Source organism: Dunckerocampus dactyliophorus, chromosome 13, assembly GCF_027744805.1.
Source record: "Dunckerocampus dactyliophorus isolate RoL2022-P2 chromosome 13, RoL_Ddac_1.1, whole genome shotgun sequence".
Taxonomy (NCBI): domain Eukaryota; kingdom Metazoa; phylum Chordata; class Actinopteri; order Syngnathiformes; family Syngnathidae; genus Dunckerocampus; species Dunckerocampus dactyliophorus.
Window position 1 is genome coordinate 23,628,280 of NC_072831.1, and position 288,358 is coordinate 23,916,637.

Genomic DNA, 288,358 nt, shown 5'->3' on the forward strand with positions numbered 1-288,358 from the left:
GGAGGTGTTTTTTTATTTATTTATTTTTTATTTAGTTCCCTTTTTCCTTACAGATAAATACTGTCAGCAGTGTGTTGGAATGAAAAGTGTGCATGTGTAGTTTTAGAGATTTAAAATGACAACAATGATAATTCATTTGATTTACCACAGATGGTGGCCATGTTAAAAATCAATTCAAGTAGATACAAATATTTTCTTAAGGATGGCAATGTTTTGTGTATAGTTTTCTTTTGTCATTTAAAGGGGAAAAATGACTGAAATGTGCTGCTATTGTGTCGTGATCTAGGAGGTAATAAAAACACGAAGATTACTATGGCTTACTGACACACAAGGCATTTTAAACGCCAAACGATGACGCGCTAATTGAAGGAACCAATGATGAGTCTTTTGTTATATTCAAAAATGACCACTTGAGGGCGCTGTTGCACACACAAACATTGAGCCAGTTTGAAAGCGTTGGCAAATCAACGTGGAGTGAAGCGTACAATCCGTGATGGGGTCGGGAGTGTGTGTATTTTATTCTAATGTAATTATAGATATCATCGAGAAGATGTGTTCACTTAAAAAACTAAATGTATTTCCCGTACCTGCATTCAGATGGTAAAAATGAAAAATATCGCCAGTCAAACCTGTAAGACTCCATATCCTTGCTCTGACAGTGCAGCTGACATTTCCTATATCGTATTTTTTTATCATTATTGTTATTGCTTTGGTATTTGGAAGGACTGTGATGCACATGCCTGCGCATAGGCAGGTAAGCTGGAGAAATGGATCCCAATCACAGTCTTTGTTTCCATGACAACAACTTTGACACCAGGGAGAGAGTACATGGGGTCTCATTCATAAGATGAGGATGGTTGCTGAATAAAAAGGCTAACATGATATTAAAGTTCAGTGAATCTCTACTTAATTATATTAAGACTCAGTGATATTCTTTTTATGTATTTTATATTTAATACACAGCAGTGATTATATTTGTAACAAACTGTCCTCTTATCCTTGGCGTTGTGGTGCCAGGAAGAAGGAGTCGCAGGCGGAGTTATTGGAACAGCAACTGGGAACATTTATTTCCCTGCTCCTCTCGAGCTTACAACCTAACAGAGCAAAATGCACATGTCTCTCAAAAGGAAAAAACAAAGGTCCCTCAACGATAAGGGCCCAGGTGAAACTGCAACTCACATAAAGTTCCGATGGGTGAATTATGTCCAACATGCGCCACAGCGTGCTGTTATTTGTATTTTAAACTCTGTTTCTGCTGGCTCTCTGTTCTGGCCAGCCCCAAGTTTGGGCTAGCCTTTTGAATTCTGCCTAGCAACACATGGTTCTGCAAATGTGTGCTGTATCGTGAAAGGAAAAAGAGGTTTGCATGATTTATATAATTTTAAAATTGGACATTGTATATTTGGTAAGTAAAAATGGGCGTCACATGCGTCAAGCGTGTGGCAGTAGAATCATGTGATTGGTGGTAGCCAATCAGCTACGATCATGAAGTAACGAAAGGTTGGAATGAAATAATATAATATATCATTATTACACATACAATGATCAGGATTACAATTTAGAAAAAGTACGACAAAGAATGTATTTTTTTTACTTATTTTTATTTGTATGTTTGCCCTATAAAGGGATAAAAGCGATGTCAAACAATAACAGATTTCTTGTTTAGGTATGTTATTTGGGATTTGTTTGGGATCTATTGCTTTTTATTAAAAAAAAATATATCTACTTGATTATTTTTATTTTTGTATATTTTTTTGAAGGGCATAATACCTTGTATTTTCAATATGCATATTTTTTATGTTTAATTATCGGTATTCTCTACTTGTTTTTGTGCTGGTATATTTTTTTGAGGATTGATTGATTTTTCCTGGTATGTAGCCTATTAAGCGGCTGCTGCACCACTATTTATTTTTCATAAGAAAACATGGCTGTTGATTTTAATTGGTGCGTTACAATATACCTGACAGCCAAACACCTGCGTCCAGTGTGTCTTACAAATCAATACAGGTTTGATTCACAAGCTTTAAAATGTAAATGTACAAAAAAACATAACAACAAGCCTCCTGTGAATGTCAAGCTTTAGCGAGATGCCAAAGCATATCTCTCTAAGGAATTTATCATTGTGCAGCTCGCGGGGATGAAATGAAGCATCTGATCTTTTTTGTTGCCGTCGCAGAGGCAGCTTTGGTGAATTCTACTCAGAGGATGCGATGAGTCGGCAGAGATCTTATTAGCAAAGTCAGAGCGTATTATTCACAGAGGATGCTTGTGTTGCCGCATCTGATTAAACTATTATTATATCTTGTTCCGTCTGCTTTGGATTTTTGACAACTGGAGTCTCGATGCTGCAACAACACATCCGTGTGTCGACGCACAGTCAAGAGAAATATTTTTTTTTCATCACATCAGGAACATTCTCACAATGAGTTAAAATATGAATTTGAAAACAACTGTATTATATTTTACTCAACAATTGATGACCTTGTAAAAATTGACCGTAACCAATGCTTCTGAACAAAATGCATCATTGAAGAACACAAAATAAAAACATGCTAATCTTGAAAAGTACTTAATTCCAAAGACTGAGGTTGGTGCATACCCCTCAGACTTTCGCTCTTCTGGTAATCTGAAATCCCAAAGTAAAAAACTCAAGCCAATTGCGTACAGAAAGAGATACCTAGATACTTTCGTCTCCACTTGCTGCACACGTTGAGGCTGAGTCAGCATTTAGAGCCCCCAACCCAGAGACACAACAGTATTCCTGTCTTCAGATCCCCTTGATCAACAACTCCGTTAGGTATTCACTAAACTTACACTGACAAGAACATGGCTATGATAATAAACAGCCAGTTCATTGGGTGAATCTATTTATAGAGTTGTACCGCATTGCCTCAACTATAAGACGATATTTTTTCTCCCTGGAAAAAAGTCTGAAATAGGCAAGTCATCTTATTCATTCATTCTCCGGGTTCTCAGGCATCCTCCGACATTCCAAAAACATGCATGTTAGGTTCACTGGCAACTCTAAGTTGGTGAATGGTTGTTTGTCTACAGGTGCCCTGCAATTGGCTCGCGACCAGTCCAGGGTGTACCCCGCCTCCAAGTCAGCTGGGATAGGCTCCATCAAACCCCCGCGACCCTAATGAGGATTCAGCGGGGTATGCTGCTTGTCCTTGGGTCATCTTATTTTGCAGTCTAAAGATTCATACCTGAAAACCAGCATGTGGCGCCAAACGACTTTTCCCCAAGCTAGAGCTTCACATTCTGTCACTCAAACACACCAGTGACCTGAAGGAGATTCATCCAACGACTGTCGAGCAGCTAAGAAATATGTATCTAATTATATAATTTTTTATTGCAAATCTAGTAGTTATTTCACACATATATTGAAAATGAATTTTTTTCTCCAAAAAACCTGTCATCTTATATCTAGGTCAATACGGTAGTTTTCCGAGCATCAAGGAAGCATCGGTGGATCTCATGGAGGCAGGTGTAGGCAATCAGTAAAGACTAACTTGTAAAAATTGCAGGACCAAACCACTACCATTTGTGACCAATCGATCCATGAGCATGCCTGGTGCTCACAAACCGAAAAGTCACATGGTAGCTTCGGTCAATATCACTGACCTGGATTTCCAGCTGTTTTCCAGTGCCAAACATATCAATATGCATTTCATTCCGGATGACGCCCACAGACAAAGCCCTGATGATGGTAGGTGTTGATCCTGCAGCAAACGGAGAAAAACGATTGGCAGTGTCAGGATATGAAAATAGGTTGGTTGACATCTAATTGACAATCAAACCTCTCCGTGTTCTCATTGGGCAATCTTCATTACAAGTGAAAGTGTGTCACACAGCAAGAGGACAGACCGCTGGTATTGTAGAACAGAAGCAGCTGGAACCTTGCGCTGCCGAGCCTGACATGGTTCACTTGTGTGTGTCCATATCAGACGATGGTCTCAGAATCGAGTCTATAAAAAAAGAATCGCCCAATCCTACACGAAGAAGGGGGAAGACAAGTAAAATGGCCACCATGCAAAGACAACCACGATCCAGAATGGTGTCGACTCGACAGGATCGTGGCTCTTGTTCTTCGACCGCATCTTGCCCCGTATTTTCTGGACCTTACAGTGACCAGGAAGAAGAACCTACGCTGCGTCGCCAGTCATCTCCTTTACTGAAAGGTTCTCTTTCAAGCCTGCACAATGCCACCAAACCAAGCCACAAAAGATCATCATCTAGCATCCAGGGTTCTGTCACCTCTCTTCAAGGATCACTACCAACTCTCCAGGGATCAAACTTTCACTTCTCTTTACCAAAGCTGAAGGGATCCATTTCTCGGTTGAGGAGGCAATCACTAGGTGCCTTGGACAACTCCAGCCCAGGCCCAAGCGAGCGTAGCACCAGTCCAAGTCTACACAGCGTCATCGGCAGCTCAAGTGATGATGACGGCAGTTGGGACACCAATAGTTGGAGTTCAGGGGCTACCTGCCTCCTCAGGACATCTGCTAAGCAAGAGAGCACAGAGACATCGGAGGAGTCAAGAGGAATAGCTCGTAAAACAGATCAGAAATCCACTGGTGCAGTGGTAGAACCTGAAATTATTTACCAAAATCTCATTTTCACGCATCCTACCCCTAAAACAGAAACTAAACGTGCTTCGGAGAGCACTGCAACGGTGCAGAAGAAAGATGCAGGAAGTGCTACCTCATCTTGCCCCAGCAAGGATGCCTCCACAGTCCTTCAAGAGGACAAGAAGAAAGAGGACAGGCGCAAGTTCTCACAGTTTCTCAATGAGGTGGCCGGCAGGGTGCTGAAAACTAACAGTGCTCCCTCACAACAGCAGCCCACCTTGCGACACCGCTTCCCATCTCATCCTACTCAAGCTCCACCACCACCACCACCAGCAACCCCGGTGTCGTTGCATTCAAACCCAACAAACCTTCCAACGCCACCACCAAACACTAACTTGTGGTACACCCCAACAACCAACCTGCAGACCATCAATGAACATGATCCGAAGGATATCACCAGCGCCTTCCACCAATGGAGCAAGACTTTGCCGAGCTGTAAGATCATAGAACCAGCGGACATGATGAGGAAAATAAAAGGGGAGAGTCCCTCATACCGAGAGCACGGCATGGAACTGTGCACAAAGCTACAGTCGCAACCCTCCACCGGGAGACTGTATATGGAGACGGATATTGACAGAGTGAGGCAACTTGATGAACTAGTGGACAATGTTAGCCTGATGCAAGAGAGGAATAAGAAACAAGTGGAAAAGGGTCCAGAAGACAGAAGTCCTTGGGCAAACAATGGAATCTTGGGTGGAGAGAAAAGGAAGGAAAATGTGAGGGAAAAAGAGGGACTGACAGAAAGAGGGAAGGATAAGGAGAAGAAAGTCCCAGGTAACAATTTTGAGCCTAAGTTGGCCTCCAGTGGAAGCAGTAACTCCTGTCCGGTATTCAAGTGGCCAGAGGGATTTCCAAGAATGTCCTACAGGTCAATCTCATTACCCAGAGCTGTCAATATCACTGTGAGTACTTCATTCTTTGTTCATGTTCATGTTAACACCAAGTATAATGCGTGCTGACCTGTTAGCAGATTATTATCCTCAGACTTAAAAATAAATTACAAAAAATACTACTTTTGTTGTATATCTGTTTAGATACATCCGGTTTTTTTAGCCAGGGTAAAGTATATTTGACAGTTTTCTTCTTCCTCAGGAAATAGAATATGATGATATCTCAGTGATGAAGAGCGCACCCCAAGCTGTGTAAACTTTAATGTGAAACACCGTACAAGCTTCTACATATTCTCTCGTCTACAGCTATTCAGACCATATTTTACACTTTAAATCTTGAGTCGACTGACATTCACATGCCAGGGCTAAGGTAAAGGTCTTATTTTAATTCTCATTTAAATGCATTAGCGTTTTTGCTAGCACTCCACTCCGAGCATCCACCAACATAGAGGGAGAAGTGGCATGCAGTATTAAAAAAACATTCAACCTTTGCTGTGTTTTTGCCCCGAGCCTGAAGTTTTGTACTGAGGAATGGGGGGAAAAATAAGATTTAGATTTAAGAGAAATTTGCAGAGGTAGCAAATACATTAATAATTTAAACATATTCCCTTTTTATTCAGGCTTAGAAATGCCCTCTTACATTCTCATCATTACGTATTCCATATAAATACAGTCGGTGGCGATTCAATAGCCAACTAGCTAATGTTAAATCTTAAGCTAGTTTAGGCAAATGAGGGCCGCAGAGAACATTAAGCGTGTAGCAGGGGTGTCCAAAGTGTGGCCCGTTTAGCCCACAGAACATTGTAGAAATAAAATTCAACCAAAAGGCGGGAACAGCAAAAGGCGCAGTTCAAAGAAAAAAAAATGAAATTGCCACAGCTTGTTTGAAGGTTGGACCCAGTATGCGGAGAAAAGCCAATCTAGTACTCTCAACAAACTTACGAGAGCCCCAAAACGAGACTGTTGCATGCAGGCGTGAGAAGTCAGGAAGGTGAGATGCGACTCAAACTGAGGAACAAACTGGCAACTGCAAACAACATTAGCTGAGCCTAAGAGCTTAACGTGACTGCAGGTGTGTCTCGTGGCTCCTCCCTGGACCAGGAACTGAGGTGTCTGGAACAGAGGAGAACAGCAGAGGTCAGCAAAAACCACACAACAGTCAAAAGAAACAGAACATGGCAGAACTGTTGCTACTAGGTAATTAATAACGCCACAATGCTTGGTCTTATATAGAGTATATAACTTTTGCAGCCTTTTTACAAGTTAAAAATATCCAAGTGGCTCACTGCGTTCAGCGTTTTTTAAGTATGCAGCCCTCGATGCAATATGTTTGGGCCACAGCATGCGAAACTGCAATACTGTATGTCAACATTGGGCAACACAGGTAAAAAGACCAAGCATTTCTACTAAAGGTTAGTCATACCATCCATGAAGATAGATTTTTAACTAAAATGTCGATCAATGCTAGTTGGCTATCTATCATGAGGCTGTACGACATTGTAGCAACAAATGTAATGTAGTGCTCCGCCAAGCAAGAGGTCTTGTTGTTTTTTTTTACACTTGCATAATTCAACATGTCCGAAAAGGAGTAAGAAGAAGCAGAGCTTGATTTTAAAACTGATGTGCCATTCCTCTACAATGTTTCAGGGGAATCGATTTTGTATTTACAGGTATAACGGCAATGCTTCTAACTGCAAGTGTTTAATATAACTGCTGTGATATTGCTGTTGTTATTAAATCAACAAAGCTTGTGCATTCTCAACCTAAAAAAAAATCCTCCAGCATTCGCTTTGCTGCACAGCTTAAACTGACCAATAGCAAAATAAACAGGAAATTTGGCATGTTTCAGTAAATTAACTTCCTGATCATCCGCATCTGAATGAGCTTAGTGCTGCACATCGTCATCCAGTGATGCCTTCCAGGAATGCTGATCCACTCCCTTGCCTTCCACCCACCCCAACCCAAACACACACATAGAAAAGACGGATGCTGGGACGGCCAGAGTGGATTAGTGCACTGCCTCATTCAGACACTGTATGACTCATCCTGTTGTGTCACCTCTCACTATTTGTGACGCCCATACGGCACCTCGGAGCAGCTCACAAACTAACCACCCTCACATATATATATATACAGTATATACTGTATATATATATATATATACATATACATATACATACATACATACATACGTACATACATACATAGATATATACATACATACATATATATGTATATATATCCATCCATTTTCTATGCCATTTATCCTCATTAGGCAGCCACCAAGTAGGTATAGATATGTATATATAGATAGATATAGCTAGGTAGATATGGATATAGTAATATGTATGATATATATGGTAAACTAAATAATCAATAAACAGTTTCCTGATTTGATAGCTTATGTATTAGTAAAAGCTGGATGTTTATTTCGGACCTGGTCTGCATGTCAATATACTTATATCACAATATTTTGTAATATTTTGCTCACCTCCAACGTCGAACAAATTCCATTTCGAGACATTTTGTTGACTTCCAAGTAATTCAAAACCTTTTTTCCCCCATAAGAGACCATCAAGGGAATTAATTTGTTCCAGGGCATCATAAAACCTTTATGAACTGTACAGGCCATGTTTGAACATGCTTATAAAGGTGTAAAAATGTAAAGGTGCTGTGTAAAATTGTAAAAATAAGTTAACCATTATATAATAACTCCAAATAAAATGTAAATAAAGTAAAACAACTCATGCTTTGAAGACAGGAATGTGTCTGCTCTCTGCTTGGTGTAATTAATTTGCAGTTACTTGACCAGTCCAGGGTGTACCCCGCCTGTCGCCCGAAGTCAGCTGGGATAGGCTCCAGCATGCCCCCGCGACCCTAATGAGGATGAAGCGGTATAGAAAATGGATGGATGGATGGATGATTGTATTGCTCAAATTGAAATGAGTAACTACAGTCATGGAAAAAATCATTAGATCACTCTTGTTTCCTCAGTTTCGTGTTCATTTCAACGCCTGATACAACTAAAGGTACCTTTGTTTCGACAACTAAAATAACTCGTAAGAGTTTCTTTTTAATATTTAGCACTTTATTTTCAATGATTTACATTGGATCTTTCATATTTTTCAATGAATTATTTGTAATAAGTTTCTATTACTGTCAGTCATAGCTGAGCATTATTATCTTTGTAAATCAAGATTTATATATATATTTTTGATTCAGCTGTTATATTGAACCACAGGTCTACCTAATGAAGTGTCCAGAGATGCACATGATAAATAATGCATGTCGTGACTGTGTTTGAAGATGATGAAAAGTAAACAAAGCATAAACATTCCTTCTTTATACCCAACATTATTGTCTAACTAGATTATATCTTTTCACTTTTATCAGTAGGTATTTATATGTCAGACTGCCCTTAGCTGCTTTCGCTCCAATCCTGCAGCAGGCAGCAGTTTTCTTCCACACTGTTCATCTGTCATTTAGTGCTTTGTTGTTGTCATCTTTCACTTCATGCACCCGCCGGTGACACAGGAGGTGAAGTAATGGATGTATTTGTTTTTGATCAGACATAAGAGCTCGTTAAACGCAGAAGACGAGAGACACTCCTGCACGGGCGCCACATAAATCTGCCTGACAAATCGGGGTGGGCGGATCGATACAAATATCAACAATACAGATAAGGGTATCAGTACTGGGTTGATATTATTTTGTTCTTTTGGGGGCAAAAATGGGAGCCAATAGTAGTTTTTAGTTTTGTTCTGTTATTTAGCATTTTTCACTTTATTTTGCTGAAACAATTGCATGTAATGAAAGGGCCTATGGGAATAAGTACAGTCAAACTTGTCTATAGTGGCCACTAGAGGGAGTCTGCAAAAGTGGCCGCTATAGACAGGTGGCCTCTATAGACAGGTTGGCGTCCAGTTTGAATGTTGGCCAGTAGAGGAAAAAAAAGGGAAAAAATAATAATAATGTTGACCAGTAGATGGCACTGCGGACTGCTGATAAAAGTTGTACAGCACTACTAGGCTTGTTATTATCATGGTTCATGGTTTTAATCCTGAACATGCATGAGTCAAACAGTAGCACATCACATAGTACAATTCACAATTTTGCATGTCCAAAAAGGAGTAGGAAGAAGCAAAGCTTATTTAATCCTACCCCTCATCAGTTTCACATCAGTTGCAATACATTTATTCACCTCTTGTTCTTCCAAGTGTACTTTGTAGGTCCACATGACATTGTAGTGCAATCATAGCCAAGGTTTTTACTTACTAAAAGAAAGCTAGAGGCTTAATAATAACTGATAACTGATAAAATACTTCAGTTAAGTACAACCGAACTCAGTTTTGCTCCCGCTGCCGCATGCATGCTAGCATATGTTTTTTTTTTTATTGTAGCGTCGCTGGGAGCACATCCTGTTCCCAGCCTACTTTGCGGTAATGTTTTGGTGCAAATGCTCTTAAAGTTACATGTTTGACCAGGAAATAGCAAGCTCAAAAGAAGACGGCTTTTTTATGTGGAACAACTGACAGTTTGTGTGGATCTTGTGAATGATTGTGACTGAGCTAGGACTCAGTAATTAAAGTCTACACACGACGGCTTCATTGATTGAAAAATGAAACTTTTCCGTGCATGAAGCTTCTATTTGAGTTGGTAATTTGGCTGCTATATGCAGTCAGATATTGACCAAGGGAGACAAAATGGGTGGCTGCTGGCTGCGTTGGACAGGTGACTGCTATACACAGGGTCTATAACATGTCAATTTGCTGGGGAGGATTTTTCAGTGGCTGCTATAGGCAGGTGGCCCTTCTATAAAGGTGGCCGTTAAGACAGGTTTGACTGTATATTGTTTTTTACATTCTTGTATTTATATAAGCAGTCACAAATAAGTGTTGCTTTTTTCAAGGGGTTATGCCTCAGGACCATCAGCAAATGGAACAAAAATGCAAGTAATTGGTAAGCCCATGAAAATGTCTACTTTTTAAAAAGAGGCTCTAAATGAACCAACTAATGTCTACATGTCTAAATGAACTAAAATACAGAGCAGAATAAGCATTCTAATTGTGACTGTAGTATGCTAAATTGGCCACTGGGTGTCAGTAATTGTTCGGTGAGACAAGCACCAGACGTCATTGCCAAGACAGGCATTTATTGCAGGTTTAAATGATCTCACAACAGGCACAATAATAGCAACATAATAATCATTACATTAACACAGGATACTGTTGGTGCCATAACCCACGAGAAGCTAAAAGTCAAATCTGAACCTCCCACGCCACTTCCTGTCCTCCACACATTTGTCGCGCCCACCACTAATGTCCCCTAGGGAACACATTTACTGTAACACTCACGAGCAGGAATTGTATTCATGTCTTAAATGGCTTATTTACTCTTACTATGTCTACTATATTTGGTAATACGAGTGTGACATTCTCTGATAATATTTTCTATATTGGGTAATGCAAATGTAAAGGTGACTATATGGGTGTTATTCCATGTCTAGAGGGCTCTAATAATAAAAAAACAACATATGATTAATTATTAATATTGTTATTAATATTGAATCTTACTTTGCGGAAAGTCTCTTCTCACCGTAGGGTCTGGAACCACTTAAATGTGATAAACGAGGGACAGCTGTATATATATATATATATATATATATATATATACTGTATATATCCATCCATCCATCCATCCATTTTCTATACCGCTTCATCCTCATTAGGGTTGCGGGGGTATGCTGGAGCCTATCCCAGCTGACTTCGGGCCAGAGGCAGGGTACACCCTGGACTGGTCACCAGGGCACATAGAGACAAACAACCCTTCACACTCACATTCATACCTATGGACAATTTAGAGTCGCCAATTAACCTAACATGCATGTTTTTGGAATGTGGGAGAAAACCGGAGTACCTGGAGAAAACCCAGGCACGCACGCGGAGAACATGCAAACTCCACACAGAGATGCCCAACATAGATTCGAATCCAGATCTTCCCGTTATCCTGACTGTGTGGCCACCATGCTAACCACGAGGCCACGAAAAAATCATCAAGGGCTTTAAAAAATGCCAAGCAAAAAGTATCAGTATTAGCTATACTGACCCTGGACAGCACTGCATTTACTTTACATTTGCAGTATCACCCAACCCTACCAACAAATACATGTAATCATTTGCCCCACCCCTCTTCTTCTATCTTCCCGCCAGGATTCTGATGGAGCGATGCAACGTGACATGAGGTTAGTCACTTTCTCCACCTGCTCATCTCCCTACCCCTCGCTACTTCTTCGTCTCTCCATCATAAGCCCTCCCCTTGTCGTACACCTCCTTCCATTCAACCCTCAGCTCCCTCCCTCCCTCCCTCACGTTCGCTCTTCTGTGTGCATGCCAGTCAGAATGAGAGGAGGCTTTTTCCAAAATGCATGCTGCTCTGGAGGGATGCACATGTGGCGGCGCGTCTGTTGCAGTGCTATCTGCTGAACATGAGGCGAAAGGCGTTTAGACGGTAAGGCTTGCCCGGCTTTCTGAAGGTGCTCTGATAGATAATTACTGTTGCAGCAGTTCTGGCCATGTGTTGCATGGATGTGCATTCAGCAGTGCATTGCGTGTGTGCGTGTGTATGTGTGTGAGTGTGTGTGTGTGTGTGTGTGTGTGTGTGTATAGAATTAAAAAAACATGCTCTCTATTGTCAGTGTGATCTCTGTAGCAATGGACTACTATGTGGACGACTACTCTACACCGAAATCACCACCTTGTGCTTACCTGTCATTTTGGTGTGTGCAACCGCCTGGTTGCTGGGCTAAATTTCCAGACAAAAAGTGAGCCAAACTCAGCTGAAGATGAAGGAATCAATATGAAATAATTGTGTTGTGGAGTGGAGCAGAAAAGTGTTCTAATATCTGGGAGGAAAATCTTTTAAGTATTCCTCTGCGTGTTGTCTTTAGGTGCATGTCATATTGCACCGTCATGACATGTTCAAGTTAATTGGTTTCACCCTCAGCTTTGACCTCCAGCTTGTGAGGAAACATCCGTATTGTGGAGACGTTAGTGTTAACTTCAGTTGTCGAGCTAGTGTTATTAATCTCACTGTATCAAACTTGTACTGCCTTCTCAATAAATACAGCCGAAGTGGAATAAAAGCTCTAGTTAGGATTTGGAATCAAATTTTCCCATAGGAGCACATAAATAACAGTTCAGTTAATGTTCTAACAGTCATACAAGTGAAAAAAGAGGTTAAACACTCTTTATCAACCAATAAAACACTCAGATTGAACTTTCATGACATGTGCAAAGGTGAATACATCACTTCCTGTTGACCAGAAAGGACGTTCATGGCAAGGGCTCCGCTTTTGCTACCGGAGTTTTGGACTATTTTGGTGTCTTCTTGACCACGCTTTGGGGTCACAAGACTAGAATAGTGTGCTGACATCTCTGAGTTCAACTCGGACTGGTGAGAGGTACGGACTCGTCGAAATAAACTAATTACAAGCACCGACAGGTGTTAGCTAGGCAAGCTAACCGGCTAACCGCCAAAGCTCAAGGCGGTTGCTTAGCAACAATGCTGAGGAAAAACAATCTAATAGGTGGAGCTCTCCATATATAATGTAATTGGTCACACAAGTGTAAAAAGAAGTTAACCACCACAAAATATGAAAACAGATTTGACAAGATGTTGAAGACATCTTGTCAAAGTTACTGCTTGAGTCCCCTTACTTCCTGCGTATTTTCTTCTCTTAACACCCCTTTTTTCAAATGAAAAATGCCATGAAATAGTAAAAAAAAAAAAAATCCATTAAGTAAAGAAAAAAATTCTGTTACGTTATGATGAAATACATAAATGCTAAAAAAAAAAAAAAATAGTTGCAAATAGTTTTCACTTTCACTTTGGGATCGAAGTATCTCTTTTTCTCAAGCTGTTTAATCATATTTCACAAATTAAATAATGAATGGCGAATGTATTAAATTATTTTACATTTTTATTAATAATCTCATATTTAAATGATCTATCTATTTGGTTTTATTTCATTTTGGCACCAACAAAACCCATCCATATTGTCGCAGCGGCTTCTTGTTTTTAGAATAAGTGTAATAAAGCCAAAGAAAAAGCAAAAAACACACACAAAGTGCCAATTCTTTGATGCTGGCTGAAATTTGTAGTGGTCTCGTGTGACAATTTGTGAAGCTTTGTGCGAGTTGTTCCATACTGTATTATCATTCTTTGATTCTTTTTTAATTTTAGCGGTTCCGTTGTACTGTGCTATAACAACAACTTTGATCATATACATATTATTATACACTTATCGTCACATCACTAAATAAGACAATGGAGCATTTTGAGCGTAATTAAGCCCAATAAGGAGTTCTCTTCCTGCATGCAAAACCTTTGAAGACAAACTGGACTAATCTGTTGGCTAAACACTTGATTGCATTGAAGGCTGTCCAAACAAATCATCAGCTCCAATAATGGTTTGGTGGCGGCGGCAGCGGCAGCAGCACGCTGTGAGCCGCCTCTCCCCGCTTTTCTGAAATGATTCTTGTCATGGATAATAAAGCAATGCTTATCACCAGGGGCAGTTTTTGTTGCTCACTTGTAGGACGAACCGGATCGATGGCAACTAAATTGAGATCATCTCGCGCTGACAAAACAACAGCAAAGTCGAGGTAGCGATGTGTGTAGCATGAAACTTCACACAGGGGAACACTGAGGATGTTTTACAGCTGAGTAAAAGCTGCATTTGTTTCAAGGAGCCCCACCAAGGTTTTTGATTGTGACAAGCTCATTTTAGAGACTCAATTATCTGCTTGACATTTGTGGAAATACTGAGGAAAGTTATGAAATGCAGGAAAATATTTTTCCATACAAAGTTTGTATGGAGTTTGCATGTTCCTCCAATGCTTGTACAGTTTTTCTTCAGGTTTGTCGCTGTGCTGTATAAACAACAAGGAATGGGGATAGTATAAAGGTTTCTGATGTAGTATCAGCTGTTACAGAGGCAGTGTGTGAATGAGAATAACGAAAAGCTGAGGCAATTGAAAGCAATTGTCACTGTCTGACACCTGACACTGGAGCTGACGTATTATCACCATGCCGCTGTGCAAAAGCGCAATATCCTGCTTTGCTGGGTTCTGAGAAAAAGCACAGACGGCTAACTGATGGATCGGTTCTGATGTGGCTTTTTTTGCGGGTGTGAAAGCCCAACTTGTCAAAAGTCAGTGATTAAAAACCCACCCCCAAAACTGCTAAAATAATGCAACTGACACACCAAGAAGCTATTCTCTACAGATCAGGGTGGGAAACGAGCTGATAGTAGCGTGTGTCTTACAAGACAGACCGATCAACAAGTGCTAGCTTGACGAGTGTCCATTGTGCTGGAACAAAACATTGTTTCTATTCAGAAAAAAAACATTTTAAAACAACAATTGCTGAGTTCTGTGAAGGTTGCTCATCTCTTTAGTTGGCGGTCATTGGTTAAACACAATTTGATTCGCCAAAGTCATACCCTTATTTATCACCTCTATCTTTTCAAATAATGCTTATTGGTCAGCTTATTATTTGGCCAGCCTTCAATTTGAAGCTTGGCATGATTAAATATGTGACAAACTAGTTACTTATTGAAAAGTTTCACATACAGACGTAAACACTTTCAAAATGATCTCCATTCACACTGAGCTTCTTTATTGTTAGCTGCACGGTGGCCGAGTGGTTAGCATGTTGGGCACACGGTCAGGAGATCTGGAAGATCTGGGTTCGAATGTCCGTTGGCCATCTCTATGTGGAGTTTGCATGTTCTCCCCGTGCGTCGGTTTTCTCCGGGTACTCCGGTTTCCTCCCACATTAAATTGTCCATAGGTATGAATGTGAGTGTGAATGTTTGTTTGTCTATATGTGCCCTGCGATTGGCTGGCGACCAGTCCCGTCCTTTCACCAGATTTGGGATCGGCTCCAGCATACCTAGTGGCTAGTGAGACCCTAAGCAGCATAGAAAATGGATAGATGGATCTTTATTATTAACTACACTTGGTGTATATTTGGGTTGAGTTATGGGAGTAATGTGTCTAGACTGGTTCCAGTATATGTACACTTCAATGTGGAAGTGTGTGTTTTCCACCTCTAAAATGTTAGGAGGTTCAAACTAAAAACATTGCTGTTTTTGTTTTGTCATCTTATTGTCGATCCGAAAACCCATCAATTGTACTTTATGAAAGCAATCAAAGTGTGTCCTTAGTGCAGCCGGATGATTTGGGGGGTTTTGGGACCCCCAAAAGGGGGTAATTATATTGTAGAATGAATGTTTCTGTGAAGTCTAATTGCACTAAAGAAGAGGTCAGCTTGACCTCTTTCACAACATGTTTTGTTAAGTTCCTTAAGTGTGACATGTACCACTTACATAAGGTCAGGGCCTGTCAAAATGTCAAGTCATGTAACTTATCGTCAAGAACGCTATGTAACTGAATAAACGAAGTACAGGTGTGTCTATGAGCGGTTTCTCAATACTCTGCGACTCCGAATGCAAATGAAATGCGTAAGCAAATCTAGTGGACTGTTGTAATGGGTGTAGTTTATTTTTTAGCATCACGGGACACCGATGTCCTCTTCAAAAATTATAATTCATGATGAAAACTGAAGTTGATTAAAAAAGTTATGTATAAAAAAGTAAAAAGCTGGTAGCAGTCTAAGAATAGAGTAATATGTGATTTGTCACAAGTAGTTTAATACGTTTCTGTATTAACACATTAATATATGCTGTTGTTGTTGTTGTTGACATGAATCGATTCATGTCAATTTGACGCTACCGGGCGGTGGTTCAGCACAAAAGCCTGTAGTATGTTACACTAAAAGATGTGAAAGTGACACATCGATATCGATACCACCTACACGCCCATCACCAGTGGACTGTTGATTTCCTTTGCCAGCAACAAGTTACTGCAAATGACAAAAGGAATACATCCTACAAGAGCACTGTGTCTTTAATTGTCTGTAAACTCACTAACCCAATTCCATAATTATTATCTTTCCAACTGTTTTGTGGATTTACAAAGCAACTAAACAAAGGCTACAGATCCCGTTCAATTAAAAGGATGCCTGCAGCATCAGCCCCACTTGCTTCATCTGTCTCCTTCCTCCAAGCTTGGCATTGAACATCTAAAAAACAGATGCTGTATTAAAACCTCCTTCAGGTTAGCCCGCAGCAGTTTACCTCCGCCACCAGCCTGTCTAATCACGTCCATGGCAGTAAGATTAAAGGTTTATGCAGAAGCCAATGGAGGGGACAGACTTGTGGATGGCTGCCCTCTTGAGCCTTTGTATTCTATATCCAAGTCTTAAAACGCTTGCCTCTTGGTGCCTTCATTGCTCCCACAGGGTAAGGGCGATACGCTTGTCTGCCAGGGGGCGTTCGAACGTGTCCGTCAAAAGCCAGCAGGACAGGCTCAGCTGAGCATCATAAGCCTTCACGGGGATGCTTCTATAGACCCTCAAAGTGTCTTATGAACACAAAGTATGCCACATTAGAAGACAAAACAACACAAATGTCTTCATCTTGACTGATTAATTGATCGATTTGATGAGCCTAAAGTGTTGATCCAGCTTGCAAATCACACTGTTTTTGTTTTTGTCAGACACTTTGCAGGCAGCATGAGGAGGTGTTTTATGTTACAATCATCAAGAAGATGCCCACTGGCCATGTAATGTTCTCCATAGGGTACACCTGATAGTAAGTAGCTGTCACGGTTGTTGGTATCAATCATCAACAAAAACAATATCAGTCCACATGGTCACTGATCCCAGGTTCCCAAATTGGGGTGTGCGTACCCCGAGAAGTACGCAGATTGCCGTAGGGAGTACGTGAATAAAAATTCAAAACGGCTCGACTACATTAACACACATTAACACTTGAGATTTACGTAGTGCGCTTGAACATCCACAGCCGGTAGCGCAGTGCAGAAGAAAGATGACAGCACGAAGTTGTTCATTGTTCTGTTTGTGTTAGATGAACAAATAAGTCAATTTGACGATGACGTTGTGCATTGGAAGTGTTTAATGTGGAAGACAAGACAAGATGATTTACATTGCGTGCTAAATGAGAGCTGGTCTTCTTACGTGGTGCTGTGGCTACTTAGTGAGTTGTATGAGCTGTATGAGCCTGTCATTTGTTTGTTGACTGGATGCACTGACTATGTTAGAAAGCCCCTAATTTTGCACATGTAAGTAAATTTGTGCATTCACGAATAACGTGTGTAATGTGTGACGCAGATCCAGACTTGTATGACCTTCTCTGACACTGCACAGACGTGTATTTTTTATTCTTCCTTTCACCTCATCCTTGTTTACAAACGCTACTGCTGTGCATACATGACTCCCAGTCAGATGTCTGAAGTGGTACGCGACTGTGAAAAGTTTGGGAACCACTGTTTTAGACGATAAAACAATACATTTACCTAACCAAAGATTCAAGCATTTTTTAAATAAATTAAGGACAATGTTGACAAAAATGTAAAAGAAATAAAGAATGCACAACTAATCCTGATCAGTAACACCTTCCCAAGTGGAAATCAGCAGTTTTGCATAATCCTGCTTGCTAAAGAGGTAAAAATACGATATTAATTTGTTGTTTATGGAACCACACTTCAGAAAAAAGACTGCCGATTGGAACGCTTCCCCTTGGTGGCTCCTGATAAGATCTGATCAGGTGCCTACAAATGGTCTAAATTGATCGAGCGCTTTCCTCCAACGCTCGCAGCACAAATTAATATGACGTTCTCCCCGACGTGCAGTTTAAGGGCTCAAGGATATATGAAGGCGTCGAGGGAGCTTGATGAGTCACACAGTAGCAGGGGAGGCTATTCATTATCTGTTAATTTATCCCCAGGAGCTTTTTGTGTTGTTGGTAAACTGCATTACAGTGACACACGACTGAAAGTGAAACACATTAGCTGTCAGGGCCCTCGGATGTGCATGGACACGACGTGTCCATGCACGTCCATAAAGTTGAACAAGTCAGCCCCTATAGATATGCACTGTATACATACAGTAATTAGCATGTTTCCAGACCAGCCCGTTGAAGGCTAGACTTCGTTTGATATGCAGATTAGTATGAAAGATCAGTGCACTGAATTGCATTGACGAGTCTTCAGTATTTCAGAAGTGGTTAAATCTACAGAGCCCCTTTATTTTGGCCGCTGGTACTGCAGAACTCACGGGGGACTGTTGTATTTCTGTAGCGTTGCGTCAGAAGAAACATGCAAGAGGCATATGTATTACGGCGTTATCAATCCGTTTTGTGTTATCATTTCAACACATAAAAGGTCCCCTATTATACAAAAGTGACTTTTCAATGATGTCATATCAGTAAGGTCCATCGAGCCTGTTTATAAGCAACAAATGTGAGAAAAATCTATAATTTGCTCCATTTTTGTGAGAAAAGGCTCACACCGCTTCACGCAAAGCAGCTTTGATAAAAATCAGGCTTCACTACACATCTAAAACTCTGCCAACTACAGTATCTGCCAGTCAGCTACAGATGTGTGAGCTGCAAGTTTGATCATTTTGTTTTTCTTGAGTGAATAAGGTAACCTAGCATGATGATTGCTGTACAAATGTGACAGTAATGTTAGCACTGTAGCTCACATCGCTAACCACACTTTTTGGGGAATTTTGCCCATCATCCACAATCCTTATGTGAGACATGAACACACATCTTTCTCTTTTCTGTGCATTCTAAAGATATAAAAAGAGATTAATAAAAGAGGCAGGTAAAGGCTGCTATTAAAAAACCTCCAACAAAGTTTTACATACATGCTGTAACCATGAAGTAACAGGCGCATTCATGATGACATGTAATACTTACAGTATTTTGACGTATTTTGGTCATTTTAAGCATGACCGGAACTTTCTTGCTCGGCGCATTGACTTCGCATAGCAACATAGAAATGAACACTACACCTAACGTTAGCTTTTCCAAACACAAAAGCAAAAATACAGTGGCTGGGGACAGCTCCAATATGTAGTGTTATCTTTTGGCAGCGACCTTAGGCATTGCAAGCACGGCGCTGACGCGCTGGGGGTGAGTGTGAGGTGAAGCTAGTCGCTAGCCGGCGAGCAGATAGCCGGTGTGGTGTAGCGAGGTGTCACTACACCAGTAACGTAGTTCTTCATCTTAACAATGTTAATAATAATGTCGCTGTAGCTTGGTTAATATGCACATCACATTATATGTAAATGGAGGTTTTTTCAGAAGGATTTATAGGCAGAATAGGTGCGTTCTTAGCTGCCTCTTTTTAACTGTTTTTATATCTTTAGAACACACAGAAAAGAGAAAGATGTGTGTTCATGTCTCACATAAGAATTGTGGATGAAAAGTGCAGTTTTCCTTTAATGTTACTTGTTGTTCACTTTGTGTACGCATGGCGCTCTATAAATAAACTTGTTGTATAGGATATACGGCATCTGTTATGGTGGACAAGAGCAGAGGTATACTATACAGTTTGTAACAGCGCTTCTTGCAGCCACGCACTCAGTGTGAGAAAGACGTGGACAAACACAGCTCATTAACATTAAAGACGCACACACAAAATGCCGTGTTCCCAGTAGAGCTTACTAAAAGCACTTTTAAACCGTCTAAATGAGGTTTTGGCCGACACACTTCCAATACACCATTAGGGGACCTCTGAGACTAAAATCATGGACAAATAGTAGACTACGGGACTGACTACACTCCTGATCAAACATTTTAAGAGCAGTTGAAAAATTGCAAGAATTTATATTTTGCACTGTTGGATCTTAAGGAGGTTCAGAGCTTCAAAATGCAAAAAGAAGAAATGAGAGTGAGATGAAATGGAGAAAAAAAAGGAGTAAGCAATTTATTGCAAACAGGCGTTAAAGTGAAATCGGCTGTTCATCAGCTGATCAAGCGTTTAAGACCACAGCCTATAAAAACCAAAATCTTGGCACAAATGTGGATTCAGTGTCATTTTTGCCAGGCACTCCCACTGTCATGATCTCTTCATGGCAAAAGCAAAATTTTGCTCTCTGTTTGAACACGGTTGGATGGCTTAGCTGCATAAGCAAGGCTTCTCTCAGCGTGCCATTGCTGCTGAGGTTGGACGCAGTAAGACGGTCATTTTAAACTTCTTAAAAGATCCTTAGTGTTATGGAACAAAAAAGTCAAGCGGTAGACCAAAAAAAAAAATGTCACCAGTCCTGAGGTCGGATTGGCTGTCCAAGACACGGGGTGATCCTCGGCCCAAATGAAGGTTGTTAGTGGTGCCGAGTGCAGACCGCATCTGCGAGAGAAGGTTTTTAAGAAGAAAAAAAACACCATAAAATTGCCCGTTTGGAATTTGCACAAGAGCACCAAACATGGAACACTGAAATGTGGAAGAATATTATTCTTTGATGGGAAAAAAATGTAACCTTGACGGTGTTGATGGCTTCCAATGTTAGCGGCATGACAAGCAGATCCCACCTGGGCTGTTTTCCACACTACAGGAACTCCAGGGGGCATCCCTCATGACTGAAGGCCCTCGTCTGTGTGGTAATGTGTGGCAGGTCCTTCATACCGACCGCTGTCAGGCTCTACAACACCTGCACCACCTGAACCATGTTGTAGACACTATGCTTTCTTTACACTGTTCTCTTTACTTGTCTTGCTGCTGTAACAAGTAAATTTCCCCGCTGTGGGATAAATAAAGTACATACAATACAATACAATAATGACCGGCTTTTTCAACAGGACACAGTTAACAATGCCCGCCTGACAAAGGAGGAATAATGCCACTCTTTTGGATCATCCTGCGTGTTCCCCTGATCTAAATCAAATTGAGAACATTTGGGGATGGATGGCAAGGGAAGTTTACAAAAATGGACATCAGTTCCAGACAGTGGATGCCCTCCGTGAAGCCATCTTCACCACCTGGAGCCACATTCCCACTAGCCTCCTGGAAACACTGGCATCAAGCATACCCAAACCAATTTTTGAGGTGATTAACAAAAACGGCTGAGTTTTTGTTAATCAGTACTGAGTCCTTTTTTTTTACTTTTTTTTTTTCTATTTTAGGGTTGTTTCGGGGGTATTCTGAGCTATGGTCTTAACATTTTGAGCTGATGAACAATGTATTTCACATTAATCGTTGTTTACAAGAAATCGGTCACTCAAATACTTTTTGTCTCACTCCCATTTCTTCTTTTTGCATTTTGAAGCTCTACTTAGAACCTCCTCAAGATCCAACAGGGCAAATGTAAATTCTTGCAATTTTTCAACTGGTCTTAACATTTTGATCAGGGGTGTATTACTTCCAAGTGGAAACGTTCACTGTGCTGCTTTGATGGCAATTAAGGGTTTGTTTGTTAGCGTTGTTAAACAAAAACAACTCAACTGATTTCCATCGATCAAGAACACATTGCATTTTAACAAGGATCAGAATAAAGGTCAGGGCACAATTGTATTCTGATGGGTTCAAAAAGGGTTTCTATGCTTTCAGTTTTGATGAAGGTATAGACTCAATGTCAGCAGTTTCATTTCAGCTGGCATTACTGGAACCTGATTGTTTTGTTATACTTCTTCTACACACAGCTGGCGGCTGCTCGGTGAGACGCACTGGGATGGTCTACAGCCACGCATTTCTAGCTACCAGATGCACCAAGTTAGGAAGTGAAGATTTAGTGGCAATGACACCTGTGACTATGCTAGCTGTTGCCATAATGACCCGCTCCTGTAGGCCCATTAAAGTTTAAAATGCTCATTTAGTCACGACAGAACGGAACATCTCGCTCACCTCCCACGGCTTATGTTACTAGTAAATCAACCTGCGAGTGCCGCGAAAAGACCCGGCGGTGTAAATCCAAAGATGGATGCCGGGAACTTTTGTGGGTGGAAAACTGCAGTCAGGGCATTCATTACAGAGCCACTTGCTGTGAGGGCACGGAAGGGATAACAGTGTGCGGAATAACCAGCCAGCTGACTCGTAAGACCAAAGTATGCATCTGCTACGCCGACTTGTCGAATTAATATGCTTAAGAATTGAGGATAGGACCGTGTGGGTAATTTCCATATTGGAGGGGCCTGTCAGGACTTAAGACTTGTTCCTTCATGTGTTTACCTTGACAAACAACACCTGAGGTAGCACAATCTGTCGCTTATCCCCCTGGGAGAGGCACCATGATACACAACAGCGACAGTATTTCGCACACGCCACAGGGAGTCCTGCACGTGTATGTGTGTGTATGTGTGTGTGTGTGAGACCACACTTCTTTAGCAATTCAGCAACTATTTCTGTCGTCTTCTTCGCTCTCCCTCTGGGTCTGTACAGATAAGAAAAGCCACTATAGGAAGCGTTTCCAGAACCGACTATTGTTTCCCTAGCTGGTGTCGGAGGAAGATTAAAAATAATAATTCGTGGCACCAAATAAGGAACGGCAGGCCAGAAAATGTTCACGACTTTGTGTCGTTGAAACAGCAACGCCGCAACTCTGCGGGAGAAGATAAAACCTGTGCTGCAGGCAGCCCGTGTTTATGTTTATGCTCACTTGGCGGCTCAAGAGACGATGTTGTGCTTCTTCAAAAGACAAATACTGTATATGGACTCGATGAAATGTATAGCAGTGGATTTGATCTGGATTTTCCGCTCATTGCATTGCATTGCAAGGATTCAATGTTACGATGATAAATTCACAATAGAATGAGGAAAAAGGCATAATGTCAAAGGAAAAAGTTAGAAAATGTCATTATATTGAGAGAGAAAATCAAGTGTAATACTACGTGAATAAAGTTCCATATTTTAAATAAAAAAAGTTGCAATTTGACAAATTGTAAGCGTTTCATAATAAAGTTGCAAGAGTAAAGCAGCCATGGTATTTTTCAAGTAATATTTTCTCAAGAAAAAGTTGCATTACAAGAAAAAGTTGTGAAATGGCTGTAATATAGTTGTAATGTTACAATGCAGTAATCCCTCGTTTATGTTGGCTTACTGCTTCCAGACTCGACCGTGACAAGTGAATTTCTGCAAAGTAGGATTCCTTATTTATAAATCAAATATTTTCATAGTTAGAGCATAGAAAACCTGTTTGTGACCTTTTAAATACAGTTTTTTTTAGAGCCCTCTAGACATGAACTAACATCCCTATAGTCACATTTACACTGATATTACCAATATAGTAGACGTAAAAGAAAATAAGCCATTTCAGACATAAATAAGACTCTTGCTCGTGAGTATAATAATAAATGTGGTCCGGACGTGTGGGGGACAGGAAGTGACGTATTATTATGATTATGACGTTGTAATTATTGTGCCTGTTTAAGATAATTTAAACCTGCAATAAAAGCCTGTTACTCTGGTGAACAATTATATTTTAGTTCGTTTAGCCATTTTTATGCTTGGAAATGCTTAATTTAGTAAAAAAAAAAAAAATGATGTGGTATGTATTTAAAAATGCATTTGTTTTTACTAATAATAGGCCATACTCAACCAGAAAACAGCATGATTTATTAATTAACATATTTTTGAAAAATCGTGACAGAGTGAAGCTGTAAAATTTGAACCGCAACGTGGCAAGGGATGAAAAGTTGTAATGTATTGTACTGTACTTCATTAATCCCACAGCAGGGAAATTCACTTGTTACAGCAGCAAGCAAGATACGCAAGTAAAGAATACATAGTGACACATGGTTCAAGTGGTGCAGGTGTTGTAGAGCCTGATAGCGGTCGGTATGAAGGACCTGCGGAACCTCTCCTTCTTACACCGTGGGTGTAACAGTCTGCTGCTGAAGGAGCTGCTAAGAGAACCCACAGTGTCATGTAGGGGGTGAGAGGTGTTGTCCATGATGGATGTCAGCTTAGCCAACATCCTTCTCTCCTCCACTTCCTCCACGGAGTCCAGAGGACCGTCCAGGACAGAGCTCGCTCTCCTGATCAGTCTATTGATCCTGCTCCTGTCCTCTCCAGCAGCCCACAGCATAGAAGATGGCTGAGGCCACCACAGAGTCATAGAAGGTCCGTAAGAGAGTCCTGCACACACCAAAGGACCTCAGTCTCCTCAGCAGGTGGAGGCGACTCTGGCCCTTCTTGTAGAGGGCGTGGGTGTTGACGGACCAGTCCAGTTTGTTGTTAAGGTGAACACCCAGGAATTTGTAGCTGTCTACCAACTCTATGTCCGCTCCCTGGATGTCCACCGGTTATGTTGTGTTGTGTTACAATGTTACAAGAATCAAAATAATAATAATTTTAGAAAAAGGAAAGAATGAGGCCATGACGCTACAAGAATGGGCTGCAATATTACAGGTAAAAAGCTGTAAACTTACAATAATAAAGTCTTTAAAAAAAGTCATAACACTCACCAGAATAAAGTTGTATTATTAGAAAATAAGTTACCAGCATAATATTGTCTGTATTATATGTCATAATATTAAAAGAAAAATGTTGCAGTGTTACCAGAATAAAGTTGTATTTCTAGAGAAAAAAGTTGTAATGCGAAAACTTACGATAAGTCATATTTTTTCACAAAGAAGTCATAGAACTCAACAGAATGAAGTTAGATGTATGATTAGGAAAAAAAGGTGTTACCAGCCTAACATCAGAATATTACAAGACAAATGTTGCAATTTTACCAGAATAAAGTCATATTTTATTGAGAAAAAAGATGTAACATTAAAAAATGTAATATAAAAAAAATGTTGTAACATTATTAAAACACAAAGTCATAATATGAGGGGAAAAAATCATAATGCTACAATAAAAAAAGTTGTAAAGTGAGAAAACCATTCTAGGAGAATAAGCTGGACTATCCTATATTTATATATAGAAATATAGATACATAAAAAATTCCATATATACATATATGTACACTAAAAAATAGTTGCAAAGTGACAAGAAAAGGAATGAGAATAAAGTTGTAATATAAAGTAAATGTGAAAACTCCCATAGAAAGGCAGCACACAGTTTGAGGCCAATGTTGAGTGTGGTTTGTTGTTGAACCACTCTGCGGGAGAAGATCAAAGTTGTGCTGCGGGCGACCTGTGTTTGTATTTATGCTTACTCGGCTGCTCAAGAGAAGATGTAGTGCTTTTCAAAAGGCAAATATATGGACTTGCTGAAATGGCTACCAGTGAATTTTATTGCTGATATTTGTAGAGGTAAATCATTTTCCTCTCATTAGGTATTCCATTTCAATCAGCAGTTTTCATTCGACAATTTATGATCACACGAGTCATAAATGCAGCTGCATGAAGACAGATGTACAATAGCAAAGGAAAGGTTTACTTGAGGGTAATTTACTTTTTTTATGTTAGCTCGTGGCGGGGTTGGCAGGTGTGCACGTGGCAGGATAACAGAAGCACACACGCACATTCATCATCACACTGATGTATTGCGGAATAACCTCTGTGGTCAGCAAGTCGATATCTCAATATTCCTGCAGGCTTTTGCACTTTGAGGTGACTCTTTTGATAAAAACAGCACTTTGAAGGAGGAAAATGTATTTTCTATCTCGTATGACTTCCGCCAAGGAGCTTAGGGTCGGTCAGGTTGTGTATTTGTATATTGCGAACTGTCAACCAGGATTTTTTAAAGATTGGTAGATATTCAATTCATGTGTTCATTAGTTGAGTTCATCAACTGTCAAAGTGATGAATATTCTTACCTTTTGTGTCAGATGTCATCAGACAGGTTGCATTTCTTGGGTTTTTTTTGGCGAAAAACTGGTAAAGTGATGGAAAAAAAAAAGTTGCAGTGTTACGAGAAAAAAAGTTGTAATGTCGTGAAAATGAATATGTAATGTTACAATTTTTTTTTTTAAAGTCAAAATTTTGCAAACAAAAAGTTGAACAAAGAATGTTATAGAGTTGGAATACTACAAGAAAAAAAAATCATAATCCATCCATCCATCCATTTTCTATGCCGCTTGTCCTCACTAGGGTCGCGGGGTGTGCTGGAGCCTATGCAAGCTGACTTTGGGCGGGAGGCGGGGTACACCCTGGACTGGTCTCCAGCCAATCACAGAGCAAGTCGGATTATATGAATGAGCGTTTTTTTATTGTAACATTCCTACTTTATTTTGAAGTATTAAAATGTTATTTTTTCTTGGAAAATTTTTGCTGTATTCCTGTGAAAGTTAGAACCGTTTTTTGGTCACATTACGATTTTATTCTCGTAAAATGTTTGCTGTTTTCTCATAAACATTGTGACTTTTATTGTCGTAATATTACCACTATTTTCTTTTAAAAATTTTCACTGCATTCTAGTAAAAATTACAACTTTATAATAATATTTCCTTTTTATGTTTGTAAAATTTCGCTGTATTGTAGTGAAAATTGCAACTTTTTAATTGTACTCTTACAATTTCATTCTTGTTACATTTTTGCAATATTTTCATTAAAAAATGTGATTTTTTTTTCTTTTTTTTCCTTTATCTTGTAACATTGCAATTTTTTTCGTCTTAATACTGTATCGCAATTCTTGGAATTTGGGGTTTTTTGTCGTAGTGTGACAACTTTATTCTTGCAAAAAAGTTGCTCCGTTCTCGTGAAAGTTCTGACTTTTTTTCTTGAAATATTTCGACTTCATTCTTGTAAAATGACAACCCCCCCATTTTACCCTTGGAGGAAGTCTACTCTCATTTTGGATTAAAGAGTGAAGCCCCTCAATGGGAAGTATTACAAGAAGTGTTTCATCGTATCGGTTTAGAGACTTTAATTCTACCCGCTGCTGGTTATCCTAAAGCACACAGAAAAAAAATCTCATTTTCTGCCAAGTCAACAGAACAAAATATGCGGCCAAATGAGTGCGACTTGAAAAGCTGTTTCTTTTTCTCTTTCCCTCTCTGCTCTCTCGCCAGGGTCATCGCAGATAGCCAACTCCTATCTGCCCTCGCCAGGCCAAACTTAGGAGATTTGGTTTACGGCTAGAGTTTAATCTTGGCATCTGACATTGAGCCGAGCAGCAGCAGAAACAGCAGCAACAATCAACAACAATCTGACACATGCGTGCCGCTGCAGTCAGAAAAATATGAAAAAGATATACATTGGCAAAACAGCCCTGAAAAGCCAAAGAAATGGTTGCAAACATCAAAAAAGAAGGTAAGACAAGTGGCAATAAAACCCCCATCTGCCTCATTACTGGAGAATCCATTTCATTCATTTGGACTAATGGGAATGAATTCACAGCAGGAGGTGGCAACCATTAAAAAGCCATTCGGACCTAATGTGGCATCTTTTCATAGCCATTTTTCATCCTTTCCTCTCGTCATGTGTCAGTCCGCCAACCGCGCTGCACAACACTCTGCCATCGTCTCACACACACACACACACACACACACACACACACACACACACACCTGCCAATCAAGAAACACAAACGTCAAAGGGCGCTTGCTCTGACTTAATTAAACTAAATTAAACTACACGAGGAGGGGGGGCCCTGAACATCACTCGCAGCTGCTGAGACAGCTGAGAGCTTTTCCTTTTGTGGCATCGTCGAATAAATATGACGGGTTGAAAGTGAAAGCCCTGACATTCTGGTCACTTGATCACTTTTTGGTCTGTTTTAGTCCCTCTTTATTGCCAAGGAACCATCATTTGGCCAATTTAGTTGGTGTTCAAAATGGACCCTGAACGCCTCACTGTCAGAAACATGACTTCTCCCAACTGATATCCAAATTAGATAATAAGTATACATTCGTTTATCGCGGTTAATTGATTCCAGGCTGGACCGCAATAAGTGAATTTACACAAAGTAGGACTCAATATTAATAAATGGAATATTTTCGTAGCTAGAGCATAGAAAACCTGTTTATGACTTTTGAAATAAGCTTTTTACATTTATTACAGACCTCTAGACATGAAATAACACCTCTATAGTCACCTTTACTCTTGAATGACCCAAAATATAGACATAATAATAGAAAATAGATAAGATAAGACTCACGCATTAGCATTGACAGCATACTGCCTGGTGGCAATTGTCTCATCAGTGTAACGTTACTGAAGCCAGCGTGGAATACTACTCTACTAGTGCTGTTTGTGGTTAAGGAGAAACTCACGATGCACTTCAATCACGTTATGAACAAGCAGAGAACACATGCAATGACCATTCACACAGGAGCTGCTGTCGGCCACTCTCTATACTGCTAAGCTGCTGCTAGCACTCAGCTAACAGTCAACTCTAGCTAGCTGACGCCACACACGTCACTTCCCAGGCCCCACTTCTTAAAAGGTGCACACGACAAGTCACAGATACTGCATTACACTTCACATCACGCCTTTTGAATGCCTTAGATTTGTATTTTTGTTCGTTTAGTCATTTTCATGCTTCGAATTTGCTTAATTGTGCTTTTTTTTTTTTTACTACTAATAGGCCAAAACAGCGATCATATATTAATTAATTTTTGAAAAACCGCGACCGAGTGAGGGTGCGATGTTCGAACCGCAATGTAGCGAGGGACGACTGCAATAAGATTTTTTTCATTTCAATCACTGATTTAACTGTGGTTGTTTAGGACGGCCAACAACAACTTAAATAAAGAAATTATTAAAAATAGTATTAACAAATTAAATAATCACACATATTTTTAAAAATAATATAAAAAAATGAATACATGTTTTTTAACAATTTCAAAATATGTAATCCTAATGGTTAATGACAGATGGAAATCTGGTTCAGCATGCAAGAGAAGACAATTTATTGAATACAGTGGGTTCCTATAATATGTTGTTTCTTCTCTTAGGCCAACAAAACAGTTCCTAAGACAGTATGATTACCGTAATAGCAAATATATATTTAAGCCAACACCTCAAAACTGAGAATGATTATGTTTGTGAAGGCACAATGGTTGAAACAGCTATCGTATTGACTTATGCTAGTGTACCTGATGAACAATCCAGTGCACATTGCTGTTGGTGAATGTAATCCTCTTACGTTGGTGGCCACTCCTTCCTCTCCCACAGTCAAACGAGTGTATTTTCTCTAAGCGATCCAACAGGAGGAGCTTGTTGAAATGGGATTCACCATTGCACCATTGGGAGCTTGATTCCCAGCCCTTCTGTGAATGGGAGCAAAACTGATTAGTATTCCTCCTCCATCCATCTACTGCCTGGGACCCCTCTCACTTCCAAAGTAAATTACACCCCTTTCTTCCACACACTTTCTTCACTCACCTTCATGCCCCCCTACCTCACTGCTTGGCTCAATGAATGTGAGTTTGCCAACAAAGCAATCCGCTTTGTGAGCGCCTCCTTATCCTAACGCCGCTCTCTTCATTTCTCAGCTCTTTTCACGACCACAAGGAGGACCTACGCAAGCGCCTGTCCTACACCACACACAAGCTAGAGATGGTGGAGACCGAGTTTGACTCCACCCGCCAGTACCTGGAGACGGAGTTGCGGCGGGCTCAGGAGGAACTGGAGAAGTTCACGGAAAAACTGCGCAGGTGTGTGCAGGGGAGCCGCCAGGAATTCAGGGCCACAAAAATAAATCACATTGGGCCCCCTTGGACAGCTGTCACCATTATTTTTGGGTTTTATTTTCCTATCAGTCAGAGGCCCTTGGAATTGTCCTAACTTTTCCCCACTATATGGCGCCCCTGTGTACGGAGGGTCAAGACGTCTGCTATTCTATAGTCTTTTTGGTCAAAATTAAATAAATACCCAAAAAGATCATTCAAATATTAATGAATAAATCAAATTGTGAAAAATAATCCTAGATAAATACTAAATTGAAGCTATTTATTCATTATTTACTTCAGAACCAATTATATAGTTCACGTAACAAATCGGTCATAATACTGCCACTTCCTACAGTTCAACCAATCAGATCACTGATCTCACCCACCACTTCTTTGGTGGGTGATTTGGAAAATGCATTGACTTTATGTTGCATTCCATGGAATTTTTCGACACACTTTTCAATAACTTGTAGCACCTTGAAAGAAAATGCCATGAAATAACTACAGGGTGGCCATAGGCTTTCATAAATAGGAAAGTACAGTATATACAGTCGTGTACATATTTTTATGTTTCAGATAGCCTTATCTGTCACCAACACCATTTCAAGCATAAGTTCAACTGTGCTAATGCAAGTTCAACAGTGGGAAACGCGTATTAATATGTGTTTTCAAAACAATGGTAATCATAACATATTAAAAAAATGGTCGTCCAACATGAATGATTATTTCTCCTATGTATGGAAACTTAAGACCGACCCTAACAACTTTACCTGCCACCAAAATAAATGAAACGGTTATGAAGTATGTGAAACACTCAGTGAATAAATAATTCCTATATCAATTACTGTGATATTTGTATATATTTGAATGTTAAATATAAACAGGTACAATATCATTTATTTTAAAGATTATATTTTGCAATTTACATAATCAATGAACAATTTCTAATAATTGAATTTGTGAATTAATTATCAATTTAATTGGCTTCATTTTTATTTCAATAAAACCCCCCATAGAAGTTGATGGAGCCAAAATTAAAATGAAGTAAATGCGACTTTTAGGTCAGTAGGCTAAGTTGAGCTAGCGCTTACAGATTAACCTTACATCTTATTTATGCAGAAGACAGATGGGAGGTAATTCACATTGAATGTGGTAAAACGTCTTAATTTATCAAAGTTACGGTATTGTATTTTGTTACCTCCGCCAAGTTTTTGCTGGCGTTTATCTGTTTGTTTGTGTTCAAAATAACTTGAAAAGTTCTGAACGGATGTGGATGAAGTTTCAGGAATTGTCGGAAACGGGATATGGAAGAACTGATAACATTTTGGGGGTGATCCGGATCACCGTCTGGATTCAAATTTTTAAAAGGATTCTTTAACATTGTGATATAGGAACATTTTCGGCATTTGTGCATATACCTGCATATAACAAGAAATAGTCAGAGCACTTGGAAAAAAAAATACAGTACAAATTTCCAACAGGTTTTACAAAATATCAAAAAACTGATCTAGATAATGAAAAAATTCCGGATACTATTATCCAGAATATGAAAAAATAGGGGACCTTTGGGATTTTCATCATAGGAAGACAGCAAAAGAAGCTATAAACATGCAACAAACACCATTATACTGTATATAGTCAAGACACTGTGGAATCTGGAGTGTGCCAACGGATTTGTTGTATCTTCAAAAGCTATGGAGCTAGATCCAGAAGAAAACAGCCATGACAGAAAATTTGATTTTTGTGAATAACTACTGAACTAATATTGATACAATTATGAATCCATTGCTAGTGGTTTGTTTTCACGGTCAAGGAATCTAAGTGTGTAGATAAAATAAAGGTAGGACTAATATTTATGGTGGAAATCACGTTATGGGGGATTACGGCACTCGGTGGAGGTCTGCGCTGTCCGAGTGTTTTTCTAGTTTTTACTTTGAATTATGCTTTCACATTTTACATTGAAACATTTGCACTTTTTGGTCGGCGTTGGGGACACTTTCGGAATAGGAACAAATTGCAGGTCAGCCAGCATTTCAGAACCAATTGTGTTCCACAGTACATCAGCCTCTTGCTAAGTGTGCTTGGGGACTTTGATATTTTCCACTCCTAAATGAAAGGATGTATGGATAAAAGAGTTGCCCTCTGGCTATAAGTTAAATTTAGCAACATGATGGTATCGTCATTTGCTGTTTAATCTTCCATCAACAAGGAGCACTCGAGAGCCGCATGAGTAGGAACAGTTCTTCCTCTTAATGCAGACTCAGTGTGGTAATGGCCGCTCTCACTGCACTTGTTTGATCTCCATCAATTTAGGAATGACAATTCCTCCCCGCCGCCGCTCCTTTGTGTTCATTTATTCACCTTCTTTAGCCTCTCAAACCTCTCTCATGTCATTATATCATCGTTTGTCTTCGCGCTTGCCTACGTCTTGATTCATGGACTCATAAACCTAAAAGGAGGGATGAGGGGGTGAAAGAAGAACACCACGTTGTGAGGAAGTTAACACATACCCTGTCTTCCTTTAAGGCCGCTAACGCGTCCTACTAAAGAGCATCGGAGCTGACAGAAATAAAAGGAGACAAAAATAGGACGTTTTAAAGACAGTAGTAAAGAAAAACAGCTGCTCTGCACGAGCTTGCTGATGTCTGATCATAAAATATTTACACATAATTCTTCCTCCAGTTGCACTTGAACAAACCATCAAGCTCTTCCATTCTGTTTCATCTCAGCAGATTTATATTCAAATCTGAGTCAATACGCAAAATATCCTGCAAATCCTCTCCATAGAGATCCCCACGACTCTGCAATTGAAGTTTACCCCTTTGTAGAAAATATACTGTATATGCAGATTATCACTAGGTTATTTGTGTGGACAAACCATGCTATTAGATATCCATATATCATATGCTGTGCTTTGAATTTGAATGTAAAGCCATTGTTTTGTGCGTTTGTTTGTTTAGGATCCAGAGTAGCTACGCAGCGCTGCAGAGGATCAATCAGGATTTGGAGGACAAGATGCACAGGACGGTAAGAGATCGTGTTTGTTTTTGTTCCTTAAACCCACACTTTGGGGGCATTTTTTGGGGGCTCAAGCATGTGTGGGACCCATGATAATGTTGATGGACAATGTTGGCCTTGTTAGTTAATTGATAGCATTCACGCTCCCCACCCATGTATATTTTATTTGGTGCAATTATTGTTTATATGTTTCCGTGCAGAGACTACAGGAACATATCAGTGGCCAATCATTCCAAAAAACAGGTTATAAAATTCACAATGGCATCTTGGACAGCTATGGGGTTGCTGATGTGCTTATCAGTAATGCTTAGAAGTTATAATGTTGGTGGTAAACAAGTTTATTTGTGTGTGTAGGCCCATTAGTAGTGTGAATATAACACAGAGTTCTGGCGTTCTGGCAGAGTTTTGACATATTTGTCAACATAGGAATACAAGCAGTTTACATACCTGGTGGTCGCTATAGGAGACTCTATTGCACAGGTCCACACACAGGTCCATATCGCTATATGTAGAAGTACACTACAAAAACACAACACAAAACACACGTATAATCATTGCTGTCCAGAGTAATTAGAATAAGTACAGGCCTTTGTTCCAATGTTTCCAAACCCAAGAGGAATACCTGGTGTCCCTTTGTGTGTATGGTATGAATGTACATTTGCAGTTCCATACATAATGTTTTGAGTTAGTGCAGATTAGTGACAATTAGTGTGCATGTGACGAGGGTTGGGCATCGAGTCTCGAGCCTCGATGGGAACCAGGACTAATCTGATTCTCACAGGATTGTTCCATTTTTTAAATTTCGATTCAATGTTTCAAGGCCCAGTCCGCCGACCGGAAGAAATGTCCGCAAACCACAACGGATAAGAAGCGAGCGAGCACCAATGAAGAAGAAGCGAATAAAATGTTTGGCTTAACTCGGCTCAGCGCAACATTTGCAACACAATGAAATCATGCAAAGGAATCATGCTGCTGTTGTTTTTTAATTCCATTTATTTTATTTTTTTTATACTTTTGTCTTGCTCCAGTCCTTCATTTAACTTCATGTAGATTTTGCAGTTGGCGCTGCCATCACTATCACTAATTCGTCACAGCGGTGACAGAAAATTTGAAAAATAAAATAACAAATCTTAACTTTACAGGTGTTATATAGTATACGACGCAGCCTGACTGGTCTAGCTTAAGCATTAAGTGTAGGATATTTTTATGCAAACATAATACTTAGTGTTTTTACTTATGTAAAATGTATGAGTAGAGATTATGTGAGCAGCATTGAGGCTGTTTGTGTTTACATTTAACAAAAAGTGTATAATCCTCATAGCCTCTGTAAGTGCCACAGTTCTCACTGAGTCTCTCATAAAAGATGCAAGAAGGTCATGCGGATGTGTGAACCGCAGTGTTCCCACCCACACTAATCAGAACTAAACATTTTATGACCCAAAGACTGACCTCCGGTAGCGCACTTTTATTCCGCTGCATCAAGTCCTGCAGTTTGGAGTCAAGCCATCAACTCGGCTTTTTGTGCGATGTATTCTCGTTTCTCCCCAGTTGTTAAACACAGACAGCCAATATAAAGCCTGTTAAAGCCAACAGAATTAATGAGGCTGTATTGTTTTAGAAGAAAAAATCATAATCAGTTACAAAAAGCGGATTTGTATGCGGAATACATACCATGCGAGGGCACCCTAACAAATGGATGGTCAAACAAACATTGTGCTTTCTTTTTTCAATCTGTAAGAAGTTCAGCCTTGGCTGAGGTTCAACTCTCTACTGATGTTTTTGTAGACACGGTTTTTTTTGCTCTTTGGGGTTAAGGTATAAACATGCATCCCGGTGTTTAATTTCCTTAAAGCCATTTCTTTATACAGAACGTGTGTTTGTACAGAACAGAGACGCGGAAAAAAGCAGGGGAACAGGGTGGTTGGGGGGAGGGGGTTGACTCACTGATTTTTCGACTTAGAAGCAAGTATCGCAGCCGTAACCGAGGCAGGACAGCACCTGTGGAAAAGCATATCCCACAATGCCAGATGTGAAGTTTATCAGCCAAGATTCTCTTAAATCGTCTAATTGTCACTGTCCTACAAGCATTTTACACCTCACACCACACAAAGGTGTTGAGACAATTATCAGACAAGATTCCACATCCCTCGTTGCATTAATGTCCCGCTTTGCTGAGTTCTGTGTGGAATGCACAGATGTAAACCCCACTGTAAATGTGGGATCTTCTGTTACGGATCTAGTGTAGCGGTATCGCTGTGTGAAAGACTCTTGTCTAGTTCAGCCTACAAGGCTTTCCTCTTTGGTTGTAGAAATAATGACTATGGCCACCAAGAGGGCTGCCTAGTTTTCTCTTGCACGCATTTTGTCTCGGCAGTGGTATGCAATTTTGCATGCCAGTGAGTAAATTGGTCATAAACAGGTGTGAAGTATGTGTAAAAGTGCACATTAAAAAATTTAAATGTTCCAAATTTGTGGCGTGCACAATTTCCGTGAATGCACCGCAACCTACAGTATGTCTAAACAATGCAGGCGGTGCGTATCAAAGCGTGTCTCATTCACACAAATGGGTTAACTTTTCCACCACTTCTTGGAGCAAGTCATTTGTGTCTCATTTGTGAATTTTTGTTAATAAGTGATCATAATGTCTTTTATTCCGCACACTGTCCATGCTTTCTTTTTTCTAGTTTATGCCTCCTTCTTGCTCTTTGTGCATTGTCTTTCTGCAGCTGTGAGATAATATAGACTTACCTTTCTTTTTTGAATGATTTTTTTCAATGACAGCTTCTCTGGAGTTCAACATTTTGCAATAGAGGAATTAACGGAGCTCGGGGTGATGCCTGCTGTTGTGTGGCGTCACGCGGGACGCAGCAGGACTAAATGCGAGAAGTGGTGGTGAAAACGCGTAGCCATGTGGGAACAATGCTTGTTGCGTGTACTATTGCGCACTAGACGTAAGTAGTACTTGACAAGGTGTAAAGAAGTCATGCGGGAGCGTGGTCGTTTTGTGCCAATGCGCACCATTTTCGGTCACACATTCCCTGCCAAGTGCGTAATTTATGTGTAAACAGAACGCAAACAGCGTGCAAACTAGTCTTCATGCTTTTCCGGTGGGCCATAAATACATACATAAATGACACACGTGGCAAATTGCGGGACAATGCGGAGGCAAAAGGCCTGCGAGTGCAAAGACCGCTTTAGCCTGTAATTTTAAGGGCGTCAGTTCTTTTGGCTCCCAAATGGCTCTGCTTCTTTTTGTGTCTTAAAGTTATGTATTACCAAAGTACGTGTAAAATAAGTTTCTAATGCAAAAATATAATTATATCAAATGTTTATTATTTAACAGCTTGCTACAAAAAAAATAAAACACAAAAAAAACCCATCTCAATTACACAAAAAGGTCCAATCTGACTGCGTGTTATTTGTGCATTTCCAACTATTTGCAGTGAAACAACACAACATCAACAAAACATTACACAATGAAATATAAATGAAAATGTGCAAAAGAAAAAGCGGCATCTGAGTAACAGCTTTTGCTGGAAGTGCCTCAACTTTAGTTTCCTTTTTTGTTTCACATGCGGCTTTAACAGAAAAAAAGTTGAGAAAAAAACCCACGGCTCGTTCACTTCAAAGAGCCGTTTCGTTCGTGACTGACACATCACGACTGTATTGTTTCTGAACATAAAGAAATAAAGCAATGGTGGAAATGACTCCTAATAAATGCCTATGTGTTCAATGTAATCTAATTGCACCAAATTGGTCACCTCCGAAAACACAAGAGCCTTTCTCATTCCTTTCGAGATAATAACATGATTAAGGATATCGGGGTTATAGTGACACAATGTTCATAGTCATTGGTCTTAAACCTGCCATGCGCTCCTGTTAGAAAACTATTATGGCTAACAGCCGCTCTGCTAACCTCAGCTGCAGCCGTCCAATCACATCAGCTCGGGAGTCTGACCCCAGCCCACCCCAAGAGCTTTAGAAGCTATCAGTGCAAATGATGAGCCAGCCATACAAGCGAGGTCCACCCGTGTGACTTTAGCGTCTTGATTAAAGTGGATCGTAATCTCATCACAAGTTTGATCTGCGGGGGGATTTTCGGCCCGCCACACACCTTAATGGAAAAAGGACTGCGGGAAATGATTAGCAAGCCGTCGGTCGGTCACGGGAATATTGACCCACGACAAGCTAAACAGGCTAAAGGGGACGGCTCGCTTTCATGTATAAAATCGATAGAGTCCGACGTGGTAAAGGGTTGTTGGAAAAGTAACATGGATGAGTTGGATTTGCCCTTTTGTCATGTAAACGCGTATTTGCATTGCAGCTTAACTCTACTCAGAGCCAGCCATTTAAAGCCGTCATTACAAAACAATGATAAGACAATGGCCGCTACTTATGTCTACTATGTCTTATTTTCTGTGATTATATCGACTATAAAGGTGACTATATGGGTGTTAGTTCATGTCTATAGTGCTCTAATAATGGTAAAAATGTATTTTGAAGATATTAAACAGGTTTTCTATGGCATAACTACGAAAAAATTCCATTTATTAATACTGAGCGGAAATTCACTTATCGCGGCCGAGCCTGAAACCAATTAACCGCAATAAACGAGGGACGACTGTACTACAAATGATAACAAATAATAAGTCATTTCCGTGTTTTTTGTTAACGTTGTAAAATTTACAACAAAAGTTTGCGTTCACGTTCCAGTTAGCTAACAATATGGCACGCGTCTTGTCGAGTTATTAATACACTTCGTGACTGTAGCTGTGTTCCTAATGTATAGTTTATCGTCAAACGTCTTTGTTGGCAGCTTGCTAATACATGAAAACAGGAACCGGGAGTCAGCTCTGTCACCTGTCTATGATGTCATCAGCGATGGACAGTAGTTCTTTGCTAACGAACACAGTTACGCCACAAGCCTTACAAATGTTAACACAGAACACATTGTTATAGTTTTACTATTCGAAATGCATATAAATGACGAATGAAAGGGATAAATGAACATTTAAGGTTACATTTACCTTCACTGAAGACGTGATTGTTTCAAACACACGATGTGGCAGCGAGATCAGCACGAACACCATCTTTGTGTTTTGCTATGAGTTATTTCTTGAATTAAATTGTGTTTCTCGCCTTCTTTATCAACATGCTGGCATCTGCAAATTTCTTTGGCTCCATTTTGGGTTATTTTGCAGCCATATTCGAAAGAAAAGCAGAGATTTGAGAAGAGAAGTACTACTGAATTCAAGAAATATGAATTCCAAACTATAAAATGGCAAAAAAGAAAAACGTGCAATGTGCTTTGTGTTAACATTTTTGGCTTTCTGGAACACATCAGTTGGACGTACATTATTTTGTATGGGAAAATTGTATTTGGTTAGAGTACGTTTCGGTTACAGTCCGACTGTCTGGAACGGATTAATGACGCTAACCAAGGTTCCATTGCATATAGGTATTTCATATTGCTTTTGTAGGTTGTGTGTATACAGTATAAAAAGTCACTGTGTGTAGTCTGTGTAGCTAATTTGTTGTTGATTGTTGTATTGATAATTGATTACTATTATCATTTATTCACTTTTTTACAATATTTTTATTTTGTGGGAAGTGCATTTCAGACTTTTTTTTGTATTTACAGTATTTGTAATTTGTTAGCCATGTAAATTGGGTGATAGATTATCTTACAAATTAAAGCCAACGTTAAAAACATTGCCTTTTGATTTCTTTAGTAAGCGTATGTAAATCAACTCTGGAGGGGGACGCCATATAAAATCTTGATTCTACTACTTTTCCTTTATGAAGATTGGAGTTGTCCCACAATAGTTACCAGTGATGGCAATGAGGGATAATGTAATGCTAACCATACAACAGTAAATGGAACTGGAGCACTTCTGTCCTGGCTGCTCAGTGCAATAGTGCCTTTAAGATTCCAGTTTAAATGGAAAAGTACTCAATGGAAAAGTACAAAAAGTCCTATTTTCAGACTGTGATTTGTGATATTCTGAAGCCACCTTTTTAGTTTCGACAAGAAGAAAAGCATCTCACACTGTCACACACACATAATTACATTCTAGTCAGGTGAAAACTGTCATCTTTTCAAAGCGCCTGTCAGAGCACATCGAGGAGCAGCGTTGCGTTTTTTCCCTTCTTCTCCCTCATTGCCATTGCCGTTTTGTTTGATGTGGCGTCATGCAGAGGCATTTCAATAGCGAGGGAACATGTTCCTTTGTAGAAGACGGCCTCAACAAAGACACGATCAAATCAGAGGCGTAATTAAAAGAGTTCACGGAGGACTAAGAGAGAGTGTGGACAAGGTCAACTGAGAGCTACAACACTTTCTGCAAGAAGGTGACAAAAAACATTTGTGATGACACTGCAAGGATTCAGATCGAGATGAAGATGGATTATGACGCTACGCTGATGAAATATAACCAGCGCAGCGCAAATGTAGCCTGAAGTGTCAAGATCATCATTCTACAGTTCATTCCTCTGTCAGACTCTATAAATGACTGTATCTGCCGTAAAGTAACGTTGCTGTGGATTTACATTGATACATAACACAACATTAGTTCAACTATGGAAAAGTTCAACAGCTGACAATGATAAAAATGATTATCAGTGACCCCCAAAGTTGAACACAATCTTTCCCGTGGCGCTTGTTCTACTTTCAAAACAATTTTCCCATAACAAATCCTAAAGTCCAAAATGTACATGCAATGTTAAAAGTATCATTTTGCATCAGGAGTGTCCAAAGTGTGACCTGGGGGTCATTTGCGGCCCGCGGCACATTCTAAAAATATATTTTAACAAGAAAACCAACAACAGCAAAAATGGAGAAAAAAAATCCGCAGTAATTTTACAAAGAAAAAAGTTGTAATCTAAGAGGAAATAGGCATAATTTTACAAGAATAACGTTGTAATATTGAAGAAAAATAATGTCCTTTTAGTTGCATAAAGTTGAAATATTACAGAAAAAAGGCATTATTTTTTTTAATTCATAATAATAACATTATAATATGAAGTAATATTAATATATCAAAACAATGATCCCGAAAGAAATCAGGTAAGGTGAATGAAGGTCCAAAATTGACTGTTCATGCAATGTTTTGAGTATCATTTTAACATTAGAAGAACGACTCACTCTTTGTATATCCCAAACCCTAGTGAGTACAAGCAGTACAGAATATAGAGTAGTGTTTCTTACTTAATTGCTGGCAGTCACAACTTTCTTTGGCCCCATGGCGGGTTATTTAACAGTCACACTGAATAAAAAAATGCATGGACACTGAATCAGCAATGTGTTGTTTGGGCACTTGAATTTGTGGAACGATACAGTACAGGGCAAACCGATTAGATTGTTACGTGCAATATTCTACCAAAACTAAGACAGTGCACAAAAACTGAGGCAAAATTTTGACGAATATTTTCCACGAAAACTGGGATGTACGAAAACCAAAGTTTGACTGTACAGTATATGATACTTAATCGTATGGCTCATACTGTACTGAGCAGCCAGGCTTTTCCTATTTTCCTACGCAATAAGTTCCATTTCTGGTTCTACTGTTTATCAATACAGTTTTCCTCTTTTTAGGTTAATGGTGTGCTTCTGCCTGTATGCTCACATCACAGAAATAACACAAAAAAGGCACACAAACTTTCTGATATTCCCTGAGCTAAAGTCCCAGGGGAATTACACATGATGATGGTTTTAACTCCAGATTGTACGACTTTGAATTTATTTTACTTGTTTGTTTTTTTTTTTTTTAAATGTATCCATTATCTAACCAAGTGAAATCCTGACTGAAATGTCTTTTACAAGAGTGATCTGGCACAGGAAAGCTGCACAGATATTAAACACAGTAGACGACTTTGATAACTAAAAACACAATGCACCGCAGTCAGATAAAAACGCTATAAAAGAGAATCCCTGTCAATTAATAGGGGATAGGAAAAATTCCAGGGTAAGTTTTGATGCAATCACATGGGCCTGGAGAGCTACAACTTCAACAACAACAATTTGAATTATAAATGCAATGCACATGAGCAATAATAAAATGGCCGAGCTATTGTATTTCGCACACAAATATCCAGAAGCACGTAGGTTGTAAAGGAGCTGTCAGTGGTGCTGAAAGTAATTGTTTTCCCCAGTAATCCTCCTAAGAGTCTTTGGCAGGGCCGGGTAACTAACCGGTGCTGGGCATCTGGCAGGAAATCAAAGTTTCACTCCTAATAAGATTACTGTTCACCTCATTGGGGGAAGCACTGTCCTGTGCCGCATTGTGCAGGGAAGCATGTTTGAATTATGTGCAAAAAAAAACATGATATGCATGCGGATGCCACAAAACAAAGAGAAGGGAGGTTTGAGTTGTCTGCAGAAGACAAAGTGAACCTTTAGCTCTTTTTCATCATCCTCATGCTCCACGCTGACTTGTGATCAATGGTTTGGTCAAGGGAAAAAAAGGCAAAGAAAATAAGCATTTTAAAGACATTTTGTCATTATTTTTTATACTATATATGATATATAGTATAGTATATACTTCAAACTATACATAGCCATTGCGCAATTGACTCTTTCATCAATACTATCACATCTTATGATGAATGACGATTACCAGCGTGTGGCCAGCTGTAGTAATCCACATAGCCTGACATAGTCAATCACAGTTATTTGTGTGCTTAGTTATAAAAGCTCAGCGGCTCTGTTTAATCTCTGGGGTCTCCCAGCATGGCCCATCATCCATTAAAGACAACGTTAGGATCATCAATATTAATTGACTGTGGGTCCACGCATTTTAGCTGCATTGTTTATCATACACTGAAATGTCGCAAGAGCAATTGTTTGTGGAGTGAGCGTCTTTAGCATTTAAACGCTTGTTTGCATGTAGGCGCATTTGCATTTGAGTTGTTACAGAAGCCTCAAAGGGCGAACACAGTCCGTTCCGGTCTGTTTGTATTTACCATAAACCTGATTTATTTTTGATCAGTTCCAGGGTCAAACTGTTGCGACCATAAAATCTTAAATAAAATCTAAAATAAGTCATTATAACATTCTTGACTGCCATACAAATCAAACACTGTACAGTCGTCCCTCGCTTATTGCCGTTAATTGGTGTATAAGTGAATGTCCACCAAGTAGAAGTCAATATTAATAAATGGAATATTTTCATAGCTATGGCATAGAACACCTAAAACTAACCTAACATTATTAGAGCCCTCAAGACATGAAATAACACCCCTATAGTCACCTTTACATTATAGTAGTACATATGCTACATTATAGATTATAGCAGACATGATCAGAGAAAATACGACATATTAGGCATAAATAAGATAACAAACACCAGGGGCGTCCAAAGTGAGACCCGGGGGCCATTTACAGCCCATTCATCTTTTATTATTGGCCCACGGCATGATATAGAAATAAAATTAAACACTAGCAAAAAGGCACAATGTAAAGAAAGAGTTTTGCCGTTAAATGTATGTAAATGGGCTCTTTTTAAACCTTTTTTATGAAATAAAAACATTTATAAAAATATCAAAGTGACCCCCAGCATTCTTAGATTTTTCTGTATGCGGCCCTCAGTGAAAAAAGCTTGGACACCCCTGACACAGACTCACACGTGAGCAGTTCCTTGTTTTTTTCTGGACAGCGTACTTCCTGCAGTGGCTGTTTTCTCATCAATGTATTGTCATGGCTGTTTTGTAAATGGCTTTACACTCGTATTACCCAATATAGTAGACATAATAAGAGTAAATAAGCCATTTAAGATCTAAATAAAACTCCTGCCTGTGTGTGTCACAGTAAATGTGTTCCCTAATGGACCTTAGTGGCAGGAGGACAGGAAGTAACGTCTGCCATTCACATTTAAGTCTTAGCTTGTGGATATTATTATTATGATTATTATTGTTGACATAATATTATTGTGAGATACTTTAAACTTGCAATAAATGCCTGCTCTGACGATCACATCTGTCAGATGTGATCACATTGTCTCACCGGACAATTACTGACACCTTGTGGCCGATGCAGAACACTACATTCATAATTAGAATGCTTATTCTGCCTTGTATTTGTATTTTAGTTTATTTAGCTAGTCCATTTAGCTATTTTTATGCTTGAAAATGCTTAATTTACACCGAAAATAAGGACAATTTGCTTAAATATACTGTTTTTTCCCACTAATAATAGGCCGTATTGAACCACAAACAGCTATAATTTATTTTTAAAAAATTAATGCGACAACTACAGCAAAACGTGAAAACAATATATTATGTATTAACCTTTATATTTTATGATGCATGACAGACATATCGGCAAGTGGAGAGCAAAGACTGCTGAGCCCGAGTCTCTCCTTTCAATATTCTTAGCTATCATACGAGTGTAAAAAGTTAACTACTGGATAAAAAAAGTTCAACAATGACTTAAACAATAAATCGTACGCTCACCTTCATTTTTGATGACGCTTCAGGGATGTACAGGGAGGTGAAGAGGCAGGACTGCTGAAGACGAGTCACCCTTTTTAACATGTTCATGTTACAAATGTGAAAAGAAGTCGACCACTGTAACGTGAGACTTAAAAACAGCAAATGTTGTACTACCCTTTATCTTTTATGTCGCATGACAAATGTATGGGGGGCTACTTTCAAGGGGTTTTAGAAAAACGTAGTTTTGCTGGGGAAACTGCGGTTTGTGCAGTGTAGTGGTTTTTCTTGATGAAGTTGTTAGCGTTACTGCCAAGTAACACCTCAGCAAAAGAACAATACGGCAATTAAATCATACTGGCTGCACATCATGTGTCCTGTTCAATGGAAAGCATCTATCTCCAAATGGAGATGGATTGTTGTTCTGTTTTTGGAGGACAGCAGCGATATTCACGCTTTGTAACCTTGTTGCCATAAAGCTGAACTATTACTCAAAAGCAGGTTGTAGTCGTATTCAACGAAAACATTTCGGTGCGTACCTAATGTGAGGTCAGCATTTCAATGAAGTGTTTTGCTCTTTCTTTGGCGCTTTTTTGTCAGATGAAAAGTGTGACGATAACCATAGAGCAGCACCCCTTTGAGGCATCCCCTATGGGTTGTGCTCCAAATGCATTGGAAGACATGCTAGGATACATGTAATACATACAACCTAGAAGTTGTAGAATCATTAGACAAATGCAAGGACCTGCACCTGCAAGGACCTTTTGCTTAATGGCGGCCATGTTTTTCATCCAATCTTGCTCTAATTTTACATACATGTGCTTGTAGGTCCCCTAAAGGAGATTCAGCTAAACACCCTAAAGTTACAAGCGGGTCATTTTGTAGAACGCATTGAACTGTGGAAGTCAATCTGATTTATGGGGTTTAATAACAGCCACGTGGTGTATTTGTCAGAAAAGTAATAGCACAGGCAACACAGTCGGGGTGCATGTTTTGACAAATTGTCACCCTTTTGTGTGCAGCGGTTCATGAGTGGAAGAGCTGGCTTACACGACCAATACAGTTGTTGTGTATAAAAGCATGAAGCTGAAAGCGTAACTGCTACGGACTAACATGAAAATGACAGGAATTCTGAGAACATATCTCTCTGCAAACATCTTCTTGTCAGGCGTCTCTTCAAATTCTAGTTTTATATGACATAATTATAAAGTGGTTTGGTTATAAACTCTATTTATAGTTAACATGTTACATAAAGCGTTCCCTGCGGGTAAAGGTTGTTTTTTTGTTTAGTTTTTTAGCCTGGGATGATAAGTTCACTTTACATTCCAATAGGAAATCCACCAACTTGGAAGTCAATAATGACCTTGATGCTGCACTGTACATACTTTGGTCCATACGCTGCTTGGCCGGGTAAGAAGATATCTATACAGATTTGAAATGTGATGGATGAACTACATCATCCAGGTCCAATCAGTGATGCCTGAGCTCAGCCAAGTGACTGCCTCAAAGCTGATGAGGACGCTCAACTTGAAAAACTAAAAATGCTGATGTAAGATCCTGCCAAGGTCTCTCACTTTTTAAGAGCAGCAAGCCATCCATGCTTGCAGGTCATCTAGAGATTCTCTCCCTCAAAACAAAACAAAAAAACATCACTTTTGTTTCCACAGCATGTGCTTTGCATGGAGGTGATCTGGAAATCCTCTTTAATGAAGAAAGAACATCACAGTGGTTTTTTTTCTTTGTAACTGCGGTAGAGTTGTCTGCACTCCTCCGTGAAGTCTTCCGTAATTGCATCTCACGAGATTTGGACTTCATTTGTGGTCCACTGAAGAGCCGGAATCTCAAGCAGCACACGTGAAAGAAGTTGAGGTGACACACTTTTTATCCACTTCACTTCAAAACTTCTTCAGTCAGTGAAACAGGCCGTGTGTGTATGCGTTTTGTTTGGATGTGTCCACAAGAGGCGCTTTTGTGGGGGGGGAGGCGATACGTGTTGGCAGGTTGCAGTTGTCTTTGTGTGGAGAGGACATTTGCATACTTGAGCTGTCAGCAGTGAGTCTCTGAAGCCTCCGTGTGTTTGGGAAACAAAGCACCCCCCAGGCCAATCTCTCTCAAATATGAATATTTGCATATCAAGTTTTTTGGGGGAATGAAGCTCCCGACTGATAACGACGTCTTTGTGACAGCTTGTATTGACAACACAGTCGTGACAAGAGGCGACGCTGCCAATCAGCTCCCCTGTAGGAACTTCATGCCAATTGTTAAAAAGCATACACTTACTTTCTCCAAAGTACGCCACAGGATCCTGCTGATGAGCACATCTACCTCCTGTTTCACACATTTTCAGGACGCGCAGTATTAAAAGAGTAAATGCATGCTATGTTATTACAGTATACACATTGCATTAGTACTTGATAGTTACTTGGACCACTAGTACTTGCCTTTACCTGATTACCTGTACTTATTACTGTAATATTACACAAGTAATTAGTACTAGACGAATACAATATGCCAGTTCTTGTTGTCAGTGACGTGCGGTGAGGTTAATGGCTGGTGAGGCACTAACGACTTTGGAGGGGGTTTTTAAATGTTAATACAGGTTGCTGATGAACAGAATAAAACGAAAAAAGAAGAGAATTGTTGACTTTTGTAAAAAAAAAAAAAAAAATACTGTTTTCAAATACTTTCCTGTGCATGTTGTCATTCATCCAGCAGGTCATTCTATTCTCAGGGCCTTGAGTCGAACGCAACTGGATGGTTCACATGGTCTTAAAAGATGTTTCACCTCTCATTCGAGCAGGCTTCATCAGTTCATGCTCAAAGACTAGGTGGGACAAACACTAGTCCAACTAGATAGGACAGCTCTAGTCTGAGGAGTTTGGTGTAGGATCCCAAGTATTTATGCTCTAAACCAAGCAGCCACTGAGCAGGCGCATGTAACAACACAGACAGGCTAACTCTTCAGGTCAAGACTCAGCTGTCCACCTGCTTCTCTGAGGACAAAAATGTACACATTGTGGACTTAAAGACAAATGGTTTGGAAGAGGAGTAAGGGAGGCCATCTCCATTAAAGTTGACAAACCACCTCTGAACAGAGGGAGTGGTCTGCGGCACTATCTTTCACCCCTTCATTTATCATTCAATTATTAAGTCTCGAACAAATAAACAAGGCACAGCCACCTTGGTTTCATGAGCATCATGACATCTGGAGTGTGATACCACCCAACCAAATGGTTGGCTGGCAGAGGCCCCACTCCATTGTATGCTAACGACTGTCATTTGACACCAAAAAAGAGCGAAACAATACTTGTCTGGACATGCCTCATCCGTACTTAAATAACCAAACCCCTCAGACTAGAGCTGTCCTATCTAGACAGACTAGTTTGTCCCACCTAGTCATTGAAGAACCTGATTGAAGAACGCAGTCAGGTGTGCATTGGTGGCTCCGCCCCCAGGAACACCAAACATGGGCATTGAAACACAGCGGAGAGAGGCGTCAGAAAGACGTGTGTTTGGCAAATCAGGCTCATGACAAGAACCTTAGTACATGCCAGTACAGTACTGTGTATTGGTACACTGTACTATGGTCATTAGATGAGTGCATGAGGTATTACTACTGTAAATGAATGTCTTGTGTATTGTATTATATTCCCAGTGTAGTACATTAGGTTTCAGTAGCCACCATTATCCTCATGACAGGCCTACTTAATAGTCATTATGCCATCATTACGCTGTAGTGGTATGAATGTGTTCATTCAGTCACTGTGTTGTAACACAGCCACAGGAAACATGTAGCGACGCCAATAAAACATCACATTAACAAAGAGAAGTCGGAGCATTTGTGCTTGAAGGCCCTAACGTGGTCATCCACTAAAAGTCTAGCAAAATCTCCAGTAATGAGCTCAGGAGGCAGTGCCAGGGAGCAGCTGATTAATGAGAGCCTGACAGGATTGGATTTGAATATCAATGCTGCTCTATTGCCTAAACTGACATTAATTGCCACCTATTAGATTGACTGTGCACTCCTGTGCTTCAAAACAGTTGCCGCCATTGAGAGATTAGGGCGGAGAAGGAGTGTGAGGGTCTTCCAGTCGTTTTCTGCTGGGGCTGTGTGACAAGGGTTGTAATTACTAGCTTGTGCATGTGTGTTGGTGCGTATGTGTGGCTCAGACCCGCTCCCCATGGTGTCATGGAATACAGGCGTAACCAAACCCTCCTCACCCGTTATTATCCTACTGCATCAATCATCATATCACAGCTCTAGTTGTTGCACTTCATTGCGGAAATATTTTGCTTTTTTATATATTGCTTGGCATATAATGTCAATATGTCAATGAAATGTTTGTTTCAGCTAAATACTTGCTAACACACTCACTGACATGCAGTACAAAACCTTAGTGGGATAATACTGGACTTTTTTTAAAGCTTTGTGTTACTTTTTAAATGTTCTTATCCTTATGTTTATTTTTAATTGAATTTATCATTCTCAAATGATTCTGGAACCTCTTATTGTTCATTTTTATTATTAGCATGCATTAGTATTTGTATTTTGTTTTATTAGCTTTATTTTTTATATTCTTAAATGTATTCTTATTTTTAAAACATTTATTTACTATTTCTGTTTTGTAATCATCGTCCTTTTTAATTGTTTACAATTTTGCGTTTTATTTTACAGTATATTATTATTATTATTCAACAATAGTCATAAAAATAGTAAGAAATTAGTAAGAAATTCCCTGGTTTTACTTACATACAGGGGCTTTTTAAACACACGCTAAGGCCACCAAATATGGTTCTTTGCCTAGTAAAGCGCAACATCTTTTTTGAACTAGCACATTTTGTGGTTGGTTTAGACAGAACAATCTTACTACTATTATTTGACAATCATTCAAGTTCAAAAACAAACTTTTACTAAACAAAACACGGGAAAAAACAATAGAAAACATGCCTGATGCTGTTCCAAATAGTAGGACAACATGACAATCGGTGTTGACATAAATACGCTTGGATTCTTCAAACAAGCAAGCGGCATCATTAGGACATTTTGTCTTTTCACATTGGAAATGGAAGTGTTTCATTTGTCTCCTCTCTTGTCCTCTTTCTCTGTCGCTCTCTCCGAGTGTAATTGATATGATACCGGCTCTGGCAAGTGTAATCTTCTTTTAATTAAGACCTTCTGCTGCCGCATGTTTCGGACTGATAGGCTGCTCGTCCTCTCATTTTTCTTCTGCGCTTCTCTCATCTTATTTCTCTTCTGTCTGGGGTCATTTTTCTTTTTCTTTTATCTCTACCCTCGTTCCCCTTTAACCCTCTATCCGCTGTCCCATTTTCCCTGTTATGATCAACACCTCCTAATGCTGTCACCTTTTGCTTTTGCTTTATATCTCCGCCTCCCCTGGGCCGCAGTCTCAGCACCATGAAGAGGAGAAGAGAGCACTCAGCCGGGAGATCATTGTCCTCAACAACCACCTTATGGAGGCAAAGCTGACTATAAATAAACTCAAGGAGGACAACGTGAGTATTTGGGAGGCATATCTTGATGAGATCCCTGTCTGCATATAACAATCACAAGGTTATCGCAGCACTTTAGTCTGAAATACGACGTTAGCATATCCTCAATAGGGGCACATCAAAGCCACAGTAAGAAATAATTGGGTACTTTACCAGGGCTCCCCCTACAGTTATGAAGAGTCATTTTTGAGCCACTCTACACAAATTGCATGTTACTGTTCCATTTATAATGCATTCTTTTTGTAGCCAACGTTCATGCCACTGGACAGGCTCAGAACGGTCCGGGGTTCTCGGTTTTCCTCTTCAAAATAGTGACGTGTGAAACTGTAAAACAGTAATCCCTCGTTTATTGCGGTTCATTCGTTCCAGACATTTTTCTTTGGCTTTTTAGCAACACTAATTCAAAAAGTCGCCTACACAGCAGCCTCTCAGGGATTACGCCGTAGGCAGCAAACTACTCCAATGCCGCTCAATTTAATTGCCCAATGAATAACAATGAAAACTTTCAACCAAAGCCAGGACAGGATGTGAAAACAGGCCATGTCCTGGGACAACACATACGGGAGCATCTGGTGCTAAATGTCGTATGGAGCGCGTATCTTCAAATGTCACAATGAAAATCTGTGACCAACTACTAGAACTAGTACTAGAACTAGTCCCTTGTAGTACCTGTATTTGTCAGTGGAAAGGCGTCCATAGCAGCGGAGTGGTGAGACCAGTTGGTAAAGCTGGATTTCAAGCTGATGGAACAGAAGTGAGAAAGACATGGTCAGAAGCTAACTAGCCAAGCTACAGTATTTATGTACTCATCTGTATCCATATAGCGTATCCTAAGATAAGCATTGTCCAGCATAGTAAATAGTAGCCTCAACTGATAACAATAACAAGTGAGTGTACAATCAACATGGCTGGAAAACTCCTTTTTGAAGGTGAAATTAAAAAATACAGTTGCCTCAATTGTGCCTGCAGACACACAAATGAAGTCTAGCACTGTATGCTTAACTTGAGGCCCCGGGGATGCTTTCCTTCCATTCCTGGTCTGTAATCCTGCCTTGTTAGCGCTAAAATGGAGGTTGGCTTGAACGAGCTAAAAAGCAGCTTCTTTTCCTGCCAATATTTTCTCATACATTTCCACCACACCTTGGGTATTTGTGCTCCAAGGAGCCATAACAGATGGAGGTATTAACTCGGAGCCTCTGGTTGTTTTCGTGTGAATATACTCAAATCAATGGGCCATCCTTGAGGCTGTCAGAATCCAGAAACAGGGGAGCTCTGTAGATCTCCTTGGGGAAACATGTGACAATGCGCTGCTGTTCCTTCTTTGAAGTCATTTGACGAGTAGATCTTTCTGAGGGGCTGCAGGCAAGCCAGGTTTCAGGTTGCCAAGCCTCTCTTCGCTATCTGGCAGTTTTGAACTCTGTGGAGCTGGAAGAGAGTATTTGGAAAATCCCGCTCATGTTTCTTGTCGGGTATGATTGGAGTCAAAGTGCGTTTTTTCAAAGTTCAAGAGTTTGCTGTACGGCAGCCATCGCAGCTAGTGAGCTAGCCTTGCTGCTATCTGCTGGTGTCACAAATGACAGCCTATAGGGTCAGCATGATATCGCTTATATAGCTTATCTTATAGCTTCATACAATACATACAGTACAACCTGCAAGGTACACTACAATTTGTGCATATGTCAACATTTTTTCTACAGAGACAATTGAAATAATCTGTTTGAAGCTGACATTCTTTATATTTAAGCAAAGTTGATGAATCATGTCAGAGACCCTTTAAAGACATGTTTGTGTTTTTATTAGTTGTTAGCTAGCTGTGCAGACTAATAACTAATTAATAATTAGTCTAAACCAGGGGTGTCCAAACTTTTTTCCACAGAGGGCCACAAACTGAAAAATGAAAGGACACAAGGGCCACTGTGGTACTTTGTAAACCAACATATGTAGAGATGCTAAGAAGTGATACTGTTTATATTTCAAGAAAAAAATTGCCTTAACGGTCTATGGCTGCAGCGCCCCCTTACTTTGGCATGCACATGACAGCCTGCGTATGCGTACTATTCTGCAGATTACAAGCTGCAAGTAGTGAAATATGCAGGCAAAAACGGTAATCGAGCAGCAGAAGGAAAGTCTGGAGTGACAGATAAACCTGTGAGGGACTGGCGGAGAGCGCAGGACACTCAACTGCAATGAATGCAGACTGCAATGAAGAAAACAAAGCTAATCACGAGCTGAAAGCTAGATAGCCACAGCTAAAGGAACAAGTTCACAAATGGGTGCTTGAACAATGCGCTGCCAGGAGAGGCTTGTCCACAGTGCAGTTACGTCTCCACACCCAGGGAGGTGCTAAGGCGATGAATATAGATAACTCTGCGGGTTCTTTAGGCTACAGTTATCTGAATAACTGCAGGTTACGTTAACATACCACCTCTTGGCGTTAAACCACCTATTAGAGTCTTTTTCAGATTACAGTCTGAATAAGTGGTTCCCATACGTGCAGTAATGAGCTGCCTCTTCTTATCTGTTTTTAGATCTATAGAACGCACAGAAAAGAGAAAGACGTGTGTTCATGTCTCACATAAGAATTATGGATGCTGGACAAAATCCCCCAAAAAGTGCAGTGAAAGCAAAGCGAGCGACACAGAAGAGTGAGTGAGACGTACAGAGAAAGGAGATAGAAACGAGTGATAGATACGGACAAAGAGCACAGCGAAATGAGAGAAAGTTACGAGGGAGGAAGGGAAATATGTCCCACCCCCTGGCCTCCGCCCACTTGCTACTTCCACCTTCTCTTGCCTTGGCCACCGGCAATGGTGGAGGACAGCGAGGGAAGTGAGCCAGAGACAACAGAAAAATAAATCCACATGGTGCACATGGTGCAAGGAGAAAAGTGGAAAAATGCGCTTTCCACCCAGAATGGACAGATTCATTTATGTTCATTCTTCCCTCTGGAATCACAAAACCAGGAACTGGATTTACAGCATTTGAATTTTAGTTCAATACTACTGCTTCATAAAAAAATATAGGTTGAACTTCAAATTATACAACAGAGACATTCAACTTTAGAGGTTCCAGTATTGGTGAAAAGTATTGGCAGACTGTGCAGTGCATATTTATTAGTCTAATATTTGAACTGCCCGCACAATCCACAGGGGTCCCGAGCAACCCCCCCTGGCAACAGAAAGAGAAGGAATAAAATGACTGGAAACAAAGTCGCTGTTAACTGGTGGGGGAGTCAAAGCTGTCAGAGCGAACGCTTTGATGCTCTGGCAAGAATTGTCAAGCGCTGCTGCGTGCTTCAGACACATGGAGGCTACAGTGCGGCAAGACCATGACCTTTTCCAAGTGGACTGATTTCACAGTGGAAAAGTGCGAACCACCCGGCCACACACACAAAAAAAGGCAGGCCAACACAGAAAACAACGTAATGGAGCAAATGGCGTTCCTGGAGACCACCCTCGGCGTTCAACATGGAATACAGAGATTGAAATGCGTAATGATGCAGTAGCTTCCTTGGCTAAGTGAATGTAGCATGTCAGACAGTCGGAGCACAATTAGAAGAGACGAAAGCCACATTGTGCATAATGAACTCAAGTAGAGTTGCCCATCTGCACAGTCCTAGTTTAGTATCGACAAGTAATATTTGTTTGGACATTTTACCACCTTTAGTTACTCCCTACGGGTTGACCAGTAACAAGTAAGATGCGCAGTACTCAAATTCATCCTTGAATGTCATTTGCTAAGTTTTTCCCAGATGACTGCGACATCTGTTTTTGGATTTGAATAGCACAAAAAAGTCAAAAGCATACTTTGAAGTGCAATTTGTTTGAACATAATACTGTATAGGATCCCAAATGATTTAAACTACTGATGCATTATTTATTATTATTACATATTATTATTACAATGTGTCATTGTCATACATAACATCACAGCGAAATCGCCAAAAGAGCAAGCTTATGAAAAATACACCACCGGTCCAAAGTTTTAGAACACCCCAATTTTTCCAGTTATTTATTGAAATTCATCCATTCATTTTCTATGCCGCTTATCCTCACTACACTTAATTGGCGACTCTAAATTGTCCATAGGTATGAATGTGAGTGTGAATGGTTGTTTGTCTATATGTGCCCTGCGATTGGCTTGCGACCAGTCCAGGGTGTACCCCGCCTGTCGCCCGAAGTCAGCTGGGATAGGCTCCAGCATACCCGCGACCCTAGTGAGGATAAGCGGCATAGAAGATGGATGGATGGATGGATGTTTGAGTTCAGACTTCATGCCTTTATATAATGACAAATGACCACAAAATATAACAAATAAAAACCCAATGACCTTATTGTTTGAGTGGAGATCTGCTTGGTAAATAAAGTAGTGTACAATTGAAATGTTGTCATAAATAAAACACAAATAGTTGGCAGCTCTAATAGTGATGAACGTTGGAGACCCCTGCAACCTGGACACTGAATTCATTCTGTTTTAAGTTAAGCAGGACAGACTTCTATTTTATAAAAATATTTATTTGTATAATTTTATTCTGTTAATTTCGTTATCTTTAACTAAAAAATAAATTACTCAACAATTTATTTCCCATATATTCATATTACTCCAAAACATGCATCAAATTAAATTCAGGTGTCAAATACTACAAAAATCGTTTCACAGAAATAAAGGCAAAAAAAAACCCTATCTGGCCAAAAGATTATTTTTGAATCATTCCCTATTTGCCAGCGGCCCTTGGAATTGTCCAACAGCGGCCCTTGGAATTGTCCGCCAGCGGCCCTTGGAATTGTCCAACAGCGGCCCTGACCAATACCACTCACCATAAATGTATTGAAAAATGTACAGTTAACCCATGTGATTGATATCGGTATTGGCCGATCTCACTCATGGATGATCAGAATCGGCAGCATAAAACCCTGATCGGAGCGTCCCTAATAAATAATGAAAATAAAGAAATATGGTCATTTGACAAAATTGAGACGACTGAAAAATGTTTTGAATGTTCTTTTTAACTGGAGGGGAGAATCTCTGCGTGTTCCTAACTCCTGTTTCCATGCCAGTTGTTCTTCTACTGACTGCAAACTTTTGCCTCAGTTACTTCAATGCTTTATTAATCATCAATCAATTCCACACAAGGGGCAGAATTCTTAATAATCACTTATGCCTTTCATCTATACTCTGTTATAAACATCTTCTACAAGTTACCCTTGTGCTCTTGAACGCCTTTCTTCCTAGTACTTTTTTGTCTTTCAGTGATTTGAACTACAAATACAGTATTTGAACAATTTGTACTACTGCTCCCCTGTTACACAGCATCACTACACCGAAAATGATCCCTCCTCCCTCCCATTCTCCCCTAATTACAAAATAATTCAACGACCATTACGAAGCTGTAATTTAAAGCGATTCCAATTTTGCGCGGTGGGCAATTGAACTCATAACCCCTCCCTCCTTCTCTTGGGTGCCGCATGAACATAGTGATGAATGTCATTTGTGCCTCTTACAGGACCTGTACAGGAAGGACTGCAACCTGGCCGCCCAGCTGCTACAGTGCTCCAAATCTCATTACAGAGCTCACAAGATGTCTGAGGTGAGCTACTGACTACAATAATGCTGAAAATAAATACATTAATAAACATCTAGGAGAGGTAATCTTATTTAGGGGCAAAAGATTACACTATGATGTCGGGCAACCACTGCAAACTACTTCCTGTATATTGTACTAGAATTACAACACAGTAGAGCACAGACCTCTGCCAAGGTTGAACCCTTAAAGGTCTCATATTATACTATTTTTCAATCTAGCCTTGATCCTGGAATTTAGACATTGTAAAAGAGCTTCAAGTAAGCCCTGCTGGGAACACATTTTGCGTGTCTGTTGCTTTAAAACGAATGAGCTACGTTTGCTAACGTCTGTCTCTGACAGAGTGTGTCTCCAAGAAGCAATACTGTACATTTTATCTACTTTTTACATGTACACTGTACCGATGCCCTTGTCCAGCGTAATGGAGGTCATATACCACTTACAGCAACGTGACATTAAATGTTAGCAACACCGCATAGCAATGTGACTAACATTCGTCACATTTTAAGAGTAACATCATGGTAGGCTAGCCTATCCACGGAAGAAAAACAAAATAATGAAAGTTATACTGTAGCTCCCACGCCTGTGGCTGACTAATGGATAGCTGGCAGAGCTCCAGGTGTTATTTTAAGATGTGTAGTGAAGACTGGTTTTGATGATCACCATTTCTATTTTTTATTTAGAAAGTGATGAAAATGTTTCATTGTTTTTCACTGAGCCATTAGAGTGGCATTGAGGTACTAGGGTGCTGAGAGGTTGCCCTGTGGGCGGCTTTTTGAATTTGTGTTACCAAAAAGCCGCAAAAGCCCAAAAAAAACCCAACATATGCACGGGGTTAATGCTCTGACGCTTGCCGGTTGAAGTCTGTAATGTTTGATAGCCAATGCTAACTGGACGTAATACATGAACTGTGTGTCTAATGAATGCTATGTAGCTATTTTGATTGACATCCTACTCAGGTTATGTACACACACATTGAGGAATAATGTCATTTCTTAATTGCCATATTCAATTGAATTGTGAATTACTGAATGACATCTACTACTTTACTGCTGTAAACTTAGAAACAGTGAATGTGGAATACTAATCATTAGTATTTAGTATCATACTTTCAAAGTTTACGGGTTAAATTATGTGTATATATAAATACACTCCTGATCAAAATCTTAAGACCAGTTGAAAAATTGCTAGAATTTGCATTTTGCACATTTGGATCTTAATGAGGTTTTCAGTAGAGCTACAATATGCAAAAACAAGACAGGGGGAGTGAGACAAAAAGCAATTTATTGAAAACAACAATTGCACTGAAATAGGCTGTTTATCAGCTGAGACCACAGGCTACAAAAGCCAAAATCTGCTCAAAATTTTCACTTTCTGTCAGGCATTCACACTGTCAGGCCCTCCTGATGGCTAAAGCCAAGAAACTTTCTCTTTTTATCAAACGCCACAAAATTGCCCATTTGGAATTTGCACGAGAGCACCAAACACAGAAATGTTTTGAAGAAACGTTCTCTGATGAGAAAAACTGTAATCTTGACGGTCCTGATGGCTTCCAACGTTACTGGCATGGCAAGGAGATTACACCTGAGATGTTTTCCACACGGCACAGTGGAGGGGGCGCCATCATGAGCTGGGGTGCTTTTTCCTTCAATGGAACAATGGAGCTTCAGGTTTTGCGGGGGCGTCAAACGGCAAACATTTTGGGGATGGATGGCAAGGGAATAAATGGACATCAGTTCCAGACAGTGGATGCCCTGCGGAAGCCATCCTCACCACCTGGAGCAACATTCCCACTAGCCTCCTGGCAACAATGGTGAGGTGATTAACAAGAATGGCACACCTACTCATTACTGAACCCTTTTCTTTTCTTTTCTTTTTATTTCTACTTTAAGAGGGTTTGGGTTTTTTTGAGCTATGGTCTTAAACTTTTGATCAGATGATGAGGCCTATTTCAGTTCAATGCTTGTTTGCAATAAAATGCTTCCTAAAAAATGTTGTTGTCTCACTCCTATTTCTTATTTTTGCATTTAGAAGCTCTACTTAGAACTCCTTAAGATCCAACAGTGCAAAATGTAAATTCTTGCAATTTTACAACTGGTCTTACAATTTTGATCAGCAGCGTATTACACATTTATATATTTTTAAATATATTTTCTATGGTTATAGTAGGAGGTACATCTTTGGGACTTGGTCATTGTAAAAGTAGCTTGCTGGTTGCAAAAGTGTTGAATGTATTGAAAAGATTAGGCCTCTTTGAGGACACTTCAGGTATCATGACAGAATCTCACTGCCAGGCCGAGTGTCATAGCTTTCTGTAATCAAAACATGGTCACCCTCTGATAGATTTTTCTAACTTTGTAAAAAATGGGCAAATTTTTGCCAACCACAGAGCCAAGAAGGAGCATTAATGACTAAGTGAACCACTATGCTACCAATGGCTGCACATTTAATCCTACACATTCGTACATCTGAACATGGCACTTCCTGACACATCTGGAGCGACACACACAAGGAAAGGTAAACTCCCTTCGAGCACAGCATCAGCCACCCGTTTAAATCCCAACAAGGCTGTGCGTTGTAGTTGAACCTTTAACTGAACTATAGCTGAACCATAATAGAACGAGGAAGAGTGCGTTTTATCTTCTGTTTGAGGTTGCGGACGTCATTCTGAATAGCAATAATGTTCCAAAGTGACATTTTTTCAAAATGCCAAGCGCGTTCTAGGCGAAATCCCACACTAATAACTCACAGAGAAAAGCGGAGAATTGCTTGAAGGCATAATATAATGAGTGTCACTTCCATGGAGAGGTGTTAAACCATTAACAGCAATAAGTGGAACAAGAAGTGTATGCCGTCGGATGGATTAAAAGCGAACAGAATGTAGTGATGGTGGCACTGCTAATTAAGATTTGCCTCAGATAACAGCCAATGCTGAGCTAGCTCAATCCAAGCATCCTCACCTACTTTCCATCTGTATTCCTTCTGGGAACTGGCAGCTGCTAAAAATAGCCTCCACTTACAAGATGCAGGTTATTTTTTGCCGAGGCGAGCTTCTATTATCTAACAAAGTCAAGTCAGTAATTTATCTTTTTTTCCCCTATTCCCAGCTGGAGACCGGCAGCTCTGGTTTAATCTGAATCTAAGACGCTCCCTCTAGAACTGATATGTGTTTGATGGTAGACTGAGGAAGACGGGACTCAGAGTGAGAGAGGAAATGAGGGCTTTTTGCTTGAGAAGGCACTGGAGGATGAAAGAATTCGTAAAGGAACATCCAACCGCCAAATTTAATAGCTACAAGGAACAAGTCGGTAATTGACAGAGAGCTATGGCAAGATAGTAAAAGGAATGTTTGGAAGTAGGATACAGTTCCAAGAAAATATAGAATGAACGCATGAAAAGGTACAATATGATGACTAAAAATATCTTCTTTGTGTGGTGACACGTAAACAACAAAGCCTGAGCCCGGGAAGGAAAGCGGAATTGTGTTGGGAAACACAGTGGAACACATAAATAAATGGATGTGGTGTTCAGCAGTTTTCTGACAAGTTCATTAGAGGGGCAAAGTAGTGCACGTCCCCAGAGAAACGAGCTGGCCCAGGACCGTGTGAGCCGTCCGAGAATGAATTACTTTCTAGAGCAGAACATGAAATGGAAGTCCTAAAGGAGCAGCAATAAAAAATACCTTAAGTGGAGACACATAATCTGGGAATAATCCTTAAGAGATCCATTTGTGCTCACTGTACAAATAATGAAAACTTTCACTTCATTTCCCAAAAGCGTGCCTTGTTAAATCTGAAGAATGAGTCGCCTGGTATCAGTTACACTCATCTGTTTTGTTGTTTAAATGTTTATCAGGCTTGTTTTGTCTCTCTGTGTTGCAGCTGCCACTGGACTTTCAGGAGCGCATCAGTTCCCACATAGAGAAACATAATCAGAGCAGTGAAGCCACTGTGGCAATGTGCCACTCCAATTACTCTGATGCCGTGCCCACAGCCATCATTGCCAAGGTCCTTGAAAAGCCTGAACCAGGAAACAGTTGCACCATTACTCACTCCCCGAGCCCTCACCAGCAAGATGGAGACTCTATGACAGGAACAGGAACTAATGATCACTTCAACCGCCGCATTGCGTACAAGACCTCTGACCTGTACTGCAGTGATACGGCCCTCTACTGCCCCGAACGCTGGCAGGATACAGATCGCCGGCAGAGTATCGACCTCCACGGTACCACTTTGCTCCAGCTTCATGGCCAGAACTCCACTGACAGCAACCCAGATGAGGAACCCTACGCCTCAGGGAGCTTCTCCCATCATGAGCCGACATCGCCTTTCCACCACCATGAAGAGTTCAGTGCCGGAAGCCTGCCCGCCTCCAGTTCCTACTCCAGTTTCAGCCTTGCCTCAGATGATAAAGGCGGATTAGGGGGCGCACGCACAGCCAGTAGCACTTTATCTACTTCCCACCAGGGTTTGTACATTGACTGGCGGGAGGGTGGCAGTGGGGAGTATGAACGTAAAAGCATGTCTTCCTACGATAAAGACAGCCCAGGTTTCCCTAAATCCAACAGCATTCAGCACATAGTCACCTCCAGGAGCCCGAAGAAGGGCACCTCGCCAGCGTACACAAGGACAGCCTCTTGCTTCAGTGAACCGTACCACTCCAGCAGCCCTCGCCTAGCCTCCTCTCAAAGCATGGGTTCTACAAGCGGCTTAGGTCAGCCACAGGGAAGAACTGTGGACAGCAGGGCTGACATCCATGTCCCGGAGGATGACCTGAGTACCCGGTGGAGACAGCTGAGCGTGGAAGACATAAACACATTCTCATCTTCCTATCGTAACGTCACAGGAAGGGTATCCCCGTACAGTTTCTCAGAATGCCATTACGCTGTGGGCCCCTCGAGCAAGGCCAAGGGATCTCTCTACAGCAGCTTCCAAGAGGGAGATGACGTCTTCCACAGCCACATGCTAGACCAGTGTTTCGCCGTGGGTCCCCCTTCGCCCAGCCGCAGTGCCAAACTTCCACCTGTGGAGCTTCGCAAACAGAAAAAATCTTCTGCGCTGTACAGAGCCAAGGACAGCAACCCAGACAGCTTGGTCCACTCAGGAAGTTCTAAAGACAAGGAAAGCAGTGGGGTAGGGACAGCGGCAGGCGGCAGCGGCAAGGACTACGTCAATCTGAGTGCTGGAAGCTCGGCCGAGTCCTTACACCAAAGCTCCTTAGAAGCCTCCAGTCTTCAGCATTACCCAAGCCCGAGGCCGAACATCAGGCCTCGCCCAAGCTCCAGCTCAGCCCTCAGCGCTGTCGGCCCTGCGCTCCCGAAGAAGACCTCTCCAAGATACCAAAAATTTGGCAGCATGGGGCTGACAAGGAAGGACAGTCTGACCAAGGCGCAGCTCTATGGCACGCTGCTGAACTAATGTGACGAGGAAGAGCTTGTCGTTTATGCATGATGATGATTACTAGCCTTCTGTACTGTATGTCTTAAACGTTCTCTGCAGCATACTTGGTGTGACAAGGGTGTTTAATGTTGTTTTATGTATCCCAGCCAAGGCATGTTCAATGCAGTCTGCGACACTTTTTTTCTATTGTATGTCATATTAAAAGTGTAGCAAGAGTACCAGAGACTCACTATGGTGTAGCAACTCTGACTTTTCAGTTTATTGATATTTAGAACCACTGGGATGAAACCACCTTCAGCAAGACAGACCATGGACATACTGTGCTTTCACATAGAACTTTGGTACAGTTAGTAAAACCAGCAAAACACCTATTATTACACCTATGGTATAACAGAAGCATGACTTAATCACTCAATGTGGGAGCGATAATGTTATCCTTCATATAATATGGGCCTACTTGACAACATAATCGCTAATGCTAAATGTTTATCTTGTTGTAAGTGTAAAGCCAATCATCAAACTATATATTCTTTTCTTCTTAATTATTAAATCAGAACCTTCAACATATTGATAAATTGTTATAGTAGGGGGAAAATAAAGATGAAGAATAAAGTAAAACTATTAATGTTAATCCAATGGTTCCGATGCAAGCTGTAAGATTTTTAACACAACTTGAGCAGCATTTCGTCTTATTTTTATATTAAAAAATTTGATCTTTAAATCTGATGCTGTATTGCACAGTAGATATCCGTACACCAGGACACTCGTGAAATTGCCTTAATTCAGTTTAGTGGACACACAACTTTGCAGCATGGGATAAGTGTACATACTGTATAGCCGCTGTATTCTTACTGTACGTACTCTAGTGTCTTCTTCCTGCCTGACATAACGGAGGGGGTGTCTGGGAAAGAGGGAAAGTCTCTTCTATGATGGGGAACTTTATGTGTGCGAATATTTCCATTATGATGACATTTTATTCCAGTCAATTTGTACACAACATAACGATAGAAAGCCGACACACAACAGGGGGCATCATTTGCATTTGTCTTTCAGACCTGCCAACCGTGTAGAAATGTTATGATTGGCATAAAATGCATATTAGTAACTAATATGCATTTTTTTATTTTGTAGAAAGGCTAAACGAAACATATTTAACGATACATATTTAAAGAGAAAGGTTTGTGTTATTATTAGATATTAATATCAACATTTCAGCTCTTTCTAGTTACATCATGGCTTCTGCGCTCTTTTTCCCCATTATTTTTTTGGCCAATTTTATTTCTACAATGTGCCACGAGCTAAGAAAAAACGAGCCACGGGCCGCAAATGCCTTTACGCTGACATCAACTTTGTGAGCAACCACAGCTCTCGTTGATTTTTTTTAGCTTGTCAGCTTCCACGATGCGAGGAGGAGAGTGTTATTGCGACTGGAACTAATCGCACAACTTGAAGATATTTTTTTGGAGGTGCACCTCATGCTACATGCAGAGGCCGAAGGCTTCGTTACGCTCACTGTTTGCTCAGCGGCGCCGGCTGGCTGCGTACCTGAGAGCATCGAAGCCTACAAGTGTATTCAAGAGTATGCCCTGTATTAAAAATGCGTACATGTTGGCAGGTCTGGTCTTTCATGCATTGTACAAGTGCTACTAAAAACACAAATGCAACCCAAATTGCAACTGAGTGTATCCAATTAGGCTTTCTACATAAAAGTCTTATTCCCACTTGATATAATAACGTTATCATATTTTTAAAAGGATTATCATTATTTTGGTTGTAAGCTCTTATTTTCTTTTTGAACGTAGGACCTTTGTATCATTACAGATGCAGAAATGTGCTTCCATAGGTAAAGCAAATTTGTCCCCAAAATGATTTCAGTAACTTTTCCCTGCTTGATTCCACCCAAGACAGGAAGGGCGTCCGAAATCTCCAAAAACATTTTTTTTTGTGGAATGTCATGTTTCTACCTCTCCCAATTTTGAAAACACTGGCTTATGCCAAGTTTAAATAAGTTGAAACTGCATCTGTTAAATGTCAAAACTGTTTCTTTAGTCATGTTTATTTGGCCTGAGTGTATGTACTGTAAACCACTGCACAAAATAAATGAAAGATTATACGGTATTTTTGTTGAGGTGATGTATAGAAAGAGACATACAGTAGATGCATCTTTACACAAATCTTATACCAATACGACTGTTTTCTATTCTGTTGATATTATATTGGTGGATGCGTTGACACCCGGTCGAGGAGGCTGAAGTGCTTTCTGTCCAGTCCTACCTCCAAAACTGCCCCAGTAACAACAGGCCTGAATGTCCACGTCTGTCTGATGCATGATTATATATTTTTGATGTATTTATTTAATAAAGATGAGTGTTGGGAAATACAGTGGAGAGATCCAGGTGTTTTATTTTTGAGAAATGATGATTAATGACAAAATTCTCCTATTTCCTGAGCTAGATAAAGTCCTTAAAATCCTCCTGGGGGATTATTGTTACCTAACAAGTGAATCATCTCAGCGCTGTTACTGTGATTAGTAAGAACATTACGCAAAAATGTATATAGTTTACCGCTTTAATACTCACATCTTTGTGGTGAAAAGCGTCACTCTCAGCTTCATCTCTACAACTACTGCAATCTCCATGCCTGACACTGATAGTAGCTGTGATGCTGTCAAGAACGTCTGGCTCCTGCTGTCATTGTGTGTCTATGTTTGTTGCGGCTGTGAAAAAGGTTGACTCCTGCGGTAGTTTTAAAAAAAAAAATGTTTTTTTTCTTGCCCTCTCCTCTTCTCAACTGGGGTAAAACCGCTTAATTTTTCTCCATACCACGGCAACAAGTTTGTTTTACTACCGTCTTCCTAAATCAATCAGCACATGTAGTAACATGGAATAGTCCAATGCATGAGAAGGATGGGGGGAGTGGTCAGACCGATTACGCATTTTGACGTAGCTTTAAGCACATGAATTAAGACTAGAACAGTAATGTGTGCTTTAAATCGAAGGAAAAAATCAATAATCATTTTTATGAGATGTCGGGGCATTGCCTGTGTTTGCCTAATGGTAAGTCTACCCCTGGCTTCGGGGCCACATTCGGGGCCATATTCTTCACCGCTAAAACAATCCAATGTCGGTCAAGTTAGGGGAAGCAATTACAAAAACTTGATGGAAAAACAGCCTAAATTTCAACTTTGTATTATAAGTGACAAGGGAAATAGTGTGATGTATTGTTCCAATAACAGTTCAACCTTTTCGCATTACATTGTATTTATACCTTTTCAGTGTGTCCCTAATCCTGCTTAGTAATGTTCTGACGTGGGCCAATTCCGTAGGCCAATGAACAAAAAGCTGCAGACTACAAATGGCACCAGTGATGGATTTTGAACAGCCCTGGTTTACGTGAACAAGAGCACAGGAACGAGAATTCTGTATTTACTTTAAATTTGTGCAGGAGCGACGTACTGGATTTTAAGGACTCTTCAATTCAACACTGAATAAAGATCACAAGCATGTCATTGCTCTCTTTGTTGACTGGTGGGATTTTGGCTGGAGCTGACAAGCGCTGACAGATGAGAGAGCATCATTTGAGTTCTGTCTCTCGCTGTCTGAGACGTTTTCAGTTGTGAGGGAAATGTCATAGCAGAGCTGGAGAGAACAAAGACACATCAAGTGACAAAGATTTTTTTTTCTTTTATGGATAATGACTTGCCTCAGTGTATTTGGAGTCTTTGTGCACCCCGGAGATCCAGTCCCATGTTGTCTCTTCACCTACCTAACATTTAAGTTCCATATTGTCCCTTCAGCATCCTCAGTTCCATACTTTGATTGATCCAGCCCAGTCGCAAGTGGCGGCGGTCGCTGGCAGGACAGAATGCTGGGATACGCAAAGGCACGGTTGGTTGTGGGCTTGGAAGGCGTGTAGTGGGCGGGCATTGTTGTAGTCGTAGAAGTGGGCAAAGCCGGTCGAGCTGCCAGATGCTACAATTGTTCCGTCCTGGGAAAACTCACACTGCACTGCATATCCTTCCACCTAGGAAAAGGCATATTCAGGGTTTGTCTAGTTACTTTGTCCATATGTAAATTGTACGAGATTGTATTTTTTAGGAGTGATCTTTCCAACAGGCCCTTCCACATGTTTTGACAATGTTGGTACGTGTCCCAAACGGGATTCTGGGCGTTTTGAGGGTCCACATTCTGGTTAAAGGGAAGGTCCGACATGGATGAAATTAACTTGTCCTCCCACATGTCTAGGTGTGAGCTATCTAACAGTACCATCTACAGCTTTCTCGGATGTTGGTGAGTAACCGAACCAGGATTTTGGTGCTGTGAGAGTCTATGTGAGTTGTTCCATTTGAAATGTTTTGAAGGAAGGTCATACAGGAATGAAATTAACTTTTCCCTGATTTCTGGGAGTCAGATCTCCAATTTTCAATTACACTTTCCAATGAACCACCTGCATCACTCTAAACTGACCAACTAATTCTGCTCATGCTGTCCGCTGTCAACATTTTCGTACACAGTAAACACACCGGCCTTTCCTCATCTCCCCACCGTAGTCACAGTGAAGCCAAGCGCTACATACGCTTTGTCATATTTCCTGGTCTTAGCTTTCGGGAGAATTTTGTTTGTCTCATTATCTCTGTCTCTCTCCGCCTTTCTTTACAACCCTGTTAAATATTTTTTCATGTTGTCTCTTGAGAGTTTGTTCACTGAACTTCATATCTCCTGCTGTGTGCGCATGCTCGGTGCATAAAAACCTAATACTACCTGCGCGCACTCAGACAATTAGAGCGTCACTGCTATCTACTGCAGTGGATGTGCAATTACACATTATTCTAAAAAATCGTGTTCCCCGGGGTCACACGCCTCCTCATCCGGCATCCCACGCTTCACTATTTGAGAAAGACCTTCCTGGGGTAAGCTTTCTACCGATACCACCCAAAGGATGCGGGGGCCATTTTGATGTTTTATTTAGCAAAAAGGCAAAAAAAACAGATGTTTTATATGTATTTAAATGTTACAGGTGACACCTATAACACACCTTTTTGTTCTTTTTTTCCCCCCATTGTTGCTGTTGTTATTGTTTAATTTAATTGCTATAATGTGCTGTGGGCCAATAAAAAACGAGCTACGGGCCGCAAATGGCACCCGGGCTGTAGTTTGGACACCCCCGTTCTAAAATATTGGGAAGTATCCAAACATGTTGGGGCTTTTGGCTCGTCCATGGATTGTTGGTTCAAAAGAAACTTTGAACATGTCATGCATGGATGAAGTTGAGGTCTACCTCCACATTTTCAGGGGTGAGCGATCCAACAGTACCACTCACATCCTTCTAAGATGTAGACGTGGGAGTCGGGGTCCTTTATTTGTCCATGGAACGTTCCATAAAGGAATTTTGTATAGGAGGTTGTACATGGATTCATTTAATTCCAACTTCCATATTTTTAAGGGTGAGTTTTCCAACTATACCACCCACATCCTCCTGTGATGTTGGGAAGTAACAGATTTGAGATGCTTTGAGGCTTCCATATCAGGTTACCCACCAGGTATCTGCCAGGTCAACAAAACAATAGGGTTCCAATTATAAGCTAAATTGACTTAAACATTGTCTTTTGAATGACATTGAATCTATAATAAAAAAAACACATGATCTGATCCTAGGTATCACTTGGTGGGTACAATTCAAGGTACATACATATTCCCGTGGTTGGTTATTATGTTGTGTAATGTCAAATTTTACTGAATTCCAACATTCCCAACTAGTGCATATTCTCAACAGAATACCGTGTATTTGTGCTGGGGAGGGACGGAGGGTGTTGGAAAGAAAAACACTGCAGGCCTTGAATGTTGTGTTTGACACTTCCCTGCCTAATTGTAATTACGTGTCTGTACATCCGTCAACATTGCTTTTTAGCTATTGATCGTGCATGTGTGACAACCCCCCAACCCGCGCCCCCCACAGCTACCCTAAGGGCAGCGTCATTCCTGACCTTGTGTCCTTCATAGCGGCGCCTCTTGTTCATTCTATAGGGCCGCTGGGAAGTGAATACTGCCATATAGTTGCCGTTGGTCTGGGCGACAAAGGAGTCTTCCTGGGGATGCAGAGCCAGACTAGGGCAGGTGTACCGCTCCTAGTGTCCAGGAGGGAATTACATCACTTTAAATTTGCACCAAAATTGTACAAGGAAGTTAGACAATTGCTAAGACTGATGCAGTTGACAGGTTGATGTTCCATCCATCCATCCTCTATGCCGCTTATCCTCACTAGGGTCGCGGGTAGCCTATCCCAGCTGACTTTGGGGCGAGAGGGTACACCCTGAACTGCTCGCCAGCCAATCACAGGGCACATACAACAACCATTCACACTCACATTCATACCTATGGGCAATTTTTTTTAGAGCTGCCAATTAACCTGACATGCATGTTTTTGGAAAACGGAGTACCCGGAGAAAACCCACGCACGCACGGGGAGAACATGCAAACTACACACAGAGATGTTCAATTGAGATTCAAACACAGATCTCCCCGTGTGGCCAACATGCTAACCACTAGGCCCACAGGTTGGTGTTCCTGGCACAAAATAAAATAATAAAATAAATAACCAAATAATATTATTAATATTAATTATTATTAATAATAATAATAATATGTTTACCTGAAAAATACTACTGTTCAATTTAAAGTATTTTTGAGTTGCTGACATTTAAAATTTCCTCTTAAACCGGGCACTTGCTCTTTTGTGCTTTTGTTATTAGCTGAGGATTTGAGCATAGCTAAAGATTTGTTATAAAAAAATATTTTATTTGACTTTTTCTATATTTACTTCAAAGAGAATGGCCTACTTTATCTTTGCGGCTATTTTTAGATACGTTTGTGGGCATCTTGCATGAAGCTTTAAAATTTCAAATAACATCCTCATGTTATGTATTTACTTTAATAAAACAACTTGACACGCATTTTTGGCTTTGATTTTGTCTAAACTCACTTTGCAGTAAAAATATCGGGATATATCTCTTATGTCGATATTCAACCTAAATATATCGGGATATGAGTTTTGGTCCATATCGCCCGGCCCTAATACATGGCATACGCATCTTGTTTATACAGCCGTCATCAAAACTTACATGGTAAATCTGATTGGAGACCTTGGCTGTGGTCTGGAAGTCCCATGCGATGAGGGTACGGTCTGCAGAGTCTCTGCTGACACAGTCAGAGCTTGTGATGAGGTCCAAGCCACCTCTCAGGAAGAGAATGTCCAAAGTCTGCTGGATTGCCGCTTTGTACACTTTCACCACCTTGGAAAAAAGATACAGTATATGAAAAATATATAAGCATATGAAAAATGTGGTAGAGTAGCACCCGTTTATGTTGATGTCCCTTGGACTGGCTGACTAACGACATAAGCTGTTTTTGCCATAATCAAAACCAAAAATTGTCACTGCTTGCACAGTTACTTGTGACTTTTGCCAGAGAAAAGAGGAAAGAGGAAAATTAAAAGAAAAGAGGAAATTAAAGGATTTTTGAACCCACCTCAATTAATCACATGCTGCGTAATCCACTTGAGAAAATACATGCCTTGTCTCTAATAAACGCTTGGTGGTCTCTGAAGTTGAGTAAATAAACTGGCACTATACTGTGAGGAAATATAGCAATCTTACGACTTGACTTCACACTAATTGTTTAATGCAATGGACCGGTGAGCGGACCGCCTGTTTACGGAGGTCACAAGCTTTTTCTGCAATTTACTTTTGACGCCTGCTGGCAGAAGCAATTCCTGGATCTTGCATTAAAGCCGAAATCCCACAGGCAAAACGATTCAAATGGCTGTGGGTCAAAATGATCTGTGAGCATTTAGATTGTGAAAGAGTGAACAGGATTATCATATAAAAGAGCCCATTAAGCTTTAACAGCATTATTAGGTTGCAAGCTTCACTGGAACAATTTACGAGTTCAAAATGAAGTTCGCTTTCCACAATTAGTGAGATAACCTGCACTTTTAGACCCATGTATGAAACAATTTAGTGAGATATAGGTTCGGGTCACAGTGGTCTTCCAAGCACACGCTCACGTGTGTGAGTGAGTGTGTGTGTGTGTGTGTGTGTGTGTGTGTGTGTGACTGTGCAGGATGTGTTCACAGGCTACCTGCCTTCGATTTAAAAAAGGTGAAAGCACAGAAGGTGAAGCGGACTCAATAAAGATGATAGATGTAGTGTAAGGAGGTTAATATGTTTGACCTTGCAGCAGCGAGAGTCCCAGGCCTTGACCAATGAACTGTAACCTCCGCACAGGAACACCTCTGGGTTGCTGGGATGCGAAGCCACACACATCACCTTGAACTGGTTATCCGATTTCACTGTCTGCTGGCCTTCACACCAAAAAGAGAGAGGGGAGAGAGAAAGCATACACACATACACCCACACACCCACACACCCACACACACAGGAAACGTACAAGATCAATGAATCTTTCTTTAATAATACATCTTCACAGCTCTGCTCAGTAGGGGGTCTCCTGAATAATGCAGGAAGGAGAGCCAAACTCTAAAATGTCCGTGTGTCAGCTTTTCAACATGAAAGCTGTGGAACGTAATTCTGCATTTTTTTCATGAGATTCAGAACCGAAAACACTTATGGAAAAAAAGTTCAAAAGTTCCTTAAATATTTATCTTAAATGGCAAACAAGTTGAAAATTAATTCAGTTCAAACGGTTTGAAATGACAAAAAGTCAAACATGTTTACGCTCCAGGATTTTTTTTCTAGCTGCCTAAGTACCTACCAAACTGCTCCTGTCCTTATTCTGCTGCGTGAGGCAACAGAGAGCTCTGCCTCAAGTTGCCACGGAAACAGCAGTGAGGATGATCGACATGTACTGTAGGGATGCGCCGATCAAGGTTTTATACTGCCGATTCCGATCATCTATGAGTGAGATCTGCCGATACTGATCACATGGATTAACTGTACATTTTTCAATGTATTTATGAGTACTATTGGCCAGGGGTGCCGTAGACAATTCCAAGGGCCCCAGGTAATTATTAAAAAATTAACTTGTGGGCAGATTGCTTTGGGTTTTTTGCATTTATATTTTTGTACTATTGGACAAAAGCTTGAATTTAATTTGATACATGTTTTGGAGTAATACAAAAACGCAGGAAATAAATACTTCAATCATTTATTTTTTAGTTCAAGATAACAAAATTAAAAGAATACAATACTAATTTAATATAATACAAATAAATATCTTTATTAAATAGAAATCTGTCCTGCTTAACTTAAAATAGTATACATTTAGTGTCCAGGTTGCAGGGGTCTGTCAACTATTAATCATAATCTTTCTGCTATTTTGTGGTAATTTGTCATTACATAAAGGCATAAACTCTGAATTCAACAGTTATGATAAAAAATGAAGAGTTGAAGCAAATATTCTTTGACCCTTTGGTGAGCTACTCAAAATCACCTGGCGAGCTAGGAGACCCCTGCCATAGTGTCACCATCATAAGGCTAGACACGCTATGTGTTTATGTTTATTAAACAACTACTACTGGACTTCATAAGAACCACGCTACAGTGGCACCTTTGTGGCCGCCTTTGAGTCATCATAGCTCGTGGATTCTCCTGGATCCAGGTACGTCTCCACTTTTATATGTTAGATTTCCTTTTTGTTTTCATTCATCATAACAGGCTTTGCAATCTTGGCGGTATATTTATGGTGTTTATTGAATAATTCCAAATCCAACAATGTTTTACATTTGGTTATAGTATAAACTGTGATTGATGTTGCTCACTCAAGTGTGTGCAACAACAGCGACAGGGTTAGCAAACGCCAAGAATGGTGGCTTTTTGGCGTGTTTTGGTTGTTTCTTGAACGTTTTTTGCCCTTATGATGAACTATCTTAGTAATAGCGTTTTACGAATTACATATTTAAACGATTAGTAATAGTTCTGAAGTATATGCCACGAGATTACAACATGACCGCACCAAGCACCATGGGAAATGTAGTTTTTAGCCACATTTTAGCCGCACCGGTGTATAAGCCACATGCTTCAAAGTTTGACAAAAAGTAGCAGCTTATACACCGGAATTTATGGCAGTTTTGATTCTTTCGGTAATATCGGGCATCCCTTGTCGGCTAAATACGGGTGTTGGCAACCCGACGTGACACAGCAGACATGTCGTGTTTGTCACTGCACCGCAATCGTTTTTGTGATCGGCTTTGAAAGGCAGATACTGATCGGTGGCCGATAGATCGGAGCATCCCTATCGGCATGTAAAACAGTCATTGAAAGAGAAATCGGATGTATATCGTATAAAAAATAATTTAAAGGGCGCAAAAAATGTAATTTAAAATGAAGTTAAAGAAGGTTCAGTCGTACAGTGGAACCTTGGTTAGCATCATTGATTCGTTCCAGAAGGTCTGTTTTGATACTTTGACTCCAAAGAAAGAAAAAATGCCACGAAAAAGAAAATTCTCAGAAGTAGGCTGTTTACAGGCTGACACATTCACTTTTTGATCACATATGTTGTGCGTTTCACATATGTTGTGCGTTTCACATATGACCATGACCACTCTCTGGCACTAAAATCAAACCTTGTTAAATCCCTAGAGGCCCTCTCCAATTCCATTTCATTCCAGGGGCGATGAGATGGCACAATTCAATTGTGTGGTTTTGTGTGCATCAGTCTTGTCCGAGAAAAAAAAAAAGTAGGAGGTTGAGGAGGAACCAGAATGTAAAACCAGGTTTGGGTTCGAGGCAGCCTTATCTAAATCAATAAATAAAAATGTCATCCTTGTAAACAAAACAAAAACACTCGAGGGGCTTTGTTATAATTACGCCTGACAGGGCGTGACTATCAATTTGTTTTTGTGCGTGATGATGAAGTCGGCCATAAAAAAAATGCAGCTAAACTATGAGGCGGCAGCTCTGTCAAAGGCTATGCAAAGCAGTGAACCTCGGGCCTCTACGGCTCCTCATTAAATTCATCAAACAAAAAAACAACAAAGTCCACATGTAAAACAGTCTCGGGTGGTGAGCCTTGCAAACCAAAACTCACTTCATTACCCACTTCTTCCAGAATATTCCTATCAAGCTTTAACAGAAGCGGGACACATCTAATACACAGCAGACAGAACTGTCTATCCTTTCTCTTAATGGTGGACTATAGCTCGCTCCGAAACTCGATTGCATCGACCCAAAGTTTTTAACAGGCAAGGTTTGGTGGAGCTCGCACTTCCAGCTTAATTGGCTTAGCCACGGCCATGTGGTGCAGCTCGCTCATGTACATTGAAAACTCGTCAACAGCCTCCTCATAATAAAGAGTGACATGTCATGTTCTAATTAAGAAAAGTTGAATTATCTCAAGAGGGGCGAAGATAAGGGAATACTGCAGTGATGTGTTGTTCCCTCGCTAGCCTTGGAAGGAGATTATGGTGCGAAGGAACATTAGGGATGACTGGAACGAGTTGGAGGGAGGCGGGGGACGAAATGGAGATTCCACTTCATTAATGGAGCACGGTGCTATCACAGCACACATTACTTGCTTTTCACAAGTCAACAAACACGGCAAGCAAGGTGTCTCATTAGTTATTAACTGGAAAAACATACAACTCACTTTTGACTGACACTACTATTTAACAATGTTTGTTATTGCGTTTGGAATGGTGCACTGCACCATGTTGAGAGGTGTTTCTAGTATGTTTGTTAACCCTATACGCCATTTTGACCATTTATCTGGAAAACATATGCCGCAAAAGTCAAACTAAACTTGGAGGTTGAACAACCTCAACAATGTGAGCAAATCTTATGAGCCAAGTGTGTTTTACTTTTTCTTTATTTTTTTTTAACATATGTGATTTCAAAGAGAGAAATGTGAGAAAATGTGAGGGGCTTTACAACCTTAAATCATATACAATAAATGTAAAAAAATGAAGTTGTCTGCTTCACGGATTTCACTTGTTGCGGGCTATTTTGGGAAGCTATACCCCGTGATAAACAAGTAAACACTGTATTCTTGTATGACAGTTAATCATATTAAAATGCTTCTTAAAACATTAACTAGCATGGCAACAGTTTGACTCTGGAACAAATTAATTCACTTTACATTATTTCCAATGGGAAAAACTGGGAAAAGGAGAAACCCTATGCAAATGCTTTGTGCATATGCAGATACAAATATATGCTAGTTACTACATAAAAATAATTGTATCCTTTTTGCTTTATGGTTATTTATTTGTTTAAAAATATATATTTGAAATTCAGGTTTTACCTATGTTCCCTTCTTGTGCAACAAGAACGTCCATAGTAAGGTTAATGCTGCTGACAAGTAAGTTGGGAGCAATATTGTGCTTCACTTTGTGTGCCATTTTCAATTATATTCTTAGAGAACATGTTGACCTGGAAACAATTCTCAACTGGGGGCTCTGGACCTCCAGCAAAGCATTTTCCTGTTATTTTGTCAACTAGTTGGATATAACTGAGAGCAGCAGGACACAAGTTTCTTCATTCATCTACCACTGTGTCTGCCACACAAGTAGCTATTGTAAAAATGATGCTTACAAAGTAGGTCAAAATTCACATATGCTTGCCAGTGGCATTTGGAGTAAATGCTTTGGTGTGTGCCTGCTGCTGCTGCATGGATTGTCCCTTGGTATGCACCGCTCATGGCTATGATTATCTAGCCATATTGTTTGCTCCCACCCACTCAGAGAGCAAATGAGATGTTAAAGATAAATCGTTTCCTACGAAAGAGAAGATGCGATTGAGGGATATAAGTATATATATAGACATAAGATATACAGTAAATGTCAAGAAAGTCACGTACATTAGTATGAAAGGGAGCCACAATTAACCCATACCTACTGGTTTAATGTGGTTTAAAGTGCAAAAGATAATACTTTTTCAACATGTTTGTGTGCTATTTTACTTGTGACTTTTTGGGTTACATTCAGTTTATGTCGAACATTATGTTTAATGTTCTTTTTGCCATATTGTACTGTTTTTGTCGCTATATTGCAGTATGTTCCATTTTCTGTTCCACAGTTATCGGTTATCATCAAACGTGTTCTATTTGCCATCCCTGGTACTCTTCGGTGGTGGAATCGCCAAAAAGCCAAAGAAAAAGCACAACACAACTGCGCTGAATCTAGTCTGACGTCAAGCATAATTGTAGTTGAAAAGTTTTTGGGTGACTTTTGAGGCTTGTTTTTCCCACTTAAAACCTTTTGCCACAAAATGTGAAAATGAGGCAAACAGGCTTCACAGTGGCTGGAGGAATCTGTCCAGATGACTCACAGTGCACACACACACACAGATACAAAGCAGCCGGTAACTTCTGGCACATCTTCCTCTGTCAAACCCTGCCAAGGAGCATGTCCAAGGTACAGCACCAACAGCTGCCACTTCACTCTAATGCCCCACAGAAAAAACTCATTTCCTCCAATTCCCAGACTCTCTCTTTGTTTCTCTTTGTCTATCTGCCTCTTTCCCTTTCTTTTCCCTTGTGGCCATTACAGCCTGCCTGCGTCCAACTGAGGGCGGAAACACGATGCCGCAAATGAAATTGGACACAGGGACAAGTGTGAAGATGGCTGAAGAAAATGGGTCTGTGCAGCATTCGGAGAGCACAGAGTCCTTAACAATTCCTTTATAGGGAGAGGGCGGGGTCATACATCATGCAGGGGACCAACTGGACTCTCGGCGGTTATTGAAGAAGCAACATCTCTTCAAAGCGAGTCCAACTGACCTGAATAGACAGCATTCATGTGGAAATTCACTCTGATAAAAGACTTGCGTGCAAGAACCTTCATACAGTATGCGCTGTGAGTTTTATTATTTTCTAGCTATGTTAACTCACTAGAAAAGCCTTGGAGCATCAAATATATGCAGTGAAATGAATAGGAGGTCAATTATGTATGCAGCTCGGTACGTTGTTGGCGTCGGATTAGTTATAGAGTTATAAAGAGTCAGAGCCTGGGTCTTAGCCACATCCAATTACACTGCAATTGTGCAGAAACAGAGCAGGAATCCTCTACTCCCTTACTGATATGAGGCTAAATTGAATTGGCTTCATTAAGCGCGCTGATGTGTGAGCGACCACCATGCAAAACAAAAAAGAAAAAAAGAAACTCTCAATGCTCATAAAAGTGTTTTTAATTTTAAAACAAAAGACAACTAACAAGATAAAAGCGTAATGTACGTGATAACGGCCTAGTAAAAACGGGAAGATCATGTCCAAATGATCCCCCACAGAGATTTATATATATATATATATATATATATATATATATATATATATATATATAATATAATATAATATATATATATAATATAATATAATATATATATATATAATATAATATAATATATATATATATATATATATAATCTAATATATATATATATATATCGTACTGGACCAGTCAAAAGTTAGGACACACTTTCTTGTGCTTTTAAGTGAGAAGGTTTGACTGGCACTGTATGTGACGTGGTTGTGTTTATTTTGCTGGAGATGAATCATCGAACTCATAGGGCCCTATAATTTCCGCGTTAACGGGATCGCGGAATAGGCCAATAAAACGCAATCTACTGTTAAAAGCGTTCCGGATATTGACATATTGTGAATGAAATGCTGTAATCGTGATTAGAAAGAACGTTTGTGTGGGGAAATATTTCCCCAGTGGATGGCTCATTCATAGCAGCATGTCCTCACAAACACTAACCAGCCCCTCCTGAAGTAAATCCGCGAAAACACTCTTCACTGAGCGTAAGCTCACATACAGCAATGGCCAGCATAAACTGGCTGGGTTAGTTTAGCGGAGCACGCTAGTGCGACTGTATGTGCCAAAGTTGTGTTTTAGGTAATGTAACCGAGCGTTTTCGCATGCCCACTGACTTTGTGCGTGAAATAAAGATGACAGCCACGGCTGCAAGAGGCAACCAGCTAGCTATCTCACTTAGCAACAGTCAAAATAAAATGTCAATACACACCACACACCATACTTCCAGCCTTCAAAATAAGTGCGGGTGTCTTAAAAAAAATAGCTTACATTAACAAAATGATTGCAATTGCATCTGTAACTACGTCTTCTTTAACCACATTCCACACCACAACCACACCACATTCCTATTGCTGGGTTGCATGCGATGTCACATCCAGTTGCAGTCGTCACCGGCTCAAACAGCTGAGGGTCAAACAAGCAAATTCGTAGCTAGACGGCAAGTGAAAGTCAAAGCCAAAATGTTGCATTTATGCACTGTTCTCACATGTGGAAATTGTTCAAACCGGGGGTTTGGGGAAAAGTTATTACTTAAACCCAAGTCACACTAGAGGCGGAATGAGCCAGGATGCCGTCGGAATGAACATGGTTTATTCCTGGATATTGCAGTCCAAAATTCTGAGTGCATTCCAAGTATTCAGGTGCATTCAAAGTGGAAATATATCAAATGGCATTCGAGGGAGAACCGAAATGGCAAGCCACTTCCAATCCTGCCAGAATTAGGGGTGGGGGAAATAATCGGAACAAAAAGACGGAAAGCGGAAGTGCCGCCCGGACAGGTTATGGTGGTGCACCTAAGACGCTACCAGAATGGCTGAGCGTAAACTCCGACCTGCACCCGCTGGATTTAAAGCGAGCGTCTGGAAGCACTTTGGCTTTCACGTAGTTGAAGGTAAAAATGATCTGGACAAGAGTGCAAGGTTTGTCATACAAGCTTAAAATATTTTGAGAACGCGACAAATATGAAAAATAACATAGCACGTTTCCACCCGAATGAGGAGGAAAAACAGTCAGCTGAAGTTGCTGCCGACCAGGGAACCATCGAGCAGGTGATAACTAATTTTCCACCCACTCGGAAAAGGCGCTGTCTTGTCACCGTAACAGCGCACTTCATTACTTATGACAGGAAGCTAGCGTGAGAGGAATGAATGCGAGCCATACGAATAATGTTGCAGAGGCATGTTGATTTCTTGTGGCCTATTCATTTGTATTTTTTGTATGATTTGTGAAGAAGGGCAGCCTAGCTTTTTTGGTTATTCATAACATACTGAAGTCTGCAAGCATTATTCTTGTATGAGAGCTGCTGGTACAGTAATCTAGATTTTGCATGAAAGCTGTTTTTGATTTTGCTATGCAGCAAAAATAGTATTTTTGTCAGATATTCTATACTGAGGATTTTTGTTTGAATTCAGAAGTCTGTATTGTTTATTTATGAATAATTATGTCCCTGCAGTGATACCATAGTCTGCACAATGTGATGTAAACAAAGAATAATAGTAGTGTAAAAGTGACTATTGGGGCGTTATCGTTATCATGTCTACAGGGCTCTAATAATGTTAAAACCCGTATTTAAAAAGTCATAAACAGGTTTTCTATGCTCTAACTATGAAAATATTGTGTTCTGTATGAAAAATATTGAATCCTACTTCGCATAATTTCACTTATCACGGCCTTGAACCAATTACCCGCGATAAATGAGGGATGGCTGTATTGTCATCTGCTACATTCATTATGTATAGCATGGAATATAAGCTTTCACTTCTGTTTAACCACCTTGTTTCAACTCTTTACGCATCACATCATGCGCACTCACATAATTTGAGAAAATGATTTCAACGGCATGCACCGTTATTCAAATTAATCTGCCAAACATTGATGCTGAATATGTATGTGGTCATACTCAATGCTTGCCCCAATCACCAGAAGTGACACAAACTGCTTCTAGGTCACGTGATTGCAATGGTAAACAGACAAACTTTATTCGAAATGAGACTGAGGGCATCAGCAAAATGGATGGCTGCAGCAAAGTGGAGACTGTGGAGTATAATACAGCCACAGCAACAGGGTAAGCTATAACTAGCATGTGTGTTTTTGTCAAGCCGTGTATCCTCAAATGTTACAATGACGCGGGCCAGTGACAATGTTTTTATCTGTCCATTAGACACCTGACAAAACTGAACAGGACCTGGGTGACTATCAAGGCAGAACACCAAAATAAACATTTGTTTGTTTATGGCTATGGCTTGTGCAGCTTCACTGTAAGGTCATGGCGGCTGCTCCAGTCGTGATGCATCCATTATTGATCCTCTTCCCCGGAGCTGCTTGTGTGCTTAATGTGCAGGCCAAGCTATTATCCTTAGGCCCTATTGGCAGTATTGACAAACATGCTGAGAGGAGAAGGACAAACGGCAGCACGTCATCACAGCAAAGTGTTGACGCCGGCAAGGCAGACGCCATGGGGGCTGTGAAACCAGCGTCTGGCTCTCACTCATGTACGTATTTATTCACAGTGGAACCGCCACAACTCTGTGTGTATATAGGAAGGAAAAGACTGTAAAAGGGGTGTCTTATAGGGATTTTAAGTTAGGTTCTTCAGATTTGTGAAATATTTTAGATTGAAAGGAAGATCTGAGGACTGCTTGTTAAACTGGCCTGTCTGACAAAGGACGCAAAACACTTCCAAAGCAAGCCAAATTATTGATCTCTTCTAAATGTCACCTTGAAAATGCATTGTGCGATCACACAAAAGGGCCGGCGACAACACAATGTGCCAGAATATTGGGTTCAAAGTGATGAAACAAAAGGAGGAACACACACGGGAACAAAACCGGTTGCTTGCTGTGCAGTGCAACAATAAAAATGGCTTTAATCGCAGTGTGGTATAATTACATCAAACTATTATTGTGCCATAAAAGGCAGATGTTTGTGTCTGTACATAATAACACTACTAGAGAAATTATGTTACTGCTCAAAGTGTTATTTCATGTCTAAAGGGCTCTAATAATGTTTAAAAATGTATTTAGAAAGTAGTAAACAGGTTTGCTCGGCTCTACCTACCTATTTATAAATTACATTTATAAATGAGGAATCCTAATTTGCAGAAATTCACTTATCACGGTGGGGTCTGGAACCAATTAACAGTGATAAACGAGGGATTACTGTAATTACACATTATATTACTTATAACAGATTTTTTTACTAATATTGTATCCAGTCAACATTTTCTTGAAGTTAAGAGTATTTTTTCCGCATAGATTCAATTTCTTTCAAAAGACAGTTAACAGTTAATTTTGATGTGACCTCACAGTTACAACCTGATTGTTCGGATGAACACCTTTCATGATACATACTGGATATACGTATACAGGATAGTACATAACAGTAACACACACAATTAGAGGACACCCAGTGGGATAGACTATGGTCATCCACATACATTTCCAGTTCTTATGGCTTGCCCTTAATTGTGTACAACTAATAAATGTAGTGGCGAACCTCAAGAGGTAAATCCTGTGAAGTGTGTGCTGCTCACCTGTCTCCACGTCTGTGACCACAGCTGTGTTGTCAAATGAGCCGGTGAGGAGCTGTCGCCCGCAGGGGGTCCAACAGGCATCTCGCACAGCCCCCGAGTGGCAGGTGTAAACCCTCAGGCATCGTCCACTCTCTGCTCCGTCCCACACCTGCAAGACATCACAAATACATAGTGACTGGACAAGCATGTAAAGTGACCATCCTGAGACACAGCGGGGATAAACTGATAGGACAGCAACGACTTAGGTAGGCCACATAGCAGGAAAACAGTACTCTCTCTCTCTCTCTCTCAAAGTACAAGACATTAGAGACATGTGGAAACAACAACTGATATACATTACATTATTATTATTAGTAGTAGTATATACTATTATAACTATTATTTTTCCTTCCATTTTAGAGGTGACTTATTGCTAGGCAGAATTCATAGGCAAATAAAAAAGCCACATGTCAGTCATACCTACTAGGCTCTCTGAATGGCAAACTTGGGGCTAACACTGCCCTGCCCTTCACAGAAAGCAGGAACAGGAAGTCCAACACAAACCAATGAAATGACTCCTAAAACAGCACTACAAGGCTACTGAGACAAAATGTGGTCGTACACATGACATTTTAATAAAAAATGCTGCTAAAAACAGCTGGTGTGCATGGAACCGGAACAGGGAGTTAAGACACCAACCAATGAAATGACTCCTAAAACAGCACTAACTGGACATTAAGAAAAAAGGTAGTCTTATGTGTGACATTTTCATGAAGAATGTTACTAAACATGGTTGGTGCAGGAACAGGAACGGGAATCCAAACAGACATAACAAACACACGCTAATGAAATTCCTCCAAAAGCAGCGCAAGAAGGTTATTAAGACAAAAAGTTGTCTTATGTGTGACATTTTTATGGAGAATGTTACTAAACACAGCTCGTACAGGAACAGGAATGGGAATGGGAATCCAACCAGACATGACAAACACACACTAATGAAATTACTCTTAAAACGGCACGATAGGGTACCTATGTATTTTTCCTCAGGCTGCAGAATTTTCCTTTAACCAATAGAATATTGGAAGAAAAGTAAAAGAGCACCATCTGTCAGAAAAGTGAGGTCCGGCGCATGACATTTTTATGAAAACCGCTTGTGCCCTTGGACAGAGAACAGGCACAGGAGAACACAGAAGCCAGACAGACACAAACTATCACAATCACTAATCATGCATGAATCTCTACTCTGTATTAAATATGTAAATGCTATTGGAATAAAACGTAAAAAAACCAAAAACAATGCCGTGTGTTGCAAAAAGCGATCGTGAAATTTGAAAGAAATTTCTGTGAAGAACGCTGCCAGCAGCTCTTGTCCCTGGACAAAGACTAGGAACAGGAATAGGAAGTCAGACAAACACATAAAACACTCCAAAACAGATAACTAAACAATTACAATTTTGCAGTTATATCACTACTCTTACTCAATACAAAATGCATATAGGAATATACAATATAGTGTATTATGTAAACACTGCACAGACTGCAGGAACAGAAAAAGGAACCAAATAGACACAAATCAAGGAAAACATACCAAAACAGCACTTGACTGTCACTAATCTACATTATATCTAACACAGATAATGGAATACAAGTAAATAGGCACTAATATTTGTTGTAAAAAGCGGACATTTTTATGAGAAAATGTGCTTAACAGGAATATTAAGTGTGAACGTCCGCCTTATATGTAGAATATAATAAGCTTAACAAGCAGTGATTAATGATTAAAGTAAATATGCCAAGAAGGCGATTCCCAGTGCAATGTAATGGCTTTATAGCCCCAAGAGGTCCTCTGATCACACAGGAGAAAAGCATCCATCTACCTTGTTTTTTGCAGCTATGCTATCTAACGCCTCGCTGGCATGAAATGTGATAGCAGGCTGCAAATACAGCGGCTGGACGAGCAGACAGTGATTTATGACAGAAGTGCTGATCTTTTGTCTTTCTTAATTGCTGTGGCGACTTGGCTTCAAACACTTTGGTAAAGGAGGCACGTTGTATATACAGCATTAAGTGACACGTTTTTCATCACGCTTACTGTTGCTTTGGGGGGGGGGGGGGGGGGGGGGGTTCTCTGGTCTGACAGGTTAAAGTTCCCCCATATAAAACTCAGCCTGAATTATAAAAGTGGGTGGTCTTGTCAGGTGCCGCGCTCAGAGGAGGAACAACTCATGATGGGAAACATTTTTTTAAGAGGTGAAACTTTGAAGATCTATGAGGTACCACAGTGCAGATGTCTCTCTGCTTCTGTGTCATTATTAACTCCTCTTCACACAGCATTAGAAACACTGTGGAGTGGTTTTTTTTTTTTATGTGATTCCTCCAGTGAAGGGTACAAGTAATGACTGAAGAGGAAAATTATGATGACAACCATCAAACTAAAAATTGTTGCGATGTAAAAACCCCCCCCAAAAAACACAGTCCTGGCTGCTCAATTTGATATAGCTGAAGCAATAATAATAATAATAAACAAATAACAAAGTATACATTGCAAAGACATCCATGTTTAATCCTTGTCTGAAGCAACCCCTAATTTGCAAATTTGAATTGATATTGAATTGTGTGTAAAGGTGCTGTCCCTCTCCGGCTCCACACTACACTTTTTTCCAATTAAAAAACATAAAAACACCACCATTAGCTAGTTTAAGTCACCAATAAAGGTTTAAAAGAACAGATTGAACAAATACATGTCTATTTCACACTATTCAAAGTTAAATTTATAATTCATTTGAAAAATTTTGTTCCACCCAATAAAATGTCCGCTGTTCATGGCTCTCACTCACACGTACATGTCTGTCACGCATGCACATACACAAAAGCAGTCTCACAGAAGCGAATGGTTACGATAAGCCATACAATCAATGATAGATAACAGTAGTAACTAAACTTTGCCAAATCGCTGTTATTAACTGGCAACAAACATAGGGCAGTATGATTTCAGCATTAATGGAATCGAGGATGGAATTATGGAACTGGCCAATAAAAACGGAATTTACTGCTAAATGCAGAATCTCACAGAAATTGATATAATGTGAATGAAATGCTGCCATTGTGAAGGGATGGAATGTTTGTTTGGGGGAGTATTTCCCTGGCAAACCGCTCGATCATGGTGGAATCTCCTCAAAAACACTAATCCGACCCATCCCGAACTAAACATGCAACGGCGACCTGAAACACCGGTGAAAGTTGGCAAAAAAAACCTTCAAAACTCCTCTCTTGTGGAGCATGAATGGAAGCTAGCTTAGGGTTAGCTTAGTTGAGGCTGTGTGTGGGCGACTCAGACCGTAGGGGTGTTTACACCGTGTTGTGTTTTACCGATGTTAATGTAAGCAAGTCTTTTACAATGCCCGCTGACGTTGTGCAAGTTCTGAGTGAAATGAGGGAGAGAGGCATGTTTATTCTTGCACCTAGTTCGACTTAACCTTCAAAAGACCGTCTCAACACACACAATACACTTCCGGCCTTCAAAATAAGAGCGCTTTTCGTCACATACCGTCTAATTGTGAAAACAAAATAAGGGTGTCATAAAAAATATCTCACATTATTAACGCAATTGGAATTGCATTGGTGACTATTTCTTCCTTAACCACCAGCATTACAGTTTGTTGAGGATTTTGGAGCAATGCGTGTACAAGCTGATGATATCCCATTACAAAAGTTAGCCAAGCTATATCTATTTTTGAAATACTGGGCAAAATTGTCCAATGATGTATTGCATCAATAAATGTAACAATTTCTGCATTAAATTAACACATTTTATTTACTGTCACAAAAGTACACACTCTATACTGATAAAATAAGTGTAAAGGGTAAAAAAAACCCCTGAGTTCTAAAAAATGTAAACCGAAAAAACGGAATTTGGAAAACAATAAAATGGAATTTGGGAAAATATAAAGCAAATACCTAATGTGCATGCATGTGTTACGCAGGGTTGGCTTGCAACATCGGAGCCGGGAGAGACTACACATTCATTTATTAGCTCCCACATGCAGTACCTAACCAAGGCAGACACTTAAAGGGTAAGTCACCGTTGATGTACTACACTGCTGATGGGGATGTCATACAACTTCATGTCATAAAATCCGAAGTATCCCTTTAACTTCTTTTTACACTTAATTGCATAAAGTCAACTCATTTTCAGGTATCCTATCTCTCAAGCATGTCCCTACGCACAAAGTTAACAAAGAGTATGCAATTTATTGTTTTTACATTTTGCTACTGTATACCATAGGTAGCTTCTTTTTACACTTAAGAATGAAATTACAACGCTTGCAGTCAGCAAGCTCCTACTTCCCTTACCTTACTTACTTACCTTACCCAATGTCCATCAAGTGTTATTATAGAGTGGTTCACTTCTTTTTACACTTGAATGAATATTATGAACGTTAAAACGTGAAGACCAGTTGATTTTAGCAATACTTGCTTTTGCATTTGCCTACAGTATATGCGACATTTCGAGCTTCATCAGTTCATGCTCAAAGACTAGATGGCACAGCTCGAGTCTGTCCTACCTGGTCTTTCGGCTTTAAACTGATGAAGCCTGCTCGGCAAAGAGGGGAAATGTCTTCTAAGACAACCTGAACAGTGCACTTGCAATCAATGCAATGCCCTGAGAGTACAAAGACCTGGATGAATGAGAATAGTCACACATGCTGTATGTTAAATCTTTAAAGTACCCCCCCCCCAATGCATGCCAGCATTAATAAAACAAACAATAGAAAAACTAACAAAAATCCTATACAATGCGAGACATGCACATTGTTTTGTCCCCCCTCCTCCTTGTACATCCTGCTTGTTTTCGTCGGCCACTTGCTAAGACTCTCAGAGCGGATCCTTCCTGATGACTCATTGGCTAATCTGCTTTCTAAATGGCTCTGGGTAATTAAAACTAAATTAGTATTCCTGTTATCAACTTAAAACTGCTGCCTTACACCTGCCGTTGCCATAGCGATTGCGAGGACCAACAGGCGTGAAGACTAATTGCGCGCGGTCCGAGGTGGAAAGATGTAAGAACTTCACAGAATGTGTGTGTCCTGAGTCAGGAACAATACAGAGGCGCAACTGCAGCTTAAATAAAAGTTTCTTAACAGTGCCAGCCTTATAATTGCTGGAAAATTGCTTCATTTCTGTCTTTATGCTGTACAAATTAACGCATTGAATCACTCAGGTTCTCCCATCCAGGATAAGGCGCAGCATTCCTCATAATAAAGTTTTGTTGTTGTATTCATTGTTCAAAGTTCACTGTAAACGCACTTCGAGATGCTTTAAATAGAATATACTGTATGATACCGGATGAAAGCCAACAGAAAAGCCTATAGATTGCTATCGCCCCCTGGTGGTTGGCTGCAGTGGATATTGAAAGGGAGTTTCAAGTAATGGGGAAAAAATGCCACGATAAATAATCTTTATTTTAAAAAAAAAACAAACAAACAAACAAAAAAAACAACAATAAATGCACAACCTGGTTGTACTTTTACTTTCATGACAGCATTCCGACATTTTGGGTCAATTTGGGTTAGCTGCTGAAATTGACAATATTGAATTGGTAATTATGAGGATCTCTGGGTTCTGTAGGAGAAAAAAGAATTTATTCCTGTGCAGAAAAAGCAAAAAGTAGATGAGTAGAGAGGTTAGACAGCCTGAGATGCAATCAGGAGTCGCATGCAAAACAACCAAACCCTAGCTTTCCTCATCTCACCACCATCTGCTCCAAACAACCCCAATCCAATTGAAGTGATTCTGCCATGCTGCTGCTGTTTCTGCTGCTCTTGTTTTAATATGCAAACGATCTTATGCATATTTAAATGATTATTCAATCTCAAGATCTCTTAGCAACCACTTGACACCTGCGTTTCTTGACCTTTCCCGGTCATTTTTCTGGAATGGAATAAGGAAAGGGATGGGGGTGATATGAAATGGTCCCTTGGGTGCTGACACACATTGTACTGGCAATGACTGATATGATTCTATAGGAAGTGGTGTGTTTCTATTTTGAGGTGGCAGAGCAGCCGTGATTGTGTCACAGCACACCAAATGTGAAAATTACAATCTTAATTATGCCAAGATGTATAGCAGAGTTCTTGTATTGGAAACCTGTCAGTGAGTGGCTAATTTATTTGCTACAAATGGACGCTATCATGTTGTTACATTCCCTATATTATGGTGGACATGACTGTTTATTTATTGGGGTACTTGTAATAATCCATCCATCCATTTTCTATGCTGGAGCCTGTTCCAGCTGACTTCAGGCGACAGGCGGGGTACACCCTGGACTGGTCGCCAGCCAATCGCAGGGCACATATAGACAAACAACCGTTCACACTCCCATTCATACCTATGGACAATTTAGAGTCACCAATTAACCTAACATGCATGTTTTTGGAATGTGGAAGGAAAGTACGACGGAGAAAACGACAGAGAGAACATGCAAACTCCACACAGAGATGCCAAGCGGAGATTCGAACCCAAGTCTTCCCAATCTCCTGCCTGTGGACAACATGCTAACCACTCTGCCAACGTGCGGCCCAAATTGCAGTAATATTATAGAGAGAGAGAGAGAGAGAGAGAGAGAGAGAGAGAGAGAGAGAGGGAGAGAGAGAGAGAGGGAGAGAGAGAGAGAGAAAGAAAGAGAGAGATTTTTTTTTACATGTTTTAACAACTGCGATTGGCTGGCGATGAGTCCAGGGTGTACCCCGCCTGTCCCCCGAAGTCAGCTGGGATAGGCTCCAGCATACACCCGCGACACTAATGAGGAGAAGCGGCATAGAAAATGGATGGCTGGATGGATGTTTTAACAAATTACTAATATTGAATTAAATAAGCTATTATAATATAAAATGAGTTATACTAAATAGTATACTATATTAGTATATACTGTATTTAGTATAATAATATTTGCTTTTGCCACTTTCTTTCATCAGACATTATTTCGTTCTTTTGTTCCTAATTCTTTTTGGGTTTACGTAGCACTTTCTCTTGAAAATTACACCGCCAAAGTCAGCTTTACAGATGCCACGTCTGCTCCACAGGTGCTGTGTGTTGTGGTACAGAACACCTACCGCACAGTGTTTATTTTTATGGTAACTTGTGTGCTTTTGATCAGTTTGCTGCCATTAAAACTGAGATTAGCCGCATGATTGACAGTTGCGAAGGACTGACGCTTAATTAATTACTTACTAATTTGGCACATCGACATCAAACCATAAAAATTCGTTGCTCGACCCTAAATCGATCGAGGCAGGACCTTGATGCCAGGGCTTCATTTCATGACTGACTTTATTTCACAAAATGAAACATCTCACTAGTTTTAGTACCCACCTTAAATGTCTTATCCATGGAGGCAGACAGCAGTAGATGACTCCTCTGAGGAACTGGACACCATTGCACTGTGTTGACTGGACCCTGGTGGCCTTCAAGGCTCAGAAGAAGCTTCCTAGGTATCCCAGCAGCAGCAGCAGCAGCAGCAGCAGGCTTTTGAGAAAGATGCAGTTTCACTTTCTCCGACACTTCAGAGAGAATTTGTGCATCTTTGCTGTGGACTGTCTCTGTCGGATTATCTTCTTTCTCTGCACAAGTGACAAGTCTTTGCCTCTTGGGAATGTAGGGTCTGACACCAGATGGGACCAAGGAAGGTCTTTTGGACTTTGTGGAAACACTTGGCAGCATAAGAGGAAGAGTTTGCAGTCCAAATGTCTTCTGCTGAGGTGCAGGTAAACAGCTCTTCTTTTGTAAAGAGGAATTGTCTTTTTCCAACATGTGCTGGCGATAATCCAACACTGTCCTGTCAGGGTTTGGTGTCACTCTCGCTTGTTGGTCTCCCTGCCTACAAGATTCTTCCTGGACAACACCTGATCCTTTTGGGTCGTTGGACTCATCCCCGGATTCTGAGTCCTCGTAGGCCACTAAGGTGGACATCGTCACTAAAACAGTGTGCTGATTCAAGAACGTCCCAAAGTGACATCTGGCGGTCAATTTATATATCGACACCAAAAGAAAAACTTACGAGCGAAAAAAACATCATGGCTTTAACAATTACTCAGCAAATTCTTATTTTTAGTCCTGTAATTCAGGACAGAGGCTGAGCATGTTCTAATATGCACACTACGAGGAGACAATGAGAATGTTGTAGTTATCTATTTAGAACAAGACGTGAAAATGACACGATTAGCTAGCTAATAAAAGCTGCCAACAATGGCGTTGTATTGTTGTTCAAGCAATTAACGTGTAATTCGCACGTGGAAGCAATTTCAGACAGATGTTTGCTTCTCTCAGTCCGTTTTACACTGTATTATTTTACTGTAGCTAGCTTAGGTGCTAGCGAAGACACGTACACAGACGGAAAATTACTATTATTGTTTTAATTCTAACCTCGAGCGAAGTCCAAACCGTCAAAAAGTTTAATATGTGTACAAAAATATCTTTAAAAACATATATATATTATCGCTGTTTCACAATAAACGCTGTTTGCTTTTGGGCATACCAATGTGGTCTGTCGACGCCGGTAAAGAACATACTTTTATTTTGAAAACTTCCGATAGGTGTCTGTCAGTTTAAACATGTCCCCATTACTAGTGTAACCTTGAATTCTGCTTTATATGAGATCAACATAACTTTAAAAAACTGAAATTGCTTGTATTTGTTAGAAATCTTTAATTTCTAACCATTATAATTTTTAAAAAAGATATAATGTGATCATGAGTTGGTAGCGGAACCTCAGAGCGAGTCACATATACCGGGAAGACTTATATCCAAACACCAAGAACCTCTAATGCTGATGCAAGTTCAATGAGTGATCAGTCTGCTGCGTTCACACGGAGTGTTTACAAACGGTGACGTCTCATATTATTTAAGGTTGGCATATTAACTATAGTCTATGTCTAATAACAGTGTCATTGTGTTTTAAATGGTTATCCTAGGTTGCGACAGTGACGCTGAGCTCCAGTCATAATAGTTAGCTAAATTAAGTGTCAGCTGTGTAATGGTCGCATATGGGGAGTTGCCGTCTCGAAAATGGGTGGCGATACTTACAGTAATGTTGCATCACTTATGTACGAGGAAGACTAATTATTGTCCATTTGTTGACCAGTGTGAAGATGACAGATTGCCAAGGAGACGGGGAAGCAGCAAAGAGTCCCATGGAGCTGTATGAGAAGTTGGCAGAACAAGGAGACAAAGTGAGGACATTAAAATCTGCAAAGGCTGAGAAAGTAAGTGCCTATACACACACCAAGATAGCACACTCTTATTTTTCAACTCAGTTGTTAGTATTGTGTGGGGCTGTAAAGAACAAAAGTTTGACATGAGTTTAAATTATTCAAACATTAACGCGTAAATGTCTGATATATTTGGTGTTTCTACAGGCTGAAGTTGACGCCGCAGTCCAGTTGCTGCTAAAGCTGAAAATGGACTACAAACAGTTGACAGGTCAGGAATACAAACCTGGCTGTCCACCCTCAGAAAACTCCACAGAGAACGGCCCTGTAGAAGATGATTGCGATGATGAAGTTAACCCGTGGAATGTCACTACCAGCAACGCTAAGGGTGTTGATTACGACAAACTCATTGGTAAGATAAAAAGGAGCTGCTTCTTTGCTTGTTTAAAAAATATATAAATGTGTTCATTACTATGGAACATACGAGTCCAAGGATTATTAAGGTCACACTAAAATTATGTTGTCGTACTGGAATTGACTTTAATAATTTAAAAAAATGTAATAAGGGAAGAAAAAGTTGTAAGAAGGAAGAAAAACTTGTTGAATTGTGTTCTTTACAATAATTAAGTCATAATATTGTGAGAATAAAGTCGTAGTTTCTCCCCCCAAGAAGTTGTAATATTACGTAATATTTAAAGGTGTAATTTTACAAAAAGTAATAATATTGGAAGAATAAAGTCCTTATAACTTTTTTCTCATTGTATTATGAGTTTTATGCAGTGACATTACAACTTATTGTTCGGAAAAATATGTAGTTTAATATGTTTCTTTTTTTTCTCATAGAGTTACAACTTTATTCTTGTAACGTTGCAACTTTTTTCCTGTAATATAATTTTTTTTAAAACATTACAACTTAATTCACATAACTAATCTTATAGCATTACAACTTTTATAATATTTTATAATGTTAAGATTTAACTTCTTTTCTCGTATTACGTAGACTGACCTGGTAACATGACTTTTTTCCTAGAAAGATACAATCTACACTTTATTCTTTTTTTTCATGTAACATTACAGTCGTCCCTCGTTTTTCGCGGTTAATTGGTTCCACACTCAACCGCGATAAGTGAATTTCCGAAGTAGGATTTAATAATATTAAAACTGGTAAATGGAATATTTTCATAGTTGGAGCATAGAAAACTTGTTTATGGCCTGGTAAAAACAGTTTATAATATTATTATTGTAGACATAAAATAACAACCATATAGTTATATACTCATTTTACCTAACATAGTAGAGATTATAAGCAATAATAACGTAATACACATTCACATTATGCACTAATGCTGCTTTTGTTAATACCAGATTGCGCAACTCTTAAACGCAGGTTACAGGATCTCCGCAAGGACATAAGAGACAGCCGCCGCTTGAAGCATAGCAAGCTACCAAGCTAACTAGGTAGTCTCCACTTTATTTATTCTAAGCTTAAGAAATGGTTTGAAACGGAGTGGAGAAGGACAAAGAAAGAAGCCAAAAATGTTCCACATACACACGAAATGGGAGGAGAACTTATGTTCACTATGTTATGTCGGACTCTGCATTTATGGCTGACTCCATGATCCACAAATGGCAAAAACATGGAACAGAAGTGAACCTTCCCAGGCGTGACCGGCCAACCAAAATGACCCCAAAAGCGCAGCGACAACTCATCCAAGAGGTCACAAAAGACTCCACAACAACAGCCAAAGAACTGAAGGCCTCACTTTCCTCAGTGAAGGTCAGTGTTCATGACTCCACCATAAGAAAGACACTGGGCAAAAACGGCCTGCGTGGCAGAGTTCCAAGACAAAAAACACTGCTGAACGAAAAGAACATTAAGGCTCCTCTCAATGTTGCCAGAAAACACCTTGATGATCCACAAGACCTTTGGGAAAATACTGTGTGGTCTGACGAGACAACAGCTGAACTTTTTGGAAGGTGTGTGTCCCGTTTGGTGTACAAGTAACGCCGAATTTCAGAAAAAGAACATCATACCAACAGTAAAATATGGTGGTGGTAGTTTGGTGGTCTGGGTTGCTGCTTCAAGACCTGGAAGACTTGATATGATAAAGAAGAACAGGGCAACCAGACTGAACTATGGCATCGCTACTGTGAATAATAATACACATAATATGGAAGTGGCAGTGTGTGATCTAGGATTGGAACAGCATATTAAGTGCTTTGCACACACTATAAACCTTGCAATCCAGGCTGGCTCCAGGTTTTTTTCCTCGTAAATTCTTTTTCTTCCTTGTGATTGTACAACTTTTTTCTCCTTCATTTATGCCTTCATTTAAAAATGTTTTTTTTCCTCTGTGACCCTAATACTTCTTCGTATTATGACATCTTGTCTTATTCTCATCCTTCATTCTTTCCTTAGTGAGGTTTGGCACTAGTAAAGTTGACCAGGAACTGGTGGACAGAATAGAGAAAGTGTCAGGACAGAAACCTCACCACTTCCTTCGTCGGGGAATCTTCTTCTCACACAGGTTAGGCTTTTCCCCTCTCTGTGACTTGATCAATTTTACCAGAATATGTTGTGATTCAACAGGCTGACCTTTTCAACTGGCGTGGTCATCGCTCACAGGATTGTGTCACATGACTGTTGAATCAGTCACATCGGTGTTGTGGTTTTTGCTGTACTTGCAGAGACATGCATCAAGTTCTGGATGCGTATGAGAAGAAGAAGTCCTTCTTCCTGTACACTGGCAGAGGCCCGTCGTCGCAGGCCATGCATGTTGGTCACCTCATCCCCTTCATCTTCACCAAGTGAGCTCTGCTGCTAATAAGTAGAATAGAGTTGGGAACAGACAATAGCACACTTCCTTTGTTGAAGATGGCTGCAGGATGTGTTTGACATCCCCCTGGTGGTCCAGCTGACCGATGACGAGAAGTACCTGTGGAAGGATCTGACGCTAGAACAGTGCCACCAGTTTGCTGTGGAGAATGCCAAGGACATCATCGCCTGTGGCTTCGACATCAACAAGACCTTCATCTTCTCTGATCTCGACTATATGGGGTAAGAACACATGACTTGCGTCCAATCTACGTTACATAAATGAGCCTCATTTGACATTGTTTTCTTTTCTTGTGCCAATAGTGCATCACCTGAATTCTACAGGAACGTGGTTAAGGTTGAAAAGCATGTGACATTTAACCAAGTCAAAGGCATCTTTGGCTTTACGGACAGTGACTGCATTGGTAAGGCTCCTGGAGAGAGGAAAGAAACAACTTACAAATAATAAAACCAAGGAAACAAATGCAATTATTATTATTTTTGTATTATAACTGTTGACGGCAGACTTTATGCCTTTTTATATAATGAGAAATGAGCACAAAATAGCATGAAGACGATGGCCACACTAATTGAGTGGAGCTCTGCTTGGTAATAAAGTAGTGTACAATTTAAATGTGTGCCAGTCATCAATAAAACACAAATGCTTGGCAGCTCTAATCGTGATCAAAGTTGGACACCCCTGCAACCTGGACACTGAACTTACTCTGTTTTAAGTTGAGCAAGACAGATTTCTATTTAATAAAAGGTATTTATTTGCATTATTTTATTCTGTCAATTACGTTATCTTGAGCTAAAAAATAATTATTGAACAGTTTATTTTCCATGTATTCATCATATCAAATTAAAGACCAGTTTGTGTCAAATAGTACAAACATGGTTTCACACAAAGGCAGAAAAAAAAGACAGGCCGCCCAAATGTTTATTTTTTTATTAATGACCTATTCACCAGGGGCCCTTGGAATTGTGCAAAGACGCCCCTGACCAATACCACTCATCATAAATAAATTGAAAAATGTACAGTTAATCCATGTGATTGGTATCGGCTGATCTCACTCATGGATGATTGGTATCAGAATCGGCATCATAAAACCCTGATTGGAGGATCCCAACCTGACAGGATTGTGTCCACACTCCTACCAAGTAAACTGTTCATAAAATAGATGATTTGTTATCTGTTCAGGAAAGATAAGCTTCCCAGCAATCCAGGCGGCTCCATCCTTCTGTAGTTCTTTCCCACAAATTTTCGGGGACAAAAAGGACATCCAGTGTCTCATCCCATGTGCCATAGACCAGGTGAAATGAGCATTACACAAACAATTATGGCATCATTTGTTACATTCAATACCATTTGTTACTCTCACCCCCTCCTTGTAGGACCCCTACTTCAGAATGACCCGTGACGTCGCTCCGAGGCTCGGCTATCCCAAACCAGCCCTGTTGCTCTCCACCTTCTTCCCAGCCCTGCAGGGGGCGCAGACAAAGATGAGCGCCAGCGATGCCAATTCCTCCATCTTTCTCACAGACACGGCCAAGCAGATCAAAAATAAGGTCAGCGAAGGGTGAATTTATTATGAAGCAGTTGTTTTTTTGTTGATGGTGGAACTTTTAAAGTCAAACGCCTCTGAGGCTGCGCTATTCAGAAGTCATTCAAAATTTCTCAAGCACATGCCTCTAAAATAGCACAAAACTTTGACAATGAAACTCCTGTGGCGCATGACGTCACCACATGTCTCACTAGACCTCAGATTAGCGAGCATCAAAGGATTAACGCAGCTAGTTTTGCTTTTTCTTTGGCTTTTTTGGAGGGGGGGGACTCATTCCAAAACAAAAAGAATCTGCAGGGAACATTCACATTCAAGGTAGTAATAATAATGTAATTATAACAAATTTATCTGGACGATAATTGTCCTACAAATTATTGCCGATAAACGATATTATTGTCAACATCATTTTGAGACAATTTTTCATTAATTTAATGATAATATGTGCTATAATAATACAAGATTTTAAGTAAACATGCACAAAAACATGATAGAAAACAATAATTCCCCAAAGTGTATTGATTACTAAAAATAGATTGGTAGAATACCGAAACGTAGCACGCCTCAAGGACACTACGCCATGTTGCTGATTTTGAATCAGAAATAACCCGGAAATACTCTGAAGTCCACATTGTGCGTCAATGCAGATGTCAGCTCATTTGCATATAGACTTCCTTGAATGACCATTTAGCGACATTGTTAGCAACGCTTTTTACATTTAATGAGATGTAACGTTTTATCTGAGTCTGGTCAAAGTATATGTTTTAGATGCGGGAAAATGCATTTGGTGCACACTGAGGTGATTTATAAATATGTGATAATACAGGTTAAATGTACAGCATACCTGTACCTGTACCAAGCGCACAATTTCACACAAGTTTATCTTTATGCTTCACTGATAACGTTATATGGTCAAGAGTTGAGTTTCACACTTAGCTGAATGGTCCTTGAATGTACCATAGCTGCTGTGACACACAAAAGTGACACTTGTATATAACTTCTACACCATGACTCCGATTCCATCTGTTCATGGACCATCTGACATTATCATTCGTTCGTGGTGAGTACCTTTTACATTTTATACTTGAATGTGTGTGAGGCATATTGACGAGAAACGGGGGGTTGTGGATCTGAAACTAATCTAGTGTAATAATTATAAGTCACTCTTATTGCCAATGTTGATCCAAAATCGGAGGACAACTTCAATGTCAAGCGAGCAGGAGGGTTTGGAGCGGTAGGGAGAGTGAACAGTCTCAAAAAGAGACATTTTCATGGGCGTTATCAATTACATGCAGATTTTCGCCATTCGCAGGCAATCCCAGAAATAATCTTCAGGTCAAGTCAGGTGCTCATCTGGGAATGATAGTATATCTAACCGACAAAACAGAGTAGTTTCACAGAGTAAGTAACGTTTCTCTTTCTTGAACGGAAAACCCAGAATTTCCCTCATCTCAGAGTTGACATACTCATATTTCACTAAACCCGCTTTCTGGAATACACTCCAATTTTTCTGGAACAAATTGTGTTTGACCTTTGAAGTTCCTCTGTGCAGTGCAATGGCAAGGACATCTAAATAATGCTAAAATGTGTGCTCTGTTTACTTCCTACCAGCAGTTTACATTTAATATCACTAATATATAACTTTTTTTGTGATTGCTCACAGATCAACAAATATGCCTTCTCGGGGGGGAAAGACACAGTGGAGGAACACCGTAAATATGGTGGCAATGTAGATGTGGATGTCTCCTTCATGTACTTGAGCTTCTTTTTGGAAGATGACGAACAACTGGAGAAGATCAGACAGGTGAGAATGCTCGAGACACTGACTGACACTAGAAACGCCGGTTTCACACAGAGACCCTGCAAAAATGTTATTACAGTATACTAGGCCTGTCCCAATAACAAATTTTGCTGGTCGATAATTGTGCTACAAATTATCGTCGATAATCGATTTTATCGGTAACATTTTTGAGACAATTTTTTTCATTAATTGTCATAAGGTGTACTGTGCATGTGAACCAATAGATGCTGCTCAAGTATAGTGTACGGTGTACCTGTGTGAGACATTAACTTGACACAGAAGTTGCCTGTATGTATGTTTCTGCAATGTAGCGAGCGACACAGTTTGTGAGAGCGCACCATTTTGCGCTGTTTTGGTTATATTTGCTGACCAAACGCCTCAGTTAGCGTCGACTGTTGGGACGAAGGCTCCGCTGCCCAAGGCACCTGCATCGGTAGTTTTTTTTCCCCAGTTGAGAAAACTGTGCGTGTCGGTGTTCATGCGCTCGCCGTGTTCATTCTCTTAAAACCGAAATGTTCCCAAATTGTGGCTGTTGGCTGTGGCATTCGCCTCACAACCCATCGTTTATGCGCCTTCTTCATCTTAGCTATCGCTCCCTCACGGAGCTCACTGCTAAACCCTCTGTATCCACTCAGTAGTAGCCTCACCGGCACAAAGAGGCTGAATGAGATGAGGGCCCACTCTCTCTTTTCATTTCACTATAAAACCAATGTGCACAGACAGATGCAGAGTGAACCCTCTTGTCATCCAGCCTTTGTGACACAGAGAGACAAGCAGATGAAATACATATTCAAGATTCTTGAATCTTGAAATACATGCACATGTGAATTTATCGAGGGCATCATAATTATCGGCCTTGTTTTTTTTTTTTTAAATCGATTTATCAATTATCATGACTGTACGAATAAATTAGGCAGGGCTACTTGAAATAAAGAAAATTCTTCAAGTATAGCATACACATCTTTCAAATAACAAACCTTTTTTTTTAAGTCTAAATAAATAAATTAAAATACTTCCAGTATAAGGCACATGTACTTCTACCAAAGAAAACATTTCAAGTTGAACAGTTACTTTCCAACAATGCCACACCATAGACAGTAAAAAGTGGAAAACGGACGGCAATAAACGTTATCGCTTTCAGTCATGTTTACTTATTACTGTAACGACCTGCTTGTGTTGTATGTTAATGTTCAGAATTCTGGTGTTTGTGAATGCACCTTGCCATCAGTGTGTTGGTGCTGGTGTGGAACACGATGGAGAAACGCGTGTGGGAGTTTAGAAATACCGTGTTGGAACGGGGCACTGCCGTCGGCAATAAAGGTTTAAAAAAAGTGTCGGACTCCGCGTGTCTCTGTAGGGGATCAACATGCATCATGGTGATAGAATTAAAATCTCAATCACAGGCCAAATTTCTGTTGTATATATTGTGCATTCCTACTCTGGTTTATACAGAACTGTAACATGGGGGAAAAAAAAGGAAAGGGCCTAAAAACTATTCCCGTCCTTGGACTTATCACACATTGCGTTTATCATACCTTCCTGTTGCATCCTCATCACATTCCTCCCTGTACACTCCTCCTCTCTCATTATTTGTGGTTGTTTTTTTTTTTTTTTAGGACTACACAAGCGGTGCGCTCCTAACCGGAGAACTGAAGAAGATTTTGATAGAAACCCTGCAGCCCCTCATTGCCATGCATCAGGAGCGACGCAAGCAAATCACGGATGAGACTGTAAAGCAGTTCATGACACCTAGGCCTCTGAATTTTAAACTCTAGCTTGCTTTAAAGAACAAATATAATGGCAAATCATATGACTGGTAGAAGGAACACAACAGTGTGGTGTCTGTGGGTTGGGGAAGCTGTCATTTACAGGAGGGAAGACATGTGCCTCTGTGTCATGTTAAGCATTGCAATGACCTCATGCTGCGTGTCATGCATCACCTGACTATTTCAAACTGGGGAATATGGAGTAGGACAGTTGTCACTGCTGTGCATTTTTCAGAATCATAATATTTAAGGGACCTTTACCTGTTATCTTTCTCAAGGCCGCTAAATCATGTCATCAACAAGCATGCTGTGTCTTAATGTGTCTTTTTATATATACTTGAAAGCCTCCTGTCCAGAGCTATATGCCACATCCAAGCATCAGTGTTGACATTTAGCGACCTTTTAACACCTCACCCCAGATAAACGGCTATCAATGATTACAATAAAAATGGCAGAATTCCACTTGGCATGATATTGTGTGCTCTGTTATGGTTTTCTGGAGCATTTAAGCTACCACAGGTACAAACATGAAGACTGCTTTGCTTTGGCTACCTTCTGATCACCAGATGACTGATGTCATATTGTGTGATATTGGTATCAAGAATGAAATAATGTTCTGGCACATCAACACTTTAATGTGATTGCATAATCTTGTTGGCTTTAATTCATCATCAACCAGTAGTCATACTGTACCATTAAAAGTGAATGATACTACCTAATTAATATATGTTGTGTTTTGGGCCTAGTGGGAATTTTGGAATTCAACTAAAAATTATGACTTTACTTTACCAGAACATTAACAAAATGCTGGTGTCCACAACTCACATTTTGTATTTCAGAATGCATTTCTTTCTACTGTTCTTTCATTAGCAGGCTTGCGGACACCTCATGTTGTCGTGGGGGGCTACCTGGTGCCCGCGGGCACCACGTTGGTGACCCCTGATCTATATTATGCGACAAAGAAAAACAATAACTGGATATTCTTAGCGGGAGTACAATTTGCTGCATTTAACTATGCTCGGAAATCCAGAAAATAAACTCAAAACATGTGAGTTCAACTTAAGGTACTGTGGTGCCTTTGGGCGCAACCTCCTCGTTGCTCATAATAACACGATTACCTTGTGATTCAAATTTTTTTGTCATACTAATGCAGCTTTGTTCACTTAAATTCATTTTTGTAATGTTTTTCAACTTTACCTGATGTTAAATGTTAAACAATTTGCTCATCCTGCCATTGAAACCTTTTTTTTTTTTTTTTTTTTTTTTTTTTTTACTGTTTGGCTAAGAAGTAATGGTGTCTTTCACAACTATTTGACTATTTTTGAGTGCACAAAAATTATCGTACAAACATATCCTAAGGAAGTGGAGGGAGTGCCCTGAACAGCTGTGGAGTTAACTCCCATCCTGCTTATGCACACCTCAGCAGCTCCTAATGTCTATTCTTTGGTCTGTGCCACATACAAGACTTGAGATATTACCTGCTAGACTTGGGTTAAAGGTCAAGTTTGTGAACTGCCACCGACCTAATGACCTTTAAAACTTGTCAGCCTATTTATTTCCAAATAATGAAACTCTCAGCAGAAAGTATCCACTCACCAGACACTTCATTAGGTACGCTTAATACTAGTGCTGTATCAAGATTTACTGGCTCAGGTGTACCTAATGACGTGGCCGTTGAGGTACATATCATTCCACTTGGCATTTCAATTCCCACGCACTTAAGCATCCAAAGTGGACATTTAGCTGCTCATACACGACGATGACGTCCGCCGCGATAACAATGTTGATTTTAGGACGGTTGTGATTTGACGCCCCACTCGGCCGGGGCAAGCTGCTTTTGCCGCCCGCAGCCAATGCGAGCGAGGGGCGGCCGGTGCGAGTCAGGGGAGTTGTCTTCCACCCAGAGAGCGGATTGGACTGCCTTAAAAAGGGCAAACACACGTTTGCGTTTTTTTCTACATCGATCACCCGCCTCCTACTCATCTTGACCACCAGAAATAGAAAAGCTTTAGTAGACACAAGTCAAGTGGCTAAATAGCACGTTTAGTCCTCGTTTGCCTCAACATTTTGCTATCATAGCTTTAGCTTCGGCATCACCGACTCAGCGGAACTAGCTTTAGCCGGAGGTTTGGGGGGGGGCTGTAGGCAACAAACTCTTCCGGAAAAAAAACATTGTTTGTAGCAAAAGTAGAAGGCAAACCGGTCAGTGAGTTACCAAATCGTTATAAGTTGTACCTTCGAGGGAATGGCACTGGACTTCGCCGCGGGCTGCGTGGGAGGTAAGTGCGGGCAGCTAGCTTGGTGGCCACGTTAACCACGTTACCATGTTTATGCTAACCATGCTAGCTTTGGTTAACACTTTCAGTATCTCAAAATGTGTCACAAGTGTGGTTTTTGGGACGGTTGTCATGTTTAGGATGATACGTCATTGCACATATGTATATATGTCTATGTATAGACGTGTGTGTGTGTGTGTGTGTGTGTGTGTATATATGTGTGTATATATATATATACACACATATATACACACACACACACATATACACATGTATATGGTATATATGTAAAAATGTATGTAGAGAGAGATCAAATAAAAGAGTAAAAAAATGTTTTTAATAAAGCACCGGAAGCGTTAATAGCTTGTCAGATTGCATTCCACAATAACTGACATGTACAGGAGTGGCTCCAATGACTGATTGGCTGACATGCAATGAAACACACAGAGTCCAAAAAGTGGTGGTTGTAGTTTAATTGTGTACAATGTAACTAACCATGCCATGCCAACTAGAACCTTACATTAACGTCAATTGTGGCATGCCCTTTTTTTTTTTTAAAGTCACTTCCGGCTTTGTGCTTTATTTTCATCTTCTGCTATCCTATCCTCAGACAACTTGCGTTGGTAATGGTATAGTTGATTTCGAACATGCAGAACAAAGTGACAGTGAAGTAGGTCACGTGTTTGCATTTGCACAAGTATAGCTTGCTATTTCTCCATTTCTCGGCAGTTAGTGATGGTTTGTACCTGAAGCTTTTGAGTTGGGAATGTTGTCAACTGTTTTGACTCTGCTCAAGGGCAGATGTTGCCGAATTCCAGCACCTCAAGGATCTTTACAATCTATACTTCTACACAGTATCGCTGGCTAGATTCCAATAATAGTGATAATAATAGTAAATAGATGAGCCAATGTACACAAATGTCACAAAAAAATGTTAATTGCACTGTAGCATACACATTTCTCAACACATGACAACTTGGGAAAATAACAAAATACATGTCTGCTCCTGGACCAATGAGCGATTATATTTCATAGCCATGTTCCGGAAGGTTTTTCCCGCAGATGATCAAAGAGATTATCACCAGAGAAGAAAATGATGTCCAGGCATTTCCGAAAGATAACTCATAGCGTCCGGTCAGATTTTTTAAAAATGTCTGCCACAAATAAATTTGGTGCTACCTGCTCGCCATCGCTCAAACACATTATAATGGGACGATTGTGACGGCAACAACAACAAGCAACAAATCTACCAACTTTTCCTGGTCTTATTGGAGGCACAAGCACGTATCCCCTTTCTCAAGGAGCAGCAGCTGCTGCTGTGGGCCTTTTTTCCTTAACATTAGTAACACTGTGAGTTAATTCTTGTAACACAATGATTTTTATCCTCATGATACTCATTTGACATGCATATTACGCTGTTATTCTTCAAATATGATGACTTAATTCTGACCAAAAAAATGACATCCTTTTATATTCATGATATCCAATGTTATTCTGGGTGGGCCGTCCAAATTTGTACGTTAATATGGATTCATACGTCATATCCTGAATGGATAGCGTTACCGTCATGAATGCACAAATGGGCAGTTGATTAAGTAGTGACAGGCTGCAGAAACAAACAAGTCAATATGAAAGATGCTAAACAGCACATTGGTCCTCTCGATGGGAAATTTGAGTACAAAAGAACCCATGATGGAACAGTCGACAGACAAAGTAGTTTGCACACTCAGCAGGAGGTTTTCTTTTCCTCTTCCATCTTAAAATACCACATTTACGCGACTCATTCGTGGTCGGATATTCTGATTGCACTTTGGTTAAGGCATCGCTCAGCTTGCGACAAACCACACTCGCGGAACGTCGGGGCTTCGGTAAGTCTACTTCGGACAAACCGACTGACACAAATTACTTGTCCCCGTGACTCCCGTCAGCATTGCCGCAGTACTTCTTTGTGGTCTGCGATTCACAGTATTCAATTGTATTTTTTTTACTTGAGTTGAGTGGTTCCTATCATGACTGCAAACAAGTTAGTTAAGGTTAAACCAGACAGTGTTTGCATAAGGTTGGAATAGTTGACAATAAATTGAAGAGGTGGAGATGTTTGCATAAGAATAGAAATAGAACACTGATGTGCATGAAGAAGCTATGTTTGGCTTCCCGATCAGCTGATTTCTGTTGTCAGCCACGTGACGACCGTTTCAGCACTTTTGTACTCACTACTGTACAACGGTGGGCATCATTGAATGCTGCTTGAGGACGATGTGCTAACTTACCAAATTGCCACAATGTTGAATTTGACTTATGACTTGAAATTGCCTACCTGTTTTTCAGGTGCTGCTGGTGTTTTGGTTGGCCATCCTTTTGACACCGTGAAGGTGGGTGTCCCCTCCATCGTGTGAGCTCCTATCACGCTTCAAGGCTCGGCTGTGATGTGTTCAGATGTTGGCCACCTCAATGTGGAATTCATACCTAAACATTAGTCTAGAACAACTACGATGACTTTACTATAAGAATGATCCCTCAAAAATCCACAAAATATGTGTACTGAGTAGCAAAGATGAAACACTCGTGCTTGTTTACACTATTCCCAACCACTGTGCTCATTGGGGGGGGAGTGGGGGACTTCAGGGCATGCATTGAAGGAGTATTATTTTTACTATTTTTACTACAACTATTATTTCCCTCCCTATTTCATGAATGTGTTAAATAAGGAGGTGATTTGATTTGTTATGAATTCATGTAAATGTAAATATGAATGCTTGCTTGAATAGTAGTACTACATCGATACTGGCTTTTTCAGTTTAGATTACAGTGGAACCTCAAAGTAGAACAATCCCTCCTGGAATGCCGCATGCTCAGCATCTGATTAGTTGGTTGTTTTCCCGCAAGAAATGTAAATAATCTGTTCCAAGAATTTACATTTTGCAGTGTTGGATCTGAAGAGGGTTCTAAGTAGAGCTTCAAAATGCAAAAAGACGAAGTGGGAGTGAGACAGAAAAAAATTTGAGCAAGCAATTTATTGCAAACAAGCATTAATGTGAAATAGGGTGTTCATCAGTTGATGAAAAGTTGAAGACCACAGCCTTTAAAAGCCAAAATCTTGGCAAAAATGTGGATTCAATGTCATTTTCTGTCATGATCGCTTGATGGCAAAGGCAAAAAAGCTTTCTCTCTTTGAACGCTGTTGGGTTGTTGAGCTGCATTAGCAAGGCCCATTTTAAACTTCTTAAAAGATCCTGAGGGTTATGGAACAAAAAAGTCAAGTGGTAGACCCAAAAAAATGGACAGGATCTGCTGTCCGCCAAGACGCGGGACGATCCTCGCCCCAAATGAAGGTTGCTACTGAGGAACAGCCTATTTCACTTTTAAAAAAAATTTGGTCTACCTCCCATTTCTTCTTTTTTCATTTTGAGCGGTACTTAGAACCTCCTCAAGGTCCGATTCTTGCAATTTTTTCAGCTGGTCTTAAAATTTTGATCATGAGTGTATTTGACTTAAGGGTGGCACACCAGTAGTTCGCTAATGTCTTGCGTGACATCAGGTGTGGTACATTACGTTTCAAATTGTACGAGTTTGTGGCTGTTTGACTTAAGGTTGTTACGCAAAAGCAAAAGAGTAAACTTAAGTCTTGCAAGATCTGCTGTCGCACATGACAGGTATGACGTTTTTTATTTTTTACTTTGACTTTATGAATGTAGAGGTTCCACTGTAAATAGACATAAAATGCCATCCCAGTCCTAAAATAAGATTCAAACAGACTTGCTAGCAACTTTTTATTTCTTAATTTAAAAACAACATACATTAACGTCCAGCGTTGAATAATGTGAAGCAGCATTGAATAAAGGCTGCAGTTCATTAGAGGCCCTAATGGGAATTTTGTATCAGTCATAATACAACTTTCGCTTACACCTGACAGGCTTTTGCATTTTGTGTGTTTGTGTGTGTGTGCGCGCGCGCATCCGACACATTGCATTGGTTTGGAGGTGATCCTATTTGTGGGACAACATCATAGCAGCACGGTGGGTTTTGTGACTTTTTGATGTCATTGTCATTTTCTCCATGAGCTGCTGGTGTGTGCTTGGGGGTGGGGTGGGGGCTGTCTTTAACAGCAACAGTGTCACTGTGTTGTAGATGAGAGAGAGAAATAAACAACCTCTCCACGGATATGTGACATAGTAAGTATCGTCAAGGTCTTTCTTTCTCTCCCTCTTATGTCATGTCTTGTTTAAAAAAAAAAAAAAACAAACAAAAAAACACTGACTTTTTTTTGTGAGCACATTTTGCACGCAAATACTGTTTCTTACCCCGTTTGCCTTGCTTGTTATCATGTGATGTTGCTGACAGTGCTGACACTAACAGAAGTACGCTCGTCCTCAGGTGCGGCTTCAGGTACAAAATGCAGACAAACCTTTATACCGAGGGACATACCATTGTTTCCAGTCCATTGTGCGCCAGGAGTCGGTAAGCTTCTCACATTGAATGTTGTGAAATCCCTCGGGGGGGGGGGGGGGGGGGGGGGAAATGTTACAGGAGTTTGGCGTTTAACTACAGAGTAGCCCTTGACTTTGGCCTCCTGTCCTCCTAATTCAAGAGTCCACTTGCAGTCTGAGGGAGGCAAGTTACAATGTCGTGTTAAACACAGCTAGCATGTTCAAGGCACATCAGGGTTGCTGAGGTTAAAAGGGGGCGGAGGTGTCTCTTTTCCTACACCACAGGAGCCATTCCTCTGCAAGGGCTAAATTAAGCTTTCAACACCATGTTGGTGGGGTCATGTTAGTCAAGCATTTCGCTTCTAAAAAAAAAAAAAAAAAAAAAGTAATACATTTGCATCACAAACAGTTTTCCATGAAAAAGTCAGACCTTACAATTGATCAGCATTACTTTACCTTTGTTCGTATCACTGCATGCTGCCGCCTGCGTATGCGTTATAGGGGTATAGTCTACTCACATCTACAGCTGTGGGTCCATCTTCAGCGCTTCTGTCCCTCCTCTCTCTCTCTGCCCGTTCTAACCCCATGTGACCAAGTTCGGCATCAGTGTATTCCTGTTCATATAGTTATCTCTTTGGCTTTGTGCTAAAAGGAAACGTCACCATCACTTGTTTCGTAGTCAGACATGTTTACTTTCACTATCCCAGCAGTAAAACTGAAGCAGGTGATGGAAATGTGCACAACAGTTAACAGCTGGCGGCAGCGCACAGTGATACCAACGTAGAGAAAATAAAGCAGAGCGATTGTGAGGCCTGACTTAAGTGGAAAACAGTTTTGTGTTGCGACTGTATTACTCTTTTGAACGCATGTTGCTTTGAGAAGCAAAACGCTTGACTAAAGTGACACCTAACTAACCGGAACTACTTTCCTCACCATCAAAAACCAACCAGAACTAAGCTCACCTGACGAAGTGGGGGAACAGTCACTGTTGATGCACTGCCGATGGGGATGTCATACAACTTCATGTCCAAAAATAACAACCATCCCTTTAAGTAGTGCACTCCAATGAGTGTCAATTTGCTGTCCTTCAGGAAGTTCCTAGATGGTTGTGATTCATTCATGGGCTCCGCCAAGTGACGAATACTTGAGCCTTGGCAGAGTGCTCTTGTTACTCTGATGGCATCTGCTTCTCCCTGAGGTGTTAGCATTGGCCGCTCTAAGTGTTAGCGCCATACTGCCAGTGGCGTCTGACTGTCTTTGGGTCCAATACAAGGATCATAACAAAAACCAACCAAATCGTAGCTGAGGGATGCCAATCAGTGGTTATATATGGAAGGCTTGTATGTGATTCCCAAAAATGCACTAAATAAAAGCTGTGTTTCAATTGTACTTACTTCCATTACTGTCATTGCGCATTTACTGGAAATGGCAATTGCAGTATTTATTTGCTTCCACTTTTTAATTGTGAACTAAGCTGGTAAGTGGAAGTGTGCAAACACACAAGTTGTTTTTCAGCCGGTAATTATCCTGAGGGCAAAAGAGGAAATGTCTATTTGAGGGCTGGTGTTTATTTAGCCAAGTGGACATTGGTGTCTCCTCGTGCAGAGGCCAATATTTGAGGAAATGTGGATTGTCATTCATGTTAATAGAATGTCAACACTCCCACACTGTGTATATGTTTGTCTCTCCCTGGTTAAATGTCAGTCTTCTGCCATTGTCGTCCCAACAACACAAGTCACGCGTGTGCATTCCACAGGCGCTGGGTCTCTACAAAGGTCTCGGCTCACCCATGATGGGGCTCACCTTCATCAATGCCATAGTTTTCGGCGTGCAGGGTAACGCCATGCGGAAGCTCGGCTGCGACACACCTCTCAACCAGTTCCTGGCAGGTGCCTCAGCGGGAGCCATCCAGTGCGTCATCTGCTGCCCCATGGAGCTTGCAAAGACGCGCATGCAGATGCAAGGCACCGGGGAGAAGAAGTCCAAGAGGAAGATGTACAAGAACTCGCTGGACTGCCTGCTGAGAATCTACAACAAGGAGGGCATCCGAGGCATCAACCGCGGCATGGTGACCACGCTGATCCGCGAGACGCCGGGTTTTGGCGTGTACTTCCTGGCGTACGATGTGCTGACGCGCTCTCTGGGTTGCGAGCCGGACGACCCCTACATGATACCCAAGCTGCTGTTTGCCGGCGGAATGTCCGGCATCGCCTCGTGGATCTCCACCTACCCCGTAGACGTCATCAAGTCCCGCTTGCAGGCAGACGGCGTGGGTGGCGTGAACCGCTACAGCGGCATCGCGGACTGCGTGCGGCAGAGCATACGCAAGGAGGGCTGGCGGGTGTTCACGCGCGGCCTCACATCTACGCTGCTGCGCGCCTTCCCGGTGAACGCCACCACTTTCGCCACAGTGACTCTCTTCCTGCTGTACATGCGCAAGGACGAGGAGTGTGTTATGAAAGCCTCTGAGCCGCAGGTGGCACCGCTGCAGCCGTTACAGCCGCAGGCTCAAGCCACAAGCATCTAAAGCTGTCCACTATGACCTGTTCACTAACGTCCACTTCGACACGAAGGCGTAATATTTAATAATGATATATTACCATAAAAGCTGCACTTGGACATACAGTGTGTTCTGTATACTTCATTTTTGTCATCAATGAACCCTGCGATAACAGGAGTTACTATAATGGAGAGTAACAGTCCAAAAATGTGTCTTAATGTGTGGAATTGAACATGAATATAAATTGCCTTCAATCAGATATTCTATGTGGCGTCAAACAGCACCTGAGCATTTTTATCGTAATGGTTACAAAGCCTTTAATGTACATGGTTGTAAATATTACATGTGTTGTTGTGTTTGTCATAGGATCGGAATGATTCAAGGTGTCATCTTTTCAGTTATCTGTTAATTTTAGTAATGGTGTTACTGTGCTGGACAATGACCTTCCCACTGCAGTGTAATTATAAACAAAATGCTGGTGGTCAATGCAGAAAATCTAATGAGTGTGTTTTTGTTTTATGAAGCACATTATTTATTAAATTCTTTATTGGCAATCACAATATTTTATTTACTCTGTCCCTTTAGAGCCAAAACTCTGTTACAATGTCAAAGCACAACTCATGGTGTTGTTAAGCACATTTCCCCAAACCAGGAGGTGCTGTTCCTTGCTGTTTGCTGTTTGCGTACAAACCTAAGTGCGCCCTCCCGAAGCACAAAGTAACGGCTGCTGCTTTTTTTTTTGACACTTGAAGCTGCTGTTTTAAAGTGATTATATTTTTACTACTCTAAATAAATATAATAAAAGCAACCAGTAATCATGTTAAAGCAAATATGTTTATTTTCTACATGAAATTAAATTAGTTTCCCTTAAAAGAAAGACAAGGTGTTTAAATGTTACATCTGCCATTGTCTTCAACCATATCAACGTCCTTATGAAAAATAACTTGTCATCTGCTTTCCAGTATGGGAACGATTTGCTGCAGTGACCTCTCCTTGCCAATTGGTGGCACTGTGACTGCAGGTCTAGCTGATGCAAAATCTATTGAGAACATTTGCAGTTCTATGTCTTATGTCCAGTTCTGTTTTATGTAAATGTGACACATGCTGATCTTTGATGTTTGTATAAAGGATCTACTTTCTGAATGTATCACTTTCTGTGTTCTGTAAGTGCATTGTTTTGCACCAAAACCGTTCCATCGCCAAGAGAATGAATGGTGAAATAAAAACTTGATTACTACTAAATCTGTAATTAATATTTTTTAAATGTTGTATTTTTTTAAATCATTTTCATACTATGATTGCTATGATACTTGTATGTAACTAGTTTTATTTTGATATTTATGTAATACTCGAGTCTTAAATGTGTCATTTATTTTTGTTTTATTTTAAAATTCGTATTTCTCCAATAATTCTTAGCTATTATGACTTTTTTCATGTAATTTCATTATTAGTTTTGATTGTTGGACTTATTATTACAGTATTGTAGTAAGTCGTACCTTTTTTAAAATTTTGATTTTATTTTATCTTTAATAATAATGTGCAACACTATAATTGTTAATTGTTCTAAAGTCTAAAGTCAGTTTTATTAGATAATTTATGTTGTAATTTATATATCACTACCGTATAACGATTTTGATCATTTTCACTGTATTTTGCATTTTTTCTGATTTTATTTACAATGATTCAATGATTTGATAATATTTTTCATGAAAACTATACTACTAATAGCGGGATTTTTTTTTTCAAAGAACTAAATGATAGAAAATAGACAAAATCCATAATTGTAAATATAAAACACAAGTATAACATACATTTGCACTAGACCAACACTGACCCCTAGCGGTTGCTTGCAAAAATAACACTTTATTAAGGGGATTTAACATTGTCATGTACAGTACATACTTGGAGCTGTAAAGGAAAACTGCACTTTTTCGCTCATGTGAGACATGAACACGTCTTTCTCTTTTCTGTGTGTTTCTAAAGATACAAAAACGGCTAAAAAGAGGCATCTAAGAACACACATAATGGGATGCACCTATTCCGCCTCTACAGCCTTCCGAAAAAACCTTCAAAAACTGCCAACAACGCTGCATTTATATAATGTTACCCACATATTAACCAAGCTACAGCAACATTGTTATTATTAATATTGTTACGCCGAAGAATTACGTTACAGGTGTAGTGACACCTAGCCACACCACACCAGCTAGCCACTAGCCCATTCACGACTAGCTTCACCACACACTCGCCTGCAATGCACCATCGCCGCGGTAACAATGCCTCAGGCCATTACCGAAAAGTAACGCTACATATTGGGGCTGCGGCCACTGTTGCTGTGGTTTTGTTTTTGAGTTTGGAAAAGTTAACGCCGAGGTGTGGCGTTCGTTTCTACAGTATGTTGCTATGTGAAATCAATACGCGCAGGAAGTACGTTCTGGGAATGCTTAAAAGGACCAAAATACTGTTTGTTTTCATGAATGTACCTGTTACTACATGGTCATAGCATGTATATGAAACCATAAAACCTTGATGGACGTTTTTGGAGGTGTTTTAATAGCGGGTTTCTAGGCAGAATAGGTATGTTCCATTATGTGAATTAATTAACGGCCACTTTTATCTGTTTTGATATCTTTAGAGAACACAGAAAAGAGGAAGACGTGTGTTCATGTCTCATATAAGGCTTGCGGATGATGGGCAATTTTTTTTTTTTTTTAAATGCAGTTTTCCTTTAAACATGTTGACATTATTCTGACAAATGTTTTTATTTTGACAAATATTTATATATTTGGGCACCACATGCTGAGTTGGTCCCAGACTAATTCATTAAAAAAAATCTCCATTAAACAAATTGGACTCCTTAGAGCAGAATGTTACAAGAAGCAAACTGGTCCTATCCAATTTGTTGTGCAAATATTTTGAGCCTATCACCTAATGAAGCTCAAAGTGCAAAAACTGATCCAGTCCGTGAGTACAACTGCAGCAGCAGTAGCAAAATAAAGAAAAAAACCCACAAATGATTCCCTGAGAGTGTGTGTGTGGGTGTGTGTGTGCGTGCGTGTATCTGACTCCTACCGCTAGCAGGCTTTTCCTACTTTGTCCACGAGAAAGGAGTCGCAGTCGTAGCGCAGGAAACGGTAGATCTCCTCAGCTCTGGCTCGACTCATGCCGCCTCCTTTCTCGATGCTTTCCACTGAGCTGCGGGTACAAGAAGATTGGACACATTTTTTATAAAAAAAAAAAACTAATAAATAAAAAGGACTGCTTTGCCTAAATAACCAACAATTTTTGCAGGTGGGGGTGCTACCCACCTGATTCAGCAGATGGCTCTGTGGTGACAAATGCTCAATTATGACGTTCACGTAGTCAGTTTTTTTGCAGTGATCTGATCGGCTACCTGTCTGCCTGACTTCGTATGCTAGCTACTGAATTCACTCTCAAACGTTAGCATGGTAGCAGCGGAGAGTAAGAACAAAATTGTGTGTACCAAGGTTGTATAATTTGGAGTTTGGGGACTATAACATGCCTCTTAATTTAGCATATTGCAAAGGACTACATTTAGGAGTGCGTTTAGCTTTTTCTCTGGCTTTTTCCTGACACTTTTGAATCAAACTGTAGTTAGAATATTGTGTTTTTACATTTTACAGTGGTAAACTTATTTTGGAGTTTGCTGAGTTGATAAAGCTTTTATGAAGGTGACAGTTTGACACTGGAACAGATGATTTCTCTTGCCATTATTTCCGATGGGAAAATCTGCAGCGAGTGTTTACCTGTTGATGAGTTGTGCGACCGAGCTGAAGTTGCGGCTCATGTTGAGCGCGTGGACGTAGTTGACAGCGGGCAAGCTCAAGTACAGCTGCAGCGCCTGCTGGCTGTGCTGACCTTTAATGTCCGCGGGTGGTGCAACGATGCCCTGGCCTTTGCGCCGCTCCAGCTGTGCCAGCTCGACCAGCAGGGCGGCGCTCTGTTCGGCGCCGTCGCTCCACAGCAAGCGCACACCGGTGCGCACCAGCGCCGCCAGCGTGCTGTCGTAGTGACGCGTGCGCTGGAAGGGGCGGGATGTATCGCCTAGGCAAGGGGACATATGGTAGGTAAAAGGTGATTATGGGTTGTATTTCTACAGCCACCATATTGTCTTCATGTTGCACGATGATGACATAGAAAGGTGTGTTTAAGGTGTGACAAGTTTGAGACCCCTGCTCAAGACAGACCCATTTAACACAGCTTTCCGAGATGCTCCTACAGACCGTGTAGGCTGCAGTATGACATCATTGTGCACCAAGAAGACGAGATGTCTTCCACCAGTTCAGATGAATGGATGACGTGACGCAGACTGACCTGGCCTTGTTCTGTCCTTCTCCACAATCAAACACACTCGCTCAAACAACTCCTGCATGCCGTTCACCCTCTCTGCCAATCGCTTGCGGTTGTGCGTGGAGGCCAAGTCCGACTGGCTGTGCCTCTCCACTGCCATGCGGCCGCTCACGATGAAGTAACTGCCGTCCAGCGAGCACACGCGGACAGTGGCGCCGTGGCCCCGCCGCAGGCTGGTCACCAGCTCCACGCCGCCGCTGATGCAGCGACTGTCCACTAGGATGCAGACCGGACACTCGGAGACGGACGAGGCCGCTACGTCTGAGGTGGTGGATGGAGTCTCCTGGAGATGGAAAATATGATGACTGTCTTTTTTTTTTGTTTTGTTTTTTTTTTTACTTTACCAGACAACTCGAAGAATGGAAGACAGCAGACTTGATTGCTTTTAATAACCAATATGCATACACACAGATGTGTTTTGCTTGTTCTTTGGCTTTTTTTTTTTTTTGCTTTTTGAGGCGGCGGGGGATACCAGTCATAGCAAAGAGGAAAAATGTGGCACCCATCTGTCTTTCAATGGTGAAAGCGAAAGTCGTCGCCCGGTAATCATTTGAAAAGACTAAACAAGACAGGCAACAGTCCTGCTTTCTTGCATGTCCGTCACATGACATCAAAGGGGGGTACCGAGTAACTATCAACAGCAGTTAACTTCTTTTTACACGTGTGTGAGGCACAGGGGCAACATACCGCATTATACTTTTGTCATTACAGCCACCCCTCGTTTATCACGGTTAACTGTTTCCAGAACAACCGTGTTAAGTGAATTTCTGTGACCTATGATTCCTTATTTATAAAATGTATATATTTATCATAGAAAAACTATTTAAGACCTTCTAAATATGTTTTTTAGCATTATTAGAGCCCTCTAATAGCCACTTTTGCACTTGTATTACCCAATATAGTAGACTCAACTCACACCTGTCACTCTCCACACTGCTAACCATGCTAACACTCAGCAACTCGACAGTCGCTAGCTGATGTGACACACGTCACTTGGCGCACACTGCATACAACAACTTCTAAATGCCTATACGTACAGTCATCCCTCGCAATATTGTGGTTCGATTATTGCTCCCTCGCTCTATCGCGGCTTTTCAAAAAATGTATTAATTAATAAATTGGAGGCTAACTGGTTAGCTCTCTAGCTCGCTAATGGTTAAAGCAATGGCCATCTCCTGTGTCCCTGCAGTGATCCCATAACCTGCGCATTACAGTTGAGCAATGTGGCGTAAACAAAGAATAACAGGAGTGTACAGAAGACTATGGGGTGTTATCTCATGTCTACAGGGCTCTTATAATAGTAAACATTGTATTTAGAAAGTCATAGACATGTTGACTACGAAAATGTTCCATTTATTAACATTGAATACAACTTCCCGGAAGTGAGTGTACTGCCATTTTTATGATTGAAAATGCTTAATTTGGGCCACGAATACGTAGAATTTGCTTATATATGCATACGTTTTGACTAATAGGCAATATTCAACCACCAAGCAGTATTAACTTTTTTTTTTTTTAAACCGCAATAGTGACAGAGCGATGCTCCAACTGTGTGGACTTAAGTTATTGTTTTTATGTATACTATTAAGATCGGCTACCTTATTTTTACACTTTACAGTTACAAATATACAGTTAATAAAGGTTTAACGATAGCGACAGATTGACCCCGTAACAAATTATTTCCATTGTTTTCTGTGGGAAGTTCATCCTGAAATGTATTTTTTATTTGACTTGCTTTACCTGAAGTTTGCTGGATTCTACTTGTACATGTGACTCTGATGAAGCGTCAAAGTCCAGTTGGTCAGACAGCAGGTGTTGATTTTCTATCCTCTGGCGACACCTACAGGAGAGCACAAGCACTGCATGAGCCGTTCCAAGAGTCTTCAATCAACTTAATATGCATGTTTTTGGCCTGTGAGAGGAAACCCATGAAAGCAGGGAGGACATTAGAAAGCAGGCAATGTTACGTGCTAACCACACCCTCCATCGTGCGGCCGTGTTTGCGGCTCTTACCTCTCATCTCGCTCTTCTCCTCTGAGCAGCGACACCTTTGATGCAATGGAGGAAGACGACTTCTGTTCCGGTTGAAGCTTGACGACGGTCTGCGGAGGGGCAGAAACATCCTCCCCTTCCTCCTCACTGGAATCAGCCAAGCGGAGAACTCTACCACGCTTGCCGCCTCTCGCTGGAGCTGAACTTGTCGCCCGGGCTTTGTGCAAGAAGACGCGTCGTCGCGTGGCGTACTGCCTCCTCCCGTCAACGTACGAGTCCTCCGGCATGAGTTCAACCACTTCCTCTTCGGCCTGTTCCTCTGAACTCTCCTCCGCCTCGCTGCCGACCACAAAACTGTCTTCTGCGTATGTTTCGTCCAACTCGGGCACCTGGACTCAAAGAGTGGAGGCCAAAGGAATGCTCCTGTCTCTTTAAAACATCATCTTGATGACACAGTATGCTGTCTACCTGTGAGAAGATGTCCGTGTTGTCATGCTTTCTGTAGGACATTTTGAGCCTGCCAGTGACAGCAGGGCTTCTCACAGACTTCAAGTATATTCCGTGCATCTCTGAGTCTGACAGCACAAACAGATGGGGACAGCAGGGTGAATCATGGACAAAAGTATTGAGACAAACCTCTACACTCCATGCTTCTACTCATTTGTGTAGTTTCATTAAGGCATGATTGGATGACTTTGGTGTGGAAGAACCCCATCATAAAAACTAACTAGACCAATATGGTGGTTTTCCACTTCAAAACAGACACTGAGAAAACCAATCCACATTGAACGCATAAGTCGGAACGTGCTGTACTAAAGAAACGACCAATCACAGCCTTTACTATCCACGTCGCCACAATGTGAGGTTTTGGAGGGGCACCGCCGTGCAGGTGCACAAACCGGGCTTGACACAGGTGACATAGAGGGCCACCCAACACTCACTTCTGTTGTGTTGAAAACATTTCTCACTGTCCACTCGTGTGTGTCACGCACACGCTGACGGCGTCACGCATCTAAATTATCTGTCGGTGTGTGAAAGTGCACATAGATGGGGCAATGTCCCATTTCGCTTGGAACCATGGCTGAGTCAGGTAGGTACAGTGCTGTGGAAAAGGGGTATGCAGACGGTTTTCTGGATGAAAGGGACAAAAAAAAAATCCGACAGACAAAATGACTGTAAAAAGTCTTCCCCAAAGGGTGGAAACTGGTAGTCATAGAGTGGACACACATTCGCGATTCAACATTCTCAGCCCAGCTCTGCAAAATTGTCTGATTTTTGGTGAATTTTTCCCCACAGAAAAGACATCTCATTCACCACATGTCGGTAATAGTTTCTAAGTACGTAATAATACAGGTAAAATCTACCCCTCTTAAACATGCCCCCAATTTTTACATGTTTATGTCCTTGTGCTTCATTGATAAGGCTTTATCGTCAAGCGTTGACATTTCACATTTTGTTCAGCTGTTCTTGAACGCATCATAGTTTTGTGCCGCGAAACAAAAGGGTGTTTGGGTAAGGAAACAGGAAATAGGTTCGACAGCTAATCTGGCCTCAAAACTTGCAGCAAGGTGAAGAGAAGTTAGTATATGATCGTAAATCAGGGGTGTCCAAACTTTTTCCAGTGAGGGACACATCCTGAACAATGAAAGGATGCAAGGCCCACTTTTACATTTTGTAAAACACATGTAGGTGTATATATTTCAAGAAAAAACTGCATCTCAGCTTTGTGATATTTGTGAAAAAGCCTGTTAGTTTGAACATCGCTCTTTGCATTTTCTTCTTGTAATATTATGACTTCATTCCCAAAATAATCTCCCCCCAACCTAATTTTCAAAAAAAAAATCACAGCTTTTTTGTTTTGTTTGTATCTCATAATATTATGACTTTAATAAAGAAAATATTTGATCATTAATATTTCAATTCTATGCTATGACATTATTTGTCACCACAATATTATGAGTAGATTCTTGTAAAATTGGGACTTTTTCTCTCATTCGTATACGACTTTTTTTCTCTTGATGTTTGGACTTTACTCTTGTATAATTACAGCTGGTTTTTCAGTTTCTGCTGTTGTTTATTTTCTTTTCCAACTATTTCAACTTTCTTCTTGTAATCGTCCCGGAAATTTCCATAACGCTTTGACTTTACTCTCGTAACATTTAACTTTTAACCTAATTTTCCCAAACATTGCAACTTTGATCATTATTTTGTTTGTTTTTTTTAATATTACAACTTTTAAAAAATAACATTTTTTCTTGAATGTTTCAACTTCACTAAAATGACGTTATTTTTCCTGTTCATATTACGTTATTTTCATATTATTACTTTTTCGTCTTTAAGTTCAAACTTTTTTGTCTTAATATTTTATTATTGTTGTAAAATTACAGGCGATTTTTCCATTTAAGCTGTTTTTTTGTTAAATTATATTTTTAGAATGTTCGAAGAACATATTAGAATGTCAATACAGCTGAATATAATCTAATAATTAATAATAATAATAATTAATAATTGCAAATGTTGATTCAAAATCGGAGGCGAACATCAACATCAATCTCGCAGGAGTGTTTATCAGAAATAGACATTTTTGTAGGTATATCAATTACTCGCGGTATTACGCCGGAATGTAACCCCTGTCAAAAATTCTATTCACTCCCTGTAGGTGACCCGATACTTTTAAAAATACAGTGTATGGTTTTGGTGAGTTTGCATGTTCCCCCCGTACATGCGTGGGTTCTCCCGGGTACTCCGGCTCCCTCCCGCATTCCGAAAATATGCATATTTTATATAGACTCTTAAATTATCCATGTGTGTGAATGTGAGGTGCGTGCGACCCTCGTGAGGACAAGTGGCACAGAAAATGGTTATGGTGCACTACCATTCAATCCCTGGGAGAGGTGTGTGTTGTCCACCACAAAGCCATCAAGAGACTGATTCTGATCTTCCCCGTCCTCTTCATCAGACGAAACGTCCACTCCCTCCTCCTCGTCTGACAGTGCCGCTTCCTCGTCCAGAAACTGACGTACCTTTTGACATTTGTTGCGCTGGGGCGTGGGGGGTGGGGGGAGACAACAAATGCAGGTGAGAAAAATGTCACGGGTGACATCAGTGATATTTGTAAACATGACATTTATGGAAGAAAGAGGTGACATTTTATGGTGAGAAGCTTTATGAATGACGTTTAGTTATTTTTTTTATGTAACTGTGAGTCACACCTTGGTGTCGATAACTCGTCTATGTGTGACCACTCGTTCGGTCTGGAAATCATCGCTGTCGCCTTCCGTTTCTTCCGACTGGGGAGAAAAAAGGGGAGAGGTGCTGTTTCCGTCCATGGCGTGAATGTATTGACATCAAATTAGTCATGTCACATTTATTAATGAACATAATCGTACCGTGTTTAGCGCAGTCGCACGTTTCCTGCATACAGGCGGCGAGTTCACATCAGAAAGGACTTTGGACTAGAGGTGGAAACAAAGTGACGCTAGTTGCCATGACAACTGGCTGTACCTAAAGACAGCAGGCTGAAGTATGTGATGATATATATACACACACATACATATATATATACATATACATATATATACACACTTATAATAAAATAAAAGTCCCTGAGACTACAAGCAAGATGAGCTGAGAGCGTCGCTATATGAACAATGGCAAATAGGCTTGATTGAGTGAAGTGTCGACGTGCGTTTTCTCACCGCCTCGGGAGACGACAAAGGGTTGACCTTGTTCATATGTTTTCTCTTCTGAATGATGGCTTCATCATCGCTGTCAGTGTTGCACTCGGCTAAGAGAAAACAGCAAGCGGATTAATAACAATTCTATGATTACTGTATATAAGCCCACACAAAATTCTTATTCATTATTATTTATTCATTTCAAATAAATATTGTGTATTTTTTTGTGAATAAAAGAAAGAAATATTAAATAAAATATTATTTTAAATTAATATAAAAAGAATCCAACCATCCATCCACTTCTGCTTATCCGAGGTCGTGGGGGCAGGAGCCTAAGCAGGGAAGCCCAGACTTCCCTCTCCCCGGCCACTTTGTCCAGCTCGGATCCCGAGGCGTTCCCAGGCCAGTCGAGAGACATAGTCTCTCCAACGTGTCCTGGGTCTTCCCCGAGGCCTCCTACCAATCGGACGTGCCCTGAACACTTCCCCAGGGAGGCATCCGAGAGGAATCCTAATCAGACGCCAAGTCACCTCATCTGGCTCCTCTAAATGTGGAGGAGCAGCGGTTATAATGCATTTTAATCCGTCTATCCATTTTCTACCGCAATGACTGTCCTTCCGATAGCTTCCTGGTCTGACGCCGAAACACAATTAATATTGGATGATGCGGCAGCCTACCGGGTCATTGAGTGGTCAAGAAGCTAACTTCCCGCCAGCTTAATTCTGTAGCTTGCGCGAACACTGTTGACGAAGATGGAAAAAGAAAAATGAGGAGTGCCGTATATTTCAGCACGAATAGACAGAGGAATTTGCCTTCGTGGAGAGAGCATGTTCGGCGATGTGTCTGTTATGCAGTGATAAAATTTAATCGATGAAACGGTCAAATATAAAGCACTTCAACACGCGCCATGCTACATTTGCATCTACCGCTAAATATCCAGCAGGGGACACCCAGAAGAAGGCATGCCAGGAGTTACTCCAAAGTACAAGCCAGCCAGCAGCAACTCTGTGCATGGAGCCGACAAGCGGACTGGCCTGACCCCTTATTTTGTTACAAGTAAACAGGATGTAGCCCACGTCGCTCTTATTTTGAAGGCCGGAAGTGTGTTGTGTGGGTTGAGAAGGTGTCTTACATTGGCATGAGACAGACAGACATTTATCGTTTGACTTCCCGGATTCTGACTGCTTAGAAGAAGTCTGACACAGCACATCAAAGACGGTGCAATATTGTTATTTCTGCACCACGAATCCGGACGTGTTTAATCATGTTGGTCGTGCTCCCTCCTTTGCATGATATCATTTTTTGCGAATGTTGCACGGATCCGATCACTCTTTTTATGAAGTTAAACTCAAGTTTTTAGCCGCATCTTCTTCGTTAAAGTTTGTGGCTATTTCTTCCAGTCGGCAAAGTGGGCATCGAAACTACAGTAGGAATCAAAATAAAAACATTTCAACAATCCCGGGAGAATGCCCAACACTACTAATTACCATATGAATAAGTACATTTTAATCATAGCAAACCTGGATGAAGGTCAGAATGGGACACTGTTACCCTCTGTGACCCCTTTGCACCATCTCCTGATCGGGTCCGTTTCAGACTACTGAGTGATAGGCGAAAAGCGCGAGGCCCGCCAAGCGCAGAACCCGGTAATGCCATCGGAGATAGTGATGTGCCCGTCTTGGATGTCATTGGTGACATGAGAAGCATCGACTTATCTCTCTCCCTTTGCCCCGAGAGCATCTGAAGTGTGGGGAAGTAGGTGGAGCATGAAGCTACAGCGGGCCTGTGGAAGCCGCTGCAAGGTGTGGATGAGTTAGCGGCTTCCTGCTTCTGAGGCTGCTGGAGGGTGGTGTTTAATGGGGTGACAACAGTATCGTCCTCTTCCTCTGAGTCCTCCAGGGAATAGCCGAGGTCGAAATTGACGGCAAAGTCCAAGCTGTCAAAGGACTCGACACTCCTACGTGGGTTTGTTGTTGAACTGTCTGTTGTAGTAAGAGGTCGTTGCTCTACCCGTGCATCACATGTCTCTAAGTGGGTTAGCATCTTTTTCGTGCTATTGGCAATGTCCTCCACACTCGGGGAAGTCCTGGGTGTGGCGCCACCTTCAGGGGTAGAGATGTCCGGGATGGTCATCTGGAGGAAGGCTTCGTCGTCCCCAAACAGGTCCATGCTGTCATCCATCTGGGCACAGAACGCAGAGTCCTGCTTGGCTTTCACACAAGCATCGGTCAAATCCTTCTCCATTACATCATCCCAACAGCTTGGTTCGTCTTTTTCAACACTGTCCTCATGGATTGGGGCTTCTCCAACATGCTCTGTGCGGTCTTTCTGCCCATGCATGATGCCCTCATTCTCATTTGTCACTTCGTCCTCAAAGACCTCATCCCAAGTTGGACTGTCTCTGTTGACAGGCTCCTGATAAGGCTGGTCCTTATCTGCCTGAGACACATCCGCCTCACAATCACTATCATCATCATCATCATCATCATCATCCACATCCAAGGTAAAGCTGACATGGAATGGCTGATTAGGATCAGGAAGAAAAGGTGCTGTCCAATCGGCCATGATGGCGTCAAAATCTGCAAGAGGCGGTGGTGATCGGGATAGGAGCTCAGCCACATTGGCCAGGATGACTTGAAGACTCTCGCCTCTTCCCGGGATGACGGGATACTTAGAAGGCAAATCCCATTTAGGAAGGTAGAACATAGCCTGAAATTCAACGTCTTCTTCAGGCTCCTGATCAATCACAGGGGGAATATTGTTTGAATTCACTGCAAGATTCTCAATGATGGGCTCATTAATGATCGTCTGAGGTGAACAAGCAACTGAGTGATCATGAGGCTTCAATTTATCCGATAAGGAAGTTAACCCTTCTTCGTTGCAGCGTTCCACACAGGACACTGATTCGTCGACAGTTTCCGTGAAGATGTTTGCACGTTTCTTTATCCTCTTTAAATGGCCTCCATCGCCAGCCTCACTGAGATAAGGAAGTAGCTCCTTCTCGTAAGCACAGTCCTCCTAAAGAGAAGCACATTGTGATTAACCTATGGACTTTTCAACCCCGTCACTACTTACAGCAGCGGTGTCAAACTCGTGCCACGGAGGGCCGAGACACTGCAGGTTTTCTTTCCAGACGTACACTAAAGCAGGTGATTTAATGATCAACACCTTCAGTTTGAGGGAAGGAGCTCATCAATTAAATCACCTGCTGCAGAAACTGGTTGGAGAGACCTGCAGCGTCTCGGCCCTCCAGGGCACGAGTTTGACACATGTGACTTACAGTATTTACGTACATAGCAATCTAACCAGGAAGTACACCAAGCCATGATACAGTATCACTGATATTATTAGAAAGTGTTCCTTTACGCAAGATGTTTGGATTATGCCGCCATTTCCGCCTTGCTATTAAAGCAGATTTCATAAACCTGAGTGTGTTAGCTTACACACACACACACACGCGCACGCACACACACGCACGCGCGCGCACACTCACTCACACACACACACACACACACACACACACACACACACACACACACACAGTTATTGCCAAAAAGCTGTCATGCCTGCTAACTACACGACCTGGAAGTGATGCGTCGGGAGTGGCACCCTGCCTGGGCTAGCAGGGCACCATCAAACCAGCAACCAGCAGGAGGGAACTGCCTGCCGTGAGGACAGAGGGAAATTAAAGGTGGACCGAGATTTGAGGAGTGCAGGTTACGATCGCCGAAAGTGCAATAAAACTATAAAAGTGTTGGTTTGAAATTTGTGCAAAAACCTTCAGGGCATCTGTTCTAAAACCAAACATTTTATTTGGACTGCAAATGAATGGTCAGACAAAATTTGAGACATTGGTGTGTGTATGTGAGTGACTCGAAAAAAGCTCTGACTCGCCTGGGAAGAAATCATTTGGCACCACCTGTTGGTTTGCATGTACAAATGTCTGGTCCACCCCTGTGTGTGCACGTCCGGGGCTCGAGCCACGGTCCACGAGTCGAGAGTGTTATGTATCAAGCTAAAATCTAAGCTGTCAATGTCAATGTCCAGCACGATTTTTAAGGTGTCAGAGAGTGAGGTTTACCAAAATACTTTCGCACAGCTGCACCAACTGCCTTCCGTTACACAAGTATGGAGAGATGACCCACCTTTTTCAGACTTTTTTTCCGTTCAGTTCAATGTGGTATTCACTCACTTCTGTTAAATGTTCTACAGCAATGGTTCTCAGTGCTTTGGCTGCGGGACCCACCGTCACTCTTCAATGACAAGCGGCAAGCCAAACTGAGGAAATGTTTTAATGTAAACTTCTGTCTTATTAATGCAATAAATAACATTTATTTACAGTCTTCCCTCGCTACAATGCTGTTCGAACATCATGTCCTTATTCTATCACGTTATTTTCAAAATGAATGAATTAATAAATGATTGCCATTTTGTGGTTAAAGAGGGCCTATTATTAGTTTAAAAAATGCACATTTAGGCAGAATGTATGTATTCTTGGCCTAAATGAAGCATTTTGAAGCATAAAAGTGAAAAATGAACTAACTGAATGAACTAAAATACAAATACAAAGCAGAAGCTTTCTAATTGTGAATGTAGTTTTCTACATTGGCCACCAGGTGTCAGTAATTGTTCGGTGAGACAAGCATCAGATGTGATTGCCAGAAAAGACAATTATTGCAGATTTAAATTATCTCACAACAGCCACAATAATAATAACATAATAGTCATAATAATAACAACACGGGCTACTGTTGGGGCCATAACCCAAGACAAGCTAAAACTCTGAACCCCCGACATCACGTCCTGTCCTCCACACATCTGTCTGCCGGCCACTAAGCCACATATTAACAAATTAACTGTGACGCACACAAGCAAGAGAGTTTTATTTATGTCTTGAATGGTTTGTTTACTCTTATTATGTCTACTATATTGAGTAATAAGAGAGTAAAGCCATTTAAAGCCGCCATTACAATACACTGATGTATAATAGCCACCGCAGAAAGTGTACTGTCCAGAAAAAAACAAGGATTTGCTAATGTGTGAGTCTATGTTATCTTATTTATGTCTAATATGTCTTATTTTCTCTGATTATATCTACTATATTGGGTAATACAAATGTAAAGGTGACTTTATGGGTGTTATTTCATGTCTAGAGGGTTCTCAAAAGGTTAAAAAACGTATTTAAAAGATCATAAACAGGTTTTCTATGCAATAACTCTGAAAATATTAAATTTTTTAATATTGAATCCCACTTTTTTTTCCCCACAAGACTGTACACTCCCCCCCCCCCCTAAAAAAAAACCCACAACCCACTGAAAACATCTCCACGACCCACCAGTTGAGAATCACATTTCTAGAGGGAAATAGGCAAAGGAAGAACTCATAAAACGCGTCATTATGGATTTAATTATTTACCAAAGGCTAGTATTATAAATAGAAAGTCACTTCACGCAAAACAGTGATTGGAATGTCCAGCCTCCAGCAAGTTGAACATCTTAACACAACAAACTTTGTATGCTCCTCCCATCAGGACTTTTTCCACAAAGATACAAAGCAGAAAAACAAGTTTATCTTCAGGTACTGCATGCGGAAACATTTTAACACCAACCACGTCATTACCACACACAAGACATGTTGGACACGCTGTACCACACCTTTACCTCAGCTGCACTACACCTTTTGTTTGTTGGATTTATGCCGTTTTACACCCTCAAACCACATGCCACAATTAGCACTCCGTCAAAAAGGACAAACATGCCACACGAGGGGAGCCTGTCACTCAATACACCAAAAACCCATTTGTGGTATTTGTACACACTTCTATATAGCTGGCGTGAGTTCACGTTATGGCACACAAAAAAAGAAAAGCGCTGTATTTTTTGCTAATCATTTAATTAGCCCACTTTCTCTGTAATGACAAAATATCCACGGATACCATCCAACTTGACCCGTTTTCTTTGTCAAAGGTTTCCGTCTATCGTCTGTTTTGCCATCTCCTCATCCCAGTAATGCATCTAGGCAATCACCGCATGACCCAGATCCGGCTTCCTGGCTTTATGTAACAGTTCTGAGAAGGATTACATAATCGCAGGCGAGGATACACCGTCTGTCTGCCTTGCCTTGCTTTGCTTTGCCTGCTTCTTCTTGTCACAAAGACTAACGTGACAGCAAACTATGGAAAACACCAGCGTGTGTGCTTCTTGGCTCAGCCAGACAGAAAATTTCATTAAATGAGATGGAAAAACAACCTCTGGAACTTTTTGAAAAATGAGGAGGGAGTAAGTGTGCCACTGGGGTTTAAAAGGAAAAACAAAGTTGGTGTTGTTTTGCTCCACTTTGATGTTAGGAGCAGTAATAGGTCAGAAGGTCTCTGCAAATTAACTTATGCTTACAAGGGTTAAGATATGTGGGAAGCAGTGGGGTGCAAAGTAAAAATCACGCTCACATGGCAGGAAGTATGATTGTGACACATTATGGACTTGCTTGGTATCACACTGCATGGTATTCAAATCTGATCTTTTTATGTAGTTGTCCACATTACTAAAAAATGCAACTTTTTTATGTGTAATGTGAACGCAATACATCCAGGAAGTGAAAGGTAAAGTGCACAGAACACGAAATCACGCAATTCGTGGTCTCTGTCCTGGCGCAATAGTGGCAATTTCACAATTGCGCAATTGGAGTGAACATTTTTTTAACCTCATGTTTTTGAGTAGGAGATTAAGCAGTAGAGGGCAAGAATTCTGGTGTGGTAGGACATTGACGTGAGCCGTTTGACTGACAGATTTTTTCTGAAATAATTGTCAGATGACAAGCAGAACATTTGCCATCATCTGTGAGTACGTTTCCCCAAATCTTAAAGTGCAAAATACACCTTTACATGACGTTTGGTTGGATATTCGCAACCTGAACGTTCAGACAGCCATAGCATCTGACACATATTGGATTTATATCCACATACAAAAAGAGGCCTGGGTCACACTTGAAAACATTGCAATTGTACTATTCACAATGACATGAAAAAAATCTGATACAGGTCACATATAAGCAAAAAAGCTGGAATTGACCTGGCAATGTCAACATAGTCTTAGTATATTGCTACTAAATATAAAAATAGTATGTAAGAGGGCCCCATCTGCTCAGAGAACATGATAGTTATATGAAAAACTAATTTCTTAGAACATATTTTAAGAGTTTTCTGAACACCCCAGACTCTAGTTAATTTTGTATTTGAACATAACTGAAGTTCCGTCCGCCAGTTTGAAAAAACATTTTTTCTTTGTTTTTCTCAGGCTCCTGCACCTCCACTGAAGTCTTCCCATCGGAGGCAGCCCCCACACTTTGAAAACAGCTGGTATATACAGGTAGTAATGGTGGCTATGCACAATATGCAGTTGTCATGTAAACAAACACAAGGAAATTATCCTAAATGCCAACGTGTTGCATCTGTTACAGTTATGGTCAAACCTCATTGGTTTGTTTTACAGTGATTGAAAGTCAAAGTCGGATCACTTGCTTGTGAGAAGAAGTTGTGACGTCGCAATATCGCAGTTCGAATATGGCTACCTCGCTATATTGCAATTTTTCAGAAAATAATTAATAAATTATCACTGTGGTCTATTATTAGTCAAAACATATTGACATACAAGTGATATGTAGTATTGTGGTCACTCGGCAGCAGTATGACACAAAACAATGATGAGACATTACCATACATTACATTACCTAGAGTGAAAAAAGTTCTCCTCCCATTCAGTGTGGAAGCGGTACGTTTTTGCTTCTTAAGTTTAGTTTAGTTTTAAACAATTTCAGTAACTAACTGGTTAGCTTGCTAGTTTACTAGCTAGCAACCGTCTCAAGCCCCTGCAGCATAACAGTTGCACAATGCGGTGTAAACAACGAAAAACAGGAGTCTAAAGTTGACTATAGGGGTGTTATTTCGTGTTTACAGGACTTTAATAATGTTAAAACCATATTTATCAAGTCCAACAAGTTTTCTATGCTCTAACTACAAAAAAAATAAAATGTAATAATATTGAATCCTGTATTGTGAAAATTCATTTATCGCAGTAGGGTCTGGAACCAATTAACTGCTATAAACGAGGGACAACTGTACACATAGTATCCATTCATTTTGTTTATAGATTATTTTAGCCAGTTTTCTTGTTCATCTTACCCCAGCTGACCTGCTGGCAAATTATGCTCAAGGAGATTACAAGGAGCAAACTGACTGGAACTTGATCAAATACTAGCTGGACACACGTCATCTATGTGTACTACTACACTACCAAAGGCCGTGAGCAACCCAACTTTGAGGCAAACACATTTCATCATTACCATTCCAAATCCATAGACAGCTGAAACGTCTTCTTGATTACCTCTGACAGCTGTCAGTCATTTCAAACTACAAGAAGATAAAATAAAATCAAGATTTGTTAGACCGAGTAGTGTTTTTCGTTGTTCAAGTTAATGTTTCAGTATCTTTCTATAAGCACCAACTAGTTATGATATACAATCTTTATGAGACCATTTTCTTGAAACCAAAGAAAGGATAACATAAAAATGAGTACCCAAATCAGCAAAATTGATCAGGTTGATGATTCAGGTATATGTAAAGTATACTTCCATCATTAAATAATGATAATAAACAATGCTGGATTGAAACCACTGGCTATCTGTTTCATGTTTGCCTATTGTCCAGTTTTCAAACACTCTTTTGTTTATTGCATGTTTCATGACCTGGATTCATGTGTCAGCTTGCTACTTCACTCCTGACTGTTTTGTTTTCACAGGTGGGCTATCTCAGTCCAGTCCTTGTTTGGTCAAGTACTCCTGGTGGGAAAACAAAAGGTTGGGTTTACTATAATCTCTGACCCAATTTGAAGGATTTGGACTGATTCAACGGTCTTATCGATGGCACAATCTAGTGAAATAGAAGCTGGGTAAAATGTCAGTGCAAAGTGTAAGACGCTTGGGGGCCGTCCCAAGCTGACCTCCTCCAAGAGTGCTGGGGTACCGTGTTTGGGTACGGATCAGAGCGCTTATGCTTGTCAAATAAAGCAGAATTCAGATGTCAAGTGGCATGGATTGGCTAATGTGAGTGCACACTTCGGGCGTACTCACAGTCGGCCAATCGTTCCGTGCCTTGGCCCACTTAACACCTAAAGCACGGTACATTTGGCTAATGTGAGCGCTCGTCATTGAGCTCGAGCGTGGTATGTTTCCCTTCTTTTGGCATGATTGGAAGAGGTGGTCTACAGCACAGCATGATTTCATGTACACGCACGCACATGCATGCACACAATGTAGCAAAGCCTTAGAACGAGTGTAATGTGACCATTTCATCCAGATCATTCATGATAACCGACATAATTCATAATAGTAATACAATACAAAGTCACAAGTCAAACCCCCAGCACACTTGCTCACTTGCGACTACGTTCATTTGCATAAAGACGTGTCATTGAATCCATTCGATCGCTGCTCTTGCGAAAATGAATGACAATGTCATCCATGTACAAAATAAACCATCAGAAAAACTCCACCAAAACTCCACCTCCAAAAAGTCCACCAAGTCAGAGAAATTGCAGTAATACTGCAGAATGGAACATCACATTTAATGAAAGCAATCACCCCTCTAGTAAGTAATTAATGGCAGCGGCAACCTTGTACAAAATAAATCATCACATTGACTCCATACAGTATAAGACTGTAAATAATCCACTAAGTCATATAAATTGCAGAAATACAGCAGTATAGAACATGTCTGTAAAATGAATAAATGCAATCGCCTGTCTTTCAAGTAATTCATGGCACCAGCAACCTTGCGCAAAATAAATTATGACTCCAAATACTGTAAGCCAGGAAATAGTCCACTAAATCATAGAAATTGCAGTAATACAGCAGAATAGAGCGTGTCATCGAATTAATGCGACGGGCCCTCTTGTAAGTAATTAACGGCAGCGGCATCGTTACACAAAATTAGTAAAGACTCCAAATAAGAAGGCAAATAATCCACAAAGTCATAAGAATTGCAGTAATACAGCAGAATACTGTACAATGTGTCAGTTAATTAATGCGATCGTCCCTCTTGCAAGTAATTAACAGAGTGACTCAAAGAAAAAAAATTGTCCACTAAGTCAGCGAAATTGAAGTAATACAGCAGAATAGAAGTGATGGGGATGTAGCGAGCTGTGGCACAAATGCACAGTGTAAGCACAGGCAAGCTGGTGCCAGGAAAGGGAGGGGGAAATTGTGCCCAAATCCAGCACGGTACGAATGGAGAGATACCTTTGATGACCTTGACATGCACGCAGAACTAAATTGATTCTTCCTCGCAAAGTCTAGGAAAGCAAAAACGAATCATCCAAAAAGAGAACAACATAAAAAACTAAATGGATGATTATTATCTGCTAAATACTGACATACCACTGAACTTGTTTACAACAGGAATTTGCCTTCTAGGTCAAATCGATGAATGTGGTTACTTAACCCAAATTAACATCCGACTTTCAGATGAAACTCAGCTGACTCCTTTCAAGCCATGAAAGGTTGCATCAAAAATACTATTACCCCTGTCCCCACCAGTTTGTGCAAGCTCTTTTATAAAAACAAAAAATTGGATCCTTGATGTTTCTATGTCATCTGATCGTGTTTAACAACTGAAGATTCCAATTTTTTTTTTTTTTTTTTTACACAACAACATGCTGGCCTCTTACCTCGTTTTCCTCCCGCATGCCGTCTATGAGCTCCATAACCTTAATGAAATGTTGGCAGCGCAGGGAGTGATCAATAACATGGGTTGGAAGCACCCTGTGTTGCCAGTGTCTCCATTCCCAAAGAGAGAGTTCTCTGACGGGCACTCCGCTTCTGGATACATCCTCCTTTGTAATGTAAAAATGAACCACACAGTTAATATTTGCATGCAATTAATACAAAATCTAATTAGAGCCAATTAAACCAAAATAGTAGAAACAGGTCTCTGTATGATGCAGTGCTGCTGTACACTACTGCAACCTACAACCACAAATAATCAAAACTAAATATTATTATCTTTATAAAGGCATCTTGTGCCTGGGCATGCCCATATAAGAAAGTCCAGGTTGTGGAACTTGGTGTAAAAAAAACAAACTGTAAAACACAGCGTGCAGGGCCATCCAAAACTGCTTTCAGGGCTCACACCAAATGCGCAAACCTCATTATCTGACGCATTGGCATCGTTTAACACGAGAATACAACATTTATAGGTCAGAAAAGAGGAAAAGCATAATAGGTCCCCTTCAATGTTCAGGTAAAACAAGCTTAACAAGGTTTGTTTGGGTTGAAATAGTCTATGAAAATACATGTTATAACAAAGAGTAGCTCTTGGCCATTCGGTAGCTCTCACAAGAAAAAACATTGGTGACCCCTGATATAGCCAATAGTAGATTTGAAAATTTACACTTAATCTATGTGATCGTATCGGTATTGGCCGATTTCACTAATAGATGATCGGTGTCGGCAGCATAAAAACCTGATCGGAGCATCCCTAGTATTGCATATAAAATTCTATATTAAAATATTATAATGATAATTACTGCAATGGACTCCACTTCAACCTCAACTTTGCTTCTCAAACTTCAAGAACACTGTTTGAGAGGAAAAAAAACAAGGAAAGCGAGACCTGAGCTGGTCCATCACATGGTAAGGACACAAAGTGAGACTGTCTCAAGGTTGGCTGCGCTTCATCTTCCGCTAGCCTCATGCTGGACGCCCACAGGGAATACTCTGTGCTGCTCAGAAAGGCCCCTGACGCTGCGCCTTCTTCACAATCTGCCACCACAATAACATACAGTACACACCACCTGAAACTCAGCTGAATCTCTGACAGGGAATGACAAAAATGTACCTCACAGTTGTGTCATGGCATACTCAGGTTGTATGGGTGGATGAGTGAGGCCCGTCCCTCGATGTGCGAGCGTCGACCCCTCACAGAGCGCCTTCTGCTTTCCCGGTGGTCAAACTGGCCACAGGTGATGTGCATTTTATGCAGGGTCGGGTTTACACCGTCAGGTAGCATGCGGGGACTGTTGGGATACATGTGGAAGCCACTTTTGTTGCCCACGATGGACTTTAACACGCTGCGTTTGTTGCTCTGGCTCTGGTTATATGTCTAAGAAGAGCAAAAGTTTTAGGGCACCTGAAACATGTTTAGTGTACTGCTTTTCAAACTTTAATAGAACACGCACCCTCTCCTCACGCCCCTCGGCCAGGATGACGACAATGCGCCCTTGCCTTTTGCGTCCGGTGCGGCCCATTCGCTGCACGAGTCGGATGGGATTCTTCTGTGCGTCAAAGCAGACTATGAGGTCAACCTCACCGATGTCCAGCCCCTCTTCGCCAACGCAGGTCGACACCAGTGTGTTGAAGCCTCCCTGACGGAACCTGTTCACCACCTATGTGACAATACGACACCAGGAAACAATCGCATTGTATCATAAAGCCTTCAACCAACGCATCGTACGAGAAGAATAAAAGAGACATGCTGTATACTGTCATCTTCACATTAGACATTCGAGTTTCATTTAGCAGATACAAAACCAGTCAAAGAGAAACTTTGGATAAACTTGCCAATGCTATTGAATAATAATACACAGTGGTGTGAAAAGTGTTTGCCCCCTTTCTTATTTTTGTGTGTGTTTAAATGTTTCAGATCATCAAACAAATTTAAATATTATATTAGTCAATGATAACACACAATGCAGTTTTTAAATGAAACTTTTTATTATTAACGGGAAACCAAAAAATACCCCCCCCCAATAGCGAAAACATGGAACAGTGGTGAACCTTCCCAGGATTGGCCGGCCAACCAAAAAGCGCAGCAACGACTCATCCAAGACGTCACAAAAGACCCCACAACAATTTTGCCAGAAAACATCTTGATGATCCACTAGACCTTTGGGAAAATACTCTGTGGTCTGACGAGACAAAAGTTGAACTTTTTGGAAGGTGTGTGTCCCATTACATCTGGTGTAAAGGTAAAGCCGCATTTCAGAAAAAAGAACATCACATCAACAGTAAAATGTGGTGGTAGTGTGATGGTGCTTTTTTGCTGCTTCAGGACCTGTAAGACTTGCTTTGATAAATGGAACCATGAATTCTGCTGTCTACCAAAAATTCCTGAAAGAGAATGTTTGGCCATCTGTTGGTGACCTCAAGCTGCAACCGGCTTGGGTTCTGCAGCAGAACAATGATCCAAAACACACCAGCAAGTCCACCTCTGAATGGCTGAAGAAAAACAAAATGAAGACTTTGGAGTGGCCTAGTCAAAGTCCTGACCTGAATCCTATCGAGATGCTGTGGCATGACCTTAAAAAGGCGCTTCATGCTGGAAAACCCTCCAATGTGGCTGAATGACAACAATTCTGCAAAGATGAGTGGGCCAAAATTCCTCCACAGCGCTGTAAGAGACTCATTGCAAGTTATCAAAAACGCTTGATTGCAGTTTTTTGCTGCTAAGGGGGGGCCCAACCAGATATTAGGTTTAGGGGGCAATCACTTTTTCCAATCAGGGCCATGTAGGTTTGGATTCTTTTTTTTTCCTTAATAATAAAAAGTTTAATGCAGTAAATTTAAAAACTGCATTTTGTGTTCAGTTGCGTTGTAATTGCCTAATATTTAAATTTGATGATCTGAAACATTTAAGTGTGACAAACATGCACAAAAAAAAGAAATCAGGAAGGGGGCAAACACTTTTCACACCACTGTATATATTTTGTGAATGCTGAGAGTAGTGTTTTTGTGGGGGTTTTGGAGGTTTTTGGAACATTTTATTGCTAAAATGTGTTTTTTTTTATTTTGCATTAGCATTTTATATAATCAAAAGCATGAAAAGCATGTATGAAAAAGTGTGTTTTCCCAAAATTTGTGAGCTTTTAATTTCTATCCCGCCCCCTCCAAAAAATAAGTTATTTTTCGGATTAAAAAAAAAAAAAAATCACAATCTGGAAATACAGTGCATACATTAAATACAAGCTTTTTCCTGGATTGTTCATACTTTTCATTTGACCGCGATTATATGCACAATTGAGACGAAAAGGTCTCTACCTCAAGCTGCTCCTTTTGAGTAAAACCTTTGACTCCTTTCCCTGCTGACGCTTGCCCCATAAAGGTCATGACCCTGATCAGGGGAGCGTGGCGGTTCAACATGGCAGCAATCTCCTGGACGCTGTCACGGAATGATGAAAAGATCATCACCCGCGTGCTTACTTGCTGTGCAGGTGAACCTGGAGGTTAAAAAAAGTCAGAACAAAGAAAAATGCTTTATAAAATAAGACTGAGGTTACAAACTACAACCATAGGCTTAATGATGCTGCCTTTAAAACATGTAAATACGAAGCATAATCACCATTACTGTCTGACGTGGTCTCGCCCAACATTCTAAAGTGTTGCAGTACCACCTCCTCCAGTTTCTCCAGTTTGGGGTGACCATAAATGAACGGTTCATCTGGGCCTACGGGTGTTCGTCACAAAGGATATTCAATCTGTATCTGAAGCTGTAAAAAAAAAATCTCTTCCACTTGAAAACAATGAAGCGCCGGTGGTCCTTGTTCTGCAACGTTGCATGGTTACAAATACTGTATACTCCCACAAACTAATTCTAAACTAATTAAAAACCTCATTTTGGTCGAGAACTAGTTACCACGTGGTAAGAATACGTACCACGCGCAGCACAAGACTGCAGTGTGCGTCTACTGCTGGGCAGTGTGTCAAAAAAAGGAAAGGAAGTGTTTGACTTGACTTTGACTGACTCTTTGTGTTTCATCTTTTTATGACTGTATTTTACAGTGTACAGGTATGTTCTTCATGTGTTTTGTCCTCAGTGTGAGTGACTTAGGAGTTAATTTAGGTATAATTTAGGAATAAGAGTCGACTTACACTAAACTCGACTTGCATAACAGTCAAGGAACGGAACGCGTTCGTAACTCGAGCACCACCTGTAAAAATGCATGGTTGTAGACTACCATAATGTATCCCCCACCAGGCATCTACCTGTGCCAGATGTCATTCTCCATCTTTGCTCCATGTTGCTGCTCTGTATAAGCAGCATCGACAAAGAATGAGAGAACAAAGCCGGTGATTTGTGTGTGTAAGGGCATTATGCAGAGCCGGAGTTTAACACTAACACTCACCCTGTTGTGTTGAAAGCAGTTGTTCTACGCTCAAGTTGTCATGCACCTAACAATTTATTGTGGGATCCCATGTGCATGTGTGAAAGCGCACATGGCTTCGGCAATATCCTTTCCTGGGTTCTGTATTAAAGTCAGCAATGCAATGGAGGGATAAAGTTGAGCTGGCAAGTTTCCACCTTCAGAGGTAGGATCAGAGTCGTAGCAGATGTGGGGCGTGCCTGTGTTTAAGGCTATTCTGTAATCCCAGGAGCATAGTGTTCAATACCTGACACTCACTCCCTCCCACCCTGTTGCGTTGAAGCAGAGGCTGTAAAGTTTTGAATTATCTGATTGCGGGATGCCATGTCATTGTGTGAAAGTGCAAACAGTTGTGACATTATCTAATAATCTTGCTAAGATATCAGGAACAGGCAGAGAAATGCCAAATCTACTGTTACTGCTGTGATGCTGCAATGTCACTGGATACAGCAGATCCCTGCTACTCATGGGAGTTATGACCCAAGTGACTCCATCACGCCCCACCCATAGAAGCCCTGAAAATGCCCATTTTGATATATGTCTCTCATGGTTCTGAAATGCATTTTAAATGCAGTTGTACACAGTAAGAAACAAATGCAGGTATTGTTATTGCAGTTACACAACATCAGGTCTTGTCAAAGCATCTTCCTGCTGGAAAATGCTGAGTGAATTTACATGTGAGACAGTGGCCTCTCCTGGATTCAGAGCTGCAGCACTCTTTTTCATTTTCTGTTTTCTCTCTTTTATTTTCTTTTCTGTATTATTTTTCTACTGCAGATAGTGCCATCAAACCACTTTCTATTTAAGTTACCAAAAAAAAAGTACAATAAATAAAGCAACAAATCCGAGAATATGCAGAGGAGTGAATACCGAAACGTGAATAACCAGGCATCAACTGTATCTTAAGTGAAAAAAATGTCCTAACTTCACCAAAATTGAAGAAAGAGACACCGTTGGTCCATGTTGAGCGCTCATGTATGCTTACAAACAAGCAACATTTTGACTGTGGCCTGTGTTATGCTTAATGGGATACCATAAATGATGACTTTTGAACAATACTGTATTAAAAAGCGTTCAAATACCAGGTAGCTTCACAAACTTTGCCTCCATCTCACTGTAAAGGTCCATGAAGACAGGAGTCCTCTGCAACTCATTCTTGGTCCGAGACATTTCTAAAAACCAAACACATGATGAAGATGTCAAACAGTGTTTTTAAGGTAAATCATACAGAGGATGAGGAACAAAAGCTCCCAAGAGGGTTTTTGTATAAATCCAACCTCTGGATCCATCCATGATTCCCTGGATGTAAAAAAAGAGTGACCTGAGTCCCATCTGCATGAGTAGCTCATAGCCATGATACAGGCTAATGCAAAGTGCAAAGTCTCCCTCCAGCATCCCCTGCTGTGGACCCTGCAGAGAGAACAAATAACACTTTAAAGCTATTGGGGGGGAAAAGCACTGTCAGGACATGCATACATGTGATACATCAGTTTTATAATCATAAGACAAACGGCCCATGCTAGGTTCCATCCTTGATCCTGCAAAGATGTTTCGCTTGATGTCAGCTATGTTTTTCAACCAATCTTCCTCAAATTTTACACACAATAGACTGAGCTGTAAAAAAATTCAAGTCAATACCACTTCTGGGGTTTAATAATGGCACCATCATGTGGTGTATTTGTCGAAAAAATAATAACACCGGCAACACAGTAGTGGTGCATGTTTTGACAAATGTTCGCCCTTTTGTGAACAGTGGTTGAGGAATAGAAGAGTTAGCTTACAAAACAAATAGTGATGTGAAAAAATGATGGGGTAAATTCGTGGTATTAACAATCTTGAGAGTCCATGCCTTGATGTTGGGTGGAGGGTTTTTCCGGAACTGATCCCTGGCAAGGATGAGCTGGTATTTGGTGAGACTCTTCAAATCCTTGTGTCCCATAGCTCGGTTGGAGACCAGACGAGACATGAACTTCTCCAGCACCTGGCAGAGAATGAGACCAGACACAGTATGTAGGTCATCGATAATTGGCAATTTCCTGTCATATTGGAGGGGAGCGGGGAGGTGCATTTCATTATTTCACTGACATAAATCAAGGGGAGCGATGGGAGTGAGTCCACACATGTCTCGTTTGACCACGCTCGCAAACACCAACTGAAAGAGTATATTCCAACAACAGACAAATAATAGCATTCGGGGTGGATGTGATTTTTCTTTCTTCCTGTCCTCGTTTTGGCACGAAAGCAGGTGAGATAGAAGCAGTTTGTCAGACGGACAATTTGGCGACATCTATTCAGCCCCACAGCCTCAGACAGTCATTGCAATTTCAATTTCAGTAATGACGACATTGCCCTAGAAACCCACCAGAATATTTTTTTCCATGTTTGTCACATGTTAAATGTTTCATATTAGCAAACAAATTTAAATATTAGTCAGTGATAACACAACTGAACACAAAATGCAGTTTCTAAATGAAATGTTTTATTATTAAGGGAGAAAAAAAATCCTAACCAACATGGCCCCGTGTGAAAAAGCGATCCCCCCCCTCCATCCATCCATCCAACCATCCATCTTCTATGCCGCTTATCCTCACTAGGGTCGCGGGTATGCTGGAGCCTATCCCAGCTGACTTCGGGTGAGAGACGGGGTACATCCTGGACTGGTCGCCAGCCAATTGCAGGGCACATATAGAAACATTCACACTCACAGTATGACATTTTTGCAGGGTTGCTGGGAAAGTGAATTTCTCTTGGAGATCAATAAAGTATCTATCTATCTATCTATCTATTGGGAACCACCTATGCCGCCTACAAACCCTGCCATTAAAACACCTCCAAAAACCTCCAACAAGGTTTTATGGTTTTATATACATGCTGTGACCATGTAGTAACATGGTATATTCATGATAAGATGTAATACAGTATTTTGCGTATTTTGGCCATTTTAAGCATTACCGGAACTTCCTTCCTCGGCGCATTGATTTCACATAGCAATATAGAAACTATTTTAAATTGCATTTTTTTCCGAAGTACTCTGACCATTTCTGTGGTGTGTGTATTTCAGAATTATACAAAAACGCCTGTTTCAGGGACCACAAAATGGGTCAACAATTTCAAGCTGTTCTGCAGAAATCAGGGTTTCCCCTTGGATGTTTTGAAGCTGTGGTGGTGGGCAGCACGGGAGGGCGGACTGCCGCCGCCGTGTCGTGCCTCTGCAGCGTCTGCATTTTAAAAAAAAATAACAAATAGCAATTTGTTCTGACTTATTTATTTATTAACTTCTTTGTTTAACTTCAACAACTTTAACTTTCAACAACTAGCAGACCATGAATGGAGAACATTGCAAAACTGTTAATTACTGGCAAAGTTGCTGAGAGCACTGCCAACATTTAAACTGAAAAACATTTAAACATTATTTACAAAGCACATCTCCGCTCAGTGTGCTCATTTGTCATTAAATACAGGTGTCGTGTTTGAATAGAACATTTACCAAGAGGTGAAGCAAATATTCGTTGGTGAACTACTCAACATCAGCTGGCCAGCTACTGCTAGCATAGGCGCTAGCTGTTGGAGACCCCTGTGATAGCGTCACTGTCTTAAAGCTGCACACACGACGTGATTCTGTTGCACAACTTCGACACATAACTAGTGTTTTGAAAACGAGCCATAAGTACCATAATGATAACAAAACAGCAAGATTGTGAAGTGACGCTTTCAAAAAGTAAATTGAGATGATGAGCGTAGCTCGAAGCCCAACAAAAACGAGCTAGCTAGATGCCGGCAGCCAGGCATGTAAACAAAAATGCCAGAAAGTGGAATGAGGTTGAAACGTGAGTGATCACACATGCTGGCTGTCGTCAATTGACTACACATTTTACGAGCTATTGTTCATTCTCCCAATAATAAACAAAGTGAAAGGCAACACAAGACGTGTCGTGTATCTGGTCACATGTGCAAGTGCCAGCAAGGCAGACAGGCGATTCCAGTGCATGCTTATCAAAGTAAAGGCAGTGAAACATTTTTATGATATTTTTAATCGTAATTGTGGTCAATATGTGCATAAATAATAAGCTATATATGTATCTATACTGTATTGAGTATATATCCATTCATACAATATATTACTTTTACTACATTTTTTCAAGTTAAAAAAAGGCGTTTTTTATTTTGGAGTACGTACTACCTCCTCTGGCTGCATAAAAACAGTTCGCAACACACTGTGGTACATCAGTATCATCAGTTGAACAGCATTGTACTGGAGAAAGTAATTTGTTGCTACAAAAAGGGCAATAATGAAGGGAATTAACATTGGACGCGAGACAGACCATCTTAACACTCCAGAAATTGGAGGGTTCTAAAGCTTTGACCGGTAGTGTATGCATTGATGTCTGAAGCATTGTGGATGATAGGCAAAAAAAAATTTTAAAGTGCAGTTTTCCTTAAAGTGTGCAGTGGTCATCTCTTTTGTCTTATCTGACACCATGTCCATGGTTAGTGTACTTTGTAGTTATCCCCCTTTCATTCCTGTTGTGTGTTTAGGTCATTGCACGTTCCGTCCTGACCACTGCCTGCCCCAATAAAGAGCAACTTCCTTTCAAGCAGCGGAAGCACCTTCGACTTTCTCTTCACTGACTCGTGAGCACCACAATATTTAAGTATCGGCACCGTAACCTATGGAGGAGAGGAGAGTTACTGCAGCTGATTGGTTGATTGGGCAGGGAGTTAAGTGACGTGAAGAATGTGGGGGAAAAAGCATCTCTGTGAGCTGCTATTAATAACAGAACACGCGCAAGGCTGAACTCTCACTCCTGCGTGTCAACAATGAGAGGGCTGTGTGTGTGTTCACCGTGAAGCTCGCTTTGTTACAGGGCTTTCAGGGGACAACTACAGAAAAAAAAAATAACTCACTGACCTCACTGAAGTGTGGGAAAGATGAGGTATCTTATCACATATTAAATAGGATCATCTTGGCATGCAGTGATTAATCAAAATAAATGTATTATCAGTCTCCAGCAGTGGGCTTAGTACAGTGTGTGTACATTTAAACTACCCCACAGACTGTCGAGTATTATATAATGTCCTCTCGCTACGTGCATGTGAAAGGGTGCAACATGGAGGCCAGCTCCCGCAGTGCTGCACATCAGACAAAATCCTGCCTGCTCTGACCGCTCCTGCACAAGTTCAACTTTGTTTATGACAAGCCTCAAAGCCTCAGACAGGAACTCTTATCTACCAAAGACAAACTGGTAAAATACTACAACATAGCAAAGCATGGACATGTTATCATCCTTATCATCTTGTGTCCATCAACAGTAGTGCATACAGGACAGTACACTGTGTGTGCTCACAAACCACTCAGGTGTCACATTGTCTTCAATTTCTTAAAAGCTTTTGGCACAGGAAAATCACATGAACCATGCACACACTCACTGTTACAAGCAGAGTGAAGCGCCAAGGATGCCACTATCCCTCCTGACAAAACATTGAAATGTAACATATTACACCCATCTATCCATGTTTTACACCACTTGTCCTCATTAGAGTCACGGGTGAGCTGACGTCAGGCGAGAGGCGGGGTACATCCTGGACTGGTCACCAGCCAATGGCAGGGCTAGGTAAACTAAAAACCCCAGAATGTAAAATCATTAAAATCAAAAAGTCTCACCCATGGTAAAAATGCCTGTTACGCACTGAAGTTGGGTAGTAAATGGTAAATGATGACACATATGCACGTGACCATAAAAATTCACTTGTACAAACAAAAGCCTAGATAAAGGTCTTGCGTAGAGTAATCATCTGTTACAGTAGAAGGGAATATGGTGTATACGTATGACACAATGAACTATGCTGAATGTTTGAGGAGTTCACTGTTGTCTCGGTACCGTGGATGAATCAAGCATTTAGCGAGCTCAAACAAAGCATCATGGTTTTGTTCAGCCTTTCCCTCAAGATCAATTTTTCTACAAAGGGCCACATGCAGAAAAACTGAGGGATGCGGGGGACTCTTGTTGTTGAATTAGGATGAGAAAAATAATCTCATGTTGGTCAATATATGCTTCTTTTATTTTTACAATATGCAAAGGACCAAAAATAAACGGGCTGCAGGATAAGAATGTCCTCTGGTCCGTAATTTGCTGCTTTAGTCACTGTCCCTGGTGAGGTGTGAGGGACCAGTGTGGGTTCCTTAAAAATCCCACAATTGTCGTCTTTTGTTGTAACTTCTTGCACACCAGCCCCTGATGGGATAGGGTTCTTTTGGGGATGTTTATCGATGTACTGTAATTCGTTTGCATTTGATAGGTATAAAAATCTGAGTTGGAAAGCCTCTTTTGGGTGGACACCTGCAGATCTTTGTCTTCATTTCACATTGTTAGAATATTTTTCTCCACAACTTATGGTATCCATTTCCAATGTGAATATGACTAAAGGGTTGATGTGAAAATAAAGGAAATTAGAGCTACACTGCCTGGCCAAAAAAAAAAAAAAGTCACACTTGATATTTGTTTAAACCGTCTTTAGCTTTAATTACGGCAAACATTAGCTGTGTCATGGATCCCCACAAGCTTCGGCAATGTCACAACATTGTGACAGCATTGCATTAAAGCTGTAACAATTAATCAAATTATATATTTATTATTATCCAACTAGTAGTAGTAGTAGTAGTAGTAGTAGTAGTAGTAGCGTATTCAATTAACTGTTTTTTTTGTTTGTTTTTTTTAAATGTAACTATCCTCTGATTTCAGCCTCTCACATGTGACTATTTTTTGCCTCTTCTCTGATATGTTGCGGACCAAACCACTGTTTGTGTTTGCTTCCTATTGATTTGGTCCATCTAGGGCAGGGCTGCCCAAAGTGGGGCCCCGGCACCACTTGGACCTCACGGTTTGTTTTCTAATGGCCTGAGGCACATTGTAAAAATAAACTTAAAACTAAAAAATAAATAAATAAATAAATAAAAGCAAAAATGGTATAAAAAAATAGAGCAACAAGGCAAAATGCAAAGAGAAGAAACTGAAATGTTAATACTAATAACCAATGATAAAACAAAACTTCCTCTTAAATATAACTTTTTTTTAGCCGTTTTAAAAAAATGTTCAAAATACATAAAAATGCCAAGTGGCCCCCCACATCCTTTGATTTTCAGTCAGTAGCCCTTGATGAAAAAACATCCTCTGGTCTAGGGCCTGACCGATTACTCAATTAATCGAAACAAGCTTCAGATTAATCGACTAAGAAAAGAATCGTTGAAGCCATACATTGCATTAACATTTCTCCAGGATCCTGCAATAATGAACCTGGTCATTCCTTACATTCAGGTAGTCAGCTGACCTCATTCTTTTGGGCACTCAACTTTGCTGAACCGACCTGACCAACTGCAACAACACCAACCCTGGACTGTGCTCACACTTACAAGCAGAGCAAATGGATTAAAGTCTGTTTTAACTGGACCAAAAATAACATATAAAAAATAATAAATATATTTAAAAAAAAATACATACTGCAACTTTTATTTTAGTTATGGGTTTCAGGAGTATATTAATCGTTGATTACGTATGTGGCTTTAATGAATAAGGTTGTGTTGTTTGGAATTGGCACTATTTATCGTCTTGGCAGCAGCGGGCGGAGGAGTGGCTGTGGTGAGGCTGCAACGTCACACGGTTGGATGTTTTCCTGCTATAAACATCGCGTTCGCCGTAGGTGTAGAACACTCACAAGGAGAAGACGGGCTTCTACTTTGTAGCTATTTCAACACTAAACTAAACAATAACTACGGAATATGTGTCGTTAGTCGACATTTAAAAGCGGCAAAACAATGGCTGAATGCAGCTGCGGAGTAGCCGATGTGTTGACAGACGAGCGGCGGTAGTCTTAATCTGGACGCGCAACAGCAAAGTAGGGAAACCTCTCCAAATTGGATTGCAAGATTATATTCACTGACGACCATTGTGTGTTTTTAGTTTTAAAACAACACACAAGGCCGTTTTTTATTCAGACGCTAGTCGAACGTGAAGAAATGGACCGAGGTGGCTGTCAAATGAGTGGCGGTGGTGGAAGTGGAGGCGACGGCGGGCCCGATCGCCACGGCATGATCACCCTGGAGGACCTGGAGTCCTTCTCGGAGGACCAGCCGTCAGACTCCGGCAATGGCAGCCTGGAGGAGGGTGAAACCATGGACGACGACTCCGATCGGCTGCTTCATTACTGGCAAGACGTTGCCAGGGGACACCAGGTGGAAGTTTCAAACGGTAACAGAAAACAAGACAAGAAAAGTAGTGAACTGCTTGTCGAAATGTTAAAATGAATGTTTTTTTACACTTAAACTTAATTTTAGTATCCGTCTTGTGGGTGTTATTACAGTTTAAGAAGATCAAGCAAAACAACAAGTACATGTTTGGGCTTGTTTTATTGAAGTTAAACTTCTTCAACTTGTTAACCGTCATTTACGATAACCTAGTTTCACACATAAACCAGTTTCAACCAGGACAGAAAATGCGCTGGCCCTAAGGCCATACTAATAGTAAAAAAACAAAAAAGGTGGCATGTAAAAGCACTACATTGAGTCTTACATTGAGTCTTCCAAATATGGGACCTAAGAGTACCCAGGAAGATACCACCTACCTGCATGTCACTGTACTTTTACAGAATTATAAAAAAAAATCAATAGATTGAATGTTATACTGTGTTTCTTCCCTTATTTATTCCAAGACAACAAGACTCATGTTGGAGTTGGAAGACGTTTCACCTTTAATCCAAAGGCTTCTTCCATCTGAACGTTTGATTCTCAGCAACTTATTCAAAATGTTCAAAATCAAACAGAACATCAGAAGTATTTTTAGATGAAAGGTGAGACGTCTTGAACTACAAAAAAAAGTTGATTCAGCTGTTGTGGGTTACAATGACCTGAGTGACGGAGAATCTACACAAACATTTCAGTCCGTTTAACCTAACATAAGGTTTGTTGTCAGGTCTCAACAAGTAAACCCACGGTAGGTACACATGCACAATCTAATGCAGGGGCCTCCATCAGGTGGCTTATGCATAAAGTCTTAATCGTTTTCATAAAACAGCCATAATGCCACTTTAGTTAACACAAAATAGCACAACTAACCACAAAGTTTGAGCGATAAAAAGCGCAATAAAAAAAAAAAATGTTGCCTCTCCTTTGAGTTTGTCAAAGTAGCTATGAAAGTTGCGATCCAATACAAGAGCTGTGCTGTGTCTACACCTAAGATAATGTTCTGTATTGACAAGCATTATTTTCACAATGTGTTTATTATTTTAGCATTAGTACATGATTTTGATTTTTTTTTTTTGATGCCGCTCTTGGATTGGGTCTCATTAGATTGTGCAGGTGAACCTAATGGAATGTGCACAAGTCAATGGCGCCATTGCAAAACAAGACAAATCGGTCATTACCAGGGCAGCAAATTTCTCTGCTGTCATTCATTTAATAAATTGGAATGGTTTAGTTGATTTCGAACATGCTTATCATATGTTTACACTTGCACAATTGAATATGTTCGAAAAGGAGCAGGAAGGAGCAAAGCTTATTTAATACACCCCTTCCTCCCATGGCTCGGTAGTTACTGTACTGATGGTTTGTTTACTTCCTGTTTTTAACACGTTAATAATTTCCCCCTCCACTTATGCTCGACATATTTTATATTTCAAAAAACAATGATCCAAATTGTTCTGACTGATAACTTTGTTCGAAATGATTAGACAGAAGAGTCAGAAAAACATTGTCAGTGTTCTGAACTGTGTCCATACAGTCATGTGGTTGTGTGCTTAGAACGTAATCAACCAGAAATCACGTGCAATTAAATTCTCTTTGGAAAATAGTCAGATTATGTTCTTGTAATTGGCTTTTTGTTGCCCTGTGTGGATATCTGTGTATTTGTGTTGTGTAGGACTGCAACCTAAGAGGTAGTATGATCAACATTACACTGCATTACACTAATTTAACAGCAGTTTTCAAATCTCGTTTTTTTCAAGGCTTGCTATTCACTCTTTTCAGCTCGCAGCAATGAGCTAGTTGAGGAAAGCTAAAGTTGATTTCAATCCCGCCTTGACAAAGGCAATAAAACGCAGCGTTTGAAATCGTTTTCCAAGTTTGCCTTGCGGAGACCAAACCACTAACTCTTTGGTTCATATTGATTTTTTTTGAACCTCTAGGACAGAGTTCTTCAATTAAAATTGAGTACGGTCAGTTTATGCAATTTTTTTCCACATTGAAGGTCCGAACCTCGTTTGCATCAAGCAGACTAGCTGATGTGAATATCAAATGTAATGAAATCCTGCACATCTCCCTGTTGTTTCAATACAACACAATTAACTTGGCACCTACATTGCGTTTAAAAGAAAACAGGACCAATTGCCACATAAATATTAATAGCTTTGACTGTACAAACAATACAATAAATAAAAGAAGAAATTATCATTGAATAAGTGTCACAAAATAAAAGCATCAAAAGAGCCCTTTTGCCTCCTCTTCCAGTAGAAAAAAATGTAGTCTGCAAACATTACACTGCTTATAAAACTTGTAAAAATTGGTATCTTTTTTTGAATGTTACCTGTTCCAACAAGAAAACTTCAACAAACAGAAGTGCAGTGAGCATGTGTAGGCCTACTCTGAAATCATTTCAACATTCAAGCCTTTTTGAGTGGCTCCCATATTTGTTTAAAATTAAACGTAGCCAATAAAAGAAAGCTCATCAGATTTCATATTTCTGCAAATCAGTGTTGTTTGCTCAATAGCGTTTACACCTGTGCTGAATTGTCATCAATGGCTACAGTATTCTATTGGTCCTGTCCTTGACTGTCTTTGCAGACAGAGGTATTCTTTCATTTCCTCAATCATTTCTTGTTTATTTTTTTTAATTGGGAGAATAGATGCTCTGATATTTTTATTATTCTTTCCATCTGTGAATGGTTTCCCCCTCCTTCCCATCTCATGTGTAGCCCAGTCTTGCCAACTCTTCTCACTAAATCTTTCCAAACCCTCTTGGTGACTTATTTTCCTAAAAGGTGCGCCCCACCTCACAGCAGTCACAAGCAGTCAATGCACAGTCAGCTCCCGTGGCACACTATCTGCCTCTCCTGGAGTCAACCACCTCGGCGATTAGAGTGTCACGGGCTCCAAGCACATAGCAACAGCGTTAGAAAACATATTGCTATGCTCTCATTAATTACATAGTTTTATTTTACTGCACAGTAACTTGCTTCAGATAACTCAAAACTCCCTCCCCCATTGAGACTCACTGTATACACTAGCCTACCTCCCGTTCCCTTGCTCATCCAATCAGCAGTCAGAAGACAGTCTAGATGCATTCACAGACTTGTAGTTAGTCAGCTATTTCGTATTCTTTTGGAAAATGCACATTTCTCCTACTTCGGTGCGCTCGGCGATGGGAGCTGCAGCAGAGGCTGAAGAGCCTAATGCGGCCCCGGAGTCGCGTGTTGCCGATCCCTGGCCTAACTGATAATTTGGTTAATCGAAACAAGGTTCAGATTAAATGAGTAATCACTAGTTTCAGCCCTAAATCGGTGCACTGAAGGCATCATTGGACATGTTCTGGTGGTAATTAAGGACTATATAAATGATCAAATACAGCATGACATTATATAAATTCAAATAACGGCACAGAAACAAACCAACATAGTTTTGCTGAAAATACTGAGAACTGAGTTTTGGGTAAGTTTTTATCCAGGCAGTTTTTGGTGTACACTTTGAAAAAAAAAGCTAAAACATGTAAAAAAAAATTTTAAAAATACATGAAGTGATACCCATGTTTGTGTGGACTTGACCTTTCACTGGTGGAGCCCAATGCAGTTGGATGGAATGGCTGTCCATCAACCCTGAATATCTTATATGTGGCCTTGTCATCTGCCCACAGTTTAAGCAGTGGAGAAGCCCAAAACTTGGGTTGTGCGATAAATTTTTATGTAACGGTATAAATCATAGTTGATGACGTGTATTTCCTGCGACTGCGCGCCACGGCGCACGGTATTTGAGCATGGCTGAAGGCGGAGGAGAAGGGAAGACGGGGAGGTACCGCTGTAATATGGAAGTGGTTTGGTTTCGATAGAGCGCGCAAGAGACCAGTCCTAGACTAGAACACTTGAGGATCCCAACAACAGACACTGCACATGTTCCTCCTCATGCACTAATGAGGGTTTAGCACAAAATGGCTTGCTGGAGAGATTAGCTACCTAGTGAGGACTGGTACATGGCCGCTGCTAAGTCCTACACTTTAATGCAGTGCAGAGGATGTGGGCACAGGCCAAGTAAAAGCGTGGGGGGGATGAAGGCTGCTGTCTGCCATTGCTGGCGTCATGATGATGTACCCAAAAATACAGTACAATTAACATGGATTGACTGAGTAATATAGTTGTTTTTGGTAGTTGATGCAAGAGTGCTTCTTGCATCACATTTGAAGAAAGTGTATGTCCAATTTTCCAAACATTGTGACTCACAGATAAGTTGAACATCAGCCTAACGTGCCAAGTGGGATGTGACTTCAGCTTTACTCTCTAAGCCGAGAAGCCAAAGTACTGTATGTGTTTTGACTGTTGACGGCATTAGATTAGCTTGTTTGTGTGCGTCTGCACTGAGAGTGGACGGCAACTCCAGTTGGTTGTTACATGCAGTGGCTTTGTTTGGCAGTCGGTCCTAACACCACAGATCCATATGACCCAGTTAGAACCTCCCATCATATTGATGCGAGATGTGATTGAATGGTGTAATGCCTTGCATTTCACATCACTCCATTATTTAATCTCAGTTAATGGACTTCATTTTCAGTCATCATAATTCATTAGTTAGCAGTTGGATTGTTGTAAATAGGTGACTGTTTAGAACACCTTACCTATTTACAACAATCCAACTGCAGTTGGATTGTTCTAAATAGGTGACTGTCTAGAACACCTTACCTATTTACAACAATTCAACTGCAGTTGGATTGTTGTAAATAGGTGACTGTCTGGAACACCTTACCTATTTACAACAATTCAACTGCTAAAATACATTCAATGCATGGAGTGCTCAGTAGGTCTATTCTAGTTGACAGTGGTAGCTTTTAATGAGTGTTTTAATCAGTATCACTCCATGTGATGTCTTGGCACCGCACTCTGCCCATCTGGCAACCTTCTCACACCACCACCATTAGCACACATGATGTCAACTGGGGATGTTTTCCTCATTGGATGTTGTAAATGTGCAAGAGAAGACCAAAACTTAAGCAAAAACAAAGCTAAACAGCAGAACCGGACTCTGTACGAGACAACCACATGGCACATGATTTTACAGGGTTTCAACTGACCATGTGTTGTTTTGTTTTTGGGTTTTTTTTGACAGAAATGGCAGAACCTATTCAACAGCTAACCACCAACAACAACGGCCGAAGTAACAGAGAGCACGTCCCCTTCACCCTTCTTTCACAAAAAGAAAAGGTACATGCATCTGACTTGTGTTACAGTAACAACAATTAAAACGCAATTTTCCCATTTTAAACTGTTTTTTGTTATTATAATACAGTTAAACCTTGATTTCCGTGTGCCCCAGTTTTCGCCAAAATTGTGCCCTGACCTATACCACTGTTAAATTGAGTGTCCAGACAAAGCGGCCTACTCGATGCTGACTCACTGTCTGTGCTTTTTTTATTTAGTGCTCTGCGCATTTATTTATTTAGTGCGACTGCTAAATAACCTGTCACGGGGCCAAAGAAAGCTGCGAGTACAACATACAGGTATATGATAAAGACGGTGAGAAACTAGTGAATTAGATCTCGCCAGGATGTACGCATCAACAATAAGTTCCATCCTTTTGTAATTATCGTGCATAGTTTTCTGCATGTAAAACTAATTATTCTCTGTAATTCGTATTTTTTAAATATTTTTGGGTGTCTGGAACGTATTCATTGGATTTACATTACCTATAGGAAAATTTGCCTCTTTTTGTACATTTCGGTTTTCGTCTGACCTTTTGGAACAAATGAATAAGAAAAACCAAGGTTCCACTGTTTTCTCAAGAGCACTGACGATGACATTCTTCTTCAACGTGCTCATGCTCTCAGTACAGAAAGCCATTTAAACCCCCTCTGGGACCATATAAATAGTCGGCTAATTGGTTAACTTGAGTTAATTAGTCCATTGAAACTTGGCCGGAGACTGCAGTTAAACAAGGGACAGTTACAGCGCTCTATTGTTAGAGCCGATGTCAGTGTATTATTTTAGTCACGTGACACCAATCGTGTCTTTCATAAGTCCACTTCTCCTGCGCGTACTCTCACAAACGCTATGTTTTAACAAGCATCCCCCAACATCCGCTAGAGCTGTCTTACAAAACAACTAGTAGGGATTGCCATTACTTGGTCTTAATAAAGCAAGTGCTGATAATGTTGCTTAACGACCATAAAGTTTTATCCCGAGAAAAAAAAAGTGATAACTGTCCCAAACAAGCAAGTCAGAGCTTTTCTTCCTGTAACTCACACACACCAGTAACATGGAGAAATGGAGCAGGAAAAAAGTGTCTCAAAGGTTGTGCAAACAACAGAGGAGGAGTTATGTTTTTTTTAAGATAGGGATGAAGCAGAGTCTACAGAAATGAAATTAGAATCCAACAGTAAAGGCACAAAACGCTTACATTGCCATAAAGATCGCGAAGCACTGATGTTGCTGCAAAAATCATCAGGGTCAATTTGTTGTGGTGCATCGCCTCCTCACACACTTGACAGCGTCATTGAGATCCTATTTAAAAGCTGCACTGAAGGTTCTGGAATTGAATAGCCGTTCTCTCCAGATGTCTTACATAAACATGTGACAACTCTTGACAACTATTAATAAAATAATAACCGTTCTGTTCAGTGCGGGGAGCTGCTGTATGAGAAGCGCCATTACGAGAAGGGCCACTGGGCTTGCATCACAATGCGTGAGGACACGTATGAGCAGAGCATCTGCTACGGTTTCATGAGGATAATGAGATACATCTGTCAGCAGAACTCTTTAGGTAAGTCTGTTTAAAACTAGGGATGGGCATTTGACTACATTAGCTTCATTAACTATGAGGACAATTCATCAATTAATTCATTAATGGGATGAGAGAATCACTGATTGTTCTCAACTCCTGTTTCCGTGCCAGTCTTGTACTGAGCCGCATAATGCCGCCTAGAAGAATTATATCATTGGGGAACTCTCGCTGGGTGTTTCCACAACAAACCAGTCGAGACTGACCCACAACAACCTCTGCTGGCTAGAGTCATAAAATCATTACTTTCAATTAATATGTCAAACTGGTGTGTGAGAGTACTAGTGATGGTGTACTGGCTCTATGTAGTGGTACGCATGTATGAAGTAATCATACAAATGCACATTTATTAACCAAAGATTTGCTGAAAGTGAATTCAAACCAAATTTTCCTTTGCTGAATTATTAACTTAGTACGAGCCACATGTTGACACACGCAACTCACGAGACAATACACGAGATTGGGTTCACAGGGACAACATGAGATTTTTAACATTAAAAGTACAATGAAAAAATATGAATGCACAAACTTTTTTTTTTTTTTAGCCTAGTCGCAAAATTATACAGGAGGGTTTTGAAATGCTTACCACAAATTGGCACTAAATGATATTATTGTCTGCATTTTTTAAAACCAAATAAGGCACTGTTATGATAATATATAATAATAATAATAAATTGTAATATATCATAATAATGCAATATTTCCTTAAAGATGTCATCTTTCACTCCATAAAGTGGTGGAATTCACGTTTGTAACATGTATTGTGTCAAAGGCAATTTGTACTTTCTGCAATGAGCCACATTCCATGCATAGCCCGTGGGCCACACTTTGGACACCCATGCATGTTTCATCAGGAAGGTAGGTGCTGCTAGGTAAAGGAGGAGGGTATCTATTTCACAATCAGGTGGAGCTCCTGCGCGGTGGATACTTCACCTTTGTGGACCGCTTTATTTAATTACCGAATAAATGCATGATGCAAGAAACACTTGCTGCCTTAACTTTTAATGCTCCCCTGCTTCCTAAATATAGCGACTATGCTGCTAAATTGTCAACACTGATCTCCTGTATGTATGAGGTGTGTTATGAAGCGGAGTTATGGTCGCCACATTACGCCTTCATGTCGGACACACAATCAAGGCAGCCGCGGTGCCGCTCCGGAGGTCAGCAGAACAAAGAGTATAGAGCGGAGGGAGCCACCTGCTGTGGACACCTGCTCTGAGCAGACCCGGTTCTGCCGTTGTTAATGTTGATTAAATGGTACAGTAACGGTGATTAGGGGTGCAGACAAGTCCGAACATCTACGTATTTTGATCTGATACATCTCGTAACTTGAAATGTAGAATTCCTACAGCTTCGGCTTGGCTGCCGTGTTCTCGGCGAGACAGCTGTAATGGAAAGTGGAGGAAGCAAAACCAGCAGCACTTGCAAGGTGTAAACATTTTGAAAACCACTGAATTACTGTGTCTTCAAAACCGAGTTGTATTTAATTGTTTGGACGTCATCTTATTTCTCATGTTTAGGAGACTACCTGGGCATGTCGCTGCCCATCCTAACAGTGGTGCGCACAAACGAGAACCACTCAGTCATCTTCCAGGAAGTGACGGTGGCATACTACTTGCCCACTGAGCACCAGGCGCAGCCTCCGCAACCTCAGGACAGCGACATCGTCATCGAAGTCTGGCCGGCCGCCATTGTGTACACAAGGTGAGCAAAAAAGTGTAAATTATGTCCAACACAGAGTAAGACACTGCATTCATCTACCTGCTCCTCCTGCAGGCCCTTCAGCGGCCCCACCAATGAGCTGACCATCATCAATCAGATCAACAACATGGCCGAGCTGCTGGAGTCTCCCGGCGTGTGCGTCAACGACTCCTTCATCGTGGCCGGCTACACCAACCCGGCGCATAGCCACCGCCAGAACGAGATCTGGTTCCTGGAGCGCCGCTGATCGGGGACGACCACACAAGAGGATCCCTGGCCTCATTCAAATCCCTGACACCGTCTCTATCCCTCCCTCCTGAGCCAATAGACTCCTCCTTTATTATGCATTGCCTCCACTCAGCCACACTCCCTTGGGTGCAACAAGTACCTCCGCAGGCCAGCACTCCACATCCCCTCGATAATCGCAACCAAACGGCTACAATATTCTCCACAGTGATGCAATATGCAGAAAGCTCTTCATTCTCAGAGAGCCGTGAGAAGTACTGGACTTGCAGCCTAATTGTTGCTCCGTTGTCTGTTTGCACAGCTACAATGTTCTGTAGGTGTTAGTCAGCAAACTCATTGTAAGCTAAGCCGAGTTGTGATGTAAATTCTGTGAGTGTACTTGCTTTTGGTTGTTCAGCCTCGGGATCACTGCAGGTACACCTCATTTACTTGGAATGATTCAACAGCAAGTGCAATCCATTTATTTCACGTCGTGGACTGTTAGCATCATGCGGTGTCGGTTGCCTGGGTGAGACTGTGTTTCTCCTAATAATCTTCCTGAAATGAACGCTAATTCAGAAAAAACAGACACATTAAGTGCATAATGTAAAGCAGAGAAAGGTGTTCAAACCAAACTCTAACTTTACCGCTGAATGGCAATCAAGAAGTTAACATAGATCCAATGCAAACACAAGTCAAAAGCATTCCTCATGTTTCCCTCGAATCTCACAGTCCCCGGGGAATCATCCTTTTAGCAGAAATGCTCTTTCTAAGTGCTACTCTTTTGTGTTAGTGTGCACACTCACTACTGTACCGCGACGACCACTGCTGCTGAGTAGAGACAATGCAACTTCATGCATCATAGAGATCTTTGTAGAAAATAGGCGTTTTTTATGTTCTATCAAACTAAAGAGTCTCTATAAAGTCAGCAATTGTGTATTTTCAGTATATTCTATGATACAAACCAATAAACCAGCTGTACTCAACAGTAATAGAGGAAAATTATCTTTATTTTTTAAAAAGGAAGAAACTAGGAATGACAGGATATTACTGCAAGGAGGTGGGTTTTTTTGTTTGTTTCCTTGTCAAACAACTACAAAAACGTGATATCACGTCACACTGACAGCATGAAAGCTGTAACCATTCAAAAAACGTGATTTCACATCAGGGGATCACTACAAATACAAAACGTGATATTATGTCACGTTCACATCAGATAGTCTGTCACAAAAAAAAATCCAAAGATTTTATTTTTCAAGACTGGAAGTGTTTCAAAGCCATGATACTGTACATGTCAGTTAGTTCCCTCCCCCTGGTAATTAAAAACCTGCTTATACGGGAACAACAACCCTACCGTATTTTGGCTTATTTTAGTTGAACGTGTGCTGTACTGTGACAAATTCAAGAGCAGCAGAGCGCTACTGTGGGTTTCTTTTTTTTTTTGGTCAATAAACATGTGCTTGTCTCCTGTCTTTAAATATGACAAAATGAGTTTGTGTTTTATTTGCTTTACTACAGATGTATTTTGCTTATATACATATTTATTGTCTTTCCTGGAGTGTTTTACCAAGCTTAAACTGTCTAGATGGGTATTCCTTCAACTGATCTTCAATGCATCATTAGATATTAGCGTTATTAAAAATGTGATCTATAGAAAACAAGTGTATAAATACCATTCGCCGGCCACAACAAACTCACACTTCTAAATGCACTGCATCTGAGGTGTTTTTAATATTTTGCCCTGCACATGTAGAAAAATTTTACAAACAGCTCTCAGTATGACACGGTGCAGTTGTACACTGCAAACTACAAACACAAAAATATACTGTTAAATTGTTAATCCCTCCCAATTTATGGGAGATCAAGTACTGCACCCCACACACAATAGAGGTGGACACACCCGTCTGATGAACCACAAAGTACACGGCAGGTTCTCACAATGTGTGCGCACGATGCCACTCAGAGAAAGCATGCTGCCGACAAAGACCACTAGGGGACAGCAAAACGCCAAAAACTGCTCATGTTTATGAGGCACACACATCTGTGGTATATAACGTAGGTTCCTACCTGCAGGTAGCGAGCCTGGTGGGCAGCTAGCGCTTCCCCGAGTGGGACTACCATTTTCTCCACACTGCGCTGGTGGGAGTGGGCCTGGATGTCTGGACTCTCTTCTGATCGCAGCTCAATGTGGGAGATGAGCAGGTTGGAGATGACAGACTGAACTGACTGCAGGGTGACAGAGGTGATGTCACAGTGGGTCATAAAAATACAAAGATGGAAGCCTTGACCTTTGTTTCTCAAGTTTAACTCCTGACCTTTGTATCTCCTCCTGGTGTGGCGCTGAGGGCGAGGATGCGGAACTGCAGAGTCTGGCTGCTGAGCTGTCGGATCACCTGACGGAGCAGCCAACCAGGCTTTGAGTTCAAACTAACACTGCACATGCATGGCAGGTGTGGTGTTTGTTGCCGTACCTGACAGTAGGCATGGTTGCCCAGAGCCTTGTGGGCCTCATCGATCACCACGCATTTGACCTGCCGGGCCGGGCAGGTGTCTCTGGACAGGTCATTCATCATCACCTGAGGCGTGAGGAAGAACACACGTTTGGACCGCCACACTTCCTGTCTCTTGTTGGCTGCTGTACTGCCTGCATAATATAAAGAGGGTCATTATTAAAAGCTCCCTGTTAAACAATAGCAAATCTAGCAAAAAGTACTGAAACACTGAACATGTGGATTCAAACGTTTATAAGTCAATTTAAGGTCCCCTCTAAAGGTTATACTGAATTTTAAGTTCATCTTGAAATGTTACCCGAAAGCCGTGTATCGCTAATACAGGTATATGATGAGTTTTCAAAGGGCAACATACCGGTCAGCTCTGCCATGTGCGCCTGAGGGATGCCCATCACTTTGTAGCAGGCCTCAATCTGCTGCGACACTAGAGGTTTCGTGGGCGCCATGAACACGATCTTCCCGGATGGGTACCAGCGGTAAAAGTTGTACATAACAACAGAGGCGATAAATGTCTTTCCCAAGCCAGTTGGAAGGCACACCAGTGTGTTTTGAAACAAGGCGGCCTCTGATATCTTCAGCTGGTACTCCCTGATGGGGTAGTTCGTGGGATAGATCCACACTGCAGCAGAAGAGCCGTCAAAGCCAGGAAAGTCTGGATAGCATGTCTTCTCGGATGATGACATAGGAGATATGGGCCACGCATTTTGGAATAAGTTGGCATTATCAAGTTGGAGGCTCTGTTCTGCTTCAGTGACAGCCACCAACATAAGGTCGTCATCATCTTCGTGAGCAGCTTCAGGAGCTTCTACTGTGCTTGAAGAGCAATTACCTATCTCAGTCCACAGCGGGTTTGTTGTAGTTTTCTTTACAGTGATGCTTGGGGTTGTTCTGCGCTGTCCAGCAGCCTTCTTTCCTTCTTTTCTCGGTGGGGCAACTTTGTTTTGAGGAACGGACTTACCCCACGTCTGAAATAAAGTCCTCTGATTAGACGAAGTGCTCATTTTGTTTGAGTTTTAGGTAAAAACAAACTTTGAAAAACATTGCCATGCGATGACGAGCTAACAGAAGATATAAACATAGCATCGCGTCGATTTTCTTCTTCTTGTGTTTGAACGGCGGTTAGCATCCTTCGTGGTACATTACCGCCCCCTGCGCTGCTTTGAGCCCATTACATTCTCCACCCCAGTCCAGTACTTCCGTTTGTCTTTTCAAAATAAAACCCTTACCTACCCACCAGAGCGCTTGTTTGCGTCATTTGTGAAGTGTTTCAGTTTATAACTAACACACAAGCAAAAATAATAACAATAAATCAAACATTACACCGAAATTGTATCTTCATTAAATTACAATTATAACGACAAGCTTTTATTTTTTTTATCCCAACATAGGAAGCATACAAAAACGTCCCGCTCTCTGACAAGTGGTCCTGCAGTCACGTTACCATAGCGATGGACAGGCGTAACTTGGAGAAGACACTCTGCCTTTTTCAGGTAATAACCCTTTTCTGTAATTTATCTGCCTGCTTACTGCCAAGCAGTAAATAGACTCTTTATGTTTGTGGCGCTACTTTGGGTTACTTCATCCATATGGAAAGTTGCTAACTTATTGTTAGCGCTGGGCTAGTTATGCTAATAGGAAAGTTGTAATAGCTAATAGTTGTTGCAAATCTTCTCTAAGCAGGCGTATGTTCGTGGATATTTGGTGAGGAAGGAGGTGCGTCGTTCACGGACAGACTTTGAGGAGGTCGTGAAAGAGATTGATGGCACTTTGGCTCATTTAAAGTGGAGGGACACCATCATCTCCACCCCCCACTTCACAGACACTGCAAGTTTTCTTACCTGTAATAAAGTGAGATTTATCCACCATCTTGTACCTTTCTCATGCCTCTGCACATTACCAGGATGGCCCCCTGCACGGTACCACGAAAGATCCAGGACCAGATGTCAGAGCTTCGTCACAGTTGAACCCAGAAGCAGCAGAAGGGGGGACGCATTGTGTACTTTTGCAGAAGACAGAAGCAGAGAAAGATGGATCAGGAAGTGATAAACAAACAAGGGAGTGTTTAGAAAGCAGTTCTTTTCCGGAGGCAGGTCAGTCTTTGAGCTGTGATGAGGTTCTGGAGAGCACAAGAGACTCCACGTCCATCTGGAGCAGTATGGAGCTGGAATCACACCTTCCACACAAAGGTAAAATCCTCGCAAAAAGTTTCTAATTGTATTGTCTTTATCGTTATTATGGCTTTGTCTTTCAGGTCTGCAGCGGTACTGTTCGGCCCGCGAGGTTCCTCCCAATCCAGAGGCTTTGCGTTTCCATAGAGACGCCCTGACCATGGAGCTACTGTGGCTGCAGCAGGCCATTGACAGCAGGAAAAAGGTGAGCCTGTGATGTAGTGTTTCCCTTCATTTAATCAGCACTGTGGCAGCCCACTGCAAGGCCACTTGTTTGGATTTATTATGGTGACATTTATTTGACCTCACTAAGTCAGTGGCGTTATTTATTTAATGACTGCCAACAGTCAGGTTCTGTGTGTATTTTGGGTTGGATGGTGGTACTGCTTCAAGTAAAAAAAAAAAAAAAAAAAAATTAAAAAAGCTTGTCGACCTTCATTTTTCGCATATTTGTTAAGGAATTTTGCCACAGGAGATGATTGAAAATATTGAATTAATCTGTGACTGTGTCCAAAGAGTGGCACGCAGCTTCTTTTTTCTTGGCCCACGACAGACCTGTGTACTACTTTCCTACTCTGCAGTGTCACAGTCGAGTGATACACTCAAAGTGTGAAACAAAGTCAACCATTTTAAAACGGTAACTGAAATAAAATAAAATTTTAACTCACTTCTTGATGTGGCAGAAAAGTAGCAAAAGTAGCGTATATGACAGCATCAGCTTCATGGTTTTAACATTAACTGTCATATAAGTGTAAAAATAAGCTAATGCTGTGTAGTCAAACTTAAATACAACAAACATTCGCTACACACCATTAAAGTAGTGGTGGGATTGGTGCATTCAGACAAACCAGTAATTGTCGCTTTAACTAATTGTACTGAGCAGCCAGAGCAGAGACGTTTGTACCCCTATCCGATACAGTCATCCTGCGCAATCCTGCGGTTCGAACGTCGATCCCTCACTCTATCGCGTTTTTTCAAAAAATGGCCTGTTATTAGTCAAAACAAGACAAGGCACATGTAGGATTCTGGTCACTAAGCCGCAGTAATGTTACATTGATGAGACATTAAATTAGATTACATTACCTTGCATGGAGTCAGCCACGGCGTGTCCGCCATGACATAGTAAAAAAAAAAAAAAAAAAAGTTATGCTCCCATTCTGTGTGGAAGTGGTAAGTTTTTTGGCTTCTTACTTTGTCCTTCTTCCCCACTAAGTTTGAAACCCTTTCTTAAGTTTAGAATAAATAAATTAGAGGCTAAATAGTTTGCTTGGTATCTTGCTATGCTAAAAGCTCAGTCTCTAGTGTCCCTGCAGTGACACTGCGCATTAGAGTTGTGCAATGTGGTGTAAACAAAGAATAATAGGAGTGTAATGGTGACTATAGGGGTGTTATTTCATGTCTACAGGCTCTAATAATGGTAAGAAATGAATTTAGAAAGCCATAAACAGGTTTTCTATGCTCCAACTATGAAAATATTCCATTTATTAATATTGAATCCTACTTCAAGGAAATTCACTTCACCAATTAACTGTGATAAACGAGTAACGACTGTATTACTGTACATTCAGCTCCAATTGCTGTCCTATGGTCGTCGTCACAAATGTATTCCTCTTTGTCATCATTGGTTCCCTCCTGTGGTGACACCACAAAACGCTTGTGGAATTAAGTTTGGATGCTTTTTGAGTTTAATATGACAGATTTTTATAATAATGTTGCTCTGTCTCTTTCCCCCCTGCAGTACTTGTCTCTGAAGGACAAACTGAGCATGGCCTGATGTGATCTGAGCTGGACCTCACTGTAAAATACATATGCATCTGTAAATTGATGACATCAACATAATATTTACAATATGTGACCAAACAGTCTAGCAGTGTATATTTTGTATTTTTATTTGTTAATATATAAAAAAAGTAATAAAATGGATTTTGCTAATACTTTGATTTTCCACTGTTGTTGTTGCACTGATGCTACTATAATATCACTTTTAAGGAGTTATGACGGAACACTCTTAATCTATTGACGACCTAAATTAACCCTACACCTTTTTATTTTTTCATATTTCTTATTCATCCATTCATCCATCCATCCATCCATTTTCTATGCCGCTTCTCCTGTTTAGGGTCGCGTGGGTATGCTGGAGCCTATTTCAGCTGACTTCGGGCGAGAGGCGGGGTACACCCTGGACTGGTCACCAGCCAATGGCAGGGCACATATAGACAAACAACCATTCACACTCACATGCATACCTACGGACAATTTAGAGTCACCAGTTAACCTAACATGCATGTTTTTGGAATGTGGGAGGAAACCGGAGTACCCGGAGAAAACCCACACATGCACGGGGAGAACATGCAAACTCCACACAGAAATGCATGCTAACCACTAGACCACCGTGCCAATATTTTTTTATTTTAGAATTGTATTTTATTTTATGAAAATTGCAAGAATTAAAAAAAAAGGCAAATTCGAACCATTTAGGATGCATATTTGCCAACTTAAATGTAAACTCACTATAAGGCAGTGGAACAATGTGACTTCTCCCAGCCAATCAGAAAAGAAAAATATCAAACAATGAATGAAACTAAATAAATGATCAAAACATTGATGTATGATTATCATGATTAGATTTTTTTTTCAATGAAAAAGTGACTTCAGTACATAAAATACACTAATAATTTTGAGAGGTTTAAAATGTTACAATTTTCCCATGAAGAGTTGAATGTTAAACAGTATTTCAGCAAACAACCTTGCTTTGATCTTCCCGGATATGAAGAACACAACCAGTTCAAATGTGATATGAGATGCTTTAAGAGACAAAATATCTCATACATTTTTGTGAATCAAATATGACAAATCTTCACACTTCATTACAAGGTCTTAATAGTGATGCACAAAATGTTATCATATTGATCCAGCTTACAATGCACAGGACCCTCCCATCAACCTCCCCCTCCACTCACCCTCTGTCCCTTTTGTTGTGGTTGCTGCCAATGGTTTGGCCCACAAAGCCACTCTGCTGCTGACTGCACTGTCATAGCAACCAGGAAATACACACCGTTGTCAGCGTTAGTGTGTGTGCGCGGGTCAGTACGGAGAACGGGGCGAGTGTGTGTCCACCACTACCATCATTCCACCGAGGGGGACTCCATCAATTTGCACTGCTTGGTCAAGCCGGTGAGTGTGCATGTGTGTGTTAATGCCATAGAAATGGACATAATTAGGGTGTGTGTGTGTGTGTGTGTAGTAGCTACCTCAGAGATGGCCACCGGCACTGCCGCCACAACTGTGCTGCCCTCGGTGAAGAGTGTGGTGGTGTACAGGAATGGAGACCCCTTCTTCAACGGCCGCAGGTTCGTGATCAACCAGCGACAGGTGTCCACCATGGAGGCCTTCCTCAATGAGGTGACCCAGAATATCGGTGCCCCGCTGGCCGTCCGGACCCTGTACACCCCCAGGCAGGGCCACAAGGTCACGGACTTCCAGGACCTTCAGACGGGGGCACAGTATGTCGCTGCGGGTTTTGAGAAGTTCAAGAAACTGGAGTGAGTAGCAAAGCACCACCTCTAGCGACATTAGACCAGTATTAGTATTCATGAATGTTTTTTTTCCCTCTATACCACAGCTATGTGAATACAGGGGTGAAAAAGCAGCCTGCGACACGTGATGACACTCAGGTAGGCTTCTCGCCTTTGAATGAATACGATCCTGTTAAGGCCAACAGCTAAATGCATCACTTATTAATGCAAGTCTAACCAGAGGAATGCATCAGCAATCATGTTGACCTCCTGCACAGTCAGTTATGATTTTACTGTTAAACATGGTCATAATTCAGGCCATTGTGTTGACAAATTGAGTCTTGACGCAGATTGGAATGCACCACTTGGCGGCCACCAGCAGAGGCACTGTTCGTTCAGTCTAGTTTGCTGTCGAAAGACGAGGACAACATGACGCTAGCTATGAGAAGTTGAGCGATATCCACATTATTATTCTGCCCAATACAACACAATATAACAATAGAATAATGTCGTGAGCAAATATCCTATTTCTGCTTAACATAAAGACATACAAGCAAATAGTAAAGCAATTGGAAAATGTAATGTCAAAAAGGTCCTGTCAAAATATATGTATTAAAAACATCAAAATCTCACAAGTAGGCCTGTCACAATAACACATTTTGCTGGTCGATAATTGTGTCATAAATTTTCGACGATCGATAATTTTGACCTTTTTTTTTTTTGACCATATTATCATTAAGTTTATCATTCAATAGTCACTGTGTCATGTCACATTTCAGCCACTAGATGGTACTACAACTCAAGTGTAGTGTATCTGTGTGAGGCACAGAAGATGCCTACTACAGTATAGAACTTATGGATCGTGGGGCGTCACCACTTCACATACCCTGGGTATAAGGAGCTCTCGCCGCCCGGCACTATACATTCACTTCGCCGATCAAACGCCCCAGCAAGCGCCAACCGCCGGGACGAATGCCCCACAGCACATCCACACTGGAACTGTGGCATTCGGCTTGGAAACTATCGTTTTTGTGCTTTCATTCATATTAGCGTTTGCTTGCTAACTGCTCTAGCTAGCACTCAGTGTATTCCATCACTACGTAGCTAGCCCCTGCCTCCTCGTACTGTGACAAAGACGCTGAATAGCTGACAGGAGGCTCACTCTTTCCCCTTCATTTGACTATACCACCAATGCGCTCAGACACATGCAGAGTGAATCCTCGTCATCCAGCCTGTGTGCTACAGCGAGACGAGGAAATGGAACAGGCATACATACATGTCGCACATGTTAATTTATCGAGGCGTCAAAATTATCATCCTCATTTTTTCTATCGTTCAATTAATCGTTTTATCATTGTGACAGGTTTACTCAAAAATGTAATGTTTTCCATGAAAAAGTTGTAATGTTATGAGAAAATCTCTAAATTTTAAGAATAAAATCAGATTTTATTTTTTAAACTGTAGAAAAAAGTAATGTAATATTATGGAAACATTTCACTTTCAGTAGTTGTTTTTTTTCTCAGAAAAATATGACGTAATTATAATTTTATTCTTGTAATTTTTCAAATTTTTTTTGTTATTTTCAGTGTGGCTGCAATACACCTTCATATTCACACTTTGACTAGTAACAGTAGCAAATACTACACCTTCCTAATATATATATATGTAGCTGTGTAGATGTGTAGATGTGCATCTTTACCTGGCTCGGCACCAAAGTGTAATGGCCCGTGGTTAAGTCGTTTTTTGGCGAAATCCAACAATGAAGACTCCTGACTCAATGACACTGAATAGCTGTCACAGCAGCAGCAATGCACATGCATGCACTCACGCTCACAAGTGCTCACTTTGTATTCAGAGCATCTGCTGAGGTATCTCATTGTTTTGAAGCCAACAGCTCTTCTTCTTGGGCCAACATTTAGAGAGCAGACAGTAATTGTGTGTGGCTTGGACGTGCGCCCCCCGTCATGCGCCGATGTGCATTCGGCGTGTACTTTTGATTCCAGTGTGCGCGCATGCCGGTGTTGTGGTTGCTGTGGAGCATTGCAGCGAGCGTGGCTGCATGCGAGGAGTTAAGCTTCCTTCACAGTTCATCAAGGCGTGTATGGGCTGGCCGACACAGCCATATTTAACTCCGCACACCTCTTTGTTTCCGTCAGAGACACTGTAAATGTCACATGGAGCCTTTGGGGTCAATTGGACCCCATTCAATTTTTTAAATTGCTGAATAAATGTGATTGTATTTACACTGTATTTTTGTGTATTTAGTTTATTTTTATTTTCTCCTTTTTTTTAAACAATTGGATAAACAAAATTGCCATCATTTTTGTTTTTTTGCGTGACCACTTGTTGCTAGGCAGATTTGAGGACTCCAGTCAATCGGCATGTAGCTCCACATTTTTAAATGCAGTAAAAACATTCTTTTTTCGTGTTTCAGGAAAAAAGCAGAAAAAAATGTGGAGATACATGCTTTTCAGTGGACAGTGACAATAGGACACGCCCCTTAAACTGGATGGAACGGGCACTCAAGAAATTAAAATAAAGCAAAATAAACAACATGTTATAGAATATGTATGCCTGTACATGGTCAAGTTATGAATACACTGTGTGAGTGTAACTGTAAAACATCCCTGATAGCAGCTTGCTAATATATGGAAACAGGAACCAGATTAACTAAACAATTTACATGATTTCTTATGGGAATTTTGGTTATTTGGTTCGAGTACGTTTCGGTTAGAGTTGGACCTTCTGGAAGAGATTAATGATGCTAAAATGCACAATGTGGTGGGGCACTGCCCCTGATTCAGTGTCACCACAGACGCAACAGAAATCAAGATCCAATCAATACAAGAAGTGCATCAAAACAAAACAAGCGACCCATGTTGTTGTCACTCGTCATCAAAGTTAAGACCGACTTGAAGCAAGTTTAGTGGAAGGAAAAGATTGTCACAAATTAAAAAGGTCGCCACAACGCGTCAACACTGCCATCTGCATCAACGCTGCCATCTTTTGGTCCCAACGAGATACAGCATTTGGAAACAATATAGACTTCATTTCAAAGAAGAAAAAAGAAGACAGTTGTTCCAATGTATTTGTTTTTTTTAATGGATACGTGTTAATATGTCAGAATAATACACTGTGTTCCAAATTATTATGTAAATAAGATTTTAGTATCATAAACATTACATTTTTTGTTTTTCAATTAAATTCTTGAAAGGCGTTGTGTCTCGATGCTCTTTGAATTCCTGATATCAATCTCGGACAACTGTCATCATTAGTTTGCCAGGTGAACCCAATTAGAGACTTGCAGTTACGCATAAACCTACTATTTGGCCACCCCTAACCAATACTCACAAGCAGAAACGGTTGCAGTGGGCCATCAAATGCATGAAGATTCATTTTCAAACAATCCTGTTTACTGATGAGGGCCGTGCAACCTTGGTTTGGTCCCCTTTTTTCCCCCCTGACCTCAACCCAATTGAGAACCTATGCATCATCGTCAAGCAATAAATCTATGAGTGTGGGAGGCGGATTACAACAAAACAACATCCACAATTTCCACGACTACACTCACTAACTCTTCCTTCTTGTCACTTCTTACTCTTTATTCTTTTGTGAGTACATCGCCAGTACTCACCCGTTATCGGTTCTGTTCTATTTCATTTCCTTTCATGAGTTCATGACTATTTGTTATGTCTATTTGATATTATTTATTAGGACTGTCAAATCAAGTCGTTACGGTGACAGGAAATCTGACTAAATTTGAAACTTGACAATTGTTCTATTTATCACATTATTACATTATCTCGTTAATTTTTGATGTTTTCAACTACAGTAGAAGAGAGTGCATTTGGAATACAGGAAGTGAACAAATGTATTGCAATTGAGGTAAAACAGTTGGGGGGTAGGATTAAATAAGCTTTGCTTCTTCCTACTCCTTTTGGACATGTAGAACTGTGAATTGTACTATGTGATGTATTCCACTGGAACTTGTATGCATGTTCAAATAAATTAAACCATTAACATATTTTTAGACTTACACACTACATAAAATTTCCACTACTTTCTATTGGAAAGATTGATTCCTACTGCTACTATTTTTTTTTTTTTTTTTTTTTTTAGATAGTTAGCCACCAGTAGAAAGATTTGCGCATGTATGAATGCTTCAGTCATTGTAGTCGATGAAATTACGGAAGCAGCTATTAGGAGTATAAAATATCACATTAAAACTAAAATATCCACAACTGAAGGACAACAACATCAACAAACTGCCTTCATTATCGCTCAGTCCCTGGTACACGTGACAAGTAAACGTGCAATCTGTGTCTATTTTCGATTTCGGTAATGTCGTTAACCACTCATGTCGACGTGAGTCAGTCACTCCGAAGGACATCGACTGTATATTGTTGCTGTCCAATGAAAAGAGCGTATAAAAAAAAGTGTACTACTTGGTGGAAACATATTTGTGGAATGTCCCCTGCAGGCAAAGCTAATCCAGAGGCCCAATGTGTCAGCCAAATGGAGGAAGTTTGTACCAGTGCCGTGTATAATACAGTGAGTAACACCGCAGCCGTCCAATCACATACATTCACTGAAAGTATTTGTAAAAAAAACGTAATGTCTCAGCGTTTTCCGCAACGGAGACCTCCTGTGTCCACCATTCCGATTCATCATTCCTCGGAGCATGCAGAGGGACCTGGAGCAGATCCTGAGTATGGTCACTGAGAAGGTCAGCTTACGGACCGGCGCTGTGCGTAGGTCAGTAACCAACAAATTACGGTGGGGGGGAGGAGAGGTGTCAGGAGAAATCTGATCAGCCAACCGCTGTTCGCTACTTGAGGTTGTGTTCCGTGGAGGGGGTGACAGTGACTTCAGCGGGAGAGCTCGAGACCGGCCGCTGCTACGTTGCCGTGGGAACCGAGAGGTTCAAGAAGCTTCCGTATGTGGAGCTGCTGGTCTCAAAAGCGGCGGAGAGGTATTGTTTCGTAAACGTTCATCCAGTGCGCTGCTTCCTCAAATGATATGTTTCTCCGACAAGGGGGGAGTTTCCTTGCACGGCAATGACAAAGATGCACTGAAACACAACACTGGCAATTCTTGTTACACACCATTGTTTTTGTGCCCGTAGGTATTACCCTGGAAAGAGACGAACACTGAGGAGAAATGTGGTAAGTAATTTCCATTACACACAAATTAGAAGCTGCAATCCCTACCTGTATTTCATTTTGTGGTCCGAAATTAACTAACTTCCTCTTAATTTTTTGAGAAAAAGTCTTTTTTTTTTGTTTTTGGAGACACTGCAGCATATGATGCACAATCAGTCAATTTATCAAGCGATCTGCAAACGCTGCTGCCAGGGCAGCAGAGCCAACTTGTCCTGGCTAGCGAAGCCCACCAGGGACAGGGAGAGTGAGGAGGAAGTGTTGGCTGAGTGAAAAATGGCAGCGTTTGTTTGTGATGCAGCTCCTGAAGCAGTTAGTGAAAAGTCAGACATTCACATCTGATTGGGTGCGATTCAATGTCTAATAAGTGCTACGATCTTTCACTGCTGACACCATTTTCTGATATTCATGCAGAAAAATATGCTGTTTTGTTTGGGGTCATCTGGTTTCTTCAGTAACTGTGTGCAATGTTGTAGCACAAGAAGCCAGGAAGTGGTCCAGAAGACCAGTGTAGTGACTCCGCTCTTCTCAACTCTCCAGAGGTAAGAACAGTCATGTCATTATGTCGCCTCGAAGTCCAGCACAGGACGACAAAACGTTTCCTCTCAGTCAGACGGTCGGAGGGTGAAGTCGACGGGTGATGAAGCGGCTCCTCCGCCGGCTCCGCAGCAACAACAGCAACACACAAGCGACGGAGCAGAGGACGGCTCCCTGTCCTTTGCCAAGCCCGTCAGGATCCGTAAAACTAGAGGAACCCCGAGACCGCCCCTTGGCAATGGAACCAGTTAGGATGTCCGCTCATCAGCTTTGCATCTCAGCTTCCAGATCATAAAATGTGTCTTTGTGTTTCACATTAAAGTCCATCGCAGCGTTTTTAAACCAGGAGCACGGAGGAGGAGGGAGGAGGTCAGGGGAGCCGAGGAGGTGCAGGAGGATGAGAATACAGCCACGGAACTTCCTGTTGACCAGGTTTACTGCTAACTCTTGACTGTTTCAGCCACAGCATTAAGTATACCTGCGTATTCTCGTAGGAACTTTGCAACATATTTATATCGTCATATTTTCCCACAGTGTTGTACAGCATTTGAAGTTGGCAAGGTGGTGGTTATTAATAACTGGTGGGCACGCTCGTGCTTGAGCAACTGTGCAGTGACTTTTGACTTGGTGGATTATTTTGAGTCTTGTTTATTTCTCTGATTAAAGTTGGTGGTTATCATGAGTAACTGGTGGGTGGAGTGATTACTGATATGCCGCGTCCGTTGCGTGTGTGCACATGCTTGTGCTTAAGCAAGTGTACGGTGGATTTTGACTCTTTGGATTATTTCAAATCTTGTTGAGGTCATCATTAATAACAACTGGTGGGAGGAGTGACTTAATCAGTGGCATGCCATGTCCGTTGCACGTGTGCCCATGCTCGTGCTTGAGCAAGTTTACGGTGGCGTGTGATTTGGTAGATTATTTTGAGCCTTTTTGTTTATTTCTAGAATGCAAGGTGGAGGTTATCATTAACAACTGGTGGTAGGAGTGACTTAATTAGTGATGTGCCGCATCCAGTTGCACGAGTGCGCATGCTCAGGCTTGAGCAAGCGTCTGGTGGCTTTTGACTTTGTGGATTATTCAAGTCTGTGTATTTCATGGGTGCAAGGTGGAGGTAATCATTAACAACTGGTAAAAGAAGCAATCACATTAATTACTGCACATGACATATGCAGTACTCACAGTACGTGTCTGTGTGTGTGAGAGAGCAAGGCTTTTGAGTTTATCATTCATAACTAGCAGGAGGATTCATTGTATTAATAGTGCGCCACATGCATGTATGGGCTTGTGCAGGCACACCTCTTCCAAGACTGTCGGACGCAGATGAGTGAGCCACACTTGAGTACGGATTATTTGTTTTGTAAAATGTTATTTTATCTAATGTGTCGGATGCAAATAGATCCTGAGGGTGTGCCTAACGACTTGTCCAGTGACCTGTCCATCTGTCAATGGTAAAATAAGTATATATGTTGTTTATTCTCAAGAGAATTGCAGAAACAGTGGAGGATGAGGAGCTGAACAACGCAAATGATGCTCTGCACGACACACTAAAAGTAGGTGAGACACCAGCACGTGTAGTGTTCAAGAAGTTCTGCAATGAATAGGCTCCTCCCATGTATGTTTTGTCCTTTTACAGGTTTTGCTGCCATCTGACCCTGGCGAAGCGGAAAAGACGACAACACGAAACAAAGAAGAGGAGTTTAACGCTGAAAATTTGGTACACATTCACAAATATCACACTGTCCTTCACAACGAAAGCTTCTAATATTAACGTCTTCACTCTAGGAGTTCAACAAGATGACGTTGTCCTTGCCCGATTCTCACAGAGAGATCCAGGAAAACAACTCGGGTCATCGGGATGAAAAGGTATTAATGTCGTCTCTGCAAAATGAGGGTTTTTAAAAATCTACTGTATATATTTCATGTCTATCCTGCAGGAGGATCGAAAAGACGCCGCGCTATTAGATGCACTAGCACAGAACCACCACCAGGGAGAAGGATTAACTGAAGACGCAACATCACCATAGTAACTACTCTTTCTGCGCTAATGAGACAAGTATTGTCTATTGTTTTCGTTCCTTTTTTGTAATTAAAATCTCTACAAAAAGTAGAACAAATGCTACAGGGAGTGCATTCCTGTCTTAGAATTTAAATCTCCTGACAGTATGAATGACCAAGAAATTAAAAGTATTGCATTCAATCGGTTTTGCCACAATCATTTGCACGCAGATATTATCAGTGACGAAACGGTGGAGTCCGTGAAGCAGGAAGTGGCCTGCAAGCTAAAACAGACAAATGCTAACAAATATTCGATTTGTCTGAGAAATTCTTTTTTATTTTTTTTTGCATTTTGATGGAACAAAATACATGCGTTAGAGTCCCCTCCATCTATGTGTAACACTGTACATCATTCTTCATGAACCAGGAAGTCATTTGCTAGCTTAAAAAAACACAAACATGGCAATCCACAATTGTTTTACTTTGGTTAACCGAAATGTTGGTCAAATTCTGTCTTTTTATTCATTTTATTTAATATTTTATCATTTAGAAAGTTGCTGCTAACTAGAAAAAAAAAATGGGGGGGGGGACAAACATGGCACCTCAATTTTCTTTTGGCATTTTGAGTCAGAATGGAAGCATGCAAACGATAGCGTCCCATCTATTTATGAACGACATCATCATTTTCTCATGATCTACAACGTCACCGCTTTTTGTGCCTTTTTCCCCCCCGTCACTACCCAAGTCTGAACCTTCTCCTCCTAACGTCTTGCTGTACGCCGTTCTCTATCAGCCAGGAGTCCTCGTACGGACAAACAAACATGCATCGCTCCAAAATGTTCACTTTTGTGCAAAGACTTGATTTTCTCTTTTTGCCGCAGTCAAGATGGAAACGTTTGCCCTCACCTCAAAACATAAGTGGCACACTTCGATTGTCTTACATCAAGGCTGCAAGAGTGCAGGGGACATTTTCATAAAGTTGTATATCTTATTTAATTTATTTTTGGTTTTATATTTATTCTGCAAAAATTATATATATATATATATTTTTTTTTAAGACAAAGCACAAACTTTATGTTATTAACATTAATTAGTATCAACATTTCAGCTTCTTGTCTTTAATTTTGCTGTATTTTTTGTCTAATTTTATTTCTATGGCCATTTTTAAAACCATTTCCAAGCATCAGTAAGAGAAAAAAAGGTGCATGAGAAGTCCAAAATATTTAAACAGTGTGTTGTTCCTCCCAGCCACACCTGCAGGTAAAACCACCCAGAAGGTGGCACCCTCATCAGTATGTATCCCTGAAGGCCTACAGTATAAGCGGATGCCAGTCACACGGTTTCAGAGTCTCAAGAGTGCGTACAAGTGCAAAGTTAACAGCCAAGGACGTTTCTATAGGAGCTCCATAAATTTAGTCAAGTTGTGGGAGTGAACCCTGTGTGAACTCGCCTCCCTGGGCATGTCTTGCCCAGTTTGTTTAGTCGCAGAAATATTGTTCCACTTTGGGAGTCACTCCTTGAATGTTAATGACCTCTATGGACCGTATGACCAGGAAAGTTTGGTTTAAAAAAAGCAAACTTTTTTATTTTAGGATAACAGTTGATTCCTTCATTCCTTATTGTTGTTGTATTGTTATTTTTAATGCTATTTTATCGGGTTAAAAATGTTGTTTTTTTTAAAGGCAGGATTTTAATAGTGCATTTCAGTGCTGTGCAGCATCATGAAATAGAACATATAAAATACAACCTAAGTGGTCAAAAATAAATACATTTATCATCAAAAAATGAAAGAAGATACAATTCTTACATTAAAATAAAAAATTTAATTCATCAGGAAATAAATTAATTGGTCCTGAAATAACAAATAAATGCAATACTATTTAATATTTTAGATTATATTGCACAATTTAATTAATGAATGGACAATTTGATTCATTCACATTTTGATTATTACTTAAATTGGCATTATGGTTATTTCATTTTGGCAAAAAAAAAAAAAAAAGCTAACAAAAGTTTGGGAAACCCTGGTCTAACGTATCTTTTCCCAGACCTAAGGTCAGTTTTTATTAAATTGTAAAATGACAAAAAAAACATTGTAAAATGTAAATAAGACACATTTTTGTTTTTTTTCCCGTTTAAAGAGGCATGTTTGTGTCTCTTGTGTTCTTTATTTTGCATTGATATTAATCATACCCTTGCTGAATTAAAAAAATTGACTCATTTTAGCCCCCGACACCGAGTTTGGCATTTGATTTTTTTTTCTTAGTGCATTTGCGCCTGTTTAAACTGTTTGAATCAGTAAATCATAAAAACACATTTCAGCGTGGGCCAGAAATTGATATTTACATTTTTACATTTTAAGTGGCATTATCAGCGCAAAGGGTGAGGCTAAATTTGAAAGTAAACATCAGGGCTGAGCGTGAGAACCAGTGTCCTCCATGGAGCTTATGACACACAAAGTGATGCCAACCATGGTGAGGAACAGTCCAGCAACAGCCTCTGAAAACAGACATAAGAAGAAAAATAAATCCCATCTGGTTTAGATTTGCCCACTACCAGAGCATTAACACAAGAAGGATGACGTTTGATGTTGTTTTTGGGTTGTTTTTTTTTTTTTAGACTAACACGTCACGACTGGATAGACTCACGTTTTCCTCCAAAATCTTCACCCAGCAACTTGCCAGTCAGCAGAGTCCACAGGAAAGTTAGAGAGTTTGCCACAGGAACAGCAAATGACAAATCTGCATGAGTGGGACAGAGGACAATCAGTTGAAAAAACATCAACTTCAAATTTCAACTGCTTAAAAAAAGAAATAATAAAACAATGTAATTATTTGTTTTTTTTGTCTGCTACACAAAGCTGCTTTTTTGAGTAAGTCTACTGAACAGCCCCTATTTTGCTATACTTGATAATGTTATATTATTAGAAGCCAAGTCCGCAGACTATTTATAGAATATTTGATAATATTTGATAATATTCAATATTCATATATTACCAGTAATGTAATATATATTTAACTATCAACATACTCTAAGTAGCTTTTTCCTACATGAGTAGCATTAACTAGAACAGGAATAGTCTTGATCATATTTATAAAATGTACGAAAAATGACATTTTGATGTGACAGTGGTGACCTTTAGCATGCTATATAATCAAAAGATCTACATAAACCAAAATGTTACATAATGTATGCTAAATGCAAAAAGCCAAATAACAGTTCAGCGCAAATGTTGTAGTTTTCTGGTAAAATTGTATAAACCCAAAACATCACTTTTTTAAGTAGAAACGCACTCTGAGAGCGCAGGCCTCCGCCAAGCGCCATAGTCCGTACCCCCCATATACCATGCTCGCAATGCTAACATGCTAACCCCTAACATGCTAGTGATGGAGTCTCACCTGTAGTGGACAGTGTGTAATAGTACACCAATGAGCCACTCTGGTTCAGTAGAAAGGGGATTAAGTACTGCGAATAAAGAAAAGGAAAATATATTTAAAATTATCACAAAAGATTTTTAAAGTGGCATCGGATGTGTTTGTGTTTGTGTTTACCTTGACATTGAGGAAGAGAAACTTCACTTCAGCCAGGAACTGATCGATTTTATTGGACTTGGACACCTGCTCGATACCCTCTGTGCCTCTCTTCAGGAAAGGGTTTGTACAGCCCCACAACACGGACACCAGCAGGAGACTCAACACCTCCACTGCAATATATTTAAAAAGCCTCTAATATGTATAAATAACCGTATCTTTAGCCTTTTAACAACTCTATTTCTGATTGTAATACTCATAGAGCCAAGTTCCGGTGTAGCTGGCTAACTTCCGTCGCGCGGAAGCTAAGTTGCTAGCTTTTAGATGCAATTGTTTTAATGGGTTTCATGAGGCGAAATATATTATTAATAGGATTCTTCTTGCTTAATTATTAAAGCCTGAACAGTAGACACGCATAATACGGGTTACTTTAGCGCTAAAATGATTAAAAAGGGCAATCTTAGTCAGTTAGCGACTTACCCAGCGTCACCATCCTAACAACTCGGAAACAAGCTGCATTCACTACTGCCTTTGCTGCTCATTGTTCGCGAAACGTATTTGCAACAAATAAATGTTACTTTAAAAAGTTATCTAACTTTATCGAGAGAACCCTAATTCGTGTAGTCTGTAGTACAATTTATGCCGTTAATATATCAATTTATTTCGTTTATTGAGCAACTGAACTCTGACCATCTTGAAATCTTGAATGCTCCTTTGTGAAGAAGTTCTCACAGCGTTGTCTTGGCTAAAAGTGGCCCATAGGGGGCACCGTAACACAAATTCTACTTGTCGGAGCTGAACTGAAACAGCAATAATAATCAGATAAAATATGAAAACATGCCACATGTAAAAAAACATCCTGTTTTATTCAAATCTAATTACATTTAAAGAGAATAACAACAAAACAAATGTAGGGAACGATGAAAATAAAGTGCAAAATGTTGGCATTCTATACCTGGATGTTTTATAAAACAAGTGAGATTTTCATACAGGAAAATAGTTTGAAGAGATTTCCAAACAAAGAAAGAAGGTGTGCGGGTCACAAAACATCCAGGTGCTAGTGTAAACACTTGAGCTATCCTACTTCATACTGTTTTTGTCTCTCATCTACAGATCATTCTACTGATGGACACAAGTGACACCTTATTAAATACAGAAATGTACCCAGTTAAGACCAACATTGTCGAGAGTGTTTTCTTCATTGCATTGCTCGTCATTTTAACAATGACACATTCAGTCGAGAAAGGCAGTGCATCAGTCAGTCAGGGGTCTTTGTTTGGACCCGATGCTATGTGTTTCCAGACGTATCGTGGATGGCGACCACCGTGGACCCGCTGCCGAACAATCCTATGTGGTTGCCCCCTGCGGAGCGCAGCTGAGCTCTGGGCAAGTGAAGGCTGGTCTCTGAGGCTGGTCTCGGGTTTGAGTAGGAGAGGCTGCCTGACACGGAGCTGACGCCAATGGTGTCCATGGGCATGATGGGGGCTGTGGACTGGGACAGCTTCTTACGAGGTTTGGAGCCCCCGCTGGACCCCAGGAGTCGGGATGTCTGGGTCCGTCTGTTCCCGGACAAAAGAAATGGAATATACAGTACGTTTTCTGTACATTCATCATATATGAATGGAAATATGTGCCCGCGGCACATCCTAAAAGTATAATTTAACAGGAAAAGTTGAAAAAAAATACTATCAGTAATTTTACAAGAATAAAGTCAAAATATTAAGAAACAAAAGTTGTAATCTAATGACAAAAAGTCGTAATTTTATGAGAATAACGTAATATTATGAGTTGAAAATATTAAAGAAAAAAGCGTTGAATATTATGAGAAACAAGCAAACAATGTGGTAATTTTGGGGGAAATTAGGTTGGGGGAAAAGTTTCACTAAGATTATGCAAGTAGTAAGAAAGTTGAAATGTGGAAAAAAAAAAAAAAAGAGCAAACTCAGAACAGTATTTGCAAGCTGGAACATTATAGAGAGTCCAAAAGCAACCAGAAAGTGTCTACGCTTCACCGTAATTGACTGTGTGTTTTCCCGGGTTTATCTTTTGTGTGTGCGTGTGTTTGCTATTGTTGCTATGTGCCTTTGAAAAAGGAATGCAGCCTTACTTGTTGTATGTCTTTAGGACAAAGACTGCAACGGTGAGAATGATGATGATACCAATTACGATGACAGCAATCATAGCCCCAGAACCTGAGATGGACAGAATGCAAACAAATATTCATTACTGGGGGCCCCTTTGTTATTTTTTGCTACTTCTCAATGGTGTCACTCGCAAGCTAACGCGTTTACAATGAAATGCATCTTATGTTGAAAGTAATATCACACTTGGACGGACAGGAGGTCTTACTCTGGATGAGAATCTGCTCTTTGGATTTGGTGATGTTGGAAGGCGATGTTGTGTTGCTCTCTGGTGAGGCGGTTGACGTTTGCATCTTCAGCGCTAACCTGCACGGACAATATTATTGTCATTTTTTTAATGACATATTCAATTCACTTTGCATTTGATCACAAATAAAATGCAACTTATAATAATGTCATATAATATTTCTGAAGTGAAGTGTATGGGCTGAAAAAATCTATTATGTGGTTATCTGGTTGCAGAGTTATATCATACATGCATTACATACAGTATACATACACTGTATATACTGTATAATTGTTAGGTATTTTTCCCAACATTAAAAAGGTTGATTGATCTGTCCCAACTTTTCGGTAAAGTCCACTGGGTAGTTCCTCATATGTCTCCCGAACATTGTATTAAGCTGCTCGTGCTCGTGTTTTCTTTCCACCGTACACGTTGTCATACCGGGATCTCGTCGTCATCACACATAAACGATATTACTGTCCAAAGTTTGTCGAGATCAAATTAAACACTAATATAATGAAATATCATCATAAAAATGCATTTACACCCTTTCAAATGCAATATACTTCTATTTCTCAGGAGTATTTGTTTAACCATTGTGTTTGGAATACGGAGACGTGTATTAAATGACGCTATCTTTTGGTGGACTTTAAGTGTGTGTATATAACAGTGTGAAAACAGTGTCATCTAGTGGTAGAAAGTATGAACTGCACATATTTTGCAGCATACGATCTTTGGGCCAACGGTGCCATCGTGTGGTGGAAAGTATGAACTGCCTCAGTAACTGTGTGACATCATACACATAGGTCTGTCTGAAAAGTAACGGGACTGGTGTCACAAACAATTTATTTCAAGTCCAAACAACAGTTGACATGGTTTCACCTTCAAAGTAATCCCCCTCAAGTTTAATGCACTTTTCCATCCTTCTATGCACTGCTGGAAGGATGCAAGTTGTCCTGCCACAACTCTCGTCTCTTCTTGCAAAGTGAGCGAAGCAAACGCTGCAGGACCTCTCTGTAGACATGATCGTCTGGCCCCGTGGCAATTTGCTAATCCCTCTTTTGCGTATCGCTCATACAGCACACCCAGTCCCGTTACTTTTCAGACACACCTCATATATACACACATAATAATATTATATAAAATATATTTTAAAAATTACATTTTTTCATCTAGTAATCAAAGCAGGATCCCACAGCCCAAATCAGTTTGCAAATTATCATTGGCCATCTGTCTAGCATCCATGGCTCCGATTTGGGCTCATTTGGTCAAAGTCTGTAGGGCGAGTTCGTCAGAATACAAGCTCTGGTCTGCGGCCGGATCTAACCCAAATAGCCTTCCCGTGAGGTTTAGAACATGGGCTATGCTAACTCTTCTATTCATCCCGTCATGACAGACATTCTCCACCACATTTCGAGTCCAGCCGTCAGACTGGTGGCAAGTTACTGGGGCAAATGTAGCAAAAGTGAATATGGTCAGGTTCCCTGTGAGTTTTGGAGCTGAGGGTAAATATCATTTGGTTTGCCAGCCCTGACACATCTGCAAATTTTTGTCCACGTTTTGTACCCAAAACCGGCAATCATAAAGGGAGAGGAATAATCATAATAAAGAAACACAACAAGTACAATCGGACACTTGCACATGCTGGGTCTTTGTGCTTGCGCCCTAATAAAACACCATTAGAACTTTTTGTACAATTCAGCAATACAATACAGTACAGTACAATTTAGTAGAAAATCCTGCTGAGATGTGCCTTTCTAGTTAGAGCATTTACAGTATTTTTTGGTGACAGTACATGTGGACACACTAAGTATCAAATATCAGCATGAAATATTCATTTAAAGTCACTGCCATGAACTGCAGTTCACTGTGGCCATGGTCATGGGTTTATGGGTTTGTGTGTTTCCAACATGCTTACCAAGTGACATGAAGGAACATCACACGGTTACAATTCAAAATGGCCGAAAAAAAAGAAGAGCTTATTGAGACAACTAATTCAACTAACATACATGCTTTAAATATGTATGTGTTATTACAACTTTTGACATATTATTTTATAAAATATGTATACAATAAAAGATATATAATGCAATAATAATAAGTCAATATGTATTTGCCAGTACTGTTGCTCACCAGATGCAGCAGATGGCGCTGTTTTTCATTTCTTTAGAGGAGGTTTTTTTACTTATATTTAATATAGAGCAGTGTGACATGACCATAATTTTTTTTTAAATATCCATCCATCAATTTTGTATGCCGCTTATCCTAATTAGGGTTGCAGGGGGTATGCTGGAGCCTATCCCAGCTGACTTCGGGCGAGAGGTGGGGTACACCCCAGCCAATCGCAGGGCACATATAGACACATATACATATACATTCTATATACATATAGACAAGCAACCATTCACACTCACATTCATTCCTATGGACAATTTAGAGTCTCCAATTAACCTAACATGCATGTTTTTGGAATGTGGGAGGAAACCGGAGTACCCGGAAAAAACCCACGCATGCACGGGAGAACATGCAAACTCCACACAGAGATGCCCAAGCGGAGATTCAAACCCGGGGTCTTCCCAATCTCCTGACTGTGTGGCCAACATGCTAACCACTCAGCAACCGTGCGGCCCTTTTTTTTTTTAAATAAAATACAAAATATTCTATAATAAAACTAAATATTGAATTATTTTGTGAAAATAAATTATTGTACTTTGAAAAAATAAAAAAAATAACAAATTAGATTGAAATAAATAAGTATAATTAGGGCCGCACGGTAGCCTAGTGGTTAGCATGTAGGCCACACAGTCAGGACATCGGGAAGTTGGGCATCTCTGTGTTGAGTTTGCATGTTCTCCCCGTGCGTGCGTGGGTTTTCTTTGGCTCCTCTTGCCCGAAGTCAGCTGGGATAGGCTCCAGTATACCCGTGACCCTAGTGAGGATAAACTGCATAGAAGATGGATGGATAGAAGTATAATTAGAGTGCAAAAGAGAGCATTGTAGTTTTCCTCATAGCGACGGAAAAACTCCCAATATGAAAGGGCACGCTACAGTCAGCCATTCATGAGAAATTAAAAAGTTGGAGCGAGCAGAAGCACACCTGCACACTCAAACATCCTCTTGTTGCATACATTTTTTTTTCTTCCACACATATTGGATGTGCTGACATGTGGCCACGCCATGCATTCCTACTCAAAGATTTACCATAAAAGAGCTTTCACATGAGGTTTCTCTTAAAGAACTCACTGCAAGAGCTGCGGGTCAACGAGCAAACAACAAAAAAACATGACATCATCATATAGCAAGATCAGGGTACGTGCAGAACTACATAACGCTTTTGTCTGCTTTTGCGATTATTCCTGCTATGATCTCGACCGCCTTATCCCACTTCCGGCTCCAGAGCAAATACAGCACAACAATCTCTCCCAATGTTGACATAATATTAGCAGTGCACATTAGCGCTGACATATATCATGCATGCTGTTTGCAAGGGTGACAGCTTCTGATAAGTGCCTGTTTGATCGTAGGATGTTTTGACGGATGAACCTCTCTTAAAATCTCTGCTTCCTTCCATCATGAAGAGGGAAAAAAAAACATATAGAAGTCATACTCGACAATAAGTTGCTTATTTCAAAAAATATTTCACAAAATTCAAGACCAAGAACAGACATTTCACCTGGAATGGCAAGTTAGCTGAAAGAAGAGGAGGCTAAATTAACATAACAAGCCAGCGAGTCCAACAAGCAAGTTACCGGCAAGCAAGTTCACCAAACTCCCTATCTCATCCCTGGAGTCTAGAGCGCCGTCTTGAGGCTGTCGATGGTAATGTTCATTCCTTGGTTCATGACACATGAATTAACATTTAAAAACATGTTCAATTATATACGTAATACCTCGTGAACTGCTTCAAGACCTGACCTTGAAAAGTAAATTCCCACGAAGTAGGATTCTATATTTACAAATTGAATATTTTTGTAGATAAGCATAAAAAACCTGTTTCCGACCTTCTAAATATGTTTAAAACATTATTAGAGCCCTCTGTTACCGATTTATAGTAGACATGATAAGAGAAAATAAGCCATTTACGACTTAAATAAGACTTGTGCTTGTGTGTCTTGCTATAAATGTGTTTCGGTGCTGGGAGAGCAGAGCGGGTTGCAGCCGCAGCTGCTGCCCGTGTTTTTATTAGGCATTATTTTGCTAGTGTGTCTCACCGAACATTACAGTAACATTACTGACACCGAGTCACCAGTGCAGAATACTACTTATCATCACAACATCTTTGAATGCATCTTCTGAATGCCTTACATTTGTATTTTAGTTCATTTAGCCATTTTTATGATTGAAAATGCTTAATTTAGGCAAAAAAAGTAAAATATATTCAAAAATGCATATTATTTGCATGATTTATTCATTCATACATTTTTGAAAAACCGTGATAAAGTGAAGCCGCAAAATTCGAAGCGCAAACTGGCAAGGGATTACTGTGTACAGTCGTCCCTCCCTCACGGTTTTCCGAAAATTAATGAATTAATAAATGATTGCTGTTTCGTGGTTGACTATAGCCTATTATTACTCAAAAAACATTGAAAGACAAGTTATAGGTAGTAATCCGGCCACTAGGTGTCAGTAATGTTACACTGATGAGACATGACATTCCATTACATTACCTAACACTGCATGAAAAAGTGAAAAAAAGTTCTCCTCCCATTCCGTGTGGAAGTGGTCAGTTTATTGCTTCTTACTTTGTCCTTCTTCCCCACTCTATGTGAAACCCTTTCTGAAGATTAGAATAAACAAATTGGAGGCTAACTAGTTAGCTCAGTAGCATGCTACGTTTAAAGCGGCGGCCATTCCTTGTGTCCCTGCAGTGATGCCATAGCCTGTGCATCACAGTTGAGTAATGTGGTATAATCCAAGAATAATAGGAGTGCAAATGTGACTATAGGGGTGTTATTTCATGTCTACAAGACTCTAATAGGTAAAAATTGTATTTAGAAAGTTGTAAACAGGTTTTCTATGCTCTAACTACAAAAATATTCCATTTATCAATGATGAATCCTACTTCGCGGAAATTCACTTATCGCGGTCTAGTCTGGAACCAATAAACTGTGACAAAAAAGGGACGACCGTATGTATTTTGATACATAAGTCGTACTTGACTATGAGTCGCAGGACCAGCCAGTTTCTGAAAAAAAGTGCAACACAGTCCGGAAAACACGGTACATTGTATAAGACGATACTGAATATAAGACCACTCCTCTTTTTTTTAAAGACACATTTTTGGAAAAATGTCTTTTCAGAGAAAATGAATGTTTTAAAATCATGCTGTCAAAACCGGTATTTTTAAAATCATATTTCTTACCTGCTTGACAGTCGTGACTGATCATCTTAAATGATCTTTGCGTCATCACTTCTCTGTTTGCTAACTTGCATAACAACCTTTGAGGCTCTTTATTCCCAGCTCGTCTCTGTATCCCATCCCTCCAGGTCACTTGTGTGTGTGTGTGTGAGTGACAGGAAGCAAAGCTTGGGAAGAAGTCACCCCGAATATAAGGCGACCTGTCTTTGTCAGACTTTACCAGCTTAATGAGGTCAAAATGGTGACCTCATGAGGATGCTATCCTATATGCTGTGGCGCACTTAGGAATTTTGGGCAGGCAGCAATGGCACGCTGCGAGAGGCCTTGCTAATGCAGCTCGACAATCCGACCGCGCTCAAAAAGAGAAAGCTTCTCAGCTTTAGCCATCAGGAGGGCATGACAGTGTGACACAAAATGAACATTTTTTTAGCAGATTTTGGCTTTTATAGCCTGCGGTCTTAAACTTTTGATCCAACCTATTTCAGTTTTTTGTAGTTTTAGTTAAATTACAAGTTCCAAATGTTTTTTGTCTCACTCCCCCTTCTTGCTTTTGCATATTGTAGCTCTACTTAAAACCTCATTCAGATCCAAATGTGCAAAATGCTAATTCTAGCAATTTTTCAACTGGTCTGAAGATTTTGCTCAGGTCGTGCTTGCCAGTACATAGGACTTGTATGGATCTTCTGTGACTCATGTATATTTGTGCTGTTTGTGTGTTATGTTTCACATTACTTGAGTGTTTGACTTTATTTGATACTTATACAACAGATGATGTAAAAAAAAAAAAAAAAAAGGTGTGAGGTTTATAACCCCTCCTCATTAAAGTTAAGAGAGCGTCACAAAACAGAGTGTATTTGACCTCCAGAGGATGTCACTTTGTTTGATAGATCAGTAGATTGTATTTGCATACACGTTAACATGAGGCTAACAAATCAGGCCATCAGTTTGCGCTTCCTCGTCAAGTCTGTTTCTCATCCCTGTGACAATAATCTGTATGTCGTTCCACAAATCATCAGCTGCACATCCTCCCACCCTGAGCAAACACGGCACTTAATGGCCTGCAACTAGGATGGAGTCAAAGCAGAACAGGAACAGGAACAGAACCATCCAATTGACCCAGACATTTAAAAACAACACAGTGTGTAATGTGTCAGTGATTCTAAGCCAAGGGTGTCCAAAAGGTTTCCACTGAAGGCCACGTGGTAAAAAATGAAAGGATGTAAGGCCCACTTTGATATTTTGTAAAGCAATATGCTAAGAATTTATACCTGTACTGTATGTCAAGAAAAAAAGTGCATCTCGCCTTTGTAATATGGGTGAAAAAGTGTGTTATGAGTATGAACTTGGGTCTTTGCTCTTTTTTCCCTTTTTTGCTGCATCAACTTCATCCCACCATTCCATTTCTGTCATACAGAATGCGCGATGTGGAGAAAAGACGTCTTTTACCTTTCACACTAAGACTCAGCAAAATGGAAGCATGGTTGTACCAGTGGAGCTGGTATTTATTGGCCTGTGCCTTTTACACAGAATCCAGCAATGCTGAATGAGATTTTCCTTCAACCGTGCACATTTGCACAAACAGACACTACATTCCCGTGGTCAGATAATAAGAATAATTGTCACACTTTCAACAGAAGAGTGTGGGAGACTTCAGCCTCTTCACACCCTGGTCCACAGCTCTGATACTCCTAATATTGATACTTTCAACTTGGTCCCCTCAATGTGTGTCGGTGCTGTTTATACAGAACAGCGACTAGGAAAATAAGCCGGGATTTAGAGGCTGTGTGGAAGGGACTACTGAGGGGATTAGAGTGTATTATTTTTATTATTGTATCATTTATTAATTATTATTCATGTTATTGTTATTATCTGTTCATGATTATACGTATTTATTATCATAATTTGTTTACATTTAGTACCTTAAAACAAAATGTCAGTGTTCTAATAGTGACAACGGGGTATTTTTCATATGAAATGCTACCAACGTACGTTCAAACTATCGACCAAATGCCAAACAACATGAAGTAAAATGAATATAAAAATACACCAAAATATATACATAACAGAAATAACAACAAGCTATGTTACAAAGTAGTTTTGACTCGAGGTGAAAGTACTTTAAAGGACCCACTGACATACAGTATGAAGTTAATCATTTATAAGACCGCAGCATGTTTTCCGTGTATCGCAATGCTATGCTACCTGCAATAGTATCTAATAATGTTGTTTAATTGCTAACGTGTACAGTATGTGAGTCCACCTCAACTTTTCACCTGATGTCTTGTAATTTATTGTGCATCAAAAGAATTTATAACCTGGATAGAAGCTAATCATTCACCTTTAATACACACTCCTCTGTCATTTTATTAGGTGCTCCTGCACAATTGAATGATACGAGAGCTGCATTACACTGTTTGATACGATCATGTCCGTATTTTGAGTGCTCTTTACAGTCTGTTCCGTCGTAATGTAGCACAAAATGAGCTCCAATACGTTTTTATTAAACATGTATTGTGTCATTAATGTAGTGGTTCACACGGCTGACCTTAGTGCAGCCACCGTGGAATTGGTTTGGAGGGTGGAGTCTACATTACATTACGTTCAAAGCCAGCTGGGATAGGCTCCAGCTCTGAACAAACATTGAAGTTTATACCAAATCTTGTGAGGCCTTAGCTCATAAAGCATTCACGTTTTGCTTTTTCTTTGGCTTTGTTTGGTAACACTTACTCCGAAAGAAGGCGCAGCCTCTACAAGCGGTGTCTATCACCCGTGACTGACTGGCAACCAGTCCAGGGTGTAGTTTGCATTACACGCAAAGTCAGCTGGGATAGGCGCCAGCGTCCCTGAGACTCTAGATCAGGGGTTTGCAAACAACTGCCCGGGGGCCACATGCGGCCCATCAAGCGTGTGAATCCAGCTCTGCTAGTTGCTTCCAAAATATTTAAACCTTAAACATACAGACTGGCAACATGACATGCAAGTTAGTCGGTCAGTCAATCTGAGACAACCTTTTGATGGGTTAAGCAGCTTTTCACACGCAGCGATCCAGACAACTACCTCACCTACACCAAACACAAGTCCAAAAATATGTGACACACAACCTCACCTACCCACTGCACTGTCTGGGGAGTAAAAAAAGGAAGGAGGTTCACATACTATTAAATATGCGTTCAGAGTTCACATTGTATATCACATCCTTTATTCATGTACATACCAGGTGTCTCATTCAGTAAAAAAAAAATCATGTGTAAAATTCAATTGTTATTTGATGTGGTCTGATATTCAAAGTGCTCCTGAAAAAAGGGACACGAGCACATACAGTACATATAGCAGGTTGTATGACACTAGAATTCCAGGTGGAATGTCAGAATTATAAGCGTAACAGAGTGTGCATGTATCACATATATAGTCTTCCCCCCAGGCCAATTTTGTTAACTCACCCCTGGGCGTCCAAACTTTTCCCAGCGTGGGCCGCGTATGGTAAAATCAAAGGATACGGGGGCCACTTTGGTATTTTATATTTTGTAATTCAACCCATGTAGATATATATATATGTTACGTATATTTAAAGAAAAAACAGCCTGCACCTGTTATAGTGTATTAAAGTGTATTCTTACTTTTTCTCCGCTGCTGTTTTTTCCACTGGTGATGTTGATTTTCAATTTTACAAATATTTTAACTGTCTTTTGTCATTTTTTCATAACAAGCTACTAATATTCCAAGCATTGCTGGGAAAAAGACATTTTTTCCTCATAGTATTATGCTTGTAAAATTTTTGTTGTTGTAATGTTGCAATTTTCTATATTTTATTTACTTTATTCTAATATTTTTTTGTAAAATGACTATTGCTATTCTTTTTCTTGTCGTTTTTGTTAGCTTCATTGTTGAATCGTATGCTCACAATGTTGTCGAGTGCTGTATGCCTCTAATAACGTTAAAACGAGGGCTGTCAATTGAAATAAAATGATTATAAAATAAAATACAATTATATTAAAATATTTAATCGTGATTAATCACATTTGGTCCATAGTCACTGGTAATTAATCACAATTAATCGCAGATAGAAGGAAGTTTTTTTAATCAATAATAAATGTACCTTTGAAAGTTTTTAATGTACCCATCAAGATGAAACCGGAGCATATGTTTGCTTTATGCGAATTTTTGTGTCTTAAAAATTCTTTTTTTTTTTTTTAAATAGCTCAACACAAAATGGACCTCAATGTATAAAAAATAACACAATGTACAGCAAATAGACATTGGTAAGGTAAACTGTCCGTCAGTCAAATATCATTCTCTTCAAACAAATGATCTCACAAAATATAACGTGACTGAAAGACTAAAATTACAAATAAAGGTTTTCTGAAGAACAGTCAGCAGTTTACAGAACTAGGACTGTGGCCATATTCTGTAGTGGAGAAGCTACAGATTATACTTCACTTCCAAACACTCTTTTACAGAGACATACACACACACAAACACTCTTTTACACACACGTTATCACACTTTTCTTCGTCTGGCGACTTCAACGACGTGGAAGTATGACACCGCGGGTCTTTCAACATGCAACTTTTAGCCCGTCAACTTTGACAAACACAGCAGTTCAAACCCAAACGCTAATAAATCGCAAATAAATAATAATGATAACGCTAATAAATTCCCTCGCAGCCTTTACTGCCATCTCAATGGTCGCTGTGTGTGCGCTTGGTCACACAGCCTTCCTTCCGCCTTTGACACATTGACACAAGCCCCCAAATAGCTGTCCTCGGCTATGCCTGCCGGTAACCAGCAGCTTGTAACCCCAATTTTAGCTTGCAGTTCAAAGCAAAAAATCATCCGAGAGACGGCTCGCATCTAAAAAACTCTCGTTACTCACATGCCAAGGTAGCACTGTACAAATGACAATTAAAAAATGACATGCAGTGCTCCAGTAGCTTCTCTCTGGCATTTGAGAGTCGACGTACTCCGTGACAACTCAACTCACAGCCAAAGTAGATCCAAATAATTTTGGTCTTGTCGAGAGAGCCATCTGCCAGGGCTTTGAAACTAAACTTACCATTCAAAAATTCTTATTTAGAAGATCGTAAACAGGTTTCCGATGCCATAATTGTGAAAATTTTCCATTTATTAATATGGAATCCTACTTTGCGGAAATGTACTTATCGCAGTCGAGTCTGGATCAATTAACCGTAACATTGCGAGAGACAGTTGCAGTTTGATTTGGCAAAAAATTTTGGCTAAAACTGGGGAGTTCAAAAACGGAGGCTTGACTGTATTAATTGAAGTGTACTTTAACACAGAAATACTGCAATTGCTTTCAAATGTGACCAAATGGACTGTAATAGTTTTATTCTTTTCTCTTTAAGGTGATTAACAGGCAGGAGACACGCAAACCCCTAATTTGCAGCTCACGTAACATTCTATACTGCTGCACATGTCGTCATTTAGCCTTCACTGCAGGGAACGCCGTCTGATTATTAGTAGTTCCTACAATGTGTCGGCAGCTGGTCCATGATAAAGACATAACAGCCTGGATAGCGAAATATAATCCTCCTAAAGTGTCTTTCCTTAAGCTCTGAGGAATGTTAGCTATTTTCTTCTCGTCCCAGCATCACCTGCCGTTACGGCCACATGCACACACTCACATAAAGCACAATAAGAAACAGTAAGAAGCATGAGACTCACCGCTGAAGCGCCACTGATTCCAGCCCAAGCTTTCTCCAGATGGGATGATGAAGAAGGGTCTCCCCCTCTGCTACCCCCCACCTCCCTCTCTCACTTGTCCGAGGGGGGCATAGTCCACCTTGTGCTGTCCTACAGCAGGTGCTGTTCCTGCAGACGGACTTCCCCGCCTGTCTCCTGTAAGAAAAGAGCGTTAAAAGAAGCAGGGAGATGCCACTCTGTTTGTTTGTGAAGCCTCTGTGGGAGTGTTGAGGACGTGGAGGAGGCGAGAGGAGTGAGGAAGAGAGGGAAGGAAGGAAGGGTTCCGTGCTCACTCAAGAGAGTAATGATGTCAGGCAGCTGGTTTTTCAGGTCCTCCCGCCAGGGCCCCCGAGGCGTGCCGTCCGTGGCGCCGGATTAAAAAGCCACCGTGTTTGTGTGCTGTCATCATGGCAGTGGAGGCATCACCACCACGAGAACGTACCTGCTTCAAACACAGCGTGATTTCACGTCCCCTTGCTATTTGGGCTGACATTGTCCTGATTAGTCGGACAGGCAGACATTAAAATGTAAACTTTCTGCTATAATATACACAATATGCAAAAATGAGAAGTTAAAAAAAAACAGTATTATTTTTATAGAATATTAAAAACAAAAAATAACCCAATAAATAATTATGTGACGGCCACAGTTTGACCCTGGAATGGACTACTTCTATTCCCATGTTTCCCTGTATTAATGAGTACATTTCCAAGCAATGCAGGGATGATACAACGTAGCCATGCTGTTACTAAACTGTTGTTTGGCCTTGGGGGAGGTCAGACTTTGCTTCCTTGGAGAGTTATCATGTTTGTTAAAAATTAACAACACCTGACCAAAGGGTGTAAGACAAAGGTGTGTTAGGGTCTACGAGCTCCATTTATGATACACTAGCTCACATTCAAATGAATGTGTTGTTTGCAGTCCTGCTAGTCGTCGTATTGTCGCGATTGCCGACACACCCTGCACTTGTGGTCTTGCCTCAGAACTGTGCCAACAAGTCAAGGGGCTCTCCAGTTACCATCCGGGGGCGAGGTAGTGCCCGTGACCACAAAGCCAGGTAGTGTAGCTTTGTGAGAAAGTGTAACTGAACTAGCAGAGACACATTGTTCTGCTCCACTCGAGCCTTCAACAGTCGCTGCTTGCAGCCTGGCAGCATTCCCAGGTGTTCCCACCTGCGTACTTACCTCAGAGCACATCCTAAAAAGTGGAGGTTAGGTTTCTCGCACAAACACTGTTATCTGTAGGTTGGACGTAAGTGCATTCTGTCCGTTGGTCGGCAGGGGGAGACATTCTGCAGCTCTGGAGCATCTTCTAAACAGGATCGATTAAAAAAAAACATTGCTATTATCAATGCCAGGGTAGTCCTGTATCAGATAGATACCCACGTGATGTTATTGTTATTTTTCAGTTGTCTTCTATGTTTTTTTTTACAAATATTCGTGTTTTTGTTGGACTATCTACAACAAATAATAAAAATATCATTGTATGCCATAAAAGGGAATCATTTTATTATTTTGGTGATATTGTCACTCTTATTTTGTTGTAATAAACATTCTTACATCGATCAAGAATACGTCTCTTGATGCAAATAACTTTTTTGTTCGCCTGAAATGTTTATCCTGTGTTTTATTCTAGTTATTGTCATCAACATAATGAAGGCAGAAAGCACAAAACCATGTAAGGAAACATTTTAAGTGAAAAGTACCAGTATCAGTGATGCTACACCCCTGTATGAAGTATGCTAACCCCTGTATGCTAACGCTGCTTTTCTTGGCTCAATTTACACCAAATATGATATAAGATATAATGAAATGCTGTGTGTTTGTGTTCTCACTGAGCAGCGGCTGGTGCTATTGACAGGTCCACCCCGCCCAAAGGCAGTCACAAGCCATGATGTGGCTGTCTAGTCGTCGAAAGGGCAAATGAATTGCTATTCCATGTAGTCACCAGAAGAGTGTGCTACTCACGAACCACTGAGTCATGTTGATCAGAATCAGACTCAGCTTTATCCGCCACGTATGCTTACACAAACAAGGAATTTGACGTCGGTTAAATTAGCTCTCACTGTACATACACACAGACGCTTAAAAAATAAATAATTAGGAAGGGATTAAAGAGTATCATTGAGAAGTTGTAAACGTGATTAAGGTGTTTTTACTCACTTTTTTTTGTCTCTCCTATTAGGTTGTGCTTTTTTTCTACAGCATTTTACAGCATCATATGCAAATTAGACGATGACATCATCTAGCGACTTCTAGGACAGCCAATAGCTACTTTTCTTACTGAAAAGTTGGCAACGGTGCCCATTGCTTCTGCGTCCTGATTGGCTGTAGACCATTGTCAGTCAAGCTCCTTCTGCCGGCCTGCCATGTCTCCTGTGTCATTGCTAGCTTGCTTGCTTGCTAGCTTGTAAATGAATCTTCAGTTCGAAGGAGGAGGACTGCAACAGGAGTACTGCAGCAATATGTTTGATCAAGGATACAAAAACATGATGAATAAATACCCTAATATTTAATAGAACAAAAGCATTGATATAACATTAATTTATAGTAAGTATAGAGTTGTTCCTTGTTTATCATGGTTTATTGGTAAAGTGATTACCAATATTACGATATTAATAAATGGAATATTTTTGTAGATACATAAAAAAAACTGCTTATGACTTTCTAAATATATATATATATATATATATATATATATAGTGGTTGTATTGTGTCCAGAAATCAGCCTACAATGAACGACACCAGACATGTCTTTTAAGAATAAGTCTTTATGTTGTTTTTTTTTTCTCTAAGTGAAACAAAGGACTATCATACTACACAAATAGAAGCAGATACTGTAAGATAGAGACAGAGATCTCTTAGAAAGAAGTACAGAACATGAAAACACACATACCGGGTATAATAGAACTGTAAATTATTGCTTGTTTTGCTACTTTTGTTTTCTGTATTTCCTACAATACAATACATAGTAGTCACAAACAAAATATGAAACCAAAACATACAGTGACAAACAGCATCTTTTTTGTTGTTGTTAAGTAGGCGCAGAAATGATTTCCATCTCCATGACAACACGAGAAGCCACACACTACTGGGACTGGGTCTCAGCAACATAAAAACTTGGCATATTATGTACAAAAATATACAAAAAGTCACCGTGCTGGCCCTTTAAGAGGTTTCCCCGCCAACCTACTTCCTGTTTTGTATTCATGTACTGTACATCTTGAATGTGGCGCCGATACAAACGGTTCCACTTCGCTAATCACGATGAGATGATGAAAAGCAATGTCGAGTTTGTTATGCAAAATGAACAAAATCGGGAAAAAAAGGAATAACAGGACGTCAGACAGACAAACAAGAAACCGCCACAATTAATAGTTAAAGTGCTCACATGCATCTTGTGTTTAATAATGGCCCTTTTCATACAATATGGATGATTAGTCCTATTGGGGGTCATTTTGTTTTGTATAAAATCCTCAGACAGCCATACTAAATTTACAAAAAAAAATATCATAGCAATCAAATCAATAGTTCGTTATATATTATGAGCATTTAACCCACGATAAATGTTTTTCCGATACTTCTTCTGGCCACATAAAACGAAGATTCTGCCCATGGGCCGCACGTTGCCCACCCCTGCAATAGTAATGCAATAAGACAACTAGACTGATGAATAATCAGAACTAAAGGTCAAATTAGATTAATCGCGTTTGATTTTAGATGGACTGTACTGGATTGACCTGTATATAAGGCGTTTTTTACATGCACACCACCAGGTGGTGCCAAACAACCAAACAAAAACTGTTTTTCCGGTCCATGGTGACAGGCATGTCGCTACTTTTAATCAATAGACGTTAAGTGGTAATGATGGACATTCCGGCTCTTTTTAGACAGCCGGTTCTTTTGGCTCCCAGGTGTTTGTTTTGTTGTCTTAAATTTATTTATTACCAAATGATGTGCATTGTGTAAAATGGATTACTAAAAGTAAAGAATACATGATATCAGTTGTTTATTTAAATGGATTTATTGAAACCTCAACGAGTAGCTACAAAAATATATTACGTTATGAGCGACGGTTATTCAAAGAAATGTACCAAAAAGACACCCTGAATTAAAATAAAGCAAGCAACTGTGAAGAAACCCTTCAGTTTTATCACTTTTGGCTACATACTGTGGGAGTAGTAAACGTTTCAGATGAAATCTTTGATGCTGCTTATTTAGGGTAGCATCGTGGGCTTTTTTTTTTTTGTTTCAAAGCGTGCAAACATTACCCATGGGAATAGATAACAGCTCTGTAGCAACTATCAAGTCCTACCATTTTAGTAGCTTCGGGGTGCGGGGGATCCACTTCATGACGCCATCCCAACTCGTCCAGACTTAAACTTAAATTACTCCACGAAGTGGTTGAATGAATCCTATGTCTACAATGGCGGTATATGGCGTCAGGTTGCGTGAATGGTGAGTGTGGACGTACAGTGGAAGCTAGTAGCTATGTGAGCAGGTAAAAAAGAAACCCATAAAACTCCCGTCACGCTGCACTTACAGAGCCCCACCATACTGACCCCAGTGGCCAAATTAAGTATAGCGTCAACAAAGACAACCAAACCCAAAACAAAAACTAAACTCATCATGTTAGCTCTTTGCATGGCTAGCAAGCTGGCTAACGTTCTCTTCTGTTAGCATGTTAGCATCTCAGCTGGTGTGTTTTCCTGCTGCAGCTACTAACACATGATTCATCTCACTTTTACCTTTTGTTACTTATTAGTTTTAGGTATTATATAACATTAACAAATACATAAAGCGGAGTGGTGTTGACGTTAGCGTGAAAAGCGTCTATTGGAAAGTTCGTTCAAGCAGGGGTGTCCAAAGTGCGGCAGCGAGGGCCATATGCGGCCCACAGCTGGGGTTTCTGTGGCCCGTCGCGTATTCTAAAAATAAAATGAAACGCGGCTTGCATCAAAACATGGTTTAAAAACACTAACAAACAGTTTAGCATATTCTGGATTGGTTGTAGTGTCTTTACTAAACAAAAAGGTGAAGCTGAGCAAAGTGGTATCCTCCAGTGTTGTTGGTAAAACTGTTCCGGAAATACGTGAGAATGCTTTGGTTGACATCTCATCAGGCATCTTTTAAGTTTCCCTTTTCCCCCAGCGAGGACTACAAAAACGGACAAAAGACGATATCATATTTACAAGCGAGACATTTAGTGGGGGGCGGGGGGCTGGAAAAAAAGGAGCAGCCGTCAGAACGAAAGCTGACTATCAACACTGAAGGTGGCGTAACATTCAAATTATGGGGGGGTGAACAACTCCTCAGGGAGGCAAATGTGCTTTTTGCCGAGTCGGCATGCATTTCCCAAAAAAACAAATAGAAAAAAAACACACCTCAGCTCAGAAATAAGCATGCAAAAAGTGTATCAAATGCACAATAAGAACACACATCTAGTAGTTTAGCAAAAAAAAAAAAAGAAAAAGGTAAAAAATGGAGAAAAGTCTAACTTGTTAGTTACATACGGCGCTCCGTGCAGTGTAGTATATTCTGTTAGTATTGTATCACGCAGTAGTGTGTGTACTGTATATACATGCAAAGACCTGATATGAGCATGAGTGGGAAAAAAACCCAAACAAAAACCACACACATTGTGCATAAAACACCATTCGCAATGAGGTGTGAGCTAACCGGTTAGCGAGCTAGCACTAGCGAGCGTACATGTGAACACCATGGCGCCCTCTGTTGTTGACCATCACTCCCACGGAGTGGGTGGGTCAGTAAGGGGGGCGGAGTCACTCCAACACCCACCACTCACAGGAATGTGATGACTGTGTGCGTGTGTGCATGTGCGTGCGTGCGTGCGTGTGAGAGAGATTCTCATCCATTCCCTTCCAAGCCGCCTCATTCGGCAAAAAAACGCCTCATCTGGAACAATGTTTGTTTTTTTTTAGGCTGAAATGAGGGGCGTCGCTCTCTGTGAGTGCAAAGACGAGAGAAAGAGAGAAAGAGAGAGAGAGAGAGAGAGAAAGAGATAAAGAGAGAGAGAGATGTGTTGCAGATCATAGAGGCAGCCAAAAAGAGTGTGGGTCACTGTGTGTGTGTGTATCAAGGGCCGTCTCTAGTTGAAGACCTTCGGGGGGCCGTCTGGGCGTCTGGTCTGCACGATTTCCTGCTTCGGCCGCCCCGCCTCCTCGTCCTCCGTCTCGCTCTCGCACACGTGAACCACCACGCTCGGAGTTGACTCTGTGCCGGCGTGAAGCTCGTACTTCTCACCTGTCATCGTGACACAGTAGATGAGCATAATGCATCAGCCAATTCTTTACCAGGACACAAAGGAACCAAAAAGTCAACAAATAAATGCAGGAAAAGTGTTATGATAACCATAGAACCTTAAATGTAACTTATGAAAAGGGAAATGGAACAGTGATAGTGTAAAAGTTTGATTTGGGGGGGTGTAATGCCACCACAGTGGTAGTGATGACATAGAAGTGTGTTGATAACCATAGAACCCAAAATAGAATGTATGGAGACAGGAAATAGAACATTGTGCATCTAAAGAATTCACTTTTTTGTGGATTTCTTTGTGTAGTGATAGCAAAGAGGAAAAGTGCGACGCTAACCATAGAACCATAAATTGAACGTAAGGAAACAGGAAACGGAACACTGAGCGTAATGTTTTTGCCTCCAGAATCAATAGCAATATAATCAATATAATATAGTATCAATGATGGCGATGAAGAAATGTGTGTTGATAACCATAGAACCCAAAACAGAACATATGGAAACAGGAAATAGAACAGTACGCTTCTCCAAAATAAACTTTACTTTGCCTTTGACTTTTTATGTATTTTTTGTAATGCCACCCACAAAAGGGTGCCAGTGATGACAAAGAGGAAAAGTATGATGCTAACCATAGAACCATAAATGGAACTGATGGAAACAGGAAGTGGAACATTGAAAAGTGTGTTGTGTTTTTCCATCCATCCATCCATTCTCTATGCCGCTTATCCTTACTAGGGTCGAGGAGGTATGCTGGAGCCTATCCCAGCTGACTTCGGGCGAGAGGCGGGGGCTGGTCACCGGCCAATCACAGGGCACATATAGACAAACAACCATTCACATTCATACCTATGGACAATTTAGAGTCTCCAATTAACCTAACATGCATGTTTTTGGAATGTGGGAGGAAACCGGAGTACCCGGACAAAACGCACACAAGCACGAGGAGAACATGCAAACTCCACCCTGAGATGCCCAAGCGTAGACTCGAACTTCCTGATGTCCTGACTGTGTGGCCAACATGCTAACCACTCGGCCACAGTGCGGCCAAAATGTAAATATTAAATGAGTAAATAACTACATCACATTTTATGTAAGTGTACACAGTTACAAATCCCGCACTTTTTGCATGTTTGTTGTTTGTTGCAAGCGCCGACCGTTCCCACTTTGTTCGACCGTCCTTGAATGCATCATCTAACTTTCTCCCACGCTACACAGATAGACCTCATATTTGGTCCCAAATGCTGATACTACGTGGGAATGCATCAAGTCAAGGTTTGATGACGTCACTGCGTGCTAATGCACATACAGTATTTGCTCGGTGCACAACCTCAAGTTAATTCATGTCAGCACAGAGCCTCTTACACATCAAACGAGGACGTGTGATCTTCTCTCTGGAAAAACAAACTCCAGGCTCGTACTGGTGGAGGATGTGGACCGCTGCTGTACATACACACTACGCAACGCTCGAACTCCAGCAATGCCTATGAAACGCCACCAGGTGACAGCACAGCTTCCCGTTCCCTCACCATCGTCATTTTAGTTTCATTGTACAGTCATACTTTTAAAAGTTGACTTAAAACATTGCTTGTACGGTTAACAAATATTATGTATTATATATATTTTTATTTTTTTATTTTTAAAGTTTTATAAAGGTTTGATGTTTGACCCGGAATGGATTAATTATGTTGCCATTATTCCTAATGGGGGAAAAACGTACAGAAGAGTGTAGTTTTGAATAATTTAGTTGCATTTTATAGACATAATATGTACTGTAAATACCTGCAATCCATAAAAGAACATGAATTAAGCTGCATTATGCTAAAGAGGCTCACTACACTACATTATATCAGAGCTGTGTTAAGGACTGCTACTTTTGCAAATATAATGACACTCATTGGTGTGATTGTGTAATCAATAACTAGTGAACAGTGTGTCATCTGTCTTTGTGTTCAAGGCCGGCTCTGCACAGCAATTCACGGCACCGGCAACAACACATGGCAGAATGAATAGAATAAAGTCTCCAGATTGCATCGCAGTTGCCTTGGAGATAAGATCAGACCGAGCAGACAAACGGAAATTGGCTGTGCAAGCCTTTCACTGTGCAACAACACAACCTGAGGGAGACCGACAGAGGGCGTCGGCGTGCTTTAGTGCTGCGCCCTGATGCTAATCTCACTGACAGACAGCCACTTCCTGACTCCTGGCGTTGCCGTGGCAACAGCCCACCACTATTGTCCATTCAGGGTGCTCTTGGCTGGACAGGAGTGTTTAATAAGGTTTTTGTTTGATAAGAAAAATAGTAACTGATAGGAAGGTTTAAAGAGCACCTGCAGATTCTCCAGGACAAACAAGGAGATGTTTTCACCCGAGTTTGGTGACATTTATTTTATTTTATTTTTTAGAAAAGGTGGCTATCTGAAATGTGACTGATGTGTCACCTAAGATGAGCAAAATAGTAAGGACTGTGTCAGAAATGAGTATCAGTATTTTTCTTGTCCCATTGCTGTGTCGCACTGACCCGGTCCCAGCTTGGCGACCGCACATAGCAGGTCGTAGTTGATGACTGGCGTGGCATCCTCGCTCTGACACCAGCCCACGGGCGGCGAGGCGGGCGGCGAGATCAGAAACTGTTTGACCGGCTGGGGAGGTGCCAGGTACGACTTGTCGATGTCCTCGTCACCGTTCTGGACCTGACGAGTAACAAGATATGACATGGATCAGAGAACAAAGAATCCTGTTTATTCAGATATTCCATCATCGGATTTGCAAAAATAGCAGCAGCACAATATTTAACTATAGTACTCAACTGCAGAGAGTCCCTGGCCTTTATTGCAGCACCGGTCCAAAATGTAGACATACATGTTCAAAGTGCATTGTTTCTCCTACACTCATTAATCCAGGATTGTCCAGTAGATGGCATCGTAACTCTGCTTCTTAACACACCTCATACGCAACTGGTCTGCCAGAGAATAAGAAGACGTAGCAGGTGGGATCACTGTTGCCAACTTAGCGACTTTGTCGCTGTATTTAGCGTGTATTCAGACCCTTCTAGATGCTGTTATTCAAATAAGCGACGAGTAACAAATCCAGAGACTTTTCGCGTCTTATTGGACGCTGTTGAAGACTCTATGAAAGCATGCATCGCTCTTCTCAAACCTCTTAACCCGGTGCTGCTATGGGCCCACCCCAACCATCTAAAATCACACACAGGGAGCTCCGTCTTGCTTGTGGCATTAAAAAAATACACAAAAGACGCGAGGGAAGAACAGTTCATAACACATATTTGGTTTTCTTTTCATGTTTTTTTTTTTTTACTTACTTTTTGTCTCCCACGGTGTCCATAAAAATGTCATGCATATGCATCATTAACCTCTAGGAAACACTGGACTGGTACTGTATGCATTTTATCACAAAGTATATCATTTTATAATCATATTAAATATAATCATTAAAAATATATTTATTAATAATAATACATAACGATAAAATAAAGACATTAAACATATTTTTTCTACAAAATATGTGTTATAATGAACACATCATATCTTACATAGCTAATTAATAATAATAATAATAATAATAAATTAGTAGTCTAGTGATAGTAATAATAATAATAATTACTATATACAGTATCTACAATTACTATTGATAAAAAATATATAAATTATATAACGTCCTCTCTCACTTTTTTTAGTAATGTTACTTTCTCTTTCTTTCTGCTGTAGAGTTCAGCTTTACATATGCCATCACTGCTCTGTAGGCAGTGTATGTGCGTGTGATAGTAAAGTTTATAACAGCCACCTTTATGATTTATTAATGTCATTTTGTTGAGGTGCAGCAGTCATTGAATTATCTGAGGAAATGCAACAATTCTCCATAAAAATCAGGAAAATATTCTTTTTTAGTTCCATTCTCGCCATTACCATTTTTCAATTTAGATTTACCATCGCTGATAGGATGCACAAAATAAGAACAAAATAAATTTAAAAAAAACCCCCAAAAAACTCATGTCATTCCATTTTGGAGCAAACTGTCCTTGAAATTTTCGGTTAACTTTGAAGTTGTTCGACCAACAAACCGATGGAAAAAGAGCAAAAACACATTCAACTTTGCGTTTCACCGCAAGCTTTGTTCTGGAACAGGCTGGAATAACTACAATAACAAAACTGTCTGAGCTCCGACATCCTTAATCCTCTTATAATTACGCACTTAGAGTACTGTCATATACAGCAAGTAGATGATGACGTCATAGAGTGACAATCAATTACATCTTGTCACACGTTTGGTAAACGAGCGGGAATGTTTTGATGTCACGGGAAAGTGGAGTTGAAGTTGAAGCTCACCTGGGCAAAGTAGAGTTTGAGCTTCCTGCCGTTAAACTCAGACTCATGCAGTTCGATGCGAGCGCGGGCGGCGGCCTCTGGTGTGCTGAAGTTGATCCGGACTCTGCGGAAGCTTTTGAACAACTGGAAGGTGGCCTGCTCGTCGTAGATCCGAAACAATGCTTCAAATCTCTCCTGTGAAAAAACGACAAAAGGATTTCTTGACATTAATTTTGATGTTTTTGCCGCTCTATAAAGCAACGGCAAGGAACAAAGAGTGTTTTTTCTTACAGTTATAAAAATATTACAGATCATGCATAAACTACCCAACCAATTTATTGGATAACAATCAATTAATTGATTGATAACAATTATTTTGAGTGTGCGGGATGGACTGTGCATTAATCACGACTGGAAAATTGTGGCGCACTACTCGGCTACAACCAGCAGTGGCGCTGTTGATTCAGTCACCAATTTTTTGCTGTCTGAAGAACAACAACTCGACGTCAGACATGGGCGGCTGAACTCCTCAAGGCAGCATTATTCAGCTCAGTACCATACCCTGGCATGAAAACAGGAGTTCAGAATGTTCAGGGAGCTACTCTCTCATTACAAATGTGTCATTTTAATTTCTCTTATCATGTACGCGTCACTTTTCGATATGGTTTGTGTTCAAATGTATCACGCGTCTGTTTTTCCCTGACTTGGTGAGGAGCTGGGAGGCAGAGGTAATATTCGCATTAAGTGATTCAGCGCCACCCCTGTCTGAGACGCAGACGTGACTTTTGCTTCCTTCCTTTCATTTGCTTCCCAGCTAATTTGAAAATTTAATTTCCAGCTTCCTGTCATTCCCCTGCAATCTTCAGTTTCTCCCCCCCCCCTCCTTAAATCCCAATGTAATTTCCTCTTTCCTCAACATCTTTTTAGCCAGCCGATGTATTCCCGCAATGTTTCTTCTCCGCGGACGCCGACTTGGACTTCCTCGACTGTGAACTCAATCAAGCAGCTTGGCAGGGGGGCGGCGGAGGAAACGCCGCTGGGAGAGAGCTGCTGGCTGGCTGACTAATCAGCGGCGCTTCTCTTGTCGCCCGGGCCGACCATCTCCCAGCGCCGTCGCCCACACATGCTGAAAAAAATGGGGTCTTATTTCCAAAGATGCAAAGGGAATGTGGCATTCTGATGAGGGAGCACACTGTGATGAACTGCCACCGGTCCTCTCCATTGAACAACATATCATATTACAACATATCACAAGAGTTTGCCAACAGTAACGCTGTACTATAAACAGGGAGGATCAACTGACATTAAAGGAACATTATTGATCATCAATGATCCATATGTGACGTTTGTTCGGAGGCTGCCTCGAGCAGCACAATTTAGAGTTCAACCAAAAGTTTCGGGAAAAATGTGAACAAGTCAAACAAAAGTTGGAGTTCAAACCAAATCTCGTCAGGCTTGGTGGTTTTGCTTTTTCTTTAGCCTCGGCGATGTCGTCACAGAAGGGTATCAGCGATACGCTGATAACCATAGAACCAGACAAGGAGCAAAGGAAAGCACCTGGCTGCTCAGTGCAACATGAGTACGGTCGCCCCTCGTTTATCACGGTTAATTGGTTCCAGACCCGACCGCGATAAGTGAATGTCCGCAAAGTAGGGTTAAATATTAATAAATGGAATATTTTTATAGTTAGAGCATAGACAACGTGTTTATGCTTTTCTAAATATGATTTTTAACTTTATTAGAGCCCTGTAGACATGAAATAACACCCCTACAGTCACCTATACACTGATAAACTAGTCAGCCTCCAATTTGATTATTCTAGAATTAAGAAAGGGGAAGGACAAAGTAATCAGCCAAAAACTTACCACTTCCACACAGAATGCAGTTTTTTCACTGTCATGTCACTATGTCACAAGCCATGGCTGACTCCATGCAGTGTTAAGGTAATGTAATCTAAGGTATATGTCTCATCAGTGTTGCCTAGTGACCAGAATATGACATATAACTTGTCTTTCAATATTGTTTGACTAATAATAGGTCATAGTGAACCACAAAACAGGAAACTTTTTGAAAAACCATGATAGAGTGAGGGAGCAATGTTTGAACCGCGATGTAGCGAGGGACGACGGCACTACAGTCATGGGTCACGGATGAGCTGCAGCCTATCGCAGCTGACTTCAGGTAAGGGGCGGAGTAAACCCTGAACTGGTTGCCAGTCGGTCAATCACAGGGCACAGGTCTCCAATGAACCTAACATGCACGTTTTTGGGATGTGGGAGGAAGCCAGAGTGCTACCACATGCAAACTCCATATAGAGATTCCCCAACGGATATTTGAACGCTTAATCTCCTGACTGTGATGCCGACATGCTAACCACTCGGTCACCAAGGAAGAAGACAACTGAACCACTGTGTGCATACAATGCTATGTCTAATCACTCTTACACTGACTACTAACTCTTCATTTCTGGGGAGTACATTGTCTGTACTCACTCATTATCAAACTATGTTTCAGTCAACTATTTTATCAGTTATTATCAATTTATTACCATCATTAAGTCTGTTGTACAGTTTCTGTAGAGTAAGTATAAGCCTTGACTATCATTGCACTATACTGTTACATTGACTTATCACTTTCCTAGCTATTTACAGTAGGCAAAAAGTACATTCGGCATACAGGAGGTGAACAAATGTATTGCAACCGACTGGATGAGGGGTAGTATTAAATAAGCTTTTCTTCTTCCTGCTCCTTTTTGGACATGCGGATCTGTGAACTGTACTACATGATGTGCTCCAGTGTAACTTGTGTGCATGTTCAAGATGAATGAAACCATTACCATTACCATGCAGTCCCAGTGTTTCCCATACATTCATTTTTGGACCATCACAAATATATTTTTGCTGTTTAAATGCATTCAGGCGGCTCAAGATGAACCAGAGGTCATTGCGTACGATATCGTCACTGTCACTCTTGCTCACTATCTTCTCTGCTTGCAGGAATCTTGACTATAATCTTAATGAAATGTGCGGTATCGCCGAGAGTCAGTCAGTCCCACAGGCTGGAAATAGTCCTTTGTGAATTCAGCGCAACCCGTCCAAACCCGATGTCAAAGATTGAAGGCCTGCACCTTGAGTACGTTGAGTTTTTGTGATTACGGAGTGAAGCCGTGTTGCATCACTGCATGGCTGCTCTGCTTATTTTTTGCATCACACAGTGGCAGTCGAGCGAAATGCTTCCACATCACTGATACAGAAGCCAGGAGAAAAAGTGGTCCTGTTACCTGAAGCAGTTGCAGCCACCGTGTTGGCTCTCATTTGCGAGAGGCTGCACAGTGATGGGCGACATCTCTGACACGAGTTTGTGTTTACCTCTCTGTCCTACGGCCTTAACTACCGTATTGCCCCAAATATAAGACGACCCTTGTTTATTTCAAGACCCGGAACATATTTTTAGGGTTGGCAGACTGCATCTCTCCAGGTCATTGGTGTGCATGTGAGGAAGAAAAAGTGACAAGAAGAAAAGCTCTGACTCACTGAGCGTGTTTGTAGCCACCTGCTAGTTTGCATGTATAAATCTCTCAACCTTGAATATAAGACGACCTGTCTTCTTCAGTACACACAGTATATCTGACTACTTTGCTTTCAGGCCATGAGCCCTTAGTATAGAAGAACAGCTCATTTTCCTAGAAAGCACACTTTTTCCACCGAGGGCCACATACTGAAAAATGAAAGGATGCAAGGGCCACACTGATTTGTAAACCAACACATATAGATATGCTAAGAAATGATATACATTTCAAGAAAAAACCTGTATCTCAGCTGTATGATATAAGTGAAAAAGCCTATTAGTATTTGCTTCCACCCCATTTTTGCAGTTGTTTTTTTTTAAATTTCAAAATATTTTAGCTTTTTTCTTCAATAATCTTTGTAAATTTTCTTTTCATATTATGACTTTATTCCCATATTGTTAGAACTTATTCCCCAACCTAATTTTTTTTAAAATTACAACTTTATTCGTTGTTTTGTTTGCTTCTTATAATATTACACCTTTACTATTACTTTACTTTACTACACCTACTACTATACTATTTTTTTTCCCTTCAATATTTAAACTTTTTGCTGAAATGACATTATTTTTCCTCATAATATTATCTTATTCTCATAAAATTATGACTTTTTCTTGTTAGATTCAAACTTTTATGATTAAATGTTATATGAATACATCCATCCATCCATCCATTTTCTATACCGCTTCTCCTCATTAGGGTCGCGGGGGCATGCTGGAGCCTATCGCAGCTGACTTCGGGCGACAGGCGGGGTACACCCTGGACTGGTCGCCAGCCAATCGCAGGGCACATATAGACAAACAACCATTCACACTCACATTCATACCTATGGACAATTTAGAGTCGTCAATTAACCTAACATGCATGTTTTTGGAATGTGGAAGGAAGCCGGAGTACCCGAAGAAAGTTACCAAAATGTGTACTAAAATGTAATGCTGTACGCCCAACAACCAAACAATAGGACATTATAAACAACTAACTTACTTTGACAAAAAACACAAGTGCTCATGTTTTCTGAAAACTATGATTACTTGTCTTGTTACGATCGGCCACTTTGAACAATTGCCATGCGGCAGCCGTTGGGCTCTAAAGATGCCGCCTGCATAAAATAAATAAATAAATGGCAGCCCTGTGTCTGACATACACAGAGTGCGCGATGATTCAGCAAGCTGTGAATCACAACTGCGCTGCTCGCTGTGGTAAAGACGAATAAGCACCGTTTGTTACCCAGCGCTTCACTTAACATGCTAAAGCTAGACAGTATGCTTTTATTTTCCTTGTAAGACCTCGCTTTCATTGCAAAGCTTTTGTACTGTTCAAGGTGATAGCAACTACTAAAGGGCCGTTACATTGGGTTTTTTTAAAGACAAAAATGTCAGTTGTTTAAAGACCTTTTTGAAGCACTTTTGAACTAAATTCTGTCAAACAATTCTGTCTAGAATAACAATAATAGTGGTGTCAAACGCGTTCTCATTCAGGGCCACATCACAGTTATGGCTGCTCTCAGAGGGTCGCTTGTAATAAATGTATAACAGCCTCTTTTATTAATTATTTTTGTATTTTATCTTATTCTTTTTACAAATTATTTATATATTTTTTAACAAATTGATAGATAACTTGTTGTGATTTCATATGCCAATGTGACAAGCAGATGTTGAAGTATTTATTTATGATAGCAAAAGAAAACGCTTGAAATATGTTGTTGCATGATCAGATGATATTCAAGTTTAGAAGATATTCAATCGAATGCAGTACAATACAAAACAAATACTTTTAGCAAGAAAGATGAAGTGTTTTATCCGTGCACATTTTTTCCACGCTTTCGCGGGCGGAATAAAATAATGTGGTGGGCTGGATCTGGCCCCCGGGCCTTGAGTTTGACACCTGTGGTCTAGACGATTAAAACAGCTGCCCAGACAAACAGCTGATGCACATTTCTGTAGCTGTTCTGTGTGAGTGGCACCAACAGGGAATGGGGGTGGGACAAAGCTTTTTCACCACTGTATCAGCCGTAACTGAGGCGGGGCGCCCACTGTGTGTAAGGGTATGCCACAAATCCGGTTTGTTGTGTTGAAAGCAATTGTTGCTCTCCGACAACTTTTTGTATACGTCACACCAGACGCCAGCGTCACTGCACGCCTAATTATTTGTTTGCGGGACGCCATGTAGCTGTGGGAAAGGGTGCACACGTGCAGCTATATGCCACATTGCTGGATTCTGTATTAAAAGGCACAGGTAACTAAATGTCGGCTATATTACGGCTATTTTGCCTGACGTCTGTGTAAAAGAGGCTTTTCCCTACACTGGAAACTTTCACATTGTGTACTATCGCTACTGTACTTCTGTACTGTATGTACTTTCACATAGTATGTTGTTTGTGCTTAATACAGCTTTTTCAGTTTCTACAAATTAATTCTTACATGAGAAAGTCCATCAAACAAAATGCGGTAGAAATACACTAAAACTCTTTACAGATGTGAGTTAAAGCTGCAACATGTAGCCATTTGACCTCAGATGTTTCATATCACTGCCATAAATCGTGTTCCAAGCACACTGTCTTACGATTAAGACTAATACAGCCGCCTATAACAGCAATGGACCAGCCAGGACGTCTCTTGTATCATGTTATAGCATTGTTGCTAAGTTGTATACGGTGTTCGTCTTGCACGGAACTGTTCAGTGTTCCATGAAGACATGTGAAACACATGAGGTTATTGTATTGACCTCAAACAACCGTTTCTTACTGTGACTTTAAGTGATTATGATAATTATCTTAACAAAAGGCTTGGTTCATTTTGCCCATCATCCACAGTCCTTATGTGAGACATGAACACACGTCTCTCTTTTCTGTGCGTTCTAAAGATATACTGTAAAAACTGATAAAAAGAGGCAGGTAATTAATGCACGTAATGGGACACACCTGTTCTGCTGAGAAAGCTGGCTATTACAACACCTCCAACAAAGGTTTTATGGGTTTTATATACATGCTGTGGCCATGTAGTAACAGGCACAGTCATGATAACTTGTAATGCTTACAGTATTTTGCGGTATTTTGGTCATTATAAGCTTTACCGGAACTTCCTTCCTGGGCACATTGAGTTCACATGGCAACATACAGTAACTTTTCGGAACTCAAAAACACAGCTGCAGTGGCGGTAGCCCCAATATGTGGCGTTACCTTTCAGTAGTGGTCTGAGGCATTGTGAGTGCAGCGCTGACGCACTGCGGGCGAGTGTGTGGTGAAGGTAGTCGCTAGCCAGCTAGTAGTTAGCCGGTGGGTGTGGCGAGGTGTCACTGCGGCAGTAACGTAGCTCTTTGGCGTAACAATGTTAATAACAACGTTGATGTAGCTTGGCTAATATGCATGCCACATGATGTCAATGAAGCGTTGTTGGCCTTTTTTGGAGGTTTTTTCATAAGGCTTTATAAGCGGAATAGGTGCATCCCATTACGTGCATTCTTAGCTGCCATTTTTATATCTTTAGAATGCACAGAAAAGAGAAAGACACGTGTGTTCGTGTCTCACATAAGGATTGTGGATGATGAGCAAAATTCCCCCAAAAAGTGCAGTTTTCATTTAAGCTCGTATCACCGAAGCAAATTTTCCACGATTCCTCGCCAGCTACCACGACTCGCCTGTCATGAAACGCCATTTGTGATTAGCGATAAGCGCGGCCGCTCACATATGCAGCTCGTGAGCCTAAATGGACATTTTGGCAACGAGGGGAGAAGCGGGGAAGCTCAACGTTCATGTTCCATAATAACTTGTTCTCCTTATTAACCCTGAGATGCACTGCAAACAAGTGGAGTGCTGATCATTAATTGATGTGGTCTCAATGTGCCGGCATCCTGATGGGACGAAAAGGAGGGGAAATGAGGAAGGGGGTTGGGTTACACATGGTTGAAAGGTAGCCAGCTATTCTGCCGTTGCGTTGGTCTGTGTGGTGACCTACTCGCTTTGTTCTCCTCATTTATTTGTGTGTCACACAATAGGCACGCGAGTGATGTCCACCGGAGAGCTCAGGATTCCTCCCAGTCTTTCCACACTAGGTTGAGCAGGTCGCCATAGACGCAAACAAAAAAATGGATGGTGATAGACAACCGCAATGCCTCCCAATAGACACCTTCTGGATTTTCTCATACATTCCGATTCAAGTGTTGCCTTCTACAGTAATGCACGGAGATGGTAGCGTCATGGTATGGGGCTGTATGAGTGCTGCTGGCACTACCTTGACAATGACAAGCTGAGCATGCTCCATTCCCCGTGGGAAACTGGGCAGCATGGAAGTTTTCCAACATGATGACAAACCCAAGTACACCTCCAATACGGCAACTCTGTTGAAATCCATTCCCAAGAGGATTAAGGCAGCGCTGGATAACAATTGTGCGCACTCTAAATATTGACAATTTGGACATGTTCACTGCGAGGTGTACTCACTCTAAGGCGTGTTGCCAATTTGCTCTCCAAGCTGTACACTGAGCACTCTAAAATGCATCCAAGCTTCATTTCTACAGTATTGTCCTTTGAAAAGATGGAACAAAATGTTTGCTGGAATGCGAGGAGTGCGCTCGGTATTGTGAGATACTGTATGGACAATTTAGAGCAGGGGTCTCAAACTTGACTCAACTGAGGGCTGCAAAGGTGCCGGGAGACGGGATCACTCCACAAAGCATGCTGGGACTGCTTCCCAGCTCCCAGCATGCTCTGTGGCACTTGTTTTATAAAAAAAAGTTATTTGTTTAGCGTTAACAGAGTTGGTGTTTATTATTCCCCATAGTAGTAGTAGTTGCCCTGTGTGTGTTTTCCTACCTGTTACATGCTGTGCTGTCATTTTTGTGTTCCCACAGTGACCACACATTAATTTCACTATATGACATGCTCACTGTGAGTTCATTGTTGGCAATTAAAGAGCCCAGAGCCAAGAAAGTGCCTCTGACCATCTCCCCAGGGTCCGTGGGCCGCGCATACTACACTTTCTCATCAAGTGGTAAGTCGCACACAAGCTTGAGACCGCTAATTTAGAGACGTCATCTTTCATAAATGTTTTTGGACTGTAGCAGGAAAACAAGGTATCCGGAAAAAAACCTGAGCTGAGATTCCAGCCGCCAGAACGACCTTGCTGCCACATGTTCCATCATGCTGCCCAAACAAACAAATATAAACCTCATAAAATAGCAATGTAACAACTAAAGGACCAATGGCTAGCAGGGCGAGGCAGATTCAACCAACCAAAGTGCGCACAAACTGATGAAGGTGTTAGCAGTGGGACATCAGGTGAATGTGCTGAGAACAGCATGGCCTACTTTTCACTCCACAAGTATTAAAATTGCCTTGCAAGTATATGTCATCCTAGTAGCACACAGTCAGACATAGAAGTAGAGTTGCAAGTACAATCTACACTAATGTGCCCCAGAGTGCTAATTATCAAACAAGCACAGCTAAAAAGGTAAAGGTATAATGTGACTGTGAAAGGTGTAATAAAGAGAAGAATATAACAACACGGGGAAGGAAAAGCAGAGACCTCATTAGCTTCTGTTTGTGTTTCACATGATAGCAAACACATATCATTCCTTCAAATTCAGCTTGCGTGTTTTGAGAGACGGTGAAAAGGTGTCGAGCAATCAGCCGGGCTTGATTGAAGCGGGAGGCAAGGGCTGTCATTACTGCGGAGCACATGCTTCTGAGTCACCCTTATATAACGCACTCTAAACGTCACTCAAATTCGAAAAGAGTTCCCGCACTATCCCACGGCGTGGTGATATTTGACAGATTTTCTTTTTTTGTATATTAGAGCCAAGCCGATTTGACTAAATTCAAATCGGAAACTAACAATCAATTAATTTATTACTTTTTCACTGGAATATGAGAACATCATACTAATAGGGGTATCGCAAGATCTCGTGTCACAACATCTGGTGAGATTAAAGATTTCTTGTTCAGAAAAAAATGTCTCGTGGGCACTAGGCCTATAGGATGATAAATTAATTCATCACACAATAAATGAAAAAAAAAAGTTTGATCATTTTGCCGGTCTCGGTATATTGCCACGTGTATGCATGTCTGTGTGCTTTCAGCACCTTGGCGTATTTGTTCCATAGAACAATGGCATGAATGGAGTGAGCCCTTTCATCAGTCATAGAGTCTCTTTGTCTTGGTGGGTGGAGGCAGGGCCGGTAGTATGCACAGAATGCAGAGGAGTGTAAAGTGGTAAAAATTATATTATCAGATTGCAATTATTGTCATATACTGTATATATAAATATGTACTTTTCTTAAAAGTTAAGGTAAAATCTTGTCTTGTATCTTGTTCACCCAATCTCGTGTATCACCTCATCTCATGAACTCGTGTCTCGTGACACTATAGAGGTATGACGCATAAAAATGTGGAACAAAGCAATAGGGTTCCAATTGGAAGATCAGCTAAAATGACACTCATCTCTCTTCTGATGGATATTAAAGCAACAATTTAAAAAATGACATAACTCAAAATTATACCAATTTTGACCCATGTTGACATTTCCAGTACTGTTACAAACGTGAATGCCATCAATTTAAAACGGTGACCTTTGTTCAAAAAGAATGGGACAGCTATGAATCCATGGGGTACCACAAGTATTCAGCTCACTGCCCTGTTATTAGGTCTTGCAATCAGCTTGTCCAATAGACTTCAATTTACAAGCATAAATGCGCCTCACAACAGAGATATTATTACTTATTTGCTTAACTTTTGGAGATATGAGTTTTCATGACATCATGAAGGACAAAACTCCTTCCTCATCGACATGATAACTACTCTGACACATGCCACTTTGGGAAAAAAAAAAAGAAAAAAAAGGCTTCGTTGCACATCTTAAAACAAAGCCTGCAGCTCTGCCAAATATCCGGCAGTCAGTCAGCTACAGACATGGGAGGTGTCACTCTCTGTTTTCATGAGAGCCTGTTGAAATGTGACTGTAATGCTGGCACTGTAGCCCAGCGAGAGGTGAAATTCCCTCAGATTATCGCTGAAGGTTAACAGGTGGAGAAGAGACAAAATGGGATGTTGGCACCGTGTGGTAAGAGATGCACAGCTCGCCGGCCAAGTGCAGCCACTTCAGCGGCAACCTGCCGGTCCATCCGTCAACAGATTGGCTGCCCTGGTAACGAGGCAGTTATGTTCCTGGCAGTAACGGAAAGGCTTTCATCACGGCGGCACGAGTGACTCACGACACACGGACACGCTCCTGACACTCAATCATCTGAGTAATCGCAACAGGTTTACTGGAACGCTTCGACAAGGTGGAGAAATCTGACGGCATTATAATAAAAAGCGGTGCGGGTGCGATCCAGTGCAGTTCATCTAGCGCCTGTCAACACGTGGAATCTAATTCTGTGGCAGACTGTGACCTCATAGCCTGAAGCTAATGAATCAGTCAAGTGGTGGAAATAGGTGTTACACACGGCTTGTGACAGTCTTATGTAAAGATGGGGTCCGCTTTCAAACGTGTTAGGTTCACTGACAATTACCAAAGTCAGCCGTCCATCCTGCTGCATCAACACCAAGACACATACTTAAACACGTCTTCTTTGCACTTACGGAAACGGAACCCTAGACCACATAACCACACTTTAGACCAGAGGTTGGTTTCAGTGTATTTTGTGTGCCCGCCAAGGACACCGGGGGGCATTTTTTAAAAATATATTTTTTATTTTATAAAAAGGAATTTGTTAAAAAAAATTACATATATTTAAGATTTGTGTTATTAATTATTAGTATCAACATTTCAGCTTTTTCTTTACATTGTGCCTTTTTGCTCTATTTATCGCATTTTGGCTTCCATTTTTTTTTCACTGTTTAATTTTATTTTTACAATAGGCCGCGACTCAATAATAGACGAGGCACTGGCCGAAAAAGGCCCTGGGGCCGCACTTTGGACACCCCTGCTTTAGCCAGTGAACACAGATCACAGTTCTTATGAGATTATTGCCATTATAACCGCATTACTCTAACTCCAATATAAGACAGCATCTCTCCTTGAGGTTGTCTTATATTCAGGGTCTATACATTTCTACATGCAAACCAACTGGTGGCGCCATGTGGTATGGTTTCATTTATTCCAAACATGCATACAGCTTACATTGGACTACTTTACAATACAATTCCACAAATCCGAAAAGGAGTAAGACGAAGCAGACCTAATTTGTTCTCTTCCTTTATTCTGAATGGACTCCAATATTTCTAGATGTTATTGTAGTTTGCATGCATACTTCTGCTGTTTATAGATAATATATCATCTAATAAAGGTTGTTGTCCGGCTCAATATCATTCTCCAATCCTATCTTCAACCCAAGCGAATCAGAGCTTTTTTTCGTGTCATTCACACATGCGCGCGCGCGCACGCATACACGCACACACACACACACACACACCTTGTAGTCAGCGGTAATTAAACAACTGTAAGGTAGCTAAGAAATGTAAAATATTTTATATCAACGATGCGTCGTCTTGTATTCAAGTCATTATGGTATTACTACATATTATACAATTTTTTAAGCCAATTTATTATTATAGATGAATTTACAACACCCACTCATTAATTTTTAATATATTTACAAAACACCTGGAATTCTTTTTCAATAAACAGAATTGTTCAAATTAAAATAGCAAAAAACAATTTGCAACAGCTTTCTTTATAAACCTTTCTGTCTATGTAACAATTAAGTGGCATGCGGCCCTCTTTTGAAGGCAAACTAGTCGAGACGGACCCAACAGCACCTCTACTGGTTACAGCAAAGTATCACACTCCATTTTGCCTCAACTGCGCAATTCATACAAAAACTATTCCATACAATTAGCAGAACTTAATGGCCTAATCATTTACTAATTAATACATTAATTTACAGACATTATTTTAAGGAAAACATTTCCAAGTTGCACTGATTTGGCTTCCTTTTCCATTTTTTGAATTTACCTGAATGCATAATCACAATCAATGAGTACAGATGTACGCAAGTATCTACATGCGTGTAGAAATCTTGCCTTCCTGCATTTAATTTCGCTGTAAATTATGTAGAATGTTGTATCTAAACCACTTACTCTACCACAGCTACAGTAAATCCACATTTTCTCTCGACTTGCACCATTTGGTGGTACTTTGAATAAAAACAAAACAAACAATGAGAACAAAGCCTAATTGGGACATACAGAATGGCTTTACTCATGTTTTTTTCCTCTCTCCCTCTCCTTTGGAAAATCAGTCATCTGCGACACGTGTGTGGATTTCGCGTGGTCTAATCCAGCGCCTCATGTTTGAATGAGATCTGGGTGAAAACCTAACAATCTAGGCCACGGAGCCAAGGGGTCAGTTTGGGACAGTATTGTACTCCAAGTTAGTGGTGGCTTGTACAGTATCGTTAAGAAAATTTATTCCTCACGCATCTCAACTATCACGTTTTTTTAATTACCCTTAAGAACCAAATTGATAAAAAGGTGTAATGAGGTCAAGCCACATTATGAAGCGGTTTTGATTCTTTCTGTTAATGAACACACTCAACTGTTAGTTTTACACTGGACACTATTTTGAGTACAACTAGAATAGGGCTTTGTTAACCGGATTTACTCCAAAATTTTACAGGTTCTCCGTCAGAAATAGTGCAACTCCCACACAAAGTTTTGTGTAAAATCGGTTATGTAGTATTTGAGTAATGCTGCTCACAACAAACCAAACAACCATTAACGCATAATTAACTGGAGGTTTTATATACAGTTGTCCCCTGCTACATCATCACGGTTCGGACATCGCTGTCACTCTATTGCGTTTTTTCAAAATTTAAATAAAGAATAAACTATCGCTGTTCCGTGGTTGAGACAAATTGAGACAAACACCAGACGTGGTCGCCAGAACAGGCATTTATTGCAGGTTTAAATTATGTCACAACAGCCACAATAATAATAAGATAATAATAAAACAGGTTACTGTTTGGTTGATCGTCCACAACAAGCTAAAACTCAACTCTGAACCTCCAACATCACTTCCTGTCCTCCACACATCTGTTTGCCGCCACCAAGGCTCCCTAGGAAACACATTTACTGTGACACACAAGCAGATGTTTTATTTATGTCTTAAATGGCTTATTTACTCTTATGTCGACTGTATTGGGTAATACGAGTGTAAAGCCATTTAAAGCCGCCATTACAATACATTGATGAGACAACAGCCACCGCAGGAAGTACGCTGTCCAGGAAAAAACAAGGAAGTGCTAAGGTGTAAGTCTATGTTATCTTATTTATGTCTAACATGTCTGATTTTCTTTGATTATATTTACTATACTGTATTGGGTAATGCAAATGTAATGGTGAATATAAAAGATGTCTAGAAGGTTCTAATAATGTTAAAAAAACGTATTTAGAAGGTCGTAAACAAGTTTTCTATCCCATAACTACAAAAAATATTCACCAAATAACCGCGATAAACAAGGAACAACTGTATTATTTTTAATGAAATAGGAGAATTTGTCCTCGCAGTGAACGTAGCTAAATTGTAGCTAAAATGTACCTAAACTCCCATAGTCCTTCTTCAGAAAGCAAACAAGTTAAGACTGAATCAACGGTGTCTCTGCCGTTTGCACCCAAGTAATGCACTCCATTTTGTCTCAGTACTATTACGATGTGGCCATCTGAGGTAAGGCATGACTGCACATGGCAAAAGAACAGTTTTGCCCCATTGTGATGGCTACAAATACACAGGGGAGGCCTATGAATGGGCTGAGTGTTTTATTGCCGTGGGATCGATAGCCCCGAGTAACGAGCCATATCGACAGAGACCGACGCTCTCTTGGGAACAGTCTGTCCGCGACAGGAAAATTGAAATCAGATTACAGTACGCAGGCACACATTAATCCTATTAACGCCAATCTGGTTGTTATGGGTTTTATTTTTATTGAGGCAGGAGCTTTTCCTGGTCAGTGCCACGTAGGCCCGCTTTAACACACACACACACACATCCTCACACGCTTTTTTTTTTACGTCACATACGCAAAGGCACTCGCACTTTCTCTCTTACAGAGCTGCGATAATCCAAAAAGTAACTCAACATTACATAAAGGGGCTGAGAGATGCAAACTGCACATTGGCCGTGATGTAGTTGCCAGCACCAGGGTGGTGCAAAATCTTGTACAGTGGATGAACGTCAAAGTCATCACAGCAGAATTTATAGTAGTTATTTTTGCTACCCAATAAAAAGCATGTTTCTTTTATTATGGAACAGTGTTTTATATATATATATATATATATATATATATATATATATATATATATATATATATATATAAAAGCAAATAACTCTAAACGTTGTACAATACGGAGTTGAAATGTAATTTCATGGTAAAATGTGGCTTGGTAAGCATCAAGATAATTCATGCAACTTGTTTTCCTTTGGCATTTTTGTGGGGCTAACACAGAAGGGTAACAGTGAAATAGGAAAAGTACAGTGACAACCATCGAACAAGAACTGGAACTTTAGCCGAGGTCACAACTGGATGTACGACTTTTTTTGAACGTGCGATTTTTGCCCTTCCCCAAATTGCGCGCCCTTCCTGCGTTTCTTGCTGTTTTTTTGCACGTAGACCAGCCGTAGGAGCCCGTGTGCCCGGTTGTGACCTACTGTAGACTTTACATGAGAGTACAATATGAGAAACACAACAACAGATGCTTATTATTCAGAGGTGACAGTATTGCATTCCTGTGCTTGTAATTGTGAGTAGTTTTATTTTATTTTAATTATATTCAACTGTGTTATACAGCGGTTAACTTCTGTTTGCAGAAATTCCTCACCACTTCGCTCTTCGAATTTTGCGGCTTCACGCTATCGCGGTTTTTCCAAAATATATTCATTCATGAATCATTGCAGCCTATTATTAGTAAAAATAAAATTTAAAAAAAGCATATTTAAGCAATTTCAAGCATGAAAATGGCTAAATGAATTAAAATACAAATAAGGTATTCAAAAGACATATTCTACACTGGTCACTAGGTGTCAGTAGTTTTACATTGATGAGACAATAGCCACCACAGGAAGTACTGTCCAGAACAGGATGTTTTTTTAGACTATCGATTTCAATTTCTAAATAAGAAATCCTACTTTGAGGAAATTTACTTACCACAATTAACTGCAATAAACAAGGGACTACTGTATACCTGTATGTAGGCCTGTCACAATAATCAATAAATCAATTAATCGCATGATAAATAAAAAACAACTTCATCATTTTGTGGGGCTTGATATATTGACATGGAAAAGAGGTTTCACTGCATCTGTCTACGCCTGGGCACAATGCACAGAGTGGTTATATAGTGGTTATTGAAAGCGATGGGTTCTAAGAAGAATGCCACAGCCCCAGTGTGAGAACATTTCAGTTTTAAACAGAATTAACAAGGTGAGCCCATGAACACTGACAAGTCGATATGTCGCATTTGTTGGAAAGTAGTGGCGACGGAAAAGGGGAATAGGATCAACATGTATGCGCACCTCAAACACAACCATCCTGTCCAGTTTTCCCAATTGGGAAAAAAACTGCCACTGGAGGTGCAGCAGAGCCTTCGTCCCGACAGTCAACGCTTACCGAGGCGTTTGGTCAGCAAAGCAAATATACACAAAACAGCTCAAAACGGTGCGCACTCACAGACAGTGTTAAGGAATAATACACAATGTTCATTATTTTATAAAGTGCAATTTTGTTTACAGAGACTTGATACTCCATTTTATTTATTGTTTTCATTGTTGTGTGTGGCTTTTATTAGAGTGCTTTTTTTCTTAACAGAGACTATTTTTTATTGGTTTTGGTTATGATTTTTATTTAAGTGCAAGACAGAGAGTCCAATTTATTTTCATTGGAGGTTTTTTTTTGGCCTCTTTTGTATTATGCTGTTGTTAAATGTATTTTATTTAAAAACTCCTGACAGTCCAATTACAATGTTAAATACACTTAAGAAATTAAAGTTTATTGCTTTTGATACGGTGTACTCGCATTACTATGCCATATTAAAAAAATGGTCTTGAAATAGCGTTGACAATGATATCGTTGACAATTATCGTCCAGCAGAATTTGTTATCGTGACAGGCCTACCTGTATTAAAGTTAATAATATTAAAATGTTACTTACAATATTTGTCAAGTTATTAAATATTTGACCCTTGAACAAATGAATCTACTTTATATTGTTCCTACACTGTACATTGCTCATGTGACAAATACCAAGTATCTTTACATGTGACTAAGCCTTGGTAGATGTCTCTCTGCGTTCTCATGTTTGCATCTACAGTAATACCATCACTCCGTAGTCATTTTGAACGCAACGTAATCAGACCCGCCGCCCAGGAGACCATCCTTTGTTTTACGTCATGCTCATGGGCCCAGCGGCTAACCTTCAGCCGCCAACACCTGAGCTGCGGCACATCTCTAAGGTTTCAGGCCCAATGTGAGCGGCCCAGCTCCCCCTGCATAGCGCCGCGGACCCTGGGAGAAGGCACACCTGAGACTCCCTCCCCGCGCCCTCCCCCACACCCATCGCTCTGCCCCTGAAGCGTTCAACCCTGCCAGGATGCGGGGTCTGGTTTCCGAAAAGAACAGAACATGATACAGTCACCGTCTAGGTCCATCCTGGGCTCCAAAGAGCGGACACCTGCTGCTCCTGCATCAGATTAGCATCGCAACCTAATTCATGTTTTAATAAGCAGGGACCGGGTGGCCTGTCAGTGTCCTTTCTCAAAATTATATCAAAAGGACGGTGGCTACTGTAATTGGAAACAGCGATCAATAGTTGGCAACGGCAATGACTTTGCATTCCTTCAGGAACGCTTCCCTTTGACAAGAGGCAATTTCCTTAATGCATGTTCATGGTGAAAAGATTTTTAAAATGTATGTTTTCAGAGTGAAAGTGTTACATCAAAAAATAATCCAACCAAGTAGACATTGGAAAAAGCGTAGGAAAAGTCAAGGTAAGAATAAGGCGAGACGGCATCAACTGATCGCTTATTATCAAAAGCCTATTAACGGCGACGTTTCCTTTCCACTTTCTCGTGCACTCCAAATCATTATTAGAGTTCAAAAATGAAGTTGATACACAGGATGCGATATCAAATTTGGAAAGTAACAGCCTCTCTCCAACTATCACCTGCTTCCAACTAACGCTCTGCTCGCTCTGAAGGTACTGAGTCAGGGGATGCAGGCATGTTGACCTTACCCGTGGAAGCTCTCGCTCTGCTCCCTTTCAAGTACATTGTTCCCTCGTTTATCGCAGGGGATAGGTTCCCAAAATAGCCCGCAATATGTGAAATCCACAAAGACGCCAACTTCATTAATTGTATGTTTTAAAGGCAGTAAAACCCCTTTTCTCAGACCGGCAATAACATTTTCTCATATTTCTCTCTTGTTTAAACACTCTCAAAAAAAGTTCAATTTTAATTTCATTTTAATGATCAACACAATAAATTATTAAGTCACTCACGCATATTTCAGTCCCTTTTAGTCCTGTCGCCTTTCTGCTGTACTGTAGCATTTTTCCATCCTTGTTAAAACATATTTGCTGCAGACGAACCGAAGATTAATTTACAAGCGAGCAAGCAAGCAAGCTAGCATGACACAGGAGACGTGGCAGGGCGGCACAAGGAGAGAACAATAGTCAAACAGAGAACAATAGTCAGCAAGAGTAAGAGTGAGAAAAACTGTCCCATTTACTTCTTTATGCATCTGGTGTGTGGTTTTATCGACAATTGTCATTCAAGGTGCTCAATGACTCACTAGCGACAGGGACTGGCTCTTCTGTTTTAGGCAATGACTTTTTGTCCTCTCGTGGGAGTTGGGAGTTTCTCATGCTTTACGAATGTGTCAAACAGCGATGGATGTTTGAAGGATCCGTGGCCTTGCGAAAATCCTCATGACGTTATGTGTGACACTGCTTCAAATGTGCGATGAGGTTGTCATGTTAAACTTCCATGGTTCTGTGCCAGCACGGGAAACTTGTGCATGTCTTGTGCACTCAGCTGCAACGTCTTCAAGGAAAAATACTACCACACCGCCGACATCACTCTTACTACGTGCTAAGCACGCTAGCAGACGCTGCTGTTGTGATGGCGTGGGCACTGCACGCTGAACAGGAGTGCTGCACTGCTGCTGGTTAGAAGTGCTGGTGCGGAACATGTATCGGAGTGCCATTATCAGAGATTTTAGATGCAGGTTGATATAATCCGAGACTGTTTTTTTTCCCCCTGATATTGATCTATCTAGGTCTTCCCGTTTACATCCTGTTTCAATATTCAACCACTACCCGTTGGGGCAGATGGTTGCTGTAAGTAAGTGAAGTTTTTGAGCCTCCATACTGCTTCAAAAGCTCCACAATATAACACTGAACAATAACAACAAAACAATGACTTGCTTCTGTGATGACAACAAAGGCATTTCAATCAATTCACACAATGGTAACAACAATAAAATGACGCATAGCTACGCACGCTGAAAGGGAACTGTCACCAATGAAAGTGGGGGTGAAAACATGTTCACAAAAGGCAAAGAGGGGGAGCGAGAGCGTCAAAAACATGTCAGACGTCCCGCCATAAATAGAACATTTATCATCAAATTGTTTATTCCGATGACAAAGCCGCGACGTATTTGACACGCAGATGGACAGAGGACAGAGGACAAGTGGAAAGTGACACAAGGCCGCTGGAAACTTCTGCAGGCATTCTGAGCCAAGAATGTGTTTGTGAGTGGGTCGGGCAATGTAACAGCTTGCAGCGCATTTTCACTTTCGCAATCATTTTGATTTAAAATACTGAACAATGCCAACAGGGTCATAAAGTCTGCATGATTGTTGTGTTGGATGTTGTATCATTGATTAAACACATTCGGTGGCAGGTTGATGGTAGGAAAGAGCTTAAAGAGAGAAAAACACATTTGGCAGGGGCTTTAATTACTTAAACAAATACAAAAAGACCAAGTGGCAAGCCAAAAAATGGTCAAGGGAAAGGCTTTTTATCATCATCCCCTTGTACTACACTGGTAGCTCCAAAGTTGAATACAACAACACTGCTTGACTTTAAAGTTCTCATTTCAGAGCCATCTTTCACACAGGAAATAATGGAATGTGAATGAATTTGTTGCCATCATAAAGCATTCATTAACTGTACTATTTTAAGTTAAGCTTATGATTCCTAACTATCATGTAAGCATAAAAGGAACTTAACCATTGCACGATAAAAACACTATAATGCAAAACTGCAGATGTTCCATCTCTGTGTTCTGTTTGACTTTTGAGGCACACGTTTGTGGTTGAACAACAAACCAGGGCTTTGAACATCCACTTTACAGTCATGTGAACAAATTAGGACACCATATGTATTTGACCGTGTAAGCTAACTCTTCTAAACGAAAGGATGAACATTTGTCAAAACATGTAACGCCACTGTACGGTCTGTTATTATTATTATTATTTTTTTTTTACAAATAAACCACATAGCGTTGTTATTAGACCACAACGTTGGCTGCCACCAACAGAATTTAGCAAGGGCACAGGCGGAACTTAGAAATTAACTAATTAAATACCAAAACGTATTTATACGTTTTGTTTTGTTTTTAACCCGAACGCTTGCTCCCAAAGACATATTTATACGTCTTTTACATTTTTTTGCACAAGAAGCAGAAAGATGACGCACTAAAAGAGGTCACGTTTCATGCAGTTTTAAGCCATAAAAACGGACACAAGGTGGCAGAAGTGCATGTGATAAGAGCTGGCATGGATCTTTGCCATGTATTAAAGGGATAGTTCTGATTTTTTTTTACATGAAGTTGTACGACAGCCCCATCAGCAGTGTAGTGCATCAACAGTGACTTACCACCCCCAGTCAGTCCTGTGAGTCTGGTTCTGGTCGGTGAGTGACAAGGAACGTACTTCCTCTGAGTTGCTGGGACCACTCAAGTAAAGAGTTTGGCTTCTCAAAACAATGTGTTCAAAAGAGTGATACATTGGCATCACGAAAATGCCTCCTCCAAAAAAATCAGACCTCATTGTTGATGCACTACACTGCTGATGGGGATGTCATACAACTTCATGTCAAAAAATCTGAATTATCCCTTTAACTGCTCCACAGCAAGGAGGAAGTGAGAGAGTGTGGAGGTATGCAGAAGGTTACATTGTAGGGAAATTTTAACGCATGCACGCGCATGTGTGCACACGCAAGCACACACATGTGCACACACATTTTAGCTCCAAATGTGAAAATTGTAAATAGTTCATGGTGTTATATTTGTAAATAAATTGTTATTTTTGATGTTGTTTATTTTGTTGTGCAGTTGTTTAGATGTTTGAGGTGTCACAAAAGCAAAAAATTTGTTTCAGAGTGAAAGTTATGCTTGAAATGTATCTTTTCACAAAAAGCTGTTTTTCTTCCTTTTCTTGTTGGGTACTGATATTTTCCTGAAATTTACCTATGTTCTACTGCTGATTACTAAAGAAAAGAAAAAGGTAGAAACAAACTTTTTTTCTGATGAAAGGTGAGAGTCTAATCTTTGTTTTGGCAGATTCCATGTTTATATAGCCTTAGAACACAATATTCTGCGTACCTTGAAAAATCTGTCAAAATAGTCTAAAATGGCCGGTGCTGACGGTATTGAATTTTGAAAAATGACTGGGATTGAATGAGTTAATTGTACATAAGTCATCGACCATTTCCCTAACGATCATAACACCCGGAGTATATATACTTACATGTATACATAGGGGGACAGCACAAATGTCATGCACAGTCATGTGAAAAAATGCAGACAATAATACAATAATACAATAATAAACATTGTTACATGAATACCTCTCTGACAGTGTGAGTCAACACTGAGCATTATGATCTTTGTAAAGACACACTCCAGTATTAACTGAGTATTTGTTTACTGTGTTCCTGCTACGACCTTCAGCATGTGTCCTGTACAATCTTTTGATGACGGCAGTAGTTTTTCCAGGTAATGATGACCTAGGGACAAACAAACATGACAGCGCCCACTGTCCAACTACAGTTACGACCTCGATGACCTTCATGACAATGATGAGTCCTTTGTTTCTCTCCAATGTGGACACAAAGCAAAGTGGAACGAAAAGCCTGGGAACATTCTACCGTGATGGTTCGACCTGCTTGTTCTGACTATGACCTCCCTCTCTGTTTGGCTCATGAATGGTGTCATCAGCCTGGACTGACTCAAAGCCTAATGGTATGGACTCAATCATTGGTATTCCGCCTTAGTGTGGTTAGCTGTGAACACAGTAACCAAACTCAGGTTATGGACCAGATCGATCTGTCTGCAGGAAAGTTGTGGTGAGAAATTGGTCTGAACTTGACCGGATCCGGCCGGTCATCAAGTTTATCCGTAAGCGGATAAAACAGTACTGAACAGTTAGCATGTCATAATTATTCTTAAAGCTGTCAACAAACCCCAACTAAGCTGCGTTTATTAGCTGTGTTCCACTCACAAGTCCATCCACCAAACCTTGCCTGTTTGCATTTTTGCAACCAATGAGTAGACCAAAATATCAATACCAAGGTTGGCATCAGTTCTCATATTACAATATCAATATTTCGACAAATTTTGGGGAGTATGTGCGTTAAAGACAAGTAAAATAAGTAAATATGGTGTTTGCTTTGACAACAGTTATTGGAAGAAGTATCAGTATCAGCAATACCAAGCTGTTTTAATTAGGTAAAAACATTTGGGGTATCGCCCATTACGACCAATGAGATTAGTTGCGATACATTTGGGTTGGACTCTTAACCATGTGAAAAGAACCCAAAGCAAGGGCGCTCACGTTAAAAAAAACACATCAACTGATTCAGACCAGGGAAACGGTCAACTGTTCTGTAAATAATACACATTAGCCCAACCCTTGTTCCACGTCCTGTTGGGTGATAATGAAAAGAAAAAAAATACAGAGCGGATTGACAGGGAGCAATCGGATGCCGCTCCCCACGTGCCTGGCATTTAATCCGCCCTCACGGTCTATCATTCTCTGCGCGCCAGAATGCAAGGATTAGCCGTGTTCTTTGCGCAATTCCAAAGTCAGCCGTCTCTGTCTGCTCTTTGATTTGCGCTTGAATCCTCCTTCTTCTTCGTGGATCACAATGGGAGAGGTTAAACGATAAGAGCTGCCCGAGAGAAGGCTTTAGAGAGGACAGTGACAGCCCTGTCCAAGCCTGTGTCAAGGCTGCTTGGTGAAGGATCTACAGTATAATCGCTGACTACTGACTAAACCACAGTGATTCATGACGGAAAGATAGATGAATCAATCATCATCAATTGACTTGTTTAAAGAAAGTTCACAAAGAAGTAGTATTGGTGGACATCTCATTGATCAACGCTTCCCGAACTGACAGTTTTAACTCAAAATGCGGTCACTGGGTTAGCTTTTACTCGGCCCCCAATTGTCTGTGTAAAATGATATTCTATTGCTCCTAACACAGCACACAAAGCGTTAGTAAAGAATGAGTCGTCTTCTATATCACTCCTTATGTATTTTAGTACGTTTTGGTAACTGCTGTACCTTTAGAAGGCACACACTAAACATCTATTACCACAATCTACCATCGGGATACGAGGAATTTATCTCCCCTATTTACTGTTGCAGTCCACTTGCACTGGGGCCAACTGGTGCAGAGACTCCACAGATCCAGCAGATGGAGCGACACTGGAAAAAACAGATTTTGCTATACGGAAGTTCACACCCACTTCTTTTTATGCCCCCAAAGGGATGGGACAGTGTCACTGAAAACATTACACCTACCATAATAGAAAAACCCAGATGTGGGGAAGATTCTGATCAAATTTGACTTCAACTTTTTTTTTACATATTTCACATGACATTAAGTTTCTGTGGTAACAAAGACAAAACCCAAGAAAGGTTTGATAATACATGTCGACAAGCACCTCCTCATTTTGCCTGATGTACTTTTCCCTGCTAATACAGCCACTCAAGGACATGTCCATAAAAGTACTCATAAAGCCTTCCACTGATGTTTTGGTCAACACTAAATGGCTGAAGGCATCAAATGAGAGCACCTGTTGTGAGATCTAACATGTGTTGACCTTTTTGTGAGTCTGCTTGCTGAGCAATTAACGAGCTTAAAGCATTTTACTATTTGTTTTCTGATGCGTGGCACACAGCGAACCTTTTAAAGTCAGCTTTCCAATAATAATTCAAGGTAGTCAGCATCGGGTAATAAGAAGCACTCCGAATTATATATACAGTACACATTATTCCCTTTGACTGTGCAGCATGATTGGTGGCGACGCAATTTTATATCTGTAATAGTTCTCTCACCGTGGCCACAATATTAGGTACGCCCGCACCAGCCTAATGATGCAAAAGTTGCATCGTAAAGTCTGCTTTTACAAAGATAATAAACCTCTATCAGACAGACATTCATTTAACGGTATGCTTATTATTATTGTGGTTGCGGGTGTATGAGTGAACTGCATCATAGTGAGAGCCGTTTCTATTATATTGGCTTATCTAAGATGGGAGCGACAAAATATTAAAAACACCTCCCAACGTGATGCAGTGCGGTTTTAATCCAACAATCATTGTTACAAAGCTATTTTAAATTCCGATAATGCAGGTGTACAATGCAGTATTTCTCCTAATAAGGGTGCAACTGCAATGCTGAGGCTCAAAAAAAGAGGGGAGTGGTGTGAGGGACATTGCGCTTCAAAGCACCCCCCCCCCCCGCCCCCCCATGCACGCATGCATCCATTCATGGACCAGTGAAGTCATCGATCCCACCACCGTTCCACCTGCACAAGTTGCGCATTATGTCGATAATAAAAAAAAGGCTTCATTACCGCATTACAGGCACTAATTGCACACTGCAATACGCGCAACGTGCCTGCTGCGCGTAACCTCCTCTCATTGATAAAACAAAATGTATCGCTGTCTGCATTGCACGTCACACACGGAGAAGCGCAGGCAGCGGCGCACACACACACACACCACACACACACACACACACACACGTGCGCTAAAATCCTACCTGCATTTTGTGTGACGTAAACACCTCAATGTCTACCTCACAGGCGATGATGGTGACCATCTCCAGTTTCATGTTTATCGATGGCATTCCCTTCACTGGGTGGGATCATACACGTTAGGAAAAAGAAAAAAAGTTCCTCTCCTCGCTGGTCCACGGAAGACGTCTCTTTATGCTTGCAACTCAAAACTCCATAAGACTACCTGCGTCGTGGACTGAGGAGGAAGATGAGAGCTGCTTGCTGACCGACTGATGCTGCAGCACACAAACTCTCACAGCCCATCTCCTCTCCTCCCCTCCCTCCCTCCCTCGCTCCACATTGACGTCAACACCACGCTCACGTTTACGCCACTAGTGTGAAGCGAGCCATGCAGTGAGACGCTGCAGAATCCACGCACCGGTTTATTCCGCTTTCTTCCTTGAAAGAATAGTGAAAGGAACAATGAATGCGTTATTGCTCGTCAGACATGTCCGTCATGTGTGTCCTTGCATTCCCATACACAGCAGCCTTTGCATACGAATCACAATGCTTTTAGAACTAACACCACAATGTGACGCTCCAGCGGTGGTGTCCAAAGTGCAGCCCCGGGGCCATTTGCGGCCTGCAGCGGTTTTTGTTTTTTAACTGCCCCTCGGCACATTCTAAAAATTGTTTTTAAATGAAACTTTTTATTATTAATTATTATTTTTTTAAAAATCCAAACCTACATGGCCCTGTGTGGAAAAAGTGAATGTAAAACTACAATTATTGTCCATAAAATTTGTTTTGTGTTAACATTTTTGGGTATCTGGAACGGATTAATTGGATTTACATTATTGCTTTGGTTACAAATTGCTTTGGTTAGAGTCCGTTTGGGTTTGGGTCGGACCTTCTGGAACGGATTAATGACGTTAACCAAGGCACCACTGTAGTGTAAATGCTCGAATTATAGCCAGGGCATTTATTTACCTTAACCATAAAGAGGCACCGGCATTAATTGGAAGCAGGCAACAATTAGGGAAAAGCTATTATTTCCTAAATGAGAATATTCATGTTTTAATTTAAAGAATGATTTGGAGTGCCTGAGAAAATCAAATGATAAAATGTAGCTCTCTTTGCATCGTAGTCATTTATTAATTAAGTATACTGCCAACACAGAAGCAAAAGAACCAATGTTGTAATATTGAGCAGGAGACTTGTTGACCAGCATTAATTCCACTGATGAGTTCATTGTAAACAACTTTACAGTGCGTGGAACACACAAAACAGCTACGTAATACAACCAACATTTTAAAGCGCATGCAGAAGCAGACACAGCCACTGGATGGAGTTGATGGACCGCATTTAATAAACACGACACAAGGAGGTTGCCGACAGCCACAATTGTTGACGCCAATAATTTTAATCAGAGATCCCAGTGGTTACTTTTGTACACCATGAGGCATTAAGCGGCATTAGCTAAAAACTGGAGCAAATTGGAGCAATGACTCGCCTGATCCAGCAGATGGCGATATGATGAAAAACTGCTGTACATTATATCAGAGTTGTTACCCTGCATTACCACTACCCTGACGACTGGAGTCTAACAGTACCCCAGAGTTGCAAAACTACATAAAGGGCTCTGGTTTTGTTGGCATAACAATGCGTAGCCATATGTTCCCGCAGCGAATGAACAAAATAAAAACAATTGGAAAATACATGTGAAGACAAGCTTTAAATGCAGCATTGTTGACTGGAGATTAAGCGAGCCACAGCGCTGTCACTCATAATAAAGCAGCCGATGAGGCACCTTTTCCCCTTAATTGCAATGACACAAACAGTGAGACACTTTCCACTCCCGCTCAGCACCAATCATAACACAAAAAAAGCCCTCAGACGCACCATTGCATAATAACCAAGCATACCGTGTCTTCTTTCCATCACTCTCATCATCCCTGTCGCTCGTTTCATAATAATTGCCAGGCTGAGAGAGACAGCTAAGTCCCCAATAAGCCATTAATATAAAAGCTCCAGGTGCTGAGGCTATTTATGTCTCCTCTGCATGTCCATGCAAGGCGGACGGGATATGAGTGGACTTTGGGAGGATGAATGTAACATTCCAGTAAGGATGGGTGCCTTTCACATTTGAAACAAGATGGCAGCGATGCACGGTACCAATTTTCAGTACTTTTGTGTGTGTTTATGTGGTAATAAATATTCATTTACCTTTTTAATAATTTTTTTCAATTGAAGACATTTATCTCTCGAAATATCAGGTTCGTTCGGGTTTCTAAAAACATATAACTACATCTTTGGTATTGAATGAGTTAATAACAGCGCAACCATGTGGTGTATTTTGTCAGAAAAATAATACCACAGGCAACATAGTAGGGCTGCATGTTTGGCCAAATTTTCACCCTTTTGTGTGCAGCAGTTTAGGAGTAGAACACCATGGAGTCGTCAATTTTTTTTCGCACGACTGTATGGTCCAGTTCAGTATGGTAGACGTATTTATGAATTTTTATTGTAAATGGACAGCGACTTTGCAGTACGCTTTCATTGGGTTGTCGGTTTTTTGTGGCATGCTTATGTAAATTTCGAACTGACATGGACTGCTTGGTGAAATGTGGCTTATGAGTCAAGCATCACAAAGGTAGTAGCTATCGTACTCCTAGCAAACTATTCATACCGCTGCTGTTCCCAAACTTTGAAAGCAAAGTATCAAAGAGGCAAAAAGCTACTCTTACTGTATACTTGTACTAAAGCTCCATTTTGACCAAGTGGTATAGTTCAGTTCATCTTGCCCTAGGCTGTGTTGGGGGGATAAATAATAATTCTATTGTCTATGAGTGCATTTGCCAAAAAAGAATCCAGTACAGAACGTATTGTAATCCTAAAAGTCTCAAGTGATCAAAATGCGGCACTCTGATCCCTTTGTTGCTGCCCATGAGCGGGACGGATTGCTGTGAATGATTAAGCACTTTTCCTTCCTCTGTGGTCTCATTTTTGCAAGCAAACACCCCCACCCACACACACACACGCACACACACACGCACACACACACTCCTCCTCATTCTCAATGTTGCTCTGCTCATTCACAATTCCCTGTGTAAGATCTCACAGTCAGCAAAGCGCTGATCCATGTAGGGGAAATTAAGCTGCGGCATTTTAAGAGATAAAAGTCCAGTTTATGTGTATTGCAACAAAAGACAACAAAAAAATGCTGCCGAACATCGACAGGGTAGAAATGTAGATGATTAGAGCAGTGGTCTTAAGAATCTTGCTCGTGATGAGACATTTGTATTCCACAGCGGCGCTCTGAAGAGGAGCTGAAAGGTAGAAAAATGAGGGCAGTGGATCATCATACGCATACACAAGCTACGTAAGAGCAAGGTTAGTGTGCGCGGTACTGTATGTGTGCGTCATGCAAACTTCATGCTCCCAAAATAGATGCACAGAAAGGGTGACAGTGCGAGGACAGGAACATGCGGCATGTGTGCGCACAGGCTCCAATGTCCTCATGTCATTCACAAGGCGCACAGCAATCCCCCTCAATGCCAACCAGGCTGCCAAACCAGCTCGTGGTGCCAGCGCCAATGCAGCTGCTCTAATCTAGGCCAAGCTATTTATAAAGCAAGCAACCAGAGGGGGGAGAGGCTGGTGGGGCACGGAGTGGGACGACACGGTTAGAGGATAACGGGCCAGAGAGTCACATCCATCCACATGGGTGAGGAAAAGAGCAGCACGAGTGAGGCAGCGATGCTTACAAGGCATGAAAGTGGCAAGGTATGCTGAGTGAAAATAGAACAGAAGGCAGACAGAAAGGTCCTGGAAGGTACTACAGCACACCTGAAGACGCACAAGCACGCACAGAAGCATTTTAACTGACGGTTTGATGTCTACAGACAAGTCGCGGAGAGTGGCAGCTGGAAGTCAGTTACTGAGTTACAGCGCTTCTGGCACTCAAGCTTTAATTATCAGCGAATATAGATATCAGCGATTTCTTCTTTTTTTTCTCCACTAATTAAGAAAAGTCAGACGTTCTCACAGGAGCAATCATTCATCCTTACGGCCGACCATGCACAAGAATAAAACGCCATAAAAATGTAACATTCCATAAACTGAAAATGGGGATAAATGCAACAAGATGCAGGTGATTGATATGATCATCAATCGTTTAACCCTTAATAAGTCAGTAGAACAATGGTTTTTAAATACAAAAACGGCAACAATACACATTATTGACTTATTTTAGTGAACAAGTTTTTTTTTTGTTTGTTTTTTTACCAGCTATGATGCGATAATCGATGTATTGTAAGTAAAAAAAAAAATAGACGATACAGTAGTCCCTGGCAACATCACGGTACAAATTTCACGGCTTCACTCTCACGGTTTTTCCAAAATACTGTATATGAATTAAGAAATCATGCTGTTTCATGGTTGATTTCTGCCTATTATTAGATAAAAAAAATATGCATATTTAACCAAATTGTATGTATTTTTTTGCCTAAATTCAAGCATAAATATGGTTAAATGAACTAAAATACAAATATAAGTCATTCCAAAGACATGATATGTAGTACTCTACAGTGGTCATAGGTGTCAGTAAGGTTATTGTAATGTCGGTGAGATACAAAAGCTCCAGACTTGATCACCGGAAACACACGCTTTTATGGCAGGCTTGAATTATCTCACAACAGGCACAATAATCCCTAATAAAAGCACAGGCTACTGTTGCAGCTATAAAACCGGCCAAAGCTAAAACTCAACTCTGAAACTCCCTCAAGCCCTCACTTCCTGTCTCTTCTGCCACTAAATTCCCTTGGGAACACAGACAAGCATGACTTATTTATGTCTTAAATGGCTTATTTTCTATTATGTCTACCATATTGGGTAATACTAGTGTAAAGGTGATGTAGGGGGTGTTATTTCAGGTCTAGAGGGCTCTATTAATCAGAATGGCCTTTACTCGTCACTTAACTTATTAATGTTAAAAAACGTACAGTATTTAGAAGACCGTAAACAAGGTCTCTAAGGAATGCTACTTTGCGGAAATTCACTTATCACGGTTGCATTTAGCAATTAATTAAGCAATTAAGGCAAAACCACTTGGTTGCAACCAACAGAGGCGCTGTTAATTCAGTCTTGACTAGTTTGCTGTCGAAAGAAGTACAACATACAACAACGCTACGGGAAGCTGAGCTACACCCACGCAGACCTCCGCAATGGCACAACTCCTCCAGGAAGCATTATTCTGCTGGCCTTGAGATGGGAGTTCAGAACATTCAGAGAGCCATTCTCCTATCCTGTTGAAATATTTTTATGAAGAACATTGAAACTGATCAATCATTTACAAAGAAATTTAGAAATGTCCACTCCTAATACTCGAAAACCAGTGTTCTTGCACATTAAGCATATAAAAAAGTAAGAAATTAAGCAATTTAGTACAAAAATACACTTTTCTCCCTTAATACTGTATTTCTATAAGATGCGAATATGTCCAATTAATGTTACAATAGAAAGATTTTTGCAGATTTCTTTTATTCTCCCTTAAATTGTGAATAATTAGTTCATGGAAACTTAAATAGAAAGTGGTTTGACGGCTGACAAGCTGAAGCTATGCTGTCGAAAAAACAGTCTATTATTCCAAAAGGTGAGCATCAGCACAGAGGGTTATTGTCCCACATCTGGTGGGCCACCAGCTGCTTGTTCAGTGTTCTAAACCGATCCAGCGGCTTAGAGGCCGCCAGGATGAGGACGGAGACAGTTGAGGGGGAGGGGGAGGGGCTAGGAGGAGGAAGGTCAGAATCCTCACGTGCATCCACTGATTTCTTTGCTTTTTTAAAGAATCAGGTCAAACCTTCAGAACGAGTCAGGCGAACCCGCCAACCCACATGCAGGCATCATGGCTAAGAATACCAGACATAACAACAAGAAGGACTTTTCAAAAAGCGGGTCAGAAATGAACCCGAGGCTGTCTGAGGCAACTTTCTAAGACATAGCTGCCACTTTCAGAGGGAGACAAACAGAGATGGAAGAAAAAAAGGAAAAAGAATCCACTGACTTGAGCTCTGGTTCTAATTGAAAGAGAAGCTCAAGTTTTCTAAATTGCAACACTACTCAACTTGTCGGCCTCGAGACGCCGTTAACGGCCATTTTAACCCTGGATGAGTGCCACCATGGTGACAGCGAGGCGGAATGAAAGAGAGATGGAGACAAATTTAAATAATACTAGTGGGAGAAGAGCTCTACTGATGGATCTGATGGAAAGCAGAAATAAGCAAAGCAAATTACTTTGGAACGTCACGCCAGATGGAGAAAAGTGGTGAGAGGATAATGGCAACAACGACAACAATGTGTCACTATTGGTTTTCTGGAACTGGCAAGAAATGTTGTGCAAACTTTAAACTTACTAAGTAAATCCTGGAAGTGCTCCGAGTAAACAATTAAAGTCCAGTACACATTGTGTCCTGTGGTGCTTTTTGGTTTCCAAATTGTTTTAATTCACAACAAATCACAATAGATCACCAAAACCCATTCACAAAGTCTTTAGTAACCATATAGGCGATGTTTTAAGGAACATTTTAACTGTCTTACAAGTATAAAGAGTAGGGATGTCACGAGGCACCTAACTCACAAAACGCGGCAACACACAAGATTGGGTCCACAACAACGAGACGAGACGAGACGAGACGAGATTCTAACATAAGAAAAGTACAATGAAAAAATATGGCTGGACAAGAAAAAATGTTTCATTTAAATGATTCACAAAACAATGCAGGTGCGTTTTGAGATGATTATTGTCCCACAAGTTCACGCTAAAAACAATATTACTGTCTACATTTTTCGAGACCAAATAAACCACTGCTGCTCCTCCGCACTGAGAGGAGCCAGATGAGGTGGCTTCGGCATCTGGTCAGGATGCTTCCCGGACGTCTCCCTGGGGAGGTGTTCAGGGCGCGTCCAACCGGGCCTCAGGGAAGACCCAGGACACGTTGGAGAGACTGTGTCTCTCAACTGGACTGGGAACGCCTCGGGATCTGCCAGGAGGAGCTGGACGAAGTGGCCGGGGAGAGGGAAGTCTGGGCTTCCCTGCTTAGGCTGCTGCCTCCGCAACCCAACCTCGGATAAGCGGTAGAAGATGGATGGATGGACGGACGGATGGATGGCATCCCGTATTGATGCACCGTCCCTTTGGTGTAAATTGATGACTCTTCTACAGATATGTTGCACTAAAACAGCTTCACTGTTTTTGCAGCATGGTTTGCTGGTTGTATTCTGGTTAAAATATACTGCAAAATTTCCACCCATTTTCTCTATCGCTTGTCCTCATTAGAATCGCGGGTGAGCGGGAACCTATCCCAGCTGAAGGCAGCAAAATATAAACTATGAAATTAATTTTTGGTGGGATTTTTTTTTCACCCTATCGAGATATTATCGTTACTGTGAGGCAAACAAAAATCGTTTCCTATCGGGAGGTACCTGACATTCCCAGCCCTACCGTGCATATATCATAACTGATAGCAAAATAGAAAGTGGTTTGATGGCGCTATGTGCAGGACAGAAAGGAGCGCTGCCACCATGAGGGAAGCAGAGGGTGCTGTCTCCCATGTCAACTGACTCCTACAGGAAGGTGCTTTGACAAGACGTGATGTTGTGCAACTGCACATTTTGTAAACAATGCTGTATACAGTATGCCTGTAATCGTTTCCTAATATGTAAAACGACAATTAAAATGCGGTACAACTGTATAACTGAAAAAGAGGCATTTTTAAGGCTTTTTATGGGCGCAGAGTTGTGTTTTTTCACCATCCACTGGAGGTCTCGGAACGTAACCCATACGAGTAGCAGGGATTTACTGCATGTCTGGCAAAAAAGCCAAAGAACAAGCAAAACACACTTACTTATTCCGTAGGTATACAGTGTGTATCTCTCAACAAATCGCTCAAGTCTTGCATGATGCCCCGCTTCATAATGCTTTGCTGCTTTGTCTGACTTTTAAGGCATATTTTCCCCTCAAAATTAGGTTGAACCGCAAATTGTGTGACTTTTGGAGAGTTCTACTTTTGAGGTTCTACTGAATTGAAAGTAAAGCTGTGATTCCAACAAGGAATATGGTGTAATAGCAAGGTATACTTTTAGCATTTCTATTGCCAAACATTGCTAAACTTGAAATGCACGATCGCCGACAACCACAACGTATCCATGCATTCCAGAAGACAGCTGGTTAAAATCACCATTGTGATGTTGCTATTGCAGTGTAGTTGCTATTCTTTCATTAACCTTTTCACAAAAAATAGATATTTCATCAAATTTGAATGAGGCAACACCATTTTCGGGCCATTTTTGATGTCCACAGTGCTGTCCGAAACACACAAAATATGACATAACCCTGAGACCTGTTACGTATCCTGGTGGGATACACTAACTTGACCACTGTGCCACTTTTGGCCACCGTTTTGTTACCAACAGCAGCACCTAGAGCAGGGGTGTCAAACTCGTGCCATGGAGGGCCGAGACACTGCAGGTTTTCTTTCAAGCCAGTTACTAAAGCAGGTGATTTTAATGATCAACACCTTCAGTTTGAGGGAAGGAGCTCATAGATTAAATCACCTGCTGAAACTGGTTGGAGAGAAAACCTGCAGCGTCTCGGCCCTCCATGGCACGAGTTTGACACATGTGACCTAGAGGGTGGAGATAGACACACTGCAGTCCACTAATTGGTCTGGAAGAAATCAGCACCTCTGGCCGTTGTTCAGGCAAAGTTGGTCCTTGTCCTTTGTTTACTTTGTTGAATTCAATGGCATGTTACACAGTGTCACCCTGCTGTGATGTCACAATAATAGCTAACACAGCTATCGCCATAAAGCCCACAAACCCCACAGTGGAACTGCAAAGCTGATGAGGGTTAAACGTTCCAAACCATACTCTGGTGAACTAAATTGGTGGAAACATGACCCAAATAACCATATGACAAGATAGCACCAACCCACAGCAATCATCTGCACCAGTTAAATAAGAGCCAACGCGATGAACTACAACGCGTTCTATTCTTGAACGCACCCACGGACCGTTTCTTTTTTTAGAGCAATTGAGCCGCGGAACAATCTTGATTTAAATAGAACCTCGGGAGCGTGACTGCCATCCATCACACAGCAGCAGCTTACATGACATTTTTAAATCGTACGGGTTTCATAATCAGATGCGGTGCCGCGGGTGGGGGCGAGGACCTGGCGGGGCGGGTTTGAGCTGTCACTTTTATCGAGGCAACCGTGCACAAGACTGATCGTAATCGTTCTGAGGGCAGACAGGTTCTTTTTTTTTTTTTTTTTTAATCTGAAGATGCAATGGTGTGTAGACAAAATTGATACAGGCTAACTCTGTATCATGCAGATGCTTAAATGTAATGATTAAGAAGATACATGTGCTATTTTCTTAAACTGTGTGAATGCAGTCAATACACAAATAATGTAAATAATCTCTGTTTTAAATGGTAATGGTTGCACGGTATCGGTACGGTACGGTATGCCCATACTTGCTTTATAACGCCGATCACTGATATTCCCACACTCGGGCTGTGTGGAACAATCTTAGAAACCATCACTTTTGTGCATTCATTCATGTTAGCGTATGCTTGCTCACGAGGCTAACTTGCTGCTAGCCAAGGTAGCCCCGCCTCCATGTGCTGGGACAAAAGGGGTGAGGAGAGGAGAGGAGGGTTCACTCGCTCCGTTCATTCCACTGTAGCACCAACGCGCACAGACAGCTGCAGAGTGAACCCTCTTGTCATCCAGCCTGAAAGGGAGACGAGGAAAACAAGCACATGCATGCACATGTCAATTTATCGAGGCCGGCAAAAATGTTCGACTTTGGTTTTTTTTTATCGTTCGATTAATCGATTTATCCATTATCGTGACAGGCCTATAAATACATATGAATATGTATTATATATATACTGTATATATATTATTATTGTGTTCATAATTTCAGTGGCAAACTTCACAAGATGATGTCACCTTTAGACACTCATTGCATCGGAAGGTCGATAAAAGCAAAACATGCGCGTCCCCCTCCCTTGAGTCGGTCGTTTAGAGCAGACTAATACTGAGGCCGCAGCGGGAGCAGAGGCCAGCGGCACTCAGTCACTCCGCAGCGCATCATGTCTGACCTTCAGCCTGCAGAGCACCCGCTCGCCTCGCGTTCATTGCTCCAGCCCAACCTTCCTCCCTTCCCCAGGGCCGCCACCCAAATATAGACCGCAGTCTGACATATACAAACATATCGCTACAATCGCACGCATGCGGGTCCGCATATCACACAGGCACAGAGTACATTGTACATAAAGTATATCTGTCAACCACACTAGCAATCACTGCAGCCATTTAATGGGTACACCTCACACTTTCCTACATGCATGACAGGGGAAATCACATTCTTTACCAATGAATATCATATAGCGCCAAGACCTATTTTAAGCCCACTTTAATACCCACTGCCTGTAAAAGCTGGCATTTTTCCTTCTTTTTTCCCATGCTTCTATCCTGTAGAAACAGCCTTCTGACGTGGTGTCAGGTACCTCCACACAGAAATCCATCAAAAGTAGCGCATCAGTATCAGAAGATGTCTTCATGCATTTCACACAGGATTTTGGTGATGAAGAACGTAGTTCCGCTTAGTTGCTGGGGACATTTAAGTAAAGAGTTTGGCTTCTCAAAACAATATGTGCTCAAAAGAGTAACACATTTGCATTACAAAAATACATTGCCAAAAAAAATCCGACCTCACAAAAACGCTCAGCGTTATATTTGTCTCCTACCGTATCCCTGCGCACTGTCGCCTGTGCAGTCATGTGTATGGGACGAAGACAGTCGCGGTCATGCCACTCTTCTTCCGCGACGGAGGGCAGCGGCCATCTCGTTTACGTACGGATCTACGTTCTACACCAAAATCCGACCAGAACTGGACTTTGGAGATCAAGTGGGGGACCGAACTGTACCGTTAAGGCAACACAAGACGTTAATGAACTGTAGTCTACACTGGCCACGAGGTGTCACGAGTAACACAAACCGGGCTTGATCGCCAACGGCAGGCTTTTATTATTTTACAATTATTTATCTCACAACAGGCTCAATAATAGCATAATAATAATAATAATAATAATAACAATAATAGTCGTCATCATCATCATAATAATAACACGGGCTACTGTTATGGCCGTACTCCAGGTAAAACTCAACTCTGAAGCCCCGTCACTTCCTGTCCACAAGTCCAAAAGACATTTATAGAAAACACACACGAGCATGGGTTTTATTTAAATGGCTTACTTTCCCTGATTATATATATATAAAATGAGTGCAAAAGTGACTATAGGGGTGTTATTAAACAAGAAATAAATTAAACAAGGGTTTACTGTATATAATACATAATAATTAAAATTAAAATATTAGTTACAATAACTGCTATTCTAATTATACAAATAATCTAAATGCATTAAAAATATATATTTAATTAAGAAAATATAAAATAATCCAATACTAAACTTATATAAATATATGATAGAATTAAATTGATAAGTGTATTCATTTTTTTTTAAGTGATATGACAAGACAGGACAAGGAAAAAATGAAATGTTAATATTAACTTTGAGCAACAGAGAGAGTATATTTTGATTAGGGATTTGATTCGATTTGTGTAAGACAAACGAGGGGCTGAAAAGATCATCTCAGTTCAAATGTGCATCTCCATCGATCCCGAATAAAAGTAGTAAAAAAAAAGACACAAAAGTACACGTGAAAAGAAAACCTGGAGAAGACCCTGTAGGTTTCGCTCTTTGTACACAGAAGAAAGGGGCATGCTTTAAGAGCATTTTACAAAAAATGACTGCATATGTCTTCCTCCATTCTCTCGCTCTCTTACTTGTTTTGTCCAGGAGCAAACAGTGTGCGCTCACAAAAAAACAGGCCGTCTTGCAGCATGGGGGCCTCTGAGCACAAGAAGGAGGTAATGTTGGTGCTGGGAGAGAGCCAAGAGCCCAAAGACACACAAAAAATGTAGGTTGCCATGTCCCTGAGTGTGCAGATGTCAAGCTTTTCAGTAAGAGCTGGGATTCTACAGCGTTTAAACAAATTAAGCGCTGCAAGGCATAAACAACAACCTGATAATAAAGTAGCAAGCAAACGTCGTCATTCTTACTGATGCAACCGCTTCGTGTCCTCATTTTTGGAAGAATAAACAAATGTCAATATGTCTATTTATAGCAAGGCTCATTAAATTGAACCACGCTCTGACTGAAGGGGTGCAAGGGTGGCATTTCCACTTAAAAAGGCTGGGCAGGGTTGGGGGCGGGGGGCGTGAATGTGTGAAAAACCGCAAACTACAAAACGGGAGTGATTCGTTTAAAGGGATTGTGCCGCATTTAGCCTCGCCACTTTTGCATAGTAAACATGCAAATATGGACTGAAAAGAGGAGTCCAGTGAGCTCGTGATTGAGAAAGGAGATGTAAACAAGGAGGTTCTTCAGAAAGAACCTGTATGGAAAAGCATTGGACTTACTGCAAAGTCAAAAGATGTGAGGCATGCCAGCTGGGAGGATAGGATGGAAGGACAGTATAATTGGATTAGAGGTGCAGATCATTTAAAAAAAGAAAAAAAAAACTGTGTTTCTGTCCTCTTCCAAGCATTCTGCCTCTAAGGAACACTCGTTTGTGAGTCACGCTCATAACTTTAATTTGTGTAACCGCAAAAGAAGTGTAAAAAGAAGTTAACCCCTGTAAAAACAGACGGGAAATAGCGTACTCCTTTCTTCGCATTAATGATGTCTTGCATATAGACAGGTACAGTAGGCTTGCTGAAGTCATGTCATTTCATCCTTTGCCATTTTCAACATTCTTAACTGTCGTACAAGCGTGAAAATAAGTGTCAAATCAACCAATGGGTGGAACCACACCTTGGATTTTGCTCTTATTCACATAAAATAGTCTCATACAAACCAAGAATCAAGAACATTTTTTTTCCCCAAAACTCCAATTATTAAGGGAGTAATTAAGGATTGAATATTATGCATTGCCGTTACCGTTACGGCCGTTTACCTTTAAATATAATCCTTATTTTATCCCAAACTATTAGTAACCAAACTTTTTAAATGTTTACATTTTTTCATGCAGAATTCAAATCTGCAGTACATTTTCAATATTCTCAATGCTTACAAAGTTATTCATGTTTTTGACATTTTTTGGGGGTCATTTTTTGCCCCCAAAATCTCCGGTCTGCTTGAAACAATTTTTTTCAAAATTTGCATGTTATGTTCTTTGGATGTAATATAAAAAAAATAGGAGGGTGTTTTTCCTTATTGCAGAGAAAAATGACAAAATGGATGAGCACAGTGCCGTTGGGAGAAAATAAGGATTATATTTAAAGACAAATGGGCGTGGACACATGGTTGCTAACGGCAACGTGACATATTCAGTCCTTAATTACTTTCTTAACAATTGGAGTTGTGAAAAAAACATTTTAGATTCTTGGTTTGTATGGTATAGAGACTATATATGTGAATAATTACAAAATTGGAGGGAGTGTGGAGGCAAATGTCCCCTCGATTGGTTGAAATGACATGGAACGACCCAACTGAATAACACCACTGCAAAGGCAACAAATGATGTACTCATTCTTAGCTTCAATGGCATCAAGGGAAGTGGAGAGGGAGGCCTGCTGAAGGAGTTCGAGTTCATGCATTGTGCTTTTTAACATAACACTGTCATAAAAGTGTAAGAATAAGTTAGCCTAAATGTGATTAAGTACTATCTATGTTAATAATAAAAGGCAAAATACAATAAAAATGTGACAGATGTAAAGCGGGAGATCGCGTGTGTGCAACAGGCGAGTCTATCATCATATCGTTATCTGCTATCCCCACCCCAAATCCTATTCCATTCTACTTCTTTTATTATTATTTTCTGGCAGCTTAGCCATATGGAAATGAGTAGCCAGGACACGTGTGTACCATTTTCCTTACACTGCAATAAGTTCCTGTTCTTTGGTTGTGATGACATTTTTCCTCTTTGTCATCACTGGAACCTTTATGTGGTGGTATTAAAAGAAGACAAAACAGCAAAAGACACTGGAGTGAGTCCTTAGATGCTCACTGTGTAATTTTAAAAGTGTATTATTCCACAAAATTGGTCATATTTCAGTTTGTACAATTTGTACGATTTCAAGGCCATTCGAGGTTAACAATAAAGGTGACTTTTTTTAAAAGCCTGCTTCTACACCTTTATCCAGATCTGCATCAAAATGTTATTCCTGGACACATGGCTCTAGTTTTTAAAAAAAATGTTTTGCACCACAACAGAGAGTGAGTAGTTATAGTATACAAACAGACAACCAAAGAAACTAAACAATGCAAATCAAAACGCAACATCAAACAAATTAAAAAAATCAGTAGAGTAGTCAGTTTGCTCACCCTGTCCACGTCCTCTTCAAACACAGCCTCGTGTACACCGCAGGCAAAGAGCGCCGTGGGGAGGTCACTGAGGTCCATCATCTCTTCCGCCACGCCGTCCTGGTCATTGTCCCCAAACACCATGTCCTCTTCCTCCTCCTCATCCTCCTCCGGGTCGCTGCTGTAGGCCTCGGAGCCGTTGCTCCACGCCTTGAAGCTCTCTCGCAGCATGGTGAGCCTTTCTGGGACAGCTGCTGATGGATAGATGGAGACCACAAGCAAGAGATGCTACTGGGGAGAAAAAAAAATCTTGCTTTAGTGTTTTGGTGACAAAAAGCATCAACAATAATGATTTCTTGCTTTAGATTATTCATGTTCGCATGGTATTTTCATTGTTTAGATGCATTGGCACAATCCCAAACATAGGCAGTATGCAGCTAAGTGCTTTAAAAGCATCATTTTGCAAAGCAGACTGATAAGCAACAACAGGTTGCTAAAAATAAATGGTCACGCCACCTCTCAAACAAGCGTTGAGGATACGGCGACATCTAGTGGCGCATTTAAAGTACCATTCATATACATTGTTGCCGGCAGGGGGCGTCCCTCCAGTTAAAATGGTTCACTTATTTCAAAGAAAATATTAAATATTACGTAATGGGCTCATTCAAAATGCATGACAGTAGCATACGTAATCGTTTAACCTCTAAATACAACTACTACCTTATACCGCATTGACAACGAAGACGAATGACCAGAGGACGCACACAAACAGCAAAACATAAAAGTGATGACAGCGTTGCATTTCATGTCTTCGTGATACAGATGTCAACCCTGCTCGCTAGTTGTATGACTTACCTGACTACCGTTCGTGACGATAAACCATCGCAAAGGGGCCTAAAGCAGGATTTGAGGAGTTAATAACATGCACAAATGAGACCGTTCAGCTATCTTCAATATCAAGAGTTTGCTGTCAGAAGCGGCGTTTGTTATTATGGGATTACTGCGGCGCAACCTAACCCAATCTCAGTGCACACACGGGTTGGACCAATGGAATGGTGGATGACTTTCACGGAGACCAATCAAAAAAGCAGAAAGGAAACGTGAGGACGGCCTCTAGGAAGTTAAAGAGCAACCGGTGGTTCAACCTGACATTGAACGCAGTGGAGGATATACTCATAACAAATACATTCTATACTAATAAATTGTAATTTAGATTTTACATTTTGAATGAGCAAAAATAGCGACGTACTTCTTGCAGATGCGTTCATTTTTAAATGTAATGTAGATTGTATAACGTGATTTCATTTCAAGTAAATACAATCTAGTCAAATCCAAGTACTAATGCCCACAAATTACAGATTACAAAATATTTTTTTAATTATGTTAAAACTTACCTAATGCACAGCAAGTCCTACCGATTTTCTGTTAATTATTGTAATTTTAATGTAATAATAATTTATGAATACAATTGTTTAAAAAAATGTGCTGCTTTAAAAACAAACCCTGCAAAGGCGGGCGGCGTTCAAGTAAGCTCGTTCATACGAGTACCGTCAAACAGGTCAAAACACACATCAGAAATGCAAAGAAACAGCAGCAGTCAAATCATCGGCATATTGTATTTATTTTTTTGTGGAGTTGGTTTTCATTAGAAATGTTACGTAGTCAAACAAAAAAATTATTATTTCAGAAAATATCTGCAGCCAAAAAAGAATTTTGACAGAATATTTTAACTGTTTGAGTATTTTTATTGATACCGCTTAGTATATAGTGCACCTTTGTCTTCATTTATCCAATGTCGTGCTACTCTTCAAGGCACAATAAAAGCAAACTTCAAAATCAATAAATACAATAAATTAAAGCATTTTCAACAATTATTTGGACCCATTCAAAATGGTAGTAATACAAACCCCCTAAAAAAGGCAAACCTGGAGTGAACACTGCTCTTTGGAGATGTGTTAAAGCACATGTGTCAAACTCGTGCCCTGGAGGGCCGATGCGCTGCAGGTTTTCTCTCCAACCAGTTTCTTCAGCAGGTGATTTAATTGATGAGCTCCTTCCCTCAAACTGAAGGTGTTGATCATTAAAATCACCTGCTTTAGTGACTGGCTGGAAAGAAAACCTGCAGTGTCTCGGCCCTCCATGGCACGAGTTTGACACCCCTGTGTTAAAGGGAAATTATTAACACGAACACCTGCATTTAGAAAGTAATCTTTGGCAAAAGGGGTAGAAGTGAGGCATAAGAGTACACACTTAACAGTAGAGTGTCTTCTTATATAGCAAAAGCTAAAGGCAAAAATCTTGGATGCAATTAAGTATCAAGTATTATTTCCACATTCACTTGTACCAGTTTCAAATCCAGCACCTTCAAGATTGTTTGTGGTGGTCCTGAGCATGATTGTACCTGACAGCATTCAGATATCTTGTCAAGCTTGTCCTTATGAGCAGGAAAAAAACGGTTTGACCCTGAAACAGATTACTTCTATTTATTATGGGAAACATAGCTTTAAAATACGCACAAGTCAGAGAAAGGTTAACCTTTCAAGTGCTAATCTTCCTTCCCGTCAGGGGCCTCGTTAGCCACTCCCGTGGGTCTCGTGCTAGAGGTGGGTTGCTCCACGTTGACAGGCTGATGAGTAGAAGACGTTGAGTCGTTGACCAGAGCACCATAAGAGAAAGTGCCGCTGAAGTCAGGCGGGACCTCCGGACTTGTATTGTGAATGGTCGGGACACCTGATCGTGGACACAACACACGAGGGTAAGTCAACAGAATTAAAATCCAGTGTGTTGTGGTACAACATTTACACACCATTACTCATATTTATGGTGACATAAGGCTCAAAGGTCTTGCTCCTCTTCCTGTTTTTGGTGATGAGGAAGACCCCCAAGAAGCATGCGGCAGTCCTACACAAAACAACAAACAAATCAGTTCAACGCAATGAATACCATGTAATATATATATATATATTAGTTTGTCTATAGAAATCATCAAACAAGAGTGGGAGCTTAAAACAAGGATGGGAGCTTACTCCCACTCGCTTGCTCAGCGCATACTTGTATTTAATTACCGAATAAAAGCATGACTTTGCAATACTTAAATGCGCACGCTTCCCTGCTAAATGTAACGGCCATGTCGCTAAATTGTCAACATGGATCTCTTCCATGTATGAGGTGTGTTAAGAAGCAGATGCTCGCCGGCGCTTGAAAGTTGGCGCTCAGCCAAATGCAATGAGCGTCAATAGAACCGCTTAGTGATTCAGGGTGCAGGAACTTGGTGAACAGTCTGAACAGTTTCATCAACAAAAAATGTCCAAAGAATTAACTATTAACTATTGTCCGTCTAATTTGCATGTTTGCCCATGATGCATGTGCATGTAATATTTATGGACGCTGTGGAAGAGACAAAAAGTGAGCACAAAACATGAAAAGCAAAACAAATATATGGTTCAAAATACAATAAACTTTCTTTCATTGTTTTTTTTTCCCAGTGTCACAAAGATGAAGCCGCCTAAGGGAGTGGCCCACAGCAGGACCCACAGCTCGTTGAAAAGAGCGATATTTGCTAGTGATGTCTCTCTAAATATAGCAAAGTTGGCAACACTCATGCCTCCTGCAACCTCTTCTTATTCTTTGGCAGACCTGGTACTATGAGGCTGTTAAGAAGCCGAGTTACAATGTATACAGCCACCTACTGTACAGAGTTGTAACAACAAGCTACAGTCACAGACAGTCCCATTATAACGTGTTTATTAGTGAGGGCGAACAGGTAGCACCAAATCTATTTGTGGCAAAAATATATGGGGAAAAACTGAAATGTACTGAAATAATATTTGTGGGCAAGTATCTCTCATCATTTGCATGCTTGTCATTAGCGATTATGCTTCTAGCGACATAATATTTACGTATTATTATTATTAACATCTGCTTTAAAAAAAGGTGTATGTTCTAGTTCTCCTTCTCTTTACCATCACTGGTACCCTTCTTTGCGGCATCACCAAGGAAAAGCAAAATACATTTGAAGAGCTTCCATGGTATATGTTTTATTGCTTTTACCTTTTAATACTTGTATTAGCATCTGTCAACCACTTTTTACAATTGTAGGAAGCTAGGGGTGTTAAAACTGCCTGAACGGGTAATCTAAGTTTTATGATGGGGACAGCTTGACTCTGGACCAGATCATTTCCCTTGGCTCATGCCCAACCCCTCAAAAGGTTTTGTTTTGAACTTTGGAGGTTGCACAGTAGTTCTACCCATTTGTGGGAGGGACACGTAACTTGATTATAAACACACAGAGTGATTCAAATAAATTGCTTCTGCACTTAAGAAAAGCTCTGCGATGGAAGGAAAGCTATATCCCAGTGTTACATATTAGCATTGTGTCCGTGATTGTTTATGACTTACCCCAACAAGAACATGCTGATGTGAAGGACATCTTCATTCTTAAACTCCAAGTAAAACACAGCTCCTACACAATACAAAAAGCAAAAGTGATGACATCACTATTGTCCCTCAACAGCAAAATACAAAGCTGTCATTCATTCCATTTTGTCTTTGAAACCAATAGTGAGCACTCCAGTCAGAAAGACAGAGGGAAACACGGAGCTTGTGTCGAACCTGCTTTGGAGAATTCCCCTTCTGATGTGTCAACAAACCGTTTCAAAGCCTCACCTGCTAATACAGCAAAAATGGTGGAGAGGATGTAGTTCATGCTGGCGATGAGGCATGCGTCGTACAACTTGCAAGCTTGGGAGAGAAACCTGCAAAAAGAATTGTATTATATATTGATTAATCGGTGATGTCATAATCAGCCCGCCGATATGTCGGTCGGGCTCTAGTGTGGAAATCACCTGCCAACACATGCCATCATAATATCTTGCACGGGTAGCACATTAAAAGCTTTAATTAATACGGCATTTGAAGAACCAACACTTGACGGAGTATGGTGAGTTTTCAAGACTCACGGTGTGATCATCAGTCAAACGGCAGCTAACGCAGGCAAAATGCTGGACAACACTCACCCGTATGTGCATGACCGTCAGAAGGCTAAGCAAATAACCCAAAAAATAATTAAATTCATCGGACGATGAGCCGCACGGTGGCCTAGTGGTGAGCATGTTGGCCACACAGTCGGGAGATCGCAAAGACCTGGGTTCAAATCTCTGTTGGGCATGTCTGTGTGGAGTTTGCATGTTCTCCCTGTGCGTGCGTGGGTACTCCGGTTTCCTCCCACATTCCAAAAACATGCATGTTAGGTTAATTGGCAACTCTAAATTGCCCATAGGTATGAATGTGAGTGTGAATGGTTGTTTGTCTGTATGTGCCCTACGATTGGTCCAGGGTGTACCCCGCCTCTCACCCGAAGTTAGCTGGGATAGGCTCCAGCATACCCGCGACCCTAGTGAGGATAAGCAGCACAGAAGATGGATGGATCATCAGGTGAGATGACCAGCCTTTCTCAGCGGTGGAAGACACCGGGTTCACCCACTTCTCTCTCACTTCGAGCCCACCTATGTGCTACCTGGAAGTCCTGCTAGAGCTCCACCAATGTACTCTACATAAGTGATATAAGTTCTCTCAAAAAAGTACGTCAAATATGATTTGCCTAAGTTAAGGTGATTTAATGGTGCCTTTTTCCATATCATATAGCCAATAGCAGGGGTGCAGCCAAGTATTCTGGGCTCCATGACAAATAAAATAAAATTGCCCCTCCAACTTTTTAATTAATTAATTATTCATTTCCATTAGTAATTACCTATTTTTTGGACCCCCTGGCAGTCAGGGGACTTTGGAATTCTCCTGACTTTCCCCCATTGTACGGCACCCCCACTCATAAATAAACAAAAAAATGTGAAATCCGTGTATTAGTATCAGCCACTCATGGATGATCAGTATCGGAGTCAGCAGCATAAAACCCTGAACACAGCATGAAACCCTGCACACAGCATCTCTACTGATTTTAGTTTATGCAAGTTTTTGATATTTAAACAACAGCCTGCATCTCAGCTTTGTGTTATTGGTGACAAAGCCTATTATTAGTATGAATGAACCTTTCCTCCTTGTTACGTTTTTTTGCTCGTTTTCCATTTTTGCTGTTTTCATTTTAGTTTTTACAAATATTTCAACTTCTCATACATTTTTTTTGTCTTTATTCTCATAATATTTTGACTTCATAATCATATTATTATATATAACTTTTACCCAAATTAAATTTCCTAAAGTTGCAGATTTATTCTCCGTTTTGTTTCTCATATTTTGAGTATAAAAAAAAAAAATAAAAAATTTTGTCTTTAATATTTCAACTTTAAAATATTTTTTCTCTTAATATTATTAGAATATTTTGTCTTAAATGTAAAGGCCAATAACAAAAAAACGACAACTGCGGGCCATAAGAGGCCCCCGGGCCACACTTTGGACTCCCCGGCTTACATCCTTTCCAAATTCAGGCAGTTTTCAAGCCTTTTAAAAGCAACATTACAATGAAAACAAATTGTCAAGCAAGGAATCAAATCACCAGAGTAAGTAGATACTTGCCACTCACCTGGCTTGGAAGATGACTGTCGCCACCATGCACACAAACATGACACTGAAGATGGGGTAGTCCAGCTGCATGGAGCCTTCCATGGTTAAAACCAGCATGTTGGACACGGCCTTCACTGTAATGACTGTGACTGAACCTGAGCACAACACAGACACAAATCAGCTCTTCTGAACTGTTCGGTCTTATCTTATGAATAAGTGAATGTTCTACACGTTCATTTTACCAAGCAAAGCAACCAGAAGCAGGACGATGATGAGGTAGTTTGCATTTCTCTCTTTGTAAAAATATAAAAGCAGGCAGAATGTGATGACCTCCAGCACCTGTCAGTAAAGAAATATGATAATTACACATCAATAAATCAGAAATGCATTTCAATATAATGCAATTGTGGTGAGTAGTACATCTACAATAACAAATATAGAGGGGAACTGCCTAAGCAGGAGTGTCCAAACGTTTTCCAACAAGGGCCACGTACTGAGAAAACAAAGGATGTGGAGGTCACTTTGATATTCTAAAATATTTTTTATTTTGTAACATTTTTTTTTTTAAAGTCATACACAGTGGACCCCGCATAGTCACAATTCAGCATTCGTGACCCTGCAAATTCACAAATTTTTAATCAAAACTCGGTGTGTACAGTAAATATCTGACCAATTATTATGATACAGATATGAGGAATCATGACGTCATACCGTTAAACCCGACACCATTACAAATTAGCTCCAATAACCGATCATTTGAAAAAAACTCTCCAGTGAGGCGAGATCACCCTACTGTGCTGTTGGCGGGTTAGCGTGAGTAAATCAAGCGCTCCTTTTCTCCTACGTGTGACGTGCTGTAAACACGTGTAAACAAACATGGCGTCGATCGTGTGGGACCTCCCCGCTGCCTCGGACAACTTGCGCACTAGCGGCACCAATCACATTGTGATGAGAGAAAAAAAAACATCGATCCTCAATACACCAAACCTCACCAGCCACCCGAAACGGCAGCATTGCCACGTCAGCGCCCACAAATCCCACAAAGAATACTGCATCGCTAAAGAAGCTGCCCTGAAGCAAAGGTCACCAATTTATTAAAAACAACAATTAAAATGAAATAGGCTGTTTCAGGATTGTGTTTGACCTATTCATAACTCTCTGTTGAGCTTTATTAGAAAGTAATCCCTCATTTAGACCCGACCGTGATAAGTGAATTTCCGCGAAGTAGGCTTCCTTCTTTATAAATGGAATATTATCATAGTTACAGCATAGAAAACCTGTTTACAAATGTTTTTTTTTAACATTATTAGACCTATTTAGACATAAAATAACACCTATATAGTCACCTTTACATTCGTCTTACCCATTAGAGTTGATTAAATCTGAGAAAATAAGCCATTTAAGACAGTTTACCTTGTAGGGGAGCAGAATGGGTAGCGGACAGGAAGTGACGTCGGGGGTTCAGAGTTGAGTTTTAGCTTGTTGGGAGCTATGGCCGCAACAGTAACCCATGTTGTTGTTATTATTATTGTATTTTAGTTCACTTATGCTTGAAAATGCTTAATTTGAGCCAAACTCCGTACAATTTGCTTAAATATGCATATTTTCTGACTAATAGGCCGTAGTCAACCACAAAACAGCCATCATTGATTAATTAATTCATGTTTTAAAAACTGCAATCGAGTGAGGGGGTGATGTTGGAATCGCAATGTAGCGAGGGATGACTGTATCTGCAAAATGCAACATTTTGGAGAAAGCCGTTGGATTGCACCTCATTATACATAGTGTGAAGATTAGAACCATCGTGTGCTTTAATGTGCATCAGAAGTGAACATGTTTTACCAGATACAGGAGAACGGGCCATCCGACAAGGTGTCCCACAACAATTTCCGCTGTCAGCTTTTCATGCCAGTTGGGTCCAAAGGCCACAAAGAGGTACACCCCTCCGATGGCGAGGGCAGCACCCAGGAAGGACAGCCCATAACGCCCTGGAAGTTTCCAAACACAACACATGGTTGAACACAAAATATAATCTATACGGAGGACTGCATGATTTGCATGTCAGTGTACTCAAGTACCGTACATGCACCACTTACTTGCAAAGTCCTTCGACCCGGATTTCTCAGGCATGAAAATAAAAGCCAAAATGAAGCTTGCTGAAAAACAAACACGTTCCATCACACACACACTCTTTTCTTATATTTAACACTGCTGGAGGAAAGGAACACTCACTGAGCATGGAGACAGCATTGAGAGGCGCTATAAGACTGAGTGGGGCGAAGGCGTACGAAACAAAGTTGGCTCCTTCGCCCAGAGAGGTGAGGAAAAAACCAAACCACCAGGTTTTGGTGCGGTAGAACACACGCAGGTCCTTTGCTCCCACAATGTTTACATGACCGTATTTCTGTGAGGGAAAAAACGCAAACAGATTGTAAACATTTGTGGTCCGGTGTTGTCGTGTTGAGTAGAGTGTAGAGTATTGCAGCAGCACACAAAACCCCAAAAGCAAATGCATGAGAGAAACGCTGCAAGTTTACGGAACAAAACGGAAATTTGCCAGGCTACCAGGGGAGCCAGACCTGAGGGATGTTCGTCTTAGACATAGAGAAGATCATAGCTAACTTTTGAAGAGGTGGAATGTTTCTTTACGTCCTTGTTAAACACCTGGGCTCATATTAATGCTAATATTTGCTACATAAATATGCTGCTCCATAATATTGTCAAATTTAACAAAGAAAGAAAAATTTACCTTTTCATTACACCTCTTTCAGAAGTCCCCAGGTAGCCTGACAAACTGTCTTACTCTTTGAACTTGCAGAATTTCTCTCATGCAGTTGTTTTTGGGGTTTGCTTATGGTTTTGGCATGTGTAGCACTTTCCTTTTGCATTTGTTTTTGATCCCGCGGTGTTGTAGCTTTTATGCATTTTCAATTTGCAGCATTTCCCCGTTGCATTTGTTTTATGATGTTTTGTGATTTGGATCATAAATCTGTTTGGACGTTGCTGCGCGTCTCCCCCTGTCGGCTACCGTATAATATAATATTGTTAAACAGTACAATAGTATAGCGCAGCCATTGTATTTATTATAAGGACACACTGAGGGAAAGACGTATTTACGAATAGGCGTTAACTGAGAAAAGAAAAGGCAGCACTGTACCTGAATATTCAAGGAGATGCTGACAAGCACGTGTCCAAAAATAGCCAGCAGAGTCCCAATAAGGTTATTCTAAAAAGGAAAAACGTTCAGCCAGTTCAATGAGAAATACCCAAAAGGTCAGGTTTGTTATATGCAATTTAAAAAAAACATCTTCATTGTGGACGAAACCTAAATTGAGTTTGGTATCATATTAAACAAAATGATAAACAGTATTACTTGACGTACTTACCGTGTATGAGTTCTCGTCTTGTCTATCCATATTTTATAGCCTTCGTACAAATTCAGCACTTAGCAGCGACACCCAAACTTACGAAACGACGTTTCATATTGTCCTTTTCCTTCGGGCTACCATAAAATGACTACCGTTAATGTATTTCTGGATTTATTGCGATTAAGACATAATTTGGCCAAAAATAAACTCCCAACTTCCGGGTTTGAATGTCCACAGTTTGAGGCTGAGTGCGTCACTCTGGGCTATGGTCACATGACAGGAAACGTCAACCCGGAAGTTGAATTATTTAAATTAATGTAAAATTTCGCCCTTTTTTGACGAAACCTCCATATATTTTCAAGCTTTGTTGTTTTTAATCAATGAATTTTCTATAATGTCAGTATGTTTACGCATATACATGTAAGTGACTTGATTTAATTTTGAAGAAGTACTTACACATGTTGTACTCTAATTTTATTAATTGGTTTTGTATTGTTAATGCACTTAATAAAGCTATGTGAAAAACAAGTAATAAGTAGTAAAATTATTTGTTACCGTTTCCCATTTTTTAAAACATCAACTTGCAGTACATTGTAAAGACAGCAGGTTGTGCTACTGTGCTATTATTCACTCTCATTTGCGCAAGTAAATTTTTGTGTCAGTTTATGCCATAATCAAGCGTTTTCAACTTTTTAAAAATCACATAAATGTCCCAATCTTATCCGCCAAAAGTATAATAATTTGGTATCGATTTGACTTTGCTGTGTCATTGCAGCCATCAAAAAAAGAACACAAATAAAACACCAGAAGCAAAACAATGGGCATTAGGGCGGAAACTCCTTCCTTAAAAGAAAAGCTCTGTAATTTTCCCCCACTGTTTCTAAAAGGAGATACAAATCATATGAGAAACTGATGAGTCATTTCAAACAATGCCGCAAAGAAATATGGCAAAGGGATTCCAGTGTGGCTGGTATGTGTTTTCTTGGTAGATTTAATATGCAAAAATACCAACTCAACATTTCATTATGTAATAAATTGGCCCAGTTTGTAATGATAAATTAATCGCAATTTGATTCCAAGAAATAATATCCTTACATGCACAGCAAAAAATAACTACTTGGCCCTATTAGGTCGCTTTACTGTTCCAAACCAGTAGAGGGAGTGTAAACCATGGCAATTCTCCTGCACACGTCAGTTTACATTTGATTGACATTTAATCAGATCTGACTGTCTTTAATAGTAAGACATCCGTAATAAAACTATGGTTTGCATGAGGGTAACATGAGAATTAAATATGCACTTTTTGGCAAACACTTCCTTTTTAATTGCCGTTGCCATAACTTGCCCTGATGAGTTATAATAACCTCAAAGATGCATTTGCTTGATTGCATTGCATCATCTGATAAAATGTCTAAAGAATTTAGAAAAAACACTTTTAATAAAGTAGAACAATGTAGAAATATTTTACAAAGCTCTGTAAATAAAAAAAATACATGGATTCATGTTTTTAAATTATATTTGTAACTTTTAGTAATACAAAATGTTTTTAATGTAATTCTTTGTTATAATGTGATGGCCTCCATGTTCGTTAGAGACATGTCACTACATTGCTTGACTGCATTGCATCAATTGATAAAATGTCAAAAATAATTTGCAAAAATGATGAAAAAATTAACTGAAATTTAGGTAAAAAAATATGAAAATGTTCCACACAGAGTCACAAACAACAAACAGATTCATTTAATTTTTTAATTTTATTTTCTAACTTTGAATGCCTCCAGGACCCCTCCATTGTGAGTTGTTCCGGGCACGCCCAGCCGGGAGGAGGCCCCGGTGCAGCCTTAGGACACGCTGGAGGGATTATGTCTCACAGCTGGCCTCAGAACACCTTGGGGTCATCCTGGTAGGACTGGAAAAGGTGGCTGGAGACTGGGAAGTCTGGGCTTCCCTCCCAAGACTGCTGCCCCTGCAACCTCGATTCATATAAGCGGAGAAAAATGGATGGCTTGATGGATTTTGAATAATATATATTTTTATTATTTCAGTCATATTTTTTTCTTTAATTCAACGTTGCAATATGATGACCTCTGTGTTCGTCAGGGTCTTGACTTTATTACCACAAAGATGTATTTGCTTGATTACACTGTATCTGTATCAATTGATAAAATGTCTAAAAAGGTTGGAAAAACATTTTTTTAATTAAGTAGAAAAAATTAAAATATTCACATTTAAATTATTCACAAAATTCATAAAATAAAAATATTTTTAAAAACATGTATTCAAAATTGTATAAAAATATTACAAATATTAAATAAAGTAATAAAGTATGCAATAAAGATAATAAATAATAATGCATGTATTTTTTTTATTTTACTTTAATAACATATTTTAAATTAATTCAGTCATTTTTTTGTCTTTAATTCCGTGTTGCAGTGTGATGGCTTCCATGTTTGTCAGGGACATGTCATGCTGTACTTACATTTCAACAGGGAGGGTACGATTCGTGTAACAGGTGTGCAGAGGTATGCAGCAGAATACGCGCACTCTCACAATATTAGGTACATCAGCAGATCCCATCCAGGAAAGATAATACTACACAGTTTTAATGCCACTGACTGAAGTGTATGATCTCATGATGTGTTTATAAGCAATATAATAAGCAATATAACATGTTCAAGAAGATTCACTCATTGTTGTAACCAAAAAGCTTTAAACACAATTTGTATGTTTTAAATCCAACGTGCTTTTATGTCATTAAACACACCCAAGAACCAGCTGCAGCAAGTTGTGATGCCATTTAAATGTCCCTGCAAAACATCAACGACCTTTGCAATGCTGCTGCTTCATACCAAAGTGCGACAAAGGCGTGTTCCTTATGCCCTCGTGAAGTCATCCAGCTTAGTGGACGGACCTGTTCAGCACCACCTGTGCATTTCCCTGTGAGGATGATGGCCCACAGTAGGGAAGACAACTGCAACCCCCCATTTCTTTACAAATATGTAAATCACTTGTAGCTAAAATAATATGAGGAATCATTTTATGTCTTTTTTTATTACAATTTATGGAGCATGCATTGAAATTATCTTATAATTATTTTCATTGGACTCGTATTTGTTTTTTGTTTTTTTTAAACATTTAACATTTTTTTAAATTAAAAAATATATTTTATTTTGCTGATTATTTTATTATACAAGTATGTCATAGCATTGATTATTCCATAGTACATTGAATAAATATATGTATATGAATAAATGTAAAAAATACACATATTTTATATAATTATAGTTTTTAAAAAGTTTTAAAATATATTATATTTCAGTAGAGTATTAATTATTTTATGTGCCATATTTTCAAAAGTTGTAATATTATTTTAAAATGCCATTGCGCTGGTGTCTGTTTTTAAAATATTATTATTTTAATGCATTTATTATTTTACCTTACATGTTCTATTTAAAAAAATATTGTCACATTTTATTGTACATTTTTTAAATTTTTTTCAACATTTTTTTGTTCATTTATTGACTGGGACAACTTGCCTCTTTTGCCTCATTGTGAGGTCCATTGTGAGTCACCAAATGGCTCGTCCCCAGCTAAAGCATTAACCCTGTATTGGACACTATGTAGACTTAAGTTACCAAATATGGCTCCTCGCATGATTAAAAAAAGCTGAATCTGAGCTCTGTTTTTCCATGTTTTTCCATGTTTTTCCATGTTTTTCCATGTCTTCCTTGGTGGAGGCCCAGTAGTGTTTAAATGAGTTTGCACCTTCCAATATAAAGTGCATTATTAGCAATGACATCGTATAATTTACATTTGTCGCTCCTTTTGTTGACCAAAAGAGATGCTGCTCTCTACTAACAAAATCTTTCTCCTTCTTGTGATGCGTGGGCCGACTTCCACTGTCTCCCGAGGAATGCGCGAACGTTAGCGACAAGTGTGGCAGTCCTACTTAATAACCGCCGGGCCTTGTTTCACAAACCAAACGAACAAGGATCAGCATTTGTAATGATTGAAGAATGCAGGTACGTTAGATGGAGACATGGATTGAAGGGGATCAGCAGTGTGTGGCAGTGTGCAAACAGGAAGTCACCTCCCTGTCACGGCCAGGTTTACCGGTGGAAAAGCAGGCTTTTCGGAAACCCCGTGCATGTGCGGACTTGTCGGGAGCACTCTTAGCAAAGGTTGCTAATGAAAATGACAAGTGCCATGAAATATGCTGGGTTGGATGTTTGAGTGGGATTATGAAGGCCAACTATTCAACTTTCTCTTGTCATTTTTGTACACATGACTGCTCTCACATTGTTTACTTAATATACAGTATTTGCCACACAGGCTTTAACGGGCAAGGAAGCATAACTTGAACTTCAGGTGGGTTAAATTTGGACCTCACATTGACGTAAGAAAGGTGCATAAATTGTCCCAGTCAATCAATGATAAAACGTGATATATTTAAAATGCATACGAGGACAATAAAATATATTGATGATATTACATATTTTTAAAAACATCTCATAAAATAATAAAATATAATAATATCTAAAATATAGCGAAATACAATATGTTTTTATGTTAAATAAGCATATTGTACTATAATGATATTAAATAATAATATAATATATACAAAACTTTAACAGTACAAGTACATCTAATGATAATTATGTTATATATCCCAATCCATCAATAATAAAATAATTACATATGATTAAATGAAATATTTGTAAAATGTGTACAGCAGAACAAAATATAATGACATCATTATATATACACTGTATATATTTTTGAAATAATATTTTTGATATAGTATCTGCACTATATTGTATCTAAATAGAGAAAAACAAAAGTTAAATAAGCCTGTTCACCGGAAACAGGCTCACTGCTGGCAATGCGAGCCAGGTTCCTGCTGCAGTTGTACAAGGACCCAATGGCACGTAGTAGCGTGCCACCAATCATGTACTTCCGGAGAGAGGGACATGGCCGAATGCCTTTTTCAAGTCCACAAAGCACATGTAGACCGGTTGTGCAAACTCCCATGTACCCTCCAGTACCCTTGCAAGGGGGTAGAGCTGGTCCAGTGTTCCGTGACCAGGACAAAAACCACATTGCACCTCCTGTAGCCGAGGTTCGACTAACGGTCGTAACCTTCTCACCAGCACTCTGGAATAGACTTTCCCAGGCAGGCTGAGAAGTGTGATCCCCTATATTATCCCCTATAATAATCCAATATTAATATTTAGAATAATGTAAAAATATATATACCATCATATTAAATATATTTTAGGAAAATGTGGCATAAAATAAACAACATGATTAGCTATAATAATAGCTAAAATATTGTAAAGTACAATTACTGTACAATACAATATTATACAGTGTATAAATTAACTGTCAAATAATTAAAAATTGTAAAAATTGTAAAAAAAATTTTTAAATTAATTAATCATGATTAATCATCACTTGCAACTTTGTGTGAAATGTGCCCTTTTTACTGTATTTTATGAACAAAAACTGACTCAATTTTATATATTTGTATGTATTAACAGCTCAAAATGAACTGAAAACTTAAATCATGCAAAAAGATACCACACATGTCTGAAAACCTATTTGTCTAACACTAGTCTTTTAATAGTAGATAGCACAACATTTGAATCACACTTTAACTGTGTTATTATGATCCATGTGGGGTTGCGTTCAAAGACTCCACGTCATTTTTTTGTACGTTGAATTCTCTGTTCTGAGTTTTAGATGTATTTTCTGGGATTTCCGTGCATACTTAGATGCAGAAAATTGTACTTCCACAGTAAAGGTTACGCTAGTGAGAGATAAGAATATCCACTTACTATTTGTCTTTGTCTATCTGTTTATTTAAGCCACACATACACACGTAATAAAGACATTGTGTGATGTTCGGAGTGCCCCTGAATGCACCTCGCTGTCATCCAGTGACAACGAGGAAGTGTCATTCAGAGGAGGACTAGAGACGTGTTTTTGAGTTGGAGATACATATATGGTATTGGAACCGCACTGCTGTTGATGTGTTCAGGTCAGAATAAAGTTATAAAAGAGCGAGGAGCGTCAGACGCTGTGTGGGGACGCTATTGTGCCTCCGTCTGTCATCATAACAGAGAGTGAAGGCTTGACATGCTCTAATTGCGCAAAAAAATTGTAAGTAATTAATTTTAAAAAAGTGTTCCCGGCATTAATGCGCTAATTTTGACAGTCCTAAAATATTCTAATATGGCATAAAATAATTATATATTATTATATATATTTGATATTATTATTCATATTATTATTATATATAAAAAAACAAATCAGTAGAATGACTTTTTGAAAATAGTCAGTTGAATTAAAACACATTAAAATAAAAAAATAAAAAATAAGAGAAGAAGCAGAGAGAAAACAATGTACAGTGGAAATATTTTGGCCTCTACAGACAGAGCACTTGTGAGCAAAGCACCAAAGCATCTGACAATAACGATAGAGATCATTTGGCAACAAAAGTGTCCGCTGTTCCTCCCCACCTTCGGCTCCCAGCGTTCCTCACCTGTATCGTTATGCGCGTGTCATACCGGGCTGTTACGTGTCGACAGTGTGGGTTCTGCTATCTGTAATTAAAGAGTTTTTGCTGCTGATGAGAGGCTCTGCTGCAGGGACTTCACTGGGAGACTTGAAGACAAGAAGCCGTGCAAAGTGTAATTAATGAATAATTGGAATACCATTATAGATTACGTAGAGATAGTGTCTCGCGAGTGTTATACAACCCAGTGAGAGCATAAGACATGTACTGTATCTTCTTACAAACTGTCAACTGGTGGCTGGAGCATTCAATTTGTGTGAAGACGTTACACAAATTTGCTTTGTCAACCAAACAACCAACAAACAAGCTAAGATGTCTATGTTTTGACTTGGTGTCTAAATTGAGAGCTTTGCCTTTTGGCTCAGGACTGTCTTCACCACAACAGACGGATGTAGAGTCCGCATCACGCGCCAATTCGCCTGTCGATCTCGTGTTCCATCCTTCCCTCACTTGTGAAGAAGACCCCCAGGTACCTGAACTCCTCCAACTTTGTTCTTAATATTTTGACTTTATTCTCGTAAAATTGCAGAAGTAATTTCTGCTGTTGTATTTCAACTTTCTTCTTGTAATTTTGTTTCTGTTAACATTACGACTTTATTCCCATACTATTTTGACTTTATTCTCATAATATTTTGACTTTATTCCCACAATATTATATATTTTCCCCAACCTAATTTTCTAAAAGTTCCAATGTTATTCTTTGTTTTGTTTGGCTCTCAAAATATGACATTTTTTAAAAAGTGTCTTTTTTTTCTTTAATATTTCAACTTAAGCTCCTAAAATAACATCATTTCCACTCATAATATTATGACGTTATTCCTGTAAAATTATTAATTTTTCTCGCTAGATTACAACTTTTTTCTCTTAATATTTTTACGTTATTCTATAAAAACTACTGATGATTTTTCAATTTTTGCTTTTGTTGTTTTTTTTTTTAGTTATCTTGTTAAATTATATTTTTAGAATGTCCCGTCCTGTTGGACAAAAAAAACCTAGCCGTGAGCAAATGGCCTTCGGGCTGCACTTTCGAATAGCCTTGGCTTAGCATATACTGACCGACATTTTAGCACTTTTAATGTACAAAATGTGACCGCTGCATCCTTCAATTCTTCTCTATGTGATCCCCAGTGTTAAAAGTTTGGACACCCCTGCACTAGACTGTTGGAATAACAAATTAGGGACCAAGGATGCTGTGCAGGACCAGAAACAGAGGGTCAAACAACCCCAAAAACTAGGATTTATATAATGCACTTTTGTGTATACTGTATATACGTTCTATATGACTGTTTTTGACACACGGCTCACTTAGCTTTAATTGATAAGAACATTAAGTGACATATAGCATAGTTCACCGCTATAGTAGTCACATCAAGGGTCACTCTCAGCTGGGTCACTCTCAGGTAGCGGTGCTGCTGTCGCCGTGTCTACGCTTGTTGTGACTGTGAAAAAGGTTGACACATTCGGTAGTTTTGATAAAAACTGTTGGTTTGCCGCCAAAGAAAAATTCCAAGATGTATGGGGACCCTTTTTGGTATATTTCCATAACTTTAAATTTACCGGAGCTCCCTAATATTACTTCCCCTCTCTGGCCCATTTACTGTCACCTGTTGTTTTATTCATTGATGCATTTGCTTTGGTTTCATTTATATTTAATTGTCTTATCCTCATGGCCTTGGACGTTTTTTGTTTTGTTGAGGTTGTTTTTTTGTTTTTTTGTTTTTTTTTCAGTTATTTTTGGATTTTTTTTGCTCTTTGTCCAAAACCACCAGCAAACATTGTGTACACTTGTTTTTTATTTTGTCAAAATTGAATAAAAATATTTCTGATTTTTTAAAAAACTCTTGGTTTTCCACTCACCTTCTCCTCTTCTCTGCTCCACTGGGGTAGCCCAGCTTCATTTTTCTCCAAAACACGGCAAAAACTTGGTTTCGCTCCCGTATTCCGAAATCAATCTCCACATGTGCAGTGAGATGAAATCGTCCATTGCATGAGACGGGAGGGGGAGCGGACGAAACAATCACCATAGATAAGTTTTAAGCGCGTGATTTAAGACTAAAACAGTAAGAAGTACTTTAGATTGAAGGAAAAAAAATCAATAATCAGATCAGATGTTTTGGGGCCCCTGGAAATCTTGGGGCCCTAGGCAATTGCCTGTGTTTGCCTAATGGTAAGTCCACCACTGAGCATTAAGACATAAACATGTAAAAATTGTGGCCGCAGTGGTCTGTGTATGCTGAACATTTCACCTGTATTATCACGTATTTATAAATTATTACCAACTTATGGTGAATGAGATGTGTTTTTTGAGGGAAAAAAACAGCCTATTTTTGGAGAATAAATAAAAAATATAAACTTTTTTTTTAATCAAAAATCCACAAATGTACAGGTTCATGCATGTGCATGGATCCACTGTAGATGATTTATTATAAAACATATAGCATGTTTTCATACTTCCCCTGCTTTAAAATGCTGCTATGCGCCTGTGTGTATTCCGAGCTGACGTGGCTTTGTTGAATTCTTTCTGCAACATTTCTCTCAGTTAACGTTTGTGTCTGTTTGTGTCAAGACAAAAAAGAAAATACTAAGTGCTGAAACCTGAGCAGTGTTAGGAGAAAAGAGTGGGACAAAAGACTGTGTTTAATTTTCTTTTTCCCCCCCTCTTCTGTTTTCTATGCCTTCATATTTTCAGCACCCTGCAATCAGGGCATCTTGTTAGCTTTGGATTCAGGTTAGACTTGTTGCAGGAGACAACTCCCTGTCCTCCTCCTCCTCCTCCGCCCTCCTGATCCGCTCCCTCTCTCACATCTGCTCCACTCATCCGTTCACACTTCTGGCACGATTTGCATTTTCTTTTTTAAAACCGGGTGACAAGCGGCATTTGGCTCCAAGGCATGACTGGCTGTCTCTCCCTGGCCTCCCTTCCTCTCCTTCCTCCTCACCTTCCCTTCCTTCCTTCCCTTGCCTCCTACTGACAGGTGAATGCTCCTTCAAGACAAAAGCAGGTGCATGTCTGATGGATATGACTCGCAGAGATTACCCCCTGAAGTCAAAGCAAACAAATGGGATCATACTCACATGCTTTTCTTCCTCACCCATGCTAAGGTTTCTCAAACTGTGGGTCGGGATCCAAAATGGGTCAGATTTAATTCTATTTAATTAATCATCAAGCAGGCACACGATATTTGATACATTTTTATACTACATTTATGCCTTTTGCACTCTTTATTCTTAGTTTTTGCACAGGGTACGGCAATATAAGATGAAGTTTAATACGTTTAGGTCCCAGAGGAGGAACCCAATTTAAAACGTCAGTAGTTTCTTAAACCCTACTCTATATAATATGCCTTAAATCCTTTAAAACTGTGCTTCTCAAATAGTGGGTTAGGTCCTCCAGGGGGTGTGCTGTGAGGTATCGAGGGGGCTTAAAAGGCAGGGGAGATTATATTCAATTTCTCCAAGGTTTGGCAAGGTCAAGATCCTAGTGGGAAATATACTATACCATAAGTTTAAACTAGTGATTCGCCACTGGTGGGTCGGCGCCGAAAGGTGGGTCGCGGATTCAATCTAGGTTGGTTGCAGAAAGCTACAAAAAATTCAATTGCAAAAATGTAATACAGTGGTGTGAAAAAGTGTTTGCCCCCTTCCTCATTTCTTATTTTTTTGCTTTTTTTTGTTTGTCACACTTCAGTGTTTCAGATTATAAAAAAAATTTAATTATTAGCCAACTGAACACAAAATGCAGTTTTTAAATGAAACTTGTTATTATTAAGGGAGAAAACCCCCCAAACCTACATGGCCCTGTGTGAAAGAGTGATTGCCCCCTAAACCTAATAACCAGTTGGGCCCCCCTTAGCAGCAACAACTGCAATCAAGAGTTTGTGATAACTTGCAATGAGTCTCTTCCAGCGCTGTGGAGGAATTTTGGCCCACTCATCTTTGCAGAATTGTTGTAATTCAGCCACATTGGAGGGTTTTCCAGCATGAAGCGCCTTTTTAAGGTCATGCCACAGCATCTCAATAGGATTCAGGTCAGGACTTTGACTAGGCCACTCCAAAGTCTTCATTTTAGTTTTTCTTCAGCCATTCCGAGGTGGACTTGCTGGTGTGTTTTGGATCATTGTCCTGCTGCAGAACTAGGGATGTCCAATATTGGCTTTTTTTCCGACAAAAATCTGCCGATATTGTCCAACTCACAATTTCCGGTATCAACCGATACCGATATGTGTAACCTCACATATCTTTTTCTTGAGTAAAATTGTTGTAAAGTAACTGTACCCTTAAACAAGTACAGTTGTTTTGTTGGCTACTCCACCCATCTCTGAGTAGATAATTCATGTATTACATATTTTATATAAGAATACATTTGTGTTTCTTGTGCCTTGATTTATGTTATTTTTGGAAAGATTGAATTTATTTTTTAGTTAAAGGGGTTTCGTTTAAAATACATGAATTTGCTGATTATTATTTTGATTGATGACTTTCATGTTGTTATTTTATATTCTTATTTTATTGCATTAAAACTCATCATTAAAACTGTTGTAATGTGAATTACTACCCTGTTGGATCAATGAAGTTCTTATCTTAGCCATCTGAGAAGATCAAATACATTGTTTTTGGTGCCCAACTGTTTCCCAAGTATATTAGTGCATGTACAAACGAAAGGCATTAACTTTAATTTCTTTCTAGAAAGGCACTTTGTGAAAGTAAGTACATTTATTTGTATTCATTTACAACGCAGCCTTGCCACATCCAACATGGCAGCGACGTTAACGTAAGTCTCAGCGCTTGATGCGCCGTCTACGTATGTGGTTTTTGACAACAGCACTTCCTGTTCCCCAGCGTGCTTTGCTGTGCTGTTGTTGTAAATGGCTGCAAAGTTACATGTTTAGAGCTCACATGGTTGTTGATTATTCAGCATTATTCGTTGGTAGTGTCTTGTCTGTTGTTATCTGCCTGTTGCGTTGCTGTGTGATGTGTTTTTTTTTTAGCTCTTTCTTTAAAGAAACCGTGAGTAAGAATGAGACGTGCAATGGTAACCCCCCCCCCCCCCCGAGATTTCTATGGAGCTGGTTAGTTCATTGTGAGCTCCGTTGTTATTCTGCTTGCTAAATAAAGAGTTACTTTTTCCTCTTAACTACAGGATTCAGCAATGTTGGAGCTCGAAAAAAAAAACCCCACCATATTGGCTTTCAATTTGGGGGAAAAAAACTATACAGATGTTGGCTGTTATCACATTTTTATGCCAATATCGGGCCGATAATTATCGGTGGCCGATATTATCGGACAACCCTATGCAAACAGGTGGCTGGACATTCTCCTTCAGGATTTATCACAGCAAGTCTTCCAGGTCCTGAAGCAGCAAAACATCCTCAGACCACCACACTACCACCACCATATTTTACTGTTGGTATGATGTTCTTTTTCTGAAATGCGGCATTACTTTTAGACCAGATGTGATGAGACACACACCTTCCAAAAAGTTCAACTTTTGTCTCGTCAGACCACAGAGTATGTTATATATTTTACATAGTCTTTTGGGACCTCTTGGGTGAGTCATCGCTGTGCTCTTGGAGTCATTTTGGTTGGCCTTCCACTCCTGGGAAGATTCACCACTGTTCCATGTTTTTGCTATTTGTGGATAATGGCTTTCACTGTGGTTCGCTGGAGTCCCAAAGCTTTAGAAATGGCTTTATAGCCTTTTCCAAACTGATAGAGCTCAATGAATCTCAGTTAAGTTATGTTTTCACAGGGAGGAAATCACTTTTTCACACAGGGCCATGTAGGTTTGGATTTTTTTTTCTCCCTTCATAATAAAAAGTTTAATTTAAAAACTGGATTTTGTGTTCAGTTGTGTTGTCATTGACTAATATTCAAATTTGTTTCATGATCTGAAATATTTCAGTGTGACAAACATGCAAAAAAATAAGAAATCAGGAAGGGGGCAAACATTTTTTCACACCACTGTATGTTGCCTGACTTGTTTTTTTAAATTTTGAATTAAAATTCTAGTCAATATAGGCATTTTTCATCTTCCTCCTTAATATATACGCATTGCACAGTTAAAAGTGGAATATTTGATTTTGTCGTCTTATTTACAGCAATTCTGATATTTAATTTGAATGCATGGATTATTTGTATGCATGCAGTTCTCATGTTCCTCCTAATTTCTTTAATGAAATGCCTTACAAAATGAATCTAAAATTGACTTTTTATAATACATAGAATTTGTGGATTGTTTCAAAAGATTTACAGTAACAAACAACATAATTACAAACTTCAACAAAAGTGGGTTGCAACTTAATGACCATTGGAAAAGGTGGGTGCTGGGTTGACAGCATTTGAGAACCCCAGGTTGAAAGGACCGTTTATTAGAATGAGGCCCATAAAAGGAGTGTGGAGGTTGCAGCGGCGGTGCGGCAAGATGTCAATCTTCCTGTTCTGTGGTCTGCAAAGCCAACACGCCCTGCTGCAGCCTTTGAGCAGGGCACGTTGTGATTGCTCAGAAGGATTGTGGAGTAAAGGAGTGCACGGTTCGCCTAATTCTCCGACAAGTTGGGACTTGTAGACTGAAACTGGGCACGAGACGGAGAAAGCAAAAGGGAGGGAGTGGAAGACGCAAGGAGGTTATGGGGAAGTATCACAGGTGGATGTGTGAGGTGTTTTTTTTTTTTATCTTCCTTAAATCAGGAGGTGAAAAGTTGTATAAATGAACACTAACATAAAAGCAAAGGCTGACTAGGGCCACAATGAAAACTTAAAAAAATATGAAACATTTAGCTTTTTGTCGTAATCTAACCTAACAGGTTTTTATTGTATAAATCGTTACATAACAACTTTTTTTCATAATACTAATAACTTTAAGCTAAATTAACTTAATGACATAACATTACGACTTTCATGATAACACGTTATTATTTTATTTTGCAATTTAAAAAAATAACAATTTTTATAGTGCCTGTTCAGTGGAACCTTGGTTAGCGTCATTAATCTGTTCGGGAAGGTACGGCTCTTTCTGAAAGGTACTCTAACCAATCAATATTTTCTCTAAAAAATAATGAAAACCCAGTTAATTTGTTCCAGAAAGCCAAAAATATTAACACAAACATATTTTTATAGTTGCACGATTATAGCTTTACACGCAGAAAACACTTTGAAATGCATATACGTTTGGAATGAAAGGGAAAAATGAACATTTAACGTCACTTTTACCTTGATTGAAGACGTGATTGTTTACCAAGACGGCGATGTGGCAGCAAAACCCACACGGACACCACCTTGGCGAGTTATTTCTTGAACAACTGGAATCCAAACGTATTCAACTTCATCTCATATTCCCGTATACTGTGCAAAAACTAATGACAAAGAGTGCAAAAGACACAAATGTACTGTAAAAATCAATCAGATAGCCTTTTTGTTAAGAAATTGTGTGCCTGCTTGATGATTAATTAAATACAGTCAAACATCAGTTACCATCCACTAAGGTTGTTTAACATGACATACTTTATATGTATATGTATATAACATTAGAACTTTTTTGATAATACTACAATGTTACTCTGGTAGCATTGCTTTCTTCTGAGAAACGACTACTCTTGTAACATTCTGTTTTTTTCCTGTAGAAAAATGCAACTTTATTGTTGTTTTCCCATACAAAAATATGACCTTACTTCTTTAATATTACAACTTTTATGGTAAAATTCCATTATTCTTGTCAAGCTGTTTTGTAATCGTCAAAAATACATGTTGATTTTAAACAATACTCTTGTAGCATAGGTTATTTCTGGTAAACAACACTATTCACGTAACGTTTTTTTTTTTTTTTAAGAAAAAAAAACTTTTTTGGTGAAGATTACAATGTTATGCTCGTAAAATTGTTTTGTTCTGGTAAAAATCTGACTTTATCATCATAACGTGGGACAATTTTTGGGCGAGATTTTCATTGTCACTCCTACGCAAAAATATTTTCATTAGGTATATTTTCTGGGACGGTTACAACTTTATTCCCGTAAAACTGTTTCGTTCACGTTAACTTTTTTTTTGCAACAAAAATCTTTTTTCTTAATTTCAGCATGAACGCCATTAGAATATACAATTGACTGCAAAAACTATGCAGAACTTTTGTTGCCAAATATGTCGCTACACATGATGAAGGGCTGCACTGGCAAATATTGATTGATGAAACAGTGATTGATGGCAAATGAGAACATCGTGGAAAAAAAAAAGAATGTTCAGATGCCTGTGGAAGGTTTCAGCGGCGAGACGAGAGTGCGGTGGTCTGAACATGTTCCCTGGTTTTTATTTGAGTTGATGAAGCAACAGTCCTGGAAAGCTGTCCTCCTCCACTATCCCACGGGAATCCCGGCGCTCTTCCATAAAGGAAGAGGGATGGAGACAGGAAAGGTGGATGAGGAAGGAGGAGGCGGAGGCGGAGGAGGAGGAGGTGTCAGTCAGGCAGTGGCGAGGTTGTTGGGGTTAAAGAAGTGGAGATGTTTATCATAAAGACACAGTTCCTGCTTCACTGAGAGATGGAAGCTGAGCACATGCCTGGTTGAGTGTCATTTTCCCAGAAACGTCTTCTCACTGCTGCCCTCATCCTCCTCCTTAATCATACTTACATTTGACACCCTACTTTGCTGTGATTTCTGCTTTTCTACCCTAAAGGTTTCCAATTTTGGAAACATACATGTCCCTTTTTAGCCCCTTAATACCCACTGCATGGTAGCAACAGAAATCTATTGACACATTTCTGCGAAAAAAAGCAGCTACTATTTTGCTGCAGTGTTTTGTTTTCTTGCTGCCCTCGGTCTCCTCTCATATGCTACCTTATTGTACTTCTAAGTAACTACTACAGTACTTACCTTGCCTTGTGAGAGTGCCCCTCTCTGTTGTGAAGAACTTGAGTCGCACTGTATCAGCTATGGACCCACATTACCTGCATGTAGTTTGACCTGAAAGAAATTTTATCGAAAACATTATCCTCCGTCTGCCTAAAAAGCAAACCTTGCAGAGCTGACACTCACTTAGCATATGTGGACTAATAAAGTGAATCATGACATAAAGGGGCAAGCAGTAGCGCATCGACTAGTTACTAGCTACTAGCCTAGTAGCTTAACTAATTAGCCTAGCTGCTAATAAAAATTAAAGGAAAAGAAAACAGGCCCACTGAGGCGCTATATTACATTACAAGTGGCCTATTTTTCAGCAACATGAGTGCCACTGTGCCTGCATGATGGCAGACTACATAAAAATGGAGTCCCGGTCAAAGCACACTCCAAAAACATGGCCGACATAAAAATAATTTTTACACACAAATAAATATAATTTGCCATAATATCAAATACATCATATGTATTATGATTATTAATAAAGGCAACAATAGAGCGCAGACCTCTGCTAAAGCTAAAACAATCCTAATTGCTAGCTTGGCGGCTAATAGCAAGGTGAATAATGTTACACTCCAGTCGTCTAGGTGGCGGATTTTTCTCGGATGAGCGCTTGTCACTGCGCAATACGTACCCGGAACGCAATCGGTTCCGCGCATGGGCAAAGGACTTCGTCACTTCCTCCTTTAGTGAATTTTTTACGACAGCCCTTCTGCAACGTCACATGCTGTGGCAGTTATTATTTTTTAAATGTGTGAACATAAATGGTCAATAGCCATAATTCATAAATGTAATATGTTGGGAGGTTATTTTATAAGTAACTTTTGTTCAAATACTTTGTTAGCATGGGGATGTTTCAATCGTCTTATGATATCCACCAAGACTGAGCTACGTAAAAACGTACGCAATGCACGTAGCGCAGACGTAAACGTCATATCCGGTTACATGTAACATACATAAATAAATAATAAAACACATAAAATGCAGCTACGTAAAAACTTACGCAACGCACGTAGCGCAGACGTAAACGTCATATCCGGTTACATGTAACATACATAAATAAATAGAATAAAACACATAAAATGCAGCTATATTTCCATGTAAACAACCGTGAGCAGAGTGCAATGATGGATTAATCTAGGGCACAGGTGTCAAACTCAAGGCCCGGGGGCCGGATTCGGCCCGCCATATCATTTTATGTGGCCCGTGAAAGCCTTGAAATAATAATGCATGTCAAAAGGACACTTATTTTAATATTATTTTCAAAAATATTTGTGTATATACTGTATATTGTAATTTTGTTATTAACATTAATTCTGTCTTTACTTTTTTAAGCTTTGTTTTTGATTATTTTACTTTTACATTATTGTAAAATCATATTTATATTATTGTATTTTTATATGTATGCTGTATGCTGTAATTATTATTATTTTTTACTTAATATAAATATATTTCAATAAGTACAACTTTTAATATATAAACAAATATTTTTACAATAATATAAAAAAATTATATTTAAAATACATTTTTACAATAATTTAATTGAATTTAATTTACAAATGACTTTTGGCGTGCACGCATGAACAGCTTGCAAGTTTAAGCTCAGAAGCACATTGTGTACATTGCCCGGCCACGGCAATGGCTCCTCCCGCGGCGGGGGCGACTCCTCCAGCCGACCTCCGTGGACGCTGGGCGGCTGCTCACGTAGCGTATCCAACGCTAATGCGCCTTGTCCGGACACGGCGAGCGGCAAGCACGTGGGTGTCACGAATCACTTGCTCCATAAGTACGACACACTTGCAACCTGCCTGATACCCTACTTCCTCTACGCGCTGGACACGGCCAACATATTTCCCAAAAATAAGCCGGGATGTAATAAGCATGCCTCCTACTGTCAATTTATAGTTTTTAACTATTTCTTACTGTGTCCAACTTGAACTTCTGGCTGCAGCTTCGTTGTTGCTGTTATTTTAATTGAGAAATTCATTGTCTCAGACCAAAAATATTCACGCTTGTTCCTTCAAACTAAGCTATTGGACTCAAACCTTTAGCGTTAGCATAGCATGTAAATGAGTGGCTATATAACGAATGCAAACACTGGGAAAGACAACCCGTCGTGGTGGTCAGGGTGTAATTATGCACATATTTCTGTATAAAGCCATTAGCTAGCCGGAGATAAGAGTAGTTTAACTGTTTGAGCTTGCGTTTAACAGCGGCCTGCAGGGCCGAGTCGAATGAAACCTGATATGGAGATGAAGCCGAGCAGCGCTCGCACTCTGTTTGGGTGGGACTGCAGGCGGCTTCCTTAGCACCCACAAAGCATCTGCATATTTATGACATTTCTGGCAACCACCACCGTGTTGTCACGCTATTTCTCGCAGTTACAGTTCCCTGCTATTTTTTCCCAATCTGTCAATAAACCTTTTTTTATGAAATTACTGACTGGATGTTGGCAGATTGAGTGGAAATGTGGGTGGCGGAGTGTATAATCTCTTGTTTGTATCTCTTTGTCCGCTATTGTTAGCATGCAAAACAGAAAGTATTTCTTTGTTGACGTGATTCGACTGCCTGTGTGTGTGTGTCATCCCTCGCTTGTTGTTATCTGAGCGGCACCGTTTGATGCATTCCAAGCACAAACATCAGTGACATTGAAATGAAAGATTGAAAGCAGAGGAATGCCAGGAATAATACACGTACACGCAGCTCGGCTTTTATGAGGTAAAAAACCTTCCAAAGAAAGTGTGTCCTTGCAAATGATTCAAGTCATTTCTCTGATTGTCCTTGCACTTGACACTGCCGAAACCTCCCCGCGCACAATATTCAATTAAAAAAATACATTATTAGGCCTTAGAGGATGTTTAACAGCCAAGCTACTTTTTGGTGTTTATTTTATGGGTCGAGCATATTTTCATTTCAGGAAAGCGGCAAAGCTCTATAGAGCAAGGAACCATAGTTGGTTACCAGCATGCTACTGATAAAAATAATATTTAAAAGTATACTGTAGTCCCGTGTTTATCGCTGCTAATTGGTTCCAGACACGGCCGCGATAAGTGGAGTATTTTTATTGCTAGAGCATAGAAAACTTGTTTATCACTTTCTAAATACGATTTTTAGCCATTATTAGAGCCCTGTAGACATGAAATAACACCCCTATAGTCACCTTTACACATATTATTCTTTGCTTACACCGCATTGCGTAGGCTACGGGATCACTGCAGAGACATAAGAAGCTGCCACCGCTAGCATAGCAAGCTACCGAGCTAACGAGTTAGCCTCTCCAATTGACTTATTCTAAACTGAGTGGGGAAGAAGCCAAAAGCTTACCACTTCCCCTCACCTGTGACCTAATGAGGACAAGCGGTAAAGGAAACGGACAGACGGGTGAATGGATGGATGATTTTAATATCTATTTTGCACATGTTACTTACTGTTAACACAAATTTACAAACATTTTTTTACGTGTATTCTATATTTTTCAATTATTCTAACATTTCATTTCTTTTGCTGTGTTTGTTAGAGTGTAACTCTTTCATGCTGTCTTCTTACCTTCCAGACTTACTTACACTGACTTTTTATTTTGCATAACTTGCATGTTAAGCACACATTCCGGACACATTGTACTACAGTATGTCTAACGCTGCATGTGCCGTGTCATGCATTCCTTAGGAGAGTATTTTCCTCAAAAGCGGTGTATTTGTGCACTGCATTTTACGCATGTTTCAAAAGATTTAGAGCGTGTCCCTCCAATGACAGGAAGCCTCTTCTTACTGCAGGTGCTTCGTCAACATTTGCCCTCAGGCCTGAGCTCAAAGAAGCACGTTGAGCAACGCACGCACCATTTTCTCCAGAGCAGCTTTCCCCTGCCCGAGGCGAGCCGTGACCTCACGTCTAGTTTAAGCTAATATGTAAATGTTTAAGGCACGTATATACTTTGAAGTGGCAGAGCTGGCCTCAGAGATGCTATTTGGTTGCTCTTTCCTCCTCTCAAATTCAGTCATTCAACCAGCGAGAACTCAGTCGAGAAGAGATGAAGAAATGGTCCCTCACTTTGGGGCAATGTGGAGTTTCTGGGAGTGGTTCCTGCTGGCTGTGGAGGGTGGAATTTTAGAAAGGAGAGGCGAGGAGGGCGGGGGTTTCCTTGCAGACCCTTGGAGCCTCTCTGGTGCACGACCAAACAAAGTGGTGGAGGTCACAGCACCTTGCAGGGGTCAATCCCATCATGCAGACACGCAAATTTAGTCAGCTAAAGCAAAATGATCAGAATGATCAACGGTCTATGAATCAAGCCAGATACTCGAACTTAGCGTACCTTAAATACATGACAGACTCTAAATGCGCTAGTCCTTACGTTTAAGAAAAGGAATGCACATACCACATGTGTGTTTCATGCATATTCCAGCGGCCACTTCATTAGGTACTCGTGCACAACATACAGTAGTAACAAGCGCCCTAGCCAACAAAAAAAGTGCCGCCTTTACAAAGATAATAAGGCTCAGTTTTGATTGACATGTCTTGTTGTTGTAGCTGGGCTGATTCCAGTATTTTGCCACCTCAGGTGACCAAACCAAGATTACCAAAATATTACAATCACTCAGTCGGTATGTTGCACTGGAAATAATAATAATAACCTATTTTTAAATGAATGCCTCTGTGACGGTGTCACAAAATGTTTAGCACAATTGTCTTTGTAAGCTACAATATAAATCAAATTAAATAAAATGGATAAGTAATTTTCTTTTAAATTATTTATTAGAGTTTTTATTTGTATGTATTTGCTATCATGATATATAAATAAATTTATTAATTAAATGTATTTTTATTTAATATGATAATACAAATAAACACACACACACACACACATATATATATATATATACACTATAATATGTTTTAATTATTATTTAATTAAATTAATAACAACACCAATACAACGCAGACCTCTGCTAAGGCTAACACAATCATGCTAAATTGGAGTCCTAATTGCTACTGAATTGCTAATTGTTATTTAAAATATTTCATCATTTAATTTCATTTATTTAATAATTTTAATAACAATTCTTCCAATAGGAAACAATGAAAATACAAAATAATAAGCTCCAGGGTCAAAATGTTGAAATTGTCATTTTTATTATTTATTATTTCATGTAATTTATTTTTAAATATTTGAATATAAAGTCATAAATATTAAAATCGTATTAGAATATTTTATTCAATAAATATAATACTGGTCCCAAAGGAGACTGTACTTCCTGAGAAGACTGAGGAAATTTGGCATGTCCACCACAATCCTGAGTTGCTTCTACAGATGCACTATGGAAAGTGTCCTTACCGCCTCCATCACTGTTTGGTACGGTAACTGTACAACACGTGATAGGAAGGCACTCCAGCGGGTGATCAAGACCTCACAGAACATTGTTGGGGCAGCCCTCCCCTCACTGCAAGACATTTATAAATCTAGAGTCCTACGCAGAACACACAACCTCATCAAGGACAGCACACATCCACAACACTCATTATTCACACTCCTACCGTCAGGCAGACGCTACAGGAGTTTGAAGTCCAGGACCACAAGGCTGGCAAACAGCTTTTACCCACAGGCCATCAGGCTTCTCAACGAAGCACTCGCACACGCCGCACGCAACACACGCACACACTCATAGCACTTTATTTATTTATTTATTTATTTATTTATTTGTATTATTTGCTTGTATTAATGTCTCTTCTGTTGTTGTTGCTTAATTTATTGGTATATATGTTTATGTGTTTATGTTTCTTATGTTCTTATTCTTTCTTGTGTTTCCTTTCTTTTCTTGGGAGTATGAACAGAATAAGATTTTCATTGCATGGTATAACTGCTGTTTTACCATGCACATGACAATAAAACTCTTGAATCTTGAATCTTGAATCTTGAATCTTGAATAATAATTGTTTTTCCAGTAGGAGGCAATGAAAAGACAAATAATACGGTCCTGGGTCAAACTGCCTTCATAAAACCTTTGTTAACTGTGACGGGATACTGTAGTACAGACAATTTTGTATGTTTTTATTGTGACTTTTTCTCCATTTTACATTTGACATGTTTGAATTTTGTACTCTTTCCACTTTATGTACATTGTCTCAAAAAAGTGCATACAGCCCTCGCATTCCAGTCACCATTTTAACACACGTTTCCAGGTGACAATACTACAGAAACAAAATTTGGATATACTTTAATAGTCGGCGTGCAGCTTCTGCAGCAGTAAAGATGCACAATCCACTGATAATAATGACAGCCATTATTGTCTAAAGAGCTGGCAACACAGGTGAGTGCACCCCTAAGTCAACACGTCCATTACTTGGTGTGAGTGTTTAGGCCAGTGTAAGCGCCACCGTTATCCAACACCGCCTTAATCCTCTTGGGCTTAAAATTCACATTACTGTACAGGATGTTACCGGACATCCTCTTCCTCTCCTCCATGATGACATCACCGGTGGAGCTGAGCCACTCCATCACCTTCACCTTCAGCTTCCTCGTCATTTCGGAGGTGGGTTTGAGTTCTTGGAAGACGAGAATCCCACAGCGTGTGTTCGAAATTACGCTTCCTTCAAAGAACCGCAGTTCCCCAATGCTGGCAGCACTCATGCAGCCCAACACCACCACCATGCTTGACTTTACTGTAGACAAAACACAAATGACTTGTGTTGCCAGATATTTAGACAACAACGGCCGTGTGCTGACTCATTTTCAGTGGATAGTGAATCTATACGATATATGCAAGCTGTACACTGACTGCTTTAAAGCGTATCTGCATGCTGTACGTGTGACGGCTGCATGTCAAGCACTTCTGTACGCCAGCAGCGCATGGCCGTAATGCGGCAACAGTGTGAGGATGAATGAGAAGGACTCACCCGGTTAACAAAATGCTTTTACTTTCCTTACATGTGGTGTGAAATTGCACAATCTTTGACTGGAAGTCGCCACCAGAGCGAAAGGAAGAGTGGGGGCGGAGGGAGTGGAGTAAGAGAGCACAGCACAGGAGGTGGAAGCGGAGATGTTGAGAGAAGCCCTTCTCAGCAGCGGTGGCGCGTAGAAGCTCGCGCTGACGTGAGTTTGTGTGCCGCCATGCTCGGTTGCACGCACACACACACACACACACACACACACACCTAAAAAACCTATGCACCACTCTTGTTTCTTGCCGCAGAAGTGGGTTTCAAGGAAACAACACATGGTCAGTATCTAGTGACAGCCATCCATCTTCCTGTGGGGAGAGAGGGGAAACAGCTACGCCTTCATAGATAGAAATGATCTGTTACAGGGTCAAACTGCGGCCACCATCAACATTTTACTGTGTTTTAAGTTAACGCGTTAAGTTAACGGCACTTTTTTTTGACGCGCGATTAACGTGCACGTGTTCTGTTTGACCCTCGGCCCCCACCGTAGTTTGAGGAAACGCAGCGGTGTGGCAGCTGATGTGGAGCCAAAATCGGGAAAAAATATTGAGCAGAAATGGCCAAAGAAACGGGTATTTTGGAGGGTAGGTTTGGCTTCGAAAGCCCTGGCAGACGGCTCTCTCGACGAGACCAAAGTTATTTGTGTCTTCTGTCGCTGTGAGTTGAGTGGTCACGGAGTACGTAGAGACGACAGAAGCTACTGGAGCGCTGCAGGTAGTTTTTATTGTCATTTATACAGTGCTACCTTGGCATACCGTCCCAGCTAACGAGCGTTTTTTAAATGCAAGCTAAAATTTGTGTTACAAGCTGCTAGTTACCGGCAGGCAAAGCCGAGGACAGCTATTTGGGGCCTTGTGTCTATGTGACAAAGGCGGAAGTGAGCGAGCGCACACTAGTGATGTGCGATACCACTGATTTCATTTCTGAGTAAAATTCAGGCTGGTATTGGCGATACTGATCCATCCATCCATTTTCTATGTCGCTTCTCCTCATTAGGGTCGCAGGTATATGCTGGAGCCTATCCCAGCTGACTTCGGGCGAGGTACTGTGACTGTGTGGCCAACATGCTAACTACTAGACCACCGTGCGGCCCGGCGATACTGATCCGATACTGGTAATTCACCTAATGTGGTAAATTTTAAAAAGTGTCGGCAGCTAATCGCAGGGCACATACAGACCAACAATCATCCACACTCACATTCATACCTATGGACAAAATGGTATTTTATACAATAAAAAAAGAAACTAAGTAAAATAATAAAACCATGAAAATAAATAATGACTTATTCACAACTTCTGTAAGAATGAAAACTCATAATTCACACATGGCTGGTCATCGTTTCAACAGGCAAACGTTTCAGACAAACATGACCTCAAATGCCTGAAGTATCAGAAGTATTGATATTTTTCATTTGAGAATCGATTTTAGGGCACAAAGAACTGGTATCAAAAATATTGTTATTTCAGTATCGACCCGCGCACACACAGCGCTCAATGACATGGGAGTAAAGACTTTATTCTCGTTATTATTATTATTATTTAGCAATGTATTAGTGTTTGTGCTTGAACTGCTGTGTTTGTCAAAGGTTTGTCAAAATAAAAGTTGCGGTGTCATACTTCCACGTGTGTGATAAAGTGTGTGTAAGAGAGTGTTTGGGAGTGAAGTGTAAGCTATAGCCTGACTGCACGACAGTATATGGACGCAGTCCTAGCTCTGGAAACTACTGACTGCACTCTATTTTGTGTAAGTTGTCAGGATTTATTTTTCTAACAGCCTGTTTTCATTTCACTTAGTTGTCGGGTGTTTTTGCAGATAATAGAATCTTAGTCACAATTCTATTTCATGAGATGATGAATGATACGTGACTGATGGACAGTTTACCTTACCAATGTCTACTTGTTGGACATTGTGTTTGTTTTTATACATTGAGGTCCATTTTGTGTTGAGCTGTTCCAAAAAAAAACAGAATGTTTAATCAACATGTTGATAGGTGTGTTAACAACTTTAAAATGATCTTTCAAAGGTTCACTTATTATAGATTTAAAACTGTGATTAATTGTGATTAATTGTGAGTTAACTGTGGACAAAAGGCAATTAATCCTGATTAAAAAATTCTATCGACTGACAGCAATAGTTTTAAGCAATGTTTAGGGAAGCTGGAACCTATCTGAGCTGGCTCAATCGCAGGGCATGTATGGCAACAAATATTCACACTCACATCACTGAGCAGGAATAAACCGGATTCTACACAGGGTTGGTTGTTGCCTTGTTGCAATTTTATTAAAGCTACCATATGTAAGTCACGTGTCCTGAGCCTAAAGGAAAACCACACTTTTTGTCCAATTTTGCCCATCGTCCACAATCCTTATGTGAGACATGAACACATACTGTAGGTCTTTCTCTTTTCTGTGCGTGCTAAAGATATAAAAAATAGACAGCTCAGTACTGTGCGTATGGGACCCACTTATTCCACCTATTCAGCCTTCAGAAAAATACTCCAAAAAGCTCCAACAATGCTCCATTTACATATAATGTGACGTGCATATAGCCAAGCTACAGCGACATTGTTATTATTGTTACAGTATTAACATTGTTACGCCGATCGAACTACTTTACTGGCGCATTGACACTTAGCTAGAACACACCGGTTAGCTACTAGCTGGCTAGCTACTAGCTTTACCACAGACTCTGGATTACTGCTTGGCGTTACGTGCAGTTCTGGTACAGACTTTATTTCTATACAAAATAAAGCAAAGGAAATATTGAAAATAATAATAAAAATTGAAATAATTCTACTAATTCATGCATCCATCCATCCATCTTCTATGCCGCTAATCCTCACTAGGGTCGTGGGTATGCTGGAGCCTATCACAGCTGACTTTGGGTGAGATGCGGGATACACGCTGGACTGGTCGCCAGCCAATCGCAGGGCACATATTGAATTGGTAGGCGGGACACCTATTGTAAAAAGTTTCATTTGAATATACTTAAAGAAATGTAAACATTACAACTTGGAGTTGCTTGCAGTGCTTGTACTAACAACGCAAAACAACGCAAAATGAAAGGATTTTTTCATTATTTCAAAAATTTTAAAAAATTCGAAAATATTTCAAAACATGTCAATAATGAAATATTTTTGATTAAAAATAAACAAAAATTGCCATTAAAAAAATGTAATTGTTAAATATAGCTCACCAAAAGTCAGCTGGTATCGGCTCCAGCTTGCCCATGACCCTAATGAGGACACGTGGTAAAGAAAATGGATGGCTGGAAATAATTAATTAATTCTAAAAAATATTGTAAAAATTAATAATTAGTTTACATGTATAATAAAAATGAGTAAAAACAGAAAAAAAATGTTATGAACATACTTAAATAATTACTCATGTCTGCATGCGTGTGTTTATTTTAAAACAGGATTTCGTAAAACATGACTTTTGTTAACGTTAGCCTTTCTCTTTCAGTTGGAAGCTAAACATTGAATATTACTATTCTAACGAATGCCACTAGCAGGCACCATAAACAAAACGTCACCTATTGTATTTTTAAAACCCAAAACTATGTAGTTCAGGGGCGAGGAACCTGCGGCCCATGAGCCGTATACAGACCACGTCGGCATGTGATTGGGCCCGCCATGCAATTTTTAAAACATTTAATACAACAACATATAATATCTAATATATCAGTCACTTCAACTCAAACTTACCCTAAGTGGCTTAAAGAAAAATGCCACAACGAAACAGAAGGCGCTCAGTAATCCCTAGAAAGCCCAGCATTTGTTTCAGTGAGCGGCAGTTTGGTGTTTGGATTGCCCACATCAAGGCCTCAAAGCCACACAGAGAGACCAAAAACTTTTTCATGTGCTAATTCCGTGCGCTAATGAGGGAATTGGGCGAGAAAGAAACCCCCCGCCAAAGTCGTTCACGCCCTCCGAAGCTGAGCGAAGGAGAAACCGATTGCTAATACTTTGACGCTCTCTTCCTGCTACTGGCCTTTAGAAATGCATTCATTGTGGATGAAAGACTTACTGTGTAAATGAAGTTGTCAGGATTGATTTTTATTAATAGAGAGAGAAGACATCGAGTGTGCAGGAATGAAGGCGTGCCAAGCAAAGACAAGGAAGAGTCTCCTTTTTTTTAATACGTCCTTTTGAGTCAATGTCAGCTTGCCTTTGGCTTTGTGTGTGTGTGTTAGGATGACAAATTCCCACAGGTGTCTCACACACACACACACACACACACAGACACGCAAATGCGCACAGAGACACGCACACACACCATTATTATTATTATTATTTATCAGTTTGTGTGTAAGTGTACACCAAGTGTGTGGGTGGAGGATGTTCCGCCTGATTGACACAAAGACCTCACAGCGTTCAAGCTGAGAAATGATCATGTGCCACATCGTACTCTCGTTATGTGCGCTTCATGAAGATTTTCAACATTCAATTTAGCGTCGCACGCAAAGCTTAACCTGTAGAATTCATGTAAATTTCATGTGCTGTTATATTTTTTAAACTACTCATTTATACCGTAGAGTAAAATAAAAAATACGTTAAAATCAATATATAAGTTGTTATTTTCAAGTGATTGTTCCATGAATATATTACAGAATAATTCATATTGTGTGTACATTTTTTCAGTCAAATCATGTTTTTATGTGAAAACGACCTTTTGCTGTAACATTTATGTTTATACTGAAAGGTAAAAAGGCAGTTCAAAAAGCTTATTTGATAGTAATCAGTGTAAGTCGCTGTTTAACTGAATGGCAATAATACAAAAGGTATACATTAGAAAAATAGAAATTAAAAATACATTTTTGAAAATATACAGTATATCAATTTTTGTTGTTGTTTTTTTAATGCAATTATTTCACGAGAACATTACAACATTTAAAAATCACAAATACACATAATAAAAATAAATAAAAAAATATTAAATAAATAAAAACTGTAATAGTAAATAGAAGGAATTGTAAAATTAAGAGTAAAAAAAAGAAAAACAAACTGAATACTTATAGAATAGTCAATAACCCTTGTCAATGACTACTTATATATTTGCATTTATTCTCAAAATGTCAATACTAAATCAAGTATTATTATAATTCTATACTTTTTTGCCATTTTCAAATTTTTCTGCTAATTTTTACACAGCGTTAGTACAATAGAAAACTTTGCCACCAATTCTCTACTGGAATTAGGAAATGTTCTTTATTTGAAAATGCCAGAGTGGAATTTATAAAACATATTTATTGGTACATTTAAAATGGCTACATCATGCCAGGAAGGAGGTGTATCTGTGTCGTTATTGAATTGATTTCTATTGAATTGTGCTGCAATAGTATAAAACAATGCATTCCAAAAGTATGCAGTACTGACACATCAAAACGTTGCATGCATTGCACCAAAACTGCAGTCAGGGTGGGGGTTAGTGGTGAAAAATGAAACTTAAAAAAAAAATTTCACAATTTAAAGCAGAGCTCCAGGATGCTTCTTAAGCAATTTCGCACCTTTCAGATCCCCAATCTCACTCTTTTACGAGGGCACCATAATGACATTCATGCAAGCAAGCTCCTTGTCTTGCAAAGTGCTTGCGCGGTTTCTCCCAGGCACGGAGGGGGTTAATGATCCGACACCTGTCCTATCAGACACCTGTCTTGGAGGCGTGTCGGCCAATCAGAAGCAAGAGAGAGCTGGCGCTGCTTGTATAAATATCATGTGGGCTGCGGTTCAGAGGGAATCAAAATACTGAAGTCATCGGCGTGTCACTCAGTGATTCTCTCAAACACAAACCGCACAGAAACCCCCCCCCCTCAAAGGAACCTTACCCCAGCTCACTTGGACTGAAGACATGACCAAAGAGACTGAGTAAGTATTGATGTCGCTTTTATCCATGATGTTTTAAATGATAGATTTGAAGATGATGGGCCCTGGCTGTCCGCCCCCCCTTCTTCTTAGATCTGCAACGAAAGCCCATGTGAAAGATGCTTGCTTTAAAAGAGAGGATGGGAAACTGATATTATGGGATAGTTGGGTCTGTGCTTGCCTGTTGTCACTCACCTAGAGGCCACGCAGCACAAAAGGACGCCAGGAAATAGGAGGTGTTGGATGCAATGACAGCATGTAATGCATTGAATTACATAATGGGGGTGGGGTGGGGGTGGCGGTGGGGAAACCCTAGAAGACCCCCGGCCCTGCGTCCCACCCTTCCTGTGTCTGTAGGAGCATTTGCACTGCTCTAATGTGTGCTGTTTAGATGCCGGCAGCAGGTGCACCTCAGCGCAAACAGTCCTGCAAGTTGTGACCACCTGGGGTCTCTCCCCGCCTGCCCCCCCTCCCCCAGCACAATAAATGAGCTGTTTATCCACAGTCAACTGTCACACAAACTCCAAAAGGGGTATTTAAGATATTTATCCAACGTCACGGTTGGAGTCCCCAAACAAATCCAATCCTCTAAATCCCGGGTTTCTGTTTGGTTCTCTTCAAACAAGACAGGATTGAAGAATGTGTGTGTTTGTTTTGCTTTCACTGCAGGAAAATCACAAAATGCAACATCCAGGAATGTTTTGTTGTTAGTGGGTGGCCCCCCCCCTTGTGTTTTTTTTCAACATTTTCATGTGCAGGATGTTACTAAGCTCTGCTGTTTTGCAATCGAAACCTTTCACGCTCAGGGGCGAGAACCAGGCTCAATTCACTTGTCACTAGGTGATTAATGAATGAGTAGACATTTGTTTGGGTTTGAATTGTTGCGTTTTCAGCTCAAATGTGCTAAAATACACCGTGAATTGCCATATATTGTACATGAACAGTACACAACAGTCATGAATGTACAACATGAACTAAAAAGCCCTTTGCTAGAAAACTGTGTGTGAATGGTTCTCAAAAATGGTAGTGTTAATGGTTTAGCTTGTTCCAAACACGTTTGACAAAGTTACATTTCAGCGCATCACATGTTTATAGCGGCACAATTCAACACGTCTGAAAAGGACGAGGAAGACGCATAGCTTTTTTAAATTCTACCCCTTCTCTGAGTCTCAGCAATTACTGATATTTTGTTCACTTAAGTAAGAGAAAGAAAGTTTAATAAATTAATTAATTGAAAAAAGTATATAAATATTATAGTATATAGAATTGTAATATAATAAAAATATACTATTATATTAAATATTCTTACTATTGTTACTATTAGTACCACTTGATGAAGCCAGCGTACCACCAGTGGCACTCGTACCACAATTTGAGAATTCGTGCCTTGCAGTGTTTTACTCTGCGACCCTGATCTAACCAATCCATTCTTGCATTCCTCGTGCAGGACTCTGGGAGTGGTCTTTCAGAGTGAGAACTTCAACTACCGTTTCAACACAAACTACATCATGGACCCTTGGTCCTACCTGGAGACCACCATGCCGGAGGACAACTTGTCCAAACCCAGGCTGCACCCGGGGGACGACTTAGCAGCCATCACCATGCTTTATGAACAATGCAAGGTAAGCCTTTCGAAGAACTCAGGTTAAATTGGGTTCTTGCTTCTTCAGTTTTAACACGATGTTATCTTTCCAGAGTCAGAAGGAGCCAAAGATTACTGCCTGCAATCGAAACAGTAGCATCTGCAAAGCAACAGAGAGGTAAGAGCTCATTACATACTAAAAAGAAAAGGGGGAGAGAGTTGTAATCCTCAAATCAAACACAACCCCAATGGATTACTGTTTACCTCTCTGGTCTTCTCCATCAGCAACTCTCTTAAGACAGACAATAAAGCTCCCTCCTTGTGTCCCCACTGAGCCCCTAACCCTTAGTGTCGCCCGTGTTGGGCTGGGTGAGACTTGAGTCCATTGTGGGTCTGCTAGTGTTTGAGAAACTCAAACAAGAGCTGGATTAAGACACAAAAAGTATCCACCCCAGACTGAAGGCTCCTTGCAAGTAGCAGTGTGCATGCGCAGAGACACATGACAGATGATTCTCTTTGCCGCCAGGACGCCGACCAATGACCTGCTTTCTTCAGAGACGTCTGCCAATGTCATGAAGATCCTCTCTGAGAGCGTCCCAGCCAGCTACTCCTTGGAGGTGCTAGGATCCAAGCAGAATCCATCCTTGCCACCCAGCGCTGACACCTACGCCACCTTGACCAGTGTGGCAGCGGACACCGACAAGCAGGAGCTCAATATCATCTTTGACTCTTTGCTGCAGAAGTGGCCTGAGACCAGTGCTTTCCCTGACCCCAGTGCAGAGGTATGGGACACCCCTCGATCCTTAAAGCCCTGCCTGGTGTGCCTAACATGTCGTTTTACGTGGTTCTTAGACTCTGACCTACAACGATCCCTTTCATGAGGACCACTCCAGTCCCGTCTGCTCTGGCTCGTACACGGGATCCCCACATGAGAGATACAGGAGTGAGTTCCAGTTCTCCCTGGGTGCTCCTGCGGCGTCCCCTTACAAAGCCAGCGAGTTGCCCATGGTCTACCTGAACAAGGGGCAGTTCTACCCCATCACCTTGCAGGGCGTGGACAGCAGTGCCTGCATCACCGCAACCAAAGTCAAGGTAATTTGGTCGAATGGTCAAATGATGGACGGTTGTCCCAAAGTGGCCAACCTTCCCTTGGGACCAGATCTTGGTGACTAACACACTGGGCAGGGACACATTGTATCATTTGTACTATAACACTAGCTCCATATATCTGAGCTGATGCGTGCAAAAGCAACAAAACAAGGAGTGGGGGAAGGTGTGGTGTTTTTTTTTTTAAATGACACAAGGTGACAATCTTTTCTTTGTCAAGCCCGTAAGGAGGGATGAATATACACAATCAGCTCACGGCAAATAAGTGACGACAATGTGAGCAGAAAGGAAGGATTTGGAGTGATGAATGATTTCCACTAGACGCTAAATTCTCTTCTATGTTTCCCCTGCTCCAGACGGTGGTGATGGCTGTTTTTGAGAATGACAAAACCCCGGAAATGCAGCTCCGCTTTTGGAACCACTGGCACGCACGCCAGCCAACTGTCAAGCAAAGGGTCATTGACATCGGTATGCGATGCAAAATCCACCTGCACGGTACAGCCAAGTGTTCCCAGAAAGCTCACCTAACTTGATCTTTCCGCTTCACGTCACAGCAGACTACAAGGAAGTGTTCAGCGGCATTAGCAACATCGAAGAGGTCGCCTTCAATGCCCTCTCCTTCGTTTGGAACCCCAACGAAGAAGCCAAGGTAAAACGTACTGTTGATATGGACAGGTGCGAGATTTAGGAGTTAAAAAAAGACAGCGAGAAGGAGAAGGAGTGGTTGAGGAGGGAGGGGAAGAATCCAAGAAATGTGTTTGGCCCCGAGGCGCAGTCACCACCGCAAAGGCCAAATCTCTGTGGCCCAAAGGCGCTGGGGTGGGGTGGGGCTGCAAAAAAACCTGCTGCAGGAAGAAAGCAGGAAAGGAAGACATCATGTACAGGAAGTAAAGAAGTTGGGGTCTTTTCTGTCCCTTCGGATAAAACTTGTAGAGGTATTGCTGGGGAAAAAGGCCCTAATGTTTGTTCCCAATCAAGTGTTAAAGCTTCAAATTTAGTAAAAAATTGAATACCTATAAAACTATACCTTCCTCGTCATTACTTTTGTAGAAATAATTCAGTTTTGTAGTGGAATGAGGCATTGGGAAGTTTGGGAACATGGTATTTTTACAGTTTGGGAACAGTCTTTTCCCCCGGAAAAGAAAGAAATAGAGTGGAGAAACTGTAATCTAAGCAAGATTAAATAACAAGATATTTGCTCTTACTGTGTTTGTATAATTTGCTTATTTTGGTAATAAGCACTCCAAACTTCCCAGAATGCCATTTGACTTGTTTCAGGTATATTCACGAGTCAAATGTTACCTTGTCACACAAAAAAATCTAATTTCCTGGGAAAAAAACATTAAGGTTTCCAAGCTGTGTAAGTACAAACTGTTCAATGCGACATACGGCCACAAAACCTTTATTAATTCATTTCTCCTATGAACGTAATGATAAATAAATGCATTTCTGCTTAGGTCAAACATTTACATTTGTACAAAATTTGATGCTTTAAGACCACCTGAAATGTACCCGCGTTTGGAAACTCCGATACTAAAAGTACACCAACATATTTTTTTCTAGTATACAGGACGAGCAAAGATTTCAAAGCGAAAGTAAAATACAATTCAAAAACCGACAAACTCGACAGCTACACGTTGGCCTCTTGTAACGCTACGCACAGGACTTGAAAGCTGTCATCAACAGTAATCAACAGAAAAGAAGATAACACAAACGCTATCTCCCGCAGGTGTTCATCGGCATCAACTCACTGAGCACGGACTTCTCGTCGCAGAAGGGCGTGAAGGGCCTGCCCCTCAACCTCCAGATCGACACGTACGACTTCAGCTCGGGGAGCAATCAGCTCATACACAGAGCCGCTTGCCAAGTCAAGATTTTCTGCGATAAGGTACGTCAACTGCGCATCGTGCGTACGTCAACGTGCAGACATTTTTTTTCCTAACTCATTTTTGCATCCTTAGGGGGCCGAGCGGAAGATGCGCGATGAGGAGAGGAAGAGGACCAAGAGGAGGGGGAAGACGGCCAGTGATGCCAATGGTACGAGTTGCAAGCTCATTGTAATAAACAACAACCACAAAAATCAAAAAAAGAAAGGAAAATCACATGACTTGTTATGGTGCATGATAGGAAATACCAGCTCAAGTCAACAGAATAATTCCTGCAGTTTCCCAACATGAGGGTTAGGGGCCCAAAATGGGTGATGGGATGTTTCTTATTGGGTCACCATCACCAATATAATTATATTCATAAACTCTATTTTAGACATACAGTATGTTTATGCTTGATGAGCAGATTCATTCTTTTGTGACTTTTTGATATACGTGTTATAGTAAATGAATCGTTACTTTATGTAGAAGACATGTTGATATTACGGCAATACATGTATCGTATTACATGTATATTAGTATGTAGTATATTTGGTACAAGGGACATTTTTAATTAACACCATTAGCAGAAAAAGCAGATCCCATAAATGTGTTGATCCTTTTGAGACAAAATATCATAATATACAAACATAACGTATTTATTACATAGGTGGTCCTCGGTTTATGGCAATCTGAGTTCCGGCTTTTTGTGGTTTTGGGTGCTCCCATAAATTCATTAAAAATGTCATTTTGACACGGAAGCACTAGACATGCTTGACAAGTAGTTCCAGTGGAAGAATACACCACAGTCGTCCCTCGCAATGTCACGGTTGGATAATCGCTCCATCGCTATATCGCGTTTTTTCAGAAATTAATTCATTCATAAATGATGGTTGTTTCGTGGTAGACTATGGTCTATTATTAGCCAACTGGTCAGCCATGGCATGTCCGGCATAATAGATTGAAAAAAAGTTTTCCTCTCATTCCGTGTGGAAGTGGTAAGCTTGTGGCTTCTTAAGTTTCGAAGAAATAAACTCGAGGCTAACTGGTTAGCTCGCTAGCTTGCTAGCTAGTTCCTGCAGCATGAGAGTTGCGGAATGTGTTGTAAACAGTGAATAATAGGCGTGTAAAGGTGACTATAGGCGTGGTATTTCACAACTAGAGTGCTCTAATAATGTTAAAAAAAATGTATTTAGACAGTCCTAAACAAGGTTTTCTGTGCTCTAACTATGAAAATATTCCATTAATTAACACTGAATCTGATATCGCAGAAATTTATTTATCGCCGTCAGATCTGGAACCAATTACCCGCTTAAACGAGGGACAAGTGCATGCGTAGCCACACTACACTCAACACTGCAGGTGGTCGATCAGCTATCTCTTCGCTGCAAAAACAAAACACACTGCTGTCGGCCGAATCAAACAACATCAGCAAACTCAACTGTCGTCTCTGCACGGACCCCATCCTCCTCCCGTACACACACACACACACACGCACACACACACGCAAATGCACAGTCGTGACTCAGCTTGTCGCAGCCAGTCACAAATCACAACCCTCTTGAATACTACTGCTTCTATGAAAGCGACAATATTAACTACGCAGTTTAGTGGTCTTTAGTGGATTTTATAATTTATTATATATTGTAATATAATTTTTATATTTTAATATTAAAAAATCCTATCTTTATTTTTAAGATAATACTCCTTATATATATTTATTTTATTACTGTTTCATTTAATTCCTTTATTTAGTGTATTAGTACTGGATTTTATCCGACTTACATCACAGTCCGGGAACGAAACTCGTGGACCAAATGTACGCAACTCCTCAGTTTTGTCCTATGTGGCATTCCCAAAGTATATGACTATTTAGGGCAGATCAATATATACTTGTACTATTATCAATCTGGTGGTTTGCTGATTGGCTGGGAGCAAAAACATGATTCTCGGGGATCTGTATTGTAATAACATCGACATATACTGTACATACTGTACATGAACTCATATTGTAAACATAAAAGACATGAATTTACGAAAACAAACATGAACCAAAAAGAAATTGTGAGCCTGATTCATTAATTCAACAGGATAAACTCAATGACCCAATCAAATTGAGCCAAAGGTTGGGTTGGGTCATTTTCACTCCATCGCTGGCCTGGCATCCATTCTGATATTCCTGTTTCATTCCCAGCTAACAAGCCCTTAGTGAGCAGTTCCATGTGCAGTGACTGCACCTTCTTCCAGACCGTGGAAGACCACTTTACCCAGCCAGTCCTCTTCATCCCAGAAGCACATCTATCCAGCTTACAGCGCATGGTAGGCCTCCCTTCTTTTTATTAACAATCATCGTAATACCGCCTCCTCTTGCATGAGTCATAATCCCGACCCTTCATTCATCCCTGAAGGCAACAACCTGGGCACGGGACAGGGAGAAAGTGGAGGGGGGGGGAAAGTGTGGGAAAGTATGCAGTGGGAAAAGTCTGCCTGGGAAAAGAAGGGAGGGGAAAGTGAGGTGAAACGCTAATTGGAGTCGAAACCACCAAGCCCGAGCGAGTGCAAGCAATGGGGGCCTCCCCACCTGGCACATCAGCAGCGTCCTTACAGACACACAGGAATACGCGCCACCCTCATCTTATTTCTCACACAAACAGTGAGCTAGTAGTAGTGCTGTTCAGACAAGCCACAGTTCCCACACACTGCGGAGTTTATGAATTATATAAGCATGTGCGAATGATGAAACCTTGGAGGCTTTCCATTGCAATCAATGCAGCGGAAGCATCACAAGGCATTACTTTGGAGAGGAGAGGTTATGGGAAACGCAGTATTTCGCTGTGATAACATTCCTTTATGAGGACATTACAAAAACAAGAAGGGCATTAAGCAATGTGTTTATCGGTTTTCTAATCAGAACCTTTTGTCCTTCCATCTGCAGGCCGCACCTATGGATGACAATGAAAGGTAAGCATCCGCATCTTGTGTAAGCTCCAGTAAGAAAGGAACCGTGGCTGGGGTGAAGCAGGGGTTTCCAAGATTGGGTTTGAGGGTCCAAATGGGTCACGGGTTGATCTGTATTATTTATAAGAGTATTATCGTCACACTACACCACGGTTTCTTGTTTGTTGTACTCTTTAGCGTGAGTTTATGTACGGTGTGTGTGGATTCTAAGACAATACCACCCAATTAATTTGTGTCGTCATAAATTAATCACAATTAATCTAATTTTAATCGAACAACAATACCTGACACAATAAGCAGTGTTTTTCAAGTCAAATAGATTGTGCTTGGCGGCCAAATCATTGACGTGCACTCAAACGGGCCACGGCAGTATACAAACACGTTGGTGTCATTTTTTTTTTCCACGCGTGACCTCAAGCACTTTCAGCCTCTTCAAAACATTTCTCCAGCGGGTTTGTTGAATACAGCAGACTGGGCTTACTTATCTTGGCTCCACTTGCTGACGTCAGCGCTGTGCTCGTTTTTGCATTAAATGTTAGCCAAATGGGAAATTGTAAAAAATATAAATAACAGTTGTTGCAAGCCTCACTGTTACACTGACGGCACTCAGGCATCTTGTGCATCAGTTGTATCGCTAAACTCAAAATGAAAAGCAAGATTAAAGGTTTTTTAATGATTGAATAACTTCAGTTAATTCATTCATGCAATTAAGTCCCTGATTTTAAGTCCTTGGTCTAAAGCAGGGGTTCTCAACTGGTCCCATCCCGGGACCCATATTTTCCCATGGTCATTACGGTATGACCCACTTTTATAGAGGTAAAAATACGCTAATTTAGTTTTTATATGAGCAAAATGTATTTCAGAGCACAATATTCGGAGGAAGAATGTCAGCAACAAAAACAAAATAATAGTTAATTCATATTTGTATATGCCAAGGAAGAAGATGCCAATGAAAGATATATTTTCAAAGGGCAAGTAAAATGAAATTACATTAAATATTTTACTATAATTTATATACATTACAACATTTAATTAAATTAATACATTTAATTAGCCTGAAGTCTTTTTTTTTAACTTTCAAATACAAATATTTTGAAGATTTTAACTTAAACATAGCTCAGACTGTCGGAAAATGACATTAAAACAGTTTAGTATATTATTTGTTTAATTTAGTATAGTATTTGCTGATGTGTTTTTTTTTATACAATTATCACATTGAATATGTGAAAGTAATGTTCTGTTATTATGTAATGTTAGGGTTTAGTTTTCATTTCATTTAATATTTTCATTTTAATGTTCCATTTAAATATTCTAAAAATATATTTAGGATTTGCGTGCGACCCACTTTAGGGTCCCGACCCACCAGTTGAGAAACACTGGTCTAACGGTCTTGTCCTTTTATTTGCAGAAGTTCTCGGAAGAGGTTGTACTCGGATAGAGACCAGAGCGCTTCTCCAACCAGCAAGCACGCCCGCAGAGAAGATTCCCAAAGAGGTAAGCTGAAACTTTGTTGTTTTATTTTTTAACTAAGCAGCTTGACTTGACGTTTTTGGTGTTGTCCGCCCTCGCCAACATCAGTTCTGCTGTACGTGAGGACAAGCACCGAGGAGGTGTTCGACGCGCTCATGCTCAGCACGCCAACGCTGTCTGGCCTACGAGAAGCCGTGAGTATCTGACGTGATCTTGCTCGCACGCCGTGAGAGTTGCTGTCAAATACGCTCTGGTCTTAACCCGTCGTCTCGTATTCCTCGCTCAGATTTCAGAAAAGTACGGCATGCAAGAAGACACCATTGGGAAAATTTACAAGAAATGCAAACGAGGGTAAGCAGACTTTTGACTCCATCGTAACCCGCATAATGAGTTCCCGCTCTAATCTTAGCTCCCTTGACAAAATCTCATGTTGACAGACCGGGTTGGTAGGTTGCTTGGTTGACTCGGACTCGTGGAATGTGTTAATTGCAGCTCCCCACTTCAGGAAAAATACGACGAAGGGAAGATATAAATATTGCAAAAGTCCCGCAGATGAGTCACAGGTGATTATGGCCTTTTAGCGTGTTTCCATTACCACCAGTCAGGAGGTTTTCCGTTGAATTTTCTCTCAATCAAAGGGTGACGACCTAAAATCGTCATTTGCAGATTTCAGGACCCAAACTCGAACTTAAAAAGAAAGAGAAAAGTCAGACGCCTCGCTCTGAGACATATTTACAGGAGTTTTTTCCTGCCGGCTTGTCGCCACCACAAGGCCAGCAGCCAACACTAACAGGTTGAGTTACATTCTCCAGGTAATTCCCTCCCCTCCTCACCCTCTTGTCTTCAATCAGCCTTGTCCCCTGCAGGCGGAGCACATGAGCGGGCCGCTAATTCAGTCATTAAAGTCTTTAAAGACTTTCCGGGTTGGGGCTGAGGCAAAAAGAGGTGGAGGAGGAGGAGGAGGAGGAGGAAGAGTCAGACTGTCCTGATTTATGAAGTGTTTTTCCAACCGAGAATGTCCGGCCACGAAAGCATACACGTTGTTTACGTCAGACAATAGATTGACTAACCCAGTTTTGTAGGGCAAAGTCCACGCTGCAAGCAATAAAATCCAAGCATAAAATATTTGAAAAAGATAAAAATACAGTATATATTTCTGACAAACAAGGCGGTTGAGATTACCAGGAAATCACTGTGATGTTTACTGTTTGCTTTTCTTAAGGAACATGTACGAGCGAAGATTTTTGGGGTAAAGGCTTCTTGAGATGTCATCTGTACTTCTGTGAAGAAGGTGTCGGACGTTTCGCTCCTCATCCGAAGAGCTTCGTCAGCGTCAGTTCGCTGACGAAGCTCTTCGGATGAGGAGCGAAACGTCCGACACCTTCTTCACAGAAGTACAGATGACGTCTCAAGAAGCCTTTTCCTCGATGGACAACTCCTGTACGACTGAGAGCCTACACAGACGATTTTTGGGGTATTTTTTTTTTTTATCTCAGCTATTTAAACTTGCTTTGATTTCACTTTTTTTGTTGATTATATGACCTCGATGTCTGAGAAGCCACACCGGGGCGGTGGTGGGCAAGCTGCGGCCCGGGGGGGCAACATTAGACAAGATTAGATTCAGCCTGGTAAACAATTCTAAAAAACAACAAAGCTCTGAAACATTTAACCCACCAATACTCAATAAATACAACTTAATGGAAATGCTTTCATTATTGCAGATGCCTCAGTCGCAAATAATACACGCTGTTAATTAGAAGCAGGTGATAATTGGAGAGAAGCTCCGAAATTTGGAAAGTCATTATTCAAATTAAAAAATGATCAAATGACAAATTTGATCATGTGCTTAAAGAGAGCTACATTGTCCTTGTCACTTTGTCATGCGCTCCAAAATATACGTAAGTTTAATTTCTCAACTTGAATAATGACTCAAAATGAGGCTCCAAAATTGAAAAAGTCATTATTTCAGTTAAAAAAATGAGCTTGTTATGTATGATGACTTTTCAAATTTGACCATGTGGTTAAAGGGAGATGCATTTATTTTCGCTTTATCATGCACTCCATAACATTGTGCATAAGTTATTTTTTTTACTTGAACAACGACTCAAAATGAGGCCCTGAAATTTGAAGTCATTATCCATTTTTTTAACTTGAATAATGACGGCATCAGAAAGTGAAAAGGAAAATGTAGCTCTCTTTGAGCACACGGTCATTTACCAACAAATATACTGCTCAACCCAGCAGCAACAGAACCAATGTTGCAATAGCAGCAAGGGGCAATATGCTCAGCCAGCATTACCACAGCTAAGGAGTTCATTGGAAACAGTACGGCAAGCGTAACGTGCATGTCTTTCACACCAGCAGCCGACTAGCGCAACCGACATTTTAAAGCGCACGCAGAGGTGCTGCATGGCCAATCATTTTTTTCCTGGCTTTTGCTGATTAGAAGTTCTTCCTTTCCGCAGGATTTACGTCAACATGGACGACAACATCATCGAACACTACACCAACCAGTCGGCCTTCCTCATCGAGATGTCAGAGGCGGTCAGCGGTCACTTCCAGGTCACCCTCATTGAAGTATGACTCCACTCCAGGATCACAGCTATCTCTAAAGCACTACGCCATCAGTACGAATCACACAAAAACCAACAAAAAAAGACCTGGACTGAACTGACCTTTCAATTTCGTATGTGACCATTATTTTTGTAAATACATGCTGCATCTCCCTCCAGTTTTTTTATTTGATTGCAATATTTGAAGCATTTATGAATTTAAGCTTGTACATATTAGTTTGTAAATAGATTTTAATATGACAGTGTTTTATCAAATACCGTGTAGGCAATTCATTTTGCGCGTTTTTGTATTTCAACTGAACGCAGAGCTCTGTAGCATGATTCGCAGGGCGTTGATCTTTTTCAGCATATAGCATTAGCAGGTTGCTATTCTGGCTGCTTTAAATGTACCCGTCATTTCCTTTAAATGAATCCAGGGTGTGTTTTGTTTTTTACCTGCTAGTAATGTTTCTTCACTGCCGCCTTCGTCTCGTAGGTTCCTGGTAGTTTCACAGCATCATTCATTCAGAAACAAACGTCACACATTTCCCTCCGTAAAACCACACAGAGTTAGTATTGGTCAGCATTTACCCCAAAAAACTGTGGACATTTCCTGTCTGTTTGTTTGGTGTGAGCACCGAGAGTTTTACTGGAAACAGTACGATTGTCTTTGGACTTTCATGGTATGGATGTCATGTGTGTGTGTCTGTGGAAAGATTTATTATCTTTTTTTTTTTTTTTTTTGCTTCTTCATATGTTACGCATCATTTCAAAGCGAACATGTATCCCTGTAATATTTCATTATCAAGCCACACGGCAAACGTGGCTGCATTAAGTCATACCTTGCCCATTCTTTTGTAAGAAAATAAACTAAAGTGCAGAAACGTTTGTGGCTCATTACGTTTGCATTTAAACATCTCCTAATGAGCAAAGTGGATTTTGGAATGATGTTCTGATGGGCAGGGGTGTTCCTAGGGCAGGGGTGTCCAAACCTTTTCCAGCAAGGGCCACGTACTGAAAAAGGAAAGGACGCAAGGGCAACTTTGATATTTTCGAAACCAAAACACGTACAGTAGCTACTGTATGCTAAAAATCAACGACAGTATGTGATCATAGAAGTATATATTTCAAGAAAAAACGGCATCTCAGCTTTGTGAAATAGGTGAAAAAGCCCAATATTAGTACAAACTTACCTTTCTTCACCTTTCTTTTTAGATAACCTTTCTTTTCATAACATCATAACTTTATTCCCAGAATATTTTTGGTTTTATTGCCATAATACTTAACTTTTCCTCCCAACCTAATTTTTCAAAAAACTGGAACTTTATTGTGTTTTGTTTGTCATAATATTACAACTTTAAAAAAAAATAACGTATTTTTTTCTTTATAACTCTATGTTACTAAAATTCTATTATTTTTCCTCACAATATTACGAGTTTGTTCTCGTAATATTGTGACTTTCTCTGTTGTTAGAGCATGACTTTTCCCTCTTAATATTTTGACTTTATTCTCGTAAAATTGCAGCTGTTTTTTCTATTTCTGCTGGGGTTTTTTCCAACTACTGTAACTTCATTCATTCCTTATAATTATATGAGTCATAGAAGTATATATTCCAAGAAAAAACTGCATCTCATCTTTGTGATATAAGTGAAAAAGCTCAATATTAGTACAAACTTTAGTGTTTGCTCTTGTTTTCCCCATTTTTTTTTTTTCCAATTATTTAACCTTTCTTTTTAGATGATCTTTTTATTCGTAATATAATAACTTTATTCCCATATTTTTGGTTTATTGCCATAATACTTAACTTTCCCCCCAACCTAATTTTTCAAAAACTGCAACTTTATTGTTTTTGTGTTTGAAAAAATAACGTACTTTTTCTTTATAACTCTATGCTACTAAAATTCTATTATTTTTCCTCATAATATTACGAGTTTGTTCTCGTAAAATTGTGACTTTTTTTCTTGTTAGAATACGACTTTTTCCTCTCCATATTTCAACTTCATTCTCATTGTTGTCATTCATGTTTTTTCCATTTCTGCTGTTTTTTTTGTTGTTATTTCCAACTATTGCAACTGCAATCATTCATTATAGTTATATGAGTCATGTAAACATATATTTAAGTATATATTTATAAGAAAAAACTGCATCTCATCTTTATGATATAAGTGAAAAAGCTCAATATTAGTACAAACTCCAGTACTCTCTTTTTTCCCCCATTTTTGCTGTTTCCCCCCCCCCCAATTATTTCAACTTTCTCCTTACATAATCTGTCTTTTCATAATGTTTTTACTTTATTCTCATAATATTTGTAATTTTTTTACTTTGGAACCAATTGACCATGATAAACGAGGGGTTACTGCATTGTAAATTTATTTTAAAATCTCCGATGGAGCACCAAGAGGTACTTGTACCGCAGTTTGAGAACCAATGCGCGACACAGCACGTATTCCAATACCTATAAAAAGCCAGCAGGTGACAGCATCACTCTGCGAAGATCTTCCTGTTGCCTTTCCATTCCATGTCTATCTATGGTGTTTAGTTTTCATGAAGCTCTCTGAAAAATGGGTCTCGGGAGACAAGCTCCATTCTTTCTCCCTATTTGGCTGGACTGGCAAAAGCACACAGGCACTCGATACAACACAGATATCCTTTATTGAATCGAAGACAGAGAGCGCACGCACACGCGCACGCGCGCGCACTCTCCCTCGCTGAAAGTGAGACGGTGAAGCAAGCGGGACGGGAGACAGCCAAGCTGTAGCGGAAAGGGGGGAGAGGGGGAAAAAACGGACAAGGACAAACAGATGCGGGGAGACAGAAAAGGAGAGGCAGGTGCTAGCAAGGAAGCGCAGCATCTGCGGCATCTTCTGCGAGCAGCGAGGGGAAGCTTTGTGATCAGCAGAGCCATAAACGCCACCGAATGGTAAGTAAGCGCGTGTTTGCGTGTATTATAACCTACAGTTCACACACAATATGCACATTGCCATTCACCCGAAGCCTCTTTAAGCCTCATTACATCCCAGTCTCAATGGATATCGTTTCTGCCGCCGACATGACACCGCTCTGTGACAACAAAGTGGTGTCACAGGTATCCTGGTAGGCGCTCGTAAAAAACACACACACACAAAAAAAACAGGCACTGCATTCCTTACCGCTGAAGGAAGGTGATACTTTGCGTGTCACTAGCATTTAATTCCCTGCAGGTGCAGATGAGGTTCTGACAGCCCTTTTTTTAAAACTGTCAACTTCTCTCTCATTCATATTATGTCACTGCATGAAAAGAATATTTTTAATTATTTTCACAACGTCAGCATACGTTCTACTTCACGTGGACACAAAAGGCATAACACCATAGGTAGGTAGGGGCTATATACACCTATTATTATTTATTATTATTGTTGTTAGCGTTATCATTGTGTAATTATGTTATGTTATGTTATGATTATGTGAATTAAAATATGTTCAATGTCTTATATAGAGCTATATTTGCATTTTCTAATTTTGTATCACTGCTAAGCCGTCTATGGTGTCTAAAAATGCGATGTTAAGCATGCCTGAATAAACCAATAAAACCATGACCAAAAGGTGGAAAGAATACTAAAACATTTTACTCAAGTTAAAGTACAAGTAGTAATTAGTAATGAAGTAAATTGACGCCAATGCAAGAAAAGTACAAGTCGAAAAACGTCAGTAAAATGAATCAAAATGTGGTCAAAATGCCTTGGAGGACATGCTAACATACTGTACAGGTAATAGAGATATCCTCAACATGTTATAATAAATGGTTGATGACTTTCAGGCAATTAGTTGCTAAGTCCCGCCCATGCCTGTGCAAATACGTTTTATTTTATTTTTTCAACCACAACACGTGCTTGTCAGCCCCCTTAGGGTGCGTACCAAATTTCGTAGCGATGCGCCTAACCAACGTACATTTACAAGGGGTCATTTGGTAGAGCGCATTGAGTTATGTGAGAAATTTCAAGTTCAACTCTGGGGTTTAATAACAGCGCCGCCGTGTGTGTTTGTATTCGTCTGGAAAATAATAGCACAGGGAACACAGTAGGGGTGCACGTCCTGCCGAATCTTTTACCTTTTTAAGTGTAGCGGTTCAGAGGAGTTAGCTCAGGTGAACAAATATTGTCGTGTACTGCGCAGTCACACGGCTGGACAGTCCATTTTAACGGGGGGGCATACAAAAAAAAATACTTCAAATGATGCAAAGTGCAATTATAACAAATAAATTTTAAATTATAACAAATTATATAAAGTAACCACTTTCCTATGAAATGCATTGGTGAATGCATTTTATTAGAATCTAATAAATGCAATTTTATCTCCGCACTGGAGGGTATTTGGACCCCCCCTTATTGCTTCGCGCTGTATGTACAGTTACAGCTACAATTAAAGAAATATCCCAATAAATGTTTGGGTGTATCATCACGTTACTGATAAAAATACACTATTGTTTAACCACCGTTCATCATTCCAATGGTATTATTCATGGAAAAGGCCTTCCTGCATGTAAGAGACACATCAGCAGGGCGGCTAATTTGTTTAAATGCAATATTCAAGCACTGCTATTTAATGATAACCAAAAAACGGCATCTTGTTTTGACAATGTGTGTCGGTGGCTAACGGCCGACGATGCTCCAGCTTGTATTTGTGTCTGTGTCTCCGCATTGTCTTGGCGCCGTCCTCGAGGGCATTGTAAGATTCCTCCTACCACTCAGCATTCAGACGGTGGCCTGACGTTATTACTAAAGTGGACTAGAGCCTTCCAAGGTCATTGCTGGAGATCAATTGTCAGGCTTTGAGGAACGACGTCACACAGTGCACTCGATTGCACACGGTCATGTCATAGATTAGCGATGATGACTTCCTAAGGACTTCCATTTATCCATCCTCCACATACAATCTTCTGGTCACTGCTCCACATTGTGGGAACTTGCATGGTGTACCAAAGCAACTCTGATCCCCATAATATCAGGAATATACGCAAAATAGGAACACACACACACACACAGTAATATTTCATATAATGCAAGCATCGCTACACATCTTACACTACAGCCCAGAGCTTTGCCAACTGTAGGTCAGTCAGCTACGGACGTGCGAGCTGCAAGTTTGACCGCTTTGTTTTTCTTCAGCGAATAGGCTATCCTATTACGCTAATGTTGCTAACATTTGTGTTCTGTCCCACTCCTTAAAGCGATTTTTTGTCATGAAGTTGATCCCCATCAGCAGTGTAGTGCATCAAGGGTGACTTACCCCCCTAACGTCTTTCCTTTGCTGACGTAAACACTTGTGGAACACATCGAGCGCAGTGATATGACGGGAGAGAAAGTAACACCGAATGATTGTGAAGACTGATATTTTTGGAGGAGACATTTTTGGGAATTTACACAAAGCAGGATTCCTTATTTATAAATGGAATATTTTCATAGTTAAAGCGCATAGAAAAACTGTTTACGACCTTCTAAATATGTTTTTTTAACATTATTACAGCCCTCTAGACATAAAATAACACCCCTATAGTCCTATAATACCCAGGGACACTCAGACACCGCAGCCTTCCAGGTTGGGAGACGACCACCCTACCACCGGAACCATGCCGCCCAATTTTATTCTCCAATATAGTAGGCATAATAAGAGAAAATAAGACATTTAAGACATAAATAAGACTTTGTATGTTCCCCCAGGAATGTGTTCCAGTCCTGGGGGAGCTGAGTGACTTTTAGAAAGTGACTTCAGGGGTTCAGAGCTGAGTTTTCGCTTGCACATGTTAGGGCTCATTGTCCCTGCTGTGAGATCGTTCAAACCTGCAAATGAAAGCCTGTTGTTCTGGCGATCAAGCCTGGTGCTTGTGTGTCTCACCGAACATTACAGTAACATTACTGACACCTAGTGACCAGTGTAGAACACAACATATCGTCACAACGTCTTTGAATGAGTCTTCTGAATGCCTGATGTTTGTATTTTTGTTTGCCTTTTTTTTTGTTTGAAAATGCTTCATTTAGGCAAGAAATAAATACAATTTGTTTTAATGTGCATATTTTTCACTCATATAGGCCATGTGCAACCACATGCCTCCATTAGGGGCAAGAATTTTTTTTCACGCCCCCCGCCAATTTGAAATACTATTGAGGACCTGTAGTATTTACAGTATTTATTTCTCTGTACAAACCACTGTATGAGTTGCTGGCAGCCGCATCTTTCAAGCATGAATAAATACACTGACAGACCTTCCAACCTTGACAAAATTTTGCCTCTCACACCCCTCCTGACACTTCACCACGCCCCCGCAGGGGGACTCACCCCACTATTGGATAAGCACTGTATTACGGGGATTGATTATTTCCTAAAGATGTACTTCAGCTTTAACCATGGTCCTTTACCTTCTAGACAGCAACTATCTTCTTCAGTAACATACATTATGGCGACTCTACGTGTCCTCACAGGGAATTTAGAAGACACGTAATAAATACGATCCCACACTCGTGCCTCGCACTCAACATTTGCGGAGCAGACGGCGCAATCAGGTCTCAAAGAGAACGCACCCCGATGAGCGCTCGTGATAAATAAAGCCGCACGTTGGGTCTGAGCGGGTTATTGTCTCGTAGCAACAGAGACAGGCGTCGCATATTTACGTTCAGCAGCAGCAGTGAAAGCAAACCTCAGTCTGCTTCCACTGGACACTGTCGTGGTTTTGCTTTTCTGACATCAGTTTATTCTGCTTCCCTCAGTCGAGTATGAAGAGCTCGCAGTCCAACGAAAGTAGAGGCATCATCACGAGGTAATGAAATAAATTCCTCTGGAAATGACATTTGTGGCGCTCCCTATGAGCGCTCAAAATACTTTGGAAGACATGCTAGCATACATGGAAGATGGATGTCCTCAAAGTCGTATAGCCATTACAACAAACGGTCAATGACTTAGTTGCTAAGACGTTACGCTTGATTGCGGCCGTGTTTTATCAACCAATCTTGCTCAAATTTGACACACGGGCTTGTCAGTCCCATGACTGTGCCTACCAAATTTCACGGTGATGCGGCGTAACACCCGAAAGTTACAGTGGGTGTTTTGTTGAGCGCTATGTGCTGTGTGGGACATTTCAAGTCAATCCGACTCCAAACTTTGGAGTTTGATCACGGCGCCACCATGTAGAGTTTTTGTCGGAAAAAAATAATAGCACGGGCAACACAGTAACGGTGCACGGTTTGGATCATTTTCAGCCTTTTGTGTGCAGTGGTTCAGGAGTAGAAGCGTTGTCTGATACAAACATGACTGTAAAAACAAAATCCATTGACCAAGCTATTCTACATCAAATGTGCATATAAATGTCTGTTTTTAACTTTTCCAAAAAACTAAAATTTGTATAAATATAAACTATATTTTTTTATCCAAAACCAGATGGTTCTCCTTCAGCGTCCCACCATCACCTCCACAGGACATCTAAAAAGCTAAAGACCATATTTGAGGAATCAGAGTTATGCAGACTCCAGCATCCATGGTGATGGGCATCGTCTTCGCCCCCTTGGGACTGGTCCTGCTTTTTACCGCCGCCATCACCCCCCAGTGGAGAGAGGGGCAGACCCGTCTGGACCTAGCCAGGCCGGGGTCGCTTCTCCGTACTATGATAAAAAGCCACGGATCTGTGGACTCTCTTCTCTTGGTCCGCTCTGATGGACTATGGGAGAGCTGTCTTCAAGTGGAACACTCGGAGCTGAAGCAGTGCTGGCCAGTCGCAGGTCCCTATCAGCGAGACCGGAGGGTGCGCCTGGCGCAGGGCCTGGTGCTGACCTCCCTGTTCCTGTGCGGCACGGGTATCGTTCTGGCCTGCATCGGCGTCCGCTGTTGGACAGACATACCACTGCGAGGGGTGGCGGCTACAGGTGGACTCCTGGTGGTGATGGCCGGGCTGCTCAGCATGATCGCTTTGGTGGTCTACACCCACAACCTGGAGAGGCTGGGGGTACATGACTCCCAACAGGAGGTCAACAACACCCGCTTCCCTCAGCTGAGCCTGCGCCCGGCTGGCTCACTCTACTTCGGGTGGCTGGGTTCATGTTTACAGGTGCTGGGAGGGGGCGCCCTCGTGTTCAGTTTCAAGCGACCAAAATGCCGAACCTGCCCGGAGTTTGCCGCCTGCCCCGCTTGTCGTCGGTGCTCAGAGATTCGCAACAAGCCTGACTCAGATATGTATGAAGTCAACTGTTAAAATAAAGTGTTTTTTTGGCCTTTCACTTCCATCCTGCTGTTGTTTGTGAAGACTTTGCCACTTCTCCGTTGCCAATTCTGAGATTGTTGCAGGACTGAAGACCGATCCTCGAAAAGGTTGTTGCGGATATGACTGATGTATATCCCGGAGCGGCCTTCTACAGCCATGCTTTGTACTGTTAAACAACATCACACTGTGTCCACACTACCGTATCCACCTGGATATAAGACGTCCCTCTGCGTAACGGCTGCATCTTTCCAGGTCATGTGTGAGCGCCAGGAAGAAAAGCTCGCTTGTAGACATAGGTCGGTCTGCATGCACACATCTGACGCCGAATAAAACCACTTTTGTCTTATATTCGAGTCGTTACTGTAAACTTATCTTACTTGTTTACACTTTCCATCTGATGTCTCTGTTCACTGAAAATGGTGAAAAAATATTTTGGCATAGCAGATTGATTTATTCTGTGTAAAAAAAAAAAAAATGTTGAAACTCACATACAGGTATATGTGCTCGCACATTCAGCATTAAATAAAATGCATTCAAACAATCGTTCACCGTGTGAGTGTAATGATACTGTTGAAGGAAATATATTTGGAAATATCCCTACAGTGTGACCACAGAGCTATGAAGTGAGTCAGTTCATTAGCTGAATGAAGCAGCCGTTCACAACTTGATGACATTTAATTCTTCATGTGGCATGACGTATGTCTGTCTTGCAGAGCTCGCCATTAATATCTCACAAGTGTCAGAAAGTGCGAGTTTGGCTTTGAATTGGCGAAAGACATGAGTTACAAATGTATTTCTCGTGTGAAAACAACAGGGCCGCACGGTGGCCTGGTGGTTAGCATCTTGGCCGCACAGTCAGGAGAGCCCACATTCCAAAAACAAGCATGTTAGGTTAATGGGCAACTCTAAATTGTCCATAGGTATGAATGTGAGTGTGAATGGTTGTTTTGTCTGTATGTGCCCTGCGAATGGCTGGCGAGCAGTCCAGGGTGTACCCCGCCTCTCGCCTGAAGTCAGCTGGGATAGGCTCCAGCATACCCGCGACCCTAGAGTCTCGATCAATAGTCCCATCTGCCGTTTTATACTTGTTTTGCTCAGACCATTGGCGTCAGTCTCTCCAACGTTTACTTTCTCCCTGATTCCTTGACGAAGTAGGGCGACTACATTCTGGACCATATCTGGCTGGTGCAAGCTGTTTCTGTTTAACCTTTGACACACTTAAACAGATGCTCATATGTAACGGCTGCCAGCCTGTGAACCTGTAAACCTCACTCCCTCTGCCTTAAGAGCTGCGCTGAACACGTGGTCGACAGTCTGGGCTTTTGGCCG

At 40.5% G+C, this 288,358-nt stretch overlaps 14 protein-coding genes across 28 annotated transcripts in view; 7 read left to right on the plus strand and 7 right to left on the minus strand.

The window, feature by feature from the left end:
* The first annotated feature begins 3,702 nt into the window (after positions 1 to 3,702).
* LOC129192154 (uncharacterized) lies at positions 3,703 to 62,363 on the plus strand. 2 transcript variants are annotated; one of them, XM_054795822.1, is made up of 8 exons: positions 3,703 to 5,536; positions 11,734 to 11,765; positions 11,918 to 12,031; positions 29,780 to 29,941; positions 32,917 to 32,983; positions 48,806 to 48,913; positions 54,414 to 54,497; positions 58,373 to 62,363. In XM_054795822.1, exons 1-8 carry the CDS (start codon positions 3,923 to 3,925, stop codon positions 59,906 to 59,908), a joined length of 3,717 nt encoding a protein of 1,238 aa, XP_054651797.1. In that variant the 5' UTR covers positions 3,703 to 3,922; the 3' UTR covers positions 59,909 to 62,363. The 2 variants fall into 2 exon arrangements, with proteins under 2 accessions (XP_054651797.1, XP_054651798.1); XM_054795823.1 differs by lacking the exon at positions 11,918 to 12,031 and having other exon boundaries at positions 58,373 to 62,362.
* On the minus strand, positions 55,339 to 88,105 carry wdr25 (WD repeat domain 25). 2 transcript variants are annotated; one of them, XM_054795826.1, is made up of 7 exons: positions 87,246 to 88,105; positions 85,536 to 86,119; positions 78,186 to 78,333; positions 68,118 to 68,248; positions 67,008 to 67,178; positions 65,874 to 66,014; positions 55,339 to 63,913 (listed from the first exon to the last, which is right to left on the minus strand). In XM_054795826.1, the coding sequence occupies exons 1-7, from the start codon at positions 87,256 to 87,258 to the stop codon at positions 63,692 to 63,694; spliced, it is 1,410 nt and encodes a 469-aa protein (XP_054651801.1). In that variant the 5' UTR covers positions 87,259 to 88,105; the 3' UTR covers positions 55,339 to 63,691. The 2 variants fall into 2 exon arrangements, with proteins under 2 accessions (XP_054651801.1, XP_054651802.1); XM_054795827.1 differs by lacking the exon at positions 87,246 to 88,105 and having other exon boundaries at positions 55,339 to 63,528; positions 63,656 to 63,913; positions 85,536 to 86,706.
* On the plus strand, positions 86,947 to 96,033 carry LOC129192155 (tryptophan--tRNA ligase, cytoplasmic). 2 transcript variants are annotated; one of them, XM_054795825.1, is made up of 11 exons: positions 86,947 to 87,068; positions 87,304 to 87,424; positions 87,578 to 87,782; positions 89,790 to 89,898; positions 90,059 to 90,178; positions 90,246 to 90,428; positions 90,510 to 90,610; positions 91,387 to 91,499; positions 91,581 to 91,754; positions 93,411 to 93,551; positions 95,165 to 96,033. In XM_054795825.1, the coding sequence occupies exons 2-11, from the start codon at positions 87,311 to 87,313 to the stop codon at positions 95,321 to 95,323; spliced, it is 1,419 nt and encodes a 472-aa protein (XP_054651800.1). In that variant the 5' UTR covers positions 86,947 to 87,068; positions 87,304 to 87,310; the 3' UTR covers positions 95,324 to 96,033. The 2 variants fall into 2 exon arrangements, with proteins under 2 accessions (XP_054651800.1, XP_054651799.1); XM_054795824.1 differs by having other exon boundaries at positions 86,955 to 87,046.
* A 1,043-nt stretch (positions 96,034 to 97,076) lies between these two features.
* On the plus strand, positions 97,077 to 105,815 carry LOC129192023 (mitochondrial basic amino acids transporter). The gene is made up of 4 exons (XM_054795446.1): positions 97,077 to 97,593; positions 99,919 to 99,962; positions 101,965 to 102,048; positions 103,774 to 105,815. The coding sequence occupies exons 1-4, from the start codon at positions 97,560 to 97,562 to the stop codon at positions 104,542 to 104,544; spliced, it is 933 nt and encodes a 310-aa protein (XP_054651421.1). The 5' UTR covers positions 97,077 to 97,559; the 3' UTR covers positions 104,545 to 105,815.
* On the minus strand, positions 104,537 to 151,111 carry fancm (FA complementation group M). 4 transcript variants are annotated; one of them, XM_054795439.1, is made up of 24 exons: positions 149,559 to 149,692; positions 149,165 to 149,269; positions 149,009 to 149,086; positions 148,761 to 148,919; positions 131,595 to 131,726; positions 131,023 to 131,155; positions 130,828 to 130,917; positions 128,944 to 129,048; positions 128,643 to 128,821; positions 126,785 to 126,991; positions 126,468 to 126,708; positions 126,220 to 126,368; positions 125,276 to 125,440; positions 116,078 to 117,575; positions 114,579 to 114,667; positions 114,270 to 114,335; positions 114,093 to 114,170; positions 113,756 to 113,921; positions 111,349 to 111,455; positions 110,902 to 111,269; positions 110,629 to 110,728; positions 108,853 to 109,171; positions 108,285 to 108,582; positions 104,537 to 107,712 (listed from the first exon to the last, which is right to left on the minus strand). In XM_054795439.1, exons 2-24 carry the CDS (start codon positions 149,264 to 149,266, stop codon positions 107,592 to 107,594), a joined length of 4,950 nt encoding a protein of 1,649 aa, XP_054651414.1. In that variant the 5' UTR covers positions 149,267 to 149,269; positions 149,559 to 149,692; the 3' UTR covers positions 104,537 to 107,591. The 4 variants fall into 4 exon arrangements, with proteins under 4 accessions (XP_054651414.1, XP_054651413.1, XP_054651412.1 ...); XM_054795437.1 differs by having other exon boundaries at positions 104,539 to 107,712; positions 149,165 to 149,337; positions 149,559 to 151,104; XM_054795438.1 differs by lacking the exon at positions 128,944 to 129,048 and having other exon boundaries at positions 104,538 to 107,712; positions 149,165 to 149,337; positions 149,559 to 151,104.
* soul3 (heme-binding protein soul3) lies at positions 137,392 to 148,181 on the plus strand. The gene is made up of 5 exons (XM_054795447.1): positions 137,392 to 137,988; positions 143,100 to 143,194; positions 144,608 to 144,749; positions 146,288 to 146,471; positions 146,544 to 148,181. Exons 1-5 carry the CDS (start codon positions 137,757 to 137,759, stop codon positions 146,713 to 146,715), a joined length of 825 nt encoding a protein of 274 aa, XP_054651422.1. The 5' UTR covers positions 137,392 to 137,756; the 3' UTR covers positions 146,716 to 148,181.
* A 253-nt stretch (positions 151,112 to 151,364) lies between the features above and the next one.
* dcdc2b (doublecortin domain containing 2B) lies at positions 151,365 to 162,727 on the plus strand. Of its 5 annotated transcripts, none has more exons than XM_054795443.1 (15): positions 151,365 to 151,389; positions 151,455 to 154,545; positions 154,616 to 154,913; positions 154,994 to 155,045; positions 159,367 to 159,437; positions 159,510 to 159,641; positions 159,724 to 159,858; positions 160,012 to 160,051; positions 160,522 to 160,587; positions 160,655 to 160,829; positions 160,905 to 161,014; positions 162,067 to 162,135; positions 162,219 to 162,299; positions 162,368 to 162,448; positions 162,520 to 162,727. In XM_054795443.1, the coding sequence occupies exons 3-15, from the start codon at positions 154,630 to 154,632 to the stop codon at positions 162,607 to 162,609; spliced, it is 1,386 nt and encodes a 461-aa protein (XP_054651418.1). In that variant the 5' UTR covers positions 151,365 to 151,389; positions 151,455 to 154,545; positions 154,616 to 154,629; the 3' UTR covers positions 162,610 to 162,727. The 5 variants fall into 5 exon arrangements, 4 of the variants coding, with proteins under 4 accessions (XP_054651418.1, XP_054651420.1, XP_054651416.1 ...); XM_054795445.1 differs by having other exon boundaries at positions 154,619 to 154,913; XM_054795441.1 differs by having other exon boundaries at positions 151,455 to 154,913.
* Positions 156,458 to 166,715, minus strand: tmem234 (transmembrane protein 234). The gene is made up of 5 exons (XM_054795448.1): positions 166,591 to 166,715; positions 166,132 to 166,283; positions 165,979 to 166,045; positions 165,229 to 165,321; positions 156,458 to 165,079 (listed from the first exon to the last, which is right to left on the minus strand). The coding sequence occupies exons 1-5, from the start codon at positions 166,601 to 166,603 to the stop codon at positions 164,988 to 164,990; spliced, it is 417 nt and encodes a 138-aa protein (XP_054651423.1). The 5' UTR covers positions 166,604 to 166,715; the 3' UTR covers positions 156,458 to 164,987.
* A 242-nt stretch (positions 166,716 to 166,957) lies between these two features.
* Positions 166,958 to 179,789, minus strand: ncmap (non-compact myelin associated protein). Its single transcript, XM_054796800.1, has 4 exons — positions 179,519 to 179,789; positions 168,460 to 168,557; positions 168,218 to 168,302; positions 166,958 to 167,669 (listed from the first exon to the last, which is right to left on the minus strand). Exons 2-4 carry the CDS (start codon positions 168,542 to 168,544, stop codon positions 167,399 to 167,401), a joined length of 441 nt encoding a protein of 146 aa, XP_054652775.1. The 5' UTR covers positions 168,545 to 168,557; positions 179,519 to 179,789; the 3' UTR covers positions 166,958 to 167,398.
* A 5,194-nt stretch (positions 179,790 to 184,983) lies between these two features.
* On the minus strand, positions 184,984 to 230,155 carry rcan3 (regulator of calcineurin 3). 3 transcript variants are annotated; one of them, XM_054796435.1, is made up of 5 exons: positions 229,987 to 230,155; positions 229,153 to 229,419; positions 190,152 to 190,325; positions 188,327 to 188,498; positions 184,984 to 185,799 (listed from the first exon to the last, which is right to left on the minus strand). In XM_054796435.1, the coding sequence occupies exons 2-5, from the start codon at positions 229,360 to 229,362 to the stop codon at positions 185,645 to 185,647; spliced, it is 711 nt and encodes a 236-aa protein (XP_054652410.1). In that variant the 5' UTR covers positions 229,363 to 229,419; positions 229,987 to 230,155; the 3' UTR covers positions 184,984 to 185,644. The 3 variants fall into 3 exon arrangements, with proteins under 3 accessions (XP_054652410.1, XP_054652411.1, XP_054652412.1); XM_054796436.1 differs by having other exon boundaries at positions 229,153 to 229,422; positions 229,987 to 230,154; XM_054796437.1 differs by lacking the exons at positions 229,153 to 229,419; positions 229,987 to 230,155 and adding an exon at positions 214,739 to 215,013.
* Positions 230,156 to 230,855: 700 nt separating this feature from the next.
* Positions 230,856 to 239,272, minus strand: nipal3 (NIPA like domain containing 3). Its single transcript, XM_054797431.1, has 12 exons — positions 239,034 to 239,272; positions 238,805 to 238,873; positions 237,880 to 238,051; positions 237,744 to 237,803; positions 237,490 to 237,635; positions 235,890 to 235,986; positions 235,667 to 235,802; positions 233,797 to 233,885; positions 233,530 to 233,593; positions 231,938 to 232,032; positions 231,667 to 231,861; positions 230,856 to 231,594 (listed from the first exon to the last, which is right to left on the minus strand). The coding sequence occupies exons 1-11, from the start codon at positions 239,061 to 239,063 to the stop codon at positions 231,677 to 231,679; spliced, it is 1,143 nt and encodes a 380-aa protein (XP_054653406.1). The 5' UTR covers positions 239,064 to 239,272; the 3' UTR covers positions 230,856 to 231,594; positions 231,667 to 231,676.
* Positions 239,273 to 250,666: 11,394 nt separating this feature from the next.
* The window catches only part of cnksr1 (connector enhancer of kinase suppressor of Ras 1), a 72,335-nt gene continuing 34,643 nt past the window's right edge, over positions 250,667 to 288,358 (minus strand). Inside the window, exons 21-22 of one of the 2 annotated variants that reach the window (XR_008573526.1) lie at positions 254,451 to 254,540; positions 250,667 to 253,958 (exon numbers count right to left, since the gene is read on the minus strand). Coding sequence is in view for 1 of the 2 variants with exons in the window: in XM_054797459.1 (XP_054653434.1) it covers positions 254,508 to 254,540 (33 nt within the window). In the remaining variant the exon portion in view is untranslated. Of the gene's footprint in view, positions 254,541 to 288,358 lie in introns of both variants that reach the window. The other variant, XM_054797459.1, reaches the window with a different exon arrangement.
* grhl3 (grainyhead-like transcription factor 3) lies at positions 267,156 to 279,690 on the plus strand. Its single transcript, XM_054797466.1, has 15 exons — positions 267,156 to 267,274; positions 268,719 to 268,893; positions 268,967 to 269,031; positions 269,380 to 269,635; positions 269,706 to 269,945; positions 270,317 to 270,428; positions 270,515 to 270,609; positions 271,690 to 271,848; positions 271,922 to 271,997; positions 274,020 to 274,144; positions 274,761 to 274,786; positions 276,192 to 276,277; positions 276,362 to 276,447; positions 276,540 to 276,604; positions 278,719 to 279,690. The coding sequence occupies exons 1-15, from the start codon at positions 267,258 to 267,260 to the stop codon at positions 278,834 to 278,836; spliced, it is 1,701 nt and encodes a 566-aa protein (XP_054653441.1). The 5' UTR covers positions 267,156 to 267,257; the 3' UTR covers positions 278,837 to 279,690.
* Positions 280,717 to 287,564, plus strand: cldn23l (claudin 23-like). 2 transcript variants are annotated; one of them, XM_054797467.1, is made up of 3 exons: positions 280,717 to 281,725; positions 286,213 to 287,001; positions 287,113 to 287,564. In XM_054797467.1, exons 2-3 carry the CDS (start codon positions 286,292 to 286,294, stop codon positions 287,150 to 287,152), a joined length of 750 nt encoding a protein of 249 aa, XP_054653442.1. In that variant the 5' UTR covers positions 280,717 to 281,725; positions 286,213 to 286,291; the 3' UTR covers positions 287,153 to 287,564. The 2 variants fall into 2 exon arrangements, with proteins under 2 accessions (XP_054653442.1, XP_054653443.1); XM_054797468.1 differs by lacking the exon at positions 280,717 to 281,725 and adding an exon at positions 285,239 to 285,595.

Excerpts from the sequence above, each read along its gene's own strand:
- LOC129192154 (XM_054795822.1), top strand. The coding sequence starts at position 3,923 with ATGGTTCACTTGTGTGTGTCCATATCAGACGATGGTCTCAGAATCGAG. Across the intron at positions 5,537-11,733 it reads CCAGAGCTGTCAATATCACT|GATTCTGATGGAGCGATGCA; the intron begins GTGAGTACTTCA and ends TCTTCCCGCCAG. Across the intron at positions 54,498-58,372 it reads GAGCTCACAAGATGTCTGAG|CTGCCACTGGACTTTCAGGA; the intron begins GTGAGCTACTGA and ends TCTGTGTTGCAG.
- LOC129192155 (XM_054795824.1), top strand. The coding sequence starts at position 87,003 with ATGAGTGATCAGTCTGCTGCGTTCACACGGAGTGTTTACAAACG. Across the intron at positions 87,425-87,577 it reads AATCTGCAAAGGCTGAGAAA|GCTGAAGTTGACGCCGCAGT; the intron begins GTAAGTGCCTAT and ends GTGTTTCTACAG. Across the intron at positions 90,611-91,386 it reads TACGGACAGTGACTGCATTG|GAAAGATAAGCTTCCCAGCA; the intron begins GTAAGGCTCCTG and ends TTATCTGTTCAG.
- wdr25 (XM_054795826.1), bottom strand. Across the intron at positions 68,249-78,185 it reads GGTCACAGACGTGGAGACAG|GCCAGCAGACAGTGAAATCG; the intron begins GTGAGCAGCACA and ends TTTGGTGTGAAG. Across the intron at positions 63,914-65,873 it reads GCCGCTATGAAGGACACAAG|GTGGAAGGATATGCAGTGCA; the intron begins GTCAGGAATGAC and ends GCCTTTTCCTAG.
- LOC129192023 (XM_054795446.1), top strand. The coding sequence starts at position 97,560 with ATGGCACTGGACTTCGCCGCGGGCTGCGTGGGAG. Across the intron at positions 97,594-99,918 it reads CGCCGCGGGCTGCGTGGGAG|GTGCTGCTGGTGTTTTGGTT; the intron begins GTAAGTGCGGGC and ends CCTGTTTTTCAG. Across the intron at positions 102,049-103,773 it reads CCATTGTGCGCCAGGAGTCG|GCGCTGGGTCTCTACAAAGG; the intron begins GTAAGCTTCTCA and ends TGCATTCCACAG.
- soul3 (XM_054795447.1), top strand. The coding sequence starts at position 137,757 with ATGGACCGAGGTGGCTGTCAAATGAGTGGCGGTGGTGGAAGTGGAGGC. Across the intron at positions 143,195-144,607 it reads TTCTTTCACAAAAAGAAAAG|TGCGGGGAGCTGCTGTATGA; the intron begins GTACATGCATCT and ends CGTTCTGTTCAG. Across the intron at positions 146,472-146,543 it reads GCCGCCATTGTGTACACAAG|GCCCTTCAGCGGCCCCACCA; the intron begins GTGAGCAAAAAA and ends CTCCTCCTGCAG.
- fancm (XM_054795437.1), bottom strand. The coding sequence starts at position 150,204 with ATGAGCACTTCGTCTAATCAGAGGACTTTATTTCAGACGTGGGGTAAG. Across the intron at positions 128,822-128,943 it reads GACCACGTCAGACAGTAATG|GTTCACCTGCACAGCAAGTA; the intron begins GTGATTATGCTT and ends TTTAACCTCCAG. Across the intron at positions 114,171-114,269 it reads GTGCGACTGCGCTAAACACG|TCGGAAGAAACGGAAGGCGA; the intron begins GTACGATTATGT and ends TTTTCTCCCCAG.
- dcdc2b (XM_054795441.1), top strand. The coding sequence starts at position 154,579 with ATGGACATAATTAGGGTGTGTGTGTGTGTGTGTGTAGTAGCTACCTCA. Across the intron at positions 160,830-160,904 it reads GCCCCTTGGCAATGGAACCA|TCCATCGCAGCGTTTTTAAA; the intron begins GTTAGGATGTCC and ends TTCACATTAAAG. Across the intron at positions 161,015-162,066 it reads CGGAACTTCCTGTTGACCAG|AGAATTGCAGAAACAGTGGA; the intron begins GTTTACTGCTAA and ends TTTATTCTCAAG.
- tmem234 (XM_054795448.1), bottom strand. Across the intron at positions 166,046-166,131 it reads TTCTCTTCCTCAATGTCAAG|TACTTAATCCCCTTTCTACT; the intron begins GTAAACACAAAC and ends CTTTATTCGCAG. Across the intron at positions 165,080-165,228 it reads TGAAGATTTTGGAGGAAAAC|AGGCTGTTGCTGGACTGTTC; the intron begins GTGAGTCTATCC and ends GTCTGTTTTCAG.
- ncmap (XM_054796800.1), bottom strand. The coding sequence starts at position 168,544 with ATGCAAACGTCAACCGCCTCACCAGAGAGCAACACAACATCGCCTTCC. Across the intron at positions 168,303-168,459 it reads AGAGCAGATTCTCATCCAGA|GTTCTGGGGCTATGATTGCT; the intron begins GTAAGACCTCCT and ends TGTCCATCTCAG. Across the intron at positions 167,670-168,217 it reads GTCCTAAAGACATACAACAA|ACGGACCCAGACATCCCGAC; the intron begins GTAAGGCTGCAT and ends GTCCGGGAACAG.
- rcan3 (XM_054796435.1), bottom strand. The coding sequence starts at position 229,362 with ATGCTGCGAGAGAGCTTCAAGGCGTGGAGCAACGGCTCCGAGGCCTAC. Across the intron at positions 188,499-190,151 it reads TCAAACTCTACTTTGCCCAG|GTCCAGAACGGTGACGAGGA; the intron begins GTGAGCTTCAAC and ends GTTACTCGTCAG. Across the intron at positions 185,800-188,326 it reads GGTCGCCAAGCTGGGACCGG|GTGAGAAGTACGAGCTTCAC; the intron begins GTCAGTGCGACA and ends TCACGATGACAG.
- nipal3 (XM_054797431.1), bottom strand. The coding sequence starts at position 239,063 with ATGGATAGACAAGACGAGAACTCATACACG. Across the intron at positions 237,804-237,879 it reads CAATGCTGTCTCCATGCTCA|CAAGCTTCATTTTGGCTTTT; the intron begins GTGAGTGTTCCT and ends TTTGTTTTTCAG. Across the intron at positions 237,636-237,743 it reads CGGGTCGAAGGACTTTGCAA|GGCGTTATGGGCTGTCCTTC; the intron begins GTAAGTGGTGCA and ends GGAAACTTCCAG.
- grhl3 (XM_054797466.1), top strand. Across the intron at positions 269,032-269,379 it reads ATCTGCAAAGCAACAGAGAG|GACGCCGACCAATGACCTGC; the intron begins GTAAGAGCTCAT and ends CTTTGCCGCCAG. Across the intron at positions 270,610-271,689 it reads ACCCCAACGAAGAAGCCAAG|GTGTTCATCGGCATCAACTC; the intron begins GTAAAACGTACT and ends TATCTCCCGCAG.
- cldn23l (XM_054797467.1), top strand. The coding sequence starts at position 286,292 with ATGCAGACTCCAGCATCCATGGTGATGGGCATCGTCTTCGCCCCCTTG. Across the intron at positions 287,002-287,112 it reads AACAAGCCTGACTCAGATAT|GACTGAAGACCGATCCTCGA; the intron begins GTATGAAGTCAA and ends AGATTGTTGCAG.